This window comes from Cygnus atratus, chromosome 1, assembly GCF_013377495.2.
Source record: "Cygnus atratus isolate AKBS03 ecotype Queensland, Australia chromosome 1, CAtr_DNAZoo_HiC_assembly, whole genome shotgun sequence".
NCBI lineage: Eukaryota > Metazoa > Chordata > Aves > Anseriformes > Anatidae > Cygnus > Cygnus atratus.
In genome coordinates this window covers 58,638,264-58,926,621 of record NC_066362.1, presented here as the reverse complement: position 1 = coordinate 58,926,621, position 288,358 = coordinate 58,638,264, and the positions used below count along the sequence as shown (strand labels likewise).

The 288,358-nt window shown below is 41.8% G+C and overlaps 7 protein-coding genes across 21 annotated transcripts; 4 read left to right on the top strand and 3 right to left on the bottom strand.

The window, feature by feature from the left end:
- The first annotated feature begins 61,788 nt into the window (after positions 1 to 61,788).
- Positions 61,789 to 148,292, top strand: STAB2 (stabilin 2). Its single transcript, XM_050708224.1, has 69 exons — positions 61,789 to 61,872; positions 66,238 to 66,371; positions 67,153 to 67,268; positions 72,053 to 72,138; positions 73,020 to 73,089; positions 75,347 to 75,442; positions 75,746 to 75,871; positions 77,581 to 77,777; positions 78,780 to 78,913; positions 84,253 to 84,386; positions 87,059 to 87,141; positions 87,824 to 87,973; positions 89,204 to 89,347; positions 90,107 to 90,169; positions 90,262 to 90,381; positions 90,834 to 90,887; positions 92,005 to 92,085; positions 92,769 to 92,921; positions 95,292 to 95,354; positions 96,147 to 96,230; positions 97,735 to 97,821; positions 98,346 to 98,457; positions 99,699 to 99,879; positions 100,888 to 100,981; positions 101,784 to 101,942; positions 102,325 to 102,420; positions 103,149 to 103,244; positions 104,253 to 104,300; positions 106,717 to 106,853; positions 107,209 to 107,323; positions 108,276 to 108,353; positions 108,532 to 108,624; positions 108,728 to 108,835; positions 111,239 to 111,370; positions 112,401 to 112,526; positions 113,918 to 113,974; positions 115,523 to 115,618; positions 116,140 to 116,335; positions 116,895 to 116,990; positions 117,941 to 117,986; positions 118,687 to 118,763; positions 120,284 to 120,409; positions 120,963 to 121,036; positions 122,937 to 123,008; positions 124,918 to 125,037; positions 125,405 to 125,452; positions 126,583 to 126,666; positions 126,745 to 126,891; positions 127,304 to 127,435; positions 127,770 to 127,829; positions 128,351 to 128,527; positions 128,607 to 128,696; positions 129,516 to 129,662; positions 130,841 to 130,897; positions 131,648 to 131,771; positions 132,031 to 132,180; positions 134,743 to 134,847; positions 135,302 to 135,409; positions 136,058 to 136,251; positions 138,356 to 138,497; positions 138,862 to 138,995; positions 139,788 to 139,953; positions 140,176 to 140,282; positions 140,606 to 140,725; positions 141,625 to 141,783; positions 143,988 to 144,095; positions 146,252 to 146,380; positions 147,463 to 147,582; positions 148,242 to 148,292. The coding sequence occupies exons 1-69, from the start codon at positions 61,789 to 61,791 to the stop codon at positions 148,290 to 148,292; spliced, it is 7,653 nt and encodes a 2,550-aa protein (XP_050564181.1).
- NT5DC3 (5'-nucleotidase domain containing 3) lies at positions 148,188 to 194,578 on the bottom strand. Of its 8 annotated transcripts, none has more exons than XM_050708226.1 (16): positions 194,370 to 194,578; positions 191,475 to 191,659; positions 184,393 to 184,467; positions 183,841 to 183,896; positions 179,905 to 179,995; positions 178,109 to 178,246; positions 176,592 to 176,652; positions 176,271 to 176,373; positions 176,028 to 176,129; positions 175,014 to 175,095; positions 174,541 to 174,627; positions 173,282 to 173,422; positions 172,869 to 172,933; positions 167,959 to 168,173; positions 166,783 to 166,852; positions 148,188 to 148,288 (listed from the first exon to the last, which is right to left on the bottom strand). In XM_050708226.1, exons 1-15 carry the CDS (start codon positions 194,560 to 194,562, stop codon positions 166,791 to 166,793), a joined length of 1,656 nt encoding a protein of 551 aa, XP_050564183.1. In that variant the 5' UTR covers positions 194,563 to 194,578; the 3' UTR covers positions 148,188 to 148,288; positions 166,783 to 166,790. The 8 variants fall into 8 exon arrangements, with proteins under 8 accessions (XP_050564183.1, XP_050564184.1, XP_050564182.1 ...); XM_050708227.1 differs by lacking the exon at positions 148,188 to 148,288 and adding an exon at positions 150,430 to 151,053; XM_050708225.1 differs by lacking the exon at positions 148,188 to 148,288 and adding an exon at positions 155,827 to 155,927.
- Positions 194,579 to 217,364: 22,786 nt separating this feature from the next.
- On the top strand, positions 217,365 to 227,208 carry HSP90B1 (heat shock protein 90 beta family member 1). Its single transcript, XM_035564171.2, has 18 exons — positions 217,365 to 217,618; positions 217,936 to 218,035; positions 218,706 to 218,847; positions 218,927 to 219,043; positions 219,260 to 219,591; positions 220,466 to 220,577; positions 221,308 to 221,424; positions 222,029 to 222,145; positions 222,789 to 222,926; positions 223,006 to 223,083; positions 223,180 to 223,245; positions 223,527 to 223,796; positions 224,019 to 224,264; positions 224,533 to 224,669; positions 225,072 to 225,150; positions 225,246 to 225,401; positions 225,968 to 226,066; positions 226,955 to 227,208. Exons 1-18 carry the CDS (start codon positions 217,570 to 217,572, stop codon positions 226,982 to 226,984), a joined length of 2,385 nt encoding a protein of 794 aa, XP_035420064.1. The 5' UTR covers positions 217,365 to 217,569; the 3' UTR covers positions 226,985 to 227,208.
- A 3,744-nt stretch (positions 227,209 to 230,952) lies between these two features.
- Positions 230,953 to 232,435, bottom strand: LOC118256896 (protein BRAWNIN). Its single transcript, XM_035564280.2, has 2 exons — positions 232,274 to 232,435; positions 230,953 to 231,301 (listed from the first exon to the last, which is right to left on the bottom strand). Exons 1-2 carry the CDS (start codon positions 232,379 to 232,381, stop codon positions 231,206 to 231,208), a joined length of 204 nt encoding a protein of 67 aa, XP_035420173.1. The 5' UTR covers positions 232,382 to 232,435; the 3' UTR covers positions 230,953 to 231,205.
- TDG (thymine DNA glycosylase) lies at positions 232,432 to 245,763 on the top strand. Of its 4 annotated transcripts, none has more exons than XM_035564228.2 (10): positions 232,432 to 232,493; positions 234,220 to 234,368; positions 237,049 to 237,278; positions 237,797 to 237,866; positions 239,270 to 239,405; positions 239,491 to 239,573; positions 239,661 to 239,755; positions 241,323 to 241,494; positions 241,791 to 241,919; positions 243,607 to 245,762. In XM_035564228.2, exons 2-10 carry the CDS (start codon positions 234,275 to 234,277, stop codon positions 243,741 to 243,743), a joined length of 1,146 nt encoding a protein of 381 aa, XP_035420121.1. In that variant the 5' UTR covers positions 232,432 to 232,493; positions 234,220 to 234,274; the 3' UTR covers positions 243,744 to 245,762. The 4 variants fall into 4 exon arrangements, with proteins under 4 accessions (XP_035420121.1, XP_035420106.1, XP_050564187.1 ...); XM_035564213.2 differs by having other exon boundaries at positions 232,437 to 232,493; positions 243,604 to 245,763; XM_050708230.1 differs by lacking the exon at positions 232,432 to 232,493 and adding an exon at positions 232,534 to 232,615 and having other exon boundaries at positions 243,604 to 244,662.
- Positions 245,764 to 246,053: 290 nt separating this feature from the next.
- On the bottom strand, positions 246,054 to 260,264 carry GLT8D2 (glycosyltransferase 8 domain containing 2). 4 transcript variants are annotated; one of them, XM_035564239.2, is made up of 10 exons: positions 259,703 to 260,264; positions 257,761 to 257,805; positions 256,308 to 256,403; positions 254,988 to 255,156; positions 253,089 to 253,206; positions 252,412 to 252,496; positions 249,945 to 250,057; positions 249,049 to 249,215; positions 247,312 to 247,424; positions 246,054 to 246,501 (listed from the first exon to the last, which is right to left on the bottom strand). In XM_035564239.2, the coding sequence occupies exons 2-10, from the start codon at positions 257,777 to 257,779 to the stop codon at positions 246,329 to 246,331; spliced, it is 1,053 nt and encodes a 350-aa protein (XP_035420132.1). In that variant the 5' UTR covers positions 257,780 to 257,805; positions 259,703 to 260,264; the 3' UTR covers positions 246,054 to 246,328. The 4 variants fall into 4 exon arrangements, with proteins under 4 accessions (XP_035420132.1, XP_035420141.1, XP_050564189.1 ...); XM_035564248.2 differs by lacking the exon at positions 257,761 to 257,805 and adding an exon at positions 255,491 to 255,617 and having other exon boundaries at positions 259,703 to 260,079; XM_050708232.1 differs by lacking the exon at positions 259,703 to 260,264 and adding an exon at positions 255,491 to 255,617 and having other exon boundaries at positions 257,761 to 257,783.
- Positions 260,265 to 261,458: 1,194 nt separating this feature from the next.
- On the top strand, positions 261,459 to 281,936 carry HCFC2 (host cell factor C2). Of its 2 annotated transcripts, none has more exons than XM_035564149.1 (16): positions 261,459 to 261,651; positions 263,369 to 263,517; positions 263,907 to 264,067; positions 265,105 to 265,313; positions 265,818 to 265,902; positions 266,924 to 267,027; positions 267,603 to 267,791; positions 269,096 to 269,281; positions 269,691 to 269,794; positions 270,807 to 270,969; positions 271,955 to 272,155; positions 273,355 to 273,425; positions 274,648 to 274,785; positions 276,710 to 276,895; positions 277,812 to 278,097; positions 278,962 to 281,936. In XM_035564149.1, exons 1-16 carry the CDS (start codon positions 261,486 to 261,488, stop codon positions 278,985 to 278,987), a joined length of 2,424 nt encoding a protein of 807 aa, XP_035420042.1. In that variant the 5' UTR covers positions 261,459 to 261,485; the 3' UTR covers positions 278,988 to 281,936. The 2 variants fall into 2 exon arrangements, with proteins under 2 accessions (XP_035420042.1, XP_035420050.1); XM_035564157.2 differs by lacking the exon at positions 261,459 to 261,651 and adding an exon at positions 261,760 to 262,218.
- The last annotated feature ends 6,422 nt before the right edge of the window (positions 281,937 to 288,358 follow it).

Sequence of the window (288,358 nt, the reverse complement as noted above, 5' to 3'; positions counted from 1 at the left end):
CACATTAAATGCAAAAGGTGATAGTGCTAGCAATAGTTCTAAAAACTACACCAAGCAAGGTTTTATTTGTTGTTGTTTTGTGATGTTTTATAATCCTTGTGTGTGGAAAAGGGGTTATTTAATCAGTCAAAAGATCAAGAGCCATCCAGCAGCAGAAGAATACTAGCTCCAAGCCTGATCAAAGCAGGAATTCCTAAAAACTACACAAGATATGAATAACCTATTAAAACAAAAATCCCTGGCAGTTATGATGGGGATTTTGGATATGCTGTATACTACTGATGTGGCCATAGTACTTATTAAGAGTTAAAAATCAGTTAACTTTGTGGGTGGAGAAAGGTCTATAATGTTTCCTGTTGGATGTTTTCTTGCTATCAGCTTGTAGGTCTGGCTCGCCTGGCAGAGATGAGCTGTGTTATTCCATAAGTTCCCTGTGCTACTTGCCAAGTTCTGTCCATCAGTCCAGAAACTTCTGTGTGCTCTGGTATCTCACCCTTACCTGACTACACCAACCGTTCACCAACTGCTAGCAATGCTACTGAGTTACCTCATGCTGTTGTCTGTGGTCTGCAGGTTACCTTTCTTTCTGTTGGGGGTCTTTCTCCTTCTTGCAGCAGAATGACAGGGTCAAAAATACAAGCCATCCCTATTCCTGTGCAGGACAGTCTCCAGTGAAGATAATTGGGCATAGTGAAATGCCAAATAACCTCCCGTGAATGGAGAACTGGTGCCAGTAGAGCAGAGCATGCAAAACAACGCTGAATGCGACATAGCAGTTATAAGACTGTGTTTACAGTGGAGCAGCAAACACCTTTATCTCATGAGGTTATTCCACTCACAAAGGCTGTGTAATAAGGGACAGCCTACAATGTATTTAAAAAGAGGCCTCTTATTTTTATTTCAGTTTTGCAGGCTGAGCACATCATTTTTAGATGAGATTTCAAAAAGAGATTTCAAAGAAATAAAACATCCAAGGTGATGCTAAGGCAGTAAAATAGAAATTTGAGCTCAAGCTGAGTTTTGCCTCATACAGGTTTGCAGTGTGACCATGACCTGTCATAGTCAGATTTCCTCAGTTGGCTTCTCAGCTCTGTAAATGTCACGCTTGTCAACAGGTTCTAAAATTAAAAATTCAACTGATAATTTATTAGAAATTAAATCATTTAGGGCTGGGCACCTTTTAGAACCAGACTTCCTGAAGCATAATTTCCACTCCCCAAGTCCAATGGAAAGATAAAGCATGAGATTGCTCCATCATATATTGGCTGACTTTCTTGACCTGATCAAAATAATCATAAATAAGTAAAAACAGATATCTGGGACTTATCTTACAATTACTCTTACAGTAGGTTAAAGCACTACTTCACATTAATTGGTCACATTTCCCTTTCCAGGCCACAACCATGAATCCATTGTATATGTAGCTTAAAGTCACCCAAAGAAGATTTACACAGAGAGACCATGACGTTCTGTGTTGCATCTAGCAACCATTTCAGCTGTCTTTGCCCAAAGAGCAACTTCAGCACATGCTTATGTTTTGGCATGTTTGTTGAAGTTCAGTTGTGCAAATTGCTGAGCAGGCAGAGAGGAAGCTGATGAAACCTGGGGTGTCAGTAGAAATGATTCAGAAAAATTGCACGGCGTATATTTGACTTTCTACTTATGAGCAATACCCTAGGGAATCATTCTGACCATAAGCACTCATAAGTGTTGCTGCTAGACATTAAACAACATACATAAGATACATCTAGAGGTTGTGCTGACATAGGACCCTAATCCTGGCCACGGTTACTACCAAACTACCAACATTAACTGGGAGCAGATAATGGTCTCTTGATGCAGCAATACCACTTAAATACTTTCAGTGAGTAATAAATATAATTTACTGTCTTTCATTGCACAAATTCTCTCATCTTATTTCATGTTGTAATTTGTTTGAAAGGAACGTTATGGAGTCAATTACATCTTAACTGTATTGTGTTTCTTTTTTTTTTTTTAATTGTCTGCAATGTCTGACAAACAGCAGTCTGCACAGTCACTCTGGGGACTCTCTTTCACACTGTTTATAATTAGGGCAAATGTGTTCTTTCTAGGTTTAGTTACCAATAAGGAGTAATTTCTTTATAGCTGTAAAGAGCTATTGTGCTTGGGGTGTCCAGCAGTACCATGTTCATCACCATTATTGTTCAGTATGTTTGTAAAGTCCCTTAAAGGTCTAATAAGGCAAAATAGGAAGGCTGTTGATGGATATCAACACAATACAATACAAACAATACAACATATTTCGTTTCCTGAGCCCTCAGAAGAGCTATAGCTCCAGATCAAATGCTCCTAGGATCTCTAGGCCTTGATGTTACCATGGCAGGAGCGATAGCAAACAAAGACGAGCCAATGCTTTATAAAACAAAATGTGAAAAATAGCCTAGTTATTATGGACATATAACTTCAAATAGCCGAAGCTTTTTGGCAGGCAAAGCCTTATAAAACAAGACAAGAATTATTCAGTGTTAGTTATCTCTAAAATATCTGTGAAAAGGCACTACATGTACACGCACACACACGTATTTATATTTGGAAAATCGCGTATAATCAGGATTACTGAGTTATTGTAAGTCAAAATACAACACTTTAAAACTATAGCCAACATCTAAGAATTTCTTCAACCACCAAAATGCAGCCACTTCTGGGGTGGGTGATACCAGCCAGCCTAAGGAATTAATATCATGCACAGCACTTATAGAGACCAGGAGCTGAAAGGCACTCCTGGTGAAGGCAAAAGAATATTGTTAGCTAGAATGCAATTTGATCAAGGCAGAGTTTCATGTCTTCTCAATAAGTTCAACTGAAATTTAAACTACAGAAAAAGTCAGGACCCACTTTTCTCTCTGATTGAAATAAGGTGTTTCCCAAAGCTTATTTCCCGAAGGTCAGCCAATATTCAGTGCAGAACTGTATTTCAATGTCCAAAACTACCATAAAGCAGATCACTTCCTAGAAAATCTCCACACAACATCAGTATCAAAGCATTGGTTGCAGCTCTACTGATGCATTCTTCCAATGCTGCTTTAAAAGCTCCTAGGGGCAGATCATCCCCATGGGGATTAGACAGTATACAGCAGCTGGGAATCTGTGGTCAAAAACATGTAAGACCTACTCATTCCCACTGATCTATATCTGCATGGATATGCAGAAGTACATGCAATAGCATTATCTGGTCAAACCTTAGTTAGTATTAAATTTAGCACTGGTTTCCATTTGAGTGCTCACCTGTCTTAAACTATAGTGGCCCACAAAAGTAGGCGTCTGGATGGTTGGCTGACAGCACTTCACACTCCCATAAAGAGAAATAAGCTATTCAGTGGAATTACTGTATGTCTCAGAAGCATGTACCAGCTACATATACTAATCCTGCATATTCAAATCTCTTATGACTCTAAAAAGGGATCTAGGAATGCTCTTTGTCAGCCTGACTAGCCTCAAATGGTTTTAAGAACACGAGTAGTCTGCTAAGTAAATGAATCACAAACTAAGGATAAAGTAGTGGTTACAGGTTGTCTGTCTTTGTCAATGTCTTTAGCATTCCACCCAAAGAGAAACCACCTGCAATATGGTTCTAGGGTTTCGCAAAAGTTTGACCTCATCGCATTTCAGTTGGTCTAACATACAGGTATGATTTCTTTGTAGATTAAAGAAGTATTGTAATCAACATGGAAAAAAAAAACACCACACACACACTTGAAAGTAACAAGTAGCTCAGATATTCATTACTAGCCATTAACCTGATTTTCTAATGAATACGACATTAGGCATTCATTAACAATCATTTGTGTTTATGTGGAACAGTGGCTGTATAATGAAGGTTGATAAATGAATAGAAATGAAACGAGGGAATTTTGGACACTTGTAAAGCAATTAACTTGTTTGGCATTAATTACATATTGAAAAGCTAAATCAAGTACATTTGGAAAGCCACTAGGACAGAGACAGACCAAGGGTAGATATAAAGTCTAGATATAAAAGAAAAGCTTTATTTCTTTTAAATAAAGAAATATAGCCAGAAGTATGGTATTAATGACAAACAAAGTCCATTTCTAGCAAAAACAAACCAGATTGCAGCCTGCACATTAATAAAGAAAAAAGTTAATGAAAACTGAAACAATGAAGCCAATAAAATAACCCCTCACAGTTGACAATGAAGTGCAAACAGGTGGTGTACTAGAGGGTTAATGTTTTTGTTTCTTAAAGAAAGAGCCATACAAGTGCCCACACACTTGAATGTATAATAATAAACGAAACCACCTAGCAAATTAGATGCTAGAAATGAGGGAATATGGAAGCTCATTTTACAGTTACCAGGATGCATTCCCTCTAATGAGTTGGCAACCTGATCTTTCCAGGCAGTTCTTACTGCACCATATCTGCTCCGTGTGGCCCCAGCCCTGAAAACAGATGCTTCCTGTACCCTTCGCCTGCTCGGAGATGCATTAACTGGCAACGCAGTCTCAGCAAACATCATCCCCATGCCTCTTTTGCGAGATTGAGACATACACTATTAAACAGCAGGGGCAAAAAGAGGACAGAGAAAATGGAATAGTAAATAATGGGAAAATTTTGCTTTGCTGTGATTTGCTAAAGGGGGAGGAGGGAAGGGATCCTCTCTCGGCAAAGGAGGAAGGGTCTCCTGTGGTATATTTTATATACCTCACCTTGTCCCACTGCTCTTGATGAAGCAGGACCATTCACTTCCCCTGGCAACACCCAGGACAACCTCCAAGTGCAGGAGCTGCTCCCCTGCTCTCACCTGCCCAAAGGGGGCTGCTGTCCCAGTCAGAAACGTCTGCCAGCACAGCAGACCTCAGTGGCCAGACACACTGAATGTTTTGACCTGGGAAACAAAGTGAGACACTGCAAACTGAGAGCCCCTTGTGCTATGGCAGCAGGTGGCAGCTGATGAGAGCTGTCCCTCTGTTGAGACATCCCTCCCCTGGCAACAAGCCGGACCTTCCCTGCCCAAACCAGCGACTTGGGTGCTGCCAGCACCCAGCTCGTGCCAGTGAGAAAAAGAAACGGCTTCCCTCTTCCTGTTGCTTGTGCAGGAAAGCTCAAATTTTAGTTTTGTCTCCATCAAAGACTCATACAGATGCTCACACATCCTGAGCTAGACTGAGACACGTGTCAGCAATACCTTCTGTTTCAAAGAGGCCCAGCAAACACCATGTACAGAACCCAGCTCCATTTCCAGGAATCGTTAACGGTCCTTCCCTCCAGTCAAATGTTCTGCCACTGATTCCACTTATGAAATGCCAATATAATCAAACTAAGAAAACCATACAGAAGATTACTTATATCCAGATATTTCTGCAATTGAAAGAGCTTTACTTGTGACAGCACACACTTCACCTGACATGTGCAATCTATATTCAAGCAGTATTCTGGATTTGTATCCTCTACCACAAAAAACTGCTTATTCTCTCGTGTGTTGCAAGCACATTTCCATGACAGAAGAATTAAAATCTCATCTTGTTGCAATTAATCTTGATTGGCCTCACAGCCAAGATTTGGTGGATGCATGTTCCATACTGCATGGATCATATCAAAGACACGGACTACCACAGACACAACACCAACTCTTTAGGAGGAATCCGATATTATTTAGCTTGGACCAAACTACACATGGCCCTAAGTGAGTAAATTCATTTGATATTTATACAAAGTGTTTTGAACTTGCTTTTTCTCCACTGCTGTGGTTCTTCGATGCTAGCTGAGAAGCCTGGTGCACCTTCAGAAAGGACCAGCAACACTATAGGAAACCACAAATCCTTAGCTAACATATGCTAACTTTTCTCCTAGGAACAAAAGCAGCATCTCTGTTGTCCCCTCAGCAGAAAACACCAATCAAAGAAGACTCTTTTCAAGAACAAATGTTAGCCAGGAACTTCAGTTGTGTTTAATTAAGTTCTTCCGAAAGAAACTGCATGCTGTGGCACTGAAAAGGTTATCAGAGGTCAGCTGCCTGCCATGACTTTGTGACCCCCAAAAAACAAAATAAAAGATAGTGGTATCCCTGCTGGTAAGATTGGCTTCCGCATTTGTTTCCCTCCCTTTCTGCTTTAATTTAATAGCAATCAGCACAATATGGCTGCTTTTCTTCGAACAATAGGATGGGCAGAAGTTAGATTTACAGCACTGCAAGGGGGAAAGCAGGAAAGAAGGGAAGCACACTATGGCTCTTGATCTACAATAGGAACATCACTTTGATACCCATAAATAACTTGGAAATCTACTTAAGATTCATTGCTGTCAAGAGCAGACAGATGTGCACCTTTTTAAAATTTAGTAATACCTTATGGAGCCTCTTGAACACACGACTGTTAAATCAAACAACTACCTTTAAAAATGGAGGATAATTCAGTGTATAGATCCATGATGAACATATAATGTATTCTCAATATTTCTCCAATCCATTACAGAAGAGTTATCCTCACAGATACATGAATCCACGTTTAATCCACCAGTACAGCAAGAAATACCAAGTAGGTTGAGAGAACCCTAGCAGATTCCTCCTCAAGTTTCTTCAGTCACAGCAAATATGAGGCTACAGTCCCTGAGATTACCAAAATGAACAAGAAGAGATAGACTTCGACCTGAGGTGTCCAAAGGAAAAGTCTGTGCAATTCCAAAGATTTCAGAATATGTATTATAACACTACCACACTATTAATATATTTAAAGCACATCAATATTAATGAGATTGCATCCCAAATTTAGTTTCTCCTTTTAGGGATGATAAGCTAAAATTGAGTTGTTTAACCTCCAGATTCTGCTTAATCATTTTTGATTGCAAGAACTTTAGACATTAGGAGCTAATGCTTCTGTTATTGTGTGAGAAGACGCAAGATGAATGGTGGTTTTTTGTTTGTTTGTTTGTTTGTTTATGTTTTTTAATTCTTTCCAACCTTTTTCACCTATGGTCCTTCATGACTTTGAGAATTTCTCTGTCTCATTCCTGCATAGAAAACTGCCTTCTGTGAAAAATTTCCATCATAGGAAACTTATTAGCAGCTTCCTTCAGTTCCAGCACAGGATGGCATCCGTGACCTGGCTGATAAATACCCCCATCGCATAAAATCCTGGCCCCATCCAAGCCCGTGGCAAAACTCTCATTGACATCAGTGGGGAGAGGGCAGCCCCCAGCTTTTTGCTCATAATCAAGCTCATCATCTCTTGTTCTCCAGACCCACCAGTCTGCTTTCTACAGTGTGAAATACTCAACTCTGCTCCCAAAGTGAGAGCAAAGGCCAGGAGGCTTGGAGCAGTCTGTGAAAGGGCAGCCTCAGCACAGAGATGGAGCCTGAGGCCACTGTCACCATAAGCACCTTCCTAGCTGCTAAATCCTGTTTGTTCTTAGCAGTTAAGCCATTCACCAAAAACTAAGAAAGATGATTCCACCCCCCTTTTAGATCACTTATTCATTTGAGTTTGAGGAGAAGTCAAACAATGGGAGGATAATTCTCTGTAATACTGCAAAATCTCACACTGAAATCAGTATGATTTTAGCTACATTAGGAATACAATGTACTCATAATGTGAATATTGGCTTCATTTCTAACCTCATTAAATATAGAAAATACCTTTTATATTTTCTGCATGTCTCTAGTATTGAATCTTGGGTCATTATCATGCTAAACAGCACAGACCAGAAAGTCAGATATATTATGGCAGGATCTTGTGCTTTTTTTCTCAGTAATCCCTTTAGTCACAAAGTATTGGAACTTTTGTTTGCCACGTGAATTACTCTCTAAAAAACGCAGTTGCTCTTCCAAGAGGGTATATCTCTATAATATACTGATTTGCAAAAAATAAAATAAAAAAAAAACCTCTTATCAATAACTGTATCAATTCCAGCAGCAAGCCCAGCTTCACAGTTCAGAAGTACACATTGTAAAGTGATTCACAATTAGAAAATCAGTTTCAAGATTAAAGTCGTCAGAGATAAAAAGACAACAAACTGCTGTTAGTTTTTTGTAGCAGCAATCAATCCTGTTCTTCTCTGTGCTTGAATTTTCTCTTGTGCTGAAACACTATAGTCATGAAGCTTTAATCAATACACAGAGCAATTACTTTCTAAAGTAAAACAATCTTAGGTCAAAGAAAGATAATGGAAATCATACAGGCAGTTATTCATGTCTAAATGCCAAGCTTCTGGTTTCACTTCCAGACAGATCCAAGTGACAAGGAGTACAATATTTGTTTTCCCTAGTAACTCACCGGGATACCACGGCATACACTTTAACTGAGTACAGTCTCTTGTGTTTGTCTTCAGCTTGTTCCACATAATTCAGTAAAATACACAGAGAAGTGTCACATCTGGATTTGTTACCTAGGCAGCAAATAAACTTAGTCTGAAACCTCACAGCAAAACACGCACTTCGAAATTTTAACTAGTGCGGCAAGTGCCTCATTTATCAAACCCACAAGGAGGAAAACAAAATACAAGTGAGCAACAGCATCTCAGTTAAACTGAAGTTGCATTGGGGATTTTCAACTTTAATTACTTTAATTTTCTAGCTCTTACTTTCATATCACAATTGAATATTGAACAGAGCACTGGTATCTATTATACACCAACATGGCAACAAAGTCCCAGCCCTATGCAGGGAACAAGCTAAAACCATCTTCATGACAATGACTACATTACATTAATGGCATAAAATGCAAATGGGAGCAGTTGTGGTTCTACCTACTGTATCAGGTCTTTTTAATAAAAATATACATTTTGGGAAAAAAAAAAAGGCACAGATCATCTAAGTCAGGAAAAAGATGCTTAAGAGAAAGACTAAACAGTCCTCTACGACTCTGTACTGTTCAGTGTAGAAGTTAAGAAAATGCATTTCATGTTTTCATGATGCTGGATTCAAGGTTATTTTAAAGATGCTTACAACATCTTGGGATTTACAAGACTGAGTCTGTAAGTAAGATCTTCAAGCTCACACTCACCTTGTTTAAAGTGGAGTTCTTTAGCACGAATGGCTTCAAAATATTTTTCCAAAAAGAATGACCAAAGCACCATACTAAGCAGTTGGTCAGTATAAGAATTTTCTTGTTCCTCTGAAAATAATACATCATTCTTCTTCCCTGCAACAGAAGGTCATTTATACCTTGCAGAGCAGATGACTTGGTCCGCTTTGCTTAAGAAAGCAAAATAGGTGTCTTTGCTGGTACTTCGGAAGTGTATCTTAATCTTCTGAGCCGTGGTTTGAGACATAATGTTCAAAAGATTCAGAGAGGCAGAGTGCAGTGGCAAAAATAAATAAATGCCAGACTGAATATTACCCACACAGTGCCAATGGTAGCCAAGTGATTTTTCTCAGGTATTTTTAACAAGGGTGTGAGCTCATCCTGTAAATAATAAACTGAATGAGGACCGTATAATATTGAGGCCTGACGAAAGCCAATAAATGTGATTATAGGCATAAGGGTTGGTTGTTTAAAGGATAGACAACAATAAGGAGAAAGTAACATTTTGTAGAAGAACAAATCAAAATTGTTCAGTATGCATAAGTTCAAAATACCATTACTGTTTGTGGTTAATGAAGAAAGAGGACCACTTAGGAAACAGACTATGCACCGGCATTAGTCAGAAGTGCTGGCAGTAAATCATAATTTCTTACCACTCTCAGGCCTCCATGCTGTCTTTCCAAGAAGAGTTAAGCAACCAGATCTCATTGCTGAGATTATCTAGGATGAACTCAGTCATCCCTGGAGCAGAATTCAAGAGGGTATGAGAGAAAAGGGAGGGTTATGTCTTATTAACAAAGCAGCTTACATCATCTCAGGCCATTTTGCCAAGTGGTAAATTCAACTGTGCAAGGAAGTGATGCAATTACAGACCCATCAGCTTTGGCTCTGAACCTGCAAAGGATATGTGCGCCTCCATCTCTAAGAAGAGCAGTGCCACTGCCCAGCCAACCAAGCCCAGATTAAGCCCATGGGTAAAACTTGGGTATATGTGGAACTCCAACTTTTTACAGAAGAATATTGATGTGGGCACCATCTGTATTGATATATTGGGATATCCTCAGAGGCTGGGAGGAAACACAGTAGGAGTTTTCCTTCCTTTCACACCCCAGAAGCACTTTTCCTTTATTGTTTGTACCCCACAGTCTTCCCAGCAGACACTGAGCCAAATCCAGGGCCCTCCATAAGTGTGTGGGTGAGACAGACCAGTACCAAAGAGGTCTCAAAATGCAAACTGGTCTCAGTGGAAGGAGGAGGCAGAACAGGTGTCTCCCTTTGAAGATCTGGCAGGCTTGCAATGCAAGCCCTTCCTCAGCAGAATACTTCTCATCCACCAGCACAGGGTTAAAGAAGATGGACTACACTACCTACACTAGCATTTAAAATTTAAGTGCACTGATGCAATATATTTCAGAATAAAACCTTTCAAAATGTATCTAAATAGTATAAAAGTAAGTAAAGATTGTTTCAATATGTTATGAAAAAGATGAAGGACAGATCCCACAAAATATTTATTTCTTGCAATTACAATATAATGATACTTCGTGTTCACTACCTAATAAAAAAATGTACAATTTGTTAAATGTCAAGCCTTGGAACACATATTTTGAACTCCTGAGATGTAAGACAATTGTTACTTGCAAAAAAAAGACAACTACGACAGGATTTTTATTGACATAAATCAGCACATCTCTACTCATCTCATCATGGCTGTGCTTCTAAGATAATCTCATAGAAAACTTAATATTAATAAAAGTGAATCTTGGGGAAAGAGCTACCCCAGGACTGTTTCAACCATGCCATAAAATTTCCTAGCTGTGGCCTACACAGTGGGCTTCAAATCCCTCCTCCACCAAAGAGGAACTTGAATTGCACTGCCCCAAATCCCCACATGAGAGAAAAAGATCTCTTCTCCATGAGGGGAGAAAGGTGAATTTTGCATGGCTTTTACTTACTTTATTCAAAATGTGATCATGTTTGATTATGGTATTAAATAACATGAAATTTAAAGTATCTGCTAGTAAAATAACTCCTATAAATAGGATGCAACAACCTTATTTTCCAGCATATTCATCTTACAGTTTTCATGCAAACCAGGTGTTTCTTCCGTCAATGATTTTTAGTCAGAAATAAGTAAAATTGTGGAATTGCTATTGTTACATGGAATAACAATTCCCTAAATTTTTTCAGGATGACTTACACAGAACAAAACAAAATACAGAGAACAGCTGAGCAAGATGGCATGGAAACTACAACTAGATACTTTCACCCAAGGAACTTCTCTACACTTGGATCTGTTAATCAGAGGCCATTGGAGTGTCTTCCAAAATGCCCTTCATTGGCCTAATTCCCAATGGATGAGTATAGGGTGCAGTGTAAGATATGATCAGATGTTTTTAATGTTGATGGAAAGATTTGCCATCACTGGCTGACCCTTTCTCCTGACCACAAGAGAAGTAAGAATGGAATCAATGAGTATACCAAGATAAAGCCATATACCTTCAACTCCACTTATTAGTTCATAAAAGAAATCCTTGTCTTTCTTTGTGAAAGTAAAATGGTTGTTTCATATGAAAATTGTAAATTATAGTTAGAAAGAGGATTTGATATCAGACCAATCCTTCCCATAAAACTGGATGGTTAATAGGAAGAAATGCTTCTCTTCTTCCTTCTTATCATCTCTTTTGCCATGATGGTTTGCACCAGATCAGTTTAACAAAAGTTTTCCTGTTGAGGATTCCGATCTCCTCTTCCTGGCCATATGCAGCAGCAAAAATCTTGAATTTTCTTTTACCAAAATATTATCTGTTTTTCTCTTTATTGTTGTTCAGCCTTTTGAATGACCAGGTCCTTCCCTGATATCCTGTAGCTGCTTTCCTCAGAGCAGTTGCCATGGTTGGGGCACCAGCAGCATAACAAGAGGACTCTCCCTAAAAGATGGGCAAGAACAGCATGCCCAGTGTAGAGCCCTGAAATGCTGGGTGTGCGTTGCTCTGCCAGGCAGGAGTGCAATCCATCTGTGAGAACAAGAAACCTCACCACAGAAACACATGTTGCACTGAAGCCTAGAGCCACAAGGCTTAGTAAGTCCAAAGTGAAAATTCTGCTAAGAGACTCTAAGCCTGAAATAGGCTGTAAGACTAAAACTAAAATGTACCTGATAGTGAGAGCAATAGCTAAGTAGAAATCATATTCAAATTCTAATTCTGAAGCCAACTGAGAAGGATTCAACCTTGTATTACATATATTTCAATATGGGTATCCTACTTAGCGGCACACAATTTCTGAGCTTGTCCTCATTTTTTTTTCTTTTCTTTCAGGAAACTCTCAACATCATCCTGATAAGGGACTGAAAAAAAAAATTCCGAGCATCAGTCGTTCATTCCTCCTTTTAGTTTTTCTTTTCCAACTAGTTTTATATAGCAGCCATTCCTGGGCAGTATTTGCACAGCTTTTATTCACTGTCTGAAAGTGGAGAGGATGCTTTGGGTTTCTGGTTTTGCTCATAATTTCACATTTGCAAAGTTTGTTCAGATCCCTTAAAACCTCTATACCTATCTTCAAACCAAAAAGGTACAGCTTCAGAAGGCAAAAGGAATAAATCTCTGTTAAATGCTAATGGAGTGGAACATTTTCTGTTATTTCAAGAAATAATCTAGCCTTTTGGAAAATTTGTAAAGGGTTTGCTTTAATGAAGATATTTTAATTTATGACATACAATTATAGTTCAGTGGAAACAACACTGTGCTATCACAGTCTTGTTCCTTGTGCTGTGAAAATAGAAACACCATTATGAGAGAGACGGCTGTTTTTAGGAATACACAATGTTTCACTAGCTTTTTTTGAATATGAACAAAGCACCCAGCTCTGTATAGATATTTGAAAGGTGCAGTTCTCTTTTTACAGTGACACTTCAGTTACTTTTCTTTAAGCGTTTTTAAAGGAAAAAAAAAAGTGTCTAGCATGAGTCTGTCAGAAACCTTGAGGAACTGGAATAAAAATGCATACAGACAGCACAATACTTGGCATTGTACCAGCAGCCACGCGTGTGACAAAAAGCCTACCTAGAGCATTAGACTAGGTCTGGTAGCAGAGAAAAGACACTATGCCCAAATATTGCTCCTCGAACAAAATTATGGATCTGAGAACATAAAAAAAAAAAAAAAAAAGCTTCAAAAGAAAAATAAAACAATGCTACCAAAATAGGCCTGATTATGTGGGTCACTAAGTACTGTGTATTTCCCCTGTAGCATTTCATAGTAGTTACTGTTGCCAGGGGAAGCTTGATCCTCTCATTATGTATGTTTGTCTTTCACATCAGAGCTCCTCTCTTTCTTTCCATGCCCCGGCACTGTAACAGAAATAAAAATAAGGAATGAACCCCCATTATTACCCAAATACCTACAAAGCGGAGGGAGCAACCCCGGCGGGTCGGCAGGTCAGCCCCCTCATCATTGATGCACTTGCTCCAGTGGACCCCTGCCTTTTGTGGTGGGGTCAAAGCCAAGACCTCTGCTGAGTGTCCTCAGTGAAGAATTAACAAGTGTGACAATTTGCGGTCCCTCCCCCCCAGGCCCCTGGTCCTGCCCGTGTGAATGCTGTAAATAGAGACATCTGGATGGAGGCCTTTCACTGCAGTAATTGAAAATGAACATGGATCAAGTTCTGGCCTGTTGTATTCATAAATCTTCAGGCTTAATTACATTAAAGGGAAATCTAGGGCCTGGCTCTATGGAAACGGCAGATCCTATCGGGTGCTCAGATCATGAATCTTTAAGATAAGAGTTTTTCCTCTCTTCAGGACAGTCAGATGAGAAATTTCGATCAGGTCTTTCAAGTACTAGAAAACTGGCAAAGATCTATAACTGCTGCCTGTGTTTTCCTGTCTCTTCATCCATGACTCATGTTCATCAGTGGGCAGCTGGGGGACTCGGGCACTCGAGCAACAGGGATGTTGTTGTACCCAGCATTTATAGGACTGATCCCAGAGCAACGTGCATAGCCTCTGCAGGTAAATTTAAGAGAGGGAAAACATGCAGGTGAGTGTCAGGGTTCTGCAAGCACAGAGTCCTTGGTCCCACTTCCCAGAGAAAGCTGGAGCACAATAAGCCAAGCAGGTCACAGTTCTGTTTGCGCACTTCCACCTTTTTCCAGAAAATCTGGATTTTGATTTAAGTAGAGACTTTCATCACATCTGCCTTTTAAAAATTTAGCTTTTGTTGAAATGACAACCAAACCTATGTTCTCAAAAATCAATAACCAAACAAAGTGGTGGCAAAAGGGCAAGATTTTGGACTTTGAATGAGACTGTCCAGATGTTAAGAACTGGTTGCTCAGTGAAAACACTGACATTTTGGGCAGACTTGTCTGTCTCTATAGCTAGCTCTCATCATGGCTACACAATGCAAAGTGAGCTTGTACATGAAGCAAGTTACCCACGCAGCACAAGTTTTGATGAAAACCCTGAATGGAATAAAAATGCACAAGAGCTAAGATATTTTATTTGAAATAAGGGATTTCCTAGACCCTATTCCAGAACAAGTGCTGGTGTAGACAGACTCCTGTGATTAAATCCTGTATAAAATAATTAGATAGCATATAAATTGACTACTGTGTCCACAGCTACTGAACAATGCCCATGAGACACAATATGGCCAAGTAAAACTATTCATTGCGAGATCATTACTGCTAGGAAGAATATGGCACTGCAAATAAGATCCTGTATCTTGGCCTTTACGCTTGTTCTGGATGATGCTGTATGGTGGTTTTTTTATCATTTCATTTGTGAGCATTTTAAAGTTAAAGAAATATTAAAATCCACTGAGGATATATATACATATATATATAATCAGCTCAGAAACAGCAAGAAAGCTCAAAATTTTTAAGTAAAAAGAGAAAAGGAAAAATCCACTGTACTTCTCAACTGAAATTTTGCTTCCATGAAATTTCAGCCTGAATGAACTTCTATATCACGACTATAAATTTTCAATTAATAATAGCAGGGGGAGTTCCAGGCAGAAACCAAAATTGTGTCCTCAGTACCCACAGCTCCAGGTTCCCTGTTAACCACAACATTTTCTCCACTCCATTTCTCACAGTGCAGGGAGGCTCTGCACAAATAAGTGGCAGTAGCTTGCATGTAGGTCCTCCAAAACAACAGCCTGTTCTGCCTCCTCAGTTAGGGACATAGTGCAATAAATACAAGCTCCTGAAAAATCTCTCTTGAATTGAGAAGGATAGTAACCCACCTTCTTTAACAAATCTTGATTTTGTTCCAGGACTTGTACAAACTGCTGTGGCAGAAAACTATCAATAATGTTTGCTCTGCAGGAGAAGAACAGGGTTACTTTTAGCTCCAAAGAGCCAGCTCTCAAGATACAAGTGTTTTTGATGTCAGCATTTACCGTTGTATTGACAGAAAGGGCTGGGTAATGACGTTAGGATTATTTATATGAAACCCGGAGCCAGTGGCACTGTAAGTTATTGAAAGAGGACAAGCACACAATGCAGAAGCCATGTGCCTGAACTAGGAGAGACATGCTTCCCACTGGCAGGATATGGGGAGTTCTGCTACTACTGCTCCAAAACTACCTAAGCTCATACATTCATTATCCAGCAAGGCCGAAGGGTGACAATAAGGCCAAATAATTCACCTTAAAGTGAGACTAATCTTCCACTTTGCAAAGCCTTTTTTGTCTGACAGATTTATTTGCATCCCTTTTATTATTCTTAAAGATTCTGCTCCGGGATTCTAGATTTCACCTTTATCTTAATTGTAGGTTTAATTGATGAATCATTTAGGTGCAGTAGATTTTATACCAGTCTTTCTGTCATACATTTGAAGGGAACCCCAGATTTTGGGCCCACTTTCTGCTGCCTTTTCTACCAACAAAGAGGGACTACTCCAGCAGTGAGACTAGCCAAGGTGACAGAACCAAGTTCTGGAGGCTACAACAACCTACATTGTTAAGAGAATTTGAGATGTGCCAAAGTTGTTTTTAATCATTTTATGTTTCACAGTTCTGAATCTTTCAAACCATGGCAGTGATCTGGGCTAATTCCTATTGCACACCTGTATTGCTTGTCTTCTTACAAACATTATATTGTTCCTACTATTACAATACCTGTTCTCCTTTCAAGCCAGTCTTCCCCTCCTTCCTCTCTCCTGCCAGTACCCCAGCTCATACCCCTGCCATACCCACTTGCACAATGAGCAGGTCAGAATATGGGTCCTGTGCCCACAGCAACTCCTCTGATACGGGCTCAGACAAGACTGAGACAGTGGTACCGAAATACACTGTGGGATACCCTGCTTTTGCAAACACTTTCAAAGGAAAGTAAATCATCCATTTAACATTCCTGTTCTTCCTGGAAAGGAGCATACAAAAATGCCACATTAGTAAAATAAGTAAATAAATCAATTAAACTGACATGATGGATTTATTCCTGCCCATAACTCATCAGTGTCTGTCTGGAGTCTTCCAGAGCTAATAGACTTCTATCAGGGTATTTTATTGGCCTTAAATTATTAAATGTACAATAGAAAGCAGCAACTGAGCTTGTGTACTGAAGCATGCTGTACTCTTCCTTGCATTGGTGCGGATTGTGAGTGCATTAAAGAAGGTAAGTTGATGTCTTTTTGTATTATTATTATTGTTGTACTTTGTGGCAATTAGCTCATATAAACCAGGAGACATTGTCCCTGGACAGTTTTGTTTAAAGTCAATGGGGACTGGATGCCTAACTCCTCATGATACCATTGACAGTACCAGTTCGTGTTATCTATTTCTGCAAACACAAAAGAAATGCCTCAAAAATGTAAAATAGATTGGATTCTCCATAAAAACCAATGGAAACACTTTATAAAGTCCATGAAAAACAGTCAATTTTACAGCAGACATCCTGTAAAGAAAATCCAATAACAGCAGTAAAATTAGATACAACTTCTGTTTCTTCTGGGATTGTACCTCTCTGCTCTGCACTGGTGTGGCCTCACCTTTACTACTGTGTTCAGTTTGGGGCTCCACGATATAAGAAGGACATAAAACTGTTAGATAGTTTCTAAAGGAGGGCTACGAAGATGGTGAAGGGTCTGGAGGGCAAGATGTATGAGGAGCAGCTGAGGCCCCTTGGTTTGCTCAGCCCAGCGCAGAGCAGGCTGAGGGGAGGCCTCATGGCGGCCTGCAGCTTCCTCACGAGGAGAGCGGAGGGGCAGGCGCTGAGCTCTGCTCTCTGGGGACAGCGACAGGACCCAAGGGAATGGCATGGAGCTGGAACAGGGGAGGGTCAGGCTGGGTGTTAGGAAAAGATTCTTCACTGAGAGGGTGATCAGGCACCGGGACAGGCTCCCCAGGGCAGTGGTCACAGCACCGAGCCTGCTAGAGTTCAAGAAGCATTTCGACAACGCTCTCAGACACATGATCTGATTTTTACATAGTCCTATGTGGAGCCAGAAGTTTGCCCTGATGATCCTTGTGGGTTCCTTCCAACTCAAGATATTCTATGATTCTATGAACTTAAGCCAACGCTTTGTCCAGACAAAGGCACCAGAGCACTTTCTGCACAGCTATTTTTGGCAGGCATTATAGCATTAGAGACACTAAAATATTTGGGATAAAAATGCTACCCTTTGCGCTGTGGGCCAGCACCAGCCCATACTAGCATTTGCACAGAAGTCTTCATAGGGAACATGAAACTACACCGTAATTTCATGGGTAGCCTCTACAATGGCCTCTGTGAAAACTGATGCATATAGCATTAAAGATTGTTACCAGGGTATTTTGCTTTCCCATGATAACATGCCTACCTCAGCTGGTTACTTCAGTAGCACCTGGGGCCATGTACACCCTGCATGGACCCAGCAGTCACTGCCATTCTTGGGATGCTTGAGCCCACCCCGCAGGAAGGAGACATTAGTAAGAAAGACCTGCAATAGTTGCTCAGAGACAGGCAAGGGGGTCTCTGCAGCAAGCACCAGAGAATAAAAAACACCAAACACCATTAAACCTATGCAGAGTTTCCAGTAGCAGGCCAGCTGTAGGAGTTAGGAACTGTCTACAGGCATCCTCGTATTTAACACTGTTTCACCCTTCACATTTCTTGAAGTCTACAGACTTCATGGCTTGGCACACCAGCCATAAATGTAAAGATTTTTTTATGTTGCAGTTTTGTTGGGCTTTTACCACTAAGGAAAATGAATATATATGTTAAAAGCCCAGAAACCTTGAAAGACAAAGTTTAGGGCAGCAACAACTGCACTGTCTGAGTTTTTATACATATATGTATAAACGGAGCGCATATATATTGCCCAAATAAATTTAAAGTTTCAATAAACATAATACACCCCAAAACCAGACCCTCTTCCATTGCATGGAGGCCTCACAGTGTCCTTGCATATGCTGAAAAGACCCAGTGACAGCTGGCGAGGTCATTGTAAATGAGGGAAAAAGAGAGTCTTGTGTCCATTACCAAATGGCAACAACTAATCACTGTCACATCATGATGTGGTTCTGAACTGTCCACAGGTTTATTGTGGCCATTAACCTATTCAAATATTCTACTTGAGGAGAAAAAAGTCTGGGGCCCAGTCTGGATCCCTGAGTCTTCTGTAGTCCTTTCAACCACTACAAAGTCACTGTAAAACAGCACCAAATGAGATCACATCTATGCAAAACAAATACACTGAGGCAAGCTAGAGCTTGAGTATATAGCATATTACTGTCTACAGCACTCATGCTTGATCTTTTACCCTGCAAGCAATGCAAGTAGCTTTTGCAGCTTCCGCTGAAAATCAGGCTCTCTGGTATTTACTGGGCAGTAAGGGAAGCTCAGCAGGGAGCCGACTAGCCTCACACGCTGCTTCACCCCATGGCAGCTTGCTCATGCCACCAAGCTTTCAAACTGATGGTACTTTATGGCCACCTTGCTATAGTGCAAATAGCTACTCTGGAGCAGAGAAAGGGTCAAACAAACTGCAGGAAGGAGGGACAGGAATTGCCTCTTTCCTCCTATTTTGGAGTTAATGCTCTTTTTTATGTATTTACATTATCTTAACAATAGGGGATTGATTCCCCCACTGATTTTCTTATGGGCTGTCAGCACTGCTGAGAATGACACATAAGCAATAAGTATCATCACAATATATTTTAAGTGAGATTCATGAATCCAAGCAAACATTAACTTAGGGATAGATTGTTGGGGGGGGATGTTGCTCGTGTTTGTTTTTTTTTTGCCTGAAGGAAATGAACCGTATGAATGTGAGACAAAATAATATTATATTGGGCATATGCCTACACTGCATGAGGCTGACACTCTGCGAGAGCACTGCATGCAGCCACTACCATACCTAGAATAAAATCATATCCAGTAACCAAATAGACAGCAGGACATCCCACCAGTGAACATTACACAAATCTTTATATGCAGAAAAGTTCCTGACATTATATAATCAACACTCTTCAGTGGTCAGACACAGCGGGAAGTCCCTGCATCTTTGCAGCTCATGACGGAACCCGGCTTATCCTCAAAGACAATGTAGGAAAGGATGAAGGTTAAGGCACATATCTGTGTCTGTGTTTCAGAGGGCTTAAAACTGCCACAGGCAGGGCACCCTGTGACTTTTAGAGATGACATCTGTTTTGCCTGATGACCCAGCTGTGGATGCACCCCAGCTATCTCTGCGCACCCAGCTTAGGTACTGTGAGAGTGGCAGGAGGCACAGCCTAGCAGTGTTTTCTTCAGCCTCCCCCCAGCTCTGTACTGCCACAGTAACGCCAACAGTACCTAAGCTACCTAATACGCATCCAGGTGATACATGTTCATATGATCTTCACAAGGACCTTCTTCTCTTGGAGAGGAACCAACACTGTCCACCCAAGGAACCTAACCTGATCATCCCAATTTGCCCTTCTAGCATCTCCACTGCTGAAGATGCAGTGTTCCTGACTCGAACATACTCAATATGTATCTGACCCGTCTAAAATAGTCTTTGTGATGCATCTCCAACTAAAAAGTAAGGAAAAAATACTACTTTCAGTGTCTGTCTAGCTAATAATCACTTTAAAAACTCAGTGTCATTTTGTGGTTTTAAGGCATATATTTCTGTAAAGATGTGATCTCAGATGAAGTTCCTAGGTGGTGCTCTAGCAAATGGTAAAATAATGATCTTTTGTAATAACCAAAGTAGTTATCCCATGGACAAATTCATCCCTTTGCAGTCTTCTTAAACTGATATCATAAAAAAAAAAAAAGTATTCAGCATAGGAGAAATTGTCAGAAAAATATCAATGAAAATACAAACAATACTCAGTCAATGAAATAGTTGAAAATAATTTATCAGAGTATGAACCCACACTCTTGTGCATGATGTGTAGTGTACTGGTGACACTTAATGTATCTGCCCCTCTATAGCTGCATTTTATTTAACACTCTGGAAGTACAAATGCTTCCCCACTAGTGGAACCACATAGTTTCCAAAAGCTGTCTTCCATTGAGAGGACAATTGTTTTCTATAGAGATGAGAAACAAATACCCATGACCCACGTCACCTTGCCCCAGCAGGCTTTTGCTGTGGCTTCCTCTGTGCAAATACAACAAAGTCTGGCAGCAGTCAATCCTGCCAGCCCACACTGAGCCACCACAGAGTGCATAGCTATTTACCCTTCCTATTAATCTGTCAGTGTTCTAGTCAAACACGTAAAACAATATGGTGTGTGCATATCTGGACTAGTCATTGCTAAGTTACTGAGGAGCAACATGAATGACTGGAAAACCATGCAACAAACTATAACACTAGATTTTTAAGGTATGGAATATTGAAGTTTTCAATTGTCAGTGCAAAGGAAGCAGCCATGGTGTTCGTAGCATGGTGACAATAATTTGAAAGCTAAAAAGTAGACCCAGTCTGCTTCTTTCAGTGTACAATAAATGGGTGCTGTTTGTTTTGCTCAGATGCAGATTTAATCCCGGCTCTTTTATAGGCTCCCTGTTCAGTGCAGAACAGGAAACAATTAGAAAACTTGGGATCCTCTTCGTCAGTTTACTCCACGCAACCAGACTGTTGCCACCATGCCAAAGCCAATGACTGCAGTTACCAGGGATGTGGCAGGGCCCTGTTTCAAAACTGAAATACTATTTACTTATGAACCCTGTTTGACAAACCTGGCTGAATCCAAAAACCACATAGTGGATAGCTCCGTAGCATCTGCTCAGCCCTCCTTACTCAGATAAATTCAGATCAGTTGTAGCTGTTCTTGCCCAGAAGAGCATCTTTAAGACTGAGTTAGTACATGCTGTCAGACTGATGAATCAAGCACACTGCTTGCCTTTCTCAAAGTAATAATCTTATTTTAAGATGCTACAAGGCTCTGTCAGAGCTGAAAATTCACACTGCCTGCTATCTCTTTAATTTGTTTCCTTGTTGTGAACAAAAGGAAGACTGTGTATATGAGAAAGCAGAAACAGAGGATATAGGTCAAAGGGTATATTCTGAGTGTCAGGAAGACTTTATCTCAAACCAGAATAGTCTTTCTGCAGTCAGCAAAATCCCCAGAGCCAATGAGAACCAGAAAAAAAAATAAAAAATAAAAGTATTACTGTAGACATTATACTACATTAAATGACAAAGTACAATAGCATTATTTAGCCATTTTCAAAAGGCTTGGTTTATTCTTTACTTTATGCTCAAGAAAGCAAAGTTCTACCTTAGTATTACAGGAAGACTGTTCTGCTTATGTGCATATGCCTGTATATAAATATGCATGTGTGATTGTATGTGTATATATACCAAATCATGCCAAGCAATTGATAATGAACAAAGGCAAATTAAGGATTCACTTCTGCAAACACTTCCATGTGTAGCTTTATATTTCTAACTAGTCCCATTGACTGCAGTAGTAGTATTTATACATGAAAGTATACAGATGGATAACCCTGAAAGGTTTTGGTCTCCAGATCTCACATGTGATTGCATTAACTGAACTACACAAAGCAGTGAAAAACTCCCAGATCAGGCTGCAAACTAGTGATTTACAAAGTGATAAACTGCAATAATTAATTATGTTGTAATTGTCCAAGCCAACATCTATTTGAACACAAAGTTCACTGCCTGATTAACTTCAAGTTGACCAAAATAATCCACAGTATACATCTCTGCGGACTTCTGAAAGATGTATGGTCCAGGGGTGTCCAAAAAAGTGCCTGGAACTGATCAAAAGGCAAAGAATATATCTTAATCTCAGTCCATGCTCAAGCAACAACTAGCGAAGCACATTGAAAGCAGATCCACCCTGCACAATCAATTCTCAAGCACTTTCAGGCAAAATAACACCTTTTTAGTAACTCTCTGCTGGTCCTGCTAAACTTAACTTCATTATCACAAAGTGCAGGTAAGTGCATCAACATTTCAAAAAGAATCAGAGAACCACAGATTCATTGATAACATCTGTAAGGTGCTAAAGTCTCTAACTGCACATGGCATTGCTATTTCTTTAAATTAGTGAGGAAATGCCATTTATTCACAACCCTGTTATGGGAAGGCCCACACATACTTGGAACAGCAGATGATCCCCTGACCCAACTGATGCTGCATGCTAGGATCTAGGAGTGACGGTGTTACCACCAGTGCACACAGTCACAATCAGGTTGTCAGAAAACAATCCCAAGGTTTGTCCAAACCAGTATATTTGGTTATGCTTTAGCCAAAGACATTAGATTGCCATTTAATTCAGAGTAATTAATGCAGTTGCCAATTTTAAGATAAGCATATCTAACTCAGACTGGGAGAGGAACACATATGTCTACATTTGATTTAAAACTCACAGGAAAGCTTCCCCATATCTTGCTCTCAGAGACTGAGCTGCAACCAGTGTTTCTGAACATCCCCTATGTCTAAATGAAGCACACTTAACTGGGACAATTAGACTTGCTGAAATGGGTGAAAATTCCAGAACTGGAGTAGCAAGCCCTTGCTCAGTGATTGCACTAAAATTTTAAGTGAGTCAAGGCCCTCTGAGTTCCACTGGAAAAAAATATATTTTTTTTGGACTGTAGGTGTAATAGGACAAGCCAGACTGCTGTGAAGTTAATATTTTTTAATTCCTCATTTACCACAGTCACTTCCAACCTTTTCCTATCTGCAGGGCTCTAGAGATGCACAGAGGAGTCACTGGCCTCAGAATACTAATCTTAAACTACCAAGCATTCACTTTGTGGGCCCCTCAGAAATGATCCACAGACCACAAAAGGAAAAACACCAAAATTGTGCCGCTGTTTCAAGTGATCTGAAGGCCTGCTTTCCTTGTTCATTTGTACCCCAGTTGAAAAAGTCTTGCTTGAATCCAGAGGTTCCCAAATGACTCAACACTTGATAGTTTCAAGCACTGAGGAAAGTCATAGAGCAGATGGGTGATGGCACTCTGATTTCCTTACCTTCGTGTGCACCAATACTGGTACAAATAACATACATAATTATATTGATAATTTAGAAGAGGTAGGTTGAAGTATGGGGGCTGTTAGGGAGTCTTTATCTCCCTTTTTTCTTTTCTTTTCTTTTCTTTTCTTTTCTTTTCTTTTCTTTTCTTTTCTTTTCTTTTCTCTTTTCTTTCTCTTTTCTTTTCTTTTCTTTTCTTTTCTTTTCTTTTCTTTTCTTTTCTTTTCTTTTCTTTTCTTTTCTTTTCTTTTCTTTTCCTTTTTTAATTTTCTTTTCATTATTAACAACAGAGTTAATTAAGACAATAATTACCACTGGAAAAGTTTGGAGCAAGTTTAAGACTGAAGACTGAGAGAGATGGACACAGAAGAGGATGATGGTACAAGGATCTAGAGAACCATAGTAAGTTATATTAATGTCTTCTAAGTGCAAGAAAGTTTGTTCTATACAACATTTTAATTTTAGGAAATAACTTATAACTTTGGCTGTTCTGGGAGGAGGAAGAGGTTTCTTCCTGGGCAAAATTCTCCTGGATGCTAGTGAGCACCTTCACTACAAGTTTTGAAAGAAAACAGCTGCCTGTGCTAACATGGAAACATTATCTACCTCCAGAAGTTCTTCGGGTCTGACTCACAGCAGGAGAAATCCTGGGGTGCAGCGATGTGTACTTCAACCCAAAGCTGGTGAAGCCAAGGAGCATTTTCATAGGTTCTCTTAATTAAACTTTGTTACCTTATCCCAACATTAAGGAGGAAAAGGGATGTTTTTTAACAATCTAATCACATTTAACTGGTTTCTAGTACCTAGGTATCAAAAAAGTCCAGAGTCAAGGATTAGGCACCCTTGGGGTACATGGTATAAATAAGCCCACTCCTCCACCTTCAGCACAGGTCATTGATGTGTAGGGCATAGGGATTTGGTGGCTGTTTCAGAGACACGCTTCAGGAGGAATAGTAGAGTCTTAGCTTCTGCCACATCTCCTCAAAACAGCACTGATATCCTGATGGATTACTAGGTTGATCTTTCCATTTCTCTTTTCATTTCATTTCTCTCTCTCCCAAGCTCAGCATCCTCTAAATGCTGGCATTTGTATTCAGTATTATTTCTGAAGCTTTTCTAAACTCCGTAGTCTCAGATGAGTTAAAAAAAAAAACACACTATTGTGCACAATTGCGACATGCAGTGTAACTTGAAAACAATGTCTTGCCCCTCTATTTATATATATTTTTTGTGTCCCTTTACAGCTCCCTCTTTGCAAACCACAGGTGTTTGCAGGCATAATGCTCCCAATGCTGTAGAAAAGAGTTTATTGTGAAGAGCCTTTTCTTTGCCACTTGTCCTAAACCTGTTCGCAAAGTGCTACATGCGTTCTACCGATCACCATAAAAATCAAGGAACAAGAAGTCCTCTGTAAGCCTGCCCAGCAGCGCCACTATGACATTGGTTGCGACAGCTTTGTGACCCTGCATTGTTTTCCATTCATTCACAAGCCTTTTTCTCTGCTTTCCTTTTTCTTCCAACTCCCTAAAATAAAAAAAAAAGAGGGGGGGGGCAAAGCCTTTATAGGCATTTTTATCTACTGTAAAAAAAGTGTGTGTGTGCTGGGGTAATAGATTGAAAAAAAAAACACTATGTGACAGCTACTTTACAGAACACTGCATGGAGTTACAGTAGTTATAGTTTCAAAAACCACCTGCAAACAAGTGCAGATACCATAGCAAACTGCCCTTAGGATTTCTTTTTTCTTTTTCCTTACATGCTACTTCATTTTCTTTTTTTAAGTTCCCTCTTGCCATTCTAAGCCCAAAGTTGCCAGTGAATTTATGTGACAGCTATGAAGCTAGTATTAAAATTGTGAATAGTGGCTGACAGTGTTCATGCCCTCAGTGTTAGCATCCTCACACAGCCGTGAATTACAGGGCTGAGGCTGCTGAATAGGGTGGGAGTGAGGGGGGCATGCAGGCTGATGGCTGGGGTTTTCTCTTATTTATCTGTACACTAGCATCCGGAGTAGTGGGGGGGCAGAGGAAGATGGGGACATGATGGAAGCAGTAAAATGAGAACACCAGGGCTCAATCTTGTGCATGTGTTGGTGGGAAAGGGAGAGAAATGAGCAAAGAGAGAGACGAGGGGCATTTTTACCTGCTTGCCTGTTAAAGAAGGGAATGTAACCAGGAGGGGATGTAGCAGGGACAGGGAGCAAAAGGCCTCAGCTTTTGCTTTCATTTAAACCCGTGTTTGAGCATACTGAAGAAGTCATGGCCAAAAGAAGGTATAGGAGAGGACGGACATGCAAGGAAACAGAACGTCAGATAGGGGTCCTGAAGCTCTCCCTGCAGGGCAGGTGGGACAAATTTGTCCTTCCCCCAGTCTATTTTCTACATGCACACACACAAGCAAGGTTAAGGGGGCAGGATGAAGAGGAAACGAGGTGCACAATGAGCTGGAGGAGGGCACTGTGCCTTGGTGGGTCAGGCTGGGAGCAGAAGAGGCCTCTTCATCTCCTCATCCCCTGTGCCGAAAGGCAGAGAGGGCAGGATGGGGGCTGCAGGGGACAGGGTTAAAGGGTCTTGGGGTGGGGGTGGCTGCCTCTAGAAAAGGCAAATCATGGGCACCCTTTGATTCCCCCTGCTTGCCAAAGACTTTTTAGCATGAGAGGCAAAAAGAGGTCCCCTGCTGGAGCTGGAGCTGGGTGGGCAGGCTGAGGCAGGCTGCAACGAGGGCAGGGGAAATGGGGAGGGGAGGGGGGGATGTTATTAGCAGCGAAACCTCAAGACCAAAGTTGAAGCCGAAGAAGAGAAAAGGAGCAATATGATCAATATGGTTTCATTGTTGAGCTCCGCTTACCTCGGCGGGAGACCATCTGCTCCCTGTCAATGCATCACCTGCTTCTCTGGGCTGTTGGCCGGGCAACGTGCGGGCGGGGGGATTACGGGGGCTGGGGGCCCGGCGCGGGCTATCCCCCTGCTGCTGGGGCAGGGGGAGGCTTGGCCAGACTAGGTGGGAAGCCAGGCACTCCATGGGGCACGGCTACTTCCAGCAGAGGGGCAGAGGAGGGCAGAAAACAGCCAGGGCATTTCTAGAAACCGTGGCAGTTTCAGGAAGGCGCTTCCTGCCCCTGGAAGTCAGCGTTTTGCTGCACGCGCTGAATTTAGGGATGCATGAATGAGCCTGCCACAATAGATGCTCGGGGAAGAAAAGGCAGCAAAGGGGTCCCCGCAAAGCCAGACACGTCACCGCCACAGCCACCAAAGAAAAGCAAGGCACGGTGCTCTCACATCCCACCAGAAAGAAAATTCAGCGCGGAGGAATACATTGAGATTGTGCAAGAATATTGCTAAGTAATGCTAATGCCGCCACAAAATCACTGTGCATTTCCATAGGCTGAATGCAAGGCTCCCCGCTACGCAGTAGCATCAGCCCTGATTTGACTTTTGGATAATTTTGAATATATTTAATATTACACACCCGCCCCCCCATTTTATAAGCAGGTAATTTGCAGCTCCCTGGATCCCAGACAGAGCAGCACCAAAGTGCTTACCCACTCCATCAGAAACTGTCAGAAGAGACTCAAGGCTGCTGGTGTGGGGCACCCCTGGCTCTGCATGAGGACGGGTCTGCCACGGGAGCACCCCAGCACCGAGCACCTCTGCATCGAGTGCAGGAGCAGGCACTGAGGGAAGCTGTGGGCTTGCACTGACAAATGTGAATTGCCAATACTGTGTCAGAGTCATCAGCTAGGCAGGTCTTGTGTGGTAGGCATGAGGTCTAGTTAGACTGTGTTTTATAATAAAAATACTTCCTTGAATGAAGCAAAAAGTAAATTAGCATAGATACCCGTGTAGGAGAAAAGTGCCTGCTTCTCCTGTTCTGTGCAATATAATTTGACTGACTTAAGGGGAGGTTGTATTTCCATACATGGGGTTTTATATATATGCGTTTGTGCATGTTTGCACACATACACACTGTCACACACGCCATCCTCTCAAGACACCTTGCATCTGCCTTTTCCCACAGCCCAGCTCCTGAAGCAGGGCCTGCTGCTCTCTTGTGTTACAGCTGTGGTACAGCTATTCCAAATGTTCACAGACACAGTGTTTGGGTATTTGGTTACAGACACCGCCTGTGAAGCAGATTCTCCCAAAAGCAGGCTGAGGTTCCTCACCCTTTGGAGCAAAGGAGGGCCCATATAGGGTTATGCCTCTAAGTCAACAGCACCAGGATCTTGGGAAAACCGCAGTCTCCTGGCTAATGAGCAAATGAACAAAACTCCTTGGCAACTCTTGATCGTCTGCTGAGTTTCTCATTAGCAAGTTTTCTGAGCTTTTTAAACTCCAAATAAAAGATCCATGCAAGGATGAGGGCTGCATATGTAGGAGTGCATAAGAAATTGAGTTGAAGTTCCACGCTTACAAAGAGTTTTCCTCTTTGGACATCACTCATCAGGGAGCAGATTCCTCAGACGAAAAGCTATCAGCTACGTTCATTACAAACAACTGTATTTGGATATTGTTATGCATTGCAAAGCTATAACTAAGCAAGGCTAGGCAACAATTTCCCATTTTAGAAATCTCTCTTGCTACACGGAGCCAGTGCAGTCCAGTGGCATGAGCACAGAGAGGCTGAGAGTTCACGGATGACGTGACCTTCAGTGAATCTCATTCTACCACAGTTTCAGTGTCACCATAAGTCAAACAGGGTGGTGCTTAACTCATCCTTATAAGGCGAAATAAGGCCTACCAACCCAACGCTTGTAAAGCTCTAGAGCTATGAGATACTACACACATTTTCATTAGAAAATGTGTGAAAATAACAACTTACTATAGCTAAAAGTACAGTTACTCTTGTACCTTACAAATAGAGCTGATTGAAGCACCACAGAATATTTTTCCAAACAATTAAATTAAAACATCCAGAACATACAACCCATCAAGATGGAGAAAGGTGTTTTCTTGTTAGTTTTCAATCACTGTTGAAGTAGTTTTTCATGTAACACCACGCTTGCATCTAGGAAATGTTAATGGAGTTTTCTATTGATATGCTGAACACAAGAAGTACATGCTTTTAGGTGTCACAGCTAATAGAGCTCACTGCTTGCATGAATCAATAAGGAGAAAACAGGCTCTGAAGGATAGAAAATTTGTTACCCAGAATATTACTTCTTTATTATTTATCATACAGATCAGAACAATCCATGCAGAAGGAATATGGAATGTTTGCATTCTGGGTTTACCTTGCATTTTAAAAAGTATATTTCTAAGCCAATAAAAGGTTAATGCATCAATTATATGGTAAATGTGGAAGGAATAGCAAGAATCACTTCTAGGAAAACTGAAATCAATAGGTAGATAACTAATACTGAGAAACAAAGATAAAGCACACATCTCATGATGATGTGTAAAGTGCATCTTCTGCAATCTCCTCTAACAGCTTGTTGGCAAAGTGGTTTGTATCTCTAGTGCTAGTTTGTTTTCCTCTTTTTTCCAGAAAAAGTATTTAAATGAATTCATCATTTACAATTCAAGATGTAAAGTGTCAGGGTAGAAAGCTAAAGAACTGTCCTGGTTTATACAAAGAAAATGCTTCTGTTATTTTTTCACTCCCTTGTGCACAGATTCACAAAGGCATTGAGAAGACTACATCCACTAGGACATGAGATGCTGAACACCTTTCCCAGTCTGAACCTTGGAAGGACAAACAACTATACCTACCCTGGACAATAGGAGCAAAGTTAATGTTTCTGTGCACTTAAGAAGATAACCCATTTAAATAGATGAATATTGCTACAGGGTATGTTGTTAGCTAGAGTTCCTCAGGCTTTTTTGCTGCATAGACTGTGTTGATACAGTGCATTTGAATTTATACTAGACTTCTACCTTAGCAAACCATAGCACCTTGAGGAAAAACAGCATGTGTGAAAGGAACATGATATGCATTAGACGACATAAACATTGATTTGTGGACTGATTTCTCAAACTGGAGTGCTTTGTCACAGCAATGAAAGAGAGACCTGCTGAGGTGAGGGGACTACAGAATTTGGAAGTGTTTGGGCCAATCATGAAAAAACAGTGTGCACGAGGTGAACTGGGAATTTTCTTACAACCTCCTTCCAGTCAGAAGCTGTGTACGAGTACTGAACTTTCTTGCATGAATAAAGTCTGGGATGAACAATGTATTTTGGCTGATGTGCACTCTATTTGGGAATTTCCATATAATATTGATTTTCATCGAACCAGCTAGCCCCTGCAAGACCCCCAGAAATCCACCTGCAAAACTGTATCATTATTCCTATCTAAGTAAGCCTATCTAAAGAAAATAGCATTAGCCTGACTGACCATGTTTCAATATTTATGTGAATTAACCTTGTGATGGAGAACTACAGAACCAGGACAATGGCCATAGAAAAATGCCTTTGGAAATAAGACTTTCTATGACTGTATTGAAGATCATAGATCTGCTCAGGTCTGAATTATACATTAAAATGTTTAAGGATGGGGAATGGGGTGGGCTGCAGAATGGCTACTGCAGACTCTAGTCTCTTGTATGCCGTGTGGAGAGATTGAACTTCAAAGAGGCAAGTAGGAGGGAACACCTAAATGAAGATCTGCTGGATGATCACACAGAATAAGAGTATATCTTTCCACTTTACCTAGAGCAGTAGCCTAAGGACACTAAACTCCAGTACTAACAGTTAGAAATTATGTATACCCTGGCTGTTGAAAAAAATCCATGACAACAATGTTGACTTGACATTATGGCTCCCAGGCAGCCTTGTGCAGAAGCAAATACACTGAATAAGATGCATCCTAATGGTGGAAAGTGACTGGTGATGAAGGAAAAACAACTTTTAAGGGATTAGAGAAGGAACTCTGTGTTTAAATATTTTTGATACAATATGCCACCATCTTTAAGCTGCCCTGTTTAGTATATGTACCTTGTACTCAGGAGTCTTCCTCTTAGCCAGTACTAGCCATGTTTCTGTCAGTGGCAGTACCTCCCAGGATCTCTGGGCAAAACTGGAATTGTGTGTAGCTTTTTGCAAGTGACCTGCTTTCACCAGGTTAAAACACATTGAAGAGCTGGTACCACTTTTACCCTAAGAATGACCTGTGTAAATTTAATTGCATTTTTGTCTGCATTTTGAAGTGAGAATTAGATTTGCGGCATCATTTAGTAGCTAGAAAACATTTCTAACATAAAAGTCTAGCAATGTAGTCTGACATTAAAAAGTCATTCAGAATTGCAGTTTCAAAACAGGGAGTAAAAAAGCAAACCTGCTTCCTTCTGCAGCTGAGATGTTAATGGCAACCAGCAGTCAATGAAATAATGGGAAGAGAGAGGCTTACACTTAGCCGGGAGGTTAATTCTGGAGAAAAGGGAAAATCAGGCTTCTTGGAATGCAAACCTACAGCTCTGTCCCATGCAAATCACACTATTTCCCCTAAGCTTGGAAAACAGGTTTCAAAATACTGCTATAAGCAAGTCCTGCCTCCAGCCAGAGCTAGAAGTTCCTAAGGAGCTCCCAGAGCTCCCTGGTAGGGGACATGCACTCCTAAAGACACGAGGCTCTATGTGCGTGCTGAAATGGCATCTCCTTCACCTGGGGCCCACAGAGCACTACTTTCATTGGATGTGCTTAACATTAAGCACAGGCATTAGTTTTGAAATCCAGAGGGGGGAAAAAAAAAAATTAAAAAAAAAATTAATCCAAAGTGCAAGAAGGCTTTTAAATTTTCTTGTCACAACGTTGAACAATTTCAACAAACACAAAATTTTTGCACAGGATAACTTTGATTTTGTAGAACTTGACTGTTTGCTCAGGAAACCATTTTGACAGAAAGGTGATGGCTGCTCTCATAGTCAATTTACCAATTCAGTGTTCCAGCCATGACATATCACAGAGTTACAGAATGGAATGTGGAAGACCCCCAGTCCAACCTCCTGCTCGAGCAGGGCCTGCTGGAGCAGGTTGCCCAGGACTGTGTCATTGGGTTTTGAGTATCTCCACAGATGGGGACTCCACAACCTCTCTGGGCAGCCCTCATCATAAAAATAAATAAATAAATAAAGTGCTTTCTTGTGTTCAGAAAAAAAATTCTCATGTTTCAGTTTGTGCCTGTTGCCTCTTGTCCCGGCACCAGGATCAGCAGGATATCCTGCTGATAGCACCAGCTATCAAACAGGAATTTTCCCATACTTCCTTCCAAAAATGTAGGAAATGTATAACCTTCTCACATTTATCAGGCACTTTACTGTTTAAACTAAATTAGTACTCAGGGCCCCATTTAACCTCAAGTCTTCCTTGGGCGTTATTATCAGACAATCTCCGAAAAAAAAGACAGTTTCTGGTGCAACAAGTTTATATTGTGACAGCTTAAGCTACTATACCTTAAAAAAGAACAATACTGAAACAATAAAGAGAAACAGATGCAGGTAACATCAGTAAGATTTCCTAGTTGTACAGGCCAGCTGTATGCAGGCTGTCATGCATAGGAATTATTTTAATGACCATTTGCTCTCATCTAGCATTTCAACAAAGAAAAGTGGGGGGAGACCTCGGAAAAAAAAAACATCGGCAGAGAAAGCATAGCTGGGGACACACAAGTCATTTGACACAATCGTCATCACTGAATAAAATGAAGGAGACATAGGGTGTTTTTTAAAGGAGCCTAGATGCAGCAAACAGGATGTTTCAGGGGGCAAAGTGAAAATAAGAAGCAAAATCAGAATACTGAAATATGTGGAAAGTTGCAGAAATGACTCAAAGATGATGGTGATATTCTGTATGCAATGCAAAAGGAAGACCTAGGCAGATACAGAGAGCACGGTAGGCACTCAGGAATCTACAGAGGCTAAATTAAACTGCAGTTGAGGGCCCAGGTGAAAGTGTCAGCAGCATGGATGGAAAGAGCACCCTACCTTCATGAGACATAACAGAGGAGCACCAGATGGATTTAGATATAGCACCAAAGCAAAGGATAAATGAAAGACAAATTAAAGGCTGAAAAGAAGTTTTGGCAGCATGTTTTTGTTAAACCACTTGAGTCATGAAGCCTCTACTCTTCCTCACCAGAAGACTTGCACAGCTCTGGGTCTGAGCAGAAGCAATCTGACCACAACAAAGCAATATGGAGGTCAGAATGTTTCCCAGCAGTTTTGGTCGCCTTTTCACCAGAGGAAAAACAAACCTCTCTGGTTTGGGTCATGTTAGTTACACAGGTTTGCAGGAAGCCCTTCCTGTTAGGATTCACTGACCTATATATAACACCATTTCTTGTGCTATTTTCATTTTTTTCTGACCCACATTATTAGAAGCCATATTCTGTGCGTGCAATGCAGGGATGCAAATTTTATCAAGGTCTCAAGAGATTATCAGGGACTAGTAACAGTACTTCCTTCACTCCTCTATTAATTGGACCCTGGAAGAGCAAAGACGTCCAAAAAATCAATTTCAGAGTACATTAAGATTTAAATAAAAATAAAAAAAAAAAAGTATACTATGTTGTGGTGACTGGTTGCCAGCTAGGAGAAACTTTCTGGTCTTCTCCTACCCAAGGAAACCCTCTGAACAACACATTTCAAGGACATATTTGGCCATTTTCCATCTTCACCTCTTGTCCAAACAATATCCATGAACTGTAGGATGAACTGTAGGCTACACCACTGTTTGCTCTACAGCTGAATGTGTCCACTGTATTCAAAAGCATGTGAAAATCAAATAATATTCAAAAGCCAAAATTTGCCAGTGCTGTATGGGCAGCTGTACTGAAACTATAGGTCAGAGTAATACATAGGATTATTTTTTTTAAACTCCCAGGCATCACAGATTTAGCTCTGTGAAACTCAAGCTGGAATGGGTCGTCCTTATTTTCAGAACTGTTTCCATCCTCTCTGTATTATTTCTTAGAAGTTTATTGTTTGTAAGTTCCATACAAATATCCATAATATCAGTAGTAAATCCACAAAATAAAATTTCATTTTCTCCAAACACCACAACATACGAACATTGTGTCATTCTTCATTTGCACTCAAAAGATTAATCTGCAAGAAATATATGTTAGAAAAAGCACATAATACTGAAGTACTTCTTTTAACAGCTTAATTTCTAAAAAAATCAAATCACTGGAAAGATAACAGCCTGTCCATTTAGAAGGTAACTTGCATTTCCCTGCAATAGACGTGTTGTCATCCTCTTGATGATTTTGCTGTGTGGCCTTGGATCCTGTCTAATTAATTTTTGGGGAAAAAAATATTACTGGTATGCATGGGACAGTTCAAACTGTACTACGATATGGAGAGGGAGCCTAGAATTTACTCCCTGTTTTGCAAAATTACTTGTGGTTGGCAATCAGAAAGCAGAACTCCCTGGACTGCAAGAATAATGCACATTTAATATCTCGGTGCAGCCTCTACTCACGTTCAAGCCATGAGTGTACAAAGATGAGATGACGTGAAGCTCTTGCGAATACAACAATCTGTCCACACAGGTAAATAATATTGGGACTGAATTTAGTGATGAGGAAAAAATAACTGTGAAAGATGTTGAGCCGGATAATTAGGTGGTAATGAATTCAGAGCTGTGCTTTGTATTCCACTCCAGCACACCGAAGGCGAGTCCAGGCGGGACACGGAGCTGAGCCTCCGCCGCTCCTGTCATGCATCACTGAGGCCGTACGCAGCATGGTCTCATGTTGATTATTGCTGCTTTCTAAGAGGTTGTCAAAACATGTACACTGCCAGCAGGAGACACACTTTTAATAAAACTGCTAGTCTCCAATGATATTTTTCTGTTATGAAAACAGCATCCTTTCATATAGCATGTGCACATGAGCAAGAGAGCATGTAAACTTATGCAGCAGCATTCCCAGAAAACAGCATTTTCATCACAAGCAAATTGGGTGTTTACAAAAAGTAATGTTCTCTGTGCTGTCTGGTACATGACAATGAGATGATTTATTACAAACTGACAAATACACTCTATTTGCAATGTCAGTAACGTTTTGTTCTGTCAGTCTGTCCCTCCATTTTTCCAATCAATATTTCTTAACCCTGCCACTTTTGATGAGAACAGGCAAGCCTAATTCACTAATGTTTGTTTTGGGGTGGGTGGGTAGGTGGGTGTATGTGTGCAGGGATGCATGCATGTGTGAATGGATGAGGTATGTAGCACTAAAGTTTTAGATGCTTCCAAAACAATATGATGCAAAAGTCAGAATGGCTCTAGGGATGCATTGGGTAGTGTCTTCTGTCTTTTTCTAACAGAAAAGAGGTAGAGATGGGACCCAGCCTGTCCACAACGCCTGCAAAAGTTATATCTGGAAATGTAGGTGCAGAGCTGATGTATGCCTATCACCTATGTCCTATTTCAAAACCAAATGAAGCATTCAACAAATACAAATTTGGGTAATTTCTTTGAGATTTAGAGGCCTGTGTTTCTAAGCTGAAAACAAGAGCTAAATATGCTGTGGATGCAGTGGGTGTGAGAAGAGGATGAGGTCTCCCTCCATCTAAGCAAGTACCAACAACCACTTGCCCTCCATCTCATAGAGTAGTGTAAATGCAGATGAGTGCATAGGTGAAATTACAATTAAACGTCTGAATTTTGAGGCAACTTCTGAAGGGCTGGATGGACACCGCTGTGGAGGAGGCCAGGAGCCCCCTTTTGAAGTCCCTTGAATCACAGAGCTTCAGCCTGAGAGCTTGGCAATGGGAGCGAGGGCTGTGGTGACATAGTGCATACACCAAGCATCCAGCCCCAGCACAGTGACACTTCTTTCATCGCAGGGAAAGAGCAAAAGCAGGATAGCAAGTGATCACTGACCTTTAGCACCAGATTTTTTTTCCCCTTTATGATGCATTTTGTTAAAAGCTGCTTCTAGACAGCTAAATACATAGGTGTTATCTTGTTACTGCAGTCAATTAGGATTGATTTTGTTTTTATGTTCTCCTGTTTCTCATGCTCACTGACTCAATAACAGTGCTAAAGCTTAACTAACTTTCATTTTTTAATCCTCTAATAAATGACCTTGTTTAAAAACAAGCTTTATATAACTTTCATCAATACCAATGGGAAAAATAACTACAGCCTTTTCAGGAAAGACAAAATAAAAATGGAAAAAATGACTCCAAGAAGCTCGTCTTTCACAAACCCAAGTCTATTAATGTATTTGCATTTGCAGGATTTATCTTTTGGCCCAGTTTATCTAGGGTTTAATTTTAGGTAGAGTCTTTCCCTCTTCCATTAACTTGTTTTTCCTACCACTTTACTCTTCCTTTGTACATCATTCTGCTCTATAGTTTCCACCACACATCCTTTGTCTGCTCATTGTATGGGCTTTTATTTCTCTGCTGAATTGTTACAAATGTCACAGAACTAGCAAAAGCCCATTTAATTTTTCTTTGCCATAGGAGAGGTTTAAAACCATGTAAAAAAAATAAGCTGACAACAAGGAAACCCTTTATTTAAAGGGGAATGCTTCCTCTAAAGTAGTACTGTCAAAAGGAAAAACATAAAATAAAATAAATAGATAAATAAATAAATAAAGGAATGGTCATATTTTTCCATGCCTCCTCTTTTCCAAGTACCAGAAATAAACTTTCTCAAACCCTGTTGCTAGAGAGGAAAAGTGCTGCCCTCTCTTTGCAGCTCAGATTCAAAGATCTGAGCAAAGCTGGCAGTAGGTACAGTGTAGGTATTCCTACACTAGTATTTGTCTAACCCTATCCAGTTGTGAGTCAGCAATGCTGGTTTTCTTAAACAGTTGCTTTGTATTTAAATTGACTATTTTCTAAGGATTCCAGGATTCTTTTTCTTTTTTTTTTTCTTTTTCTGCCCACTACAATGCCTTGAGCAACTTTCTGTCAGGGTGCCCCGTGATTAATAACCATTCACAAGCAGACTAAGATAAGTACTGTGCTCGATTCCTCAGCTGATGGAGATGTTTGTAAACATGGAAGAGAAGAAAAAAAAAATTCACATTATTCTGTCATGAGTAGTTAGAGAGCAGGAAACTCAGATGCAGAAACACCCAGCAGCCAGGCATGCACCCATAGAAATGGTTTCCTCTCTTTGCTCAGCCAACAGACAGCAGGAAAAAAAAACTCAAACTCATTTTCAGTTGCTTTCCTTCATGGAGAAATATGAATGCTAATCACAAGGGTTATAGACAAATCAATAGGCAATGTCTATTAGAGTCCTAATTAGCATACATAACTCAATAATTTTGTCTTTGTAAGAGAAGCTGCTTGCTACATTGTTTTGGGAATCATGCAGCAAGTAGTATCAATGGGTATTTTCAACATGCTTTTAAGCTCTCTTTTGGGTCACGTGAATTTTTCCTGGATGGCTTTGAGGATCTCTCAGTTCTGGGCTGAGAGAAGCATAAACAGAGAGTTTCCCCACATCCCAGAGCAGTTTCCAACCCTGTTAAACCCACCTGATCTCAATCAAAAGGCTCAATACAGTTTCAAACCAAACAGGTAGTTTCCCTTTGCACCAGCAATGCATTTCCTCTTTCCCAGACTACCCATGTATCTAGTTCAAGTAGTTCCAGGGCAAAGATGAGCTCAGAGGGAGCTCTAATTTTACCTCTCCGTCTAATGCCTTTAGATTTACTGGCCAGAATCCTGCTGCTGGCAACAAACTGGCTTTTGCTCTGTGGTCCTTCTGCTCACAGAAGTGGCGGTGTTGGGCATCCACACTGGCCTCGTCTCCCCTGGCTCCTAGCCAAAGCCTAGGAATCGTTTCTGAACTGCTCAATGATCTGAGGTGTTCAAATCCAGGGCGTAGTCAGGACCTGACTCCCAGGAAGTTAGTTGTCTCCCAGGAAGATAAAAGATTTAACTTCAGCTCACCCAAAAATGCTTCATCTTTCACTTTGGTTTCTGTTATAGATCTAACACAATACTCCTTGGCGCAGTTTCACACCTAGCCCACTCTGCAAAGATTTAACTGAAACTACTAAAACACACCAAAATATAGAGCTTACCACTGCTTATAGAAATAATTAGACTTTTTGTTTCATATATAGTCTTCCTCTTTTAGAGGCACACAGTGTTTGCAAGTATGGAATGGTGCACATTTAAAGTCTCCCATATTTCTGGAGAATTTCACCACTGACAGAGCATTTAATTGCTATTTTCTTAATTGTTTTTACTCCTGGTACACTGTGGTGTTTGGGGAATCCCCTGTGCCTGCAGGAGCACTACTTCATTCAGTCTGTTTCCTAACTTCCAGCACATGGTTTTCAAAGTAGTCCTACTTTTGTCCAAGAAACTGCATCCTCAAAGGACTCCAAAATACCAGAACATCCATATGTTTTACTCTCTTTACAGAGTAGATGCTCTTAGGCAGAGGCCATCCTTCCCTACATATAACTTTTAAACCAGAAAGGGGATAATCAACGTCATTATCAACATCAAGTTCAGCGACTGACAATGAGGTTATCTCTACCATGCAGTCTATAGTTGCAGGTCACCATGGACTTTGCAGCTAACTCCACTAGTTCAGGCACCAAAACCAACTGGGCTTCAGCAGCACAAAATGCAATGCAAGCTGCCAAGCTCACTCAGCAGCTGGATAAATGATCATTTCCTCTCTCATGCTGAGACCAGGCTGCTATAGCTAGGTGCTTGCTACAGCTACACAGCAGTAGTAACCACTGCGGTTAGCTGAGAGATAGCTCAGCTGTGTCCAGAGGAGTATTCATACTGTTTCATTACAGTTTAGCCATACTAAACATCATATTAGCAAGACCAACATGCTACTAATGCTACGTTTGGATTTCCTTGGGCTCTTGTTGTTAGCCAGCACCACATATACATAGAGTGTTCTCAGTTCATTGTTGTTTGTATATCTAGTTTCATCAGTTTACAGGTTATGAACACAAATGCAATTAATATTATGTATATTTACAGTAAGGGAAGAAAGTAAGAGAAATTCTACACTCAGCGGGTTTCACCCAGTTCCAGTGTCCATTGTACACAAGTGAGGACAGAAGTGAGGACACAGCATTTCCCTAACTATATTAAAAATTCGTGAATCAACAAAACTAAGCCAGACATATTTTACATTCATCTTGTAAGCAATAAAGAATTCCCCTTTCAAAAAGTTGTTCTTCACAAGAACAAACGTAGTCAGGTGGGCTTTAGTAACAGTGCATCTAGTAAATTAGGTACACATGAAAAGGCACAGAGCACTTTTTTAAACACTTTGGTGAATTGGGTCTGACTTTTCAAAAGTGTGATCTTACAGGGTGTGCAGCTGATAAGATTTGTATTTCACTTGGAAAATTCATCTTTTCATGAGTGCTAATTACTGAAATAAAGAGAACAGAAATATGTTTAACAATGCTTTGTTAATGATCAAGAACTATGTTTTTTTCTTTAATGTTTCAATCTAATTCTAAATTTTGTATTAAATGGGCATACAGATGGTTCGATACACTTTCTTAAAAGAAAACTGCAGCTATCTTAAATAACTTAGTTCTAGATTTTTTTTATTTTTTTTTTCTGAATGAGAATAAGGGAAACAAGTTTTTCTAAACAATGAACTACCACACTTATATCTAATCCCACTCTTGTCTGTGCTTATATAAACCAGGACAATAACTAAAGCCAATAGGATGACATGGGGTCAAACCTGTTTGAAATCTGAATGAAGACCACACACTTTTCATCCTTTAGAAATACTCATACCATTTTGTTGTTGATTCTCCTAACTAGGCTTCACTTTAGGGGATTCATATACTAGCATAAGACTAACACACACACACTCATGAATTTAAGTAAGTTGAAATGAAACAAAAATAAATTGAATTTAAGGGTTTCCTTCAAGGATAACTCAGACAAGTTATAAGCAGCCTGATGCCATTTCCTTTCATGACATACAGTTATTAAAATAGTAGTTTTTATGTAGATTATGAATTGCAAATTGCCATTTTAAAAATTCCTGGTTCTTTATTCACTTTGTGGTGAGCCTATAGGGCTTTCTCAGTTTGACCAAGTCCTCAGGGAAACAGCTCTGTCAGTCTATGGCAGCCAAATGATATAGTCATTGACTCAATAGAAGGGACACCATCTGAGAGCTCACAGACCTCAAGGAACCAGAGGTGGTTTGGACCTGAGGTGGGTGAAAAAGGAAAAGAATGATTAGAGCAATAGTCCATCACCCAGAAAGTCAATAGAATTAGAAGCCAGGAAAAGTAACAGAAGTAAAGAACAGTAAAAAAAAAAAAGTAAAGTAAAAAAAAAAAAAAAGTAAAGAAAAAAAAAGTAAAAAAAAAAATGTAAAGAACAGTACCCTGTTCTGCAGTCAATGACATCTAAGAATCACTGGTTAACACTATATTTTGAGGTCACAACATGATGTATTAAATAATAATAACTGCAGTATAACTGCTGCAATAACTTTTTTGTGTCTGTATACTTTTTGCTTTGATGTTTAAATTCAGGTGAAAAATAACAGGAAACATTCGGTCGTGATGCAACGTTTCCCTATTTCCTGCAGCTTCCCATGCTCTGCAGTTAAGAACGACTCTCCTTTTTAGTTGTTACAACATGATTTTCTTCTTATTTCATTACTTACTGTAGATCACCGAAATTACTGGTTTTCAAACTTTGTAACGATCTGGTAATAAAACTTAATAAAACCGGGAAGCACAAAAGACCTAGCTAATGCATTCTAATGCTGCAAATGTTAGACTGTTGGTTACTTTACCCTTGAATGATTAAGTTAAGCTTTTCTTTGCAGACGTGTGGTGAAAATGTACTTCATCTGGCCTCTTAGTAGCTCTTGTATTATGTGTGCAGATCTCTGCCAAAAAAAAAGGACTAGCTTTGTTAAATTATTTTCTTAGATGGATATGCTGTAACCCCCCATATAACTAAACTAGAAATGAAAGTCTTTTCCTTGGTCCAACAGCTGTTTAGCCCTTAGCCTGAGACAGAGTACTAAGGAAGTCCAGTTACAGTAGCTGTTATTATTACAGAAATTGTTCCTTAACTCATGATTATTAACCAACAGCTGCCTAGTTCTGGCCCAGGAGTGATTATGTTAGTTATTATGCTAGTGAACCACTGCTCTTGCCCTTCCCGCAGCCAGCTGGTGGATGCGGTGCCATGCCCTGGATTATGGTGCAGCTTGGGAAAACACCACGTGCAGAGCTGTCAAAGTGATGTGTGAGCATGGCACAGCAGAACCCATTTAGAAGGAAGAGTGAGGAACTGCCAGAGCAGAATTGGTGAGCCTGTGGTTGTCGTGTAGAAAATGAAGAAAGAGGCAGATGCCCAGCCTATTCTCGAGCAGCTGGTACCTCTCCCATCACCCCATCCCGCCACCCCACATTAATTGTCCAGCATGGTACAGAATACCCGTTTGGCCAGTTGGGGTCAGCTGTCCTGCTTCTGTCCTCTCCCAGCTTCTGCTGCACCCCCAGCCTCCTCGCTGGCAGGGCAGTGTGAGAAGCTGAAAAGTCATTGACTCAGTGTAAGCACTGCTCTGCAACAATTAAAACAAGTAGGAGACATTTCTTCTCAGAAAGAGCAGTCAGGCATTGGTATGTGTTGCCCAGGGAAGTGGTGGCATCACTGTTCCTTGGGGTGTTCAAGGAAAGGTTGGACATGGTGCTTAGGGACATGGTTTAGAGGGTGACATTGGTAGCAGGGTGGTGGTTGGACCAGATGATCTTGAAGGTCTTTTCCAACCTTAATGATTCTATGTTACACAGATGAGAGGCTAGAGCCTGAGCTGGAAAACATCATGTGGAATGTGTGGAACAAGATAGATAAGGCTGCAATTTGCTAGGTCCTGCATTTTTGCCACCTAACCTTACCCACAAAAGTGGCCTAGAAGAAAGCTGGAGAGGGAGTCTGTCAGGGAGTGTAGCCATGGAACCAGGAATAATGGCTTTGAACAAATGGAAGGGAGATTTAGATCAGATGTGACGTGAGGAAGAAATTCTTCACTTGGAGCACAAAGCACACATGGGAATTAGGGCTGAATATGCACCTTGCTTCTATTCTTTTCCGTAAAGAATAGAATGAAATTACCTAAAAAACAGTGTTAAAATTAAACCCAGGGCACAGAATGGGAGGTGCAGGGTAGTCCCTGTGGCCAAGGGGCAGCCTTTCTCTCTGGCAAGCCAAATGGCCTGGGGGAGCCAGCCTCAGAAAAGGGTGCATCAGGCCCCCCAGCCCTCCTCCTTGTCCACATGAGGGCATCTTCCAGGCCGCTCCCAACACAGCTGCCTTTGGCCACGCATGGGCCACTCCATCACAGAGGCTTGCTGAGGTCACAGTGGCCACCACTGCCCCACCTTTGCTGCCGGCCCTACAAAACGAGACCCCTGCAGCTGGCCCACCATTCGCTGAGCATCTAGGCCCTCTGACTGCCAGCTTGTGCGGCAGGAAGAAGACTAGAAGCAGCAAGGTGAGCAGCAGGCCTCCTTGGTGTGCGAGGACAGCGATGCAGTCCGGTGAAGCACCAAGAAGGAATGCACCTGACCAGAAGGAAATGTTCCATGGGTGGAGAGATAGCACCAGTGGTACAAGAGACACCAGTGCCCAAGGGACCTCTGGCGCCCAGCCCACAGACAGATACAGGCAGTATCATTGGCACCGCAATGATGCAGGGAACAGGCTGACCCCCTCAAACACCCAGTGACAGGGGGCCTGGGCCTTGCCATAGGAGCAACGGTGATGTGGGGCGAAGGCGGGAGCATCAGGCAGAGAGCCACAGGGAGCAGAGGCGTGCCCATAGCCTGGAGCACAGTGCGGGACCCAGTAATAGCCGTAAACCAGATGGCAGCATCAGACCCATGTATGAAAATCAACCTGACAGTGGCATGGGACCAAGGCATGGGACTGGACGACCCCCTGGTTCAGCACCCTGGCCTGAGAACATTCCTGATGGGAGGCATCCCGTTTGGGCAGTCCCAGGCAAGGACTGGGTTAGCCTTCTGCCCAGCACCATGGAGCCCATGGAGCTGGATCCACCAGATGTGGAGGAACAGATGAAGTGGATCCATCTCTGCCAGAACAGACCTGGGACTACTGCAGCATGTCTTTGTGCTCTGCCATCCGAGAGCACCAACAGCATCGCAGGAATGCCCAACGAGCCCCCTACTCGTTGCTCAGGCTCCATCACAAGCATTAGCTTGGAGCCACCGAACACCACAGACATCCTGCAGGCTTACCTGCAAGATGTCCCGGCAATAAACAACCCTTGCCGATTCTCAGGGGTTTTGTGAGTGCTTCTTTTTTTGGGGGGAATGAGCTAAAGTTGCGCCAGGGGAGGTTTAGGTTGGATATTAGGAAAAACTTCTTTACCAAAAGGGTTGTTAGGGATTGGAATGGGCTGCCCTGGGAAATGGTTGAGTCACCATCTCTGGAGGTCTTTAAAGGACGTTTAGATGTAGAGCTTAGTGATATGGTTTAGTGGAGGACTCATTAGTGTTAGGTCAGAGGTTGGACTAGGTGATCTTGAAGGTCTCTTCCAACCTAGGTGATTCTGTGATTCTCTGATTTGAACTGCAATGGAGAATTTTCTTTAGATTTTTTCTTCATGACATTTCTGAGTTGTTTTTTTTTTTCCTAATTAGATTCATATTTTGTTTCAAGGTTCTTTTCCTTTTTAAATACTAGAGCTCATATCTCTCCCTGTTTGTGGTGTATAGATTTCTTCTGCAGCCTCAGATGGGAGTTTATCATGCCCTTCAACTGCTCATAGTTCATTTTAAACCATAGCTTTGTCCTCCTCAGTTTGAGATAAAAAATCCTTAAAATCAAAGGCTGCTAGTTAGAAGCGCCTACATTTGAAGTCTTCGGCTTTCTTTTTATTTCTGTGAGCCTTGGATGAGCCTGTACAGTCCCCTTTGTTCACTTATAACCACAAAGAAGAGATTCCCTTTCATTTATCAGAACCATAACCACTCAGCTAAAGAAGAAAATTTTTATATGTGCTGTTAGGGAGTCACAGATATTTAATGATCTTATAGGCTCATTACGCGCCTCCTTTGAGACCCCTGCTGGGGCTCTGAGCACGGCCGGCCTACACACAGCGGCCAGCCTGGTCCAACCAAGCTGAAACAAGGCCTGCAGAAGACGGCTGCAAAATGTGCCGTCGGGACACTGCCACAGTGCCAAGCCGAGCACGAGCCTGGGGTAAGGCTGCCAAAGCCGCCAGGCTGAACAGGGGGCCAGGCCTAGTCCCGCCTGTGGTGGCATCCGAGCTGTCACTGCCACATGGTGCCTGGGCTGGCCTACAGGAGCCTGAGGAGGGGCACTTGGTATTCTGCAAGGAAGATGGCATTCGCCTATCCGTTGGGAATGAAGGAGCGACGGCGTTTCTATGGGTCCTGCGAGCCTTTTATTTCATTCAGTGCTCCGCTGCCGCACAGCGTGAGCTGACTGAGCCCCAGCAGAGGTTAACGAGCACAACAGCCATCATTTGTGAGGAGTGGGAAAGAGCCATGTGCTGCACCAGCTTCTTTTCAAGGCTCCTGATTTTTTTTTGTCTTCCCACTGGCACAAGGGCAAGCACCCAGTGTAGCTTGTCTTGAGGAGCTTGGCAGCGCTCTCCTGGCCTGGCAGATCTGATGAAGCCAAATAAAGTAATCTGTACATTGTCTATTCCTTCGCTTGGGTGACTTTTAAGATTGGAAGAAAAGGGGCAGAGGGGATAAGACACTTGGATTTGGGGCCCTGTTACCATTCATACCATAAGCATCATGCTTTGGACAAACTAACTGAAATTATCTATTGAAATCCCACCTGTTAAATAGAAATTATTTTTGAGACAGCTCATTCTCCCCCCATCCTCCTCCCTTCTTTTTTGAGACCATCATTGCATAGATTTATTCTATTCAGCACTCACATTAGCAGATGTGAATGAAGGAATCTGACTGAGCCTGTCAAGGCAAAGAAAGCCATGAAAGAAAAGAGAGAAGAAACATTACACAGTGATAATGGCAGCCACAATGGAAATATGCTGGCGTGAAAACAATTAATGCAATCAGTGCTCTAAGTTCACAGCTTATACCAAAACCAAGCAGCCCCTGGAAGCACAAAACACTGGAAGCTGATCACAACATTAGGACAAACCCTGAGCTGTGGTGGAAAGTGAAAGAAAAAAGGCTTTGCTGCATGCATAAGGCTGCCGCTGCAAGAGCGGCTTGAGCAAGGCTCAAGCCGCTGCAAGCGGCTGCGTTGACGCAAGCTGCAGAAGCTGACGCATGCCCAGGCCTTAGTTGATCAGAGATGTTACTGCCAGGCTTCACCACACCAATGTGCATCAACCCCTGCAACAGCATGACTGGCTGTGAGAGCTGACCTGAACAGCTTTCCTCTCCTCTTCTGGTGCAAGGATTCAAAATCTTTTTTTTTTTCTTTTTTTTTTTTTCCAACAGAAGGAAAAGTCAAAATCACAAAAAGGTTTGCAAATGATTAGCAAAGCTGTGTCCTCACTTCTGTCCTACCCAGGGAAGGGGAGGAAGGGCCAGGCAAATTATTTTATTTTAATAAGCTTAAGTGCACAAAAAAAAAAAAAAAAAAAAAGTCATTTAGAAAAGTTTGAATTTGCCGTTTCCTGAAAACAGGCTTTGTTGTGATTAAATACCAGGAAAGAAGAAAGAACATTTTCTGGAGGTTTCTAACTAGCCCAATTGCAGCTACAATTAACTTTAGAAGTTCCTCACAACTCTAACTCACAACTGGAGTCACACAAGACTAGTAGCCCAGCATAATACTTGCACAGCAGAAGTTCCACTTTCCCACAGCTCACACCACTAATGACCCATGATAGCAGTATGGAGCAAACTCTTTACTAGTCTACATTGGCAACAGGCCTAAAATTGAATTAAAATTCATGACCTAATTTGGATAGTTTTGCCTTCTGGGATTAATATATGACAAAGGAAGAAAAGGGAGAAAAGTGGAAGTTTTCCCCTCTGAGGTGTTATGATGTAGAAACAAATACAGAGGGAGCCCTTCTGATGTCAGTCATCAGATGCATTGACCATCTAAACTGCTAAGCATCTCCTCAGCCTGCAGGGCAGAAACCTGGCATACCAGGGAAAGGAGCTGCCAAGGATCTCTCCCAGTGCTACCAATGATTTCACCCACTCATCTTCTCCATGTCTAGGAGCACCCTGGAAAAGGCACTGGATTTTACCCTGTGCAGCAATCTGATTTAATGTCTTCTCCGCCTCAACTGTAGGGGCATTCTTCAACATGCTGCAGTGTTACAGCAGCACTTCTATACAACTGCCACCAGATCTCCCATTTGGTACGTGCCTGTGTATAATTGCTCAAGAGGACATCCAATGAATTTAGCTGGCCCCTGTTGTCTTTTCTCATGTCAGGATTTACTTTTAAAAGAACTTACTAATCTGAATTAAAATACTTTTTTTTTTAAGTGGAGGTTTTTTATTTTTTATTATTTGGGGGGGGGGCGGAGAGTAATTTACAAAGGATCTCTATTTTCTCAAATTACATCCGCATGTATTCTCTGGTAGGTCTCTAGGTGTCTCCCTGAATTACACTATTTCATTTGCATATACATCTAGACAGTATGTATACCTATCTCCTCGTATAAATAGAAACGATCCCTCAGAACTCCAAGGAGATTCAAAGGAGATTCATCAGGGTCCTTTTTCTTTTGTTCTTTTTAAAATCAACTCTTTTCTTTGTTGTCATAAACAAGGCTTCCCCCCCCCTTCCCCTTTTGTGAAGTGTAGGCTACCTATCAGTCACTGCTTCAGGCAACAAACTTGTTACACACTGAGGTGATAAATCACTGTCAGGAGGCAGCTATGTATCATTAAATGGGACTTCACCCCACATTAACACAGCAACACCTACAAGTGGATCTGCAATATCCCACTTCACCTGAAAATCCTAAAATGCACAGTTATTTTCCAGAAGTAAGAGACTCCAGTAAGCCTTTTGTCCTTCACATTATCCATGGGAGATGCACATTTCCTGTTGATCCCTAAAAGAGGCCAGGTGCCCCAGGCCAGCCATTCCAGGTCTAGCCCATGAAATACTCAATGAAGAGAGGGGAAAGAGTAGGTGACATAGATAATCTGTCCCTAAAGATCAAGAGCCAAACAACAGTTTTACAGTTGCAGAAAATAAATGTGTTGTAAGTCGGTGCAAACATTCAGCCCTATTGAAAACTCAGCTTGTTAGGAGAAGGTTTGTTGAATGCCAAAAAATAGACCAGGTATCGAGTGCCATAGCAAACATCAACTTTCTAATTTAAGTCCAATCCCAGGCTTTGTACACAATTGAATTAGTTTACATTCCAAATTTTAATTTCAAAACAAAAAAGAATGCATATACATCATTTGATTACCTTATGGCTCTGTTCATCTGCAGTCCATAAGGCAATACTTAAGATATCCAAAGGAGCATATTTTCTCCACTGTTTTTTGTTCAAAATAGAGCAGACAACATAAACAAGATGTTATAAGCCTGCTATGCTAATTAGATTATTATTAGAATGTGCAACTTCTCACTATTTGACAAAAAAGCAGAGAAAATTAGGAGAGCTGCAGCAAGCCACAGCGTTTGCCAGCTCCCTATTATGACAGGGTGTAAATAGAGGTTAGACTCATGCTTCAGCCTGTGAGGAGGTCACATCAAACTGCTTTCACCCCACAGGCAAGGTGAAAACAAGACCACACATACAAAGAGGAATTGAGCTTCAGCTGGCATGACTGGAACCAATGCCAGTCAAAGAGTTCATTGAACAGTTCAATCATTTATCTTGACAGGATATGATTCTTTTCAGACTCCTTCGAGCACTCAGGCACAGCCAGCTCCTTAAATACTGACACAGTATTTAATAGCTCTAATGATCCACATGAATATTTTGTCTAGAAAATTAACTTTTGATAACAGTGGCTGATATAGCCTCTTACAGCAAACTGTTTATCAAACGTTACAGTAATTTATCACTGGGGAAAACAAAATGTTATCTTTTAGGGACAGACTCCAGTTCTTCTTTTTAAATGAAAGTTTTGAGAGGGATTTACAGTGGTCCATACCACACAGGATGCCAGAATATGAATATGACAACTTTAATGCCAAAATCCCTCTGCCACTTGAGAGGAGGTAGCAGTGCCACTGGACCTCCCATTCAGCAGGGTGTAAGTGGTGCTTTATGCACCCACCCTGCTTAGTCTGAGTTCCAAGTCTGTAATTATTGGAGAATGTTCACATTCTCATTAATTACATTATTGGCACATTTTAATTTCTCTACATGGGAAGTAGTTCTTTTAATAAAGAAGATTTAGCAAAGGCTGAAATTAGACCTTAGCAAGTCCCAGTTTTCTTCTAGCTTTGGCCCAGCTGAACGTCTCTCCAATAGAGGAATTGCCAGATTTCACAAGAGTCTTGCCACAAGAGGGTACAGGGACAAAAGCTTGCAAATTCATAATAGAATTTCTTCTCAGATCCATTCCATGCTTACCTTCTGGCACTACTAAAACTATGAACACCCTCCCAAAGCTGCATCACAACATCATGCAGCTTTGTATTTTACTATTGATTTTAAGGGACATGGGCCCAACACCAATTATTTTTGTCCTATCACCTATGACATCTCAGGCCAATTGGACAGGAAGCCTGTTCTCTCTTTATAACCAGCTTTGATACATCTCTGTTCTTTTCTTACAACTGCCTACTAACTGGCACTTTTTCTAGCTGCTCCTGGATGGGGTTTGGAAATATCTCTTTAAGTCACCCATCACAGGTTTTTCACCACTTCTTCTCAAAATATTTCAATTATATTCAGGGGCAATTTCTGTACTCTTTGCTGGCACAAAACCACTCTTTGGGCTGCAATGAATACAGCATTCAACCTACCTGACAAATTCAGCTTTGGCATCATTAGCATCTCTCTGAAAACAGTGTGAACTCAGATGATGTAGGTCAAATGTGCCATCTTCTCCAGTCATATTTCAAACACGCTCCTAAACCCAAATCTGCAAAAGGGCAAAAGCACCACACCAAGGGCAGAAGTTAAGGACCTAGGACAAAGACCAGTCCTCACAATTCACCCTGAGCCCTGCAGCACAGCACTACATCCCACTTATAACTACTGGTACAACTGCAGCATTGCTTTTAAAAAGATATTTAAAGTCTTCACTTAGCCCTTGGAGAATCCAGCTCAATCCAATACGTTGTACTATGGACTTATTGAATTTGGCACAGACCACACTCAAAGACTGCCCACTTTGTGGTACAGGTGGAGAAGAGCTGCCCTACTATTTGGTGACAGACAAGGACTATAATATTGTTATCACCAAAACTCAATAACACAACACAACGCAGGCTTTCCAAGCATTTATGAAGGACAGGGAGGGATCTCTTCATCTCTCCATCAGGTTGTTCAGGCCCAGTAAGTGAAATCAGTTCATCAAAGGATGTTTCACCCCTTTTCAGGCTTTGTTCCACTCCTGCCAGACAGGCGGTGTTTCCAGGCACCCACCGTCCTGGCAATCAAGGGGCTCCTCAGGCTCCGGGACAAAAAGCAGTTGCCTGCAGGAATGGAGGTACCCATGCATGCAGGGTTTTTCTGTGGCTCTCACAGTTCCTACTGTGTAAAGAGAGTGGGGTGTAAAGACACCCAACTCTGTTGTGATGCTGGACATTTATGTCTTCAGCCTCACTCAGTTCAAGTTTTTAATTGATACAGCAAAATGTCCTAAGCGTTAACTTGGTAATAAACCAGAATCACTGAGATTTCTGAGTATTTCTGCAAAGGACTTTGCATGACCAAGAGTCTAAGAGACAAAACATCTCAGTGCATCTATCACATGAAAGGCAATTACAGAAAAGCAATCTGTAGCACTTGCTGACAAATAATAATTTAGGAAATGGAAAACAAAATACACCTCACCTGGTATCATAAACTGTAGTTTCACCAAGGGATTTTCATGGTGTTATTAAGTTTGAGAGACAAGCTCAAGTGGTTTAAATAATAGAAAGAAGAAAATACAACTTCCACAATGTTATATCTCAAAATACACCTCCTTATATGTAATATATGGGGCAGTCTCACTCCAAATACATCTGAGATTTTCTATTTCATGTTCTGCAGATGATACTTGCAGCTCTGTGCAGGTATCTAATTTCCAACCAATCTAAGACATTACACTGAGGGCAGCATGAGGTTATAGCAACAAGCCAGTCAAAAAACAAATTATTCAAAGACTGCTCAAAATAATACTGTAATTCTATCTATTGTGCAACCTCTGCTTTCAAAGGATAGAACAATATGCTGCTCACTGCACAGGCTTTTCACAAAAAAGAAAAAAAAAAAAAACAAAAAACAGTATAGTTTCAATAGCCTTACCCAACTTAAAAAAAAAAAAAAAAGATTAAATAAATAAATAAGTAAATGGTTTGCTTTATTATATTGCTACCATATTATTCTTAGCTCTGCATGAGCCCCAGATAACCAAACACTTCTAATTTCTTTGCCTCAAAGGGCAAAAAATAAATAGCAGTTCAAGTCTGCACCAACATCTTGCTTTCGGATAAAGAAAGGATCAATGAAATACAAAGCTTTTATGGCAACATGATGACACATCTGAGCACCATGGCTAAGAAACTGAGATAATAGATTTTCTTATCCAACACTTGCAAGAATAGGGTGAGATGATTAAAGATTTGTGAACTCTTTAAGACAGACAGTCTGCTCTTGCAAGAAGTGTAGATCCCCAACTCCACCAGACTTACATCTAGGCATAAGACCCATTCTCTGGTCTGCAGAGCCCTGTACAAATGCCTCTGAAAGAAACCTAGTGAATTATTAACTGACTGAAACACAGGAAATAAAGGAAAGGAATAGAGACTGCCAATTTCTCATATTCGGGAGAAAATACTGGCAAGAAAGTGAATAACCCTGATTCAGGGGTGGACTTAAATCAGTATTTGGACTCTGTAAAAAGACATGGAAGCCTTGTGGCTCCATCTCTGAAACATCAGCTCAATGTTCAAGAGTGGGCAGAAGAGTATATTCAGTGCTAAGAATTTTAAGGAGAATTGAGAATGAAACAGAAACAATGCTGTTTTGTAGCCATATGAATCTATGAAGCACAGCCATCTTGAATGCTGTAGGCAGCTCGGTACATCCCATGTCCAAAGCATCAGAGGAGAACTCATGAAGGCTGTAGCTCGAAGAAGGGAAGAACTCAAGTCAGAGGTCCACAACAACTCCCATATGAGGAGAAACTAAATAAACCATAACGCTTGCACCTCAAGTAGAAATAATGGGCGCAGAAGGGTGTGATACAATTTCACAAAGTCACAAAGAGTTTATTAGGTATTTCTCACACTCCAGCAAATAGAGATAACAGTATCTGACAGTAGGTCTGGAATAAAAGAGGTGGGCTTCTTCACACAGCATGCAACTGCATTGTGGAAGTCATTGTCACAAGATGCTATGGAGACAATAAATAAGAATGTGAAAAGTAAGAATATGAAACAGGTAAAAATAGCTGGTTACAGATGGAAGCCTCCACATTTAGCTTGTTTCTTGTACTCTTTTGCTAGACATCCAGCACTGGGCACTGTCAGGAGGAGGATATCAGACTATGTGAGCCTTTGATTTTACTTGGTGCAGTTGTTGCTATCGTCCTGCATTCTCATATACATTAAGGGTTAAATTCAGAATTCCGCCTTCACTCAGGAGTTTTGCCAAGAATACAAGTTTGGGCATTTTGCCTCCTAAGCACTGTGACAGGAATTAGTTAAATCTGACTTTGTAAGGAACACAGTGCTTAAAACTTGTACTGCTGTCCTTAGTGCTGCTGTCTGTGGGTGCAGGACTGCCATCAGCATAATCTCCTTCACCCTTACTCTTCGATCGTGAAGTATGATAATAAGCAAAGAACTTCTATAGAATTCATCCTCACTCTTCCACCATATCTGCTCTTGTTACTTATCAGCAAATCTGGAAACCTTGCTTAATAACAGCATTCAGTCAAACTTTTCATATGGTGTATCCATCATCATTAAAAAAAAAGTCTGTATTGTATTGATCCTGAATTAACAACAGGGCACTGAAGTGCAAACTATAGCTGCTACTCTGTTTTTGCCAAAATTGTATTTAAAGTAGCTCAAATGCTGAGTAAATATAAAGGCAAATCACATACATGGAACAGGAAATTTTTAGGGTGATAATATACATTGCTTTGTGGTAAAAATTTCCAGAAAGAGTCAGCTTTTATGACTAGACTCAGATGCTATTTACTCACCTAAATAATTATTAGTAGGTTTTCAAAAGAGCTTGGCACTCAGTGTGCTGAAATCTTTTGAAAACCTGGTCATAATAGTCACAATGGGAACTGAGCTCTTTTGAAAAACTACTCACAGCTGAGAGTGCCAAGCCAGAGAAGGCTGGATCTCAGACAGAAAACTTGCATCATACCATCTCTTGAAATACTCAGTGGTTGATGGGAAAAGACGAGTATCTACTCTACCCTCTGACTGCAGCCTGCATCAGATGAACAACCGGTTGTGATTTTTCCATTATATTGATTTCCCAACAGGAAACTTGGGTTCCAAAAAATCCTCTTCTGAGAGAAAATATTGATTTTGAGGCATCAGTTTGATTTTCCCTCAAAACATTATTTCCACACTCAGCAGCTCCCAGGACCTCCAGGCAGCCTGTGCTTCTCAGCTTGTGGATCCACAGAAGCCAAACTACTGAACAGGAAGTAAATGCATGTCTTAAAAATTGTATATCTGTAGAATTCTGTCTAATGGAAACTCGGGAAGGGAACATCTGTGGTCATTCTAGGCCCAGCTCTCAATATCCCCATAAACTGCATTTCTTCATGCTTTCTGTTTTCATTGTGGTCCTTATGCCCGTGGCATGTTTTTTGAGTTACATAGGATTGTTTTAGATGCCTCCCGTATCCCACGTGGCTGCCAGCTGCTGCTCCAGAGGCCACAGAACACACCAGTCTTAAACATCTGAGGATATCTGAAGGGGCACTAAATGTCTGCATTTAGGCACCTGAATTGCTCTGAGTCCTTGGGTTCCTCAGCAGACTTTGAACCCAGTAAGCAAGACAGAAAGGTGACAGATTATTTTTTTTTCCTGCAGTAACATTTCTTCACCTGGACCTGTGAATATTTATTTTCTGAGTTCAGGAAGAACTAAGTTATTCACAATCTGTATGTTTTCTACAAGAAAGAAAAGGCTGCTGCTTCTGGATTCTAGCTAACTGCTGCATGGGAAGTCTAGGAAACAGAGGGTTTTCTGTCCAGGTTCTCTCAACCATCAATTGCTAAGATATCTGGTCTTACCTATCTACAAATGGAAAAATAGAAAATAAAAAATAAGTTGCACATGCAGAAAAGGCTAAAAGTTTTTAATTTATTTCCAAATAAATACATTTTTTTTGTTATTTTTAAAGGTAAATGCTTTCCATTCTCTCAAACCTCTTATTGTAGAATCACAATAAAAGGTAATTTAAGAATTTCCTATTTACTCTCTCTACACATCTCATAACACCTGTAATAATTTAAAATCTTTTTTTACCTTGTGTCTATTCCACACAGTCATTTATCACTTTGTATTTTTAAACATTACCATTTTCATTCCTCAGATCTTTCCAAACCCTTCTATTTCCTCCATGGGACAGGATGATCAGAACTAGACACCCCAGTCAGAGGGATATTCCACTGATACATATAACAGTGAAGCAAACAGAGTTTGTTACTAAAATATTCAGCACACATCTTGAATTACCTATTTGGTCTTCTCCTAGAAAGAAGAGATCCTTCTCTCCCAGAGGTCAAACCAAAAACTAACATTTTGTTCACCTTAGCATATTAACACTGTTGAACAAAGTGAGGTTCACAATGTTATGCCACAGTGTTCTTCTATAATAATGTAATTTTTCCATCTGATACCTGAAGTTTTACTGTAATTTCACATCCACAAGCAATAATTTATTATTATTTTTATTTTGAAGTTTTAAATTCATTGTCTTACAGTGTTACTCCCTATCTCTAAATAACTACACACAGCTCGTCAGCGTTTGTCACATGTAATTACACAGACAGGGTACAACTCATTGGGGCTGCAGAGCTTTCCAAATTTTGGCTGGTCTAATATCACTGATGATGCACAAGGGATGCCTAAGGAGGGCATGAATGTGAAAGAGTGTCTTTACACTGTGAGAACATCGTTCAGGCTAAATGGTGTTAAAATACATTCTCTCATCTTGAGAGACATGCAGTGCTAGATGAGAGACTTGGAAGAATATCTGGCAGGGCCAGGACAATATGCATCTGCAAAGACAAGTGATGCTACTAGAGCCAAAGAGTTAACCTTGTTCCAGCTTAGGGTTTCAAATCATCAGGCTTCAGTTTCAATTGTACATAACCTTGGTGAATTTTTTAAAAATAAATAAATAAATTCAAAACTCCATTTACAGGTGTGTTTTTTTTCTTTGTGCATTTTTTTTAATATATACATGTATATACACAAGTATAATATTTCCACTTCTGAAATTTGAAAACAAGTCAAGTACTCAAAACCTAGAAATCTTCTAATTTATAAACCCTCCATAACCTAGTTTTTTTCTTGTTTTGTGCTACTGCCTCTACTTGCTGACCTGAGTAATCCTCTTGGGGAAACACATTTAATTCTGGTCTCTTCATACTTTTAATTACTTGACTTCTCCAACAAAACTTTCAAAATTGTAGCTTTTATATATATATATATACATATATTGGACATGTCATAAACTTGTCTACATTTAAGATGAAGACAAGGCCGGGTTCCCTACTAGTGCCTGCTCACCTCTGTACAGAGCCTGGCGACATGCATGTGCCCTTACAGAGGATTCTTTGCATGAGCGTGCTCAGCCTCATCTCGTTGCCAGCTACGTTGCCAGCTACACTGGCTTCACACTTGTGTGCTTTTTTAGAGTTTCCAGTGTTTTTTTACAGCTGGAATCCCTCGGTGTTCCCATTCCCGGTGGTGGCACCACCGTGCCAGGTGCTAGCCGAGGCTCAGAGCACGCCTGGCGCCGTGGCTCGGCCTCTGCTGCCCCCCGGTGGCGCCGCGGGGAGGGAGCGCAGCGGCCCCGGAGCGGGCCCGGGCCTGGCCCAGGCCTCAGGGTGGGGGCAGGTGGAAAGGCGGCCGCTGCCCCCTGCCCCTGGGCTGCAGCCTGCGGCAGGACGGAGCTTGTCGGCCCAGAGGGATGGGGGATGCGGGTGAGGAAGCGAGGCCTCCTCCTCAGCATCGATTCGTACTGCAGCCACCCCCCGCTGCCCATCCTTGCCCGGGGTGAAGGCAGCCACCACCGCCAAACCCTGCTTGAACAGGCAGAAAGGAGAAGAGGCGGCCAAAGCAGAAGGAAGAGTGGCTTGTCCACATCTGTGAGCAACAGAGCCAAAAACACAGCTGGAGCTTCCTTACGCCGAGTCCAACTCTGTGGCTTAGGGCAACGGTTTACAACCATTGCTGGGCCCGTGGCCAGGTGACCCGTGCAGGCCCCCCTGCTCTTCCATGCAACGCCTGATGTCCCTGCGCACAACGTGCCGCCCCCGAGTCACAGATTCAGGACTACTGAAGAAATGCTGCTGTATACTTGTAAAATCCATAGAGCCCAGCACAAAACAGAACCCAGTAGCCTGATGCAAACCACAGCGAGTTTATATATTGGAGGCACAAAGGCGAGGGAAGGTATCATTGCGCTATTCCATTTGTGGAAGTTATGCGAGCTTGTTTTTTGCACAATCTTCTTTCCCAAACAAATTTTGAAATGGTTTTTCCTAGACAAGATAATTGACTGAAATCAATTCACTATAGCCGTAAACACCCATTTGGATAATTTTATAAAGGCTATATTTAAAAGGGAAAAAAAAAAAAAAAGTTGATTGTTCCTCATCATTATCTGCAATTCAGTTCTATTACTAGTGAATTATTTACTACATTATGCTAACTTTCTTTAAGTCTGACTGTGCAAAACAAAGGCATTACTATGAAAGCATACAAGCTATATGTAGGCCAAAATTACAGTGAACTACACTGTGAAGTACATTGTCTAGAGCAAGGAAGGAAATCAGCAGGTAATAACACCACAGTAATAACACAGCCTCTGCTGCTTCCCCTGACTGCATGAATTCCTTTATGTTATGGTGCCTGGGATTTCCAAATGTCCCTAGTTCTGACACAGCTGACTGCTAAGATCTGAAAGTTGTGTGCCATGCTCTCTCCTTCTTGTCTGCCATGGGGTTGGAGGAACTAATGCAACATTTGCAGCACCAGAAATCCACGCTCCACATCCCTCTGTCCACTCTAAGTACTGGAATCTCAGAGTTTTCCTGGTATTTTGGCCTTACACTCTGCAACCTTGCAGAAGTGCGGAAATACAAAACACATGTACAAACAACCCTACTCTTCTTGCTGTCTGAATGTTTACAAACTATAAAATAGGTTTGATTGAGAATTGCCATCAAGATCCATTTGACCCACCTTCTGATTTTGTGTAAGCCCACTAGGAATCATTGCCAGTTTCCAATTTCCTTTGATCGCAACTTAAAGCTGAAGCTTCTTACATGCTGACATTATTACGCAAGCAGGCAGATGTTAATTTTGTTTTTGTTTATTTTGGTGTATTCATCCACCATCTCATAATTGTGATTCATTTTATTCCAAATTTTTGTGAGGAGTACGTGTTATATTTGTAGTCCAATAAATAACACTCTTCAGAATCATTAAAACTGGTATGTTGCCAGGAAGAGTCACAGTGCATGTTCAAAAAAGTCACGATACTGCACCAAGGCAACATCATCTGCATTTATCATACCATTAGCTAGCAGCAACATGGGCCCAGAGTCTGGTCTCTCAAGAACTGCAGTGCAGGAAATGATGCAGAGCAGACACAGGGACACAAAGATGGCTCCAGTAGTCCTTTACACCACCAGCACTTCCAAGTCTGGGTCACTAATTCTTTCCCTTCATCCCCATGGCATTGCCAGCCAGGAGACCTGTAGCCTCATCCCCCTGTACATCTTGGCCTGTCACACAGCTGAACACAGGCAATGCTTCCTACAAATCTGGGAGTTATTTGTACATCCCATATCCTGCTGGACCTACAGGACATAGAGCCTTACCAATGGCTAGAGATGAACTTTCATTTTTTTAAGCGGCGTGCTATTAAGGCATGAAAGGGTAGAAGCGGTAGCCCTGAGCATGATTTTGTGGTCATTCCTTTTAGAGCACAGTGCTGATTACACACTCAGCCTTACAGCTCACCACCTAACACCACCTTAAAATTCATAGTAAATAACATTGTCTAGGGTTGCGCTGCTGCTCTCCTGATGTCTCCCTAGCAAAGCCCTCTCTGCTATGGCCTCAGCTAGAATGCCTTTTGTTTACAATTTCACCAGCTGAAAGACTCTTTTGAGAACAAAAAAAAGAGAGAAGAGAAAGAAAGCTGAAGAGGCCACTATGAGGATCTAATCTATGGCTAAGACCACCCCTTGACTGGCAGTCTGCATTGCCATCAGCTGTATGCATCGTGAACGCATTCGGGTTTAGATCAGCTGTCTGTGCCTTCTCCCTCATTAACACTGATAAAAGCGATGGCCTCTGCCGTGTGCGTGGCATTCCTCAGCATACCAGCTGCAGCTCTATCTTACTGCATCCTGTGGGCTTGGAGAATTAATTAGTTCTGATAGTCACCATGTTTCAAAATGACGCCTGTCATAACCCCACAGATAAAATTACACACCCCTAAAACTTTCCACATTGCCCATTCAGACTCTCCGTAGGCCACTGTTGGCTTCCTCAGATGTATGGCACTGGAGGGATTTAATTTGCCAAACTTTTTTTTTTTTTTAAAGCCTCTTTGTTATGTTCCAATTAAGTCTGTGTTAATCAAAGGCAGTATTTCCCAAATATTTCCCCCTCCCCTTTCCACAAGCCTCCTCCTAGGCAACTTGATGGCTTGTGCCCCCCTTTCTCCCACCTACAATTAGCATTCAGACGTTTCTCTGGGCAGAACCAAAGCCTCCCTCCCCCGAGGAAGCTTTCTTCCTCTGAGCACACTTTATCTTTTCCTACCCTCCACAAGGTGCTTTATCAGTTTCCAAACAAAGAGAAAAATGACTTCCCTTGGACATGTGGAACCTCAAACCGCAGCTATTCCGACACCCTGAGGACAGTTTTGCTGTGATCAGTCTAAAACACAGGCCACATAGAGCAAAAAATAATAATTTATCTGGTGCTCACTTACAAACTACTAAGAATATTAAATTTAGTTCAAGACTGCCCTCAGTCTTGCAATGGCTGCTCAATTCACCCTCTAAGACCTCACAAGTGAAGATATTCCCCAGAGAGAGGAGTTGGACCACACAGTGGGTTCCTCAGCAGAAGCCATTCCTGCAGATAGCATCAGGAAAGTGGCACTGGCTTTTGTTATGCAGAGTTCATGAGCTTTCATGCTGTAATGATTGTTCTGCTTCAAAATGGTCTTACTTCTTTTTTATTTCTTTCTCCGATTTTTTTTTAATATTCTGAAATGGCTGAGCTTTGTATGAGTCTCTGAGAGCTCCTCATGTGTTGTTCAGCTACCTCCAGCTGCACATTCAGAAAGTTCAGGGAAACAATATACAATGCAAGTCATATAGTCACTAAACAATTAATAATTAAAAAAATAAATGTAAGGAATGATGGAGTTATCAAAACCACATAGGGCTATGTGAGCACTGCAACCACCATGTCAGTATCTCCACTACTTTTTATTCACTTTTAAACTGACCTCATGTGCCAGTTCCTTGCTCTGAGAAAGAACTATCTCGTTGTTACGGTGAAATAAACCGCGGCACAAAATACTGTTTTCAAAACCACCTACATAAATGAACCACTGCATTTTCTCTGGTTGGTTGACATTTTCAGCCCAGAAATAAAAGGAGCTACTTGGAGAGAGACAGTAGGAAGTTGAAGAAAGTCAAAAGGCAACAAGCTCATGGCTACTTGAAGCAGGAATGCAAGAGCAGAGCAGAGGAAGTCTGTGATGGTCTGCGTTACACACAAATGTATACCACAGCAAATGGTATTTTATGGCACACACAATGAGTCTTACTAATCTTTTTCACTGGGCTGCTTGCAGCCTGAAGGCTTTCAGAGGTACAAGGGTGACGAGTAGCTGAGACAGGGAGCATGCGAGTGGCCCAGATTGCACCAGGGAGCCTTGGCTGGGCTCCTCCACCTCGACTTGCTTCCAGCTTTCAGGTGCATCTGTGCCCAGTCACCATCATTCCACATTCTTTGCTCTTACTACCTTTGCATATAACTGCATTATCTAAAAAAAAAATAAAAATAAAAAAAAATAAAAAGGGGGAGGCGGGGGAGGGAAGAAAAAAACAAGGGAGCCAACTCAACAGACTCATTTCATTTTGACATTTGTAGCTTGAGGCTTCCAAAATTTTTGCCTTCCTTCAGGAACCAAAGAGATCCAAGACTTCTACACCACTTCAGCTGGACAGAGAAAGAGGCACACCACAAAACTAAAATAAAAAATCCTGCAAAAGTCAGGAAGATTGCAGAGTAGGAAATGCAAGAGCATGAAGGTTTCAGCCGAGATATAAGAGCAGCAAGAAAAAGAGCACACAATTGCTTCCACTGACTCTGGAAGAGAACAGTCCCAGAAACACATGGGCTGGGCAAACAGGACAGGACACGAGCACACCAAGGGCAAGAGCTGGAGTATGTCCAAGACAAAGACAGCATAGATGCATTACTGCACTGGACAGACATTGCCTCCAAGAGGTGCCTGGAGCCCTCAGCACTCCATGGCCTGGACATCCACAGGGGAAGGGGAGGAGGTGTGTCCCAGCCTGCTGAGACCGCCAGAAGACCACTGCTTCTAGAAGCAACAGGTGAAAGAGCAGGCAGGGCCTGCTGCCTGTGCAAACAGCACACCAGCACAGAAAACAGCACTGGAGTCATCAGCTGCCCAGTAGCGTTGTCACCACCAGACAGGCCACTAAGGTGGCTTCAAGGCTGCCATCAGCAATGATATCACAACACACAGGCTGCTTCAAGCCTCCTGCTCGCCCGGTGACATATTAGCCTATATTTTTGTCCAGAACAGGACAGGAGCTGGCCAGCCAGTTATAGCCAGCACCTGGTATAGTCTAACCCCTATGAACAAGGAAAATCCCCATCACCAATAGCACAAAATGATGGCCGGTCCCTCTGGAGCAGGGCAGTCAGCAAAGGGGCTAGCAGAGACCACACTTGACACAAAGAGAGAGGAAGGAAAGACAAAAAGGGGTTGCTTCACATGAGTGCCTATATGGGAGTTAACGGCAGATAACAGAGCGCTGATGTGTGTTGGTTTTTATCTTGATCTACAGCACAGGAAAGGGACGTACTTGATTTACAGCTCCTTTCAGCACTGCACTGTCTGAAGTGGCAACAGGCAATAAGCCCTGCTGCCCTCCAGCTACTACAGAAGCTGTCAACTCCTGCTGTGACACACGTAAAATGTGCTTTGCCCAGGTAGCCACCTTGCCCAAGCTCCAGCAACCTACCCCACCGTTGCTGGTGGCACAGCTGTAGAAGAGAGAAGATAAGTTTTATTCCCAAACTTCACATTTGTATTCCCTTGAAAAATGTTTTCCAGTATTAGTTTAAAAGGAGGAAGAAAGTCAGATTGCATTCCCACTCCTACAGTTTTCAAGGTAAACAAAAGACCTGGGATCATCCTGCAGCGAAATAAAGGCCAACTTCTAAGTAATTTCAGTGCATGGCATAAAACATCCTCATTCCAGTGCTGACTACTGGAAATGTGAGGGAGCAACACATCCTGCTGCACACAGGATGTGGTGACGAGCTGTCATCACTTGGGAAAGAAGATCCTCCAAGGTTTTGCTCTTCTGGAGAAAAAAATGAGTGACTCCATCCATTAGGCCAGATAGTACATTGTATGCAAAATTGAGGGTGAAAGGCCTTGACCTGAGAAAAGAGAAGTGGCAATTCTCAGGGCCATACATATTGTCAACATGCACGTCACAATCTCTGGCTGCTATCTTGTCTGAAAAAAATAGAAATGATTTACTTTCCTCATCATATAGCAGAAAGGAACAGGATTTGATGAGCATGCAGGAAACATCTTGCCCTGCCATCTCCTACCAGCAATTTTGCAGTATTCAGTCAGAGCATATAACATGAGTAGATTGCTTTGTGTATTATGTGTGTATTATCATTGAGTTCTTTAGGGGAAAAAAAAAAACTGTACAACTACATCATGCCTTACATTTGTGGTCTAATGGTGAATGCAGCGTCTAGCCAAGACTACAAGAAGGAATCTGGAAGAAAGGTAGGAGAAAGCACTGTGCTTACAGCCACTGTGCTTCTGTGGCCTGTTCAGTCAAAAACATAACCTAACTTTAAAATACAGGTTTGTATGAAGAAAAAAATATATATATGTAAAACTGGCAAACTGGAGGCAGCCAAATCATTGAGAATTTAAGAAATGAGAAAGGCTGCCCTTACAAGACTGACCAGAGCAGCAGAAAAGAGCAGCACTAGAAAACAGCCAAAGAACTCGCTTTTGGCAACCTACAATGTCCTTTTACTAATCCCTCCCAATCATATGCAAGTAACATAGCTAAGTTAATTTTCTTCTGATAGTTCCAGGAAATCAGGAAATAAGACAAGATGATTCACCAAAAAGGCAAAAAGAATTTTAAAAATCACCCCCCCCACCCCCCACCCACCTTTTTTTATCCAGATAACCAAAGCTGGAAAACGTTCTTTTGGCCTCCTGAGATAAAGTCAGGATTTCTCCCTAAACTACAGTCAGGGGACCAACCCTTGCATCATTAGGGTTGATAAGACAACTTCCAGAGAGCCTTTGCTCTGCCTAAGATCAGTTGAAAAATGGAATGGTAACAAGCACAGCAGTTGCTCCAGTCCTCTCTTCTTGTCCACCTAAAAGAAGAAAACATCTTCTGTCATAGCAGTTAAACGTCCTTGGTTTTGTACTGTCAACAGCTTCAGAGAGAGGGATAAATGAACATAGCCCTGTCAGGATATCCTGTCATTCAGTTAGGAAGGGTTTATTCAGCTTTGCAGTGAACACTTTCAGCATAGACCCTGAGTTTTGGAATTTTTCCTGTTTGCAGGGAGGCTTCACATGCTCTCGCTTTTACTCATTTTCCTTCAGGAAGACAAGTGTCGTTTTAAACTACTTGCCTAAGAATCCTGAAGGAATAGCAACTCTAACAATCACTTTCGGTCATAATTTTAGTACTCATGTCTGAAGAGCTCTGAGGAAAAAAAAAATCAAATTCTTCATGATGGAAAAAAATCCATTTGTTTTATACTTTTTGGCTTTTTTGCTTGCAATGAAGCTGTGTTTGACATCGAAAGTCCCAGATCAGGTAAGAAGCAGCTTTTTATTCAAATAATGATTTATTATGTCTCTATTACACTATAGGAGTGGCAGTTCGTTCACTGTTATAGAGAGAATTGTTAACAGCTACGGTGTCTTACAGAAGAAAAAAAAACTTTAACAGTCACTGATGCCATGTGGCACTGAATTACAAACCAATAGCTATATAATTCAGTCCTCTGAAATAAGATAAATGTATCTGTTTTGTCTGGCTGAGATTTTGACTCAAAGGATGTGCTAAATATGCTGAAAAAGCCTCTAAAAATGGTAAACCTGGCAAAAAAAGACTGTAGCTGACATTCATCAAAAGCAACAAAAGAAAACCATTTGAATTTCTGATAAGTCAGAAGATGAAAGCAGAAATTTTGTCATTGTGAATATCTGCTCTACTAACCAGAAGGAAGGAATGCTATTTCAGAGATGTGGGGAAAAAAACTAGGGAATCCAACCATTGAAAGTAATTTTATGAAGTTATAAACCTATGTAAAATATTTGTAGAGTTTTGTGAAACTAGTGTATGTATCACATACAAATCCTATGCATCTGGGGAATTTCACAAAATCTGTTTTCACCACCCTTGTAGGGAGGCAGAAAGAGTTGTTTTACAAATCCGACCCAGGATTTTGTCCGTGAGATAAATATGCACTAATTTAAACTGCCTCACAACATGATGCTTTAAATGACTGTGTTCTGGAGAAAACACACATGTAGAACAGGAAACAGGACAGGCAGAAACTGAAAAAAAAATAAAAAAAAAAAAAAAAAAAAAAAGGAAGCCACTCATTTTTATTTTTTTTTAATGGAAGAATACTTTGTCAAGTACAAACAAGTACTGGGAAACGTGTTATTCCATCTCTCAAAAAGAGCCACTGACAAATCACCTTTCTTCCAATTTCCCTAATGACAAAAAGAGAAAAGGAGGAAATGGGAGAAAGTGGAAATAACCCTGCCATTTAAAAATAGCTTTTATAGCTGGTGGGAGAGAAAATGTATACAACCTACTTTTATTTAGAATGTATCTTCCATAAAATCTCTTTGAATTTTCTTGTTCCAAAACTAAAATTTTGTGGGATGCCTTTTTTGATGAAAACTGCTGCAGTGAGATCATTTCAGCCACTCCAACCAACAGCTTTTCAAGTCTGAACCGTACAGCCTCAGATTTGTGATGGCTTCCCCAGGCACCTGTGAGGAGCAGGGCTTAAACAGTCGACTTGGTTAAAGAAATGGAAAAATCAGACAATGCTCTGAATTTATGATGATTCTTCAACATTAATGGTACTGATTTGACTCAGTGGAAATATAGGAATTAAGGTCCCTAGACTGCACGTATATGTGGTGTTGTTTCTTGCTCTGGTGCACGAGGAATTTCTCATTAAGGATGGGCTCTCTGGTGGCTGCACTTGTCCTGAGCACTGGGATTTTGAAAAGGTTGAAGTGCTCAGGTCCCCTCATGTTGCTGCCTCATGATGCAGTTTTGGATGGGAAGCAAGGTGCAGAGATGCTCTAGCTGAGTTTGTGGGAGACACTTTGGACCTGAAGCCCAAAGAGCCAGCTCAGCCCAGCACTGCTGGGTCCTGCCAAGGGGACAGGGAGGCTGCTCAGTTCACCTGGCATGGCACTGCTTGCTGTGGCTTTGCCCGTTGCTTACTCTGTCTGTATCTGCATTACACCCACATGTGGAAAATCTGGAAAAGGGTCTCATTTTTATCTCAAAGATGCCTGAAATGTATCTGCACTACAGGAAGAGGCTTCATCACCCAAATATAACTCCACCTCATTTGAAAGTTGCCCAAATCAGTTTTCAACAATACATTCGTAAAGACCAAAAACTGACAACTAAATAGCTCTTGAAATGTACTTACAACTGGGCAATCACAATCAAGCAGAGTCCCTCAGAGCTCATGTAACTTAATCTCCTTGTCAGCATCTGGGACACATCCTCACTATCCCCGTTACTGAAACGTGCTGCTATCACAAACACTGAAGGAAGGATAACCAGCAAAGAGGAGAAGCTGCTGGGGCGAAGGCTTCATGTCAGACTAGCAGGCTACAGCACATGTAGAAATCCTACCCTTGGAATCAGCGTACCCACCAAAGGCAACTGTAAGCTTCTGCAACAGGGCTGCACATCCCACATGCACACAGAAGGTCCACATCTGGGCCTGGACAGCACAAGTGTTCATGTGCACTTATTTTGTTTGGAAATCCCTGGGCAGAAATACTGGAGGCTATCACATCAGCAACACAACCACAATGCAGTGGGATTTGACATTGGAAGTGATGATTTGGGATAGACTCTGCATAGAAAATGACCCAAAGATCTGCTGAGGTGCTGCTGCACAAAGGGTTAGTGGTCAGTCTGCTGAGGTGGGGGACAGAGACCACCTTGCAGGGGGAGAGCACAAGCCCAGTTCACATACACTGGCATTGCCCGGCCAGACTGGGTCTGACATTCCCTACCCAGAAGGGCTGCTGGCAAACTGAGAAGGATCTGGAGGAAAGCCGGGGAAATGACTCAAGAATTGGGAAACCAGAGTCATAGCGGGGAATTCAAGCAATGCTATTTACTTAGGTGCACAAAGAACATGTACTTTGATCTTCGGCTATGTATTTATAGGAAGGGAGTAGTAAACCTGGTAACAGAACAGTTTGCTACTTGTCTTGCAAACTACAGAAGAGCACTGGCAGGAGGCTGAAGCAAACCACTCACAGCTGAATTGTGACAGAAACAACATACCGCGTTTTGCTTCTCCACAAATTGACCAACCATTTCCAAATCAAATGAATGCTTTTTAAGAGGTCACTTGCTCAAACAAAATTTCATGCAAGAACCTCCAGTATCCTGTATTATACTCCTCTGGCACAATTGTCCTAGTTTTATAATCTGTAAAGCTACCTCTAACCTCCACAGGCTACTATTAACATATCTAAATATTTCTAAATGGATGATGCTGCTGTAACTGGTCCCTGCATACATACATACACACGAGCATGCACACATATGCAGCAGGCAGGTACGGCTTTTGAAAATAAACGTTCAAGCATTTCCTCCTGTCAGACTGGCAGTAGTTCAGACATTGTCTTAATTGACTGCTTGCTACTTAATTGAAATGACATTCAGAGAGTTCACTTCAATCCTGCTGTATCAGATAGCAAGTCTGTCACAGTCAATATTGCTTCAGTGAGTTGAGACCACCTAAATGGTCCATATTTAGACATCAGTGGGTAAATGGTTATCTTGGACTAGAAAATTAAGCATTTTACAATACTTCCTCTCCTGCAATGATAGTTTCATCTATTATTTTTGTTGGCTTTTAAAGACTGTATTTTGCATTACATCACTTCTCTTCATTTGTGAATTATGAACTTGCTTCTAGAAGTACTCACCAGGAAGATAGAAGAGGAAACCAGCATTAAGTGGAGTTCAGCAAACACTTTTGCTTTAAAATAGATTGACTGTTTTAGTAGCAGGAAGCAGAGACATTTTTGTTATATAGCTGTTTTAAAAAAATCTAATTTCTACACTGCAAAATACGGTGCCAAAACTGTGACACTGCCCTAAGCCTTATTTTTTTCCCCTTTTTGCCACCTTCTCAATTCATTTGTCAGATTTGCATTCTCGAAACTCCACAGCAAGCAGGAGGGAGAGCTGGAGGGCTATGGCCAGATTTCCTAAGCCAGGCTGTTTGTGGCTTTCTCCAGGTGGGGGAAGAGGAGGGTTAGGCTCGTAACTTCTACCAGATTTCAAAGGAAAGCTGGACAACATTCTTTTATGTCTATTTGAAAATATCAGCCATAATCCCCCATTTCAATACAGTGGTGCTGATAATATAAAACCCGTCTTTTGAGAGGAACAAAGGCTTGTGCCATGCTCAGCGTGCACAGAGCCACAAGCAACTTCCTCCACACCTTATGTTTGGTTTTACCGCTGGATGAAGAACGCACTTGCCAGCACTTGTCTCCATCCTGCTTTGGGATGGCGAGGCAGTTTCAGAATTAACACTCCATAGGCTGATGCTATCTCAGTAACCTCCATTTTAAGTCTGCTGGACTTAGCATTTTTTGGATAAAGTGTTCTTAATAGAAATGCTACACTTAATCGGGTTTGTCCTGCATGAACATATTGAGTGTATTTCATGCAGAGAATACTACTGGAAAGCCCTAGTATGTGGTATGCTACCAAGTTGAGCCCCAGAGCAGGTGTTTGTAACTGCTGAGCAGCACAGAGCTTGTGGCTGGGGGTGAGAGTAAAGCCTGAGCTCAATTTGTCATTTGTCAGCAAAGCCACTGGGGGCAGAGTTATATCAATTCAGAGATCTATCCCATCTTTTTAATGAATCTTTTCCCATTACAGATGAAGAAGCAATGTGATCAAAAGCTGCTCATTCGAATGAAAACTGAATGTGTACCTTGCTCTTTAAACCTCGAAACCCGGTGCCCTGCCGGCTACACCAAAATCACCAATGGGACTGGAATACCAGACTGCAGGTATTTCTTCTGTCTGAGCTTTTTACCATGAATATTGCTCTCTGTGAATTACATTATATTAATTTGTATCACAAATTATCACTTCTATGCAGTTTTCTTAAGGAAAATTTAAATGTTATTTACAGCCAGCATTTATTGACTTCACCTGCTCCAGAATTCAAGTGTCACTTAGAGCACTTTATGTCTAAAGTTAAACAGTAAATGACATAAAGAGGAAAATAAACATTGGTATCGATGGCCTATGAGATTTTGCTTTGAGTGTATCATAAAATGGCTTCCTTACTTATTCTGCATGCTTGAAATGAATGAGAGTGTATAAACAATAGAATTTTCAAACTGCCAGACTGGGTGTGTGGGGCTATACAGGGCAGGAAAATATCTCAAAAGAAATCTGAAAATTTGCCTGAATTTCAATTAAGAAAAAAAAATTATTGCTTACTTAGCATTTATGTATGCTTACTTAGCATTTAAAAGAACCTTGATATTAAATAATTTTTCAAATGCTATTTCAAACCAAAACTTGGATTAAATTGTTGTGTTAAGGTTGCAGAAGTGAAAAAAATAAATATATACTTTGCAAAAGGAATGTAATGAGGTTTTTTTTTAAGCCCTTGATATACAGTGTATATTTTAATGAAGAAAAAAAAAAGTCAAAATCAATACAACTAAGCTTGAAGTGCCCTTCTCCAACACTGAAAGAGGAAAAGGAGATTAGGAATTTTATTTTTCACCACAGAAGGCTTTTAAATGCTTTAATGCAGCTCCAATTTATTTTCCTTAGGTATTATCTAGAAATTAAAACACACACACTTTCTTTTCCTGGATGTCGACATGCTTGTGTGAAGGAATTTGAACAACCTGAGTGCTGCCAGGGACACTGGGGCCCAGACTGCATGGGTAAGCTCCTTTTGGACGTAATTTGAATAGAAGTAAAGCAGTGATTTTCTTGCTTTCAGAAACTATTTCCATGAGACTTTTGCTCCTCAGAGTTTATGACAGGAGTAGAAATAAACAGCACTGGTTAGCCAAAACTTGAACGATTTGGAGAATATACAAATCCAAAGATTCACCAAAGAATAAAAATTCATGGAAAATTTCCAAAAACTCAGGGATCCCCTAGATTTTGAGATTTTCAGAACAAATCATTTCAGTCAATGGCTGCAAAATGACTTTTCACAGAATCACAGAATGGTTAAGGTTGGACAGGCCTTCTGGAGACCATCTGGTCAAAATCCCTGTTCAACCAGGGCCACCCAGATCTGGTTGACCAAGACCATGTTCAGGCATCTTTTGAAGATCTCCAAGCAGGGAGACTCCACAACTTCTCTGGGCAACCTGGGCCAATGCTCCATCACCCACACAGTAAAGAAGTGCTTCCTGATGTTCAGACAGAACCTCCTGTGTTCTAATTTGTGCCCTTTACCTCTTGTCCTTGCACTGGGCACCACTGAGAATAGCATGGCTCTGTCCTTTTCACACCCTTCCTTCAAGTACTTTCACACGTTGATAAGATTCCCCCCAAGCCTCCTATTCTCCAGATTAAACAGCTCCAGCTCTCTCAGCCTCTCTTCATAGGAGAGCTGCTCAAGTCCCTTGATCATTTTGGTGGCCCTCCACTGGACTCTTTCCAGTATGTCCATGTCTCTCATGCCCTAGGGGGCCCAGAACTGGACAGAGCACTCCTCATCTGTACTGAGGGGAAGGATCACCTCTCTTGACATGCTGGCAATATTTTGTCTAATGCAGTCAAGAATACCATTAGCCTTCTTAGCAGCAAGCACACATTGCTGACTCAGGTTCAACTTGGTGTCTACCAAGACTCCGAGGTCCTTTTCTGCAGAGCTGCTTTCCAGCTCTGTGGCACACAGTGTTCTATCAGATGGGAGCATTCCCATAATTGATTTTTAAAAATAAAGTTTTCAAACAGCAACTTTCAAGTTTTTATTTTAAGTCAAAAGTGCTTTCTTCTGAATCTGAAATAGTTCCAAATCTATTTAACTCTTTACTTTCTTACTCTAGGAGGGTCTTTTCTTTCAGGGTTTTTTGTTTGTTTGTTTTTTGAAGCCAGTGAATGTTCAAGGCCATTACTCAAGTAGCAACAATGAGGAGTACGTCTCCTCCAGATGCCTCTTCCTCAGGAAAATTATTTCAGCATCTCCACAAGTACACCAAATTTCAGGCTACTGATGCAGTCATCAAAACCTGCAAAGGATGTTTCCCTGCCCAGACAGAGCATTTCCTCCTTTAGTTCAAGGAGTCAAGGTCTGGTTCAATATCTGTGAAGTCCTTTTGTCCACAAAATAGATAAACAAATAATTTTAGTATGGCCTAAGCTCTGGTTTAAATGCAAGACATCTATCTACTAAAGAAAAAGAAAAAAAAAATAACAACAAAAAAATCAAAATCCAACCAACATGTACTTTTACAGAAAAAAATAGGAGTGTGGTGATCAATGCAGTATTTCTCTGAAGATAGCCACTTGTATAGTAATTTACTCTTTTCCCACCAGATGTAGCCTAAATGCCCAGAAAAAGAAAAACATTTCTACATTCAACCAACCCATACTTCAGGGTGCTCCATGAGACCACACGAGCTGTATGGGTATTTGCAGAGGGGGCTGTGAGCTCTGCTCTGCTGCAGACAGAGGCTGCAGGAGCAAGGAGGCCCCCTCAGAAAGCAACACCTCTAAAAATCAAGGTCTCAGCATTGTTTCTGCTGTCATTTGGAGGAAGAAAATAGCTTTCTGCATTATCACAATCTCTCTAAGACCATACAGCATGCCTTGAAATGTTTGGAGGAAAACCTGTCCTTCCTGAGACTGGAAAAAAAAATCCTGGCTAGGAGTTTACTTCACCTTTAATATCTGATGGCAATGACAGAATTAGGTCTTAAATACTGCTTTGATTTCCTTAAACGATAGCACTTACTGTAACACATGGCATGAATGAAAAATGTTTCGTCTGTTTCCCTACCTACTAAGTGCCCTGAGCAAATGAGACATCCTTATGTAAACAGACATCAGGATAAAACAGAAAAGCAGAGGGGAAAAGAGCACAGCTTTCTAACACTATCACTGTGCACCTGCCTTTTCAGAACCTTAAGTGGCACCACCTGGCCAGCAAGAATACAGTTTTATAGAGACAGCTAATTTCTCTCCATCTCATCCAACTGCAAAAGCCAAAGCTGGCGGAGCTTGTACGGCCAACGTGTGTCAGCAATGAGCTCCAGTGTGAGCTACCCCTACCATATCTCATGTTGCCACACTGGGCACATATTTGCATGACTCCGATCAAAAGCCTGGGTACAAACCCAAATGTGCACAGTATGGGCAATTGAGCGGAAAGCATTGCAAGAATAAAGAATAAAAAAGTTTAAAACAAAAGGTCAAGAGGAAAGATAATACACCAAATTCTATCAAATGATATGGTTCAAACTATATCTTTACAAGTGCTTCAGTCTGCAGTGAGTTGGAGAAGATACATAATCCAAGAAGAGGATTCATTTGAAAACACTTGAGACAGCAAAATTAAACTCTATGAGAAAAAAAAAAAAGGGAAAAAAAAAAAGCTGATAGATTTAAGCTTTTATGAGCTAGGCATAAAGATTTGCCCTGCAAACTCCTATAGTTGTAAAGAGCTAAGCAGAAATATCTCTTTCTTACTACTTTTTGAAAAGCATCCTGAACCGAAACCAAATTCTCCCAAACACCAAGGCTGGGCCAGGTGACCATGCCAGCATCACCCCGTGTCATGCTGGTGTCCCGGAGCAGAGCCCTGGCGCTGCCTCCTGCAGCACCATGAGTGAGAGGAGAGGAAGTGCTTTATCTGCCTAACTAAACTTGTCGAACAATGCGGTAATTTGCTAAGCTTCTGATAAAGCTGTCCCTTGGTGGTGGTATCAAAACAGGAGACGAGGTAGTGAAGACAAGGGGAAGTGGAATGAATACCGACAGCAAAACGCTGTCTTGTCAGCAGTTTTGAAGAGTACTTTCCTGGAATTTACATCAGTAACTTTGAGTTTTCTTTATCTTTGCACACTTAATAAAAGCATCAGTGCAGTTGAAATTGTTTTCATTCCACAGCAAACATTAAAGAGTTTGCATCCTCATCAGTCCTAAAGATCCATATACCTGTCACACCATACCCAAAGATTCACTAAAAGCTACTTTAGAGATTAAAGTATACGTACTTGTCACTTTACCTTGTTCCTGGTTATTTTATCTCAATTCTTAATAAACACTTTTGTTTCAGCATGTATGAGATGAACCAGATTCAGATTTTTACCTTTAAAAGTACTGATTTTTCCTGAGGAGCTTACTCAAATCCAACAGACCTCACAAACTCATCAAGAAATAAACAGAGAAAAATTGACAGTGTTATAAAGCCAAAGCCTTCACTAAAATTAGGTGTGTGCATACGCACATCCACTTATTTGCTCATCACTCCACACAAATCAAATTCATTTTCATGTGAACTTCCGGGTCACTTAACCACTCTAAATCAGGATTACGTTCCTCAGTGGGAGCATAAATCCAGTGCTGTCCACCCCAGCACACATAGAACCAACTAAGACTCTATAACCAATAAATCCACCACTAACATACAGCAGAGCACCTACAAGGTGTTTCCTACATTTAGATACCACCTGCATCAGGATTATGGTACCTAATGGGAACTCCAGCTAGGCTGACAGCTTAGAGGATGGAAGGGCTTACATAAGGGAGTTAATAAATCGTTTCCACAGAGAGGCTGCATGACTTAAAAATAAGGATATTCCTAATGAAAGGAAAAACCAGACAGAACAATCTGACTAAAAACTACTCTGACCTTCATTTTCTATAGGTAATCTCTTATTAAAAATGTGGATATTGAAAAATCTTAGCCAAAACTGCTTTGATTTGGAAATGCAATCATTGTTTCTTATCCCCTCCATCTGGCTGGGGTTTGTGGTCAGATATTGTCTCAGTTGGTGTACCACCACCTATAATCACAGTTTTAGCATCAGGGGATCTGAAGAACATACCACATCTTTGGCACCCAAATGTTAGTAGTGACCACAGCCCATAGGAGAGAAATGGTTCATGAGATACCCATATTTCAATTTCCAGGGGGATTTGAATCAAACATCACAGTCTTATGGGAGGTACCAGGGATGAACTTTCCAGATACATCAAATGTAATTGGGGGGGGAGGGGGGGGAGGGTGGAGAGAGGAGAAGGGGAGGGGAGGACGGGACACATGACACAGCAAGGCTTATTTAAACCCTAACTTACCATCAAATATGATCCTGACAGCAAGTTCTCAATCAATCGGTTGTATTAACCTACAAAAGAAGTGGTCACACAAACGTCACTTCTATTACACAAGCTAACAGTTTAGAGGACAACAGAGGTAAATCAGCAGAGACTAAATCAGTGCTGTACTTTAGAATAAGAAATCTATTCTTGTGCAATCCCTTGATTACAGAACTAGCTTAAACTTTCCGTACTAGAGAGTGGTGATGGTCTCTGGTGAAGCCAAGGTTCTAGTGAGGAGATTTGGGCAGATGCAAAACAGCAGCCATCACCTGATCACCCTGCCTGGCCCAAAGCCCTGCAGCCTCCAAGGTCCTCACCCAAACATTCAAGCGTGGCAGAAGGGTCAGAGCAAGGTGACTGATCACTTATACATCGTCATTTCCAGCATGTCCAGGAGGAGCTGCATCACCCTGCAACGGGAGAGGACGCTGCTCTGAGGGCATAAAAGGGGATGGAACATGCATTTGTCAGGTACAGCCTTTTTCGTAAAGGAAAAAAAACATAACATCAGCATATAAATGCCAGTAAGGAATAATAATAAATATTATTACATAAAATGATACATACTACATTGCATACATGAAAGGAGAGTATTTCAGAAATAGCAGAGGTGGCTTGCTTGGAGTTCAATTTTTGCTTGGTTTGCACTAAAATTCACAGTATTATTTCTACAGACTTAGGCATATTCTGGTGAAATTATTAAAGGGTTCATACGTTTTGTTTTCTTGAAACATGAGGTTTGAGTTCTACTTTTTAGTGTGTGCTGCTACTTATGACTTTTTGCCCTAATTAGAAAGAATTACCTTTGGGACTATGCTCTCAACATAATGTTTCTCTGAGAGCGCAACGTGCACTGTTTAATAACTTCTGTCAAAAAGATTAAAAAAAAAGAAAACGCTCAAATCTTTTTTTATCTCCTCCTCTACTGGTTAATCTTTCCATTACATCAAAAGCCTATCCTTTGGCAACATGTGAAAAGTTGACAGGATAAGAAATAGTCAGGAAATACAACCTAACAATTACAGAAATGATTTGGTCCTTAGGCTTGATTATCATTCTCTATTGTTAACTTGATATTCAAAACATGATTTGATTTCAAGTGTAAAGTTAAAAAATATAAAAAAAATAAAAAAAGAAAAAGAAAAAGCAGAGAAAAAATTATTCAAAAGAACATTTCCTAAATCTCAGTGGTCATTTCTGATTTGCTGACTGATTTTTTTTTCCTTGGTGGTGGTGTGCTTTGGGGGTTTTTTGGAAGCTAAAGATGTTGCTTCCAGGCTACTAACCGTTTATCTGTCTATCTGTATATACATGAGAGATTTAAGTTTGTATTTCCATTCTGTAATTCACAGAAAGGATTTGGTGGGACAGCCTGTGAAAAATGTGCTGAGGAGAATTTATTTGGTCCTCAGTGCACATCAGGTAAGTTTAAGCTTTCTGTGTTGAAATGGGGAAAAGCAGGTGAGTGCAAGCTGTATTCAGACACTAAGATATCACAGTGAAACAGGCAGGGCATTTAAAGTTTCCCACCAGGAGCTGCTCTCTGCTTCAAGAAATACAACAGGGAAAGAAAATAGGCAGCTACTCAATTCCTCATTCAGAGGGGCTGGATTCAACTCAGAGTCACGCAGAGAACACTGTCAGTGTAGCATTACAAAAATATCTTAATCTTATCTTAAATATCTTTGTTTTAGCCAACAGTCAAATAAATTAGGGATTGGAATTATTTTTGTATTCCTGCAGTATGCCTCCCTGTTATCCTGTCACCCAGTTTTCATCCTAAATGATGGATTTGCATTTACTTGATCTAAACACAGGAGGTTGTTATGGTGCTTACAAAATATTGGATGGCAACATATTAATGCATAATTTATAGTGGCTTATGGTGTCTTGGTATGGCTTTTAAATTCATCTGCTAATTAGAACATCTGTATTAAGGCATGAAATACCCATGTGGTATTGAAATTAACGGCTTCCACTGGACCATCCTCCAGGAATTATATACCTTGTTTCTAAATCTACTTCTGCTCTTGGTCTCCACGATGTTTTGTGCTATGGAGCTCCACAATTCAGTAAAAACTGTGAAAAATGGTGGCTTTCATGTAGTTGTGGGGTGTTCTTTTGATCATTTCACTAGTTGGCCATACTTCCATTAGGAGTAGTAGGACACTGAGGGAGGGATCCCAGCTATTTGCACTACTTAAAATGAAAATAGGTCACAAGTGTATACATTTGTATATTTTCCTGTTTTGCCCGTTTCTTAATGATTTCTAGTATTTTATTTACCTTCCTCAACTCTGATGAGCATTAGACAAGTTCAAAAAATTGCCTGCTTTCTTAAGCAGTAATACTTGTTTATCTCTAAGTAAAATACTTTTGTTCCCTCAAGATCTGCATGAAGTTACTCCTAAAAAAAGAGTCACGAACAACCCCACTTTAAATAATCTGTGATGGCTTTTCTATACTAATCCTACACCATGGCTGATTTAAAAGTTCTTTTTCCACCAGCCGTCCACTGGATGCCAGTGTTGATACACAGAAAGGCAAGTGAGACGTTTTCATGAAATTAGGGTACTCGAATGAATTCAGTATTGTAAATGTAATTATTTTCCAAGCAGCTGCTGGAGGATCCAACTACATTTTAATTTAAGGATCATTTTACACGTCAACTTGCAAGTATTTGAGCTTATCCAAGTTTTCTAAGTACCTACAGTTACCGTGCATTTGTGACTAACTGCTTTTCCACGATACCTTAGATGTTTCTCCTTTTTATAGTAGGACTACTAACATAGGTAGTGTTAGAAATTGATTAAGATAGGTGATTTGCATGAACACAGCATATGTTTGTAAATGGAAGGGAGTAAACTACCATCGCTGCAGCTTAAACAGGAAGTCACCAATACGACTTTGTACATCTTAGAGGCTTTTTCAAGAGGAACTGGACAGGGTATTTTTAAAAAGCACTATTACCATAATTGAAACAGTTACAAATATAAGGCTTTTTAAGAATACGTAAGGCTTCAAAAACCACTTATAAAGGGGTATTATAGACTGGACTCTGAATCACAGAGCCTTGTGCATGTATTGTCACAAGGTTTATAACCTGAAATAACAGAATATAGGAACAAACAGGACCAAAGTCTGCTTCAGATCTAGACCTACACAGTGACTAACTATCCTTTTAACTAAATTAATTCTGTTTAGGAAAAAAACAAGTCACAAAAGTCATCTCTTCTGGAGGCTTTTGAGAGGGAGGCAAACAAAATTAAAGCAAAAATGAACAAATTATTATCCATTTGTTAACAGTTATAAAAAATATTTTTTACATGTTATATTAAATTTTGGCTCAAGATTGTATGCTAAATTTTTCAAGCTTTAAGATAATAGCAACTGGTCAGTCAGGTATTTAACACATCCTGAAGATTTTCAGGCCCTGGGGCTATTATCAGACTGCAAAAATTAGTATCTGTTATTTGCTGATATATGCAGCTGCAAGTTTTGATCTTCTCATTAATGGAAACCTATAATTCAAGAAGTCTGATCAAAGCTTGGTTTGAAAATTGTGCTTTGTAATATTTAACAGCTGTTGGCCAGGACACTATTTACGATGGGTAACCACTAATGATGTCTTTCCAAACACCATCCTTATTCATTGAAGCTAATCCATCTCTCCATATAGTTTGCAACTGTGTCCATGGAGTGTGCAACAGTGGAATTACAGGGGATGGAAGATGCACTTGCTTGTCTGGATACCAAGGACTCAGCTGTGATCAGCGTAAGTAGGCTGTTTTCTATATAAGTTATATTCAACAGCTCTGATAGAGTTAGAATTGGTGAGGACAAATGTAAAATTAGTCTTGGGTTACTTACTTAAGCAATCAGACATACACTGAACCTCAAACCCTGCCCATGAACTCCCGTAACCATTGTCACCCCTTAAATCACCAGAATAAAGATGATAGCAATGGGACTGATGGTCCCCAGGCCAGGTGGACTTCCAGCTGGTATACTGAAAGACGCAATGTCTCCTGGCACAGGAGTATGCAGACAGCTTAATCTGTCACCCTTTGTCCTTCAGCAATAGCTGAATGTGAGGCCTTGCGGTGCCCTGCAAACTCAAGATGCACCATCTCAGATGAGGATGGCAGAAGACTGCAATGCACATGTCTGCCCAACTACCACAGGGATGGTACACAGTGTGAACGTGAGTAATTTTAACGTACACTGAGTTCTTTGGAAACAACATCGTTAGTATTATAGTTCAGATATGAAACACTTTTGAAGCAAATCTCACCATCATCCTGACTTAACTGTTCTTGGGTTTATATCTCAGAGCAGTGTCAGGTGCACAAGCTAGATTCCTTCCAGATGAAGCTAAACGCTAAAATGTGCTCCAGATGCACATCAGTCCAACTGCTGATAAACTTCAGTACATACAACCAGAATAAACGTAGTAAGCCCCCTTGAAAGGCATAGCATGGATCACAGAATCACAGAATTGTAAGGGTTGAAAGGGACCTCAAGAAATCATTGGGTCCAACCCCCCTGCCAAAGCAGGTTCCCTAGAGCAGATTGCCCAGGTAGGCATCCAGACAGGCCTTGAATATCTCAAGAGAAGGAGACTCCACAACCTCCCTGGGCAGCCTGTTCCAGTGCTCCGTCACCCTCATCGTGAAGTTCTTTCGCATGGATACTGAGTCACCTCTTGGGATCTCTTGGTCCTAACTGTGGCATCTCTTGGTCCTGTGTAGTAGTCCTCTCTGAGTAGACTTGACCGCCATCCAAGAGCAGGACATCAGAAAGTGACTCCTCAGGGAATGCAAGGTTCTACTAGTAGGCAACATAGACAAGCAACCAGCAGAGAGGGATGCTAGTATCCTTACCTCTTGAGTAAGCCCACATGAATGTTGCTCCTCTGCCCTACCTACTGTCCTCTGCTACTGGGGTCACCTTTGGCTTAAGCCAGTATGTTTTACTTTTGACTGGCTGGTAAGCAGAGGACAAGCAGCTCCAGCACAACTAAGTAGGTAACAGAGGATAGCAGTGACTGCCCCAGCTCAGCTGGGAGGTGGCATTGTTCATGGTCAGTTTGAGCATACAAATGTGTGCACGTGTGATTTTGCACCGGAATAAAAGAGAAGGCTTGAGAGAGTGAAGCTGAGCATTGCCAACTCTCTCAGTCCCAGCTGAGGGGTACAAAAGGGACAAGGAGGAGAAGGGAAGACGGTGAGTACCACCCTTCCAGCTGCAAGATGTGCTTGACTGTGTCCTAAACTGGACACAAAGGTGTGTAAAGAAGCTCTCCAAGCACTGCTGGATTATGAACAAGGACAAACAATGCCATTGCCTTGGAAAAAAAAAACAGCTCCTGGAAATAAACAGTGAGCTTCCAGTCCAATCCTGAACCTACAACAGTGTGGAAGACACAACTAAAGAACTTGCTGGCCAGTTTTCCATACAGCTGAATGGTTGACATTATATTGTTTAATTACCGGAAAGAAAACAGCAGACCTATTGTATTGAAAAATAGTTTCCAACTGATCTAGCACATACTTAAAGCCTTTACTGACTTCATATCACATACCTGACGTACTGTAGTTAAAATCCACCACAGAACAGGAAAATAGTTGTAATATTTTAACGAGCACATTATATCTTTTAATCTGTTTATAACATAATTTGCCAAGTTAAGAGATCATTTCTGTACAAAAGCAAACAGTTGCTATGTTAGTAGGTTAGTATAAACACATTCCTCCCTTCTGTCTGTATGTCGCCACGATACTTCAGACTTGGCTGTTATGAGAAGTTTAGTCTACCCAGGCTTTGTTTGACATAGAGATGGTTGAGCAAATCCTTGTCTTCAGTTTTAGAGTGGTGGGCAATAATTCTTTTACTTTTTTTTTTTTCTTCAAGCTATCAACCCATGCTCCAAGAAGGTCTGTGATCCTAATGCCAATTGCACTTACCTTGGACCAAATCATCACCAATGTACCTGTCAAGAAGGCTACAAAGGGGATGGTCAAGTCTGCTTACCCATAGACCCATGCCAAGCAATATACGGGAACTGCCCTGCACAGTCTACCATTTGCATATATGATGGACCAGGAAAGGTTAGTGTTGAACTTGTGCTCCAGATGTTTCCTTTGTCAACTGCCCAGGAAAAGAAATTGCTTTGTTTCCAGAAAGAAGCCATGAGGGTACAGGCACAAGCCTCAGGGAGGCCAAGATCTACTCCTAGCTTTGGCATAAGCCCTGCAGGTGGCCAGGAGGGATCCCATTTCTTTCTCTATTTACACATGCTAGTGTGTTTCCTTCTGAAGATGGGAATGACATTAGTGTAGTCTATTTATGGAACGTTTTGGCTCAAATTTGTCTCCTCTAAATGGAGGCACTGAAATGAAGCTTCTCAGAGTTAAATTTCTGTGACTGCAAGGACCAGTAGGTTCCTTACACAGATACTGCAGCTAAACACATAAAGTTAGCATAACTTGGGTCTTTAAGAACTACTGATGAATGGCACCATGTAAAGACTGCATATTATTCATGCTGTCGGGAACTGGCTCAAATTTCTGTGTTGTATTCCTGACACTGAGAAAGCAAAACTTCTAAAGACCATGCCTGTCTTGCCTGGACACCCTGAGGAGCAGAAAAGGGAGTCAGTTACCCAGGGTTGTCCTGAAGCTCGTGGTCATGTAAGTTTCCCCACTTGGGGGTTTTTCAGCAAGCTGCACGTGGCTGGCACACGCGGGCTGGTGTGTACCGCTGATACGCCTCACCAGTAAATAATGTGCTTTGGCACTTCTTTTGAGAGGCTGAGGACTGTGGGAGCAGAGGCTTTAACCTATCCACACTGATTTTAAATGTTCTCTGGTCACAGAATTGAATCTAAAGGGCTTTCACTGAGTGTCAGTAGTTTTCTGGAGTAGATAAAGCCTCAAAGGGAGTTCGATAAATAGGGATAAGCTTTATACTTGCAACTGAACTCACCAGGTGATTAACTAAGGCTTTGAAAGTTCTCCATTTTTTTAAATCCTAGTAGCAGAAAGTACACTGAAACCTACAGTTTGTGCATATCTGATTTTTCTCTCTCCTTTTCCATCCCTCTGATGTAGTCCCACTGTGAATGCAAGGAGAATTATACAAACTTTGTACCTGGGAAAGGATGCAGCATGATAGACATTTGTGAAACAAACAACACCTGCCACAAAAAAGCTAAATGTTCAATGGTTGCACCAGGACAAATCACGTAAGTCTTTTGCTTTTTAAAGCTTTCACCCAGTTTCTCCATCCTCCTGTATTGAGCATGCAGTTAAAATAAATCCAGTGGATGAAAACCTCCTGAACTTATCATTAATAGTTTCATTATCAGGGACAAATTATGAGATTTAATGGGGTTAGAGTGAACTGGTTAGGACATGCTTAATTTAATCAGTCCAATCACTAATGCCTATTAAGTTTTATTTTTATTAGCTCTCAGAGGTCATTTCTACATTAGTAAATAAGGACCAAGACCTTTTTTCTATTCCTAAGGGCAAGCAGCATGGTCTGACTCACAGCTAAATACTCTTCCTCCTCCAAAGAAGAGTAACTGCCTCTTGGCAGATGTCCCTGGCATATGCTATCCCTTCAGCTGTGCTTGGGCATTGCCTGGGAAAACATTGTGTGCGCCAGAACCATGCCAGGCAGCATGCTGAAAATTAATCAGCATTAATTATCCCAGGACAGCACCGGAGCTCTGGCCCTTTTTAGTATACTAATGCAGATACAACCAGGGCATCTGTTCCCCATGCTGTGAAAGCAACACCCGCCTTCGCAGATTCCTCAAAGCGTGTGGGAAGCTGCGCAACTTCTGTCAGAATTTGTTTTCCTGTACAGAAATTTGCTAAGCAGATGTTAGGAGGAAAGTTGGCTTTAACACTGGACTTAGCAATGCTATATTAAAACAAGAAACTGGAATTACATGTTTTTATAGGCCAGTGACAGCTAGTACTGAGTCTACAGAGGTGTCCCAGAAGTGCTAGATTTTGGGAGCTGAGAACTAGAATTTGAAAGACAAGATAGGCCATTAGTTGTAAGCTGGGGAACAAATTATTTATTTTATAGATTTACAGACAGCAAGTGTTCACATGGGAGAGCATTCTTATTGCCAGTGCTTGCTTCATTATTGAGCTTTTTCAAAAAATTAACATTGCTTTTGTGTAAGCTATCTTGCATTTCCAACAAATTTCTCTAGAACATCCCCTGGTTCATTTCTGCAGCATATTGTACTGCTCAGAAGTACACTTGGCTGCTGCAGCACACCAGCAGAGCCAGGTATAAAACTTTAAAGATTGAAAAGTATTTCAATGCGAAATCAAGACCAAAATGCTAATTTTTGTGAGTTGAAAGATTAAAAACAAATTCCACAGCACACAAATCAGCACCTTTCCTTCCTAATGCATCACTGTTTCACTGTTGCAACTTAATTTTCAACCGCTATGTTGGTGGTGGTGGTGTTTGTTTTGTTTTGTTTTTTAAATTTTAAAATGGGAAATTTAAAAATTTATGACAGTGAAAATTTATGACTTGTTACTGAAAAAAGCAAACAAATGCCTTGCATGTCATTCATTTCATGACCTTTAACAGAAAAAAATAAACACAGAAGAAAGTTTTAATGTGATTTGAATCCCACTCCTATCTATTTGGCAAAAAGAGAAACTGTACTGAATAATTTCCAGTTAAGGTGAATCCATTTACACAAGAGGAAATTTGCAAAGAAAATAATTAATTGGTAGATGTGGACACAGTAAATTGTTTCTGATACATGTAAAAGTATTTTGGCTGCAGCCCAGATTTTAAATGCATTTGGGGTTAGGAAAGGGGGGTTGTGTAGATATGCTTTTGCGTTTTTTTAACTTCTAAAATAGAGAGCTGTAATAGAGTCCACAAAACCATGTTTCTTCCCTTCCATTTATTTTAGTTTTTAAAAGACTGTTAGCTTCCCACATATTGTTGCTTCTGCTTTCTCCAGAATCTAATTATTTGTACTTACATAAACATGTAGAAAAGACAAATGTTTAGAGTTTATTAACATAACACAGAAACCTCTTGGAAAATCAAGATCATCTCTGTTTCTGCTCCCAAACAGATCTTTTCTGAATGTTTCTGAATGAGTGCTGACACTTTCTATAGCACTGCTTCAGCCAGTAAATAGCCTTGCCCAGAAGCTATGAAGCTTCAGCTGGTGCAGAATTACATTGAATGTTTGACTGCAATCTCTCTGCTTTCCAAGCAGAACTGGCTTTCCCTCAGCTAATCTCCCATTATTTTATTTTCTAATTCCACTCTTATTTTTACTCTGACTCTGTCTTCAGTGTATAAATTCATAGCTTCATAAGGCAAACCCTCTTTTTTAATAGATTAAAGTAAATAGAGACAGAAAGCTGAGCATCCGTTTTTCCAGAAAGATATAATTCTGCTCCCCTTCTTAGGTAAGCTGAAGTCATGGCAGCTCCCCAGTCTTTTTCCTATGCTGTCCATGCATTGTATCACGAGAACAAACAACTCAGTTTAAGTAGTCCAGCAAGATTTTTTTTATAAAGCTGTTCCTCTTCAGAGGCACCCAGCCCTTATAGTACACAAAGCATTCAAAGCAAAACCTGTCCGGCCATACACAGTATGAGTTGTAAACCAGACCCTCCAGGCAAACTAAGACAAAATCGATGCAGACAGCTACCTAGCTGATCCTTCCTTATCCCAACCACACAGAGTAAATTACTGTACTGGAGAGGGTGAGATGGTGGTCAGATTGAAGGCTTCAAGCCCATGCAATAAGTGCTACTCTATAATTGCTAAATGCTTTCCTTTGGCAGCCAAATCCAAACCATGTTAGTGGATTCATACTCTGTTATAAGCAGTATTTTCCTCAGAAAATTAATTTCAATCTGGTTAGGTATTTCTGCAGTTCATTTTACCCCTGGAAGTGATAGCCAAAAATTTAGTGTTTAACCTCTCTCTTCTTTTATGGTTGTTTGCTGAAAAAGAGAGATTTATTTTGAAACCTTGATCTAATTTGTTCAATATTTCAAAGGTGGTTTCTTTTTTCTACTAAAGTGTTCCTCAGCTTCTTTAAGGCCTCAGGTTTTACTTCTCCACTCAGAAGCGAAGGTGGCTACGTACATCAGTACAGTGATATTTATCCCATCAGTCTCCACCACCACAAAAGAAAGAGGTCAGCCCCCAAGGAGGAATTGCTTCTACCTCCCAGCCCCAAACCCTTCATCAAGGCTCCAGGCTTGCCCTCTACCCAAGAGATCGCCTTAAAAAGGAGATGGCTCACCATCTAACTTGCATTCTAACAATTTACAATGCTTCTAGGCTGCTATTTTTACCCAGGACCAGAAAGAATCAAAGCCTGAGCCTCTTGGCCAAAATCCTAGCTTATATCCCCCTGAGTCTATATGCAACCCCATCAGATTGCAGGGACTGTGGAGATTTTAGAATAAGATTGCTATCATCAAAAAAATAGCTATGGTAAAGACACTTTCCATCCAGACATGAGATAACTAATGTAGCAAACAAGAGTTAACTTGGCATCGGGTTGATATTTCTGTGTGGTGTGATTGGCAAATCTGTGTATGTAACAGCCAGCACATGGAAATGATTAGGTCATTATTTATATAAAGGAGATTTTTCAGTTGTGTGGAATAATGTTTGATATCTAATGATACTAAAAATAATAGTAATAAAAAAGTCCACATAGATGTGTCATTATGGATAGGGCTTACATAAATACTGAACATGCTGGAGACTTGATTAGGAAAAGCATTATTAAAAGCCAATGTTTGGCAACACAGTTGTTTAGCCAAATATAGTTATTTAGCCTCCTAAATATAGTTAGAATTTCTTTCTGTGCGTGCTACATGTTGACAAGTGCCTGCTTTAAATTTTAGCACTGGAGATGAGTAAATCACAGAGCTGACACTTCCAGCTCATCCCCTAGGTGCAGCATTTCTGAAGGGTGCAACAGAAATTGCTGACTGGCAAAAACTGCAGGTGTTGATAGCTGCTCAATTTGAGGCAGGCTTAAAGAGCCCAGATTTTCAGAAAGTACTAACCACCTCTCCTTGTCCATAGTCAGGCTGACACAAGGTCGAGGCACATGCAAGTCAGTTGCTTGTTGAAAATTGCAACCACTTGTACCCATCAGCACCTAATACAAGCACGTGTCGACCCCATCAACAACCAACAATTTCTTCCCCACCTCTCTTTGAACAATGAGTCTTTCATGGCTTTAAGGTCCAATTTTCATGAGGTCTGTTTCCTCCCTTAGGAGATGGAAAATGTCAGATTGACACTCAAGGTTGCTTTTCCATAAATTTCCTTTAGATTTTGCCTTGGCTGCAACACATTACCTTAAACACAGCCAACCTCCAGGCAGCAAGGCTTTTGAGCTCTTCTCAAGGTTTTGCCCATCACTCGTCTGGGCACCACAGCCCAAAGCTGCCCTGGAAGTACATAGGACTGGGCCTACCATGCGTCACTGACACCACTCACAGGCTGGCATCCCCATGGGACAGCCAGGGTGTCATGCTGACATGCTGCTGCCAGTACAGCAGCAGCACAAAGTATACGTCTGAAAAAACATGAGGTTTCATGCTTCTGCAGCTTCAGAAGAAAGATAACGTTAAAATACCAGTGTCGTTGCCCAAAATGGTTGTGTTACTTAAAAGGCATTGTAACACACTCAACCACTTTGCTTTATTGAAAGGACTGACACCTCTGGCTGCCTTTTCTACCAGACAGGTGCATACATCTACCACAAGGATCAATGAGCTGCTACCACCACCCCCTTTGTATGTAACCACCATTACTCCTGTCAAGTCACCAATGGTGACTGGAGGCTTAAGTCTTTACATCACCTCCCTACTGCTGTGGGGGTGACACCTCACACCGTTCCACCACAGCCTCTCCTTGCCCATGGGCAGGCAGGCTCCGTGGCTTGCTGGGCTCCAGTGACCACCACGTTCAGGAACCCCAAAGGGGATGGCAGGCCACACGCTGCACCGTGGCCAAGGGGATCATGTAGCCAGAGCCCCCTGTCAAAGAGGCCCTGCAAGACAGACACCACTAACACGCCACTGCCCAGCTGACAGGACATCATGTCAGGCAAGTGGTCATCACACTTCCCTACACACCTGCAAAGGTAACTCACTGAGCCACTGCTCACACAGCTATAATTTTTTAAAACAGCAGGGATTTACGGGCACTTTTGCTGCAAAGTGATGCAGTTTCACATTCATCACACTGCAGAGTCGAGACTTAATATAAGCCACAGAAGTGGCTACAGGAGCAAGGAAAATTTACAGCTGGCCAAGTGATAATCAAATTAATATCATTATCCATTAAATGACAAAATGCATACACCATCCTACCACCAACTGTTACCTTGCAGCATGCTGAAGGAAAGATGCAAAATTAAAATGCATTATTGTTCCTGAATAAGCCTTCAGAAAAGTAGTTAATAACACCTGGAGCATGCTTAGCTAGAGCCTTACTGACCCCACAGTGCATCAACACACAGCTAAAGCGGCAATCCCTTCACAGGTGTACGTGCCAGAGGGGCTTTGTGGGGAATGGGTTTGTGTGCTACGGAAGCATCATGGAGCGCCTCCAAGACCTGAACACCGAAGTGGGAGGACGGTGGCAAGGCAAGCTGACATCCGCCTTGTCGCTCATGGGTAAGTGAGCACACAGTCACCTCCTGCCCTGTCTTCCTCACCACGTCCCTGGCAGCAGGATCATGCCACCAATGACACAAAGCAGTGCACACCGCTCACCACAGACTCCCTCTGGACACTTAGAGCTGCCTTTGCTCACCATGTTAAGCAACCTCTAGAAATTTCCAAGCAGAAGTGATAAATATGGTCCCATGATCCCTCACACATGATTTGGTATGACCAGTGGGTTTTGCCTCATAGGAGGATAAACTTCTCCATCCCTAGCCCCATTGTTTTGGATAACTGATATTTGATACAGAAGAAAGCATGGAAACCCACCAAAATATCACAGTTACCAGCTGGGTCCTTCTTTTCCAATCCCCAGCCATCAGCAGTGGCATTGCTTTCACCAGGAAAGAGTAGAGAGGAGAGGGGAAGAGACCATTGCCATCCATAGTTGTCATCACCCTCAGGACCTCCCTTCTGATCCCCACCAGAACACATTGACCACAGCTGGGGGACAGGGGTTTCCAGGTTTCTAAGTTGTCTGCAGAGATAGGTGGAGCTCATTAGGGCTCGTGGATGAGATGTCTACCACCAAAGCATCTGAAATGTCCTGCAGAGCTGCAGGATAGGACTGCCAGCTGCAGAGCAACCATTTCTCCATCAGAAACTCTGTGTTCGACAAAAATCTTGCTAAACCACAATCCCCCCAAAGGAGCGTTTCAAACTCAGTGCATTGGCATTTTCCAACATAAATTTGACTTTTTCCATTACCCTTGTTTTAGGAAAGTATTTTAGTAACATGGTGAGGCATGGAGAAGCTAATTCTTCAGCCACGCTTTAGCACATTTGGGTATTTAAATACCAACTCGTATTATCCCACACTATCTAATAATAAATTTATATCCATCATGCCATAATATCCAAAGCCAGCAAGGCAGCTGTCATTATCCTGCATATCATCTAATTGTACAGATCAGTGATAACGTACCAGATAAAAATGATGAAATTTGAGAAATGGGGGGAAAGGTGTTAACTACTTAAATTAGATCATAATGTAAAATCCATTTCCAGTGCAGATCCAAATACTTGCTCTGTAGCTGAATTTTATTATTCGAGACAAATGCAATCCTATAATCAGATGAGCTGCAAATCCTTAGTATTTATGAGGTTTGAAAATGCAACAGGAGAGCAGCAGAAGGAAACATCCCAGAAAGCACTAAGTAGGAAGGATGGTGGCAGCAGAAGGAATTTCTGATGGCAGGACAAAGATTTTAGAAAACGTGCATTTGTACACAGAACTTTTCTTAGGCAATGAAAGGCAAATTATTTGTGTCAAATAAAATGGCAAAAAGGTATAAAAAAATTAAAGGATTCTTTTAGCTAGCTAGATGAGTCACCCTCCTCAAAGATGTTCATATCTGTTTGAAATTGTGGCACAAAACCAAAAAATCTGAGGTGTCCAAAGAAATGAGTGCAGCCTTTAGCAGTTATTGCAGCCACCTTGTGAACAGAACATAACTATCTTTACCACCTTCTGTTGCAACATCAAAAATTTAAGCCATGAACAAACACTGCTAGAATCAAGATGGATTTTTGAATTAGATTTACAAATATGAAAAAATCCCTCCTGTTTAATATAATTTGCTTGGTTCTTCTCACTGAGCCCAGCAACTAAGAAAAAAGGCCCTCGATTACCAACCAGAATAGAGTAAGAATCCTACATAGCTGACCAAGGACAAAACCTGGCAAGTGCCGTCACATTCAGCACTGAAAACAGATATACATTGCCTCAGCACTGAGAGCTAAGTTGAAATTTTTCTGTGTTTCTCCTTCTGTGTCTGAAAAGTGCGTGGCATGCTGAGTGCTACCATTTGTCAACAACAATCCAAATGTTATGTTATTTGGTTAAATTTTGGACTTATATGTGCCATATGATTCACCAGTCAGCAGCTATAAAGACACATTAACTGCATAGGTTATTTTACAGTACATTCACTCCACATTAATGTCTTTCAAAAACTAAGAATATAAAGCAGAATAGTCCAGACAGCGTATTAATTTTAAGATATATTCTGTGGTACAACATACCCATAATGACTAGAAAGATGCTTTTTTTTCACTTCTAATTTTAAAACTCTGGGAAAAGAACTGATTATTAGAAATATTTAATGACTTCAGCTACAGACTCAATAGTCTTCTATAGCTGTCTTGGAAATGGAAATACCATCTGGGTAGCAAACAAACTAATTAACTTGCAGTGCATCAGCTTTTATTACCAGCTATGTGTTTGCTGATATTTGCATTACCAGCAGGTTGTCAACCGCATATCCCTCACCCCATGAAGCCTGAATTGATTTAAATCAGGAAGACATTTCCCTGCAAAAGCACAGCTCTAAAGCAGTGCTGTTTTCATGGCCATCACCCTGGCTTGCATGCCATGAAATCCAGGGTACTAAAAGCATTCTGAGTATTTTGCCTCATCCTGGGTTTAATACGCAGCAGCACCTGGATTTAACATTCCACTGTCTTTCAACAATTCATCTTCTAGAATCTTAAATTAACATTTCGCAATCACAGATACTATACTTGCTTGTTCTGCCCTTGCATACCTCACACAGACTGTAGAGTCCCTTCCTTTAATGAGCTTTTAAATACTCAATTATCTTTTTTTCTCCTCTCCTTATAAGAAAATGTCTATGAATGGCCACTGAGTAACCTGGGACCATTTACAGTGCTTGTACCAACAAACAGGGGACTCAAAGGTACCAATGTAAGTAAACAACAACTAGGGTTTTGAATGAGAGAGATTTAGCTTCTTCAGAAATTTAATCTGCATTGAAAGCACTTTGATTCAACAGATTCAGAACTTTTTGCTCTAGTACACTTCTGATATACCATTTAAGTCTAGAGACCAGAGACTGTCTTTTTACTGTTTGAAATAAAAGCAAAATAGTTTGGTGAATCAGGGTAGAATGCAGTCATGTTTTAAGTAAACTTTGGATTCTCCCACGTGTATGCTTGAGGGTTTTTCACTTGAATTAAGAGCTGAATTTTCATCAGAAAGACCTAAAAGTGATCCTTTATATAAGAGTGATTTAAAAAAAAAAAAAAAAAAAAAAACGCTTTTACTGGTGGGGTGGTTTGGTGGTGTGTTTTTGTTTTGTTTTGTTTTGAATGTTGCCTCTTTTCCAAAAGCTTAACATAGAGGACCTTCCACCGAAGGTCAGGACAACTCCTGGAGGCATTACTTACCCCGCATGCAGGTACACATGAGTGGGATCTGAACTGAAATCAAGAGAGACCTTTACTTTTTTCAGACTATCGCCTCACTTCAGAAGAAAATATATCATTTCAGAATTTGAAACAGTTGGAGGAAAAAAGCATTCACTATGATTTATTTTTTTTAGATGAAGCCTGTATTAAAATAAATCTTTCTTCTTTTGTTTTTCTAGATAAAGGACCTTCTGAGTAATAAACTGAAAGCACAGTACTTTGTGAAACTACATATAATTGCTGGTCAACTGGATACCAGTAGCTTGAATAATACTAATGTAATATATACTTTAACTGGCAAGTCAGGAGAGATATCAAGGGGAGAAAAGGTAAGGGACTTTCCAGCCTACATCAGCAAGGATACTACTTCATGGTTTTAATTCAACATGCAGTATAAAATGTCTTTCCTCTGTGAGGCATCAGGCTGCAGAAACTTAAAACCTCACTGGCAACAAAATCAGTGAAAACAAAAGTTACTTTTATAACCAGATCATTGCTGAGTAACCACAGCTCTAAAATGTAGAGTTAACACAGCTCATCTTAAGTCATCTTAAATCTGCAGACATAGCCAACAGAGCTAGAGGGGGCATTAAAAGAGCCCAAAAACTATGAGGTGGTGTGGGGAGGTAAAAGCCCAGAGCTTATGCTGGAAACACTGTGTTCAGCTCACACAGAGCAAGCACTGACTGCATTGCAGATCCCACCTTCCACTGAGTATCAGCCTGGACATCCTTTGAACAATGCAGGAAATAGAAGTCTTCAACATAAATAAAATTCACATGACAATTTATCATGAAAAATGTGGGGTAAAGTTCATCACAACCCTGTCTATTTGATGTTAGCAAACATTAGGGCAGTCTGATGCCACGGTTTCAAAAATGTATTCTCTACAGCTGTTATAACAGATTTTATTAGATTTTTCAAGAGCTATTCTTCTTGGTCCACTAAATGTCTTTTAATGACTTGAGCCTGTGTAAGGGCTGAAATAAAGTACTTCTCACGTTTTCTAGTAAATCAGTGGCATCTGAGAAAAGAGATCTATTGTATTTCTTTAATGAGCACACATTCCATTTGTAACAGGAAAATATCATTGCTGTCTGAGGCCTGCTAGCTTCCTGCAGGCTTCAGAACAGTGCACAATCAGCAACATCTTGTTGTTTTAAATATACATATAATATAAGGAAATGGTTTGTAGTCCCTTAAGATTATGGGAGTTGACCCATTCACTGCAATCACATTTTAAATCATTTCCTGCCAGATTTTTATTAGTAGCAGTCATCAGAGCTCTCTCAGGTATGCTGCTCCCAGGTCACTCCCCCATACCTGCTTCTCTTCCAAACTTTGCTGTTCTGAAACAAAATAACAAGGTCCCAATCCAAATTCAAAGGATTTTTTTCCATTTCCTTGATAGGCATTGGAAGCAACCTTTAGCCTCCCCACATTTAAATGGCCCAGATGTTGGCGATGGAAGCAGCTGTTAGATATTATTCAACATGCATGCTCTGCCTGTTGTCATTCCATGATAAAGAGCTCACTACTCACTGCCTGTCTTCTTTCAGGATAATCAACTAAGAATTAGAATCCAGGGGGGAAGGAGGAAAGGAAAACTTTTGCAGGGCAATATTATTGCTTCCAATGGAATTTTGCACATTGTTGACAAATCCGTGGACAACATAGAGCCAACATTTGAAAGCAACAAAGAGGTGAGACGTATGCTATACACATACAATGTTGGACTTTCTTTTACAACAGTTTCACGTTCATTTAATGCAAAGGAGTGTAACTGACAGCAGCTAGACAAACTCTGCTGAGACACTGCGCACCAACTCAGAGAAACAACATTCAAGGTGGAAAGTAGCAATCCAGTTTCTAAGGCAGACAGGCACTTTCTCTTCTGCCAAGCTGGTCCATAGACATGGTTGTACTCACAGCATTTGAGTTGTTCATTCACAATCAGTTCATTTCACTGAACAGAACAACAAACTAGAACAAGGAACATTTAGATAGATTCCAGGCAAGGCTTATATTCAAACCAGCACACACACACACCAAAGGCTAAAATTACAAAAACTTTTAACTTGGGATGCTTTGGGTTTTTTAGTGCCCAGCTTAGTGTTCAGCAGTTATGTGCTGTTTTTGTGAATATTTTCTTCCTCTGCCCTTTTTCATTGAGAATGCACAAATAATAACTCTTCACACATACGTTTATATGTTCTGTGCCCACACAGTATTTCAGAACAATGAAAAACTCTAACTCTAAGCCAGCATTGCATGCGGACTAGAAGACTCTATCATTTCAGTTGTTTCCAGACAGCACATCCACACAAACCACACGAAGAAACAAATGTATTCAGATCTCTAATAACTGAAATCCATACAGTAATTCAAAAACTGTCTTATAAGAACTGTCGTTCATTCTAAGTAACCCAACTAAAATAAATCTTATGTTCATCTTATTTTAGGAAACCATAATGTCAGTGCTTCAAGATAATGGAAAATACAGCCAATTTACGTCTTTGATAGAGGTAAGGATCCAGAAAAGCAATTCCATAAAGCTATTTCAGGATATTTTCCAACATTAATATGTAATTTCTCTTATATTCTTAAACCAAAACAGAAAACTGGCCTGGGAATGGATTTACAGCAGGAGAACAGACCTTACACAGTCTTTGTTCCAAGTAACGGAGCTCTGAGTAATATGCAAGCTGAGGCTATGGATTATCTGCTTTCTGCAGAGGTACAGACTTTCTATAGTACAAATTGTTCTTAGAACTCTCTGCCCTAGGAGGCATCACCCCTGTATAGGGGGATGATCAGCGGGAGCGGGTGCCACAGGGGCCCTACCGACTGGGGTTGCCACTGGTAGGAGGACCTCAGCATCATGTCCCCTGGCTACCCTCTGCCTCTGCTGGTGGACACATAAGTCATTGAGGGCTGAGAGGACGGGGTGCCTCTGGGGAAACCAGGGATGGCTCACAGTATGTGAAAAGTCCGTGTTGAAAAAAAAAAAAAAAGTGACAGAGGGGCAAGAGCATGGACTGGCAGGACACATGCCATGAGCTAAGCACCACCACTGACTCGGAAGTTTCCAGCTTCAGCTGATGACCTCATGCCCATGCCCTCTCACAGGCCTGGTTGGGTTTGCATTACTCACGCTGGGCTAAGAAATCCTCTTTCTTGTTTTTGCAGGGTTCATGGAAGCTGCTGGAGCTAGTCCGATACCACATTGTTTCCAATGCTGAGGTGAGTGTAGATACTTTACTGGCTCAGGAGCATAATAGCATTTTCAGATCTTTTTCCACTCTGAAGGCAGTGGTTTTCAAAGAATGACATCCACTCAGTGCACCCCACAGCAAGGCTTCAAAGGAAGGCAGCAATGCCTTTGCTAAGGGCAGTCACACCTAAAGGTCTGTAACAGAGAACACAAGCCTTTTACCCCAGGCCTACCAATCCAAGTAAAACCCTGGCAGGAGACATGGGGTAGTTCTCGAATCATGGCAAATAAAAACCGTTGTGTAACACTAATGTGTTACATGCATGGAACTATTCCTACTTTAAAATATATCTTTTCGTAATGGAGACTTAGCCCAAGCTGTAAAATATATATATATACACACATGCACACAGGCATCCTGAACCTGTTGGGGGTGATGTCAGCTTAGTAGGGCTACAGGAATGAGTAGCAGGAAGAGAAGACTTGCTATTGAAATAAAGCTCTCTCTGATCCAATTCTGCAAAGATTAGCATCTATCTTCCATTTATCAGAGGGGGGTGGTTTTGTCATTTTCTAAAAAAGCTCCCTGTATTTTTATTCCTTTCTGTGCTGGAAACAAAAAGCAAAAAAGCAGAAGCCAGCCCACCACCAGCTGAGGCTGGAAGAGGGTGAAGTTCATTCCCACCTCAGCCCCTGCTTTGAGGAAGGAAGGACGTGCTCACAAATCCTCATGGACAGGACCCAAGGCAAAGGTCACCCCCCTGTCCACAGCACAAGACCCACGCAACCCTTCATGGGATATCAGCACTGCCATTTCCACAACAGTCTAAGAATGCAAACAGGGCTATTTTTAGGGAGAGGCGATAACTTTACTTAAACTGAATGCTATAGGTAAGAGGGAATATTAATGTACTTTTGAGCAACAAGCTGTTCAGATGCAGCAAGCTCAGCTGAAGTTTAAAATAATCATTCTAACTTCATTATGCTAACAGGTTAGCCAATGCAAAGCTGCCCATAGGGCTAGAAAAAAAAATTGCAGTAATTTGCTCACCCCAAAGGTAAAGGTGTTCTTTCTTGTGAAATCCATCCGGACTTGAAAAGAATAATGATGTTACATTTCTTTTAATCAACTTACATTCATTTCAGCTAGAGGTTGCCAGCCTCATCTCAATAGAGCACATCCGAAGCATGGCGAAGCAGTTCCTTTACTTTAACAGGACCAGCACTGTAAGTCGAAGGCAGCTTTCGCCTGTGACCGGCTCCCTCTGAGCTTGGCAGCTGTTTGCATGTGGAGGGGAAAGAGGGAGGCTGGGGGAAACACTAGAGGAATTACTTGCTGTAATGAGGCAGAAATTTCCAGCCTGACATACCCAGAAACTGCTAGAGATTAGTACTGTAAAGGATATAGGGCAAATGACTAGTACGTAAGGACAGCCTGCAGTCTCTTTTCTTATGATTAGCCCCAGTCCAGGAATGGTCTTTATTTATGCTGTGTCTAGTTTTTGGAATTATTTTAAAGACTTCTCAGTGTGTATATAGATATTTTTCATTCCTTTTAACACTATATTCTCTGATCCTGACAAACATAGTGAACATTTTTAAAAAGTGTTACTTTGCCAGTTAGTGCTTTTGCTGAAGCAGACTTCTCAATATATTGAATTCCCCTCTGTACTTTGCATATTTAAGCCAAAATGTGAGTATTCTAGAGAAAATTCCACTTTGCTCCTTTGTCAGAGAGGGCACCACAGAACCCAAGGCTATGTCCACTTTTACTAGGGTCCTGGAGCCATCAGCAGTCTTCCTGTTTTGGCCAGTCTTTTAGTCACCAGTTCCACAGGATAACAATGCGGATTAAGAGGAAATTGAGAACCTATAAGAGTTATTATTAATAATAATTTATTGTTTCATAGGGACAAGTCTTGGTCAGCGGAGAAGAAATGGAAGAAACAGACATTGTTGCAAAAAATGGTCGCATTCATACCCTTGCAGGAGTTCTTATCCCACCCACCATCATTCCAATTCTACCACATCGGTGTGATGAGACAAGAAGTCAAGTCGCAATGGTAAGGGAATTACAAAAAAACAAACAACATCAAAAAATCAATAGCTTTCAACTACTCCATGTAACATGCATAAAAAAAATGGAAAATCGGTATACCAATGAAATATAGCCACCTGGTTAGCAGTGCAGTACAGTACAGATAATTTGCAAACAGGGCACTCATTTGAGTGCACCCAATATCATTAAGATTCATCTAGTTCCTGCACTAGTCTTTTAAATATGTTGTCTCTGGTCAAGCATTCTCCTCCAGTTCTTGCATCCCACTTGTGCATACAAGTGCACCTTAAGCAATGAAGAGTTCCCAGGTAATCTACTTAAGATCCATATTTTAATTTCTACTAACTATGTAGGAAAAGGAATCAAGTTAAAATAACTGATTTAATATTAGTATATGAGAAATCTGTGATTTTCAGAAGCCAAGACTTCTCCTAGGCCTACTTTCTGCCAGTTTTCTTCAAATTAGGATTTATAAAACTATTTCATATTTCAGTGATTGGATTTCAAAGACTCACAGAATGTTTGAGGTTGGAGTTGACATATCTTGTTCAGTTTGGTAACACGTTACAGGCGTTTACACTTGGTAACACACAGATGCTGCTGTTTCTGGTAAGAAGCCCAGGCATCAAACTGAGCTTTTAGTCTGCAGTAAGCGTGGCTCCTGTGAACACTCACTGGACAGAGTTCAAACATGTATCTGGGCCAGTAACAGTTCTGGTACAATAATGCAGTACAATTACCAGCTGAACTTACAAGAGCCCAGAACCACAGCCCCGAAACAGATTCTCGGCAGAGCTGGACAGCATCAAAATTTGATGAAGAAAACACAAGAGCTATTACCTCTGGCAGTGACTCAGAAGTGCCACATGCACAATATATTCATAAATCAAGCAGAGCACCAAGCAGCACTGACACCCAGAACACTTCAGTAATTTGAATTCCTTACCAGAAACCTACCTATAATCAATTTCTGGCATTGCTCAATCCTAATATAAGACTGAGAAGAAAAAATAAATAACTCCTGTCACAAAAATACTTCCTCAAACTCAAGTTAGGCACTTTGTCAGCTTTGAAATTTTCATGCATAGTTAAAAATACAGTTTAATATCCGAGGCTTTAAAGCAGAGCACTACTGCCAAGGAGAATACCAGAATGGAGCAATGGCTTTGCTATTCTTTGCTGACATTTTGAATCTTGATCACTCAGAAAATAAGAACAATACCACCTTGTAAATACAACTTGTGGTACCAGTGAGAAGTCACAAGGTTTGTAAGACCTGGAAGTTACACTCATCTACAACTGCACATCCCTAAAGGCAGAACTATAACACTAACACATGCATATCCACGCAGCTGCACCTGAATACTGGTAATAACTGCCAGACTCAAAATATGCAGAAAACTGATGGAGGTTGAAAAAGTACAAACGCATTAGTGTCCAGCACTCCTAAAAGCTTAACTGAACAAGAGCACTGCTTATTAATGGTTTCACGAAGCACACAGGAGGCACTCCGGCTCCTCAGCACATGCTGAGCGTGGGGACTTGGGCTGACCTCTTGGGCTGACTTGGGATGACCTCTGAGAGGACGTGCTCTGACCACTGGAGCAGCAGCTGTCCTCAGACGTCTTCTCTACCTCCTCGCAGAGATCCTCACTCCCACAGCAGACTTAGTGGCAGGGAATATGCATGTGTGCTTCAGATGCTTCCATGCAAAGATGGTATCTTAGTCTGCTGCTGAATATGGGCAGAGCTCTGAAACAAGATATTGCACAGAAATGCAGACACGTTTCCCTGTCCCCATCCTATGGCCTTGCTGTAGGGACAGAGAGGAATCTCATCCTCCAGAAGAGGGAGGAGCAGCTACACATCATGGCTGAGACCGTCCCAGGTGGAGAAAGGAAGTGATAGGTGATGCTAAGCAGAACTGAGCATCAGGGAGAGCAATGCCATCAGAGGCACTGCTTACATACAAGACAAATTTCAGTTGAGTCTCATATGCAGACAGCACGTACAGATTTGTGGTCTTCCTAGGAAGGAATAAAAATTATTACAGAAGTTAAATATAGACTGCACCAGATCCTCAGACGATCTTAATTAATGTATTATACCATGTTGAGCAAAGGACACCTGTTTATTTGTGCCCATGGTCGTCTTCTGTTTAGGAAGCTGCCAGGTCTTTAAAAGAACCTGCGAGAAGGAGCGAATATCAGAGCCAGCAGATATAGCTGCTGTTCAGTTCCAGATCCATGCTGTAACAGTTAAAATTCACAGGAAAGACATACTTAAAATTTACAATATCTGTTGTCCATAAGTACGTGTCTCAGTAGATGGTATAAGGCCTTGTCAAATGAAAATCCTTACTGTCTCCATCTAGGGTATCTGTGCAAGTTGTTTCTCACATGCATTGAGTCCCTGTCCAGCGGATTCAAAGCCAATCGTAAGTGACATTTCCTGACAGATTCCCCCCACTGTACAAAATGCATAGATTCCTCTGTGTTGTTTGCTGCTCTCCCAATACAGTGAGCAAAAGAACCAGATAGCAATATGAAGAACTGCATAAACATACAAATACAGGCAGTAACTTAAACTCTTTTTGGCAATGATCTGGCATCAGGTAATTTCAGCATTACTTTGCTGTAGCAGGATCCTTCATAGACTTCATAGCAGCTATGACTTTTTTCTCAAGTAAAAGATCTATTTAGGGTATGGATTGACAGAAGAGAGAGGTGAGGAATGAGAATTACTATGATTATCCTTTGAGAGTTAGTAAATGAAAAATAGAGGAGGGATACATTTAAATCAGGCCAGACATCTGTTAAAATTTCCTTTTAATTAAGCATCCTCCCAGAAGTAACTGTCTGCAGTAGAAGCTTCAGAATGGACAGAAAATCTTCCATCTGCTTCCCTCTAAGAGATGCAAATCTAGCTGCATGTTCCTCCACATATAAAAATTGAGTCTAGCTGTCACAGGAATTTTATTCCCCATGTTATAAAAATTCACTGGTAGTTTGTCCTATATGCCATATTCAGTAATAACCACAGGTCAAAAGGAAAATCATATTATGAAAGATATGCATAATTCCATAAATTTTAAAAATGGGAAAATATGTGACACTATGACAAAGTGCTCTGTTCCCCAGTTAAATTATGTTTCAATATTAAGACCGTATCACAGCACTGTACATTGCTTAGAAATACTAATGCTTCGATTTTTTTTTGCATATTTCAGCCTTTCTTAAAGAGGAGATGCATTATTGAAGGCCCAACCTTTCCAAAAACTGGCTGTGCTAGATACTGCAATATAACAGTAAAGGTACACAGTTATGGCTCCTTAAGGTGGAATGTATGTAAGTTTTGCAGTGGGTTGTCTTTTGCATTGTGAACTTTATTTTTGGAGTAGAGACGCATGGAGATGTCCATGTACTTTCCATATCACTTTTCTACAGGTGGCTGGGAGCAAAATGCCTGCCAGTATCCCCTCTACTACCTGAAATAACTCCTCTCCACAACACATTTACATCAGTACCTCCACAATGAGGTTTTTTTAGTTGCCATGTGTTACTGACAGCAACAATCTCATACTAACTGAGAGGTTTTCACATCAGGCTTCTAGCCAAAATGTGATGGTCCCATACAGCTTCACTCATGAAGAACAGCAGAGTGTGGGATCCCCAGTCCCAGCTGTTCCTGTCCCAGGACTTCACGTGCTATTTGGTAACAATGAATGGCAAACAATCCCAAAAACCATGCCTCACTTGCTCTGCTTGGCAAGCCTAGTCCTCATAGAAGCCTTTGGCCCGTGGGAGGGGCTTACACCTTCCCTGGCTCCCAGGGCTCCTAAACAGGCTGCATGTCTGTAAGCTTTGAAAACCTTTTGCTAATTATTTCCTTGAATTACACATGTAAATGAGGTTATTTGGTTTTTTTTCCCCTAATACAGTTTCTGTATTTCTGATACATAAACAGATCAAGCAGCCAATTCGTGAATAGAACAAACAACGCATCCAGGAAAAACATTTAGGGCTGTGTAATGATAAAATCCCATACTGATGCACTGGGGGAAGGAGGAAGATCAAAGCAGCATGTCTAGCTTTCACAGCATCTCTCAGGGGTAAAATATCTCTCACAGTTCTCCATCTCAGATGCAGAGGAGACAGACTGACTCAAATTGCACTGCACATCAGCAGGCAAATATGAAAGCACACACAACACGAGTCAACACGCAGATATGTCCGTAACTGGTGACGGGACATGCATATCTAATGCTGATGAATTTGACAATAGCAATGGAGGGTATGCAGTGGTTTGCCTTGTCCCCCTCTTGGGCTGCCTATACCCCTCCTGGTTTTAACAAAACCACTGCAGACACAGTTCAGGTTCAACATAAGCTTTTTATGAGCCAGTTACCCCAGCAGGCCTTTGCCAGAGGACTAAAACCAGATGGAGAGATGTCTTTTGTACTCTGCCTCCACACAAAGGCTCTAGAAAAAAGGATGCTTTCAATGTGCTGTGCGGTACCTGCCAAGGAAGAGCAACCTTGAAATGTCAGAGTCTGGCCCAGATGTAGAGGCCAGGCTCACTCTGGCCTCTTCCAGTCAGCCCAGAAAACAGATTTCATGCCGTCTCCCTATTCCTGCAGAAAATCTCTCTATTTTTTTCCCTTCAGAAACTGCTGCAGCCCCCATCCCTGAGACCAGCCCTGGTGTCTCCCCCTAATCGGTCCCCTGTAAATACAGGGTAACTCTGGCTCCATCTGTCCTGCTCGGAACGAAGGATTATTTCAGATGACAGGCAGCAGTATTTGCTTCATTTTGCAGGAACCGAAGTGTTGCAGAGGCTTCTTTGGCCACAACTGCAGTCCATGCCCAGGAGGTTTCTCCAAACCCTGCTCAGGAAATGGGCAGGTAAGCATAGCATCCTGAAACATCCTGCATTCACTCGACACTGGGGAGGATGGACTGTCTCCCAGAAGTCCCTGAACTCCTGCACTGCAGGAATTAGGGGCTCTGCAAGAGCCGCACACTCCTTTTACATCCAGTGACGGCGTGAATTTCAGGTCCAGCTATTCAGAGGAGGGAAATGAATTGGTCTCTTCTCCAATTGACAGTTTCACTGGTCCCAATACGCAGCACATGTGCAAAGCTGGGGTTAAGTGACCCACTGATGCTTTTACTTTGCACAGTACAGGGGAATGGTCAGATCACTATTCTTGTTTTTAAACTGCAAAGGAAGGTAGAATACACTGCCACAGAGTATAACTACATGCACAAGGAAAGCTTCTGCACTGAAAGATTTTTCATTAAAGCTGAGATTCTTCCTAGTAGTCTGTCACAGGCACAGCATGGACAGACCTACAGTGTCTTCACAAAGGAGAGATAAAGATGTATTTCAATTTATACATAAAGATCACCTCTCTTCCATATTGCAGTGCATGGATGGCCTGGATGGAAATGGGACCTGCATTTGTGCTGAGGCATTTCAAGGCTCGCACTGCCAGTTCTGCTCAGACCCTGGCAAATATGGACCTCAGTGTGACAAAAGTGAGTACAGCCACACTTCTTCCACTCAAGATCATGGGATTTTTCTTTGGACCCTTGCCACTGTGGCAGGAGGTAACAGCTAGATAAATTGTATGTCTAGCAGATAAGCTGGGTGTCTCTGGGGCAGGTTCATTTCTTATTTCAAAGGGATGCACATAAGCCCAGAGTCAGTGAAAAATCTTCTCACTGGTTTAAGTGGGCTTTCTGTAAGGCTCATTGCTCACTTTATATTGTGTTGTTCCTTTCCTTTCTGTCTCCCTCACATGAGTAATTGAAAAGAAAATCTTATCTATTCATTGCTGTTCTGCTGTTGCTCACACAGAACAGAATCTGCCTACAATGACAAACATATGCAATCTAAGAACAACTAAATCTATAAACAGATTGTGTTTAGGGCCACCTAATAACTATCCCTGCTAAATATTTTCTGATCTTTTGAATAGTTTATAGTTCTATCTGTCATCTTCTATAAACTGTGTCAAACTATACTGCATTTTAGAGTCTACAGAATAGGTGACATCAAATATATTTATATTCCCTGTCTCTGTAATTGTTTTTTAATCTTTTTGCTATGAAACAGCCTGTCATTCAATAAACACAGCTCACTCTAAGGTTTAGAGGTACATGGATAACAACTGAAAAACAAATTCTGTCAGAAGAGGTGGTATTGCCTAAGCTCCAGTCCTGGCCAAGCAGTCTGTGTTGGCTTATCTAGCCGCTACTGGCACTTGTGGGATTGTAAAAGCCTCACCTACCATGCCCACTGGGCATTGCTATGCCTAGCAGCAGCACTCAACCTATCCATAGCAGTGCCAGTAGGTCTGTGCTGCTACCATGTGCACTAGTACAGGCATTTCTGCATTATATAATTTGTAGGATTGTGGACTCAGTATTAGAAGTCTTCTTACGTCGTTGAAACTACACCAGAAGTTGCGCAATGAAAAAACTTTTGCCCTGATAACCTAAAACAGTATTTTTTCCCCCTCTCTCTGAAGTACTTTAAATTTCACTGATAGATAAGTGCCCTACAAAGTCACCATAGATTTTAAATAGTTATCTATAAAAGACACCTGCAAAGACATGGATACAATAAACAGTAGGTCCCCTCAATAAAGAGAGACTTTAAAAATACAAAAGGTTAGATTCTAGAATAAAAGAGGAATTGATTTATAAGAACTTCTATGTAAGGATAGATGCCTTTTCCCACTATAGAATTGCACATTTTATTTTATCTCTGATAGAGTGCCTCTGCATTTACGGGAAGTGTGATAACCGAATAGACAGTGACGGGATCTGTCTTCCTGGATCATGCAGAAGTGGATACACTGGGAAACTCTGTGATAAGCCCGTTGTTCCCTGCGAGCCCTCCCTACGGCTCTGCCACACACATGCAGACTGTCAGCTTAGCGATGGTACAGTGAGGTAAGTCAGCAACTCGCATCTAATTAATATTAATGAGGATGTAGCTCTTTCCAACTTTCTTGATCAAGACCGCACCTTGTAGCAGTACACAAATATCAGCCAATGAACTACTGCTTTGCAGCAAATAAGCATAACCATGCACTGCATCTATCTTCATTTACAAGACAGGAATTAAGAGTTCTCGGTGCCCCCATCCTGTACATCATACTTACCCCCAATCCGATAGATGCATATGGATCTGACCCTTGTCAGAAGGCTGCCTTCCTACTAACAGCTACAAGGGTTCTTTATTTCTGACCTACCCTTAGTGAATTAGGATTTTCAGCTTTGCTGAAAAACATTGAAACTCCCACGTGGTTTGGGGATAGATAGATTGATCCAATTAGCTCAAGTACAATTTGGATGCCACAGCACTATGGGCTTGGACTGGCAGGACTGGTTACTAAACTCTGTTACTACAACAGCTACAACTTGTTTATGCTCACCTTCACTGTCACATGCAGCACATTTGCCTCTCACCACAGTGCATTTGTAATGAGTCACCGTATGAAAGAGAATGAGGATGTGCATAACTGAGCACTTCAGAAATTCCCTCCAGTATGGTTTAATCTTGGGGATGGGGGACCAGGGAAACAGAGGAGCTCAATCTTGCATGCACTTCAAGGGGAGCTATCTGCTGAATCAATAAAGGAAAGAGCAACCACACCTCATAATTAATTTAGAGCTATTAGCTCACCTTTGCAGAGATCACGTTAGCACAGAATTAATTTCACCCCCCATCTTGTACACAGAGGACAGATCCCTCATTTGACTTAACCCAGTCACGTATTTTGGAAAAAAGAAAAAGAAAAAAAAACATAATGTATGCACTTAAGCTATTTGCATTGTGAATCCAAGGTTACCGATTTTAAGCTGCCTATAAATAGCACGTTACAGTGGAAAACAATCCCTTCATTTTACAGCTGTCCTATCACGTTTAATGACTCTCCCCTCCTCTCATCTCTATAGCTGCGTTTGCAAGCCTGGCTACGAAGGAGATGGCATGACCTGCAGCAAAGTTGATCCCTGTGCTAGTTTATACCCAGGTGGCTGCAATATCAATGTAAGTATGGGCTTTTCCCACAGGGCCTGACAGCACAGAAAAGCAGGCAGTAAACAAGGTTTGGCTGAAACTTTTGCAAAAAGCAAGTGTCGCAATTTTTACTGCAGTTTCAAGTTATTTCTCTGATAGCGGCATTGCTATTGCTTAGACCTAAAGGCAGATGTCACCTAACTGTCCTGAACAGTGCCATGGAATTGCCAAGGTAAGCTGTGACACATTCTTGACAAAAAGCAGCAACACAGCTGTTTTATCCCGCAGTGAAGATAAAAGAGGAATTTTACTTCATTTCAGAAGTAGCTACAAGACTTAGAATATTTTCATTTCATTACCTGGGTATGCACTACTTTAGTTGTTGCCCTCTCTCATAGGAACTGCTCGAAATTCTGCATACATGGGACTTTCCCTACAACTGGCATTTCCTGATCCCTGTACACAGGCCTAAGGTCTGATCCCAGAGACATTAGCACGCAGGGATTTTTATTTCCCTTCCTGTTCTGGGATCAGGATGCTGGCTGGCTGTTAGCAGGAGCTTTGCCTTTTGGTCCCTGCCAGAAGCTCTCTGGATTAAGGAGGATTTGATGCTCCATGGTTTTAAGAGGAGGAAACTCTCCCCCTTTCTGCTGCCATAGCCAAGGGTCTACCTCTTTGCACCAAGTGTCAATTTTAACCAAATGATCACAGCATGGTCCTGCTGCTGGTTGATGTGGGCAGGCCTCCCCAGCCCAGGTGCTGACCTCCAGGTTTGCATGCCATGGCCTGTACAAATGGAGATGATTTTGTCTGGCCTCTGCACCCTCCCCAGGCTGAATGCATGCAGACAGGCCCAGGAGAGTACCTGTGTGCTTGCCAAGCAGGATGGACAGGCGATGGACAGGACTGCTCAGCCATCAACAACTGCCTGCTGCCATCTGTTGCTGGGTGCCACGAAAATGCTACCTGCATCTATGTTGGGCCAGGCCAGGTAAGTCCCTTCGCATTCGTTCCCACCTTCCACACCCGTTCTCTGGCAGTTTTGCTCTGCCAGCATTTTCCACCCTTGTTCATCCACAAGTTCTCCCCTCCCTCATAGCCACAAACCCATTTCCACACAGAGCAGCCTCCTGCCACTCTTATCCCTGTGCTCACTATGTGCTGTCATTCCAGCAGCAAATACTGTTAAGTAAGCATGCTAGGTGTCACGTATGAAGGTCTTCTGCATGTATTAGTCAGTGTCATTCCACTCAAGTCAGTGGAATGACTTCATGGAGCCATGCAGAAGCACCAACAGGCTAATCTGTTGCATCTAGAATATGTACACAGTTTTAATCATCATAATGTATCACTGTCTTTTATTGAAACAACAGAATGACTGCAAGTGTAAAGATGGATTTCAGGGAAATGGAATTGAATGCACATCCATAAACTCATGCCTGGAACAAAATGGAAAATGCCATCATCTGGTGAGTAATAAGTCATTCCCCGAACAAAGTGTTCAGATAAATATCACACCTCACCTCCTGCACACACCATAGAATTTCCTTTTTATTTCAACCCTGCAATTTCTGCTCAAGATGGAACAAAGCTTTCCACGCAGTGGTACAGCCACCAAAAATGCTATGTGAGCCTCATCAGTTTGGTGCATGCACCAAACACAGACCACAAAGCCTGCTCCCAATTCCACCTGTACAGAAGGGCTATCTCAAGCCCAGAGTAAATGCATGCTGCTTCTCTGCCACCAACTGCAATCTGGATGCAATAGCCTGTTGAGAGTTTACCTGAGTCACACATCTCTATGCAGGCATCTATCAGCTTTATCAGTAGCTGCATGCAGTCAACCTGCAGACAGGACACAGAGACAGAGCTAAATCAAAAAGTCCAGGGGAGCAGAGGATGGATCTACCTTAGTAAGGCAGAGGGACAGGGCTCAGTTTCTGTAGGGAGGAAGTAAGAAAGGGCAAAGCAAGCGTTTACAGGCCTCAGTTTAGGACGGGCGAGGGAGCTAGCGCCCTCATCTGGTGGAGTTTGTTCTACAGGGGGATGAAGAAATCTATGGAAGATGGTAGAGAGATACTTTGCTAGGGTAATGTCTGTATATGAATGTATAACAGGAAGGGTTTACAGGCTATCTTTGCGCTGGAGTAGCCTCCTGAGTATCTGACAATATTTTTTCTGTCTTTCTGGTTCAAAGGCAACTTGTCAGTTTGAACCTTCTCATGGCTGGGAATGTGCGTGCCCAAAGGGCTACGAAGGAGATGGTAGAATATGCTACGGAAATGCTGCAGATGTAAGTAAGACGATCATCATCTCTGAGTACAGGACCTACTGCACGGTTCTCACACTGGATCTTAACCAGATAGCAAAAACATTATAAACAGGAAAAATATGATGCCCACCAGTGCTATCTGCAGACTGTGTTCTTTCTGGAGACTCTTGCCTGATACAGAAGTGATCTGTTGTGTTTAAAAACATACCTTGGAAAGGGGCCTAAGGGATCTGAGGATATTTCTTTAAAACAAATTTTAAAATGCCAGCCCCAAAGTCCTAACTTTGTAGGTGCTAAGCGCTCATCCCCAACTCGGAGCGATGGGCTCCCAGCTCTTCCAAAATTCTGCCTTGAGCTATGTCTCAGTTGAGATGGTCAATTTATCATGTTCAATCAAACCATGCAGATTGGTAGACAAATAAAGCTGAAACAAGTACATTGGCAAAATAAATATGCATTTAACAGTATAGGAAAAATGAAAGTGTTAGCAGTCACAGTCATTGGCAGTAATCTTACATGCCTCTTAGCACTATCTGCCATCCTTGCTCATACCATCATCTCTCTCTGTTCCAAGCACTGTGGCAGAATTAAGGCTGTCCACCTGCAAGATGATATGTAAGATGCTGTACAAACACCAACCAAAACAACATATCTTCTTTAAATCCATTTTGCATTGAGTTAAGAAATTATTTATGTTTAGATTCACAGAAAATAAATGCTCAGCCTGAGGTCAGTATCCATTATATACTGAGGTCAGGTGCATCTAATTACACCTAATTATAACTAATTAAGCATTAGATGGCCCAATTTTCAAAAGAGTTGTTAACTCACAACTCCAATTACCAGAAGCTATCACCATTAGAAAAACATAAATGTCCTCCCTTTTCACGCTTACTGAAAACCTGCTTTTCCATGTCACATCAGCTGTGCCAGACACAGTGGATTACTCCACAAGGTACAGCAATGGTACTTTGGTACAGCTAGTTAGAACTCATGTACTCATTGCTCTCTCTTTCTGTTTCCAATCAGGAGTTATCTAGTCTGTCAGAAGCAGCTGCATTTAACCAGTGGGTTAATGTAAGTAGATTTCATGGTTTATATTTCAGCATGTTCAAGTCTGCAGAAAAACATGAGCCTTTTAGCCTTTAGAAATGGGAACCCCAAAGCAATATTCCCATTCTACAGCAGAGGCCTCAGCTCTGGATAGGTACTGAAGTGCCTCTCCCACCAGTCAAAGGGAAACTGATTAACTGGTCCTCGGTTTATGTCTGAAAACCAATTTCTGATCCCAAATCCAAGCAGGCAAGAAAGCTCTGCAAGCAGAAGAGTTAGTTACAAGCGCACTTTCTGAGGCAGGGGGCTACCCGGGCTATGACCTGTTCTGTACATAAATACTCCTTAGTCCAGAGGACAACAGCAGTGTACAAGCAGAGCCTGAATATGCCACAAGGCACGTTCAGGTCCTCCCATCTTTCCTCATGTAATAAAATTACAAGCAAGTGGAGAGGAAAGGCAATGCCTTACTGTCCCTATTTTTACTGAGCCCCACACTAGGAAAATGTGACTGTATAGCTGGTCAGTGTGCTGCTGCTGTAGCAAGCAAGAAGGAAAAAAAAAATCAAACCCTGTCTGAGTTTGACTTAGGTCCTGTAAAAAAAGAAGCAGATTAACTTGGTTGGCTTTAGATCAGGGAAGAAACACCAACTTAGATTACTGCTGACTTTATTTTCACATGCTACCACCTATTACTAGGGCAGTGGTAATATTAGAGGTCCTACCCCACTGAGGCTGGCATTAGTATGAATAAAGATCAAAACCAGTTTCTTCTATAGAGTTTAAAACCTAAATATAAGAATTGTATAGAAAGTACATGACAAAGTGAATGGAACAGTGATATATTAATAAATAGCACAAGAAACAGAAGTTATGGCATATTAGCTGCTTTCGTGCTTTTCAAACTTAGACTGCTCAGGGACCATTAAAGCATATGACTACAACAGGGACCTCAGGGAGCTACTTGAAAGCAAGGCCAGCGTGGCTAATTTAAATCAGTTATCTGCTTGGCCCTAGGCTCAGACTGTAGCACCAGCAGCTCTAAAGAGAGTGAAGCTAATGAAGCTAAAGAAATGAGCACAATAGGAAAGGCTGACCACCTGCTAATGAATGTGCTCTTTAGATAATGAAGCAGGAGAAAAAGAATCAGGGAGCAGATTCTGTATAATCTATAGAAACAGAGATGTGGAAATTTCTGCTATACTTCAAAGAAATAGTATTCCTTATATAACAGTAACTACAACCATGAGCAAGATAGGGAGGTATATCCATCTGTGTGTTTTTTAACTTCATACGTGAGCAGGAATGTGATGTTTACCACATTTCATAACCAAATATTTTTCTTGCTGGTCAGGAAGGATGAAAAAGGGAAGTCTGTTTCTATTTCTATATTTAAATATTTGGAAGGTGACAGTGATGCTAGCTAGAAAAAAAAAAAATCTTAGAGACAAAGCTCCCAGCTATTAGGAGGAGATAATTCCCTTCTTGACTTAAAAACCAGTATGCGTACTGAAGAAACATCAGAATAAGCCAGTTTTCAGGCAGCATACCAGCTGCAAAAAGGTAGAATGCAACCTCATATGGCTTCCTCAAGTTTTGCAGTATCAAAAATGGCAAGTTGTGGAGCCCGCAAAAAGTTTGGAGAACCTCATCTTCACCAAAACCACATTCAAGACTTCAGCTCTCCTTTTCCCCCTACCCCTCTCTCAAAAGAAAGAAAATCCACACAACTGGAAAAATCCTGTCCAGAGAAGAATCTTTCCATCTGTAAGGCAGACGCTGATATATGGGAGATGAATCAGTCCTTGCATACTACAGAGCCTACAACCCCCAGCTAAAATTAGAGCTGTCAGCAGCAAGCCCCACTGCGGTACTGGTGGGCATGGATGTCCCTTGGACATCTTAAAAAATCCCAGCCACGTTAAATAGTCTTACTTCAAATGTGAACATTGTGTTACGTGGGTTTCTTATTTCATGGATCGCAATGCTTCTATCTATTAAGTAGAGTGGAGTGCTCTGCAAGAGGAGGTTATTTGAAGCTATCAGTAACCAGTAGTACTTTGCAGACTGATTAATTAATTTTTTTTTTTTAAATTCAGGTAGATAAAATAGATTCCAGGAAACAGGCTAGCTTTTGTGGGAGTTGAGTTCTCTCATGTGTTTCATGATTAAGAAGAAAAAAAAAAAAAATCAATTCTGACCTAAACTTCCCTGTTGCCCTTTAAATGCTGGCAATCTATTATGTAAAATATAGGCACTCATTTACCATTTTTGTACAGCTCTAAGTACTTTTGTTCAAGTCATTGCTCTGTATAATAGTTTTTCCTTTCCAGGCCAGTCCCAAAACACGTCACATACCCCACCTTGCTAAAAAGTCACGAGTTGCTATTTATAGGTCTTCATTAAGATGAATTATTTTACCTACTTTGCTTTCATGCAGGAGGCTGAGATAAACTCAGTGTTGTCCACCACCTCAAATCTAACTGTCCTCGTGCCTTCTCTTCAAGCAATTGAAAACATGGATGAAGATGAGAAAGCTTTTTGGATGTCAAAGAGTAATATCCCAACTCTACTGAAGTACGTTGATGGTTAGGTTTTGTTTTTAATGAATTGCTTTTAATTCCAAACAAGTCTTTATTATATGAAGCCACTATGGCAAGACAGCTCTTACATTTTTAAGGGAGGGCCATGGGATATTCCTTCTAGTTACAGTGCTATAAATCTCTGTAGCAACTCCACTGAAAACAAAGACATTATTTGTATCATGCCAGAAATGTTTAAAGGTCAAGCTAAGATCAGAACATAGCTGAACTAGGCACTGTTCAAAATAATTCCTGCTTTAAACCGCAGTTTTAGACACACCAAATGTATTTATCTAGAAAAAGAAAAATGAGAAAATACAAAACCTTAAAATCCAGTTAATTTCCTTTAGGTATCATGTATTGACAGGAGCTTACAGCTTTGCTGATTTCCAGAATTTATCGTCCTCTGATACGCTGCCAACATCTCTACAGAGCAACTTCCTACACTTGTCTAAAGAAAATGGGGTGAGATGACCTGCAAACCACTGTGGTACCATACACCAGACCCTGACCGTCACTGCCACCAGCATTTTTGTGTAACAAAATCATACAGACATTATGTACCTGTATTTTAAAGACTATGTTACAAAATTAAAGGAACAGATCAATTACAGGGGGCCCTCTGGGAGGAACATTAACTTGGCTTTCCCCACAAATTTTCTCAGCTGAGATTTGTCAGCAGTATCATTTACTCCTAATGTCACAGTAGCTGCTGCAAACTCTGAACAGTTTCGTAGCAAAGCGAAAGCATAGTCCCTGCCCAGCACAGCCTGTGAACTAATTTAAGATAAAATGCATCAGGGAAACCCAATAATTTATTTTTGGAAACTGGGAAGGTAGGAGGAAGCGGTGGTGCTGCACACATGTCTGCATGTGCAACCCGATAGTCCCAAACCACACAAAGGTATTTTTAAAGGTAAATAGCTACATCTGAGAGCCCTTCCACCTCAGCTTTTTTATTTAGTGCTCCATGTTCTGAGGAGGATTTTCTGGAAATACATATGGCACATTTAAGCACATCAGCCCCATTACAGGAGGGAAGAGTTTTCCCCATTGAAGGAAAAACCATGAATGGGGTTCTTGAGGAATGCACAGACATGGGAGCGTGTGACAGCAGTGGTGCGGACGGGATTCCATCCTGCCATGGGCAGGGGTGAGTGCACCAGCCCTGAGTGACCACCCCAATGTTACCCCATGGCTTTGCTGTCCTGCACACGGGGAGTAGCACAGAGTCCCCACATCACCTCTTCTGCACATGTTTTCCTGAGGACAACCTGGCCTCTGGCCTGGCCTGGCACTAAGCAGGGCTGTGGTGGAGCCCCAGGCCAGCGTTTGGAAAGGTGTGGAAACCCACAGCCAGGAAGCTGCAGCCCCCACAGTGCCAAAGCAAACCCCCTCTCTTCTCCTCTCCTTTCAGAACCTCACTGTCGAGGGCGCTCACATCGTGGCTGGCGACATCGCATCCACAAACGGGATCATACATGTTATTGATAAGGTATATGGCCAGGCAGGGAGGATTTGTTCCTCTGCACCACAAGCAATGGAACATAGTCAACCGCTCTTGCAAAACATTACTTGTGTAGAACAATATTTTCTATTGCATCTGCTCCTGGCAGCTGCAACCATAGCACGTGAATGTGTATTGACATGGGATCTATCTGCTCTTTTTCCAGGTTCTGACTCCCCTCCGAAGCACTGTCATGCCAAGGCTGCTGGCCCGCCTGGAGCAAATGCCCGATTACTCCATTTTCAGGGGCTACATTATTGTAAGCTTTCACACCTTTTTAAGTGTAGAGGTTTGCATTTGAACTACTATCAGAATATCAGTGATCATCCTCTTTTGTTTGTTTTAAATGTGTTTCACAACAGCAATACGGCCTGGCAAACGAAATAGAAGCTGCAAACACATACACGGTGTTTGCTCCAAATAACGATGCCATAGAAAATTACCTAAGCAAAAAAAACGTTTCTACTCTGGTACGTATTACTCACAGGATATTTCTTAACAACTCAGTTTCTCATTTCAGTGTCAAGTGGATGAATTGAAAGGATACAGAAATAGGAAGAGGGATTAGTTTTCCAGGAATCCAGTAAGTTTGTTTTTACCACCAGAGGAGATGAGGAGGGGTGGATCCACATGTATTTTCCTGGCTTGCTAGAGGAGCCTAGCTGTTTGTTCTGGGTTTTGTCCTTCTCTAAAATAAAACAACTCCAATAATATCCAAGACATTTCATCACTAGACTTTTCCATCTTACACCCTAAAAGGAGATCAGTACAGGAATGACCAGGAATAACACTGAAATTAATTTCTTAGGTGAACAAGTCCAGTCCCCCATCGTCAGTGGCAACACCATCATTAATAATGCCCCAAAATATTCTGACTCTTTCTTAGAACTAGTGAGACATTTGTCCATGCTACTCCTGCTGGAACAGCATTCACAAGCCACTTCCTGCAAACCATTTCTAGTCCTATCTTACAAGCACTGCTGGCCAGTCCCAGGGTTCAGGGTTCAGAAAAATATCTGAAGTTTTCCTGGCTAGAAGAATTTCCTCTGGCAAACCCGTTGCTGCTGCCCTCTCCCAGCAGTCCACACCAGGCTCATGCCCGACCCCGCAACCAGCTCCTCATACCAGCACGGATGTGGCCATCCCACCTCTCCCATGCCAGCCTCTGGCCTCACTCCCAGAGCCAGTTTATATTATTTTGACAGCACACCTCTGGCCAGTTCATATTCCTTTATTCTGATGCCAGCACCATGCTTTAGCTGAAACAATTTCTGTTTCTCTGGCATTTATGCCTTGACATATTTACAAGGCCAAACGGCCTTCTCAGTCCTGTCAGTCTTCTCCCAGGTTATGCTGTTTCCTGGGTCATCCCATCTCCTTTCTTCACATTTGCTCCAGTTTGAAACTGCTTTACTGAATCCAAGTATCAAGAATCACCCCTTGCAGAGGAAGCTTCACTCATGACTTGCACAATGACATTAATACTTCCCTGCCCCTTCCATAAATACTCACACTGTGCACTCTCTCCCCACTTTCACGGTCTCCATTTACAGCCAGGAAGCTGAGGAACACAGAGTTCAAATGACTCATCCCAAGACATTTACCTCCAACCAGTAGACCCATGACAGCAGTCCTGATTGCTACCTCACCGGAAGAAATCACACATGATCAACCCAAATCTTCTCACATGACTTTTGAACACTATTTTAGTTAGTTTTAATAATATCCTCATTTCCACATCACTATAAGAAGCATCTATAATAAATCTTTGAGAGACACACATGTAGCTTTAAGGCATCAGTCCTGTTGGACTCGTGTTGCACACAAACGGAAATTATTTTCATTTTCACTGCTTACAAGTATGCTTCTTCCATCTTTCTTCCATGCTCCCAGCCTTGCCTGGTGTGGTGATTTGACAAAGAAAATCAGAAAGCAACAGGAAGATGAAGTCTGCCTAAGCCTCATTCTTTTTTGCAAAATACCTTGTGAAAACTTTCCTTCAGAGGGAAGAGCTCGGCACAGGGAAGATGCCATTTCTTGGCCTCTGAGGAAGCAAGGTTTTGTTCAGAGTGACTTCTCACTCTGTTGGTGATTAAACATAGAAATGAAGATGGATCAGAGTTAACTTTCCTTCAAAGCATACAAGTCAGCAGGATTAAACATTGGACATTGATGGAGGTCTATACCCTAGCAGTTAGCTCTATCCTAATTGCCACCTTCCTGCCTACCTGCAAATATTTCTTTGTCAAGCCTGTGGAAAACAAAACAGAATTGATCCCACCTATGAGATGTAGAGGCCACTACTTCACCCTGTGAGCAAAGCTAGGCAATGTCACAAATCTTGCAGCTTGGGGTTACTTCATGCTTTCACACACCTCTGAAGGAGCCAAAGAGCAAATAACAGTATGAATGTTCAAAACAAGGGGACAGTAGGCAATGGGATTAGCACAAACGTTCATTTAAAGGTTATTCAGGATTTGCCACAGGGAGAAGGAATGGGTAAGAAGATTATAAAAACATTCTTGAATGAGCAACTTTTGATATCAAATGTAAAGTTCAGCGTGTATCCTAAGAAAATCATCTGATTAACTTTTCAGTGCATCTGTCAGCCAGCCCTATGCACAGAGACACTGCCAGAAACAAACAAATCTTTGTCCCCATCAGTTCATTAGCCTTTTATCCCCCATGACCAGTAAAAGTTGCTTTATGACAGGAATGCAGACTCTGCACGGTAGAAAATATGAAATAACCTGACTGCTGGAGAAGCTTCTCCTTAAATTCAAGCGATTTTGCTCATACCCTTTGGGAAAAGTTTTCCAAAATAACTTTTCATGCTTTGTTATGTAACTCTGAATTTAATCGTGTGTTTGCAGGTTGAGGATCAAATCCGATATCACGTTGTGATAGATGAAAAGCTCCTGAAGAATGACCTGCACAATGGCATGCACAGGGAGACCATGCTCGGGTTCTCTTACCACATTGGGTTCTTCCTCCACAACAGCCAGGTACTGCTGTCCTCACTTTCTCGATTTCGTAGCAAGTAAGCAGCCAGAAAGAGCTGTGCACACCACGTCAGCTTCTGGGACTTAACAGCACAAAAGATGTCACTCAAATGGAATGCCTCTTTCAGACCTGCTTAATTCAAAGTCACCGTCGAAGGGGTCTTTGACTGGATTTGACTTCAATTATGCTCTTCACATTCATCATCGCTTCTTAGAAGCTACTGTGGTGGACATGCATCTCTAGCTGCCACAAGCTTGCATTATAAAGCAGTCATTAATCTGACTTCCAACAGCTATTAGAAACCTGCCTTCAATTATAACACATGAATTCTATTTTCTGTGGATTTACTCCACTTTCAGACCTAAGAGCTCAAAGCACTTGGCAACAAATATGAATTGCCTTTCAGCACCACTCATAGGAAAGCCAACCACAGAAAGATTAAGCAACCCACCCAATTCTGTGGCACGGCCAAGAAGGGAACTTAGTTGTCCTCCCTCTCTGTCTCAGAGCTTCCTCTGGGCACAGGCAAAGGAGAACAGGAAGCTCCTCAGCAAAACAATTTCAGCCCTGCTGCTTGCTCTGCAGAGCCTTGGAAAAAGCAGCTGCTCATGGGGCTGAGGAGGACATAAAGGGAGTGTGGGGGTAGCAGTGAGATGCTGGAAGCCGTCCTTGAAGGAACAGCTTCCAGGAGGTCTTCCCTGAAGCTCCCTCATTCCCCACCTCCCCAGCTTGACTTGTTTCAGACTCCTTCTTCAAACCCTTTACCTTTACACCCCACAGTGGAAAAAGCAGCTCTGCCAAATCCTGTTGCTACAGATCTTCAACAGGCTGCACCTCATCTCAGGCCTTCCAGTCCAGCAAAGCACTTAAATGCATCAACTGGGATGTGAGCAAGTGCTTGAATTTGACTGCACTCTTCAGTTTTCCTGAAGCAAGCCATAAGCACTGTTTTTTTCTTTCACCCACTACCACTCCTGTTACCATATAACTACAAAATATCTCTGCTGCTTTCTGATTGCATTTCTTTTGCAGCTGTTCATAAATGATGCACCTCTAAGTTATGCAAATGTTGCAACAGACAAAGGAATTATCCACGGATTGGGAAAAGTCCTGGAAATCAAGAAGAATAGATGTGATATTAATGATACTGTGATCACTGTAAGTGGTTCTGTTTGTATAGATGGTTGAAGGCCTATCAGAGGCCATAGTAAAACACAGCTAAAGCGTACAGGATACATGACACTATTTGCCAGAAAGGAGTGCATGCAGTTTCCACTAAGGATATTCCTACCAGAGTTTTGGCAACAGTAAAAACTGATTTGATTCTGCAGTCAGTATACTGACTATACCAACAGCCTGGATAATACAGAATACCACAAGAATAAGCCAATTCCTAAGTTTTAATTTTTCAGTAAATAATTATGCACTATGTTGATACATCTTCTCAGCCAGACCACTTATTTATAAAGTTGTTGGAGGTGGGGACAGTGTAAAATATTTATATTAAGGAAAAATGGGTTCTTTTCATTCCAGATACAGATTACTTCTGTATATACACATGAACTCCTTGTGCCCTCTGAGTAAAGCATTCTCCCCATTTTTTTTCCCTTTTTGCATATGAAATACAAATTGTTTTAAATTCCTATGAAGAATAAGATGCGGTTTCCTCAGACTGGCAGAGAAAGGTTTTCTTTGTCTTTTCTCATGAACAAGTGAAATAGGACAGCAAACCAGCAGCATACCTTCCTTTTCATGGAGCATACAACAGGCTAGACAGGGCAGACAAAGTGAGACTTGTGCTTTATCTAAGGCGTATTTTACAGGTTTATGAACTTCTGTAGACTAATACTTTTCCTTGGAATACAACCCCATATTTTATTATATTTCACTTCTGGCTTTTCCTCATCTTTGCTCAGTTGGGCACTAGGCACAGTCCTTTGCTTTCTCATGGAAAATTATCTTCCCTGCTATGTTTTAAATGCAGCAACATACTTAAACATATTTAAGCCTTTCTACAAGTAAGCACAGATTTAGCTAATAGAAATAATATTAAACATTGTATATCAGCAATATACCATATACCTAGGGGGTTTGCAGGACCTGACCTTACAGGTGTGAATAATTCTAGGTTATATCTGCATACACACATAGCATAGGACCACATGAGATTTCTCTAAACTGCCATTGCCCTTGTGCCACAAGTGCCACATATCCAAGCCTAAGATTTGCTTCATATTGTGATTTCAGTGGGTAGGTCTTTGGAAAGCATCACCTTAGAAGAGCATAGCATAACCAAAAGAGCTTTCCCTCTCCTTTCTGTGGGAGGCTTCCTGTGAGCAACCCCTACAGATCAGCTGGTGAGGATGTTCTTCTTTATTGAGCAGTCCAGCTACTCTCACCACCTTTAACAAAGGGTTTATCTTGACTGTGCACCTCCTGACTCACCTTGGAGCTGGGGAAATATAACAGGAAATTATGCATTCTTCTATTAAATAAGCTGTCTGTAGCTCTACACAGTCTTTGTTAACTACCTTCTATTTGCGTTTAAGGAAAAGTGCAGAATTTGTTCACAGCCATCAAGTTGTCCCCCAGGAACAAAAGAAATAGTAAGTACTTTATCATCAGTACTATTATATTTTTTTAATCAAAACTGAGCATAGATGCATTCAATCCTGGTTTTGTTTGCTTTATACGATTGCCTCAGTTTCAACAAGTCATCATGGTTACTTTGGCCTGCTACATACTTTACTCACAATCAGCAAACTCAATCCACTCTTGATCTAAACCACCCTGGAAGCAAGGGAGCAGACTCAAGAGCAGCTTAAAAACAGTTTTATCTTGAAAGACTAGTTTCTAGTTTACACTGGGGCACCTGAAGAATCCTTTAACTGCAAAGGTTAGCTCCACCATGTAAAACTATGAGGGAGCTGAGCATGGTCCAGAGTGTTTGCTACAGCAGTAGCTTCTACCCTTCTGACAGAGAGTACAGAAGGGCAGTCAGTCTGAACCCAGCATCATGCCATGTGTTACAAACATACAGAGACCTGGAGGGTTTAAAGACTTCAGGTGCCCAGGTCCCACACATGGGAACTGTGGATATTTAGCAGGCCCTTGTCAACCACAGGGAAACCTAGAGCCTCTTTGTGTCTGAATTTCATAGAATCATAGAATGGCCTGGGTTGAAAAAGACCTTAAAGATCATCTAGTTTCAACCCCCCTGCTCTGGGCAGGGTTGCCAACCACTAGAGCAGGCTGCCCAGAGCCACATCCAGCCTGGCCTTGAATGCCTCCAGTGATGGGGCATCCACAACCTCTCTGGGCAACCTGTTCCAGTGCCTCACCACCATCTGAGTGAAAAACTTTCTCCTAATTTCTAGCTTAAATCTCCCGTCTTATTTCAAAACCATTCCCTCTTGTCGTATCACTATCAACACATGTAAACAGGCATTGCCCCTCCCATTTATACTCTCCCTTCAAGTACTGGAAGGCTGCAATGAGTACTTTGGGAAAGCCCCTCTGTTGGGATTATATAAACATATTTTCCTTTATACTTTATACTTTTTCTTTTTTCTTTTTATTAGACTAATTGTGTCAGTAATAGGATTCCAAAAGAGATCAAGTCCCATACACCCAATTAAACTTAAATGGCAAAGCCCTACCAAAGTACTCATGAGTAAAACTCAAACATGTTAGCATTTAATTAATAACGAGCAGCTGGATGCTTATCTCAATCTCCTAACAAGCGTACAGCCAGACTGGTACATCTTCTCCTGAAAACAAACTTCCCCTACTGTTTCCAGACCTGGAAGATAACGTATTAATAGCTGTTTTTGCAGTATTTTGACACTTGGTTTTCCAAAAGAGAACTGGGAAAAACAGGAAATGTTGCAGAAAGAAAGTTTGCACAGAAACTTATTCTGAGCAGAGGCAATATTAGACATCTTTGCCACAGGGCACTTAGTTAAATTGAACATATATTCTCCAGCAAAAATCATTTTAGCTAACTCATTTTTATTGCTACAAGTATTTCCTTAGCTTTCATTGCAAATGTATGAGTCAGCGACAGCATACATAATGTCAAATTTTTTAAAACATTTGAAAGTCGCTGATCAATATTACACAGAAGTGCAGCTGTTTCTCCAATGTTTGCCCAGGCAGGGGAGAAGAAATACTGTGTCTTCTCGGAAAGCAACATGAGGATGTACACCGTCCAGATCGGATGCCAGCCAAAGTGCGCTAAAACTGTCATTGTGAGTACACCGTTCCTGTCACAGGAAAGCCAGAAATCCCCATCCTGAAACTTCAACCTCCTCATAACTGTCTCTAAACACACGCACAGCACGTCCAGGTGGTCCCTAATGGCTGTACACAGAGGTCTTGTATTTGTCTGGGGACTGGATACAGCAGAGGTCAGAAGGCTAAATGCTGCTGATGGCTGGAGCAGGGGAAGGAGTGGGATGCAGAGGGAGTTTGGGAAGGGTAACACCATGTTTGTCCCTAGCAATTCCTCCACCTTTCCCTGGGGTGGCAGAGGACACCCACATCCCAACAAGGACTTGGGGTGGCAGCCTGAGCCCAGGCACAGTAAAGAGCAAGGCCACAGACAGCAGAGCTCAAGCACTGCTAAAAATCCACACCTACAGCTCCCTCCACCCAGCAGCAGTCCCAAGAGACAATGCCCGGTGGCCACGTGCATACAGCCATGCCTGGAGGGGCCAGGGTCCCCTCTGCCCTGATGCTGACCTTCAGCATGGTGTTTCTCTGCCTGCAGACCAGGGAGTGCTGTGCTGGCTTCTTCGGGCCGCAGTGCCAGCCCTGCCCTGGGAAGGCTGGGAGCGCCTGCTTCGGCAATGGTGTCTGCATGGACGGCATCAACGGCACTGGCACCTGCCAGTGCGGAGCGGGGTTTGTCGGCACAGCCTGCGAGAGCTGCAGCGAGGGCAAGTACGGCCGCAACTGCGATCAAGGTACCAAGCGCCCCGAGCCACACTTGTGAGGGGTGTGAAGAGAGGGTGATGAGGACTGAAGGGAAATGATGAGGCCTGCAAGATGCAAAAGGAAGTCACTGTGGTTAGCGACCTACATGGCCAGCTTTAAAAATAAGGTGTTTTCCCTCAGGTTTTCAGCTGACCTGGGGGAAGTGCCATGTTAAGTCTCCAAGGGGAAGGTGAAACCTCCTGAGTCCTTCTAGCTGCATTCACTCTATATCCTGGAAACCGACATTGCTTTCAAGATAATAGGCCAGTCCTAGAAATATCACTAACTCCTTTTCTTTCCCTGTTATGGCATTTTCTCACTATTTTCTTGATAGAGAAGACCTTACTTAAAGACAGCGCCTCCTACACTGGCTCTTTGCAGGCTTAGAGTGGCATCCAGCATGAATAACCCTCTTTAACACTGCTTTTTCACCAATGGTTCCCATTAAAACACAGTTTCAGTCCCTGTATTTGGGAACAGAGGAAAAATAAGAAAAATTTGAAGTTAGATGCATTCTAAACGCTGGTTTCCTCCCATCTCCCCCCACAGTGTGTGCATGCGTCCATGGGAAATGCAGCAGCGGGATCAATGGGGATGGCTCCTGTGAATGTGATGTCGGCTGGAGGGGAGTGACATGCGAGAGCGGTGAGTGCCCCTCCTTTGTCTTCTGGGGAAAGCAGCGAGCATTTCAGGAAAGGACAGAACTGCAGCAGTGACCAGAGCCCAGTGTCAGGTGTCCAAGTGACCAGAGCCCAGATATCCAGCAACTTCCCATAGGCCCGTGCTCAAGGAATTAATCACTGTACTAATAGCAAGTCAGCTGCTCATGAGACTTAAATGCCTTACTTAGCTAATTCTCTAGCTGTGACACCCTGTAGCTGTCCCAGAAGAACATCCTGTTTATTAAGGCTGTGTATTTTGCACAGCAGAGTTAGCTAGCACATTCTAATCCTCAGGTCCTCCTTCCAAGAGTTTTGATAAGTTGATATAGCTATACAACACTGGGTATTAAATTATGCTCTTGTTAATGCAATAAAAATTAACTAGCAAATAAATCAGTTTGTCTTGATTTAATACAGCTCCTATACCCAATTAAATTACATTTAGACATAATTGAAATGTATTAAATATCTATTTTAGAAATCTGTATAATAAATTTTATAAATGCATTAATAATAGCATTCAATATCTATTGTAAATTCGCTCAGGACAAAAACAGTAATGAAAAGAACTTTATAGCTAATGCTGACAGAATTTCAGTGGAATTTGAGCAACTTTCAGTTCCTTTGGGAACCCTAAACTTACATAATTAAGCTAACTATGCACAAGACTCACCAGAGTAAAGATAAATGACAACAGGTAAAGTGTTTTCCTGACAACATGCTGACATGCCTTTTCTTCAACACCACGTTTAAATGGTACCCGCTGATCTGTAGAGAGAGTCATTTAGCCAGAGGGAAGGCCTGCTTCCTTGTAAGCAAGTGATTGCCTGGTGCAGGAGCCAGAGCTCTGCATGGTGGTCATGTAAAAGTAGCAAACTAGAAGGATATTGACTTGAAAAGCTCTGATTCCTGTTTCTTTTTTTTTTCTTGCAGAAATCAAGGATGATGCATGTAACACCTCATGCCATACTAGTGCTAAGTATGTATAAAGACTACTTTTTTGGATGAGGGAGGAGAAAAAGGGGATCTCTTGCAAAAGTATGGCCTCGCTTGCTCTTTTTGAAGACTTCTCAGCAACACAGATAACACTCTTGCTTTTCACCTCAGAGATAAGGGGCAACGTTAATATAATATATTCAGCGATGAGGCTGAAATGTTCAAAAATATCAGCGTTAAAAGGGGAAACAATTGAGATTTAGGGGGCAAAGGGAGGTAAGACATCCCAACACACAGTAAAGAAAGACATTTAAACCCACACTTGCATACAGAAGGCTAAACTGTACCCCCCTGCACTTCTCCCCCTTAAAAAAAAAAAAAAAAACACCTTGAACCTGGGGTACTCAGACACCCAACTACCACCCCATGAATATCCATTCTGCTGTATAAGTTGAGTGTACACAAACAAAAATTTGTGCAGTTTTTGGGTGAGCAGGATTTTCTGAGGTTCTGCATGAGAAAATAGGACAGCTGATAGCCAAAACATGCATATTTAACACTTAAAATAACATATCTAAAACACTTTCAGAGAGCTTGGTCTGGCTAAGTTCATTTTTATGGTTCTTACTGCAACATACTATGTGGTTAAACACTTCTTTATCTCTGTGCAACTTTACCTTTGGAACAGTGCAGAGCAAAAGACCTGACTTTTTAATGTCACCTGCCTCTTTTCATGTGTCTAGTTGCCTTCTCCTATCGAACGGGACTGCCTATTGCAAGTGTGCAGCTGGGTTCACAGGGAATGGGACATTCTGCACAGGCAAGTGGACTTTGTCTCCCTGTTGAAAAAGAGTGCCTGAAATGCACTGTGATCACAATGAAATAGTGGAGCTGGTGAGAGATGAGCACTCCCCTATGCACCAGTGAAAAACAGGAATTGCTGCCAGTTTGCTCAAAATGACTGAAAGTGCAACAGGTGCAGATTCATAGCAAACAAAGGGATCAAAACCTTCAAGTTGTGGGGCATTGTGCTAAGGGAGGCCAGAGAAGAGGGAACATACTGTGCACAACCCAGGCCCCATTGTTTGCAGAGTAATGAAACCTGGATTATGACTTTTACTCCTTTTCCAACAAAGCCCAGCAAACAGAGACCAATTCAGGGTACAATAGCACTTCCAGCTATTGAGAGCCGTATACCCCTGCCATTTCCTCAGCCTTTTGAACTTGCACAGATTTCTGGGGTGATAAAATTGACTTCTGGAGCAGGGAGATCTGAGACACCCTCAGAAAAGGGCAACAGCAGCTTATCCTAGCTGTCCCTCCAAGAGCCTCGGATATCCAGATTTATGAAGTAGACTGTTTCCAACTACAGTGGCTGTAATGTTACAGTTTCTTTACCTAATCCGTAACTGATTAAAATCCTAATGCTCTTAGGAACAGAAGCATATCTGCCTGACAATGGCTGGCAGGGGCCTAATCAAAGACCTTAACACTCTTAAACTCTGGATGCTTTGATTTTTTCTTCTGGCACAAATTACCCAAGGCCATTTTAATGTACCAGTGTGAAATCTCCCATGCACAGGGGGATGTAGGTCACCCTATAGGGGCTCTGTGCTCGCCCATAGACACCTGCAGAAGGATTCCCAGGCAAACACCTACAGAAGTCATCTCCCCAGGCTGGCTGTTAGAGCTGCTGGAACAGCCATTTGAGGCAAAAACTAAAGTAATGTTTGAGCTAGTTTGATTCACAGTGGAGATCAGAAGAGGCCCCCTCCCTGCTTTCTAGGTAGCCAGGCAAGATCATTTTGTGAACCTCTGACTCATCCAGGGCTGCAGAAAAGCACAAGCTTCCATCTGAGTAAAAACCAGGATTTTTCCCTCACAGGAGGGCTGGGTGGTATTAGAGTCAAGACCTCCTATTAGAGTCAAGACCTCCTGCAAGAAAAGGCCATTTGATCTGTGTGCAGAAAAGGACACGCTAAGGAAAAGCTCCAAAAGCCTGTTTAATCTAGAAAAGAGTACAAAGGGCCCTTTTTTTGTTGGAATGTGCAGAATCATGAAGTGGGAAGTTACCAAAAAGCAGTCCTGGATGAATTCTTGTCTTCCAGACCAGACACATTTCCCTCACACGCTTTCCCTCTTGCAGTAAGAGATAATAAAAAATAAATAAATAAATAAATAAATAAAAGATAATAAATAGCTAGCACTAATGATATCTATGACCTCCTAAATGAGAAACATTCAGAAGTTGTCAACAAATCCCTTTAGGAGTTTGAGACAACTATCTGAAAGAAGCTATATAAGCATATTGGTTTAAACTGAGTTGTCACCTCTGTTCAGCTATTGATGCTTGCGAGACCAGCAATGGTGGCTGTTCGGACAAAGCAGAGTGCAAAAAAACAACGCCTGGAAATAGAGTGTGCATCTGCAATTCTGGGTACACTGGAGACGGACTAGTCTGCATCGGTAAGCATTCCCAATGTCTCATATATCACCAGGAGGGAAATTACAGGAGTGAACTTTCCTGTACATGGAAGGAGATCCGTGTTCTGCTATGATCCTGAGTGCAGTTTCCTGGTACTAGAGACCTTGGTGCCAAAGGCACCTCAACAGTCTTTCTTGCAGCACCACGTGGTTAATACTACTTGACAAACCTTGTCATCCAAAGCAGCGCAGTGTGACACCAAAATTAATAAAGATCTACCTCTCAGCAAAGATAGCCCCATCACTAGCAGGTTCATGCGCTCATGTTCCTCTGACCATTGCAGACTTAAAGACTTTGAGAGACTGCTGTACCATACCTCTCCCCAGGTATGGTTTTAAAAATGCTGACAGCAATGTTTTAGCTTTTACCAAGGCAACTACAAGGGCCAGACTGATAATAACTAAATCAAATGACTTTCATTGATTCACAGCTGTCCAAAATCTGCATTCCTAGCATGCTTAACTTAAGATTCACCCTTCTTGGGTTTTCAGAAGTCACTCATTTTTATTTTTTGCGACTGTTTGTTTTACAAAGAAATAAACCCCTGTCTGGAGAACAATGGTGGATGTGACAGAAATGCAGAATGCACCCAGACTGGACCCAATCAAGTGAGTACTTTGTCAGCACAGATAAATAAGACTGGCCAACTGCTTACAGCTTGGGGTGGGGAGGAATATTCCCATCTCAACTTTGTTTTTAAATGGAAAACTGTGTTTCGTACTAAAAATTCTAAAAAGTGTATGCTTCCCTCAAAAAATGTATTTGAGGGGGAATCTGCACAAACATGAAAAATTGGATGTCATTGAGAGAAATTACATTCTATGATTCTATGAAATCCAAAACTGCAGAGGAAAGCAATATTATGCTATTTCAAACAATTGTTTTTCCCCCTTGGGAGGTTTTCATGTGAAAACCTGTTAGTTTCAAAGTATTGCTAGACGTTTCTTTTTACTATTATGGAATTTTTCCATGGACAGTTTCTATTTCAGACTAGCCCTTTTCCCAACATAACTCAAGCGTAACACAAAGAAACAAAAGAGACTGAATCACAATTCTGCTACAACGGTTACAAAATGCCAGCACCTCCTCTTCCAGTGTTCTACAACTCCCATGCAGAAATACAGAGTATTCTCCAAAGAAAGAAGTGCAAAAGGGCTAAGGGGAAAAGGGTTAACAAGAAACAAATTGGCCCAGGCAATCAACTGACAGATTAGTGTTTCTATTTTTATACCAGATCCATAAGAAGCTGAATTCCCCGAATGCAGCACTTCCTTGTCATCCCTCTACAGTTTCATATTGGTTAGTGAAGGACTGTAATCCTCCAGGAGGCACTGTACAGCCGTATTTATTTGGGAACAATGCAGAAAACAGATCAGGAGTCAGAAGCCAGCTCCTGCCTTCCACTTGTCTAAGGACAGGAGGGGCAATAATCCCCATAAGCCCTTTTAGCCTGTACTGATCAATTAACTCTTTCCTTTGACTGTCATTAGCAAGTGAGCACATTTCTGATGGGAACACAGAACCAGTTACTCGTTCCCTGGCCCTCTGAACAAGACAACAAAGAGCTATTTTCTTCCCCAAACCCTCACTGGTAATAGAAGTAGTGGCTACAATATAAGTATTTATCCTTCCTTACCCATGGGAATAGAGTTAACATGGGAGCAGTAATAACCTCTGCTACAAAATCCCATCCCTGCAGAGCCAAGCCTGTAAAGGCCAGAAAACATTTTGCTTTCTGTAGGAGTTTCAGCTGTTCAGATACATAAAATTCTGCTATTACACTGCCTAGCACATTTTTCTCTGATACAGAAAACTCCTTGCAAATTCAATCTCCTACATATTAAATGTGCATTCTAAAATGAGGGCATCAAGCAGTGAATTGGAGAGAAGTCATTTATTTGCAGCCATGTCACAGTTATCACAAAAATGAAAAACTAACTGCAAACCAGAGCAATCTTGACATAAACATCAAATACGTTGCCACCAAGCGCAAAGCTATCAGTAACATCAGGACACAATCCCAAATGTGTTTTGCAGATATGTTTCATCTCTTAAAAAAAAAAAGACAGAGAAAGAAAGAAATACCAATTTACAGAGATAAAATGGGGGAAATGAATTAGGATTTTAGCCTGTTTAGTGACAAGATGACTATCTGCAGATGTCCAAAGGGTCATTTCAAGTGACCAGAACAGCAGAGGTGAGACAGAGAGACGGACAGGCAGGGAAGGGGCACATAGGGTCTCTTGGAAATTGTTATTTCCCAGTTTCAGTCTATGGTTTCTCAAGCTGGCTAAGAAGCATCAGCAGAAGAGATGAAGTACTTTTAGCTTAATAAAGTTTAAATCATCTCACTAAGAAATGGGATTCTGAGTTCCTCCCATTTACCAGAAGCATTAACTTGGTTGGGGGGGGGGGGGAGGAGGAGGTAAATTAAATTAAATATAAATGTGCTGAAAAAAAAATCAAACACCTTTCCCTATATGCATGTTTCCTATTTTTCCTCTGTAGGCAGTATGCAATTGCTTGAAGGGATACTCTGGAAATGGCAAAAGATGCACATACATCAGCCTGTGTTCACAAGTAAGTATCACTTTAAGGAGAGTACAGTCTTGTGATAACCATTACCCTCTGGGGTTTGGTATGCATTCAGAACTAAGTCAGATAGGTAGATCACTCCTTCTATGCCCAAAAAACACTTAGATTAGTATCTAGTTTTCAAACATGTTTAGTTCAGTTCTTGCTTTAGTGCTGTTACTATATTGGAAACTATGCAGTAAGGACTTTTCCTGGACCACAGCCTGGACACAATACAAGGGCCTGGACTCATCACAGAGTCCCGAAAACAACTTGAAATCAGATCTAGAGAAACAGACCCTGGTCTGTAATGGTAAATTGTAAGTCACATCTCCTAAGCACATTTTTTGTTACTGATAATTCAAATAAAAAGCCACTATATCTAAATGTGTGTTCGCGACCCAAAGGGCTAAGCAACGTTTTAGTTAGTATGAGGGAAGAAAAAATGCAGTTTCTTGGCAAAACAGTTAAAGAGCATTGGACAAATGATAAGAGACAGAAGCGTGAACTATAACTTGTTAACTATAATGACAAAAAAAAAAAAAAAAAAAGAAGTTCGGGCGTCAGTTCTAGCTGTTCTAGGAGCCAGGTGACTGGGAACCAAAGAAAAGAACCTATGATAGGTCCAAACCACCATGTATTTTTAATATTCTCCTGTCACTAAGCCCACTAGTGTGATTTGGGACCATATCTGGGCAGCCTGATCAAGAGGAATGACCAAGAGTCCAACACATCACCTTCTCAGGCTGAAATATTTATAGCCAAATCAGAGCAGCAAGTCCTCACCCTTGCTGGGTCATTACCAGTGAAATCCATTTTAGGGCAAACAATTGGAGGCCTGGGCATGACTGGAGTAGACAATTCCAGTGGAGGTCCCAGGCCACACTCTCACCTGGAGCAAAGCTCCCATGGAGCAAGTGAAAAGCCAGAGCCCCACAGCCCGACATGCATCCCTGTAGATGCATCATACAGTGCATAACAACACTGCAAGCTGCAGCAGAGGCAGGTTACTGAACCATGACAGAGGACACAGGGTGGTAGGTGGGTGGGGAGATTAAAACTTTTCTTCATCAGAAGGTCAAAAGAAAAAAGAATTCTCCATGCAAATCATTTCTCTTCTTTGCCTCCCCAACTCCACAAGTTGCAACCGAGGTTTTCCCATGACATTCCCCATCCCGACCTTCATCTGTCACTGCAGACTGAGAATTAGCCACATCCGTTTCACACAGTCACTGCTAACCACGTGTTCATGAGCAATGTGGTGCTCTGCACCAGCCTATTTGCTCTGCTTCTTGGCAGGCTGCAGCAGGGATATATCTACTCTCCCATACTCATTAATCCTTTGTGCTCAGAGCACAGTGACAATAATTCTCATCGTCCCTGACTGGCCTGTCAGCAGACTTTCTCTAACCTTGAAAGGTTGCTGAGACGAAAGAGCAAGGGCAAAGTCAGAAGCTGAAGGAAGAATAGCTCAAAATTATGAGCCACTGTTTCCTATGCTTTTTCTTTTTCCTGTGCCATGTTCTGGCTATTTTGCTTCCACCTGGCTAATTATGCCATAAAAAGAAAAAAAAAAAAAGAGCCTTAAAATGTTACCATCAGACTAGAAATTAATCTGTCTTCAACATAGCCAAACCTCTGTGCAGCAAAGCCTCATAAAAAGCTATAATAAACCCAAAGGAGTTTCTGCTCCTACTCAGGGCCCATAGTAAAGGATCCCTGAGATAAGCATCACTGGGAAGGACACCACAAAACAAGCACGTAGAAAGAAAACAAGACAACTTTCTCAATTTTTCCTGATTTGCTCTCAAGTTCAGTCCTCTTAAGCTATATACGTGCAAAAAAAATGTGATGACCTAGAATTGTTTTATTACACCTGGAAATGAAGGAATATTTTAAATTTTGGTCTTACCAGAATAATGGAGGCTGCAGTGAGTTTGCCATCTGTAATGACACCGAGCTAACAGAAAGAACCTGCACCTGCAGACGTAACTATGTTGGAGATGGATTTAAATGCCGAGGCAATATCTACCAGGTAAAGCATTGTATATGTCTGCTTGTTGTTTTTCAGATAGCTATTTCATACAACAGCTGTCTCTTGAAGACATGCCTATTTTTTCTTGGATGCCTTGGTAAATCTAGCCCACAGTTTGCAGTTTGTAGAAAACAACTACACTGATGGACAGTTGTTATGACTGCAGTACTAGCACATTAATACTGGTATTTTTAAGTTTCAAAGAAGCCTGTTAATTCATAGAGCAAGGTAAGATAAAACAAGAGCGATGGGAAGCATTCACTCTAAGCCAAAATTTCCTTCTTTTTCAAGTGCTGCATTTGGTAGGATTCTATAGATGTTGCTCCAGATTTGCAGCACTGTTACAAAGTCTTGTTCTTGGTTGTAGGAACTTCTCAGGGACTCCAACACATCTAGGTTTTATTTTCACTTAGAGGTAAGAAAAGGTTTTTTTGTTTGTTTGTTTTTTGCATTGAGGGTGTGGAGGGGGGGTGGGAACAGGCAAGGATCTGTTGTGTACCAACACCCTTCAACATAATCAGGACCGGATTTGGATCACCAGTCCCAATCGTCAGTCACTAATACCAGAGATGCTCCAATTTAAACTATTAACTGCTATTAAAAACTTCTAGAGAATTAATAATTAAGAAAATTAGGGGAACGTAAGACCTCTAGACCAGGCATAAAATTGAAGCATTTACCTGTTGGTCTGAGATCTTCCAGCACTTGTCTGAATTCTGAGGTGAGCAAATATCAATTTTCTACCACCACTGTTGCATTTCCAGTTTGCTACACCATTTCCCGTTCTCCTTCTGAAACATCACAGGATGTTGATGTGCTTTGCTGATGTGCATTGCCAGTTGTTGCTGTTTTCCAGAGAACAGCAGCAGAAATTACCTGCTTACCCATGAGGCTCAGAACAGAATAAATCTATGTATTGGCTTACTAGTCAAAGACGTAGTTTAACTTTGATTCTGCTACCATAGTAGATGAATGAATTTGTCTCACCTTAGCGGAGCTCTCTGCTTATTTCAGATTACCAGTGGTTATTGCAATGTGCCTACAATACTCCAGGTCCATTTGTATCACTAGCAGTAATTAATTTATGCCTAGGTATGAGCAACCATGTATCAGCTAAATGCATACACAAACACATTCAAACATCCATTTTTAGACCTCTCAAGATTAACGGATTTATTCAGTCTCCTTGCCCAGAAGGAAATAGCCCCCTTCATCATCCCTACACTTAGCATTGATTGAGAGCTTTCCCTCTTGTTGTCCTGTTCATTATTGTAGAGGAAACAGGCTAAGCTATAAAACAAAAGAATGAACAAAAGAGATAAAAAAAATATCAGTTTTATGCACAGTGGTTGCAGGCGGGGATGAGAAGGAAAGCCCACACCATAGAAAGAAGTTTCTCTCCCCCTCACATTGCAGTGATGGAGCTGAGCGTGTGGCAGCAAGAGGGCTGTGGGCACCACCTCCCACACAGTGGGGTTGCCCTGGCTCCACATGAGCTATGTGTACTAACGACTGTGTTCTGCTTTGTCCTTTTAAATCTGGCAGGCCTTGTCTATCAGAGATATTGCTGGCCCAGGCCCTTTCACTCTGTTTGTGCCTCACACAGACGTATTAAACAGCAACCCACAAGTAAGAAAGAAGGCTGGGAGTTTTCGGATTGAGACACCTTGCTCAGCTGCATCTCAACTCCTCTGCTCTCTGTTGCAGGTGAGGGACTGGCTCGCCAAAGGGGAGATGGCACAAATCCTTCGGTACCACATGGTGGGCTGTGCCAGCCTGCTGTATAGCAACCTGAAGACAGTCAGGAACGTCACCTCTCTGCATGGGGACCAAATACAGATCACCTATTCTCAGGTAACAGGGTGAGGAAAAGGTAAGGGTCTGAATAATAAAACTGTCTGCTCTCATTTAACGTTTTTAAAAACTGTAATGTTCCTTTTCCTCCTCTGATGCATAAAAATAAATAGTATTAAAAAATTAAAAATTGTCCATTCAGGCAAAATATTCAGTACTTACCTGCTACGTTAAGACTGGAGTTGTACCATCCTTGCTTTGATGCGAGTTGTCTTACCCTCCAGCTCTGGTTTGTTTGTGTTCTCTAAAAAAACCTCTCTCTCTTATCATGTTTGTAAAACCAAGAAGTAATTTATTAAAACAGAAGCTACTACTTGTTTCCAAGAAAGGAGGGTCACTCTATAAAAGAAATATGGCATAAGCCTCACTGTCCAACAAGGTTCCACAGGAAACATCTTTGTTGCCTTTTCAGAATTCAGTGTATTTGAACAATAAAGCTGAAATTATATTCAGTGATGCTGTTGGCACAAATGGCGTGATTCATATCATAAACCAAATCCTGGTCCCATCACGTATTCAGGATTTCCCCCCAGGTCCTAAGAAGGTGAGTGCAGCTTTTTGCCATTCTCATCTCAGGGGCTTTTATATCTAGCTGTAACTCTAGTTATCATGCAAGTCATAAAAAAGCAGCATTGCTAAGACAACCTTATTTGTCAATGTCAAGTTATTTTTATATAAGTTTAACATTATATTTAAAATTCCTCTTATACTGTTCTTAGCATAAATATAATTCCTGAGTAAATTCCACATGAGGCTTTTACAATGGCTTTGATTTCGTAACAAAAAGCTTACAGGGGAAAGCAAGCTAATATCTACTTTTAAAATATACGTATGATGTATTTATTAGACAAATCTCCTGACTATTCCTTTCTTTGTAGGAAAGCCTAAAAATGGTTGCAGCCAAACACGGGTACATCCTATTCAGCAATTTGCTAGAGGTAAGTGGACAAGAGTCAGCAGCTATCAGGCACAGGTTTTAAACAAATACAAGCAACAACAACAAAAAAGCACAGACAGGATGCACAATATCACTAGCAGGATGGTGCTCAGTGGAGCCAAAGGACTCACAACAAGGTACGTGACACCCCCAGTCACCACCTGGCTCCCTCCAACAGACATGGGGGAGATGTCAAGCAGATCCACCGCCAGGTTTCCCCTTCCAGCCCAGCTCTGTCCTACCATGGCAAATTACGTGGCCAAGGTTTGGCCCAAGTATGACTTTAAGCCCAAAGCTAGGCCTGCAACATGATTATTGGTGGGCAGATGAAATGCTTCTGGGTCATTTAACTCAGCTTGGGCAGCTCAACTGTGTTTTTTAAAGTCATGACATTTGCAAGCTGGTGACCAGGCAGCCCACGTGGCCACTGCATCCCAGTTATGCTAGCATTCACCTCCTAAGGTCGATATCCTTTTAGAGGGAGCATTAATCTCATACACATAGAATTTTGGCATGTTGCAGAAAAACAACCTGCTTGGGCTGATCAACGATCCCATTCACAAACCCGTCACGCTATTCTGGCCCACGGACACAGCTATCCGTGGGCTGCCGCAGGAACAGCAGGATTTCCTCTTCAAGAAATCCAACACGGACAAACTGGTGCAGTACCTCAAATTCCACATCGTCCGTGACGCTGAGGTAAGATCCATGCTTTTTTAAGACTATTGCCAAGGCAAAGACAGGGAAGCCTGGACATGCACATCTCCCATGTTTCCAGGTTTTGGCCTACCAACTCCCTCGCTCCACCTCACTGAAGACCCTGCAGGGCTCCAACCTCAGCATTAGCTGTGGAGATAACAGGGAGATTGTAAGTATTTTCCGTGCCAGCACCTCTACCCCTTACCTCTGCCATTAGATTCACTCATGCAGACCCCCCTGTGCCTGTGCACAGTCCATAGAAAGGATCAGTAACATCAAAACTTAATTTCTCCTTGCCTGTCCATGCCAATAGCCACAAAACTGCAGCAGCCACCCCAACCCATTCAACAGGCTAGATGGTTTGCAAGATTTTTTGGAGTTGTCATATTCTCTCTTGTAAGATGCTATTTGTTCAAAACAGCTCTCAGTTACCTCAAAAGACAAATACCATCACATTAACTTCTCCTACAATGAAATACACAATGAAAACCAACTAGGACAAACCTGGCTTTGGCAGAAGCCTCATGGATACAGCATCCGGGTGCAAACTCTGGTTTGCAAGCATTCACAGGCTAAGATTGTAGGCAAGTATGCAACCCATCAAGACAAAACAATGGTATGTTTTTCCTCTGCAAACTGATCACACCCACACATTCTCAGGCAAGCATCTGCCTCTGCACACGTGGCTAAGCTTAAATGCATATAAGGTACATCCGTGGACACTCTGTCAGCTTTAGGAAATGGAAAGGATCTGCCATCTGTGAGATTGTAGCACTGTAATCTGTAGGAAAAGAGGTCTCCAAATTGGTTTTGGGCCCCCACAGCCATCAGGGTTACCTACAGGATAGTTTGACACACCATTGTGCATCAGAGCATTCCTACAGAGGGAGGATCATCCCTGATTCCCATCCAGGATCTGAATCCAATCTGACCCCACAGAAAACTGCCTCACCATTTTTCACACCACTCTCCCCATCCCCTCTCTCAGGGCGCCCTTTTCCTGAATGACAGACAGTGCAAGATCGTGCAGCGGCAGCTGGAGTTCGACGGGGGCATCGCTTATGGCATTGACTGCCTGCTGACGGACCCCAGCCTGGGGGGGCGCTGCGACAGCTTCTTCACCGTGGAATTCATGGTCAGTCCAGCTTTTTTGATCATTCTCCCACACACCGAAGCCACAGCCCACAGGCCAAACACTGTCCTCAGAAGGACAAGGGGCAATGCTCACAGCTGCTTTGACACTACCAAGGTTAAATCTCATCACTTCAGTCTGGATTCACCTGTGCTTTGTCTCCACCACACTGGTTAGAGCCATGCCCTTGGTCTCTCATATTTCTTGCTTTCACAGAATCTTTCTCAACACACCTAAATAGGCACTGCTAGCATGGAGGAAGTTTCCTCCACGAACTTCAATGTGACCTACAAACAGGAAGTTTTGAAACTTGCAGATCTCCAGATGCTCCCAGCACACACAGGGTACCCACACACTGTTAGTGAGGGCCATGTTGGCATCTATAGGAAGAAGGAAGGCTTCTGGAATTCATCACTGACATTGAACACCCCACTGAAAGCATTTTTCAGAGGGCAGGCACTTGTTGCTAAAAGTGGACCAAGTGATGGTGGTAAAACAGGGATTTCCTGACAGGCTCAGGCAGCTTTGCATCCACCTTCTCTCCCTGGCTAGTGATTTTGTTTCTGAAGCTCTTGTTGGTTTCAGTATTTCCAAAATGAAACATTTTTAAATGGTTTAAAGACCAAATTTTCTTTAGTTTAATTCAAAACTTACAAAAAATACTTAGAAGTAAATACATTTTCATGTAATTAGTCTGAAAAAATATCTTGGAATTTATATTTCAGTTATAAACCCAGTGATTTTGCATAGCCCATATGCTTCAGTTACCTTTTATTTCATGATTTTGTTAAACAAAATGGATATAATGCCATCAGGTCAGGTCAGTGTTTCCTGAGAAGTAACTGATTACCAGTACGCCAAATTAGACAGCCAGGTCTGATGCACCTCATGTCAATATTTGAAGAATATCCATATCTCCCTTGCGTGCTTGTTTAGATCAGGAGTAAATTTCTTCTGGTACAAACATTTGTTTCTTGCATTTCTAGGCACTAAATTTATGTAACTATTTTGTTGTCATTCTACAACAACTTCGGAGAAAGGAGAGAAATCTGTTTCAAGCATGACAAACCCACATTCTTTTCTGCTCATATTTACTGCTCACATCGAACAGACACTTCTTGTCAGTTTGGAATTGCCTTTTGCTGCGACTGTTTAATTTTTTCCTCTATTTTGTACAACAGGGGTACTGTGCTAGCTGTTTCAGTGGTTCTAAGTGCCCTCCAGGGACAAAACCAAAGGTAATACATTAATCTTGCATTTAAGCAGCCTAACTTGCTCTTCTCTGTACTCCGCCTCTATAAATACCTGAGGGGACAATGTAAAGAGGATAGCGCCAAAGTCCTCTCAGTGGTGGCCAGTGATAGGACAAGGGGTGATGGGTATAAATTGAACCACAGGAGGTTTCATTGCTGTATGAAGAAGAAATTCTGTACAGTTCGTGTGACAGAGCACTGGAACAGGTTGCCCAAAGAGGTTGCAGAGTCTGCTTCTTTGTAGATATTCAAAACCCTCCTGGATGTGATCCTGTGTAACATGCTCTAGGTGACCCTGATTGAGCAGGGGGGTTGGACTAGATGACCTCTGGAGGTCCCTTCCGACCTCAACCATTTTGTGATTCACATACACAACTAGAATAAGTTGCTTGGCAAAAAGAGTGAAACCTCAACAGTGAAACCATACTCTAAAGTGACACCATAAAGGCCCAGGGACAAAGCTGCCCCCACGCATGCACCCACATAGTGAAGGGATGACGTTGGCCTCACACAGAATCTGCCATAGCAAGTGCTTCATTTGACTTCAGAGCAGCCCCTCTGTCCTCATTAACAGAGCTTAGCAAGCTGGGTGAGAAGACTGCGGCCTCCCACATCACATTTTGATTCAATGTATAGCAGAAATGGCAATTAGAAAAGAAGAACAACCCAGACCTCCATGTAGCACTCATCTTCCTGTGTTTTCCCCCTCTCTGCACTGCCACATGTGATGCCCAGGAAGGGATCCACCGATGCACATACGAGACCTACGGGCTGCGGAGGGACGGGTGCCGCAGGAACTGCTCCATGCTCATCCACACAGCCAAGTGCTGCAAGGGCTACTTCGGTCCAGACTGCCAAGGTAGGACCCCCTGAGCACAGCCTTTCTGACAGGATTTGTAAGAGCATCTCAAGGACCTCAGCACCTGAAGCTTGCTGTCAGAAGCGTCACAGCTGCTTTTACAAATCCTACCAGAGATGTATTTATAGGTATTTCCATGTTCAAGATTTGACAAAAAAATAATGAACAGCAACAATGAATAAGCATGCACTTGAGCTCAACAACCAATTTCTGTTTTTTTTCTCTCTCTTTAAAACAAACAAAAAAACACACTTTTCAGCTTGCCCAGGGGGTCCAGAGACGCCATGCAATAACCACGGCTCCTGTGATGACGGATATGCTGGGACAGGAGAGTGCCGCTGCAACAGTGGCTTCAATGGGACTTCGTGTGAGCTGTGTCTACCAGGCAGATACGGCTCCAACTGCAGACGTGCGTTTAAGTTTCCTTTCCATACTGCTGCCCACCTCAAGCCTAAGCTATTTTGTCAGTGATGGGTTTTTAAGTAAACCAAAAAATGCTTCCTCCTTCCAATGCTACCGTTTCTCTTGAGCACTTCCTCACACAGAAGGATGGCTTGAGATCTCAGAATGGAGGAGGAGAAGGCAGTAGGAACAGAAGCTTTCCTTCGCTTTCCCTGCAGGGCTTTTCCTATTTTTGCATGGTGTGTAAGTAATGTGAAATGGAGGCACAGTCGCCAACCATTTTCAACTACAGCACAGCCTTCTCTCACATCCCCATAAAGGGCATGGCAGCATTTTAGCAATACAGCTCCTTGAGGATTGCAGGAGGCCAAGGCCCTGCACTACTTTTGCAAAAGAAAAGATAAAAAGCACTGAGATGAAGGTAGTTTTTGTAGAGGGACAGCAGCCAAGAAACTGCTCACATAATCCACTTTGCTGTGGTCTTAAACGTAGCTGAGTTGGAACCAGGATCAACATCACCCTTTGAACTCGAATATTTTCTCAACATAATACCTTCAGAGGGGAAGCTACCATCTTAACACTTCCATCGTAACTGTGTACATCTGTAGTGCTCATGAAATGCATAGGGTTGGGGGGTTAGAGGCTAGATACCTTTAGGTTGAAAGCAAGGTATCAGGCTTGGATACCAATGCTCAGGACTAAGTTTATCTCCAATTTTTCCATTTTATAGGACACCATAGCATAAATTCCATTTAAGCTGATAGATACCATGATCAGTTTCAAACTAACAACAACAAAAAAAAAGTCTTATAACCCCTTCTTTTTAATGCATACTTACATCAACCAAAAACTAGGTAAATGGACTAAAAGTCAGAGCATGAAACTCCTTTTGAGCAGGACCAAGTTTTCACAGAATGAGAATTTCACCAAATCCCACATCATTATACTCATTAAACAAGAACATTTGAGGAAGAGAGATGAGGCAAGAAAGGATGATACTTCTTTATATTATAAAACAGAGAGTTATTAATAATTCTTCAAGAGGGACTCAGCATGAAAGTTATTACAGCACCAAAAGAGTGGGGGAAAGACATCACCTATGGATTAAAGTAATCCCTCATGCTTCAGCTACAGGGCACAAAGGGAAACACCCCACATATGAAAGGAACAAAAGGAATGCAGAAGCTTTAAGTCATGAAAATGTCTAAAACCTAAAGAACTCATTACAGGTAACTTATCTATACAGCAAAGTTCACTAACCTCATTATTTGGCTTCCTTAATTAGACAGACCTTCTCTCTTCCCACATAACTTACATCTCTCTGGCTAAAAGGCTTCCCCACAACTAGCAGGTGTTGCATGTTAGGACAGGATCAAGCTGGGTCTTCATCTCAACCATTAACTCCTTCCTGCTGTAGTTTTGTGAGGTTTGCTACTCCTATCACTGTGCAGTTCAATAGTCATTATCAGAGTCACATTGAACTAATGCCAATTATAAAATCATAAGATCACAGGATAATTCAGGTTGCAAGGGATGTCAGAAACTCTCCAGTCCAATCCGTGCCCAAAGCAGGATCAGCTCTAAGCTTAGACAACGTAGTTCAGGGTAGATAGAATAGAATAGCATAGCATAGCATAGCATAGCATAGCATAGAATCAGTAAGGTCGGAAAAGACCTCCAAGATCATATAGCCCAACCAACCCCCCCCCCCCCCCCTCCACCACCAATGTCACCCACTAAACCATGTCCCCAAGCACCACGTGCAAACTTTCCTTAAACACCCCCAGGGACGGTGACTCCACCACCTCCCTGGGCAACCTGTTCCAATGCCTGACTGGTCTTTCTGAGAAGAAATATCTCCTAATTTCTAACCTAAACCTCCCCTGGCGCAACTTGAGACCATTCCCTCTAGTCCTATCACCTGCGAGAAGAGGCCGACCCCCAGCTCCCCACACCTTCCTTTCAGGTAGTTGTAGAGAGCAATAAGGTCTCCCCTGAGCCTCCTCTTCTCCAGACTAAACAACCCCAGATCCCTCAGACACTCCTCACAGGACTTGTGTTCCTGGCACCTTCACCAGCTTCGTAGCCCTTCTCTGGACATGCTCCAGGGCCTCAATGTCCTTCTGTAGTGAGGGGCCCAAAGCTGAACACACTATTCGAGGTGTGGCCTCACCAGAGCTGAGTACAGGGGATGATCACCTCCCTGGTCCTGCTGGCTGCACTATTCCTGATACAAGACAGGATGCCGTTGGCCTTCTTGGCCACCTGGGCATACTACTAGGTCGTTCATGTTCAGGCAACACCCCCAGGTCATTTTCCTCTGCACAGCTTTCCAGATCTTGTTAGAGCTTGCAAACCTCTGAGAATGGAGACAGTCCAGCTGCTTCAGGCAGTTAGGTCCACTGCATGCCTGGCCTCATGGTGAAAAACAGTGAGGTTAGACTTAGCTAAATTATTACTAGGTAATACTGTATCTGAACTGACAGTCTAGGGGATGCTTCTCTAGGGAATTATTTTCTCCTCTCCCAATGGCAACTGTATAAATGATCTTTCTGCATTTCTTTTGCAGTCTGCGAATGCAAGAACAATGGGCAATGTGAGGAAGGATATTCAGGAACAGGACAATGTTTCTGTGAAACAGGATGGACTGGCCGGCTGTGTGAAACCAAGCTAGGTCTCTGCCTCACCTCCATGGACCCTGTCACTTGGAGCTCTGGGTTGATAGCACTCACAAGTCAACAGGGGGGTTGCATAGAGGAGAGTGAGAAAGTGCTAATAATATCAGAAGCTGTCAATGGAGGCAAAGGGAGCTCCCAAGAGCACTAATTTGCAGAGAGAGGCCGTGTACATAACTGCTCCAGACTGTGAACGAGCATCTTCACATCCCTGCCTCCCCTTGCATGAAATAGGAATATGAGCACTTGCCTCCCCTGTGGAGGTGCTTGGGGCTATGTGAGGGAAGGTATTATCCAAGAGCTAAGCAGTCATAAAAAATTTTCACAATGTCTAGTTAGCAAGACTGCTGTGAGGGCTTTCCTTTCTGCCCAAGGGCATTGGGCATTGTTCTGAAACAAGGGCATTGCTATATAAATACCATTCTCATATCTGCTGTTTTGCCTTCCTCACAGCTCTGCTGCCAGTGTGTTCCCCAAGCTGCTCCACCAACGCTGTCTGCATGGAGAACAACACGTGCCAATGCAAGCCACTTTACAACGGGGATGGGATCACATGCACAGGTGAGCTCACTCTCACATTCATGGCTGCTACAAGAAAGCAGGTTTACCATCCACCAGGAGATGCTGGTGGCTATCAAGCTTAAAAATTTTGAACTGCTGGGAGTGAAACAAATTTAGGAGATGTACACATCAGTGCTTTCAGAGGCAGGTGGCTGGTTGCAGCAGGCTTCACCAAGCCCAAGTATGAGCAAGAACCATGCTTCAGTCATGTTTTGGAGACAGCAGGGTTTTCAGCAGTATTGCACTTACAGTATTGTCTTTGCTGACTTTAGGCAAGGCAGTTCCTCCATAGCATCGCTGCAGAAACAGTCACCTCTGAGCCAGGTGTCTCACATCCTCGAAGTCACCCTGCCCAGAGCAGAGTCCCCAAAAGGCAGGTCTCTCAAAATGCCAAGGGGCAGAGCAGAATCTCTGGGTGTTGGTGCCATGTCTCCTAAAGCAAGGATGTCTGACAAGGGCTTCAAAGCCCTCAGGAACAGCAATTGCACAAGTTCAGGAGTGCCTCAGGACACCCAAACAGTATTTTTACCCAAACAGGTGTTCTAGTGTTTTTAGTGTACCTTAAAATATTTGGAGGTGTTTTGTCTTTGTGAAGAACATCCTCTTTAAAAGCAGACTTCACTGATGCACTTTCTTATCTCTGCACAGCTGCAGACCTTTGCAAACAAAACAACGGCGGGTGCCACAAGGCAGCCGAATGCACACAGCTCGGGGTGAAGGTCTTCTGCAGCTGTCAGAAGGGATACAAAGGAGATGGCTTTACATGCCTTCCTATAAACCCTTGTGCTGACGGGTTCAACGGAGGCTGCCATGAACATGCCATTTGCACCGTCACAGGACCTGTAAGTTGAATAATTTTAGTTTCCATGGGAAGTCTGGGGCACTTCTTACTGGTGCCAACAGGTCTTCTTCCCACCTGCACCATGCTCTGTGCCTCTCAAAGCCCCCTGTTTTCCAAAACAGTCTTTACGTAACTTTCCACATCAGCTTGGCATCCTTTCAGCTGAGGAGTGAGAAAGAATTTGAAACCTTTGCTCTAAGGAAAGAGGTGCTACAGCTGTGGTGGTTTTACTCAGGTGGGCAGCCGAGTTCCACCACAGCCACTTTCTCACTCCCCCTCCTCAAAGGGAAAGGGGGAGAAAATAAGATGCAAAGGGCTCAAGGTTTGAGATAAGGATGGGGAGATCGCTCAACAGTTATTGTGACTGGCAAAACAGACTCAGCATAGGGAGATACTAAGATTTATTGCTTATTACTAACAAGCTAGAGAAGTGAGAAACAAAGGAAAGAAACCAAAAACACCTTCCCCCCCCATTCGCCCTCTTTAACCTCCTCCCCCTGAGTGGCACAGGGGAACAGGGGAATCGGGGTTGTGGTCAGTCTATGGCACTTCGTCTCTGCTGCTCCTTCAGGGTCACTCTCGTCCCCTGTGCTGTGGGGTCCCTCCCATGGGATGCAGTCCTTGCCGAACTGATCCGGTGTGGGCTTCCCACAGGCAGCAGCTCTTCAAGAACTGCTCCAGATATGGGTCCATACCACGGGGTCCATCCACCAGGAGCAAACTGCTCCAGCACAGGTCCACCACGGGCAGCAGCTCCTGTCAGGTCACCTGCTCCTGCACGGGCTCCTCTCCACGGGCTGCAGGTCTGGCCTGGAATCTGCTTTGGCAGGGGTCTTCCACAGGCCACAGCCTCCGCCGCTGCAGGTCCACCTGCTCCACTGTGGTCTCCTCCATGGGCTGCACCGTGGAACCCTGCTCTACCGTGGTACTCCATGGGCTGCAGGGGGCCTGCCTGCTTCACCATGGTCCTCACCACAGGCCACAGGGGACTTCTGCTCCGGCGCCTGGAGCACCTCTCCCCCTCCTTCTTCACTGACCTTGGTGCCTGCAAGGCTGTTTCTCACTTTCTCACTCCTCTCACTCTCCCAGCTGCTGTGTGGTATGGCTTTTTTTTTTTTTTCCCTTTCTTAAATACGTTCTCACAGAGGCGCAAACAACATTGCTTATTGGCTCGGCTCTGGTCAGCTGTGGGGCCCTTACCTAACATGGGGCAGCTTCTAGATCCTTCTCACAGAAGCCACCCCTATGGCCCCCTGCTACCAAAACCTTGCCATGTAAACCCACTACAACAGCAACTGTGACATTTTGCATGTGCAATTTTTCTGTTCAATTAGGGAGAGCTAAAAAGAGGTTATCCCTATTTGCAATAGGAGTTTGGTAGCATGAAATTGTAGGTATTTTGATTGCTAAATCTAGGAACAGCTGGGAGAATAACATCACTTATTGGTTGACCAGACGCAACTTAGATAGCAATTGCAGCCACATGACACAGACTTCTTGGCATGCAAGGTCAAAGTTCTTCAGGAAAACTTGTGGCAGTGATTTGATCCAGTATTTGTCTTGGTGCTTTTGGGATCATCTGTCCGTTCTGTTTTGGTGGTTTGCCTGATGCGTCTTCCAGGAACTATCTAGAAAAGCCTTGCTGCTAATCTGTTCCAGCTGTTAACCATCGCAATGCCTGGATGTCACCAACTCCTGCTTGGTTTATAGTTCACCATGTATTACAATCAGTGGACTGCTAAACTCCTTTCATGCTTCCATGCCCAGTCATTTAAATATCATTTTGACTGGTGTGTCATCCATTTTTCTTAATTCCATGTCGTATAATTCTCTGATGCATTATTAGCTTTGCGGATGGAATTATGCCTTGGTATTAATTTAGCAAAGCACCTAAGTACGTGCATAAATGTTTTGCTTAAAGGAGCAAACGACAGTGTGACAGTTTGCAGGCTGTTGAATCACGGCTGTTAGTAGCAACTTTTCTGTTTGCCCATTGCTGGTGACAGCAAGTGACATTTTTCCAGCAGTTCAGAACGTCACTTGAAGTACCACTTTTATGTCAGTTAAATACTTGGCTTGGCCTTCTTCATTCTCTCTCCAACCAGGACAAACGCAAGTGTGACTGTAAAAATAACTACATTGGTGATGGGCTGAACTGTTCGGTGATGCAGCTTCCTCTCAACCGCTGCTTGCAAGACAACGGGCAGTGCCACCCTGACGCGGACTGTGCTGATCTCCACTTCCAAGGTGAGGATGGCACACAGTGCATGCCATGGGACAGGGACATCCTCGTCCGTGTGCCACTGCGCCGGTGTCAGTGGGTCTGGCCAGGATCCTTGTGTCTAGAAGCCCTCTCAGTCCTCTACCCATGTCCTCTGGAAACAATGAGATGTAAGCATGATTCAGCTTAGAACATGTGCATAAATACTTCACAATACTGGATTTATGAAGCAGCAGATGAAGGCATTCCAGATAGAAATATCACCCATGACCCCCGGTCTGTCCTAACTACATTGCATAAAAGTCACAGGTATTCCCTACCGTGGAGTTGACTTTTAATCCAGAAATGGAAGCCCCACCAGGAAAAGTTGGTTCCTCTCTCTCTTTACAGATACCACCGTTGGAGTTTTCCATTTGCGGTCCCCACAAGGGCAGTACAAAATGACTTACGAGACAGCAAAGGAGGCCTGCGCCAACGAGTCAGCCACCATCGCTACATATAACCAGCTGCTGTACGCGCAGAAGGTGACGCAGCCTCAGTGTGGGAGGAGATCGCTGCCATGGACATAGCCACAGCGTAAACAGAGAGGGAGGAGCAAAGGAGCTGCTCGATGCTTATAAGCTTCTTTTTCCCTCCTATTTCTCTTCCCCCCCCCCAGGATATGTTTGGCTGGGAGCAGTTTTTGGACTGGTTAGTGTGTTCATGCCAGCCCATATGACACTGAAAACGATTCAGTTGCCAGATTCTTGTTTCTAATTTTCCAGATGGTGAAGTCAGGGTTTCATGAGGGTTTTAATTATTAGGTCTTCTTAAAGAAATGTACACTGTAGAGTTGTGCTGTGATTTTTATTTTATTTATTTATTTATTTATTTATGGGAATCTTTTCTCCAATTGCTGTTAACATAACAGAGCTATTTACACATTATTGTCTTTTGGTTGATGTCAGTGGGATGAACATCACACCTTGGGTTTGTAAAATTTATTTTCAGAAGGGTGAGTCAGATTGACTGTGCTTTTCTAGCTCCTTCCCCGTGAAGGGAGGGAGGGAGGGAGGGAGGGAGGGAGGAAGATGCTCACCATTTAGAGAGACCACAACCAGCCTCCTTCTGCAGCAGCAGAAGGCTGGAAGTCTCGGGAGCAGCAGAAGCTGGGCAGCCTGCAGACAGAGAACTTACTCAGATTCCCAAAAAGTGGGCTGGGAGGTCGGGTGCTGCTGGAGCACCCCAGGGGGCTTTACCTATCCACTGGTAGTGCCTGGACCCGCCACCCAATTCTTCCTTCTGTGCTCTCTCCCTTTTGGCTGTGCCGGCTGCAGGCGAAGTACCACCTGTGTGCTGCTGGCTGGCTGGACAGCGAACGGGTGGGGTATCCCACTGCCTTCTCCTCCCCAAACTGCGGCGCTGGGTATGTTGGCATCGTGGACTATGGGAGGAGAGTCAACCTGAGCGAAACCTGGGATGTCTTCTGCTACAGGGAGAAAGGTGAGAATGCCCTTCTTGGCATCACTCTGCAAAGGGGAGCAGCAGCAACAGTTTTGGTACCTTTGGTCAGCCACGGACCGCTAGATAACCCTGCAAGAAATTCTCTCTTTTTAATTAAAATAATAATAATAATAGTCTGTTGCTGAACAAGTCAACTTTCAGGCACAGGGCACCTAGAAAAGGTTGCTGGCCCACACGGCTCTCTGTGTTTGTGCCTTCCAGAGGTGAACTGCACCTGCAAGCCAGGCTACGTGGGGGACGGCTCGTCCTGCAGCGGGAACTTGCTGCAAGTGCTGATGTCCTTCCCAACGCTGACAAACTTCTTGTCGGTACGGCCTACAGCAGGCATGCGGCTCCGGTGGGGTGAGCAGAGCGGGTAACCAGGTTGTCTCAGCATTGGCTTCACTGTAGTGCACAGCAAATGCAGGTAACAGCAAGCAAAGTGGGACGGAGCAGTCTAAATCCACACCTGCTAAGTCAGGAATTAGTCACCATGTCTTAATTTCTTGTTCCAAGTTTTGGGTTTCTGAAATACATTTGGAAATTAAATGCTTCTGTAGCTGTAGGTTATGAAGGATCCTGTGCACTGCTGCTGATGTGCACAGGAGCTCACGATTGCCCTCTACTAAAGGTGGATTTTGTTTCTGCCTAGAAAATCATGGCTTACTCCAACAGCTCTAGGAGAGGGAAAGCGTTCCTGCGGTACCTCACAGACCTGTCAGTGCACGCCACGCTCTTCGCTCCAAATGATAGCGGACTAAGGGAAAATCAGGTAAGGGTTGGTTTGTTTCTTTTAACTTCTTCATTTTAATAACACTTCTTGAACAGACACCCTTATGGGTTTCTGCATCCCGATGCAATCTCAATTTAAAAAAATAATAATAATAATATGACATTACTTCCATGTAAACTGATATAGTTTAAACTTTGCTTCTAGAAGAGGTGAGTTCACCATCTCTGGTTCTCTTCTGCAGTCAGGAGTACAAGGTTTCCGGGCATGTTTGAGTCACCACAGGGAGTTTTCCATCAGGGATCTTAATTACCCATCTGTAAAGGTGTCTGTCTGAGATGAAGTCTCCCCTGGCTTATTAATGTTAAGCACAGTTATTTGAAAAAACAGTGCACAGCTTTGGGATTTCTCACAAATGCATTAAAGGAAAATGCTCCTGGTTTCATTTCTATGCTTCTCCTTTTTAATTTCCTTCAGTCAAACATTGCCTCCAACAGCTGAGGTAGAACTCTAGCCATGGGGGGATGAGGCCAGGACTTCTCCAGCTGTCCCAGAGTGATAAGCCAGGCAGGTGGAAGGCTGTGAATTTGTTAAAAGAATCACACAAGTGATTTCATTTCATATGGGTTTATGCTCTGCCTTACAACTTCAAGCTATTTTAAGCATCTCCGAGGCTCATCGTTTCAGGTCAACACACAGAAGAGTAAAACCTTTTGTGCTAGTAGAACCAAGGTGTTGCCTCCTGCAGGTGGTGGTCAGAGGCCAGCAGAGCCAGAGGATCCATCCCACTGTTCACTTGCACGTTTCCCAATAGTCTCTGTCCCATATTGCACTGGCTGGAGCATTAATAGCAACAGAGAGAAAGGATCATAAGCATGGGAGTAAATCCAGTGGATTAAATAGATTGATTCACGTTTCTTGCATTTCTCTTTTATTTTTAGACACTTACCGGGCGAGACATTGAGTATCATTTATCTAATGCCACAATCATGTTTTATGACGACTTGACCAATGGAACCACTCTTCTGACCCGCGCTGGGGAAAAACTCCTAATTACAAACACCAGGGGCCAGGAGTACCCAGCTTCCACCACTGAACAGGTACCTTTTTAATAAATCTCCCATCTTCACACTTTTTCCCTCTCTTCCTGCACCCTCTAATCATGTGATGCACTGATCTGGGGAGTACTCCTGGGGCAGGCAGGAGCTGGGACTTCTGATAGCAGCCATCAAACTGCAAATTTACACGTTTGCAAGCAGCCAAGCTCCAGCCTGCACAACTGGAAGGAAGTTGCTCAGGCAGCCTGCAGGAATCACAGCGTGGGGATACAAGCTTGAGTCAACCCTTCTCTCAGATGGGCAGGGTTAATGGAGAGGGCAGCGTGATAGCAGGAGAGATGGGAGCAGCAGCTTATCGTTACAGAAAGGTGTTGGCATTTGTAAAATTACTTGGTAATTTTCTGCTAGAGGGAGAAGACCTCAGCATGGCCTTATTCAGAGCAAAAGCAGACAAGGCTATTTTACTGCTATTTCTTTTTTAACAAAAAATGCAAAAATCTACATCCTTTTTGTAAATGGAAAGTATCCTTTGATGTCTTTTGAGGAGTGGCTGAGGGAACTGGGGGTGTTTAGTCTGGAGGAGAGAAGGCTCAGGGCAGACCTTATTGCTCTCTACGGCTACCTGAAAGGAAGGTGTGGGGAGCTGGGGGTCGGCCTCTTCTCGCAGACAACCAGTGACAGGATTAGAGGGAATGGCCTCAAGTTGCACCAGGGAAGGTTTAGGTTGGAAATGAGGAGACATTTCTTCTCAGAAAGAGCAGTCAGGCTTTGAAACGGGTTGCCCAGGGAGGTGGTGAAGTCACCGTCCTTGGGGGTGTTCAAGGGAAGGTTGGATGTGGTGCCTGGGGACATGGTTAGTGGGTGACATTGGTGGTAGGGGGATGGTTGGACCAGATGATCTTGGAGGCCTTTTCCAACCTTAATGATTCTGTGATCCTTTGAAAACATACCAACTTTTCTTTTTTTTTTTTTAATAATTATTATTGAGAAAATATTCACTGCCCAAGCAAATGAACTCTGTAAGAGCAGCCCCTTGAGACTGAGGCTGAGACTCTGCTGTTGGTGATGTTGCAGAGCTGAATATGAAAAGAAGTAGCCCTGCTTCTTGTAGGCTTGCAGTCAGTGTGTGCTCTAGAGGATGGCACTTGATCCAAGGACTGCTGAGCACCCATCATTGCAGCTGGGGTGGGGATTTACACAGACACCAACAATAAGGAAAGAGGTGCTGCAGGAAGAGGTGCTCATATGACAGATTTGCTGTCTTATTCCTTTTCTTCTTCTCCTTGTTTGGGGGAAAAAATAAAAATAAAAAAATAAATAAATAAAACACTCCTTTAGCATGAGAATTATCATGCACTTGATTTATATTTAAGATCAACTTATACTGCAGACCCAGTAATCACATTAATGAAGTACACCCTCATGAGAGATCAGGTGCACCAGCACAAGACTAACCCCTGTCTCTGTGTCCCTCTTTAACATGCTAGGAGCTCTTTCAGATCATTTTGATCTGATACCAGAGTTAGAAGAGTTTCTACTTAAAAAATCCCTGGTGTTCCTTTACCTAATGTCTTCCAAAGCTGCCAAGGGGAGACTCTGAGCCATTAACACAACCCTTGCTCCTGTCCTCCAAAGTTGGTTGGAAACCTGTAGCTTTTCGTCCTCCCTGGAGGACCTGAGCAGGCCCCTTCTTACATCCTAGTGAGCTGTGGAACAGGACCAAAGTCCTGCTCCCCTGTGCTAGGCCACCAAATAAACTGTAGGCTGCAGTTTCCAGTCAGTGCTGGCCCAGTTCCCAAATCAGCAACCTCTGTGCCAGGGCATCCTCAGCACAGAAGGCAGCTGTAACAGAAGCAGGCAGCTGGGCACTTCTCCTGCCTCTACACGAGTAACAATGCTCCTAATCTTGCCACCTGTACAAACATCTAAAACATAAATAAATTAAAATAAACTGAAAGAGAGAAAGAGAGAGAGAGAGAAAGAAATAAAGAGAAAGAAATAGAGAAAGAGAGAAAGAAAAGCCTGAAGGCAATATACAGGCAAGGATGATGGCTACTTCCTGCACAGAAGAACCATGGCAAGCCTGGGACCATCTTAGGCTGGTGTCCAGTGAGGCAGCGGTGGAAGCCCACCAGTAACTTTTCTCAGTGTGTCAATAGCTGATGTGGGGAAATAAGCTCAAGCTTTGTTTCAGCCCCAGAGGCAGGAGGGAAAAGCTCAGCTCTCATTGTTCTCTGTCCTTGCAGAACGAGATCAGATATGTGGACGGAAGCGCTATTGTTGAGTGGGATATAATCGCTTCCAATGGGATAATCCATGTCATTTCAGAGCCTTTGAAGGCTCCGCCAGCACCTGTAAGTACATGGTGACTTGTTGGGTGGTGGTAGCTGGCCGTGGCTTATATCATACCAAACTCAACACAGACATCCATATATTCCCAGTTTCCCTTCCATATATACAGTTTCAGTTTAAAGGGATACTTTGAAAGATTTGAAAGAAATTTAGAAAGTGAGAGTAAGGTATTAGTGAAGCTTGTTCTTCCCATATTTTATTTTTTCTTCAAATGAATCACTAAGACTTGTTTCCCAATCATCCAAGGTTTTATAAAACTCCATCTGAGTTGTTCTGAAAACACCTTTCAAGCTTCTAAGGAAAACATTTGACTCTTGACTTTGCACTCATTCCTATCCAAAACAACAAGATGCTTTGAAAACTCTGATTTTAGTTTATTTTCATGCAAGAATTCCTGCCATGTCTCTAGTTATCATGTCATCTCACCCCGTAGAAAGACCAGACAAAAACCAAGCAAACAAACAAACAAAAAATAAATAATAATAATAATAGTAAAAAAATAATAGTGCATGGCAAAAGAACAGTATAGAAAGGGGTGCAAAGGGATGCTGTCCCTCGAGAGCAGACAACTCAAGCTAGCTGCTGCATTGCTTCAGTCTGACATTACAATGGTACAGGGCCCCATCCTGGGGATGTAGGAACATAATTCTCTTTATTTCACACCAGCAAAGTGTGCTGCTTTGTATGAAATGGAACATTTTCTCCACCCACAATGCAACCCGTATGTCTCACAGAAGTGAGACCTGTCACTCTTGGGAAAAGTGCACAGCGAGCATCTGCAGCTCTTTTTTTTCTTGCCACAAGATATTTGCCTTAACAAAAAGGATTTCTGTTGAATCAGGGTAATCCATTCTGGTCCCTCTCTCCATGTGCTGGAGGGGTCTCACTCACATTTCTGGCATGTCTATCCCAGCTCTGGCTTAGGCAGTGACTAACTGGCTGCCTCTTCAGTCCATGAAGTTAATTCTATTCATACCCTATTTCTCACTTCCAGTTCGTTCAGAGAATCCCTTTCTCCTGATTCAAAATAGCAGGCAATTTCTGTCAGTCTATAGCAACATGATATTGCATTGTTTATAACTCCTTTCACATGCTAGAGGGCAACTAAATATTTTCTAATATTTACCTGTCCAGCTGCACCATGTAAATTACTTTGTTTTCTAAAAAAGAAATAAAGAGGGTGTATCAGGACAATAACGTGATTACTTTTTGACAGGGTAAGTTTAGTAATCAATTTTCTAAGCAGGGGGACACAGAGCTAAGGTATCACTTGGAAAAGCCAGAGTAACTACCTATGAATCTCTTCTCCACTGGAGACCCCTCTTCCCTTCCAGGGTTGCCAGCAAAGAGCACCATACTCCGGGGAGATCACATTCCAAGTGCCCTGCGATCTCTCAGGCAAAATTATCATCACACCAGCTCTGCCAGTCCCCTTCGTAACACCAGGCTACATCAGGCCACAGAGCTGCAGAAGGCAAACCAAAGCCCTAGTGTGGAGGCATTTTTCCCATTTAGACTAAATCCAGAGGACACGTGAATTTCCTTCAGCTCTTCACCTACGTATTTATTAAGAAGTTATGTAGGAACATAGAGTCTATCCTGGAACATGCAAAGAGCTGCTTGAATTGGCACTTTACGTGCTTGACTGAAGAACGATCTCAAGTTAAAGGCAGTGAGCATCTCGGAGCAGGTTGATTTGAGCCCTGGTAAGCATAGCTCAGAGGGTTGTCTATCTGCCCACACAAAGCAGTGGAGAATGAGCCTGAACTCATAAAGAGACCTTTAGGGTTTACACTACAAGTTTTGAAAGCCACCTAAGGGACTTTGGTACCCACTTCTCTGCAGGCCAGTGTGGTTTGAGTTTCTGTGGCTACTTTGAAAACCGTGACTGGAAAAAGATGACTTAGACATGCCCTGTATGTTCAAAAACATAAACAAGATGAAGCTGCATGGGAGCCAATGTCCAGTGTAGGATACCTAAGAAGAGCTAGTTTGCAATTATTATCAGAAGGCCATATTAAACTGTCTCAGGGAATTACGTGCCAGGAAACTACTGCAAAAGCAGTTTGTGAACTAAGGTGTAGCTCAAGGAGATGCTGCATGTGCTGGGTGCTGGAAGGTGACCACCCCATAGCTCACCCTCTTTCTGTGCTTCCAGGTTCCTCTCCATGCCACTACCGGAACAGGGATCTTCTTTGGCATATGTCTGGTTATTGGAGTCATGGCCTTTATTGGATACTCGTACCTCAGATTCAGAAGGAAAAACACAGGCTTTCAGCACTTCAAGGTAAGAGGCAGAAAGGAGTGCAAAGCAGGGAGCCAGCACTTCCCAACACCCACACTTTCCAGAGTCACGGACTCCAATTTCTCCTTGTGCTTCATTAAGCCAGATGCATTCTAGATCACGTTTTTTTCACTCATGCTTGAACTGTTCAGACTAACACATGGAGAAGGTGGGGAAGGCTTACACATCTGCCTTGGGCACTAGCTCACTTTTGCCTGCTGCACCCCTCTGGGGTGTCCTACCAGGGCTCCAGCTCTCACTGACACTTCCAACACCAAGGACTGGCCAAAAGCTTACATTTGAACAGCACCAGAGCAGAACTCTTTGCTTCACCATAAAGGTCAGCTTCAGGGAAGCAGATAACTTTCAACCACTTGAACAAGTGAACTTGTTCTAGTCTCTTCCCTTCCCCTCCATGACACTGCTAATAGTTTCAACCCTCAGAACCATAAAACATTTGATAGAAAAAAGGCTGGATTTAAAGACAAGCAAATTGAAGGGCTTATCAGGACTGAGAAGTACAAATTTTTATACTGATGAACTCTCATGCCTGCTTTCACTCAACTAACCTAGCCTCACATAGTATCATGACAATGAAAACCAGGCACCAACAGCCAAGCTACTCAGAGAAGAGAAGGATGATAGTGTTACAACATACACCAGAATCCATCCAAAAGAAAGTCTACCTGGAAGGAACCAGAAACCTCCTCCTATTCTAGCTTCTGCATAATGAGTTGTCTTCTAGAAACAAAATGGGAGCCATAACCCAGGGGAAATGCTTGTAGTTCTATGTGGTAGTAATGAGAGCCATGTCCCTTTCATGGTAGGCACAATGCCAGTGCAGTACTACTTCTCCCATTCCTTGGAGAATGGCTTAAAAAGAAGGGAGGAAAAAGGTATCAGAGCTAAGTGATCCCAGATATTACAGTCACCCAGAACAGAGTTCATGCCTAGAGGCACAGATTTAGATGATAAAGCAAGTTCATTCACAACACTGTGCTAGTCAGTGGGGAAACCTAAGTGCCCCACTTAATGCATGGAATGAGAAGGGTGGATTTTAAGCAGGTTTGTGTGATTTTATGTAGTCAAAAGATGACACTGACAGAACATCACTGGACAAGTCCCAGCCTTCAAATATCACCAACCCCTCCTACGAAAGTTCTTCTGCACTGACTCCACCAGAACCTACGTATGATCTTTTCTCAGTAAGTGTACATTTTGATTTGAGACACGTAACTAAGATCATGATAAGAAGAAATGACTTAATAAAGTGAAAATATCCGCTTGGGAAGGAAAAAAAGAAAAAAGTGGGGGGGAAATACCATTCAGGATCCTGGCTTTCTTATCTCAGCCCAGCTAGAAATGGTGTTGGCCCACTTGAAGCAAAAATGAGGCTATGGTCTACAGCTCCATCTCAAGTAATGACTCATGAGGCTGCGACCTACCTTCAAAGAGAGCTGAATTAAGTTGGACTTCAAATGCTCCTAGATGCCAGTGATGCATCTACACAAACTTTAAAAAGCCTTTTGTCTTTCCTTCTCTTTGCCGTAAACGCAGCTGAGTTGCATGCTAGCAGTCTTTGACAGAGTGTGAAATGCAGCAGGAAGGGGGTGGGAAACAAGGGAAGGAAAGTCTGAGTAAGACCAGAATGTAGAGATAGCCTCAATGGTCCAATTCGGCAAGACTCCCATATACACAGAGAGTTTAAAGAACACAGTAAACCTTTCTGCATGCAGTAAAGAGACTTGTTTGGTGCAAAAGTAGCAGGTGCAAACTGCCATCTGTGTGGACAAACTGCCAAAAAGGGAAGTTCATTTGTTGCACGATGTTCAACTCTGATTTTCTTTTTCCTTCTCTTCTACAGGATTCAGATGACCAGCAGCTTGTGATGAGTGGTCCGCATGATCAGAACTAAAGATGGAATTTGGCGTTGGTCAATTGTAAAACACACTTCTATTTGCATTCACTGTGAAAAAAAAAAAAAAACAGCACCTAGAGCTTTCAGGGAATAAAATCTCACTATAAATTAAAAAACAAAACAAACAGTACAGCCTTGTTTAACATGCAGTCTGTAGGGTTTGCAAAGTTACCAACCTCAGAAGTGTTACCTCTGTCTTAGAAATATCAACTATGAGTGCTAAATGCAAAAGTGAGTCTCGATTCTTAAACCACCCAGAGACACTTCTCTATGACAAGTGTAAAACTTTCACTAGCTTCCTATTTCACTACTTTCATTCTTCTGTACACAATCAAAATCTTCAAGTCAAAATCTTCTGCTGTATAGCCATTTAGTCAAATGGCCTCAAGCACACAGGGCTGCTAACTTGGCAAATATCCTGAATTTGCTATTACTCCAGCTCTGTGCCTTTGTTTTGGCTTGGTGGTAAATACATAGATTTGAACACATTCTGGACCCTCCCCTGATGTTTTCCCATGTTCCCTGGCCAAATCTACACATCCTCACAAACTGTCTTTAGGCTTGCAGTGCTGTTCTTTGTTCAAGTCAGGAGCCTCACCCAACGTTCTTTGGAACCCATAGTAGGGATGACAGTTGAGAAGTTGACAGAAGGTCTGTTTTCTTTAAATACGGATGCCTGTGCTTGGTACAAGCATGATCTGCAGCAATTGCAGAGCAAGTCCTTTTCAGCATAGATGCAAACTTTATGGAAAATGTAGGATTTCTTTATTTTACAAGTAGCTAGAGCCTCTATTGTGAGGCTGCCTAATATACCTAGCCTCTGTCCCCCAGGCTTGTAAGATAGCCATGTACCTATGGAGACTTGTACGAAAGGTGGAGGATATGCCTAGAGATGCATCAAGTTCTAAGACCGATGTGGATGGTTACTCAAAGAAGTGAGTTTTCACAAGCCTTGTCAGAAACAACTGAAGCATTTTACCTTTTCAAAACAAAAGAACATAATCCTCAGCCTAAGGCACACACCTGATCTGTAATTTCTTCATAGTAAAGCTATGTTTAAATTATGACAAAATTACACTCAACTGAAAATAGGCCTGTACTGAAAAATGCTGGAAAACTCTCTACTAGGTGGTGTGTCCTTCCTGTTCTATCAATAAACAATCTGAAGGAAAAGCACTCCATTCATGTGAATCTCTAATTTTTTTAAGTGCTACAAATGCTGTCCAGTGTGCAACCCAACATGAATTTGTGTAAATAAGACCACAAAGAGATGAACTCTAGGTTTTGAAAGAAATAATTTTGCAAACGTCCTGGATTCAGAGATAAAGAACGTTTTTCTAAATAAATGTGCTTGTAATGAGGAAAAAAGCACAGAGGGTGGAATATATGCAAATGTGCCTTGGCATATTATTAGAATAATTGTTTTGTGTCCATTCCATTACATAGCACTGATAGACACCAATGCTTCCTAGTCTCTGAGAATGGCAGCCTTCCCAGAGCAATCCCTCCTTCTCAGACCGTCCGTTGCTCTTACAGTTCCTTGCCTTTGCCCTTGGTGGTGCTATCTTCAGGAGGTCTCTGGTTCTTAGGTACCCTTAGGTGGCACTTGCAGGAGGCCAGCAGCGCCTTCCAAGGATGCTCTGTGTTGCCAGGCCCGGTTCCAGAGCTGGCAGGCATTGTCTGCTGCCAGGCTTTTAGGAGACTTTTGCTGTCAGCCTTTTCCCCAGTTGGGCCAGGTCACCTCTGTGGCTGCTCCCGTTCCCAACAGTTTCCCATTCCCATGATGACTTCTCATCCCCCAAATGACTTCTCATCCCCAAGTCTCCCTTGGGGACCGGCCACCCGCAGCCATTCCCCATCAAGAGCAGACATTCCCAAAACAATTTGCAGCGCAGGCAGCAGGCAGCGGGAGAGGGCTGCGTTCAGCCCCCCCCGCTGACCAATGCAGGAATAAATAAGTGCAGGCAGAGGCTTTGCAGGGTGGAAAAGTCAATTTAATACTGGGGTAATTGTGGCTGCCACCCCCAGCCCGTCCCCAGGTGAGGCCCTGCTCAGTCTCGGGGCCTGGCCTGCCGGCCCGCGTGGTCACCAGACCCCGGTTCTTCCAGCTGGACCCTTCGCAGCCAGAGTAAGTCCCCGAGGTTGTCATCCTCCGGGGACCGTGGCAGTCCGCGCCCCGAGTGCCCCGAGTGCCATGAAAAGCTTCGGGCAAGTTGTCGTGCCATGGGGGGGCTGCGCTCCCTGCGCCTGGGCGAGACGCTGCGGGACCGATAGCTGGAGGGGCTCCTCTGCCGCTGCTGCCGCCGCCCCAGCCCCACATTGCGCTCCAATCTTCTGCGGGGCCGGCGGGACGAGGCGTCGCGCTGGGCGGGCGGCACCAGGCGCACGATGGCTATGATGAGCCCGCGGCACATTGGGCAGCTGACCCTTTCGGCGGCCCAGACATGGATGCACTCCAGGCAGAAGGAGTGCCTGCAGGGGTTGATGCAAGCTGGACTGGACATCCGGCCCAGGCAGATGGGGCACGTCTCGTCCCCGGGGGCCTCTTCTGGCTGCTCCTGCTGTGGCCGGTTCATGGTGCCTGCAGCCGCCCCGGCGTGGAGATGGTCGTCCGCTGTGGGAGGCTGCCCTGGTGCCAGGCGCTTATCAGCAGCCTGCGGTCCTCAGCACCTCCCTTGCTGGTCACCGGCAGGACCTCGATGCCTTCTCTCGTGTCGCTGGCTGGACCTCGACGCGTCGCGTGCCACCAGCAGGACTACTACAGATAGAACCAGGAAGAAAATATTCTATCAGCAAATATACATTAGCTTTCTAGGTTCAACCAAGTTGTCTATAGTACTGTAGCAGTAAATATTCTTCGTATGGATTACAAACATTGCTATTAGAATGGCAAATATGCTGATGATAGGTTATGCTTCACAAGAGTACACTTAGGACAGATGAGGTACATATATGTATAAGTATTTGATAACATTACCGAAGGACTTGGATGGATCGTGCGCAACAAAAAGGGCTTCGCGTGTGCTTCCTGCAACACCTCCGCCTCTCGCCTTCCAGCAATGGGACCTCGAGCACTCGAGTACCAAGAGCCGGACTGGACGCAGGCGCGACGCTCAGGGCACTTATGGCCAGCCACCTTTTGTGACGCCGTAGGGTGACAGTGACTCTGTGGCGGCATCACAAGGGTCTCGGGGTGCCCCTGATGGCAGCACTGACAGAGGTCACCTGGCTGTTGTGAGAAACTGCTGACGTGAGATGGCTGCTCCACGCTGACAGGAGCGATGTCTGCCAGGCTGGGGTCCAGGCCAGGAGGTCGGCCTGCGGCCTGGGAACTGCCCCTGGGAGCCAGGGATGTCCTGGAATTATCCCCCACCTACCCAGCGCTGTTAATAAAGAATACCTGCTTTCTAATTCTCCAAAACGAGTCTTGGAAAGTTACTTTGCTTTTGGCGTTCCCCCATTGATAAGGACACAAGAAGAAACTGAGGAACAACTTCTCACCTGGGAAGGTGGAAATTGGCCAGAGACAGTGGGAACGTGCAGGAGAAATCTCGGGTTGTTTAGAGAAAATCAGGAATCGTGCTGTGGAGGGGCTGCGCTCCCTGCGCCTGGGCGAGACGCTGCGGGACCGGTGGCTGGAGGGGCTCCTCTGCCGCTGCACAACAGCCCCAAGCAGCGCTACAGGCTGGGAGCTGAGTGGCTGGAAAGCTGCCTGGGCGAGAAGGACCTGGGAGTAGTGGTTGATAGTCGGCTGAACATGAGCCAGCAGCGTGCTCAGGTGGCTGAGAAGGCCAACAGCATCCTGGCTTGGATCAGACCCAGTGTGGCCAGCAGGACTAGGGAAGTGAGGGCACTAGAGGGCAACTAAAGGTTTTTGAATATTTATCTGTCCAGCTACACCATATAAATTACTTTGTTTTTTAAAAAATAAATGAAGAGGTTGTATCAGTGTGGTGGTTTTACTGTGCTAGGCAGCTGAACTCCACCACAACCGCCCTCTCACTTCCCCTCCTCAGAAGAGGAGGGGAAGAAGTAAAGGAAAGAACAACTCATGGGTTGAGATAATTTACTTAAAGGTAAAAATAATTATTAAGGAAAGATTTTATATTAATTAAACAATTTAACTAAAGGGAAAAAAGGGAATGGGGAAAAGGAGGGGGTAAAGGGAAGAAAAAAAATTAAAGGCTGTGTGAAAGTGCAGAGGAAAGAAATTACTCTCTACTTCCCACAAAGAGCGATGCTTGACCACATTCTTGAAGCAGGGCCTCACGCATGTAGCCGTTGTTCGGGAGGACAGACATTTTCACAACGAGAGCCCACCCCTCCCCTCTTCTTCCTTTTTCCACCTTTTATTGCTGAGTGTGACATCATCTGGTATGGAATATCCCTTTGGTTGGTTTAGGTCACCTGCTCTGGTGATGTTCCTTTCTCACTTTTTGCCCACCCTCTGCCTGCTGACTCTGGAAGGGTTAGAGAGAGTCCTGATGCTGTGCCAGCATTGCTCAGCAGCAGACACAACACTGGTGTGATACCAGTGCTATTCCAGCTACAAGTGGAGAGCACAGCACTGTATGGGCTGCTGCAGGGAAAGTTAACATCCCAGCCAGACCCAGTACAACACGTTAGGACAATAACGTGATTACTTTTTGACAGGGTAAGTTTAGTAATCAATTTTCTAAGCAGGGGGACACAGAGCTAAGGTATCACTTGGAAAAGCCAGAGTAACTACCTATGAATCTCTTCTCCACTGGAGACCCCTCTTCCCTTCCAGGATTGCCAGCAAAGAGCACCATACTCCGGGGAGATCACATTCCAAGTGCCCTGCGATCTCTCAGGCAAAATTATCATCACACCAGCTCTGCCAGTCCCCTTCGTAACACCAGGCTACATCAGGCCACAGAGCTGCAGAAGGCAAACCAAAGCCCTAGTGTGGAGGCATTTTTCCCATTTAGACTAAATCCAGAGGACACGTGAATTTCCTTCAGCTCTTCACCTACGTATTTATTAAGAAGTTATGTAGGAACATAGAGTCTATCCTGGAACATGCAAAGAGCTGCTTGAATTGGCACTTCACGTGCTTGACTGAAGAACGATCTCAAGTTAAAGGCAGTGAGCATCTCGGAGCAGGTTGATTTGAGCCCTGGTAAGCATAGCTCAGAGGGTTGTCTATCTGCCCACACAAAGCAGTGGAGAATGAGCCTGAACTCATAAAGAGACCTTTAGGGTTTACACTACAAGTTTTGAAAGCCACCTAAGGGACTTTGGTACCCACTTCTCTGCAGGCCAGTGTGGTTTGAGTTTCTGTGGCTACTTTGAAAACCGTGACTGGAAAAAGATGACTTAGACATGCCCTGTATGTTCAAAAACATAAACAAGATGAAGCTGCATGGGAGCCAATGTCCAGTGTAGAATACCTAAGAAGAGCTAGTTTGCAATTATTATCAGAAGGCCATATTAAACTGTCTCAGGGAATTACGTGCCAGGAAACTACTGCAAAAGCAGTTTGTGAACTAAGGTGTAGCTCAAGGAGATGCTGCATGTGCTGGGTGCTGGAAGGTGACCACCCCATAGCTCACCCTCTTTCTGTGCTTCCAGGTTCCTCTCCATGCCACTACCGGAACAGGGATCTTCTTTGGCATATGTCTGGTTATTGGAGTCATGGCCTTTATTGGATACTCGTACCTCAGATTCAGAAGGAAAAACACAGGCTTTCAGCACTTCAAGGTAAGAGGCAGAAAGGAGTGCAAAGCAGGGAGCCAGCACTTCCCAACACCCACACTTTCCAGAGTCACGGACTCCAATTTCTCCTTGTGCTTCATTAAGCCAGATGCATTCTAGATCACGTTTTTTTCACTCATGCTTGAACTGTTCAGACTAACACATGGAGAAGGTGGGGAAGGCTTACACATCTGCCTTGGGCACTAGCTCACTTTTGCCTGCTGCACCCCTCTGGGGTGTCCTACCAGGGCTCCAGCTCTCACTGACACTTCCAACACCAAGGACTGGCCAAAAGCTTACATTTGAACAGCACCAGAGCAGAACTCTTTGCTTCACCATAAAGGTCAGCTTCAGGGAAGCAGATAACTTTCAACCACTTGAACAAGTGAACTTGTTCTAGTCTCTTCCCTTCCCCTCCATGACACTGCTAATAGTTTCAACCCTCAGAACCATAAAACATTTGGTAGAAAAAAGGCTGGATTTAAAGACAAGCAAATTGAAGGGCTTATCAGGATTGAGAAGTACAAATTTTTATACTGATGAACTCTCATGCCTGCTTTCACTCAACTAACCTAGCCTCACATAGTATCATGACAATGAAAACCAGGCACCAACAGCCAAGCTACTCAGAGAAGAGAAGGATGATAGTGTTACAACATACACCAGAATCCATCCAAAAGAAAGTCTACCTGGAAGGAACCAGAAACCTCCTCCTATTCTAGCTTCTGCATAATGAGTTGTCTTCTAGAAACAAAATGGGAGCCATAACCCAGGGGAAATGCTTGTAGTTCTATGTGGTAGTAATGAGAGCCATGTCCCTTTCATGGTAGGCACAATGCCAGTGCAGTACTACTTCTCCCATTCCTTGGAGAATGGCTTAAAAAGAAGGGAGGAAAAAGGTATCAGAGCTAAGTGATCCCAGATATTACAGTCACCCAGAACAGAGTTCATGCCTAGAGGCACAGATTTAGATGATAAAGCAAGTTCATTCACAACACTGTGCTAGTCAGTGGGGAAACCTAAGTGCCCCACTTAATGCATGGAATGAGAAGGGTGGATTTTAAGCAGGTTTGTGTGATTTTATGTAGTCAAAAGATGACACTGACAGAACATCACTGGACAAGTCCCAGCCTTCAAATATCACCAACCCCTCCTACGAAAGTTCTTCTGCACTGACTCCACCAGAACCTACGTATGATCTTTTCTCAGTAAGTGTACATTTTGATTTGAGACACGTAACTAAGATCATGATAAGAAGAAATGACTTAATAAAGTGAAAATATCCGCTTGGGAAGGAAAAAAAGAAAAAAGTGGGGGGGAAATACCATTCAGGATCCTGGCTTTCTTATCTCAGCCCAGCTAGAAATGGTGTTGGCCCACTTGAAGCAAAAATGAGGCTATGGTCTACAGCTCCATCTCAAGTAATGACTCATGAGGCTGCGACCTACCTTCAAAGAGAGCTGAATTAAGTTGGACTTCAAATGCTCCTAGATGCCAGTGATGCATCTACACAAACTTTAAAAAGCCTTTTGTCTTTCCTTCTCTTTGCCGTAAACGCAGCTGAGTTGCATGCTAGCAGTCTTTGACAGAGTGTGAAATGCAGCAGGAAGGGGGTGGGAAACAAGGGAAGGAAAGTCTGAGTAAGACCAGAATGTAGAGATAGCCTCAATGGTCCAATTCGGCAAGACTCCCATATACACAGAGAGTTTAGAGAACACAGTAAACCTTTCTGCATGCAGTAAAGAGACTTGTTTGGTGCAAAAGTAGCAGGTGCAAACTGCCATCTGTGTGGACAAACTGCCAAAAAGGGAAGTTCATTTGTTGCACGATGTTCAACTCTGATTTTCTTTTTCCTTCTCTTCTACAGGATTCAGATGACCAGCAGCTTGTGATGAGTGGTCCGCATGATCAGAACTAAAGATGGAATTTGGCGTTAGTCAATTGTAAAACACACTTCTATTTGCATTCACTGTGAAAAAAAAACAGCACCTAGAGCTTTCAGGGAATAAAATCTCACTATAAATTAAAAACCAAAACAAACAGTACAGCCTTGTTTAACATGCAGTCTGTAGGGTTTGCAAAGTTACCAACCTCAGAAGTGTTACCTCTGTCTTAGAAATATCAACTATGAGTGCTAAATGCAAAAGTGAGTCTCGATTCTTAAACCACCCAGAGACACTTCTCTATGACAAGTGTAAAACTTTCACTAGCTTCCTATTTCACTACTTTCATTCTTCTGTACACAATCAAAATCTTCAAGTCAAAATCTTCTGCTGTACAGCCATTTAGTCAAATGGCCTCAAGCACACAGGGCTGCTAACTTGGCAAATATCCTGAATTTGCTATTACTCCAGCTCTGTGCCTTTGTTTTGGCTTGGTGGTAAATACATAGATTTGAACACATTCTGGACCCTCCCCTGATGTTTTCCCATGTTCCCTGGCCAAATCTACACATCCTCACAAACTGTCTTTAGGCTTGCAGCGCTGTTCTTTGTTCAAGTCAGGAGCCTCACCCAACGTTCTTTGGAACCCATAGTAGGGATGACAGTTGAGAAGTTGACAGAAGGTCTGTTTTCTTTAAATACGGATGCCTGTGCTTGGTACAAGCATGATCTGCAGCAATTGCAGAGCAAGTCCTTTTCAGCATAGATGCAAACTTTATGGAAAATGTAGGATTTCTTTATTTTACAAGTAGCTAGAGCCTCTATTGTGAGGCTGCCTAATACACCTAGCCTCTGTCCCCCAGGCTTGTAAGATAGCCATGTACCTATGGAGACTTGTACGAAAGGTGGAGGATATGCCTAGAGATGCATCAAGTTCTAAGACCGATGTGGATGGTTACTCAAAGAAGTGAGTTTTCACAAGCCTTGTCAGAAACAACTGAAGCATTTTACCTTTTCAAAACAAAAGAACATAATCCTCAGCCTAAGGCACACACCTGATCTGTAATTTCTTCATAGTAAAGCTATGTTTAAATTATGACAAAATTACACTCAACTGAAAATGGGCCTGTACTGAAAAATGCTGGAAAACTCTCTACTAGGTGATGTGTCCTTCCTGTTCTATCAATAAACAATCTGAAGGAAAAGCACTCCATTCATGTGAATCTCTAATTTTTTAAGTGCTACAAATGCTGTCCAGTGTGCAACCCAACATGAATTTGTGTAAATAAGACCACAAAGAGATGAACTCTAGGTTTTGAAAGAAATAATTTTGCAAACGTCCTGGATTCAGAGATAAAGAACATTTTTCTAAATAAATGTGCTTGTAATGAGGAAAAAAGCACAGAAGGTGGAATATATGCAAATGTGCCTTGGCATATTATTAGAATAATTGTTTTGTGTCCATTCCATTACATAGCACTGATAGACACCAATGCTTCCTAGTCTCTGAGAATGGCAGCCTTCCCAGAGCAATCCATCCTTCTCAGACCGTCCGTTGCTCTTACAGTTCCTTGCCTTTGCCCTTGGTGGTGCTGTCTTCAGGAGGTCTCTGGTTCTTAGGTACCCTTAGGCGGCACTTGCAGGAGGCCAGCAGCGCCTTCCAAGGATGCTCTGCGTTGCCAGGCCCGGTTCCAGAGCTGGCAGGCATTGTCCGCTGCCAGGCTTTTAGGAGACTTTTGCTGTCAGCCTTTTCCCCAGTTGGGCCAGGTCACCTGTGTGGCTGCTCCCGTTCCCAACAGTTTCCCATTCCCATGATGACTTCTCATCCCCCAAATGACTTCTCATCCCCAAGTCTCCCTTGGGGACCGGCCGCCCGCAGCCGTTCCCCATCAAGAGCAGACATCCCCAAAACAATTTGCAGCGCAGGCAGCAGGCAGCGGGAGAGGGCTGCGTTCAGCCCCCCCCTGCTGACCGATGCAGGAATAAATAAGTGCAGGCAGAGGCTTTGCAGGGTGGAAAAGTCAATTTAATACTGGGGTAATTGTGGCTGCCACCCCCAGCCCGTCCCCAGGTGAGGCCCTGCTCAGTCTTGGGGCCTGGCCTGCCGGCCCGCGTGGTCACCAGACCCCGGTTCTTCCAGCTGGACCCTTCGCAGCCAGAGTAAGTCCCCGAGGTTGTCATCCTCCGGGGACCGTGGCAGTCCGCGCCCCGAGTGCCCCGAGTGCCATGAAAAGCTTCGGGCAAGTTGTCGTGCCATGGGGGGGCTGCGCTCCCTGCGCCTGGGCGAGACGCTGCGGGACCGATAGCTGGAGGGGCTCCTCTGCCGCTGCTGCCGCCGCCCCAGCCCCACATTGCGCTCCAATCTTCTGCGGGGCCGGCGGGACGAGGCGTCGCGCTGGGCAGGCGGCACCAGGCGCACGATGGCTATGATGAGCCCGCGGCACATTGGGCAGCTGACCCTTTCGGCGGCCCAGACATGGATGCACTCCAGGCAGAAGGAGTGCCTGCAGGGGTTGATGCAAGCTGGGCTGGACATCCGGCCCAGGCAGATGGGGCACGTCTCGTCCCCGGGGGCCTCTTCTGGCTGCCCCTGCTGTGGCCGGTTCATGGTGCCTGCAGCCGCCCCGGCGTGGAGATGGTCGTCCGCTGTGGGAGGCTGCCCTGGTGCCAGGCGCTTAGCAGCAGCCTGCGGTCCTCAGCACCTCCCTTACTGGTCACCGGCAGGACCTCGATGCCTTCTCTCGTGTCGCTGGCTGGACCTCGACGCGTCGCGTGCCACCAGCAGGACTACTACAGATAGAACCAGGAAGAAAATATTCTATCAGCAAATATACATTAGCTTTCTAGGTTCAACCAAGTTGTCTATAGTACTGTAGCAGTAAATATTCTTCGTATGGATTACAAACATTGCTATTAGAATGGCAAATATGCTGATGATAGGTTATGCTTCACAAGAGTACACTTAGGACAGATGAGGTACATATATGTATAAGTATTTGATAACATTACCGAAGGACTTGGATGGATCGTGCGCAACAAAAAGGGCTTCGCGTGTGCTTCCTGCAACACCTCCGCCTCTCGCCTTCCAGCAATGGGACCTCGAGCACTCGAGTACCAAGAGCCGGACTGGACGCAGGCGCGACGCTCAGGGCACTTATGGCCAGCCACCTTTTGTGACGCCGTAGGGTGACAGTGACTCTGTGGCGGCATCACAAGGGTCTCGGGGTGCCCCTGATGGCAGCACTGACAGAGGTCACCTGGCTGTTGTGAGAAACTGCTGACGTGAGATGGCTGCTCCACGCTGACAGGAGCGATGTCTGCCAGGCTGGGGTCCAGGCCAGGAGGTCGGCCTGCGGCCTGGGAACTGCCCCTGGGAGCCAGGGATGTCCTGGAATTATCCCCCACCTACCCAGCGCTGTTAATAAAGAATACCTGCTTTCTAATTCTCCAAAACGAGTCTTGGAAAGTTACTTTGCTTTTGGCGTTCCCCCATTGATAAGGACACAAGAAGAAACTGAGGAACAACTTCTCACCTGGGAAGGTGGAAATTGGCCAGAGACAGTGGGAACGTGCAGGAGAAATCTCGGGTTGTTTAGAGAAAATCAGGAATCGTGCTGTGGAGGGGCTGCGCTCCCTGCGCCTGGGCGAGACGCTGCGGGACCGGTGGCTGGAGGGGCTCCTCTGCCGCTGCACAACAGCCCCAAGCAGCGCTACAGGCTGGGAGCTGAGTGGCTGGAAAGCTGCCTGGGCGAGAAGGACCTGGGAGTAGTGGTTGATAGTCGGCTGAACATGAGCCAGCAGCGTGCTCAGGTGGCTGAGAAGGCCAACAGCATCCTGGCTTGGATCAGACCCAGTGTGGCCAGCAGGACTAGGGAAGTGAGGGCACTAGAGGGCAACTAAAGGTTTTTGAATATTTATCTGTCCAGCTACACCATATAAATTACTTTGTTTTTTAAAAAATAAATGAAGAGGTTGTATCAGTGTGGTGGTTTTACTGTGCTAGGCAGCTGAACTCCACCACAACCGCCCTCTCACTTCCCCTCCTCAGAAGAGGAGGGGAAGAAGTAAAGGAAAGAACAACTCATGGGTTGAGATAATTTACTTAAAGGTAAAAATAATTATTAAGGAAAGATTTTATATTAATTAAACAATTTAACTAAAGGGAAAAAAGGGAATGGGGAAAAGGAGGGGGTAAAGGGAAGAAAAAAAATTAAAGGCTGTGTGAAAGTGCAGAGGAAAGAAATTACTCTCTACTTCCCACAAAGAGCGATGCTTGACCACATTCTTGAAGCAGGGCCTCACGCATGTAGCCGTTGTTCGGGAGGACAGACATTTTCACAACGAGAGCCCACCCCTCCCCTCTTCTTCCTTTTTCCACCTTTTATTGCTGAGTGTGACATCATCTGGTATGGAATATCCCTTTGGTTGGTTTAGGTCACCTGCTCTGGTGATGTTCCTTTCTCACTTTTTGCCCACCCTCTGCCTGCTGACTCTGGAAGGGTTAGAGAGAGTCCTGATGCTGTGCCAGCATTGCTCAGCAGCAGACACAACACTGGTGTGATACCAGTGCTATTCCAGCTACAAGTGGAGAGCACAGCACTGTATGGGCTGCTGCAGGGAAAGTTAACATCCCAGCCAGACCCAGTACAACACGTTAGGACAATAACGTGATTACTTTTTGACAGGGTAAGTTTAGTAATCAATTTTCTAAGCAGGGGGACACAGAGCTAAGGTATCACTTGGAAAAGCCAGAGTAACTACCTATGAATCTCTTCTCCACTGGAGACCCCTCTTCCCTTCCAGGATTGCCAGCAAAGAGCACCATACTCCGGGGAGATCACATTCCAAGTGCCCTGCGATCTCTCAGGCAAAATTATCATCACACCAGCTCTGCCAGTCCCCTTCGTAACACCAGGCTACATCAGGCCACAGAGCTGCAGAAGGCAAACCAAAGCCCTAGTGTGGAGGCATTTTTCCCATTTAGACTAAATCCAGAGGACACGTGAATTTCCTTCAGCTCTTCACCTACGTATTTATTAAGAAGTTATGTAGGAACATAGAGTCTATCCTGGAACATGCAAAGAGCTGCTTGAATTGGCACTTCACGTGCTTGACTGAAGAACGATCTCAAGTTAAAGGCAGTGAGCATCTCGGAGCAGGTTGATTTGAGCCCTGGTAAGCATAGCTCAGAGGGTTGTCTATCTGCCCACACAAAGCAGTGGAGAATGAGCCTGAACTCATAAAGAGACCTTTAGGGTTTACACTACAAGTTTTGAAAGCCACCTAAGGGACTTTGGTACCCACTTCTCTGCAGGCCAGTGTGGTTTGAGTTTCTGTGGCTACTTTGAAAACCGTGACTGGAAAAAGATGACTTAGACATGCCCTGTATGTTCAAAAGCATAAACAAGATGAAGCTGCATGGGAGCCAATGTCCAGTGTAGAATACCTAAGAAGAGCTAGTTTGCAATTATTATCAGAAGGCCATATTAAACTGTCTCAGGGAATTACGTGCCAGGAAACTACTGCAAAAGCAGTTTGTGAACTAAGGTGTAGCTCAAGGAGATGCTGCATGTGCTGGGTGCTGGAAGGTGACCACCCCATAGCTCACCCTCTTTCTGTGCTTCCAGGTTCCTCTCCATGCCACTACCGGAACAGGGATCTTCTTTGGCATATGTCTGGTTATTGGAGTCATGGCCTTTATTGGATACTCGTACCTCAGATTCAGAAGGAAAAACACAGGCTTTCAGCACTTCAAGGTAAGAGGCAGAAAGGAGTGCAAAGCAGGGAGCCAGCACTTCCCAACACCCACCACACTTTCCAGAGTCACGGACTCCAATTTCTCCTTGTGCTTCATTAAGCCAGATGCATTCTAGATCACGTTTTTTTCACTCATGCTTGAACTGTTCAGACTAACACATGGAGAAGGTGGGGAAGGCTTACACATCTGCCTTGGGCACTAGCTCACTTTTGCCTGCTGCACCCCTCTGGGGTGTCCTACCAGGGCTCCAGCTCTCACTGACACTTCCAACACCAAGGACTGGCCAAAAGCTTACATTTGAACAGCACCAGAGCAGAACTCTTTGCTTCACCATAAAGGTCAGCTTCAGGGAAGCAGATAACTTTCAACCACTTGAACAAGTGAACTTGTTCTAGTCTCTTCCCTTCCCCTCCATGACACTGCTAATAGTTTCAACCCTCAGAACCATAAAACATTTGGTAGAAAAAAGGCTGGATTTAAAGACAAGCAAATTGAAGGGCTTATCAGGATTGAGAAGTACAAATTTTTATACTGATGAACTCTCATGCCTGCTTTCACTCAACTAACCTAGCCTCACATAGTATCATGACAATGAAAACCAGGCACCAACAGCCAAGCTACTCAGAGAAGAGAAGGATGATAGTGTTACAACATACACCAGAATCCATCCAAAAGAAAGTCTACCTGGAAGGAACCAGAAACCTCCTCCTATTCTAGCTTCTGCATAATGAGTTGTCTTCTAGAAACAAAATGGGAGCCATAACCCAGGGGAAATGCTTGTAGTTCTATGTGGTAGTAATGAGAGCCATGTCCCTTTCATGGTAGGCACAATGCCAGTGCAGTACTACTTCTCCCATTCCTTGGAGAATGGCTTAAAAAGAAGGGAGGAAAAAGGTATCAGAGCTAAGTGATCCCAGATATTACAGTCACCCAGAACAGAGTTCATGCCTAGAGGCACAGATTTAGATGATAAAGCAAGTTCATTCACAACACTGTGCTAGTCAGTGGGGAAACCTAAGTGCCCCACTTAATGCATGGAATGAGAAGGGTGGATTTTAAGCAGGTTTGTGTGATTTTATGTAGTCAAAAGATGACACTGACAGAACATCACTGGACAAGTCCCAGCCTTCAAATATCACCAACCCCTCCTACGAAAGTTCTTCTGCACTGACTCCACCAGAACCTACGTATGATCTTTTCTCAGTAAGTGTACATTTTGATTTGAGACACGTAACTAAGATCATGATAAGAAGAAATGACTTAATAAAGTGAAAATATCCGCTTGGGAAGGAAAAAAAGAAAAAAGTGGGGGGGAAATACCATTCAGGATCCTGGCTTTCTTATCTCAGCCCAGCTAGAAATGGTGTTGGCCCACTTGAAGCAAAAATGAGGCTATGGTCTACAGCTCCATCTCAAGTAATGACTCATGAGGCTGCGACCTACCTTCAAAGAGAGCTGAATTAAGTTGGACTTCAAATGCTCCTAGATGCCAGTGATGCATCTACACAAACTTTAAAAAGCCTTTTGTCTTTCCTTCTCTTTGCCGTAAACGCAGCTGAGTTGCATGCTAGCAGTCTTTGACAGAGTGTGAAATGCAGCAGGAAGGGGGTGGGAAACAAGGGAAGGAAAGTCTGAGTAAGACCAGAATGTAGAGATAGCCTCAATGGTCCAATTCGGCAAGACTCCCATATACACAGAGAGTTTAGAGAACACAGTAAACCTTTCTGCATGCAGTAAAGAGACTTGTTTGGTGCAAAAGTAGCAGGTGCAAACTGCCATCTGTGTGGACAAACTGCCAAAAAGGGAAGTTCATTTGTTGCACGATGTTCAACTCTGATTTTCTTTTTCCTTCTCTTCTACAGGATTCAGATGACCAGCAGCTTGTGATGAGTGGTCCGCATGATCAGAACTAAAGATGGAATTTGGCGTTAGTCAATTGTAAAACACACTTCTATTTGCATTCACTGTGAAAAAAAAACAGCACCTAGAGCTTTCAGGGAATAAAATCTCACTATAAATTAAAAACCAAAACAAACAGTACAGCCTTGTTTAACATGCAGTCTGTAGGGTTTGCAAAGTTACCAACCTCAGAAGTGTTACCTCTGTCTTAGAAATATCAACTATGAGTGCTAAATGCAAAAGTGAGTCTCGATTCTTAAACCACCCAGAGACACTTCTCTATGACAAGTGTAAAACTTTCACTAGCTTCCTATTTCACTACTTTCATTCTTCTGTACACAATCAAAATCTTCAAGTCAAAATCTTCTGCTGTACAGCCATTTAGTCAAATGGCCTCAAGCACATAGGGCTGCTAACTTGGCAAATATCCTGAATTTGCTATTACTCCAGCTCTGTGCCTTTGTTTTGGCTTGGTTGTAAATACATCCACCTAGCATAAAACAGAACATGTATGAAACCTGTCTTTTTAAACTGAGGGGATGTTTTTATTAGCATCCTTGCTTATAAGGATTTCAGAGTAGGAAATGCAAGCTTCCTGTCTGTCCCACTTGCCTGCTCTAGCTTTTGTCTTTTCTCCAGCTTTCCTGGGTTTTGTTTATATCTCATATCACTATACAAAGAGAAATATTAAGTGTATCAGCTTTAGCAAGAAGTATAGGGTATATGAGGGTATTAAAATAGTAACCAATTTCTACTTGAGCCATTTTTGTGAAAAAGTAGATACTGAAGATGAACATACCTTGCCATTTCATGACCGCATTCAGATTTTCAGGTCTGGAAGGAGCAGAAGCTATCTGTTTCTTCACATACCACATTTGTGCAAAGCACATTAATGTTGCCTTTCAACCAATGCACAGCAATAGCAGCTATCTGCACCTTACTATTAAATGTCGATCAGACCCTACTTTGATTGCTAGAAACCACAAAACGGCAAGACGAGAAAGATTTTATTGCTGGCAGCAGCAATGTTCAGCTAAAACATACCTCCTGGTGTTTTCTGCATGGGGGGGAGGGAGAGAAGATGGCCCTGCAGGAAAGCATCCATTGCCTCTGAGAACATCCCCAGGACGCCTCATATCAGAGCAAGCTATACAGGCCAACCCAGGGTTGACAATGCAACTATCAAGGACAGCCAAGGGAATCTAAGGTGTAAATATGACTGAATGAAAGCCACAGACGGAAGTCATTTCCCTAACTCCTCTTCATGCCCCGACACATTCCTTCTTGATTTTTTCTAGAGACGGTAAAGCAAAATTTTAGAAGGAACACGCACCCTTACATACACACGTTTGGGGGAGCTTTCCCCACAGTTTTGCAACAGTACAATTCCTGTTCTTTCCTTCTCCCACGTCACCCAAAAAATTAACGCTCATAGGGACCAGAAGACAGAGTCCAAGCATTTATTTTTGTAATAATCATTAAATATTTTCTAATCACAAAAACAAAAAAAGTTTCCATAGTTCATTAAACTCTTCTTTTACTGACAGACTATTCTCCTCTCAGTTTTTACAGAACAGAAAAAAAATTTCTTCTTACTTTGGTGTTCAAACGAACACTTCCAAAATGAACATAAACAGACATTGCCCTTTCACCGTGCTCAAAAATCTCTTGGAAGTCAGTAACATAAGGTTAAAATAAGTTATGCAGAGAGCACCAAGGTATGCAGCTCGAGTTCTTTGAAATAATTACAAAAACACAATACATTTTTAAAAGAATAATATTCTAGCACTGAAAAATAAATAATGCATTTTAAAATTCTCACTTAAATTCATATTATATGTATTTTTAAAAGAACGTAACATTTCCATAATTATTTTTTTTCATGCAACGTTGTTTCAAGAAGTCATGCAACATAAACAAGATTCTACTTGAGCTGCGTGCTGTCACATAGCTTTGTACAGAAGTTTGATGGGTTTGTAAGTTGAGAGGGAGGAAAAATCATCTTGAAACAAAATGGGCAGTATGTGGGTAATATCATCCAACCCAATCAGACTGTTCCTGGTTAACACAGGAAAATTAGACAAACAAACTGACTCCTAGCCAGCTTTCAAATAGGAAACACAAGAGCTATAACCAAAACATTAGCAAATGCAGCAATGCAGAACTGAAGAACAACACTCTTAATTGCTGGTAGTGACATGAAGAATGTACAGTGGGTTTTGTTTTATTTTAAGCAGTGCATTGAGATCTCTAGAGCATGAAAGGTGCTACGTATATGTAACACCAAGTTCAGTTCCAGCTGAGCATGAAGATAAAAAAATGAAGGCAAATTGGGGACATTTCCATCCCCAAATTTCAGCTGACAGAACAGCCTGCATCGTCGAGTTATGCTAAATGTTTCTTGCACAGCTCCACCACCAACTCTCCTCATAAAGCCAAACTACCTTCTTCCACCAAAACAACAGGACTGTCAGATGAACTTACTCATTTCAGGTATACTCTTCTGTTTAAACACACCACACACACACACACACACACACACACACACACACAAGCACTCACTTTAGGAGTATGGCATGTCAAGTTTCAAATAGGAGCACAAGAAAACCATGAACGTAAAATCCATAAGCACCTCTCAGGACTTCAGACTGATTTCAAGCATACAGGAAAACTGCATATGAAATTGTGCAGGCTAGATTAAAATACATTCTTTACTTTGCAAACATGCTTTTAAAAACATGAGAGATACTGCATCTGGAATTCAGTACAGATTCTTGCATATAAGACAAGTTAAAAAACAAACAAGAAAACTTTTGGTCACCAAAAGTTTGTTTACCTGACTATCACGGTATGAACCAAGTGATATCCCATAATGAAATGAACGATACCAAATGCTATGTATTTTGTCAATTATACGTTTTTAAGAACAGAACCCTTTATAACTAAATTTTGAAAACCGTTAGTCATTATGCCTTCTAAAATGGCTGGAGCAGGAAGCACCAGTTCAAAAATAATAACTTTCCTTTGGATGCAGAGACAAGAAAGCATCCTGATTTAAAAACAACTACATATCAGTTCTATAAAGTGCCTGTTCGAGGAAATACATCAACAGATGTTTTCCTTGTGCAAAATAGACATTTTTCAGCTCAAATCTTTGGAACATATATGCTACGCAAAGCTTGTGTTCGTGCCTTTCTTGCAATTTTAGTAATCCTATAAGACTTCTCACCTGCACGGTTAAAGTTGTTTTGCTTGATGCAAATTGTCCATCACCCCCAATCCAGCTCTGGGGGCTTGAGCTAAAAAAAATGTCATCAGAAAACTGTTTTTCATCTGCTCACGTCTCCTCTCCCTCCTCCCCCCCAAATTCATGTGCCCATTGTGCGTGTTTACTTTTGAATGCAGAAGTCCATTACTGAAGGCTACATCAAGTACCTCATCTCCAAGGGAACTTCAAAACTGCACTGCGTGCCGCACTGTAAGTCACTTGTAAGTTTTAAAAGCAGCATTTAGGATCAATCTAAAGCCTGATGGAATTCTGCCTCCACTTTGAAATGCACACTGTGAGACCTGTTGCAATGGCTTTATTATCAGAGAGCAGGTATTTAAACAGTTTGGAATCTTAAAAGGAAAGGTGTCAAAGTCAGCACAAGGAAGCTGAAGCACTCCAAGCTTCCTGTCACTGTCAGGTTTAGGTTCAGGTCCACCTACAGCCAAGCACAGACAGTACAAGAACAGAAAATGATGTACAGGCAAGAAAAGAAGCCCACCAGCCTGAGCATGCCTGTACTGTAGCCATTGCAATGCTCCAGAGATGCACCCAAGCATTACACCAGTTAGTTCAGTTGCAGATAATGCTCTAGCTACGGCAACAGGAAGTTACTGCTTATGCCATATCCCTCTCAGTCTCACCATAAACTGGTTAGTAACAGCGTATCACTGAATGACTAACACTGGATTTAAGCTTTTCAGTGCCAAGCCATGACAGGCTCTAGCTACAGTTCTGATCACAGCCAGAAAGGACAGCACAGCTATTTCTTTGCAAGCCACAAGGCTGCAGATCAAAGTTTCCAATGAACAAACAAAAGCAACCATCCCAGAACATCACCAGCCTTTCCCCCTCAAATTTGTCCTCTCCCCCAGCCCTCTGCTATTTTGGCAGTCCATTATATCCTCTATGTGTAAGAAGAGGTTTCACATCTCTGAGCAGTAGAGGAGAAAATAGGTGCTATGCTTATTGAGAACAAGTATGAATTACATCTAAATCAAGGTAACAGATTTAAGTGAGTTAAATAAAATGCATCCATATTCAAAAAAAAGGGTGTATTTGCCCATTTTAGAGATAATAAGGCAAGTGCTTATTTGATCTGAACCGTCTCTTGTAGGAAGGGTATTCTGAATGTACCAGTGCACAGCTGATCTGACCAGCCAGGAAGTTCGTGCTGCAAAGGAGTCCTTCTTGGATAAAATGTGTAGTCAGGCTCATAGTTCAAGAGACAACTCAGCGATGCCATGTAGATATCTGCAAATCTAGACAGACGTCTTAGGAAGTACGTGGGATTCTCATCCGTTCTGAATAAGCTTCCAAACTGTGCATTGAAGAAATTCCTGTTCATTTCCCTGTCCCCCAAAAAAAAGAAAACAAAGAGAATGAATGGAACGTACTCGCACACATCTCTTTATCAGCTAGTTTCCAGAACTTGAAGCAAGCAGCTCCTATAATCTGTGCTGTGTGTTATTCTCTCACCATTTCACTTCAAAACACTTAAGTGCACCATATAAAGTTTTTCCACTTCTTGCATATACGTAGCCCAGATCTAGTCATCACAGTAGTGAAAAGAAGAGCATTATACTTCTCCCACTAAAACAGTGGTAAGATGCTCCTTACTTCAGAAACATGACATCTCAAGCTTTCACTTTAGAGATTTTTAGAGAAGACTTTTGTGTTTATCTAAATCCTAATGATATCCATTGGTCCCAGAGATAAAAGACTTAAAAAAAAAAAAAAAAGATTTAGCTTAATGTACACAAAATACTTAAACATATCTTGGAATTAACCTCTGTTATTGATCAGTCACTGCAAAGCATTACTCCTATTTCATTTACTTCCACATTTCTGTGGAAGGCTGCTGTTAGCTCAGTTGTTGTCCTCACCAACAGTGCACTTCACACACTCTGTATTTAGGGACTGCTCCCTCATGCTAGCACGTTTTTAGGAGCTTTAGCCCTATTGCCTGTCTTTGTGATGAGACCATTACTAAATCCAGTGTAGCACAGAGCCCCATTTCTGTATATTCCAAAATACATTGTATGTAATCTGAACAAATCACCCAAAAAAAAAAAAAAAGAGAGAACTGAAGAACTGACTTAGTGGTATTCCCTTCATACAGAAATACATTTTCAAATCGTGCAGAAGTTAAGCTGTGTAATCAATAGCAATGATGACAGCTGAACGTAGCAGAGGGACTGGAGAACCCACACGAGAAAGAAGAGTATTTGATCTAGTATTTGCCTAGATTTCAAGGCAATCTACCCCTCGCATCGCTACATCTTCTGTCAAGAAAGAAGGGTTATCGTCATGGGGGACTCCCTTCTGAAACGGACAGAGGGCCCGATATGCCATCCGGACCCAACCCACAGGGCAGTCTGCTGCCTCCCTGGGGCTTGGGTAAGAGACATTGCCAGGAAAGTCACTCACCTGGTACAGCCCACCAACTACTACCTGCTACTGGTTTTTCAGGCTGGTAATGACGAAGTAGCAAGGACAAGTCCAAGAGCGATCAAAAGGGACTTTAGGGCAACTGGTTAAAGGATCAGGGGCACAGGTTGTGTTTGCCTCTGTCCTTCCGATAGGAGGGATCAATGTCGACAAGCAGACTCATCTTACTAACACGTGGCTTCGAGACTGGTGCAACCGGAAGAACTTTGGGTTTGTTGATCACGGGAAGGTCTACGCGACACCGGGGCTGCTGGCACCAGATGGGATGCGCCTCTCTCAAAAAAGGATTTTTGCCCAGGAGTTAGCAGGGCTGATAGATAGGGCTTTAAACTAGAGTCGAAGGCGGGAAGGCATAAAACCAGGCCTGCTGGTGATAAGCTAAGGGATGGCGCACTAGAATCAGAGGGACTGTGTGCTAGTGAGGTCCTCCAATCTGCTCCACAAGGTGCTGTGTGCAGTGAGGCACACTTGAAGTGCTTCTACACAAATGCACGCAGTATGAGGGATAAAATGGATGAGCCAGAAGTCTTGGCCCAGTCCCACAGCTACGACATCATCGGCATAAGCAAAACCTGGTGGGATGAGTCCTGTGGCTGGTGTGTCGCAATAGATGGTTACAGGCTCCTCAGGAGGGACAGGCAGGGTAGGCGAGGTGGGGGGTGGCAATGTACGTGAAGGAGGGGCTGGACTGGGTGAAACTTGACGTTGGCGATGGCAAAGTTGAGAGCCTCTGGGTAAGGATTAAGGGACGAACAAATAAAGAGGATGTCGTTGTGGGAGTCTATTACAGACCACCCGGACAGGATGATGACACCGAAGAATTATTCTTTGAGGAACTAAGAGATACCTCGAGATCAGCTGCCCTTGTCCTTATGGGGGACTTCAACTTGCCAGACGTCAACTGGGATCACCACACGGCTGACACAGGCAAGTCCAGGAGGTTCCTAAAGCACCTCGATGATATCTTCTTGGTGCAGGTGCTAAGGGAGCCAACTAGGAAAGGTGCCCTCCTAGATCTGTTACTGGAGTACAGAGAGGGTCTTGTGGCGGATGTGGTAATTAGCAGCCGTCTTGGTCATAGTGACCATGAAGCGGTTGAGTTTAAAATTTTTGGTGACAGAAGGAAAACTGCCACCAAAACTTCAGCCCTGGATATGGGGAAAGGAGACTTCAGGCTGCTCAGAGAACTAGTTAGCAAGGTCCCCTGGGAAACTGCTTTTGAAGGCACTGATGTCTATCAGTGCTGGTCAGTCTTTAAGCACTGCCTCCTAAAAGCACAGGATCAGGCGATTCCAAAATATCGGAAGTCAGGCAGGTGGGGCAGAAGTCCGGCCTGGCTGACCAGGGATCATCTGCTGGAGCTTAGGCAGAAAAAGAAAGTGTACGGCTGCTGGAAGGAGGGTCAGGCGATGAGGAAGGAATACAGGGATGCTGTTTGCGTTTGTAGGGAGAAAATTCATGCAGCCAAAGCCCAATTAGAGTTGAAGCTGGCCATGTCTGTGGGAGGTTTTTTTCAAGTATGGTTTTTTTCAAGTATGTGAACAGAAGAAGGAAGACCAAAGAAAACATAGGTCCTCTACTTGATGGGGAAGGTCACCTCACAGACAAGGACATTGGCAAAGCAGAGACGTTTAATGCCTTCTTTGCCTCCATCTTCAACGCTGATGATGGGCTTCGGGACCCTGGGTGCCCTGAGCTGGAGGACCGCGATGGTAAGAATGACAAACTCCCAACCGACCCTGAACGTGTGCGGGATTTACTGCTCCACCTGGATCCATAGAAGTCCATGGGTCCAGATGGGATTCATCCCAGGATGCTTAGAGAGTTGGCTGACATCATTGCTGGACCTCTCTCAATTATTTTTCAATGGTCTTGGGAATCTGGAGAGGTCCTAGTAGACTGGAAGCTGGCAAATGTCGTACCAATTTTCAAAAAGGGCAAGAAAGAAGACCCTGGCAATTACAGGCCTGTCAGTCTCACGTCAGTGCCTGGTAAAATTATGGAGAAGATTATCCTTGAAGTTATTGAAGCACACCTGGGGGACAATGCAGTCATTGGTCCCAGCCAACATGGGTTCACGAGGGGTAGGTCCTATTTGACTAACTTGATTTCCTTTTATGATAAGATCACCCATCTAGTCGATCAAGGGAAACCAGCTGATGTGATCTTTTTGGATTTCAGTAAAGCTTTTGACACAGTTTCCCATAGGATCCTACTGGACAAAATGTTCAGCATACAGCCAAACAAAAACATCATACAGTGGGTGAGCAATTGGCTGATGAGCAGGGCTCAAAGGGTTGTGGTAAATGGGGCCGCATCAGGCTGACTGATAGTCACTAGTGGGGTCCCCCAAGGTTCCATTTTAGGGCTAGTCCTCTTCAATGTTTTTATAAATGATTTGGGATGTAGGAATAGAAGGTGTTTTGAGCAAATTTGCTGATGACACTAAACCTGGAGGAGTTGTTGACTCTGTTGAGGGTGGAAAGGCCTTGCAGAGAGATCTGGACAGATTGGAGAGCTGGGCGATCACCAACCGCATGAAGTTTAACAAAAGCAAGTGCCGGATCCTGCACCTGGGACGGGGCAACCCTGGCTATACATACAGGCTGGGCGATGAGATGCTGGAGAGCAGCCCCACAGAGAGGGATGTGGGTGGGGGTTGTGGTTGACAGCAAGCTGAATATGAGCCAGCAGTGTGCCCTGGCAGCCAGGAGGGCCAGCCGTACCCTGGGGTGCATCAAGCACAGCATTGCTAGTCGATCACGGGAAGGGACTGTCCCGCTCTGCTCTGCGCTGGTGCAGCCTCACCTCAAGTACTGTGTGCAGTTCTGGGCATCACAGTACAAAAAGGACATGAAACTGTTGGAGAGTGTCCAGAGGAGGGCTACAAAGATGGTGAAGGGCCTAGAGGGGAAGACGTATGAGGAGCAGCTGCGATCACTTGGCCCGTTCATCCTGGAAAAGAGGAGGCTGAGGGGAGACCTCATCGCGGTCTGCAGCTTCCTCACGAGGGGGAGTGAAGGGGCAGGCACCGATCTATTCTCCTTAGTCACCAGTGATAGGACCCGAGGGAATGGTGTCAAGCTGCAGCACATGAGGTTCAGGCAAGACATCAGGAAGAGGTTCTTCACCGAGAGGGTGGTCACACAGTGGAACAGGCGCCCCAGGGAAGTAGTCACTGCACCGAGCCTGTCAGAGTTTAAGAAGGGTTTGGACTGTGCACTTGGTCACATGCTCTGAATTTTTGGGTAGACCTGTGTGGTGCCAGGAGTTGGACTCAATGATCCTAGTGGGTCCCTTCCAACTCGGGATATTCTATGATTCTATGACCTGACATTACTCTTTCATGCAGAAAACTACTATCTGTTCTAAAGAAGGGGAATAGGGGCTCATATGCACAAAGGTCAGAGGGGAGAAGAGCTGAAGAAGAAACAGGTAAAATTTGCTATGTAAAGCAATATTCCAGAAAGTCAGTAGCTACCAGAGAATATAAATCAAGAATGGAGAGAAATTCTGCAGAAACCTGTGAAACACATCACATTGAACACTTGGCTACCATGAAGAATATTGCAAATAGCCCAACTTCCATTTCTTACCTCATTTCCTTTCTTTCCTTCTTCCATTCTTCTAAAATCATCTGTGAATCAGGATCACGGTGAACCTGGAACGTAAAGTGTAGATGACAGATAATTAAGGATGCCTTCATAAATGAACCTTCCCATTAATAAACTCTTATCAGCTAACAGGAGATGAGGAATGCTTCAGCGATCATTATACAACAATCATTCACATACCTTAACCAACTGAAAGCGGGAATCAACACAGCATGACCAGTGGAGGAAGGGGTCAAAATTTTGAGAAAACTAATCATTGCAAATAATTAAAGCATTTATTTGCAGTTAAACTGGGGGCTTCAGTGAGACAGAAACCACTTGCAACATCAAGCATTTAGAAACTTAGCCGGATCCCTTCAGCTATACAGAACCGATTACACATACACAGAACAAACCTGCATGTGTTCCAGTAATCCTGTCAGAGTCTGTAGCCAGGTCATGGTTTGAATGTACTTCTCTGTGTTCATGATTTTAATCTCTGATCGTAACTCTGGAATAATTGCACCAGTGCGCCAGCCATGCTTCAGGGTCAAATCCTATTTACCAAAAAGTATTAAAAAGAATGCAAGTATTAGTCTTAAAAAGAACTACTTAAAGGAATTGAATAATTTGACCATTCTTTACTCCCAAAGTGTACTAATTTAAATTGCTTCTTCTGCATAAGCAGACATATTAAACAGCGGGACTTAATTGTGCCAACATGCAACAGATTTTAATTTTAGAGTAAGCTCCAAATCCCACATTTTCCAAGAGGAAGATATTATAGATGAGATCTTTGCTGCTGTCAGAAGCATATGGAGGAAATTGCGTTGGGTTCGTGGTGTCTACCCATACACTCACAGTTGACAGAAGGCCCTATCAGGACCTCCAGCTATTCAAGCTTCTCCTGACAAGTACAAGACGAGGCAGCTGCTACCTGTGTTCTTCCCTCCATTGTGGCAAAGAGTAGAGCTTCCTCCTTCTTCACTTGGTCCTCAGCCCTACGTAGCACCCAGGCTTACTTTTCTTTTTAAAAGCATGTTGGGCAAAAATATTAACATCCACTGCTGAACCACAATACAGCAGCATGACTGACAATCAGTCGTGTAAAGGAATTAATACACAAGGAATTACAGAAGAGTTAAGTGATGGTAACTTATTCTGAAGTAAGAGTGAACAGCACATTTGCTTGTAAGGTAATATGAAAACACATGGACAGGGGGGCTGCAAACCCCAGCAAAATCTCAGGAAGAAAGTCAGTTTACTAGTAGTGACAGAAAGATTGCCTCCTGCCATTCAAAACAGAAGTTCATTCAGCTCGTATTACACTTAGTAGCAAATGTCATCCAAATCAGCTACATCCTGTACGTTTGGATATCCGTGTTTACTTTCTGCTACATCTGGCACAATCGGTATCTGGATCAGGAATGCAAACTCACATCCCTGGGCTCAGGGTGTAAACAAGTTAAATGCTGCAAGGCAGGTGGAAAACAGGGTCAGCCTTTTATGGCACCAATTGTCTTCAATGCAGGAAAAGCAACTATCAACTGGAATTTTGCTGTATTCAGAAATCTCAAATGGAAGAGCATTATACTGAATAATTGTATTGAAGAAGAGAGGGAATCCAACAAAAAGTCTCGTATTTTATCTCGTTTCATGAAAGCAAACTACTTACTGCCAAGTCACTGTAGATGTGATCACCAAAGTAGAGAACCTTAGAGCCCCTCCAGCCAGTAAGCTTCAGAAATTCATATAAGTTACCCTGCAGAAATGACACGTACATTGTAGCAGTATGCAGCTTGCACAATCACAGGCAGGAAAAAGGTATTCAGTACACACCTAAATATATTTTTCTATCAAGAATCTTGCTCTCAGTTTATATATTACGAATATATAAGTGCCAATGTGTAATTTCAGTAATATTATAACTTTTATAACAGTAATACTATAACTTTTCACTTGCCACTTTAAGAGGCAAGTAAACTGCAGACATATAATACCAGCAATTAATTTGAACTACAGAAATTAAAATAACTCTTAAAAAATACCTTGTTTTCAGAAGCCTTTATGATAGCTAAAGAAATTTAAGACTGTAGGGAATGGGTATTAAATCTGAACTGAAAGTGTAGAAAGTTATTTAAAGGGTACCTGTTTGTAGATCTGGCCTTTCTGCAATTTGTGAATTTTGTCCCAAAGCAACACTCCCCTTTCATTCACCTTCCGAAATGGTCTAGAACAGAATTACACACAATTGTTACGCTGCTGTAAAAACTGACAGAATATTTCAAAAGTGAAAAAAGTGAAAATATTCATCTTTCTAAAGGAAAATGTGCCTTATAGCATCTAAATACTTTGTGAGAGAAAAGGTAAAGCTCCAAAACTTCAGCTTTAGCCAGGTAAATGCAATCTATCTACGCAGTATACTGATAAAAACTATAACAGTTTGAGAACAACCGTTGAGAACTAAGGCAGGGAACCAGCCTCCACAGACAGAAGGCAGAAAACAGCGACAATGGTCTGCCATTAAGAAGTGATCCCAAAAAAGGAATAAAAAAATATTTAAAATCTTGCCCAATACCTCACTTTGTACAACTGAACAACTGAAGGAGGCGGCACAGGACTGGGGGCTGGAAGGACAGCAAAGTTTTTTTTGAAATTAAATTGAAAATGAAGCAAAGAGGAAAAAATTCCCACTTTAATCTCACTTTCAAAGTCTTAAGTACACATAAAGGAAGAGGTATTTTTCAAGTGCAAAAGTAGTACATATGCATTGCAAATATATTTACTTAACTGAACAAGTAGTCCAAATACTACAGCCTGTCAGCCAGTCTGCCCTTTAAATATTACATGTGACTAAACAAAACTACAAGTAATGTAAAAGATTTCCAGTAAGGGATGTTAAAAAGGTATTTAAAACAACCTCTATGACCCTAACTCAGTCCCGTAGGCCTGTATTAACTATTGCAACCTTCTCAGGTAAGAAATGGTAATATTTGTCCTTCAGAACTGGGTGTTTCTGCATTTTGTATTTAATTAAATCCTATTTAAGGTCATTACGATTTAATTTTACGTTGCACCCAAATCAAAATATTTCATTAACATGCTCTACAGCCTTATATGGAATAAGCTGCTTGAATCAGTCCTTACTGACTAAATACCCACCTTCGCTTATCATTGAAAAAGTTTGGCTTATCAGCCTGTACAATGACCACATCAAAGAGATCCCTCCAGTCCTTGCCGACTATGAACTTCATGCCTTTGTCCCTAAAAAGGACAAAGGGTTATTAACACCAAAGCCTAATAGAAATGCTATTATCTGTGTAATGTAATGAATTACATTCAACCACCTCATCCTCCCCATCCTTTACATATGTATAGTTGAACAACAAACAACTGTTCACTTACACAAAACTGCTGGGACTGTTTGTGATAAGAAACATCTTCTTGCCATGATCAGCCAGCTTTGCTAACACTGCACGAGTTTGTTCAGCATAGCAGATGTATTTCTCTGTGAGGATTGGTGAAGATAAAGTATTAATTTAAAGTTTTTCAATAGAATGTTTTTCTGTGTTCAACCAACGGTTCAGATGTTATACTTAACAGAGGCAACCTATGCAAGTGGAAATACCTCTTCCAAGATTTAAAATTTAGAATTAGTGATATTAAATAAGGAAGCCAGAAAGATCATTACACAAAGCTTTGACAGATGATCTCATTAGTACTTACCAATATCTGCTTCAATTGCTCTATACATTATTCCTTTGATGTGGACATCCCTGATTGAATCCTGTCAGGAAAGCAACAGAGCACTGAAGAACTGAGAGATCTTTCCAAATATAAAAATCATGCTCACTGTGTATCAGTAATTTGCTTTTATAACAACTGCTTTCTCTTCATTATATTTTCAACTTTACAGAAATGCCATGCATTAATCATTATGTGCGCACCGCCACTAGACAAGGAGTAAACTTGTTCTCCAAGAAAATAACTTCATACTTTCAGGAAAGTACAAACCAGGAGCTGTAACAACTGTGAAAGAGAGCTCAAAAGGGTAAAGTTGGGCGAAATCCCACTGCAGAAGCCGAGTCATCACAGGTTTCTAATGACCTTTGGAGCAGAACACATTCCTTTCCTTGGGCACGGGGGGGGGAGGGGGAGACACAAGTCAGATTTTAGATTATCACCCCCAAATGCCCTGGTTATTAAAAAAAAAAAAATACAAACAGAAAAAAGAAGCTAAATCCTTAAGCAAAGGAGCCGTAAGGCACTCTGAGGGCATTTGGCAGCTCTCAGTTTAGGATACCGATACTGCCACAGTGGCACTTACACACGGTTTAAGGTCATAAATGCTACAAATTCTTTCAGAAATGCCACTTATGGGGCTTCAAAAATGTTGGTAACACTGAGCAGTTAAATGTATGGACGTTTTTAGAAACCTTTCAGCAAAAGCCAAAAACACTAGCCTTCTGACTATGTAACTACAGGCACAAGGGAAACTTAGCAGGAGGTCAAAAGTTTCTTAAAGCCTATCTGATCTACATGGGTAAGTGAGTTCAATATTCAGGCCCATCGCGTGCACTTAGCTACTCAGGTTTAATATATCTCAGAAAAAGGGGCCATGAAAAGATTTTGGGTGGAAAGCTCATACAAACACCATCAACTTGAGAGTGACCTCTTCTGTTCTTAAGTAACCATAACACAACTTTAACTCCTCTGGAGGATACATCCTGCGGAACCGGGAGAGTCAAATTACTCCAGTCATTACTACTAGACTTTTTTTGGAGTAGGAACATAAGCAAACAAGCAAAAGAGATATGCCAAAAGCAAGAGACAAAAAAACAATCTTATACTAATAGAAATACAGAGGCAGTACAACTGAAAGCTCCATGGAATTCCCCACAGACTCTAACAATTCCTGACAGCAAGAAAAGGAGACCTGCAATAGCAAGCAAAAGAAGCTTTACTGCCATATGAGAGCTTCTTTACTTTACTCCTATCCCCCCACAAACCTGAAGAAAGAACAACTGCCATAAAATACTAGATTTAAAACAAATTGCTAAAACATTCAGTTTATTTCCAAGGTCTACCATCATTTTACTTATGTTTTTTTGGTTTTATAGCAATAATTACTCTATACAAAACCTAAAGTTGATGTCTGGAGCTAACACAGGAGGTTGTCTTCAAAGTGCTCACAGATAAGATGCACAAATGTATAGGTTTACCTAAGTCTTCAAAGTTAATACCTTGACGTCTTTGTACAGATGAACAGGCTCATAGTCTATGTTGTTTTTCAGAAAATATTCATTTACACAAGAAAGGAGAGTCATTTCTGGCAAGGAAAATATATCCATGAATTGCTTCATTGTGTTTCCTTGTGAGCTCTACATATTGGTGGGAAGGAAAAGAAAAAAAAAAAAAAAGGTCAAACATTTCTCAGATAAGAACTTTCATTGATTTAATATAAACACTTCAGACTAGTTGGAAATACTCAGCTTTTTCCACCACTCTTCTCATTGCCTTAGCATTCTTGCTGAATTAACAGAATTCCAGTAAAGTAACTCCAACAAAAGCATTGGCTTTATTTTAAAAATTAATCATGAATAATCACTGCTTTAAGAGCAATATTTTAATTTATAAACACATAAAAGACAGTGCTCAGCTAAGTCAGGAAAAACACCTAAAGACCTCTTCACCGAATGTCTACAAATCTACAAGAAGCACTGATTGTTGACAAGGGGTGAGGGGGGCAGGAAGTCTGGTGGGGTTTTTTGAATAAAGTAGAATACTAACTAGGACTGCAAAACAATTTGCCTCCTCGTAAAGAGATAGTAAAAAGCTGTAAGAATCTACAATTACTAATGCAAGAACAGAAGAATAGATGCCCACTCTGCGAAAGCTGAAACTGTAGTTAATTTTCATGTAAGTAGAGAACCTCATTATACAGGAACAAATACTTCAAGTAAAACAGCCAGACAGCTTTCCTCAAGACAGCACACTGGTCGAGATCACAGAATGGCTGAGGTTGGAAGGGACGTCTGGAGGCTAACTGGTCCAATGGCCCTGGTCAAGCAGGGCCACCTAGAGCTGGTTGGCTTGACCATGTCCAGACAGTTTTTGAATATCTCCAAGGGTGGAGACTCCACAGCCTCTATGGGCAACTTATGCCAATGCTCAGTCACCCCCAGAACTAAAACTGAAAAAAAAGAGAAAGCTTTTCCTGATGTTCAGAGGGAACCACCTGTGTTGTGCCCATGGGCTCTTGTCCTGTCCATGTCCTTTCCAAGGTCAGTGGATACGTGGAGACCAAGATACCTGATGGGGAATGCCAGGCTGATATTCCCAACTGCTACTGCTGCTCCAGAGACCTAAATTGGTAATCCTAAATTCAGTTCCTTAAAACAAGGAACAAATGTAGTAAAACAAAGTGCCCCATAGCACAAAGAAAGGTCTTTCCTGTCAGCAAGGAATGAACACCCAGAAGTAAAGGAGCTCAAATTAATTTGGTTTTGGCTAAAAAGACACCATATATTTTTGGAAAAGTGGAAGGAACTTTCCAGTAAGATCAACCTCTCCATAAAGTCAAATCCTAAACTGAAAATTTTTCATGTTTTCTCCAATTCTCTTACTGTCACTGTACCAGCTCATATGCAAGAGAAGTCTCCATACATTTACATGCTGCCACATCAGGGAAGCCATTAGACCACCACGAAGAAGTATGTAGCTAAGGTAAGGCACCATCTATGGTTCACTTTGCAGTCTTTATCAGATTTGCTGTGCAACTGTGCAATTCACTTGATTTTTCTGTGTTCTACTTCTGCTTGTATGGCTCGGAAAGGGAACAGTGAAAGAAGAAAGTACCGCAAGTGGGAGAAAGAAAGGGTGTTTGTCACTTCAGAGGGCAAACTTCCTGTCCAGCACCATAAGTCAGTCAGGCATTGAGGAAAACAACTGTTAGTAGAAACAAGAACAAAACGTAACCCCACCTCCCTCCCCCCTTCAGAAGATTATTTAGTTTTTAAATAGCAGTTGGTATTTTTACCTTTCCATAAAAGTCACTCATTTGTTCCAAGGGGACATGGGAACCATCATACATTGCAATGACTTCTTCATCTGGGACAACGCTGAGGCCTCTGGAAAGCAACGTAAGCTTCAGTTCAAAAGTCATGCTGAAATTTTCAAGTAATTACTGAATGAAACCCTAACAGATTAACACTTAAATCTGGAGCTTACTGCAATACTAATAATGACATAAGAACACACTGGTCTAGGTTAAAACAGCATCTCTCCTTACAGAACAAGTAACATTTTAACACGCTGACGCAGGCGGAACACATTCCAAATTTAAGTCCCTTTCACTTTCTTAAGAGGAGAAAAAGCTAATTAGTCTCCATTGAAAGTCTGCCTCAAGGGTTTGGAAGCAGCTAGAGCTTCCAGTTTCTGAACACAAAGAAATTCCTCAGTCTGCCTTTGTTTCGTAAAGCACTGATGATGTGATAGAGTTTAAACCAGATTATTCTGCAGCATGCCCTTGAAGATTGAAGGGAAACAAACAAATACACAACCTCTAACTCAATAAGAGTTTAAGCTCTATCAACAGTTCAGCTTCCCAAAATCTAACACTACTTGAAGGATTGTTGACAAATAATGAAAATACAGCAGCACAACAACAAATGGGGGAGAAAAAGAGACATCATCTGTCACCACAGTCTCTTTATCAACTACTAAGTTAGGAAGGGCTTTACAGTGTTTTTATTTTGTTTTGTTTTCATTGTTTTTAAATATTGACAGCATGAAGCATCCTGTATTGAAGCACCTGAACACTGCAGACATGCAATAATCCTCACCAGAGGACACAGAAGTGGAGGGGAAGGGCAGAGAGGTTTTGCTTAAGACTGAAGAACGCAAACAAAAGCTAGATCATATGCTCCTTTTCTCCTCAAATGCTTTTGCAGCCCTGCATGCAAGACAGTTGATTTCAGAGCCTCCGTTTCTTGATCACACCCAAAATGTTGTAAGACATTAAAAATAAATAAATGAGTATGTCCGGTGCTTTCAGCTATCAGTTTGTATCAGCCTTGCAGTGCAATGGCATGGTATACGAGCTTCCACCAAGCTGCTGTGGCAGCAGAGGCCCATGTTAACTATCTCCTTTAGTGCGCTCCTCAATGCTACATTGACTTGTGCATGGCTCTGTGCTCCTGCTGGTAGCACTCCAGCCTTCAAGTTAGTACTGCACAGGACAGGACCAGAGCAGATAACTCTGTTACAAAATGAAAAAAGTTATTCGTGTCATCCACTCCACAGCAGGAAACAAGAGAGAAATGCAACAAAAATGTGAAATGTCTACCAAGTAATACCATCACAACCAAGGACTGACTCATGTTCTAGTCTGTGGACAGCTATGCCAAAGGGTACTTGAATGCGGACTGCTACAGATCTGGATCCATTTAAACACAAATCCAAAGAGAGGACAATAAACAGCTGTGAAATCCAGAGAGAGAAGGCTGTGTAGGCAAAGCTGCAGATCAGGTCTGTCAAAAGACCCGCAGTCACGACACAGTTCACAGTCCAGCTGTAGAAGTACTAAGTTTATCCTATTCCACTCACAGCATGGCACTAAAAACACCACAGTTCATCCAAAGTAGTGCTTCCACTGCTGTTTTTGGAAACGTGCCTTGTCAGAATGGTGCCAGAATTGCTTAAAATCTCTCAGTGCAAATGAGGCTGTACACTTGGGCAAGTCCTGCTACTTTCAGCAGTATGATTGGCCTACAAATGTATAAAGCACAAAGAAAGTTAAAACTATGAAGTACAGATACACAGCAACTGACAGCAAAGTTCAATGGTGGTACGGAAGAGAAAAGTAGTCTTATTTTACGCACAACTAAGAGAACGTATATGGGCAAGCAGTCTGTCCAGGATTGCTTTGGGTGTGGAAGACAAGCGACACTAGCTCTTCAGCTAATCTCAACATCTCTTTGGTGTCTTCTTCATTGGTGCCCATGTGCTGGCTCTGGATATGCCTTCTGTACTAGGAGTTGACAGCAGCAGCTGTCTTCTCCCTCTTCATCCTGTCCCACTCTGAATCATAAAGCAACACCGCTGATGGACTCACCACCCACTTGTCTTCTCATCTGGGTCATTCTACAGCTTCAGTCATACCATCTCTCCTCCTGAAGTCTTCTCTCAAGGCCTTCGGTATCTTTTTTGTTCCCCTCAACCCCGTATGGGAGAACAGCAGGTAAACATACGGATATCTTAATGACCGACTGAACCAGGTACCACCAACACATGCCAGCCTTTTGCCCCTTCCATCAACATTCCTTCTGGTGTCCTTGGATTAATTTGTTTCCATTCGTACCTCATTCATACCAATCTTAGTATTTCTACTACATACCTCTACAGATAAATATATATTTGATTACATCACCTAGCCTTTAATCTGGCAATTAAGCATTTTTCCAAAGTTCAGTACTGACCCTACCTGCCCCTTAAAAATTTATATATAGAACATATTTTATATAAATACTGTACACACAATGTATTATTTTCTTCCTTACGCTCAAGTACATCCTGTCTTGAAAATCTGCCACCTCAGTGAATTGCTAGCATAGCAGTTGAAGCTCTAGACTCACCAACTGACTTTTATTTTCAAAAAAAGTAATTTTTCTTTTTTTTTTTTTTAATATCACCATAGAGAGTTATGCTTTTCCCTTGCTGGGAAGTGGCATTTATATTTTATTTTAATGGCCCTTTCAAAATCTTCTGAAGTGACAGCCTCTTTAAATGAATCTACAACCACTGACTTTCGGATTGAGTCATATGGTTCCTTTGGTTCTTTCCTAACCCTGTATAAATGATCGCTTAGGAAAAAAACAAACAAACAAAAAAAAAAACACCACAACCATTTTTGACAGTTGAAAATATACAGTAATTATTCTACATCAGCATGTATAAGACACAAGTAAATGGTATATAGTTTCACTACAAGTCCAGTGATGATACAAACAGAACTCACATTGTTTTGGAAGATCCAGACATCCACTACACTGTTAATATCATCCTAATGCTGGACCATGACATCATTTCTTCTTTCTGACTGAATCATGTACCTATCTGCCCAGTTTGCAAACAATGACACAATGAGCACACTATCGTTATTTCGTGCTAGCATATGCTTACATACCAACTCCCAGAGTAAATTACCTCAAGGTTGCATTGTCTTTTGTTGCCTAAGGAAAACTTTTGTCGAGTGAAATTAAGAAAAGTGCTTGGGCTTGTTTATTTTAAAGTATGGCATTGAGTGTGGTGTTCATATCAATCACACAGTGCTTCATTACCACAAACTAAGCCATACTAAAGACTCTCATATCTAAGATCACCTGCAGTAAACCTATACCATGTAACAAAGTACAGCACAGAGTCTACCAATTTTCCATTAATTCAGTAAATTCAAAAAGTGTCACTCTGTGTGGACACAAAGCTATGACGACATTGCGCGTCCAGAATGATGTTTCCAAACTTAAAAGCTCTGTGCAAATACAGCAAAACCTCTCAAGTGTATCTGCAACCACACTCAAGTCATGCTAACAGGCACTCTGTGACAACTATTTGCATAGAAAGCACCAGTGGAGAAGTCATCAGTGTATTTTTAGATGTCTTTCAGCACAATTTAACAGCCGGAAACAAAGTGAGTCAGCACTATGTGACCAAACAGCTTGCCAACTTACCCAGCTCTGGACTGGGGAAATCAGCTGTACTGTACCAGTCAGTAAATGTGTGCACGTCTGTGCATACACACAGAGGAGCAAAGAAACCCCCTTCCAGCAAGACTGCAATATTCAATCATGCCCGTGCTTTTCAGAGAACTGTTCCTGATATGAACCAAGATGTACACAAATAAATGCAAGTAGAAGATTTATAAACAAGAGTATAGTTTAGTATTATTATTATTATAGGGAATAAGTTTACCTACCTGTAAACTGTTCCTAGCTGAATATAATGAAAAGCATCAATCTTCATTAATAACGCCTTACAGAGGAAAAATAAAAATTTTAAAAAAAATAGATAAATTATTTGACATGAAACTATAAAAAAAACAAAGCAATTTTATGTATAACCTTTCTGGTTCCAGAATGACTGAGCACCTTCACTTCAACTGCCCTTACAGCTTCCAAAATACTTTATCAATGGCTTTTACCTAGGGCTTGCAAAATCACCAAGGAAACACCTAATGACCTGAACTTAGTCACGAAGAAGTATCTTCTCCTAAAAGCAGACTGTCTGAGGTTTATTCTGTTGCACTCTCAATTGTCTTTTCTCCCCACTCCCCACATAATGAAATACTCAAAATACTTCATAAATGACAGCTATTAAAAAAAAATACCCAAGCTCACAATGAAAGAAGAACATGAAACAAAATCCTTACACATCAGAGTGAGAGACTGGAAAAATTAGAAGGCTCATTTATTTTCTTTGGCTAGGTTTTCAGTACAACATAACTCAAAAAAAAGATACGTATACATACCCGATGTACATCGTAATGAAGTCCTCTTATTGCAAAATTCGGATCATAATCATATTTTCTTATTTCTGCAGGATACTAAGAAAATAGGATAACAGGTTGGTTTAAAACTCTTTATTAAAAAACAAAATCTAAAAATTGTTTCTGTGGAATTTGAACAGCCTATGTTTTCTGTGCTTCTCATTCTTGCCTGTCAGAAAATACTTGTTGATAGGTTGGTCAGATTTGCAGGAACATACACACAGTGCAAAGCAAGTCAAACACTTCTCAAAGATCCAGGGACAATGTTTCCAACCCAAGTCTAGCATAGTACCTAAAGCTGAACATGGAGGTAATCAGTTTTTATCACCTTTGAATATTAAACTTCTGTTCATCACGTTATTTTAATATATGCACTGCTGAAAACAAACTAAATTAAGAATTTAAAAGCTGAACTCCCTTGTACTGTGAAGTCTTCCCATGAAACTGACTTATACCAAGCTTTCCAGCTCAACCTTTTACCTAGAAACCCAAGTACATGGCCTGATTTACAGCGATACCTGGAGCTTCCTGCTAACTTCTACCGGAAGAAAGATCAACCAAATATCATCAGCATTAATAGAAGGGGGAAGGGTGTGTGTGTGTGGGAAGACACCTTTCTGGAATTCTCCAGAATGAAAAGAAGCACAGCTGTCTGTTTTGACTCCCTCAATGTGGATGATACTCCTATCTTAGACCCTTAATTTGAAATGCAGGCCCCCAGACTATTGCAAGCACAAAGATGGGGAGTAAGGAAGAAGAGCATTCACAAAAGCTGACATTGCCTGGAGAAGCCATGCTCTCCTAACAAGGGTTGAGAAGATCAAGACTCCCACAGCCTGCAGTTCAAAGCTGGGGACTAGTATGAGAGGAACAGGCCATGTTTGCCACAGTTTCCAAAGACAAGAAGGGAGACTGGCGCATCTCACCCTGGTTGGCCTTTGGGAATGCAATCAGAATGGCTGGTAAGTTGAAAGTTAAAACTAAGATGAATCACCAACTCTGCCTTCAAAAAGGCGAAGTTGGTGATTGCAAACTCCAAGAATTTCACATAGCATGTGTGGTACTGCCAGACACACGGCTGCTGATCAGCGGGAAATGCCTAACATGTAGACACTTTGCATCCAGCCAGCAGTTCATTATGAAAGTAAAATCCAACTGAGACTTAAAATCATTTTCTTCATGTATTCAGCATGTTACATCCTAAAACAAATATACCTGAACAACACATCTACACGTAAGATCACACTTTCATCGGCGGAGATAGTACCTCCCAAGGTACCTCGCAAATATCAGATCCTGAAAGCGAGCAGGGCATTAAGCCCCATCCAGGTGAGTCACTCTGGTGAGTCACTTCAGAGGAGCATTACAGTGACCCAAGTATATTACTTCCTGGGGGTTGCTGAGCTGTAGATACACCCTTGCCATCCCAGAAAATCATGCACTGATAAAAAATAAGCAGTATTCATCTGTTTTGGAGAACAACAGTTTCCCTCTCTCTTCCTTCTCTATAGCACAAAGACAAACAGAAAAACAATTATCATCAGTAGCCAGGAGGGGCACTTATACATGCACTTATTTTTGATGCAAAAGAATTTATGCAGTTTTCTTTTTCTTTGCTTGTGTGGTTTGGGTGTTTCAGAAGGTTTTGTTGTTGGGAGGAGCAGGAAGAGTACTGGGCTTTTTGTTTGATTTAAAAGATAAGGATAAAAGATAAATGATTAAGGATCCTGCTTTATGCTTATAGTTATGAAGTAAAAACAAAGAATCACGAAGTCATTTAGGTTGGAAGAGATCTGCACGACCACCTAGTCCAACCTCTGACCTAACACTAACAAGTCCTCCACTAAACCATATCACTAAGGACTACATCTAAACGTCCTTTAAAGATCTCCAGGGATGGTGACTCAACCACTTCCCTGGGCAGCCCATTCCAATGCCTAACAACCCTTTCAGTAAAGAAGTTTTTCCTAATATCCAACCTAAACCTCCCCTGGCACAACTTTAGCCCATTCCCCCTCATCCTGTCACCAGGCATGTGGGAGAATAGACCAACCCCCACCTCGCTACAGCCTCCTTTAAGGTACCTGTAGAGAGCGATAAGGTTGCCCCCGAGCCTCCTCTTCTGCAGGCTGAACAATCCCAGTTCCCTCAGCCAATCCTTGTAAGACTTGTTCTCCAGACCCCTCACCAGCTTTGGACATGCTCAAGGGCCTTGATGTCCTTCCTGTAGTGAGGGGCCTAAGACTGCACACAGCACTCGAGGTGCGGCCTCACCAGACCCGAGTACAGGGGGACAGTCACTTCCCTAGACCTGCTGGCCACACTGGGTCTGATCCAAGCCAGGATGCTGTTGGCCTTCTCAGCCACCTGAGCACGCTGCTGGCTCATGTTCAGCCGACTATCAACCACTACTCCCAGGTCCTTCTCGGCCAGGCAGCTTTCCAGCCACTCAGCTCCCAGCCTGTAGCGCTGATTGGGGCTGTTGTGCAGCGGCAGAGGAGCCCCTCCAGCCACCGGTCCCGCAGCGTCTCGCCCAGGCGCAGGGAGCGCAGCCCCTCCACAGCACGATTCCTGATTTTCTCTAAACAACCCGAGATTTCTCCTGCACGTTCCCACTGTCTCTGGCCAATTTCCACCTTCCCAGGTGAGAAGTTGTTCCTCAGTTTCTTCTTGTGTCCTTATCAATGGGGGAACGCCAAAAGCAAAGTAACTTTCCAAGACTCGTTTTGGAGAATTAGAAAGCAGGTATTCTTTATTAACAGCGCTGGGTAGGTGGGGGATAATTCCAGGACATCCCTGGCTCCCAGGGGCAGTTCCCAGGCCGCAGGCCGACCTCCTGGCCTGGACCCCAGCCTGGCAGACATCGCTCCTGTCAGCGTGGAGCAGCCATCTCACGTCAGCAGTTTCTCACAACAGCCAGGTGACCTCTGTCAGTGCTGCCATCAGGGGCACCCCGAGACCCTTGTGATGCCGCCACAGAGTCACTGTCACCCTACGGCGTCACAAAAGGTGGCTGGCCATAAGTGCCCTGAGCGTCGCGCCTGCGTCCAGTCCGGCTCTTGGTACTCGAGTGCTCGAGGTCCCATTGCTGGAAGGCGAGAGGCGGAGGTGTTGCAGGAAGCACACGCGAAGCCCTTTTTGTTGCACACGATCCATCCAAGTCCTTCGGTAATGTTATCAAATACTTATACATATATGTACCTCATCTGTCCTAAGTGTACTCTTGTGAAGCATAACCTATCATCAGCATATTTGCCATTCTAATAGCAATGTTCGTAATCCATACGAAGAATATTTACTGCTACAGTACTATAGACAACTTGGTTGAACCTAGAAAGCTAATGTATATTTGCTGATAGAATATTTTCTTCCTGGTTCTATCTGTAGTAGTCCTGCTGGTGGCACGCGACGCGTCGAGGTCCAGCCAGCGACACGAGAGAAGGCATCGAGGTCCTGCCGGTGACCAGCAAGGGAGGTGCTGAGGACCGCAGGCTGCTGATAAGCGCCTGGCACCAGGGCAGCCTCCCACAGCGGACGACCATCTCCACGCCAGGGCGGCTGCAGGCACCATGAACCGGCCACAGCAGGAGCAGCCAGAAGAGGCCCCCGGGGACGAGACGTGCCCCATCTGCCTGGGCCGGATGTCCAGCCCAGCTTGCATCAACCCCTGCAGGCACTCCTTCTGCCTGGAGTGCATCCATGTCTGGGCCGCTGAAAGGGTCAGCTGCCCAATGTGCCGCGGGCTCATCATAGCCATCGTGCGCCTGGTGCCGCCTGCCCAGCGCGACGCCTCGTCCCGCCGGCCCCGCAGAAGATTGGAGCGCAATGTGGGGCTGGGGCGGCGGCAGCAGCGGCAGAGGAGCCCCTCCAGCTATCGGTCCCGCAGCGTCTCGCCCAGGCGCAGGGAGCGCAGCCCCCCCATGGCACGACAACTTGCCCGAAGCTTTTCATGGCACTCGGGGCACTCGGGGCGCGGACTGCCACGGTCCCCGGAGGATGACAACCTCGGGGACTTACTCTGGCTGCGAAGGGTCCAGCTGGAAGAACCGGGGTCTGGTGACCACGCGGGCCGGCAGGCCAGGCCCCAAGACTGAGCAGGGCCTCACCTGGGGACGGGCTGGGGGTGGCAGCCACAATTACCCCAGTATTAAATTGACTTTTCCACCCTGCAAAGCCTCTGCCTGCACTTATTCCTGCATCGGTCAGTGGGGGGGGGATTGAATGCAGCCCTCTCCTGCTGCCCGCGCCACAAATTGTTTTGGGGATGTCTGCTCTTGATGGGGAACGGCTGCGGGTGGCTGGTCCCCAAGGGAGACTTGGGGATGAGAAGTCATTTGGGGGATGAGAAGTCATCATGGGAATGGGAAACTGTTGGGAACGGGAGCAGCCACAGAGGTGACCTGGCCCAACTGGGGAAAAGGCTGACAGCAAAAGTCTCCTAAAAGCCTGGCAGCGGACAATGCCTGCCAGCTCTGGAACTGGGCCTGGCAACGCAGAGCATCCTTGGAAGGCGCTGCTGGCCTCCTGCAAGTGCAGCCTAAGGGTACCTAAGAACCAGAGACCTCCTGAAGACAGCACCACCAAGGGCAAAGGCAAGGAACTGTAAGAGCAACGGACGGTCTGAGAAGGAGGGATTGCTCTGGGAAAGCTGCCATTCTCAGAGACTTGGAAACACAGAATATTAGGGATTGGAAGGGACCCTGAAAGATCATCTAGTCCACTTCTTTGATTAACCATCTGCATTGTTCTTAGAACTTGATGCATCTCTAGGCATATCCTCCACCTTTCGTACAAGTCTCCATAGGTACATGGCTATCTTACAAGCCTGGGGGACAGAGGCTAGGTGTATTAGGCAGCCTCACAATAGAGGCTCTAGCTACTTGTAAAATAAAGAAATCCTACATTTTCCACAAAGTTTGCATCTATGCTGAAAAGGACTTGCTCTGCAATTGCTGCAGATCATGCTTGTACCAAGCACAGGCATCCGTATTTAAAGAAAACAGACCTTCTGTCAACTTCTCAACTGTCATCCCTACTATGGGTTCCAAAGAACGTTGGGTGAGGCTCCTGACTTGAACAAAGAACAGCACTGCAAGCCTAAAGACAGTTTGTGAGGATGTGTAGATTTGGTCAGGGAACATGGGAAAACATCAGGGGAGGGTCCAGAATGTGTTCAATTCAAGTCTACAATGTACTGCACATGCTCAAAGTGGCCAAACCAGGTATGAACAGGAAAAATTAGTTTTGACTTTTTCAAATTCCTGCATACTTGACTTTCCTATTTTAATTTATTCTAATGGTAAGCTGTCTTTTTGCATGCATGCCAGTACATATGAGAAGAAGACTGAGCCTATCCTGGCACACAAATCAAAGCTGCCTTCCAAGCCAAACAAAATAATGATTAAAATTGCACTGTTTGCTTAGCCCCCACCACCACTCTCGGTAGGGCGACACATACTGAAACAGCAATCCAGAGAAGGCGGCACAAGGCCCATATGTTAGGAAAGACACAAATCTAAGACCAAGAGTTTACATTCAACACCTGCTGCCACCTCTGAAATTAGCATTAAATTGATGTTTCTTCTCTTGGACACACTTCAAAAATTCCTTGCTTCCCACAAGGTATTTTGCAATTTCTGATGAATTACCTTAAACTGCCATGACCAAAATTGGTCATCTTTCAGACTGACTGTAACTGTCATAGTGGACACTGCTATCCAGAAGGTTTTTGCTAACATTAACGTCAAGAAAACCACTAACCAGCTCCAGAAGTTGGTATTAAGAAAAACTGTTGCCCCTCAAACTTCAAGAGATGATATACTTCAGCAAGCTGTCTCAGAAAGCAATTGTAGCTTCATTCACTACAGCTCAAGAGATTCTTATTGAAGCAAGAACTGTAAAGGTCTTACTATCTGCATTCATTCAAATAGTAAAGACTGAGCCATGCTTACATTATTGTCTTCCCACTGCTACTGTAAAGGTTCCTGCAAGAACCAAGTAGCTTTTATAAAATACATTTATGCATTCTACAGAAATTGCTACCAAGACGTGCCAAAATTTTAGGGGGATCAAGTTGTGTATGTCTGTAGAGCCCATGAAGCTTTGTTTGTTCTTCCAGATATATTTATAGATGTTTATATATAGCTCCTAACCTTTGGATTAAAACTTGAAAGTAGAATAACACCACACATTCACATTTAGGTTACATAAAATATACAAACAGTTTTATTAATTAAACTAGTCCATGTTTTAATGTCTTTTATTTTCATGCACTTCCTATACTGCAATTACCTTTACTTTCTCCAGTCCACACTTTCTTCAGTTTTTTTCCCTGCAATCCTTCCGTTTTCCCCACAACCTTTACAATCATCTACCTCCCTCCTTGCTTCCTGACACGCAGTACCTTCTGCCATCCCCAAACCAGCTCCAAGCTGCCTGGATGTTGACTGGTCACCAATACAAACGCGCTGCTCGGCCAGACAGCAGATCAGCGCTCCCTCTTAGGGGACTGCTGCGCTAAACACTTATTTTGATCTCTCTTGGATCCAGCCTCTGATTACAGTGTCACTGCATGCTCTGCCCCTTTAGGTAACTCAGCTGAATGGATGGAATCATACAGAGCGCCTCGCAGACACACAGCACAATCACAGACTTCGTAAGAGTCGGGCTAAAATATTCCACATGAAAATTAATCAGTGAACTTACATCAACGCATACAACAGTAAAAACAGCTTTCAAGCTTCTTATATCATTAGGGTGACTACTAGAATTGAAAATCAGGTAAAAACCAAAAACAAAACCCTATTGCCACCACTATGTTAGATAAATAAATAAACATATAAACCCTGTTCCCTAACTGTTGCCAGCTTCTCCTCTGCTCAAAACTGTAGCTGAGAGTAAACCAGGACTTCTGGGGTTCATCTGTAGCTGTTGTTCAAAATGTGTTACAAAGGAGCCAAGCTAGGACTGAGGCATGATAAGATGAGTTATGTCTCCCTCAGCTAGGAGTGACCCATTATCCTCTTTATTCATAAATTTACTGTAGTTCCAATACTTTCACTTACCCGATGCTCATTAATAAGAAGATCTCGAGCAGCATTGAAGATCAGCGTGTGCAGATGTTTAGAATAAAAGACCAATGTGTAGTCGTAATCAAAGCCATAGATTTCAATGTCTGACAGGCTCATTTCGTTGTTTGAAAAAATAGCATCCGGGTTCAGCATGTTACTCATAATTGAAGGAACTAACTCTGGGAACAGAGGAGAGGAAAAAAAATAGTTCTACCAACCTTGTAGTTTAAATAAAAATCCATTAGCAATTTCTAAATATAGATAAATGAAGATGGAAATTATCAAACTGATTCACACTAATATACCAGCTAACCTTTAGCAATATGATGCTATTGAGAACGCTGTCCCTAAGTAGTCTCATTGATTCACAGTTTTTATTTGAAGCGTACGTTCCTCGAACATTCAGGTTCATTTCGGTACCATGCTTCACATGGAATTCCAGAATCAATACATGTAATTTTTGTTAACTCCATTAATATATTTTTATTACGTATCTTTGGAGTATCAAAAGGATACTGAGAAACTAAGACCGTTTACATACAGCCGTAACTGCAGGATCAACACCAACATCAGTATTAAGGCTGTTTTTATTTCTTGTTTAGACAATTTGGAAGAGCAACTTCAGGAGGCTGACGGATAAACTATGAGTAAGTTCTCCTTCCTTTCCTTCCTGAATACTATCTTTATAATCCAGCCTTTGTTAGTAATGGAAAAAAAGGGCACTCTCATCATAAATCTGTTCTTGGAAGGGCAATTTTAAAGGGGGACATGCCTCGTTTAGTTACTTTCTATGTATATGTCTAGAAGGAGGTACTTGAGCTTATTTCAACACCTGCTGCTCTGAGGACAGATACACTACATGCTCCACCATGGGAGGAAACCATCTCAACAAGGCAGGTAGCTGCGGGTACTCCAGATCTGTTAGAAAAATAATGCTGCATTTTAAAACTCAGGCCAATTCACAGAAAGGAAAACATTTCTTTTATAAAAGCAATGCCTTAGATCACTGCACAGCTGACAGGCAGATACAATACTCTAAGGAACGTATACAGATGCCCAATAAATCGGTAATCCGAAACCACTCAACTTTCAGACACACCTGATTTTTTCAGACAATTTCACGGGGTTTAATTCCAAGTTTCATTTAAAGTTCAGCATCTCTTTCATTAACAAGATCCCAGTAATTTGCCATGCTTAAGCTGACATGAAAAGCTCTGTATTTCATAAATAATCATTTGGGGGGATTTAACAAAATAAGCCTCAACAAAAACATTACCTCCTACCATCTCCAGTCATTTACAATAATGCAGCAGATGAATGTTATGCTCAGTTGAGACAACAAAATTAATCAAAGGGAATTTGACATGCTACTATTAAGGCAAGTACTCTTATTCTATAAAAGGGGCCATGAATCATTTAATTAGCTTGAAGTCACAATCTTAGTTAAGTGAACTTCCAAAGCCATGTTACAACAACCATTTCTACTTCACAGTTATTATAAATATTTTTTTCAAATGTCAGCTGTGGAGCCTGTTGAGTTGACATGTTTCAAGCAAAGATATTTCACATAAAAAACCTTGACTAGCAACTGCCTGAAAACGGACAGTACAAACACGTTGCAGCTATTAGACGTTCTGGCCAGCAGACAACATCCCCAGCAGCTATAAACCCTGGGTCAAAAATCAGGACAGGTTTATCATCTTAACATCGTAATAAAACAAAATGTCAGATACTTGAAGCCACTTGGGAATTTAGGAGGTAATAAAATATTCTGCATGATTCTAGAAGCTCTTGCCTCATCTTTCCCTAACCCACACTCACTGACTGCCTTGTTTTCTCTTAATATTACCCTATGCTCTAACATCGGCTCTTAAGTATTATTGGGTGTGGTTTGGAAAAAAATCCAAAAACAGGAAAAGAAAAAAAGATTCAAAATAAAAGGCATTCTCTCTTCTCTTCCCTTCCCTTATTCCACCATCCAAAGTCTACAGCATCTGCCTGATACCTGTAACACCACATCCTATCCCACTTGTGAAACGTTGCCCCTCTTTTATGTCTGCAAATGTTGTTTGCCCCCAGCGCAATGAAGACTCATGCTTGTCGGGTTGTGTTATGATACCATACGCTTTTGTTCGTTTGTTTCCTTTTTTTAAAGGGCAAAACACGCAAGGCTAAAGCGACATACAGATGAGCACTGCCAGCACAGGACAGGCGCTGCTGCCCGACGCTGCTGATACACAGCCTACCTCTTTCTGCTGGCAACATGCAAGCACCTCGGTAATGCTCTTCCCCATCAGAACAAGGGCAGAAGCAACAAGCTAAAACATTTCGTCTTCGTATGGTGGCTTCCACGGCCTATCAAACAGCCGCCAAGCGGCAGCCGCTTTTGGTCATGGAGCAGTGGGTTTTAGGTCCCAGTTCTGCAAACGTTTCCGCGTAACTCACACATTTCTGCACAGCCTTTGCTTTCTGCTGGAGAGCTGGGCTTCCTCACTGCATCTGCACCTCCAGAACCAGTGCCCACAGCCACACGCAGTGGTACTGCTCTACCCCGGCTTCAACCGTTTCACGGTATTTTAGTGGAAGCACAGGCAAAATAAATTGAAACCAGGGGCCAGCTACAGCCCGCTCACTTCCCTGGATGACACCCCGTGGCAGCAGGCACCTCACGGGGACGGCTCCCCGGACCTGCTCTCTCCTCACTAAGGGAAACCGTCTCGCTGGGGGAAGAAACCCCCAAAATCCGCAGCCGCCTCCGGACAGCGCGGCGCCGTACCACACACCGCGGTGACCCACGCGTGGAAACCCTCCCGGGGCGGACAGCGACAGCGACACCCGTCCCCACAGGGTCCCTTCTCCCAGCAGCGGGTCCCCGCTGTCCCCGCTCACCCTTGGTGACCCGCTTGGCCTCCCTGTACCGCGACCACAGGTAGCTCCGCATGTCGGGCGGCGGCCGCCGCTGCTGCCGGGCCACGGTGCAGTAGGGAGCGGCCGCCGCCACAGGCAGGGTCCGGGCCCGGCACCGCCGCCCGCCGCCCGCCCGCCCCGCCGCCAGCAGGGACCGCGCCGCCGCCGCTGCCATGCTCCGATCCGAGCCGTGCCGTGCCGAGCCGTGCTGCCGGCTGAAGTCACTTCCTCGGGCCCCGCCCCGGGGCCCTGCAGAAGCGAGCGAGCCCCGCTCGGAGGCCGCCCCCTCACACCCCCAGCGGGCGGCCGCCGGCAGGCAGCTCCGCCTCGGGGTGCAGGCGCACGGCTGGTTTGTGTACGGTGAGAGGTGGGGGAAGAAGGCTGTGAGAGCCTCCTAGTGATCCTCACTGATGTCTGCCAGCACCGCCGCAGCTGTGGTTGTGTTACCGTGAGCGTTACGCACTCGGTGGGCACACACCTACCAAGCTGGGCCGGGTTCTGGCACAGCTCTGCGTGCACAGCCACCTCAGTTCAGCTATAGTGAGAATAAAGCCTTCGCAAACTGCACCCCGAGGAGGCATTTCAGCAGCAGGAGGTAAGTGGCCTTGCTAGAATCAAGCTGGCTCCACGGCGTGACCCCGCTGCATTTCTGCAGCACCGTGCACAACTTCACCTCTCCCTTTATCCAGCACTTGATGCAGCATGCAGAAACCGTGGGGAACTCACCTGTGTAGACACCCCCACCTGTATATGTGGAAGCCAAATTCAAACTGTGACAATCTCCCATTTTGGTTTTGGTGAGTATATTGCTCACCAAAGATACAATTATCTTTTGTTGTTCAGCACAGGCCATGCCAAGACAAGGCATTGCTTGCTACATTTTTCCAACACAGTGAGCATCAAACACCGCTTGTTTTAATACCACAAGGATCCACATAAGCCGTTGTGACTCATGCCTAGAAGTAACTCAGCCATTCCTCCCCATGCACCTCTAAAGCATCAGTCCTGTGCAAGTCTAAAGGATTTCAGCCAAAGTATTACTTTCCAGGCTTTGTTACCTGTAGAGACCAGACAGCTTTCATTAGAGCTCCTATGTTATTTCAGTTACCGCAGTATGTGATGCCAGCACACATTTTTACAAATCCCTCAAGATAATCCTGGGAACAAGGGGGGTAAGAAGATGGTTAATGTTTAGAAGAGACGAGAATAAACAGCTTTAGAGAATTTCTCATCACCAGTACTCGCTTTCTGACCTTTCTAGTAAGAAAAAAAAACTTGTAGAAGACAACTTCTGCTACAGCTCCCTGGGGCAGAGAAAATTGAGACATTTACCTTTCAGCATCAGCCTTTCCGTGTACAACTGGAAAAAAAATAAGTCACCCATGAAATTAAGAGCCTCGGTGAAAGTCATTCTGGATTCATGGCATCATAGGTTTTCTTTTCACCCCAACTTTTAATTAATCACCTTCAACAAAGGAAAAATGCTTTAGACCTGGACAGTTTTTTTTTTATTCCAGTCCATGGACTAATTATACCCAGGTGTAACTCAATTGAAATCAATAAAAAGGCACGATGTTCTTCTACTGAACACAAAGTACCAGGAGTATAACTACTGTGAATGATAACTACATTGGTAGGTGAACCATTCTCAAGGAAGAGGTACAAGAACTGCTCTGAATGAAAAAAAGAGCAGTTACAGAGGCTGTTTCCAGCAGTCAGTGGAAGTTTTGCTGTTCTGACATAGGCAATTAAAAAATAACACAGAACCTGGGATTTATGTTCCCTTACACCAGCACTGCAGTTAAAAGACTTATCTGTAACAGAATTCTGGATAAAGACAGTACAGTGCTCTATAGCAGCACAAAGTGTCACTCGCCCCAAGAAACCTAAAGGCTTTGAATTTTTTTTTTTTATATTTTTTACACTAACACATTAGAAAACTGTACTTCTATTTCTTCTACATACATGTGATGGACAGGGCCTAGGATATGAAACCCACTATTGTTGGTGGAAAACCCTGTTTTCACTGCAGCCAGCTCCCCAAATAGCCAGGACTAACCTTTAAAAAGGTGCAGGTGTGCCTGAGTTCCTGAGTATTCAAAGATCATCCTCTCTGCATTTCAAATAGTGTCTTTCTGTAACACTAGCATATGCTTAATGTGTACGATGCAAATAAAGAGAGAAGTTGTCTCCTTCACGTAATTCTGTTACTTAGAGCAACTTTCATGGTGTTTGTTTCTGAATGAAGACCTGTGAGGCCAAGGGCTTATTCACACAAATCAAATTAAAGTAATCCTTAAGCATTAGCAGTGAGACTAGAGACAGAACTAAAACAGGATGTAGAAGTGTTTAAAGATAAGTTGTTAAACAACTCAACTTTAGATGACTCTGTCCTTTCCCTGGTCTGTTGGTCTCTGAGTAATAACTCAAGTGCTAGAAAATGTGATAGCGTAAACTGGCACGAAGAAGCACACATGGAAACTCATTTTTCTTTATCTGGGTTCTGTAGATACCAGACTTCCCTCCCCTGATATTTTCAGAACCGACCACACCTACGACACTTACCTGGTACAAATTCAAACTGAAAGGCATGGCTGGCAATAAAAATCACTATAAATGGCTTCACAAAAGAATTGTCCTTTGAGGAAGAGTCTCAGAGGGCTGTCTTACTGCATAGATTGAGTAAGAGATAGCATAGACCTAAAAACAAAAAGGCATGCAGTGGTGTTAAATGCACACTGCAAACCCTGATTTATATCTGTCATCCTGCTATTCGGGGCCCATGGGATTAAGCAGGGTCTGAGTGGGGATAATGTACACAATTTCTTAAAATATAAACAGAACGCTCAGGATCCGAATGTTTTTAGTCTTGACTGAGTTTTGTGACTAGGAATAATCAGAGGCTACATACTACCCTCAGTTCACAAACACCAACTCTTTTAATATCGTTGAAGGTTCAGGGCGTAGATACCATGTGATCTCCAAATATGCATACATAAAACACCTTTGAGAACCTGTTAAGTGTTTCACATATAGGTCTAATTTGTAATACATGCTATAATTACACCGCTATCTAATTTCTTTGCTTTTCATAGTTTTGTTCACATGGGGGAAACATCCAAGTCTCCCTGCAGGCTGCTCAGCACTGTCAGCTCCTGCTCACTTCTGTGATTACTAAGAGCACTCAACACCTCAGAAACTGCTTGGCTAACAAAGGCACTCCTGCACATAAGTGATGGCAGGATGGATTTCTAATCAGCTAGTAGAGCTTTCAAGTTAAGCCTAAGATGGTGCTAATATCAGATTCATTAAAGTTCCATCAATTGAAATTAAAATGCAGTGCCAGGGAAGCTGATGTCTTCTTACTCACGCTTCTGCAGTACAATGTTCCAAACAGAACAGCTTCGCAAGCAATAAAACCATCTGACAGATTATATCAGGCAGTGTTTTATTACAGAGGTGAATGACCTTGGACTGACAGATGGCTTCTGTATAGGTTTTGCCCAATCTCTTTTGGAGGAATCAGAAGTCTCTCACTGCCTTGAAAGATTCTGAGGAATGTTATTGTCCCCATCTATAATATATTGGTTGCTTACATAAGTCTTCCTAAATAAGTTCATTAGATAATTTCGCTTTGAGGATCACAGAACTATCAGATGCTGACAACAATTTTCAGCCAGTATTGATATGGGTCCTCTTTGAAACTGTATCCTGTTAGGGTCCCTTTTGCCAGCCAGTACCCCTACCCTCAACAAATGTTTCCATATGGAAACTTACTCTTCCCTTCCCCTAGCTTTGTATTTTGCAAGTCCTCAAATCCAAATCTTGATTCAGGAAAGCACTTGAGCTACTTAGGGCAGCATCACTGCAGTACATTATGATATTCTTAAACTAATATTTTTCTCCACCACCATTCTTAGCCTACTCTTCAGGACCTCCCTCCTTCCCATGCAGTTCACTTTTATGAACTTTTTTCCTTGCTTTGCTGTTTCAAATTGGAAGAGCTTTGGGGAAAAGTAGTATGCATGTTGAATTTCTCTTATCTCACAGGTTAGCCATCTATGCCATGAGTATTCTTTTAGTATTTCAGCTTAAGGAGACTTAATACTTAGATCTGTATAGATCTTTGAACTAGTAATTACAGAAAACGATATGAAAGATAATTATTGGATCCAATAATAATTTGTACAAAGTCCCATTGTTATTTGTTTTGCAGCAGTCTAGAAATAATCAATATATAAAACAATCATGCCACAGATTTTTATGCATAAGTGTACATCTATGCACACAATTCCTCAATATTCCATTAAACATCTCTCTTGATAAGTACAGACATTAAATTCTTATGCATTTTTCATTTCTTGTATTGGTATTAAAAAAAAATAATAATAATGTGAGCACCGTTCCTCTTCAATTATTTATGGGAAGAATTTGTAAGAAGCAGCTTTTTCTTCTGAGCTATTTATTTGGTACTTTCAATACCACTGCAGCAATACTAACACTGGATTAAATAAGTTATAAAACCAATTAAGAAAACAAGAATATAGACACATACTACATGCATAAGAATATATGGCTAAACAAGAGCAGAAAAAGGAGACAATTGAAATCAGAAACTAAAGTCTCTGTACTATTTCTCACAAACTTCAGTATCAACCCAAGCTAAAGAAGATTCTGTTTGGCTGTGCCTGGTGAGATTTTGTTAGTCCTCCCTCCCTTCAAAAGGAAAGGTTTAAGCCAAACAAGTTATGAGACTTCCTGGTAATTTAAGTGGCACAATTTTACCATCCAGGCACCTTGCCATCTAAATTCCGGTGTAATGTTTCAGCCATTACGTCAGACATCATAAAACTTGCCAAAGGCCTAAATGTTTTAAGGGAACTCAAAATGGCACAGAAAATCTGTGTGGGTATAGCCTTAAAGAAAAAAACACTTTGCAGCCTGATGTTGTATTAAGGTCAAATATCAACGACCAAAAAAAACCTTCCATTTTACATGAAATACATATCTACTTTGGAGCACACTTGCCAGAGGAGCTAGAAGCCCATCATTCTGCTTTGTATGTGCCATCCAGTACATGTTTCCTGTTATGTGATGGGTAAGCACTTATCCAGCATCTGGTCCAAAGGGAAGTCTGACTCTGCAAAGTTAAAAAAAAAAAAAATAATAATAAAACATAAGCAGCCTTGAATTATTTTGTACCAGATCTCACAATGTTTTTTTTCCTGTTGATTTCCAAATGACATTTGACCTCACAGCTGTGTCTCAAGTGCAACTGTGAAGTCTACCTAAATTCACAGTGGACACAAAATGCAAAAAAATACAGTATAGAGACAGCCAAACTGCCTGGAAGAAAGACAGGTCCCATATTAGGCATCTGTCTGGAACTGCACTCAATCACTCCCACAGGCTAGCTTAAACACTTGCAAAATTCTTCAGAAGTAAACCAAGGCTTTGCTCTACCCCACAAAACTACATCTAATTCAATTTTCCCTTAGAAATATGTCAAGTATCTGCTTATGTCTATATAAAACCTTGTCTCAGCCGGGGCAGCCCTGAAATCCAGGTGTCACACCCATGCTCCTGTAAGAGTCAGAGTGTGATTTCATCTTGACTTACACTAGGACACGGGATTTTCTACCCCCACTTCAAGCACGGGCTTGACAGCTATCCCCAACATGGCAGCCACATAAAAGCTATCAAATTAGAACACTTGCACCAGGTCACGGCTTAATCCAGGCATTTTTCCCCTCTCTAGCAGGAATTAGAGAAGGGATGTGTTCCTGCTCCGCATAATGCCTCTGTCTGTCACGTAATAATGCCAGGGAGCACACTGTAGTCAAGTGACATTCCACAGGAAGCACGTCCCACATATCTAGCAAAAAAAAAAAATTGGTTGCCCTGCTCACTAGTGCATGGACTGCTTCCAAGTCATCTGAAAACTAATCTTCTAGCAGCAGCACCCTGGAGTTCCCAGCTAATTTATTCTGCTCCTAGCTAATAATTCAAAATATCTGCCTCTGGGCAGAGTGAAACAGCCTGTACACAACTCGGTGCTGGTAAACCAAACTGTTTCTAGTCCTGGCAGAAATGCTGGAAAGGTAGCTCAGGCTTTTCTACATTATATGAATTGGAATTAGAATAGCTCAGCGAGTAAAGAGTATTTCTGGACTACACAGACAAGCAAGCATGGGCCAGAGTGTCCTCCACTAAAAGTTAAAAAGTTACAGTTGATACTGCCCTTTCTCTCTTAAAAGAGAACCAGCAAGGAGTTGCAGTGGCAGCGTAGGAGCTGGGAAAGTCATTTCCTAAGGCATGTCTCATCTCAGGGCAGCAGAAAGAGGCAGCCTCATAGTGGTTGCTATCTTGGCTCCCTGCCACTAGAAAATCCCCCTGTACATGCCTGACTTGATTAACAGCATAATGTTATATCATGTCATGAGACAAATCTGGCCTGTCTATTTCCATTATACTTTACCAGGGCTCAGTAAACATCCCATGATCTAATTTTCAGTGAGTTTATGAGCAGGTGAAGAACAAGAGGCTGTAGCCCATCTTGGGGAATCAGGTTGTTCTCACTCACCCACCCACCTAGAGATAACACTGACAAGCTTGGGGGAAAATGATGAGCAGCTGCCAGCCATTAGAGAGCCTAATGAAGCTTGAATAAGGTTTCAGAATTCTTTAAGTATCATTAAACATTATTTCACTTATAGACAATTTCAGGCAAGGCGATCATTTAATTGTATTTCTTTTATTGCTTAGCACTTTATATATAGCCCTGACTATTTGCTGTTCTTGAGATGACTTGAAAACTCTGCCAGCTGTCCTTGACCTCCAACTGCAAGATTAAACTTGCCAGGCAAAGTGTAAGTTGCTTACAAACAGGAAGGGAAATATCCTTCATCCCAAAAAAATCTCAAGCCAAGACAATTTCGTAATTAAAAATAACCACTGTGTTAGTAGAAACTTTCTCTCTCCCTCCCCCCAAACATAAGTACAAGGAAATCTCAGCTCTAAAAGAGGATTATTTTAATGTGCAGCTTGTTTGCCTGAATACACTTAACTGATCAAACAAAGTTACATCAAAACGTAAGATGAATACAAGCTTTGTGTGAATGTCCTAACATAGCCCAGTAGGCTTGTTGAGGCTGCAGCATGCTTCGCACCATGGCGTCCCCCAGGAGTTTTAGACAAGTCCCTGCTGAGCACGTGAAAACTGCAGTTCTTCAGCGACACCCAATAGACTTTCCAGGGGAGCCATCTGCAGTACATAGGCCACAGCTTCACATTTTAAGTCCCTGTTCTAAACCAGAATAATTTAGTTAACCATTTATACTTTTTCTATAAACAATCTCTACCTGAAATTAGAAAATAAAGAGAAAAGCCTGCTGTAACAGCTTTCAGGTCCACACACTGAAACTTTGTAAAAATCAAAACCAGCTGAAAATAGTCTTTTAAGTCTGTCGTCGTATTACAAGAGGAAGGGCCTGTAATTCAAAGAAGTCTTTTAAGAAAAGGTGTTTTTAACCTTCTTTTAAAGAACAGTTATCTCAAAGTCAAGAGACAATGTGAAGAAAAAATGTAAATACAGTATGGCTCCAAACTGAATACATCAGAGATGTGTTGTAAAAGTGTAATGTCTTCACAGATACTTCAGTGAAGTTAGACACTTTACTTTCTAATGCCAGACCCGTTGGATTTGTCTTCAAACATGCAGCCCTATTATTTTGCCTGATCTTTGCCTCTTAGCTTTAATTCATATAAAAAAAGACTGGTGAATGTTTCAATCTCCGCTGTTTTTTCAAGATTGGAAGAAAGCAAAACAAAGAGAACTAACCAGGTTTTAAGCATATTTTACCACAAATTAAGTCAGAAGCCTCAGTCCTGCAACCAGACCGCATGGGTGAATCCTTCCCTCCTCTCCAAGCCCTGCTAACATGGGCTGTACAGACTGGTACAGCCCCAACACCCACACCATCAACTATCTAACTGGTTTTGTAGCAGAAGCAATACTGACCCATATCAGTCCATGGGTTTATATACATTCCTTCTCCATGAAACTAATTAGCCCAGCAATAGCACACTAGTAGGTTTATGTCTGTTTTGAAGGTATATGTACTAAAAGAAATAGAGGTATGATGCATATGCATGATATCAAGTGTTTAGAAGTATTTTCTACTTGTTGCTGGAGGCTTTGGAAAACTATCATAGATCTTTAGCAATTTTTCCTCAGTTCCAGCAGCCGCCTCCAGCATCCATTGCTCTTGCATTGAGAAAATCCCTAAATTTTAGATTACACAACAACTTGCCTGAACAGTATGATTATTCTCAAGTTCTAATACTAACTAGTCAGGAAGGAAAGTATATTTTGATGTTATTAGCTTAAACAACATTTAAACAATCAAAAATAAAGAGGAAGAGTTATGCAAGAAAAAAGATCAATGAATTTTATACCACTGGATTAGAATAAGTGGGCTTTAAAGGAAGCGTAAGTTATACTTGACACATTTTAACTTACCCTGTTAGAGAATAGCGCACGATCTCAGGCCTTCTTTACTTTGAAAAATTGCACCTGTTCAACTTAATTATAGAACCAGAAAACTAAACAAAGAGGTATAAAAGTTATGTTGGTTTACAAATGTTTTATTTCAGTTTACCCCCTTGTGAGATGATTTTGTTCTATTAGGATAGAACATTTTGTTCTATTCTAATAGAACAAAGCAAAATAAACTCATACCAAAGTAAGCATCCACGCTGTTTTGCTACACTTACGCAGCTCTTTCATAGCCTTAGCACAAATGCAAATGAGAACACATTTGTCATACTTTTGGCTCTTCTCTATTCCTTATAATATATAATATATTTGATTATAACAACTAGATTTGGTTCTTTCCAAATGAAAATGACTGTTTGCAATATCTTTTACGTAGAAAACTTTTGTCTTAACTTTATTCTAATTTAACTGCGTCTTCCACAGAGTTACAGATAAAAGGCATAAAAAAAAATATCATCTCAGCGCTTCTGCTCATATAACTTATACCCTAAAGACTCCAGGAGAGTGTACTTGATAGAAAAGGCATTATAGCTGCATCCTTCTTATTGTGGCTTTCAGTCTGATGTAAGAGTGAAGTTCTCCTTAAGCATGGCCTACTACTTTTTCCCCTACAATCAAATCCATTAACAGATAATGACAACATATTGCTTTGAAGACGTGGTGTAAAACAGAACTTTCACTGCAATTAAATTAGTTTAAAATTCCATACATTTTGGCATGAAATCTTACGTTGCCACAAATGAAAAGTAAGCCTGTACCAATTAAAAAAGTTTTTCTTCTGTGTTTGAATTGTAACCTTTAGCAGCAAGCATGATGCACACTCGCTGAAGACCACAGAAGAACCATCACATCTGTTCTGCATCCTGTGAAGACCTTCAGAGAATTGAATCAAACAGATCTGACTCTCCCCATCTTAGAAAAATGAGACTAACTCCTGAGAATTCATTAATCCATCAATACCTTTTTCTGAGCCGTAGCAGACAAATCTTCCATTTAGCCTATATTTCTAGGGAGCGACTTAGAAAATCTGGCATAAGTGGGTCTTTTAATTCATCTTCCTCCAAAAACCAGTCACCTCTCTTAAGCAAGCTCCTTTCTTTTATTTCTGGAGATTTTACCAGCCTCCTGTAGGCTCTCAAGGACTCCAGCCCAGCAGCGTCACAACATTTACAACATTAAGACTTGAAAAAACAGGATGCTAGCATTCACTGGTTGAAAGACATTTTCTTTTCCCCAGTCTTTTGGGCCAAGTTCTGAAAATATGCATGTAGAATTAAACTCTCCTGTTCATTTCTATTATAGCTTTCTGTTGACAGATAGGTTTGATATTACCTCCTATAATCAGAAGAATAAGTGAATATTAAATGAGGTAAAGACAGATGCTTCATATTCTTATTGTTTCATAAATTAGATTATCTGTCATCTGTCTGCCTCTGCATGGCTCTCCTTTCTTCTGTGCATCCCCTCCACAAGATCGACTACATGACAATGCACCACAGTTATCCAGTAACTTGTAACTAGCTTTAGCATAGCTACACCACATCTAGAACCTGTGGTGACTTACAGATATCCTTGACTCAGCTTTAGGCTGCTCTTTACCCAAAGCTATTCACTTAGCTAGGCCTTCACAGGCACTAGTTTAAGAAAGATAGGATGCAGATACTGTCTTGCATGGGCATAATGCTAAAATAATGATATCCAAGTAGCAAATGGCATTCAAACACAGAAGTCAATGATAGTATGTATAAATTTAAAAATACTACTTCTTCATAACTTTGTCCACAACATTACTAAGCAACATGAATTTGCAGGCACTCTGCTGCTGAAATTACAGTGAACTTACAGATAAAGTTGGTACAGCTTCAGTCTGCAATCTGAGTAGCTTTCTCAACCCTATAATCATTTTTATTGGAAAAAGGACTCGGATTATTTCATTTCACAAAGAGTAAATAGACAGTTAATTTACAGAATTTTGTCTTCTGTGTGTTTTCTACTATGCAATTAAATATGCGTTTGCCTTTGTTCTGATATACTCAGCATCAGATACCCAGCCAAGAAATCTCAGTATCTGAAGGAACCGAACCATGTGTTGGAGACCTTATTGCACAATTGCTGGGTTAATGACAACAGTCTTCCAGAAGCACACCACCAACGCCACCAGCGATGGCAAGCACTGGCAGGTCATTCTGCAGTCAGGGAGGATGTGGATGGGGCAAGCAGTACGATGCCCAAACACATCTGCTAATCAAACATGGCAAGGTAAGAGCATCGTACAGCCAGTCAAGCTGTTTATTCTGGAAACTTCTTACTGATAAGAACTAGACACGTAACAAATACAGCTTTACAACCATACATTGTGCCACTGCACCATCTGGCAAGCTCAGGGTGCACATCTTGCTTGAAGTAGAGACTACAAGCATTTTTGACAAGCCTGCCAGCAATTCTTTAAATCAATGACACTTCACCCCACCCAGAGGACCTCTGCTCTTACTTTCTGGTCTGTTCAAGTGAAGATTTTCTCATACAAAACCATTCTCTGCAAATAACTGAAAGTATCTCCTGTAGGTCAGTCAAAAATTGGAAGCGATGCAGAACTTCTCTTGCATTTCAGAAGTCCTGGAAATTCAGTATCATATCGATAACACAGAATAGCACTTTAAACTGTAGCACACCTCTCTTATTACAACAATCATATTTGAGCAACAGAAATATGAAATAAAACCTTGGAGACTTGATCATGCCCATCTGAAATCAGTAAGAGTTCTACTTCTGTTTCAATGGGAACAGGCCATGAATTGACCACTCTGGGCAACGTTTTCAGGAGCATTCAATGCTTAGCATCTCTCAATAATAATAATATGGAACTGCTGGGTCAAGACTGAATTCAAAGGATGATTCTAGGTGTCCTACTGAGCACTGACATCTTTTGAAAGTCTGGATGCCTGCCAGTATACCTAAATGCAGACAACGTGCCCCTCTGAAATTCCACTCCAAGATGAATGCTAAAACGCACTGCAACCTATTCACAAGCCGTTCTTAAACATAAGTTAGTCAGAAAAATCTAAGGACAGGCACAAAAATCTACTGCCATGACATTTAATGAGTTCATTACCTTCATAAGACTGCTAATTTCAGCACATTAACCACTGCATTCTGCTGCTTCTTTAAAACAACACTATAGTTAGCATTGCTATTAATAGAAATTCACAGCAAGAAGCATTCACCTCCAACAACATCTAGGTCCTGTAGCTAGAGAACCTCTGAATTATGTTGTACAGAACTATCACAACAGATTTCAGCATCCTCATCTCTTTTGATTACTCCAGTCTTTTGGCAGAACACAGATGATTCACTTTTTCTCCCACCTTAGCTTTAATGAACTTAACTCAGGCTCAAGAGCATTTTATCTTACACAGCATCTCATCAGTTTAATGTCTTCTTTTCTTTCCTAAACTTTATTACTGCCTGCTTTTGTTACGTAAGTGTTCCTACACGTATTTTCACAATGATATCTGCTGGATATAGTGTCTTCTTTATATTCAAACTTCCAAATCCATATCACGGCTCTGGGTAAATAACAGTGAAGTACAATGGCTTTATTGTAGCATCCATCAGTATCAGATTGCAGTAACCTCTGAATCAAAGAAAAACTACAGCTTTGTATTCTGTCCTAGTAGTCCTCATACACTCTAAAATCATTTTGCTTTCAGAAATACTGAGAGTTACAACTGCATGACAACTTGCTAAATTTCGAAGTAGTTTCTAAGAAGTCTTCCTCACACAGAACTGAATAAGCGCTGGATTACAAGAATGACCCCCATTAAACTTTTTTATTATTTCCATATGACACACGGTTGTAATCTCAGAGGTATCATCGCCCACAGCCAACTCATCATCTGCTGTAATACTCTCATCCCACCAACACCATTTATCTTATTAGATGTGCCCTTTCTGCTATTAACCCCATCCTATTTTACGCAGATTATTCTGGAGGAAGACAATCCCAGATCAGATCTGCAGAAGGACTCAGACACTGGCAAGGAAACAATTTTCAACAGCCTTGACACAACATGAAACACAAACAGTTAACAAAGACTGAAGAAATCTCGTAATGCATAAAAGGATAGCAAGGCAGCTGTGGATAAAACCCTCATACACCAAGAGGTGGAATAGAGACCCAAGTCAGTTGGTCAATAGTTCATTTCTTCCTCATTATATTATCCTGTAGCCCACTTACCAAGCTGCTCATGCTATCTGACATTTCTACAGTGATGAAACTGCAAGTGGCTACTGGAGTTTCCTAAACTCACGCTGTAAGGGCAGCAAGAGAGATTTCACATTTGTTTGCACAGCTAGAACATCCAAAAGCTAGGATATCCCACTACCTACCACCCCAAAGACAGGGAACGCCATCTTAGAGCTAAGCACACAGTCAGCTAAGCACACAATCAAACCACCGTCCTCCACACAGCCTTTTCTTCCCACCCCTGTGGACTTTAGGTGCCAGCCAAGCTATGCTCTGATGCAGTACGGCAGTGTAACCTGCATCAGGCTCCTGCGAAAACAGCTGTGGGAAGCCTCCCCCTGCCTTGGCTCCTGAGTTGCATTTAAGTTCAGACCTGTTCTTTTGTCCTTATGTGGTCTATGCTCCAGGTACCCCAGCTTGGCTAGTGTGACTTCCCAGCTTGACTCAGACCCACCTGGTCACTATAGACTATCATCATTCAAAGTTAATTATGGAGAAAATTGTGGTCTCATCCTTAAAATACACTTCGCAGTCTCAATATATAGAGCTTCCTTTTTTCTTAAATATATTTGGCCATACGATTGGTATGCAGGTTTTTATATTCCTATGGACGTGGATTTCATAGACCGATTTATGAAAGAAAATATTTTATGTAACTCTGACAAAGCTCAAAGATTGATTTATTTTTTTTTTAGTTAACATTCTTTTTCCAGGTTTGACCTAACATACAAGAAATGAAAGTTAGAGGTAATAAATTGTGCCTCTGGCTGTTCACCGAGATCCTGGCACTCATTTCTGTATATTCAACAGGTTGAGTTCTCTGGATACTGCAGTTTATTTGTGCTGTCTATGAATGGAGGAATGCACTTTTTTTTTTCCTGACACAAACAAATGTTGCTGAAAGGTTGTCTATTAATCTTCCCCGTTTCTGGGACACAAGAAGAAGAAAGTCATGACGTATTTGCAAGGAGGCAGTAATTTGTCTACCTGAAAATAAATAAATAAATAAATGTTTAGGAAGAGCTAGAGAAATATTCATTTTAAAGATATGCACAAACATATATATGTAGAGAATAGTTTAAAAATGTACCTGAGAGACAGCTCTTTCCAGCCTCTCTCTTAATGGGGACGAGCATATAAAGGCAATGTGCTCTGCTGATTTGTTTTGACAAATAACTCTCAGTTATTTAGCCCTTGTAGAAGCAAGGGCCAAATGTAAGCAATTCATACAGCGCTAAGAGAAAGCCGTGGAAAACATGGTGGTAAAACATCTACGAGTAGCAGAAACACCTTACTGAATGGAAACGCTGCCCGGGAGCCGCTAGGGCGAGCTCTCGCCCCACAAATGGAGCCCAAGTCCCTGCTGCTTTGGGTCGTTTGGTGGGCAAACAGAGAATTTGACCTCCTTATCCTTCCCCACCCCTCCCATACTCAAGCTTCGGTCCAGCGTCGCGTAGGTGCGTGCGCTTGAACTCGGAGATCGGAATGGTTTCATGGCTTTTTAATCTAAACGCTCAGCTGGAGCTGGCCTCCTAAACTCAGTCATGCAGCACCCTGCTGCGCCCGCTGTGAAGCAAAGGGACCTGGTAGTGGGTGCTGGGCTCTGCCCTTGTGCTGAACCAGGTCACCCTTAGGCTGTCCTCGGCTAGAGAATAGTAATTACAGCTCCGAATAAGCCTTAACTCTTCTGAGAGAGGTAATATTCCCTCTGATAGGTTTTTTATTCTTAGCCCCAGAAACATTACTGCAGGTGCAGATTTCCAGTGATACTGAAACTCACAGAGGTTTTAGCATCTGAAGAGTCTGGGAGGTTTATATAGCTATCAAAACATGGTTATTTTCTCTGTACAGTGATCTTCTAGTTACAGTTCTTCACCTTCACAGCTTTTGCCCTTTATCTTAGGCTCCTTAAAACCCATTCCTTTCTGCCAATTCATCTCCTACAAGAATGCAGAGCATGAAACTTCAAGGGACGCCTTGCAGAGTTCAAAAATACTCAGGGTTATGGAGGGTGGGGGCACAGATTACTGACTTCACCACCAGTGTCCGCTGCAGTGCAGTCATCAGTGGCAGGAGGAAAGGGATAAAGCAGCCCAAAGGCCAAATGAGACTTGAAGAACAAATGCTTTTATCAAACGTGGTGCAAAGCAAAAATAAAAATTAAAAATGGTGGAAGTATGATACTGAGTTTTAAGTCAGTATTAAGTCAGTGTTTAACATTTTTTTAAATAGGTTAATACTAAAAATATAAAACAGCAAAAGATACAGATGAAGGGCTCTTCCTAACATGATTTTGAGGATGTTATGAACAGTCTTAATGTTGAAATAAACATTTGTACCAAAAACATTTGCTGAAGGAACAAGTTAGCCCCCAGTCTTTTAGATGTTTAAACACCGATACTGATCATGTTAGCAGCCTGCCTAGCATCGGTGAATTTTTCCTCAGACTCAGGACTTGCATAGCAGTACGAGTACAATGTCTCCTGCAGCTGTAGTGTCTGAAACAAGTATTTCAAACCAAGTTCCCACAAGATGTTTTGGGCCTCCTGGAAATTCCTGAAGTTTGAATACACAGAATGTCACAACTTATCTCCAGGCCTCGTCAGACATCTCGTCAGACATCTGAGTCCCAAACTGCTCCTTCCAACATGCTGCCTCAGCAGCTGCCTGGTCTTGAAGCTGCCTACACTCTGTCAGCACCTCAGTTTTCATTCTGAAGTTCCCAGAGCACTGAAAGTCTCTGGTACTGCCAAATACTTACTGCATCAAGTAGTGATGAACCTAGCTCATTCCTGACCTTCTCAAAAACAAACCTCCCTCCCTCTTCCCCGTCTTTTCAGTCCAGAAGGGAAGCCCAGAGCATACTTAGTAGATCAAGTTTCAAAAAAGGTGGAGAGTGCTTCCTTGCTTCAAAAGGCAGCTGGTATTCCAAGCACTTACCCTGCTTTTATCCAGCAAATCAGTGAGTAAAATATTAATCCAAGATGAAAGAAGCTTCAGTTCAATTCATTCTCTGCTTTAGGGTATTCACCTTCCTATCTATCACCACTCTGAATGGTGATCTAAAAATGGTGGGGACATGAAGAAAAGGTTAAAAACATACAGGGAAATTGAAAAATTTCACTGCAGTTGTTCCACTTTCTGTGATGAATGATGATGGATTAATTTGATTGAGCATTTTGCTGCCCAGGGCTCCTTCCAGATTTGGTTCTGACTGTTTTCTACACCCACTGCATTTGAGCCCCTGGGCTTTCAAGATGTTCAAGATAATGAAGCATCTATAAAACATACGTAGTACTCGGGAATGGACACCTCAGATCAGCCCAGTTTCTTGTCTCCAACAGTGGCCAACTGTGGATGCCCAGGCAAAAATATAAGGACAAGAGGAAAATGAATCAATAAAAGCCCAGACAGTTCCTGTTCACATTACTAAGCTCCTAGTTCCCCTGCAGAATTAATTGGCCTTTTCCTAAGTCAACAAAGAGGATTCGTTGCAATATTAATATTGAGACCATTAAATAAATAAATAAATGGATAAAACTGACAGTCTCTCAAGTCCTTAGATAAAATGAAGTACAGTGTCATATTAGAGCTCCTCGGGTTCTGGTCTGTGAGTGCACTGATACTGTTTTATATGTTGTGCTATTTTTTCCTTCCTGTTGTTTCTCCAGAAACCAGAACTAAAATAGGTAAAGTGAGAGCACTGATATTACCATAACAATTAAATAACATACAATCATAGAACAGCTTGGGTTGGAAAGGACCTTAAAGACCATCTAATTCCAACCCCCCGGCCATGGGCAGGGACATCTCCCACCCGCTCAGGTTGCCCAAGGCCCCATCCAGCCTGGCCTTGAACACCTCCAGGGATGGGGCATCCACAGCTTCTCTGGGCAGCCTGTGCCAGTGCCTCACCACCCTCTGAGTGAAGAATTCCTTCCTAACATCTAACCTCAATATCCCCTCTTTTAGTTTAAAAACCATTCCCCCTTGTCCTATCATTATCTGCCTGAGCAAAAAGTTGTTCTCCATCTTTTTTATAAGTCCACTTTAAGTACTGAAAGGCCACAATGAAATCTCTCTGGAGCCTTCTCTTTTCCAGGCTGAACATCCCCAGCTCTCTCAGCCTTTCTTCATAGGAGAGGTGCTCCAGCCCTCTGATCATCTTCGTGGCCCTCCTCTGGACCCACTCTTACAGGTCCATGTCCTTCTGGTGCTGGGGGTCCCAGACCTGGATGCAGTACTCCAAGTGGAGCCTCACAAGAGCAGAGCAGAGGGGGACAATCCCCTCGCTCTACCTGCTGGCCACTCCTCTGTTGATGCAGCCCAGGATGCACCTGGCCTTTTGGGCTGCAAGCGCACACTGCTGGCTCATGTCGAGCATTTCATCCACCAGAATCCCCAAGTCTCTCTGCACAGGGCTGCTCTCAATGGGTTCTTCTCCCAGTCTGTACTCACATCTGGGATTGCCCCAACCCAGGTTCCGCACCTTGCACTGTGACTTGTTGAACCCACTTCTTAAGCTTGTCCAGGTCCCTCTGGATGGTGTCCCTTCCTTGTGGGGTATCAACTGCACCACTCAGCTTGGTGTCATCTGCAAACTTGCTGAGGATGCACTTGATCCCACTGTCTATGTCATTGATAAAAATATTAAACAGCACCAGTCCCAAGATGGACCCCTGAGGGACACCACTCATCATTGGCCTCCACCTTGAAATAAAGCCATTGACTGACATAGAACCATTGACCACGACTCTCTGGCTGTGGCCATCCAGACAAAACATCCACCAAATAGCCCACCCTTTAAATCCACCTCTCTAAAATTTAGATAAGTATGTCACATGAGACTGCTTCAAGAGCCTTACGGAAGTCCAGGTAGCTGACATTGGTTGGTCTTCTCTTACTGACTGATGCAGGTACTCCATCATAGAAGGCCACCAGATTGGTCAGGCAGGATTTGCCCTTGGTGAAGCCCTGCTGGCTGTCTTGGATCACCTCCGTGTCTTGCATGTGCCTTGGCATTGGTTCCAGGAGGATCCATTCCATGATCTTCCCAGGCACAGAGGTGAGGCTCACCGGTCTGTAGTTCCGTAGGTCCTCCTTTCTCCATTCTTAAAAATGGAGTGATGTTTCCCTTTTTTCAGTCACCAGGGACTTCATCTGACTGCCAGGACGTTTTAGATATGATAGAGAGTGACTTGGCAACTCCATCAGCCAGTTCCCTCAGGACCCTGAGATGAATGGCATCGGGCCCCATAGACTTGTACTTGTTCGGTTTCGTCAGGTGGTCTCAAACCTGCTCTTTGCTTACAGTGGGAGGGATTTTGCTCCCCCAGCCCCTGCCTAGAGGTTCAGGAACTGGAGAGACCTGGGAAGACTGAATGTCTGTGAAGAATGAGGCAAAAAACTTGTTGAGTACCTCAGCCTTCTCCGTGTCTGTTGTTACCAGCTCTCCCTTATCATTTATCAGAGGGAGCACACTCTCCTTGGCCTTTCTTTTCTGGCCAATGTACCTGTAGAATCCCTTCTTGTTATTCTTTGCATCCCTTGCCAAGCTCAGTTCCATCTGTGCCTTGGCTTTCCTGATCCCATCCCTGCCCATCCAGATGGCATCCCTGTACTCTTCCCAGGCCCCATGTCCCTGCTTCCACTGCCTGTGCATTTCCTTCTTTTGCCTCAGTTTGACCACCAGACCCTTGCTCAGCCTTCCTGTTTGCCTGCCTTCCCTGCTTGATTTCTTACACACAGGGATGGAGAGCTCTTGAGCTCTAAGAAAAGTGTTCTTAAGGAGCTTCCAGCTCTGATCAGTTCCTCTTTCCCTAAAGACAGATTCACAGGGGATCTGATCCCCTAATTCTTTAAAGAGCTGGAAGTTTGGTCCTCTAATGTACAGGGTCCTTTTGCTTTTTTGCCAAGACTTTGCTTTTTTGCCTGGCCCATATTACTTGAGATCACAAATTCAGCCAGGGTGTGGTCACTGCAGCATTCCAATTTAGTGTCATTATTAAGGGTGAGCCGTGCATTGACAAGCAAGTTTTATAGTTGCAGAGCATTTTGCCATGCTCAGTGGGGAAGAGGAGTGGAAAGCAGGCTTGTGCCTAACTGGATCCAGGACTCTGACCCCTGCTGCAGCCAAGCAAGCAACTCTTTGGATAGCAGCCCACCGTCATCATCCATTGCCAGAGCTCAGGGAAAACACTGCTTTTCCTAGAACTGTTCTTGTTGCATTTGTTGGCATCATGGACACATACAGTGTTAGTTTTATCAGGACAAGTGTTCCCCTTTCAATTCAACCTCCAGGGTAAGGAAGATGCTCACTACAGCTCATGGTTTGAAAAGATTCAAAGAAACAGGCCTAAAGATGTTTGTATATGAAGATGTAGAATATTTGGTTGAGTAGCCTTTCACTGTACAGGAAGGAAAGAGTTACCCTTTTAGTTAGGATTCTGTGCTCTTAAAACTAGAGCAGGGGTGAAAGCCCTCTTTGGTGGAGATCAATAGTTCTGAGACTAAGTAGGTAGTGGGTAAAAGATGTATTTCTCCTAACCAGAAGAAGGCTGAAGTCAGAACATGGTAATTTGTTCAACAGAATTTCTTGATAAAAAGACAGCAGATAAGAATAATTCATTGCATAAGCATTTAGTAAAGATGTCAATGTTTATAGACAGAAGTATTTTAATCTTGCTTGTATGTAGTTACTCTTATTTTCTAATATCTGAATAATCAGCTTGAAAAGCTAATTAATAGCAATACTTTTTGCTTTAGTCCCCAAAACTGTGTAGCATCTTAAATATGTGGATATGTCTTCAGTTTGTTTTGTATGTACAATATTTAGTCCCTGAAGCAGAGGTTGCATCAGTTACAGATTTCAGTTTTACTGTGTATTAAAAGAGGCAACATGCTTACAATGCAAACTCAGTGTTTTCTTTTATGGTTTCCTTATACTTGCACACATGAACGCGTCTGTCCTACATTAAGTTACATACAAGGCTTCTAAAAGTGGTGGCTCAGCTCACCACCATCAAAAGAGGGATATCACCTCCTAGCCATAAATTCCTGCTCTTTACCATGCTCTAATCTGGTGCGTGCTAGATCTGATATAAGCTGATTTAATTACAGACTATTTTGCTGGGCTGGAGAATTTAATCAGCTCAGCAATGAGTCTGACATATACCAGAGCCAGTACAGTGAGAGAAGAACTGTGTCTTTTTTACAGATAGAGCCTAGGGAGAGCTGGCTAATTTAGCTCGTTAAACCAAAGTTGGGTCATCTGAACTCCTCAGTTTATCTCTACAGCTATTTCTGGCAAGGTAACACTTCTTGCTAGTTGCAGCTTATAGTTGGAATCATGTGGCATGTTTCAATGAGCAGGCTTTTCCTGGGACAGGTGGGTGAGCTGATAAGGTTGCACTCAGAGCACTGGAGAGGTTTGCTCTACTGTTTGCAAAGAAAAACACATCACCTGTACCGTGTTTCTCTTATCACCACATACCCTCATGTTTTTAGTTAAAAGAGTAAATACAGCACCTAAATACACTTTCAGTCATTATACACACAATCAAAAGTGTATAGAATTGCTTTACAGGACCTTTGATGTAGCTAAGTTCTCATCCTGAAGCACTATTAGCTCTTAGCAGTTACACCTTTACTTTGGTATTAAAAGCTGAAAGGCGGTATTCAGACTTCTTTTGAATATCAGCAGTAGTCAGCGCAACTAAGATTTTTAAAACTCCTTTGATTTTTCTTAAGCAAAAATTAAGAATGAATTAAATAAATTTAAGTGGAAATTCTGAGATTTGCTTAAAACATTCACAGCAATACTTTATGATATGTTCTTAGCTTTAAAATAGCTACAATAAACAATTTTTAGGAGTTTAATATTCAATCAAAGTTATTTTCTTCAATTGCCAACCTCCTTGTAAAGAGGCGAAACTTTCTTTGAGAGAGTGTAAGTACGCAGCTGCCTCATTCTTACCTATCACTTTTGTGCTGGGTAATACAACTGGGCTTTAAGGAAGGCAAACCGTGTAATCTATCTGCAGCAAACAAGGCTAGTCTTGACCTCTAAATTTGAAGCATAGAACAGAAACAGAGATTTATCAGATTTCATGTCTCTTTCAAAAAGTAAAAAGAGATTAAAAAAAAATCTACACTGTATAATAATAAGCGTAAAGTAATCAACGAGATTTGGATTTCAACAAACTTAATCTAAAATCTCTGTTGGTTTAGCATAGTCAACAACAGAATTGGTTTGCATTTCTGCTACTCCAGCTGCCAAAGTTCAAAAAGATTGCAATGAAGCATTACATTTTCCCACTGCCAAGAAAATAACTACTATAACAAAACTGTCACAAAACATGTTAAGGCAAGAGTTCTACAGGTTGGAGATAAGTTTACTCTGCAAATATGCATGGACATTAAATGCCTATGCAGTCATTGAGCAACATACCTCCCTCTAGGAATATACATATTATTAGGAAATCAAATCCTGAAACTGCTTATACGTGAGTTTTAGAAAAGACAAACTTTGTCTGTTTGAGAGTGACAAAACTGTACTTCCAATTAAGCATTTGTAAAATAATTCTCTGAGTTCAAATAGGCCTTCATGAAAACCTGTCAGATTTTTACATATAATCCTGACACTGAACCCTCCTAGACATATTTTCATAGTCATTCTGACATACATTTTGGCAGAGTAACTTTCTCAGGAAAGCAAAGTGAGGCTTTGACACTTCAAGTATCTTATTAACATGCAAATATAGGTGCATTAGGTTTGATCACTTGTCAGCTGTCAGGGATGGGAATATCCAGCCTTCTGAACATGGGGCCTACTTTTACTCAAATTCACAAACTCTAGCTGATTTTCACATTAAATTCTCTGTCATTGTCACTGCAGGAGCCAGGTATGTGCATGCTCGTGGATCCCCCCACGTCAGCCACCTGTGGCGGCAGCTGAGGCGGGCACCACCAGCACTGCAGCGGGCAGGGATCCCCAGGCAGGAAGGGAACCAGCGCCCTCGGCCTCGAGCTGACAATGACATCCTTCTTCCAACCACACTCATCACCATGGCCACTTGGAAAACTGCATGTAATTTTCAGACGTGATTTTCTGGAGCCAGGGCAAACAGGATAACCTGGCAACCCTGGCGAGGCGGGACATTATAAATAAACAACAGCCCCAAGGGCAGACTGAGGAGTCAGAATAAGCCCTCTGGAGGATGGTTGCCATGATGAGCACTAGAAAGCTAGAAAACACGGGGACCCGCTAAGCGCCCAGCTAGTTTTATTGCAGCTTGCTTTTTGTACCAGGGAGGTTTAAATTGGGTATTGGGAGGAATTTTTTCACGGAAAGGGTGGTCAGGGATCGGAACAGGCTGCCATGGAGGCGGTGGAGTTGCCAACCCTGGGGATATTGAGGAGACGTGTGGATGTGGTGCTTAGGGACACGGATCAGCGGTTGGTTTGTGGTGGTGGGTGGGCAGTTGGACAGAAGGATCATGAAGGTCTTTTACAAGTTTTTATTTTGTTTGTTTGTTTTTGTTTTTGTTTGTTTTTTGTTTTCTCAGTGACTTTAGGGCTCCGTGACCCCCACGAACACTGTCCCCTCAAGGCCGCGTGAGGCAGGAGGGGGAGCCGAGGCCATCACACGCCCGGCGCAGGGCCCCGTAATGGCGGCCCGCCCCGCGCTGCGCCGCCAGGGGGCGCCCTCCTCCCCCCTCCCCACCTAGGACTACAACTTCCAGCATGCCGCGCGGCGCAACCGCGCACGCGCACCGGCCAGCAGCAGGGGGCGGAAGAGGAGGCCCTCGGGGCTGACGGGAGAGGCCCTCCGGCACCGCCACGACCGGAAGCGCCCGTTGCCGTGGCAACCGTGTCCCCGGTAAACATCCCGGGTGGCCCCGGAAGCCGTCGGGGCCGGGCTGCCCACGCGGGGACCGGCCGCACCGCTGCCGGACGCGGACGCGCCTCACGCGGCCCGGGCGCCAAGCATCGACGCCTGATTGGTCGAAAAAGAGCCGCCGGCCGCGCCCCTTAAGCCCCTCCGCCCAAACGATTGGCCGGGCGGCGTTGCGGCCGGCCAACCGGCGCCGGCCACGCTCCGTCCGCAGGAAACCGCACATGGAAAGCCGGGATTGGCGGCCTCGGCTCCGCGCCCCGCCCCCGCCGGCTCGCCATTGGCCGCGTGTTTGGCGTGGGGCGCCGCGATTGGCCGGCCGCCGGGAGCCCCCCTCGCGCTGCGGAGGGGCGCCGTTGATAAGGCGGAGGGGGAGGGCCGCGGCCGCGGCTGCGCCAGCGGGATCGGCGGCGGCGGGGCCGGTTACGTGAGGGACCGGTAGGGCAGGGCCGTGCTCTTCTCTGCCACCGCGGCCCGCGTCGCCATGAGGTCGGCCTGGGCGCTCGCTCTGGCCTGCGCGCTTCTGCTGGCCGGTGAGTGCTCCCCACACACTCCCCGCCGGCCGCCTTCTGGAACCTTCTGGCGGCGGAGGCTGAGGGGAGGGGGCGTGGGGGGCGGCTGGGGGTATCCGCTCGGTGAGAAGCGAGGGGAGAGCGGTGCTGGGCTCGCTCCCGGGGGATGGGGGGCTCCTCCCTTCGTTTCTGGGCTTTATTCCACCCCAGGAGGTGGACGGGGGGCGTGTGGGAGGTTGGGGGGGCAAGGCTTTGGGGGCGGGGGGGGCGGGGAGCCGACAATTTGGGTAGAGACACACCGGGGGGGCTCAGCTTGCTGCCTGTCTCGTTCTGTCTAGCGTCCGTTAGCGCTGAGGAGGTGGATGTGGATGCAACCGTGGAGGATGATTTGGGTAAAAGCAGGGAAGGGTCCCGGACTGACGATGAAGTTGTTCAGAGGTTAGTAGGTGGGGTGTTGGGGAAGCAGCTTTTAAAGCATCAGGAGGTTCTCTTGATTTCAAAAAATCAATTTTAGTATCAGTAATGCTTAAACTGGCAGAGGTTGGGGTGTGGGGGCGTAACGTGCAAAAAGAAACCTAGTCAGATGTTACGAATAAAATATATCAAAAGAAGATTGTTGCCTTTTATATAGAGGTGAGACTGAGAACTTGGAATCAGAAGTATTTAATTTCTTTTTGTCCAGTATCGTCAGTTCTGTAAGAAGCAATAAATAAATTGGACTTATTCTTGCACATAACTGCATGTGGTAAATGGTGCAGGTTAGTGCCCACTGGTTGAATAGCTCTACACTGATGAATTGCTTCAAATCCTTTGAAATATACCTCACGTTGAGCATTGCAGTAGTTGTAATACACCTCTGTTTTTCCCTCAACTTCATAATAAAGTAGTCTTACTTGCAATCATGGATTTTCACTTGCATTTTAGATTGTGGCTATGCACTTGATGATATCAAGTCTCGCAAATCTCATTTGATCACCACATTTGCGCTATCAGTGTCGGTGGTTAAAAGTTACTGTTTCTCTAATTAAACCATTGCTGTGGTTGCTAGATAATTAGTGGAAACATTACGTAGGCAAGGTTATTTGACTGTTTTTCATTATCCTTACAGAGAGGAAGAAGCTATCCAGCTGGATGGCCTAAATGCATCCCAGATCAAAGAAATCAGAGAAAAATCTGAAAAATTTGCATTTCAAGCAGAAGTTAATAGAATGATGAAACTTATCATCAATTCTTTATATAAAAATAAAGAGGTTAGTACCTGTGTCAGTAGAACATGCTAGAACTGTTCATCTGTATTCTTGAATTCCTGACAGCTGGATTCTGTTTCAGATTTTCCTGAGAGAACTTATTTCAAATGCTTCGGATGCTTTAGATAAGATACGGTTAATATCCTTGACTGATGAAAATGCTCTTGCTGGTAATGAGGAGCTCACTGTGAAAATCAAGGTAAGAAATGCTAGATACGTTGTCTCTTACTGAAGAGCAGTGGCAGGAGTGTAAGAAGACAGTGCATCATTATGTTATTCAATTTATTGCCCAATACTGATGCAAATACAAATTAAGACTACGTTAGGACCGAGTCTCCTTAACACTCTTCCATGATAAGTGTATTAGGTAGTGAGATTTAAAATAAAGTCAAACTTAATCTTCTTTTTTTTTTAGTGTGACAAAGAGAAGAACATGCTTCATGTTACCGATACGGGTATTGGCATGACAAAAGAGGAGTTGATTAAAAACCTGGGTACCATTGCCAAGTCTGGTACAAGTGAATTCTTAAACAAGATGACTGAAATGCAGGATGATAGCCAGTCAACATCTGAGTTAATTGGCCAGTTTGGTGTTGGCTTTTATTCTGCTTTCTTAGTAGCAGACAGAGTTATTGTCACATCAAAACACAACAATGATACTCAGCACATTTGGGAGTCAGATTCAAATGAATTCTCTGTGATTGATGACCCAAGAGGAAACACTTTAGGACGCGGCACAACCATAACGTAAGTACTAAGTTTCCTTGGAAAAAATAAATGGTTTGTAGAGAAATCTTTTTCACTGGAATATGTGGATGACTTTGGCATTGCGACTACATGTAGTGTTTGATTCTTGAAGTATGGATGTTTTCAGTTTAATAGAAACGTCCAAACTATTAACTGTATGCAGAATGTGGACTGGTAATGTAGTAATACAGTTCTTTATTCTGTGAGATGAATGAAAAAACAATGAGCATACTGACAACTAACTGTTGGCAAGCAATTTCAGGCTTCATCAGCCTGTAGATTTAATCGGTTTCTCGATGCAGTTGTGGTACAACAAAATGTCTACAGGGTTGTAGAGCCTTCTCTTGGAAACAGGTGATTGTTAATACACCAGTCAGACTGGCCTGATGTGACTTTGAAGTTAGATGTAGTTTGACAACCCTATTTTTTTCCACTTTCATGTGCACATAAATTTCTTTGATCTGGGCTTAGAGGAGCCCTTCAGTCGTTTCTCAGAACTTTTCACTACTGAGAGGTAGGGCATTGGCATGACAATGACATTCATTGGCAGGAAAATGTTTGTCTGGGCCCTCTGGGTCCAAATGAAGTCACAGTGCATCAAGGTGTCCTGATCACTGTTGATTAGAGGTTTTTGTTTAGATTTACAGATGTTGTGTTATGCCCCCAATTGTTTAAAAAAAAAAAGTGGTTTTCCGTATGTTTTAAGTAGTTTTAATAGAGATTGTGTTTTTGAAGAGATACCTGAGCATTTGCTAGTTGAGCTGCAGTTGAATAATTCTGGGTCCCTAAAGCTGCAGCAGTGGAAAGATGAGTCTCCTCCAGTAAAAGTATTTTAAACTACTAGTCCAACACTTACTCTTGTATTTTCTTTTAGCCTTGTCTTGAAGGAAGAAGCATCTGATTATCTTGAGTTGGATACTGTTAAAAACCTCGTTAAGAAATACTCACAATTCATAAACTTCCCCATATATGTGTGGAGCAGCAAGGTAAGTGTATCTAACAGAGCATTGTACACTGAGCTGTATTTCATAGCTCATGGTCTTTCAAGGGCCAGATATTTCAAGAAGCAGGGCATAGTATAGAATTTTTACTAGTCTAACTTTCTAAACTTTTACTGGTTTTGGCTACTTAGATTCAGTGGAAAGGAAGAACTGGCTAGTGTTTTGCTAGCTACTTACTACTCAAGGCATGAACTTGTGCTAAGATCACAAACTTTGAAGGAACTTGGTTTTAACAACTCAATTTTTTTTACCCAAAGAAGCAAAACTGCAAAATATTAGGAAACAGTCTTTATTTCACATGCTTCGATTGGTATCTGGAAGCTTTGGTAAGCTCTTAAGCATGGTTAGGTGTCCTTCTCAATATTAGACAGCATTTGAACTTCAAGGATTGTTCTTGCAACGTTTTCTTGGTGTAGCACTAACTTGACATCACCTAGTCTGATTAAAGTTGGTGTTTTGTTAAAGGTAAAATGTAAAGCTATGAAGATCTTACAATTTGAGTACAGTGGCCTCCCAGAGTAGCAAAGGATAGCATGCGGTCATAAAAAATGTGACTGAAAAAACGTATCTACCTATCTGTGGGGAAATGCTTGCAACAGGCAGTCAATCTCTCAGCACTATTTTAACTTGGGTGACTTAGGCCATTTGAGAGAATAGTTACCTAGCAGGTACTTCTAGTAAGTAGTCTAAACACCACTTTGGATTGTCTACTTAGACAGAGACTGTTGAAGAACCTATAGAAGAAGAGGAAGCAAAGGAGAAAGAAGAAGCAGATGATGATGAAGCTGCAGTTGAAGAAGAGGAGGAGGAAAAGAAACCAAAAACGAAGAAGGTAAGCTTTTTCAGACTAGATGAGGTCTTTTAAGTCATGTCAGTACTTCAGCGATTTTCATTGTCGTCTAGAGGTGTTTTCAAACAGTCCCATTCAACAACTGGAGTTAGACACCTTGTAAGATGGTAAATAAGATGTGGTTGAAATAAGGTGAATGTCTAACCATAGCCTTTTGAGGCAGGGAGCCCCGCAAGCTTACTACAGGCAGGGAGCCCCGCGAGCTTACTACAGGCTTAAGGTTTACACAGTGAACTTCTCAAAGTGATGCTGGATTAAGTAAACTGCCACTGACTGGTTTAAATTGAACATAGTCTTTGCTAGGAAGCTTTTTTCAGACTGGCAGAAGAAGAGTAATCACAACACTTGAGTGAATGTGAAATGTGCACAAGGTACACTGAAGCGTGGACTTTTTTTTGCCATGTGTTTATTGCTAATACATATGCTTGAGTGACGTTATCCAGGCCACTGTCTAATTTAGTTTCTAGATTAGAAATATGTAACTTCTCTAATGATATTTTAGGACTTCAGGCTCAGTGGAGTTTCTTTAATTGACTCAAAACCTGAATTAAAGAACGTGTCTTTATTCCTGTGTTTACATACCTAGGTTGAAAAGACTGTCTGGGATTGGGAGCTCATGAATGACATAAAACCAATCTGGCAGAGACCGTCTAAAGAAGTTGAAGAGGATGAATACAAAGCTTTTTACAAAACCTTTTCCAAGGTAAGCTGTAAGCTTCAAAATTGTTCCAAAGCAGTAGGCTTGCTGTAGTATTTCTTGCTGTGTAAGCAGCACTGAGTGCTTCATTCTGAAGAATGAATTGCTGTCAGTAGGTGGACTGAACTGCAGGTTTTCTCTGAGGTGTAGCATCTCAGCTAGGAGCTGCTCTCCCTTCCAGAGAGAAGATAATGCCACCCAACTGGCAGGTGGCCTAGGTAGGGAGGCAATGTGTTTGAGCTCCTGCGAAGCTTACTGATGAATTTAAATAACTGACAGGGAAATTTCATGTAGTTTAAGAGTGGCTATGTTTGTGTTGTACACGATAGAAGAATGAAGGGAATGGGGCTTTGTAGAAACAATATTGTCTTTACTTGTAAACACAGTGTAACGTGACTTCAGGGTACCTTACTGTGCATCAGAATCACCTTGCTTGGCTTTAAAAAAAGGAAAGCATCTTGTAGTTCTTAGAAGATAACTTCTGTGTGAGTAACTCAGTAGAATCTGGAATGAATCTGGAACTTTTGGTTCCATAAAGCATGGTTAGATAGTTTAATTATGTAATAACTTGCAAATTCATGTTATAAATAGAAGAACTGACTTACCAATACTTACCCAACATAGACTTAAAGAAAACTTCACTTCACAGGAACATGATGATCCAATGGCTTACATCCACTTCACTGCTGAAGGGGAAGTAACTTTCAAATCTATCTTGTTTGTTCCTAATTCTGCTCCACGTGGCTTGTTTGATGAATATGGATCTAAAAAAAGTGATTTCATTAAGGTAAGATGAGCAAGTGATTATTGCTGTAGTTCTCTGTTTAAAAATCTATAACCTGATCATTGTTCTTTTTGTAATTCAGCTGTATGTTCGAAGAGTGTTCATCACTGATGACTTCCACGACATGATGCCCAAATATCTTAACTTTGTTAAAGGTGTTGTAAGTATTAAAAAAAAAAAAAAAGAAAAATGTAAGTAAGACTTAATCTTTATAGCTAGCAGCATTTGGAAATACTTACAAAATTTCTTCAATTAGGTGGATTCTGATGATCTTCCTTTGAATGTATCTCGTGAAACACTTCAGCAGCATAAATTGTTAAAGGTAAGACAGTTGGTCTTAAATTTTTAATCGGGGGCACATTCAAAGTGAGTAAGTAGATGAAGCAAGATTTAGATGATAAATGGCTTGATTTAACTGTTTTAAACATTGTTAGGAGTGTGAAAGTAAAGTATTGGTAACCAAAGCACTGCTGTTTTCAGACCACTTTTGTTTACTTTAAGTCAGAACACTTCAGTGTCCAGAACCCATTCTTTGCAGTGAGGCTGAATTGAAGGATCTTACAGCAATGTGCAGATGAAACTTTGTATTACTGCTTTTTCTAGGTGATCAGAAAGAAACTTGTTCGTAAAACTCTTGATATGATCAAGAAAATTGCAGAAGAAAAATACAATGACACATTCTGGAAAGAGTTTGGTACTAATGTCAAGCTTGGAGTTATTGAGGATCACTCCAATCGTACGCGACTGGCTAAACTTCTTCGCTTCCAGTCTTCTCATCATGAAAGTAACCTTACAAGCCTTGACCAGTATGTGGAAAGAATGAAAGAGAAACAAGACAAAATATATTTCATGGCAGGTGCCAGCAGAAAGGAGGTAGGTGAGCAGGGAAGGAAAGAAGTGTTACTGCTATGGTTTTATGGTACAATAAACGTTGTGAACTGCTTGTACGTCTTGTAAAGCATGACATAGCTATGGTCCTGTTACTACTGCAGTTCAGTTTTCCTTGTGTTAACATTTATCAAAGAGCAGTACAATTTTCAACAGCTGCTGGTATCAACAACATTAAACTGGTGTATCGGTCTGTCCTCATTGTAGGCTGAGTCATCGCCATTTGTTGAACGTCTCCTGAAAAAGGGCTATGAAGTGATCTATCTGACTGAACCTGTAGATGAGTACTGTATTCAAGCTCTGCCAGAATTTGATGGCAAGAGGTTTCAGAACGTAGCAAAAGAAGGAGTTAAGTTCGAAGAAAGTGAAAAATCTAAGGAGAGTCGAGAAGCCTTGGAAAAGGAATTTGAACCACTCTTGAACTGGATGAAGGACAAAGCTCTGAAGGACAAGGTTACAAATATTTAATGCTTATTTGTAAATGCTGCTCTAGTTCATACAAAGCCTTGCGAATTCTGGGGATGTAGAGCTGACCATAACTTCTTGGTCTGTTCTTCTATGGATTAAGAAATGTTTTAAGAGCTTTACTTCAGGAAGGCAGTGAGTTAGAATGTCACCTTAGAGCTTTCATAGAATACTGAAGTGGCCGTGTGGTAGCAAATTTGAGCTGATTTAACTCCATTTGAGTTCTGTGAACTAATTTCAAGGCTTTTTTCTACAGATTGAAAAAGCTGTGCTCTCTCAACGTTTAACCCAGTCTCCATGTGCACTTGTGGCTAGTCAGTATGGATGGTCTGGTAACATGGAAAGAATCATGAAAGCTCAAGCTTACCAAACTGGGAAGGACATCTCTACAAAGTAAGCTTTCAGTTAGCAGCAAATGTGAAATGTAGCTGATAACCCTTGGTTGGTGTGGGCACAAGAAGCTTCCATGTGGTTCAACTGATCCTCCGTAATTTAAGGTCATTCATAAATAAGTTGCAACCTCTATAGTAGTCATTTTTCAAAGCCTGGTAGGTAAAACTCTGCTTACTGAGCAATACTCATGTCACCAAATGACAGATGCAAATACTACTGATAAGATGAACTATCACAGTAACTTGTGTTTTTTAGAGGCTCACTGATAGTGAAGCAGGGAGGGAGGGGGGGAGATACTGACAGTAACAAGGTTATAGTCAGTGTTCTTGGGTTTAAAAGGGTACCTGGGTCCCATCCATCAAAACTTACTGATGTGACTTCTATTTCTTCCATTCTTTCCAGTTACTATGCTAGCCAAAAGAAGACATTTGAAATAAACCCCAGACATCCACTGATCAAAGACATGCTGAGGCGAGTCAAGGTAAATTAATAACAGTAGTGAAATGCTGACTGCAAAGCTATCAGTGCAGCCTAATTAACAGCTGTGTTTGTGGGTTTTTTGTGCTTCCTTATTAGGAAAATGAAGATGACAAAACGGTTTCAGATCTTGCAGTGGTATTGTTTGAAACTGCAACTTTGAGATCAGGATACATGTTACCAGACACCAAGGAGTACGGAGACAGAATAGAAAGGATGCTTCGTTTGAGTTTAAACATTGACCTGGATGCAAAGGTTAGTTGCCAACAACTTGTAGCTGATGAGAAGCAGATATCTTAAATCTATTAAGATGTAACTGCAGTGGTAGACTTGCATAGGTACCTAGTTTCCTATACTGCAGTGGGCTCAGGAGCCTGGTCCAACTTTCTGGTTGCGAAAGTGATGAGCTGATGAGCCTTTTGTGCTTGTATCCTCTTCACTGCTACTGCTCTTTGCAGTTGCGTGGGATTCTGCTTTTCCATTATGCTCTTTTCAAGCACCGCTGTCTTTAAGTGGTGGTTTTGTGGGAGTAAGTTAGGGGCTAGACAGACCCACGTGCCCACTTCACTAATGGAGAAATTCCTAAGTTGGGTATAGGTCTTCCCACAGTGCTGTGCAAGAACTTAGGCTGGCTATCCTGCCAGGGGAAATATGATAGTGTATTAGTGCAAAAGAGAATCCAGTTTTTCTTTCAGGTAACCTGGAGCACGTGTTATGGTCTGATAGTACCATAGCCTGTATTTAGCTAGTCTGTGACTAGCAAACATTCAAAGCAAATAAAGCTTTGAATGCATAGTGAAGTGTTTATGACCTTCCCACAGGTGGAGGAAGAACCTGAAGAGCCTGAAGATGCAGCTGAGGAGGCAGAGCAAGATGAAGAAGAGGTGGATGCTGATGCTGAAGATAGTGAAACACAGAAGGTAAGGTCTCAAGTTTGATTCTTCTTTCTTCTCTTACATCTATGTGCAGCTTTACCTGGTGCTTCCTGACAACAGATTTCTTCACTTAGCATTCTGTTACCATAGTTGTCAGTGTAAGGTTTTCCAAGCCCTTCTTGGAGGGGGAAGAAAACTACTGCATAAATAAATCTTTATTCTGTATCAAGTTTTATTGTAAGAAGGAAAAACTAGGTGTATTCAGGGTTTAGAGCTAAATTAAGCTAAAGATATTGTAATGAGTGCTCCGAGGCAAAAAGTAGTAGTAAATCCCCAACTGTGAGCTTCCTGTTACCTGTTGGATTTCCACAGCTTGTGGGCAATAGTCTCAACAAATTGGCTATCAAGTACTGTGGTTTCTCAGTGATGTTAACTTCTAAGTTACTGTGAAGTCCTGACTGGACCTGCTTGCGTAGGCTGCTTTTGGAAGAGTCCTGTAACATTACATTTTGAGACTAATAAAAATAAAAATACAAAGCTTTTAGAGGTGTATTTGCCTACTATTATGTCAGATTACCTAAGAATACACTGAAGAATAATACTTACTGGACCGTAGATAATTACGCTAGTTTTGATGCTATCACTACTGCACTTACAGAGTAGTATAACCTGCAGTGATAGCAATAAATAAGGGAGCAAAGTTATGGGATGTTAACAGTACTAATACTATGCCTGAAAGGTAACTTAAAGTATTAAAGATGGTAAACTAAATCTGAATAGACTGAGAAGTTTTGTTTTCTTTGTCTCTTCAAAAGTTACATCACTTCTGTTAGTGCTTTGGGAAGTATCAACAGAGCTATTTCAGATGAACTGGCAGACTAACTTTTTGCACTTTGTAAAAGCAATGTTCTGATTCTCTGTTTGTCTCCACAGGAATCCACAGATGTGAAAGATGAACTGTAAACTGCACTTGCCTACCATCCTGCATTGGGGGGCTAGGAAGGGATGTGAATTAGATTTTGTTTTTTTCCACTGTAAAAGGTTGAGGGATGGTATGGGGGTTAAGGGCAGAGGAGATTTTTTAAGTTGACTTTTCTAAAACATTCCTCATGAATGTAAATTTGTATTATTTAACTGACTTGGTGTAAAATCTTGTCATGTACAAAATAAAATGTTCCCAAACACCAGTAACTCTAAATTCTACATAGTAAGCTCAGCTCGTCTTCAAGAATTAAAGGGATTGTCTTGAGTGTCCAGGTCCTTTGTCCAGCAGGGAATTTGCTGTCCTGATGCTGTTCCGCACTGGTACAGCCACACTTCTGAAATACACAGCAGTCAAAAGCATATGCTTAAGGCTGGGTTTTGTGTTAACAGATCTGCTGTGCTGTCCAGTCCCAACTATACCTGGCATCTAAGAGCTCTACTCAAACTTGTTTGTGTGGAATAAGCATTCAGGAAGTTATATAATGCTGACATCTTAAAGATGAGATAAGGCATTTAAAAATAAGTGTTGGAACTGAAGTCCTGCTGGCTTGAATGGAAAGGCAGTGTTGTAAAAAGTGAGGGTTTGTAGCAGGCTTTCAGAAATGTGCTTAAAACACAGTGGCACTGGATATGACTTTACTGCACTTTACAGAACAGGCACCGGTAGGTATTGCAGCTGAGATGAGCAAAATGATTTTTGATTTTCCTTTCATTAAAGGATTGAAGAATAACTGGAAGCAGCTTACTCTCTGGGAGACGATCCTTATCCTCTATCCTTATCCTCCGCAGTAGTAACCTTGCCTTTAACTCAGGTAGCTTTCCCAACAGCTACAGTAGTCCTTCCTCCATTTTTTCATGTGGAAGTTCTTTGCTGTTACAGTTACTCTTTAATGCTATTATTTCTGAACTTTTTAGCTCTTGTTCTGTGTCCCCACTGTGACAAATCACTGTACATACTTAAGCTAATTCAAGCAAAATCTGTTGACACCAAATGGAATACTGTGTAATGTAGACAAGTTGGACACTCCACTCTCTCTTCTACTTACGTTAGTTTTGTGGTGTTTGCATGAAGCACTGTTTTCTCACTAGTGCCTCTACTTTTGAAACATTTTCACAGAGTTGGTAGGAAAAGTTTACATTGATCTTTATTTGCCTTCTGTGAAAGTACATAGGGTTGTTTAAGTACTGCTCCTGCTTGAGAACCACTCTTGTTAACTAGGCAGACAAAAGAGGGAAATTTAAGTCTCATGATCTTTGGTGAAATCACCTGTAATTAGGTGAAGGTACCTAAATACTGAGGTAAAAAGCTTGTCTTCCCATTTATTTTTACTAGGTTGTGTTGCCCAAATAATTAGGGTTTATTCATGGGTACAGAGTTTGTTTATTAAAGTATGCTGTTAGAGACTTCCTGGAAGAGGAGCTTAATTGGGATGGGGGTTCACTGCTGAAGCGTCTTTAATACACAAAGTTGTGTAAGGAGTGGTCCAACTCTTGAGTTGTTTAGCAGGTAGCAGCATCAGCTGTAATAGCAGCAGTCCTTTGTTAGTAAGTTCTTGAATAGGGCAAGAGCACCATTTTTAAGGCATGTGTTTTGTAGCAATTAACTGCTTCTAAGATTTTCATTTAATATTCCCTAAAATAACTTGTAATGTTCCAGAGTCACTATATGAAGCTTGAAATACGAAGTAAATCCTTGAATGCATTAAAAGTACGCATGCCCATCTTATCTATGCTTGACCAGCCTGAGTAGCAGATGTGGCTTAGGCCTGCTGTCTGGTTTTGCAGCTCAGAAACCTGGTAGGAATGTTAGCAGAGGTGTAGGATTGTTTGCTATGGAATTCTTTTCTGTTTATTCCTTACAAACTTCAAACAACACAACCTTTGCTCTGTTCCATGGCTGGAGTTCAGAAGGCATTGACTGGTTACAGGATGCCCTATCTGATTCCGTTTCAAAAATAATAAAGAGCACACTTTGGAGTCATGCTTTGTGCTTCTTCATCTTCCTCAGCTGAGACTTATCATGTGCAGCATGGCTGTGGTCCAGCTGCTTTATTTAGCCTGGAGTGACAAGTGTTTGCTATTAATAGGCACAAACTCGCAGTTGTAACTTTTCGTCAACTTTGTGAAACAGTGTCACTGCTGAAGAAGTGTCTTGCAGTCATACGGAGTTGTGTTTTTTTTCACTGCTGTAGTTGTACTGATTCTGGGCAGTAACTGCTACTCAAACCTGGCGCACTGGCACCTTTGCTGCTACTAGCTGGGCACTCAAGAGTGGTTCCCTCAGTGCTAAAACATGTTCCTTGTTGCTCAGTTTCCACTAGAAGCAGGATGCGTTTGGAAGAAATGAATTTGTGATTAAAGGCTGCAGCAAATTTTGTTCTGAAGTAGAATCCATCTAATGTCAGAGTCAGCAGCAGAATGAAAGAGGCGATAGTCTGACAAACTGTAAGTAAATTGGGTAAGGGGTGGTGAATCCCGTCACTTTAAAGAGAAACAACAGTGGTTTTCAGTTACCCATATTCAGAGCAAGAACAAAATATTGCCAAAGTGCCTCATCTGTCTTCAATAAGCTGTTCTCTGGTTCTCAAAGACGTTGAGGTCTACAGTTAGCAATCTAAACACTGTATAGGTACAGCAGAGCACAGTCACCAGAACTGAGCTTTTTTTTTTTTTCCTTATATGAATCATCTGCCAGCCTGCGGTTCTCTTTTCCCCAAGTCAAATGTGAGTGAGATTTGAGGTTGAAACCTGTGCCTTTGTCAAGGGAAAGCAATTACCAGCCTTCACATGCTCTGCTGCATACTGTTCAAAAAGGGGTTGGCACACCATCCTCGTGGTACGCTGACTTGGTGTATCTTCTTGAGTTCCTCATGCAAGAATTTTGTGGAGAGCCTGAGGACTGAAAGGTAAACCTGCACTTAGTTTTGTTCAAAAGCAGTCAATACATAAACAGAAGATGCCCACATGGAGTACAAACAATTTTGCTGTTACCTGCACATATTTGTTCTATTTTAACTAATGCAACCGAGTGGACCAAAATAGATTTCCTGTCAGTAATACAGACAAAGCCGCTGTAACAGCAGTTAACCAGCATTAGTCCTGTACAAGAAGTGCAGCTGTAAGGAGTCTTTATTTGTTCATGCCATAATTTACTGTACTAGGTTCTGTATTGCATAGAACAAAACTATTGTCATAGTGTAGCAAGATGGTAAGTGCCAACAGTCAGTTGGGGTTCTATTACAGAAGAACAGACACTCATTAGGGCTAATGAGTGGCAATAAAAGTTTGATTTTTTTTTTAATGTTTTCACGTTTCTCTAGCTTCCTACACTTGTTCATCAGCTGTTGTGGTTTAACCCTGGCAGGCAGCTGGGCACCACACAGCTGTTCCCTGAGTAGCCCCATGGGAAGGGGGAGAGAATGGTAGAGGTAAAGGTTAGGAAACTCAGGGGTTGAGATAAAGACAGTTGGGTAGGTCAAGTAAAAGCTATGCCCCCAAGCAAAGCCAAGAAAGGCATTCAGTTGCTGCTTCCCCTCAGCAGGCAGTTGTCAGCCATTTACAGGAAAGCAGGGCTCTTGCATAACAGCTTCCTGGGAAGACAAAGGCCATCACTCTGTTCACACACTTCTTTCCCCTCCAGTTTTAAATTTGAGGGCATCACAGGGCATAGGCTATCCCTTGGGCCAGCTGCCCTGGCTGTGTCCCGTCCCAGCTCCTGGTGCATCCCCAGCCTCCTCGCTGGCAGGGCAGCACAAGAAGCTGAGGAGACCTTGCCTCTGTGCAGGCACTGCTCTGCAACAACTATATAACATCCGTGTTATTGCTGCTATTTTCATCAAAAATCCAGAACACAGCATCATGTAAATTTCTATGAAGAAAATTAATTCTACCTATACCAAAAGCAGGGCATCAGCTGAAAAGCTTCAAACTCCATCAGACACGGTCAATGTGAATTCACATCTTTTATTTTGGAGGATATTTACACTGCAAATCAAGACTAAAAATCATACGCTCTTTGGTAAACAACTGATTGGACTTCCGACAGTATTCATCACACGTTTATTTACAATGTATGCTGCCTGTAACTCTACTTCAGTGAAACAAAAAAGCATAAAGAATATTTCATGTGGATTTCTACAGTCGAGATAGTTGAACAAATGCTTTATCAGTTCGAGTTTTCATAACATAAGTAAAGCGTGGTCAGTGCTGGGATGTTTCAGCTTTGCTCGATCTTGCTTTTACACCCAACAGTTCTGTTCTCAGCTCTCCAGGCTTAGGAGGTATTTCAGGTATACTCTGTTAAAAACAGAAAGATGTCAGTGCTGTAGCAGAAGAAAAACTAAACTCACAAAACCAATACATTAACACCCTGTAAGAGATGGCATTATATCCAAATTGTCATTACATCTCCTTCATAAAACAGTACATTAACATACCCCGTAGGAGATGGCATTATATCCAAAACATACAAATTGTCATCACATCTCCCTCATTTTTGAGCAGAGTATAATATTTTTTACAAGCAAAACATCTTGAAAATTAACCTATTACCTTTTTGTAATTTGACTTCTATTTCAAAGTAGCAAAACACACTTGTAGTAAAAGGAGGAAGGAAGCACAGGCTGTTTAAAGGCACAAAGCTGCTCTTTGCCATTTGGGAGAGTAAGCTTGGTGGAGGTGTCTAGCATAGCTTTAAAGCACCAGGTGAAGTTTCTGTAAATATTTTTCTGTCACCAAGAGGAAAAATAAGTCTCACTGCTTCTAGTGTTTTGTTTTTATAAATTAAATGGATGAGATTACATTTTGAAAGGGAAACAGATGACATTTTAAATATCTTTCCTCCTTAATTAAAATTCTTGCTAGTTTAAAGGGATATAGATCATTCTTAATATGTGCCTATTTACCTCTAATAAAGTTCTATTATTAAAAACGCGTATCCTTTTACTTATCCGTGAGAAGAGTGGCATCATTGCTTATATTTTGACACGACTGCAAGTTCTAAGGCCTTTAAGAGACCAAACCGACCACCGGTACCCCCGGGGGTGCTCGGTCTGCCACTTCCTAATGAGAAGCATCGGTCATCTTCATTAGCGGGGCGGGAGAAAGCCCTGCTTCCACCCCCTTCCCCGTTCCCCTTCTGTACGCCCTTCCCAACAAACCACCACAGAGCCCCACGGCAGAGCCGCGGTCCCAGCCCGGCAGGAAGCCCCCGCGGGGGCACCCCTCAGCCCGGCCGCCCCCTATCCCCGGAGCCCCGGGAGCACTCACGAGGTCGGGCCTGTAGTACCTGTGCACCACCTCCGCCCCCGCCAGCATGGCCAGCAGGCTGGCCGCCAGCGTCTTCAGGTAGGTGGGCCAGGGCACGCCGGCGGGCATGGCGGCGGGGCGGGGCGGGGCGGAGCGGAGCGGAGCGGAGCGGGGCGGGCGCGCAGGATGCGCGTCAGGGGGACGGGGCCGCCGCGGCACCGGGCACAGCGACCGCTTCCAGGTCGGGGCGGGCGGGGAGCGGGCGGCGGGCAGGGGGCGGCGGGGGGCGGCCGGCGCGGACAATAGCCCCATGGCCGCCGGCGGCGCTCCGGGGCCGGGCGGGGAGGCCGAGGAGCTGGGCAGGTAGCGGCGCCCTTCCCTTCCCTTCCCTTCCCTTCCCTTCCCTTCCCTTCCCTTCCCTTCCCTTCCCTTCCCTTCCCGGGCCGGTGGCGGGGAGGGGAGGGGACGTGTGGTTTGTTGAACGTCCCGCGACGCAGACAGCGAGAACAAAGCGCCGGGGACCAGGGGAAGCGGGCTGAAGGGTTCCCGGCAGGGTAGAGGGAGGCTTTCATCTCGTCACCAAGCGTTGGAGGGCCTGGCTGCCGTACGGTGCGAGGCCTCTCGTTTAAAGGGAGCTTCCCTGTAATGGCAATTCCTTTACAGGAAGGGGATTTCATTAATGTTTCCAGTAATAAGACGTGCGTTACAAGGAGACATCTTGTTAGAGGCCGTCCTTGGCTTAGACGCCTTCGTGTCGCTCTCACTTCACGTCTCTCTCGCCGCTTTGCTCTGTGGAATTAGGCACTTAGGGCATTATGAACCAGACTCTTCGTCTCTTGACTGTGATCCCTGTTGCAAATCTGGAAATCTGTCTTGTTTGGTTCAGTAACTGCTTTGGTATTTTATATAAAATGCAACTGTGCCAGCTACTGAGGGCTATACTATGCTCAGAACATCCCCTGTGACTTTGCCAGATAGCCCCCCAGAAATCTGGGTGGCCTAAGTTCAAATTTATTCTCCGTGATTCAGGGCAGGTGTTTGGGTCACAGTTAGTGGCCTGATGGCACACCTGTGGGCTGCTCCGGCCTAAATCTGACTGACAGTGGGGTTATTAAAAATTCTTAAATATCCATTGTGTAATAGAGAATGGTCCCTTCACATTGCAAGGGTGGCCTTTGAGTTATTTCTATATACCTAATAAAAACATCAAATAATTTTTGAATAACTTTCATAAAAATATTTCTTGAAAATCTAATGTTCATGCAATCTGTTCAATGTATTTGTGTTGCCATGTAATCCATGGACAAGGTGGCTACATAGGCACAAGGGAACGACAGTATGAAGCAGAAGCTTATTTGAGGGTTTGAGGGCTGCATGTGTCTAATAAATACATGGCACAAAAAAGCTGTATATAGCAAGATGTCTGTGTGCATAGATGGAGATTGAATCTGTGTGTGTGAGCACTTCCACGTCAAATAAGAGCAATATTTACGTTGGGATCCAGTGTGGGATAACTGGACAGCGTCTGCCACGCTCTTTGTTAAAGCCCTTTAATAATCTGCACTGTAACTGATGATTTGTGTACTTGTAATTTTCCGTAGCCCAAAATGACTCGTCCATCCATTCACTGTCACATCAGATAAAGTAACCGATGTAGAATTAAGAAATCTAAAAGTTGGGAAACTTAAAGGCCAAAGAGTTTTAACTCCATTCTGTTGTGAGTTGTTCGGTGGACAGTCGGGCTGGTTAATGTGTGCTGCACACTGTTATTTTCCAGTGTTAGGGGAAATCTCTGTGCTTTCAGAGAACTGGACTGTTAGTGTTGGGTGCAGTGTCACCTCCTATCTGCTAAGCAGCTGGGCTGCTTAATGGATTTGTGTAATGTACTGCCTTGTTAGTAGAGCAGTTATATCACTAAATTTCTAAGTCGTTGATGGGTCATGCCTCTTTTTTTCTCCCCTTTAAAGATATTACGCGTACCTTCAGCAAGCTCAAGCTTTTTACACGTTTCCGTTCCACCAAATGATGACAGCGCCGCCTAACATGGAAATCATGACTGAGCAGCCGACTGTAGAGGGCATGCCAGAGCCAGAATTTGCTCAGGAACCTCCTAAAGGTAGTTTGACTGGGCTACACTAAGTAAGCAAAAATGTTAGGAGTTGTTGGAAAAAACGTATGTCTGTATTGGTCTCGATAAACAGCTTCTTTAGAGCTGTTGGATTTCCTTTTCTTGGTGCTCTTTGAGAAAGTATTTGGTTAATTGTATTCTTCTAGTAACATTAGTTATCAAACAAGGAAGAAGCTAAGAAGAAAACCCAGTCATAGTATTCGCATTGTTCAGTCTCACAAAATTATCTTGTTCCAGGAAAAGCAGGCTTTTGCTTCAGTGGGTAAATGTATCGTTTTTAGCTGACTTCATGGCTTTTGGTATTATGTTAGAGAAGGAAGTTTTCTTTTTTCCAGGCTAAGTTGAAATTTATTTATTTATTTTAATTTCTGCCAGAGAAATACAGTATGATATTGTTTGTTTGAAATATTTGTTTAACTGGTGGTTTAGTGTGTTGCAACCACAAATACTGAATTGCTAAGACACTAAATGTTTGTTTGTTTGTTTGTTTGTTTCAGTGAGTCTTATTTAAACAAATGCAAAAAAATGCTGGAAACAGTCCCGTGTATTACACAAGTTCTGTATTTTATGCACTTGTGCATTGCCTTTCTTTTCCCTCACTAAGGTTTTGTGGAGTTAGATTTCACAGTAACCTTGCCAAGGAAAGAACCCTTGTTACTCTTATGCTTGCTCTTTACCACATAAAAAGGCAGTGGTTTCTGCCATGCTTAAATTCTGATTCTGCAGCAAATATGAACGCAGAGTTTAGTCTTGCTTTTAATACCTAGATGGTCAGAGCTCTCTGTACCAAAGCAATACAGCAGCCAATTCATGCAGTGACATTGCTTGCTTACGTGCGTCCTTTGATAAGCTTCATTTTTTCTTTGTAAGTTGTAATGCTTGGCCAGGTGAAATCCTGGAAGAAACCTCTGTTTTTAAATAGATGGGACTGCTGAGTTTATTCACTGCATTACTCACTACAGTTAGCATGCATCCCACGTCCTGTATGGTAAGGCTTCTTTTGCAGCTTTATTCCTGGAATAATGTGAGTTACCATGAACACAGGGACTGTACTTTCAAGTATTTTTAGATGACTGTAACCTTGTGTTATTAAGCTGTTCACTAATATTTTTTTGCAAAAATTGGAAGCTGAATAAAGCCTTGGAAGTCAGGGCTTGCAAATTTACCAGGTATCTGTGAAATCTGCAGGAGCATGTATGAAAGGCAAAGATTCGATGTCCAACTGCGTGCTGCGATTTAAAAAAAGAAAAAAAAAAAAAAAAGGAAAACATTCAGGATTGCCCTCTGAAAGGCTGCCCTGGCATTGTGGCCGGGCGGTTCATCTTTCATGACAGTGTCTGGTTGGTAGGTGTCTTACCAGCTTGACAGTTAGGAGAATTTATCCTGCCTCATTTGAAATACTTCAACTGCTCTGAGCTGGATGACACTCTTGCATTTTGCCATTACGTGAAAACCTCCTAGTTCTACAAGGGATAGGAAAGAAAAGCTGCTTACGTGCCTCACCAAGTCTGCACCTTTCTCGTTTCTCCTTCGTTGTGACTCAACTCGCTGGAGGACTGTTACTATAGCTTTCCTAAGCAGTTGCTCCAAGGGTGTGGTGGGAATTTCACGTGGCTTTTGTCCTGCTTCTTGCAAGAAAGCTGACTGCAAACAAAAACAGCCCCAAAAAAGTTAGCAGGCTGAGGGCAGTGCCTCAGTATCCATCATATTTGTTTTCTGAGGGAGAATATCATCTAGAAACTGAAAATATGATGGAGTCTCAATTTTAAATTAATAGATTACTTTGGCTCTTTGCTGATTGCTGCCAAGTAAGTTTCCCTATTTTCAAGTGGTGTTCTGCAACTTGACATTATTAATGAACAAAGATAGATCTCTATTCATAAAGAGTGATTTCTAGGTTCATAGTGTGACTATTACCTGTGCTGTTTCAATCTCCAAGCTTAAGGGGCCAGAAGACAAGGAAATTTCAATTGAGCGGGTAGTGACTACTTTATGTTTGCATTTTGTAAATAAAAATTAATGTTTGGTGTCACTCCTTCAAATCGAGACCTATAAGCTCTCATACGTTACCTTGCTATATGATGCACTGGGCTGTATCTATTCTGTAAATGATAAATTGTGAATAGCTTATGCAGTGTTCAGTTCCTGTGTTTGTTTCTCTGACAAGTTTATACCTTACACTCTAGGTAATATTTCAGACCTATTGCTCTTGGTGTGCAGTTTGGTTTCTTTGATATGTAATCCATAACAAACTTTCATATTTGAAAGCTGAAGAGTGAACAGTAGACTGTGATTTAGTTTAGCATTGCTTGGAATGCTAAGATTTCATGCTCTGGCATATTCTCCAAAAGAAATGAAACTATTTCCAAAAGATTGTTGCATACAGCATGTAGCAACATAACCTAGCCAAGAGATTATTCTTTGCTTGTATCCTAAGTCAGTGTAGTTGCATGTGAATAGAGTGTGTGCCTGTGGCGCAGAGACGCGCAAGATGGTTCCGTGCTGAGCCTGGAAAACTGAAATTCATCTGGTAATTGTTTAAGTTCTTAAATTTTGAAGGCAAATTTCCGTTTGATTTCTTTTTGTATTCATGCATTCAGTTCAGTCTATCTGAACGTCCATGCTGCAGCATTAGAAACGTACAGAAAATATATTTGCTGTGTTTCAGAAGTTAAAAAAGGAGGAAGGAAGAGAAAAGCCAAAGCAACTGAGCCAAAGCAACCCAAAAAGCCTGCTGCTAAAAAAGAAAAACCGACTAAGTCAAAAGGCAAACAGGAGAAGATCACAGATACTTTTAAAGTCAAAAGAAAAGTGGACCGCTTTAATGGTGTATCTGAAGCTGAACTTCTGACCAAGACTTTACCTGATATTCTGACCTTCGATCTGGACATCGTAATAGTAAGTAGCTCACAAAGACCTGGCAGAAGTGCTCTGCGTTGTCACTTACAATCCACTCACAGTGGTTGTGACTTACGTTCCTTCTGCATGCTCATCTGTATTACTTACACGGCAAGATCTTGCAAGATAAAGTATCGAAACTGCTTCCTGTGTGTATAGCTGCTTTGCATTTTCTGTTAAAATTAATAGAAATATAATTCGAATTTCTAAGAAGTCTAAGGCTTACGTATACTACATAGTCATGAAAGACCATTACTTGACAATTTACTGGAAGTGCTACACCAGTGGTTATAAAATACATGCCACGAGCTGCTCCTTTGACATTGTACCTCTAAACGAGACCCTGCTCTAAAATTGTCAATTTTTTAAACTAACGATGGAAGATATCAATAACATGGTTTTGTTTATTGACAGTAACTTCAGAGAATTGAATAAGCTTCCTGGCTGTAACTTGATTACATTTTTGACTAGAAAGCCATGTTCTAATCGTTAAAACAGTCTGGTATCTTGGTTTGTAGATTGGCATAAACCCTGGCTTGATGGCAGCTTACAAAGGACATCATTATCCTGGACCTGGAAACCATTTTTGTAAGTTTTTAATTTTCCTTTCTTTTTAACTATTTCCATAAGTTTTTTATTTTCCCATATTTTTATAGAACTTGCAGAACCCTGTTAGAACTTGTGGCACTTTAAACCAGTTTGGGGTTTATTGGGTAGAGAGCGGGATTTTGCTTTTAACGCTGGGATTGATTTAAATGCCGTAACTTTCTGACAAACAGCGTACGTAAAAAGGAATGAAGTAAAAGAGGAGTAATCAGTGACTTTCAATGCAGGTTTAGAATTGTCAGGTAAACGCAGTTTAACAGGTTATGTTAGTAAATAACTTCTTAGTGTGTTAGTGTGCAACATAAGAAATAAAAAAATTAAATTGCTAGTACTTGAGTTACCAAGGTTAAGTCAGTAGGCATCAGCTTCTGATACAGAATAAGACTACGTGCGTTTTCCCCAGAAAGTGTTTCAGCAAACCCTCTTCTTCTTGCATTTACTCATTTCTGCTAAACAAGCTTTCTAACTTATGAAAAAGCAACAACCACTGCCTTTTCCCAGTAGGCATACTAGCGTACTCAATTCTCCACACAGTTGTTTGTTTTTTTTTTCCTGTGTGTTTTTCTGTTTAAGTAACATTTTCTGCAGCACGTTCTCATACCTGAACTCTGTTGAATACTCTGGTTTGCGTAGTGGGAGTCATTCTACCTGTGGTAGTAGGGAGTTCCCCGTAGGCTAATTTGTAGCCCTGTGATACTCCAGCCAAAATGCTTCGGGTATCCAGCAGACCAGTAAATCAGGCTTGGTTATTTTTTTCTAGTGTTCTTTACCAAGAAGCAGACCAGATATACATGCTCTGACAAATCCAAGCATTTGTAAGTTTCTTGGATCATTAAGAACTACCTGTGCTTAATTTGTCCTTAAGAGATTGGCACTGTACATCACACAAGCTATACTTTTTTACATTAACTGTTGATATAAGATGTTAACACGTTCTGTTGGAGAGGGCCCAGCAGAAGAAGCAATTACAAAGATGTAAAACAAAACCAACGCTCCTTGTATTCGTCACATCTTTCCCTCAAAATCCATATTCATACCCTTTGTAAGTGATTTACAAAATGTAAAGCTCCATACTGAGCTTCTGGAGTGTAAGTCTGCTTTCCATACCAGCGATTGTGGTGGGGGAGTCCTGTTGCTCACTGGGCATTTTCTGTCCTCTTGGAATAGGTAAAGTAAGTTTAGTTATTTTAAACCTTTATAGATAGGGCAATAGTCATCCCCAAATTAGCTGATGCTCTGTTAACATAGACTCTTCCTGTAGCACTCCAGTACTCTGTGTTGGTAGTCGAGGGTTTTTTATTGGTGGTATGTGTTGGTTTTGGTTTTGTTTGTTTGTTTTTGTATGTTTGTTTTTAAAGGCAAATACATATCTTCCTACTTCTCAGGGAAGTGTCTCTTCATGTCTGGTCTAAGCAATGAACAGCTGAACCATATGGATGACCACACCTTACCACATAAATACGGCATTGGATTTACAAACATGGTGGAGAGGACAACACCTGGAAGCAAAGACCTCTCCAGGTAGGATAACACAGGAGAATGTCACACTTGTTAATGAATTAATAGTTATAATTTTGAATGATTTTTTTTTTACCTTCTCTTTTAGTAAAGAGTTTCGGGAAGGAGGGCGAATTCTGATGCAGAAATTACAAAAGTATAAACCTCGTATAGCAGCTTTCAATGGAAAATGTGAGAATCTTAACTTTGAATGAGTTTGTTCTGTCCGTGGCTTTTTTTTTTTTTTGTCCACTCATACCGTCATCTTCTCATTTTTAGGTATTTATGAAATTTTTAGTAGAGAAGTTTTTGGAATAAAAGTTAAGAACTTGGAATTTGGATTGCAGCCACACAAGGTGCCAGATACAGAAACTGTAAGTACTGATACTGAAGAACAACAGCAGAGCACTCCATTTGGGTTATTTCAAAAGCAATGAAATCTTAGGGCTTACCCCCAATTACAGTAATGTCAAAGTTTGACCAAAGTACAAGGAATGCGAAAGGCTTTTACTTAAACAGAGAAAGTGGGATTGGGCAACTTTCAGACACATCTTTCATATAGCTTCATCAGACTTACAGATTTTATTTAGGAAATTGTATGTTATGGCTAATAGGTTAGCTCATTCTCTGAGGAGTATTTAAAATATGAATAAAATATGCATGCCCTTGTAACCATCATCTACTTTGATCTGATTATCTGTGTCCAATTCTCTGTATGCTGTCACTGGGTTTTGATACTGAACATGACTGTGGTGCTAGTAGTGCCACAGTAGGGGAGAAAGAATAGCAAGTCCATTGTTGTGCTGTTCCACCCTACAGCACTGCTGCTCTGGGCATGCCCAAGCAGTTTAATCAGACTCAGTCTTCTTAAGCTGATTTGCAGCTTAAAATTAAGTTGGACACTTAAAGTACATCTTGATGAAGAGTGCATTAATCATAGACATCTAGCGCTGGAAAATACCTCATTCATCACAGACATCTGCTGCTGGAAGGTATCTCAAGAGACCAGCTATGTATCATCACAAATAGGTTTGTTTAACCTGCTCTTACAAACCTCCAGCAAAGGCGATTGCACTACCTGCCCAGGCAGCTTATTCCAAAGCTTCATTGCCTGTTCAGTTCAAACTTTTGGGTTGTTTTTCTATCTATCCCAAATCACTAGTGCTTCAAGTCCAAGCTGTCCTGTTCTAATGGTGGAGTGTTGTCATTAGAGCCTAAAGAGCTGTTGGTGATAAAATGCTTCCTTCTTAAGTAGTATTTGTAAAAGATAAATAATCCTATTTACAAGCACTTGTTCATAAATACTGCACTGTAATAAATGTACTGGATACAATTCCTTCTTTCTGAACTAACTTCAAGCCTTTAGAAAGGGCTGTTGGCAGAGACAGAGACACTTAAATTGGCTTCACCCATGCTGACTCCAGAATTTCAAACCCTGGCAAGCGTGATGCAGACGTACTTGGCCAAGAAGCAAGGCTAATTAACCCGTGATGCCTTTCTCACTGGGGTGGGGTTTTTGCATACTAGCACGTACTCCTCTGTGGACTTTCTGGCTCCAAACTCCACTTGCTCAGAGAGCTCTGCCGTGTGCTACACTCTCAGGCATATACTTGTAAATTTTAAGTATTGTAACACACACTTGTACTACCTCTCCTGCAGCACATAATCAAGTGGTGAGAATTGTCCTAGCTTCAACAGCTGATAATCAGCCTCTGTCTTTAGGAAAAGACATTTAGCTGGCCGGGAAAAATGAAGGGCTCTTTTTATCCTGTCCCGGGCTCCTTTTATCCTCTCCCAGAACCACCTTCAGCATTAGCTGATGTTTGTACAAAGGTTTAAAACAATAACATGAGCTTAACTGTTGAGTTATTCTTGATGCATTATATATTAGCTAATAATTCAGGGACCAGTAATGCTATTTTTCTTGCTTTGTGTCTCAAGCTCTGCTATGTTATGCCATCATCCAGTGCAAGATGTGCTCAGTTTCCTCGTGCGCAAGATAAGGTTCATTATTACATAAAGCTAAAAGACTTAAGGGATCAACTGAAAGGCATTGCACCAAACACAGAGGTGCAGGAAGTGCAGTACACATTTGACTTGCAACTTGCACAAGGTATAGTGTTTATTTTCTTAGTGCTTTATAAAGGTGTAGCATGACATACAACACAACGAGCAGATGCACAAGCAAAAGGAAATTAAAAAAATCATGGGGGAGTGGGGGGGGAGATGCATCATCCACCCTAAATTGCGTGGTATAGAGCTGGAGATTCTACACTTTTTAGCTTTAATTATCTAAGGGGAGCTGGAATTACCTGGTAAAATGTGTGGCTGTTTTTTTCAAATGTTATCTTATAAAAATGCTCAGTGATCGTTTTTATTCTTAATACTTGAAGTCTTCTCTTTCTGCAGAGGATGCTAAAAAAATGGCTGTCAAAGAAGAAAAATATGATCCAGGTTATGAAGCAGCATATGGAGGAGCTTACTGTGATCGTGCACCATATGAAAGTGAACAGTGCAATTTCTCTTCAAACGGAACTGGTAAGGAGTGGTGCTTGGGGCATTCGGTCTGTAAACCATTATATATAGCTTTTTATAACCATTCCATACATTTAATTTTCTATCCTTTCAGCACTTCCATAATTCATACAATATATTTAAAGTATAGCATCAGTTAGACTCATATAACTGAGGGATTGTGCAGTCTTTCTGGGAGGGAGCGGGGAGAAAAGCCATTTTCTCCATTTAAAATCATTTATCTGCAACTTGAAATTGTTCTCCTAAACTCTGTCTCCCAGGACGTAACAAACAGACGTCACTAGTGACTTTCACAGTCACTATTTTCGATTGCATTGACTTTTGTATAAACACACCATGTTCTCCAGACAAAAGTTTCATTTTTTTTTCGTTCGCAAGGAAAGCAAAGACAGAGAATGGTGAAACAGATAAAATCACAGTACAATACAAAGTACAACTGAGATTGTTTCGTTACTGGTGGGGTAGATGAAGGAGGAGTATTTGAATGGTGTCATCCAAATAATGTAATGTGTTAGGATAGCTGGTGTAGTGACCATACAGTTTGCCTTGAATAATCTGAAGACAAACGTTACTATTTTTACATCATGGGTGGGCAGTCACCAAAACCCAGACCATACGGCAGTGTGGTATTCTTCAGCTTTTAGTGTGGAAGCAGTTTAAGAGTGGGAGAAAAACAAATTTTCGCTATCTGTAGGTTTTCTGTGTTTGAAGTTCATGCAACTTCTTGAGTAAAGTGTGATTTTCAGTCCCGACAATTTTTGGAAAAAAATTGTAAGGAAATTAAGAAAGGAGCGAAGAAGAACAGAATGAAGACTAGAAAGATGAGTGTAGTGATCTTACTGTAACTAAGAAGTCAGGAATTTTACTTCCTAAAATACTACCAACTGTAATTAAAAAAAATATGAAAAACAATGGCAGAGGCCTTTCAGAACTTAAAGGGGGCTTATAAAAAAATGGACAAAGGAATGGTTTTAAATTAAAAGAGGGGAGATTTAGGTTAGATTTTAAGAGAAAATTCTTTACTCAGGGATGGTGAGGCACTGGAACATGTTGCCCAGAGAAGCTGTGGATGCCCCATCCCTGGAGGTGTTCCAGCGCCAGGCTGGATGGGGCTTTGGGCAACCTGGGCTGGTGGGAGGTGTCCCTGCCCATGGCAGGGGGTTGGAACTGGGTGGTCTGTAATGTCCCTTCCAACCCAAACCCTTCTATGATACTATGAAGTAGTAACTGCCACCTTCATCTGAAGTCATGAATTTTTAGTCCTTATCTCATTTATGTTGTAAATTGAACTTTTGCATTGTCTATCCTATTTTGTCAAAGAGAATGTCCCTTAGAGAAGAATAATTTTATTTATAGGAAACACTGCAAAATAAGTATTCTTTTAAACATTTAGACTCATAATTTACATATACACCACCCTTAAATTCTCTCTTCAAAGAAGATATGAAGAAAATATAACTGGGGGGGAATGATCTGGATCTACAGAAGTAGACACTCAAAGGAAATAAGTTGGAGTCTGAATAGGAAGCTGAAAAGTAGAAGGAAAGATGGAAACTGAAAATATCTTTAGGGGTAGTGACGTTTTGGGGGGGTGTTTTATTTTTAATTATTTTATTTTAGTTGATGGAATCGACTGTATTTTTTTCATCTCTATGTTATTATTTTTGTTTTGTTTGTTTCCTATCAGCAGGCAATCCACAGTATTGTGAGGGGTCATCATCCTTTGGTGAAGTTCCTAATGGACAGTGGATGACACAGTCCTTTGCAGACCAGATTCCAGAGTTCAACGCTGACATGACACAAGAACCAGAGGGAAGCAGTGCGTAAGGGCTGTTTCTTCTCAGCTATGCATACATGCTGCAGTTTTAATGCAGTGGTGAAGATTGGTACCTCGGTTCTCCAACTGAAGCATTTTAGTAGTATTTTATCTCCCTTAGTTATTTTATTATAGTCCAAAGTAAGTGTGTGGTAGGCTCAAATCAATGAACTAGGTAATTTTAAGGAACTGTCGAAACTTTTTTAAAAAAAAGTTAGCCTTTTTTGTATATGAGTTTTATATTTAATGTATGCCATTTCTTGCAGTTTTTGACAAATTGCTTTCCCATTGTGTCAATTTCTTTGCGGCGTTAATTTTATTCCATGAATTGTAATGTAATAGTAAGAACAGCAGTATACTTTTTATTGATGCCTCAATGTCCTTTTATATATCTAGAGGGGAAAATGGGAAGTGTACCCTTACCTTACATGAAGTGGTGTTTTTAATTATGCACAGTTAAACAAATTGTGCTTTTTAAGACTTCCTTTTACTTTCTTAAAAAGTGCAGAAGGTTAAGTTCTGCAGCTGTGAGTACTGAGTATTTTCCAGGGCAGGAATAGAGAGGTCTGTCTGTCTAGTGATTGGAACATATTCAGGGTTAAGGGAGCAGAGACATCTCAAGTTAAAATGCTGGGGAGGAAAAATTGCGTCACGCATGACAGGACCTTAAATATTCTAGCCGAACTGTCTTAGGGTAAGTTGTTCCTATCATTCCATCTATTTTCCCCTTAAATTCTGATGTAAGGAACTGGAATTCCTTAAAAAACAGTGGTTCTTGAATCTGTGGCATTTAAATTCTCAGTCACTTGTGTGATTAGTCTCTTCACCTGACCTCTAGCAGGAGAACAGGTTACATTTGCAGGGAAGTGAAAGACCATATTCCCTGTAAAAATATCTACAGTCATGTTATTTCTATCAGGTACAATTAGCACAGGGTGAAAGAAGATTGTGATTTAACTGTTTTTAACATTAATTTATCTTCAATCTGTAAGACCTTAGAGGGTGTTCTTATTACTTTTACAAGTGAAAAATACTAAGGTGAAGACAAGGGCAGCTGTTCCATGAACAAGAAGTCAGCTGTTGGAACTACAGCTCTCTTCTTTAGAACTTGCGGAAATAATACACGCTTTTGGCCAATACTTGTGGCCTGAGAAAGAAATGAGAATCCATGCTTGTGCCTAACTATCATCTTCTTTCCCTCTTTTATTATGTGAGGAAGAGATGAAGTAAAAGCAATAAGCTGATCAAAACATTCAAGTTTTGATGATCTTATGAGAGAAGGTGCTTCACATACTTGAAAAACAGATACAAACAGTATCTCCACAGTCCATGCTGGTCAGAGGTTCCTGTACCAGTCTTATCCTTTCCTCACAGCCACTGACAGTTGCCACGCATTGAGTGTAACTAGTTGGCATAGACAGTAATCCTGCTGTAACATCTCTCGCGGAGATCATACGCTGTCACCCTGCTGTCAGGCAGGCATGATGTTTACAGTTTTCTTCCCAAATGATGTGGCTTAATTCTGAGCGTCTGAAATCAAGGAGTGTGCGTTATGATTATGTTGATTAGCTCCAGCATAAAGCTGTTCAATATATTGTCAAAAAGGTATAGGATTTGTCTTGTCTGTTATTTAATGTGTACTGTATCATGTATTGCTGTTTACATGGACATTTTCCTGCAGGTGCTCAAAGTATCTTGTATCAGGGATTTGTTACAATTCAATTTTATTTTTCAGCAACATCAGAAGCATGTAACTAGCACTGCTGATTAGGTGGTATAGTAGTACGTAACTACTGTACCGCTATCCTGTTTGATTTGGGGATAGGGAAAGGTCTCTCCTTCTTGAACAGAGGCACCTACTAGATTATCTAGGTGTAAAATACAGTTAAGTATATAATGACCGTTTCACTAAATATTGCAATTTATGTGTATTTCCTCAGAACTGGTGCTCTTTTCATTACAGTAATACAGAGGTTCTTAACCTGTCTTAAATTTATCTCTGTTTCACAATAAAATCAGGAATTATATTGCAGTGTGTTGGAATGTGCTTTTGCATCTTGCTAGCAGTGCTCTAAATACACGGTGGTGTATGTAATACAGTCTGCACAAGTACAGCATTCTGCAGAGAAACACTGCAGAATAGTCACCAAGCAACTGAACTTTACATATTAAAAGGCTGCATAAGTTTTATTTTGGGGCTGTTTAATTGGGGCTAGTAGGCTAAAGCCACCTTATATGTAATATTGCAAGTATTTCCTGTGTCGGTTTTCTGCCAGCCGCTACTGGAGTCTTATTTATAAGGATCATACATTAAAACACTGTCTGATTTCACCTCTGTAAATATTTAATGAAAGTATTTCATTGTCGAGTAAACTTGTTTCCTCACCTTATTTGAAAGTCAGGATAATCTGAACTGTAACTAACTCTCCCACCTCCCTCTCCACCCATAAGCCCTCAAAACGGATGGTCATTTTATGACAATATTTAAGAAATACTTAGTTCTCTAAAATCAGTTAATTATACATTTTGACATGTTGCTTCTCAAACTATTGCATGCTGCAAAACAAAGTATAAATGCATTTAAGTGTTTTCAGTATCAGCTGTCAGGACGAGTTAATTTGAACTTCCCTGAAGGGTCAGGAATAAACCAATTTTCCCAGAGATCGGTGTGAACACTGGGATAGTCCCAAGGTTTATATCTCCCATTCCAATGAAGTAATTTAGCTTCTTGAAGGAAATGTTCCGAATAACGGGTATCGGGACTCCAGCCTGCATGGGTACATGGGAAAAAAAAAAGTTTTTTATAATGGAAGACACTACACAGTTAAACTTTTGTTTTATTAAATAAGTCTGATTAGTATGGTTCCACTTACTTGTCAATAGACACCTAGTTGTATGATAGAGCAGCATTTTTCAATTTAACACCTTCAATTCTGCATCTGAAAAATCTCAGTTTCCTCTCAACAACATCTTGCTATATCTGGGGCTTACAAAAACATCCCTTGTACCGTTCATTTTATTACATAAAGCTATTATCTTTTTCTCAGGATAATTCACCATTCCCAGGTGAATGCTAACTACAGCCTTCAGAACGTTGACTACACAAAGGCTGCCGGGCATCCCATGATCTTCTACTGTGGCTGCTAAAAATGTCAGGTTTTTTCAGTCTCTCTGACTATATTCACATCTTTCATATATTCTTTCCATGGTTTAGGACAATATAGATAGTTGGTCTTCAATCACGTAGTTTTCTCCTTGGTACTTATTTTTTTTCTTTTCTTACCCAATTTAATGATTACTGGGTATTTTCTGCAGGGGTACAACTATTTTGTTTTGCTTGACCTGTTAAGGTATTTGACTAACGACTACCAGTGGGATACGCACACATTCTGCCCTACCCTGAAGCAAGCAGGACTAGTGAGTGTTAGAGGAAAAGAAGGAAGCATGGATTACGTAATTTGGATCTGAGGTATAAAGTAATGTGTTGAGGTAAAGTAATGTAACATCCTACATTGGAATCTTAAAAACAACTCTCACTTTATTTAGTTCAAACTGCAAATGGTGGAAAGCTAAACTTACCAAGATGCCGTATGTGCCACATAGGATTAATAGCAGAATACTTTCCATGAAATACAATCAGCATTGGAGAGGTTGCCACACCTCCCCCGAGGGTGCTGCTGTAGAGGTTTTCCCTGCAAAAGAGCAAAGTGTTCAAAACCTCAATAAAAGAGCCTTTGGCACAGAGATCAGAAATTAAAAATGTAAGTATTCTGGTAAAATTCAAAAGCATTTTGAACAGACTTATTTTCAGTGTACTCTGTTCTAATGCTGTTAATTGCTTGCATTTGCAACTCCAGTTCTCCTTGAGTAGATTGTTGCTACCAAGCAAACTGGGAGTCAAGCCCAACATGCAGCCAATTACTTCCACATGCTGCCTGTAGTCTATGAGGCTGGCAAAATCAAAGTAGGAAAAAAAAAACTGTCAACATAAAGGAATTAAACATATTTTAGTTTGGTTTGCTAAGGAAATGTACATGCTTCCATGTATTTCACTCTCTCTCTTCCTTCCCCTTCGCCCCCCTGCCCAACTATTAGACCTGTAAGTTAACTTCAAACTAGACTGCCAAATCTGATCTGTATAACCTAACATCTAAAGGATATTAATTTCCTGGGAAGTTTGTGAAAACTCCAGGGCTTGAAAAAGCCAAACATTACTGCGAGGAGGGGCTTTAAGACGTAGCAGCCAGATGTCTGGCCACAGGGTGCTTAAGGCCTGGCCAGTCAGCACATGGGAGCATCATGTCACCTGTCTAGCCCAGCAAGGCAGAAACCTGGGAAGTATCAAGAGGTGCTTAGAGGCTACAGAACAACAAAAATCATAACCTCCAAAACTGTGAGTTTCAGCTGCTAACTAAGCAATTTATTTCATTGTCACTTCAAAACACAGCTAAAAGGAATAGGAATGTTTTATTATGGTCAAAAATCATCTTTGTAGATAAGACCTGCAGATAATATTCATGGATTTTTTTCAAGCTCTTAAAAAGCAGAGCAATAGCTTCTCAGAACATTACCTAAGCAGAGTGAGAAAGACAGGCATTTAGCTTTTCATTCAGTCACATGCTTATCATTTGTGTCTCCTGCTTTGTTCAGTTCTGAAAGTAACCAGTAGTGGAGGCAGTCCAAAAGCACAAGCTAAGCTGTTTCAATTTAGTTTTACTAAATTTAAACTTAACTCTTTGCAGAGAAAGAAAGTAAATGTCAAGTTTGCAAATGCAGGTTAGCAACAAACATTAAAAATTAACAGTGTTTGTTTCACTGTGTTCATGACTTATTTGTGGTCAAAGCCAAAAAGTTATCTTCATGTCAAGTTTGGTCTGTCTATAGAGAAAGCAGCGTTTTCTATTGGTATTTAAGAAATATGGTGTCCGATTACTGTTTGGCTGACATTACAGTAGGAGAGACCCCACACAAACAAGAAAACATTCCTTCTTCTCTAAAGTGGCCTCAAGAAGGGAAGATTTTGAGTGGCTTGGTCCCAAGTGAGGTGGGATCAAAACAAGACCCACATGGTCTCAGCGTCCCTCAGGATTAAGCGCGGTTTGCGATAAACACAAGACTAATATTCCAGGCAGCATTTTCTGGTACACTTTCAATCAGATATAACCACATGGAAATTCTGGAACATGAGTTACTTTGGTATCTCACAGAACAAAATAAAGTTTAAAGTTGCAAACTTTAAGGAGCTTACAAACAGAAAATTATAGTTTTAATACTCAGTTTACAGTTAAGTGCAAAGCTAGATTTCTCTATACATACTCTACATTTCTTTGCATCCACTTTTCCAACTGCTTTGTAAGCCGCTGATGTTTCCATTCAGTCATGTTAGCAACAATTACGCCAGGATTAAAGGAGCAGGTGCTGGGGCTGATGCCAAGATCTCTAATTGCTTGCTTTCTGTAGTCCAGGAATCCCATGTATGTGTTCTGGGAAGTTAAAAAAAGAAAGTTTTAAAGTATGTTTATCCCCTGAGAATCTCAATGAAAGTGAGAGTAAACACATCTCTATGCTGCTCACATGGAGACTAAGTATGCACTTCCAAAGCTGAGTTTCTGTGATGATTACCTGTCTCAATTGCCATGTGATGTGGGGCTGAAAGGCAAGGTATGCCCAGCTACTGAATTGCTTTTTCCATGGTATTGTCCCACTGGAGGTGAAAAATTTCCTCACCACGTTTTTTTCTTTCTGTAGCTTACTCTAAATGAGGTATCTTTATACTTGTGCAACTGTAATGCTAGAGGGACTGACAGTTTTGGGGAACGCAACTCAGAAATTTGCTTTCAAACACTTTCGCTGAGTTTCATTCCCAATTCGACTAATACAAATATCTTATACTGTGGCTTCATTTAATACTCCAGAAGTGCTCGTGATCTACTGATAGCAAAATTAACTTAATAAAATACCAAACATAATTTAGTAGAATCCAAAGAGCAACAGAGATTTAAACTACTACAGGAAGCAACTCTGCATAGCACCATATCATTACAGAGTTACTACAGAAAGTAGTTCTTCTTAGATTAGTAATTCTTCTTAATTACCTGTAAAACTGGTACAAAAATAAAAAAAACCACTTTCACTTTGGGGAAAATATATAAAATCGTGTTACATTTATGAGTCAATACATTTATGATTAGAGTTCCGAAATGACACCTTACCTGCATGCCTACACTTCTAACCATTTCATGTGTAGAAGGTAGATCACAATCATCTGAAAAAGCCGCAGCATGTCCAGGAGCTAACTTAGTCTCATAGAGTTCCTGGATGTCACCTGGTTACACAGAGTTGAAAAGCTTAAGAGTAAGCCTATTCACTGCTACGTAGCTGATAGGATCTCACATGTTAGTTACAAACATATTAATTTTAGGGGATAGCTGAGATGTTAATGAAGGCTGAATTTTGCTATATGGGAAATTTTCAAGTTTATGTCCCATATATGGGTGTCTATCTTTAGCTATTGCCATCGGTATTCAATACATCCTTAATTTGGTCCAAATGTCCAAGATCAGCTGAAGCAGCAGCTGATTACACTGTTAAGAAGCTGGTTACAAAGTTATGCATTCAATTAGCTCTTATTTGGAGAAAGAGGGTACAGGCAAATGACTTCAGTCCCTCAGAAATATCTCTTCAATTTCCTGCACAGATCATTTTTTTCCTCTGTTCCCGTGTTTGTACCTTGTAGTAAGACACCTGGCTCCACACTGCTTACTAATAAGCACTGGCCAGCTGAAAGGTGCCTATCACGTTTGTGGCTTCCCAGACCTCCCAGCTCCTTCCTGATGGAGGGAGATAACGTAACACATGATGTCTCACTCACCATCTGACTAGCACATATCTACTGTGCCAGAAGGATTTCAGGGCAGGTGGGAAGCACAGCACCACCACTGTACAGCTACAGCAATTAGGGGAGTCTGTATCCAAACCCCTTCAAGCTACTGGCAAGGGTCGTAGGTAAGATGAATTAGGTTGGAAGGCCACACGTGGCCCGTTAGCCTGAGGTGAGCACTCTCCACAGGTAGGACATGAAGAAGTAAAGCTGCTATTACCAGGAAACCTCAATAAAAGACTAGAAACTGAAAACATTCCTCATACTGCAAAGAGTGGAACTACTATTTCTGAAAGAAAAATTCTCCAAACTCACCAGCCAGCTGGAAAACTTGGGATAGAACTTACATCCCACACAAAATAAATAAATAAATAAAATGTGGCAGCTAGTAACTGTTCAAGATTAACAAGCCTTAATAGGTATTTTGTCCTGATTCTAAATAACTTGTGTTTTTTCAAGAGAAAAAGCAGAAAAAAAAATGTGATGGCACCCAAAATGTTTCATTCTTATTTACTATAGAAAATAACTGGCCAACACATAAACAGTCCCAAAGTTAAACCCTGAAACTCCCCATCACTCCTTACCCTGTCAGAACTCCCATTCCAGAGACATCTGATAGAGAGCAGTCTCACATTACAGTTAAAACATGAGGAACAGCTGCCAAAACAGATGCACCCTCTCTCTGCCTCCACCCCCACACGCCCATCTTTATTCCCCTCTTTTGGGCCCTGTGATTACATGGCCCAAGGGTGAGCAAGCAAAGAGGAAAACAAATTTTGTTGTTTTTTTGGTTGGTTGGTTTTGTTTGTTTGTTATATAGCCAGTCTTCTGCCGGGTCAACCAGAAAACGTCAGCTTATTTCGCAGCTGCACAACTGTAGGTGTGATACAAGAGAAGTAACAGGAGCTGCCTGCGGACAGGAGAGGCCACTTCCGTAGGCAGCAGCCTACCATTAGCTGTAATGTAAAATTACACCCTTATCCTGTGGCTCCAGAAACACTATCAGCTGACAATCTGGCACCCCTAATGAAAGAGAAAGTCCTACCTCTCCTCTTTCACCAGCCACCCCATTCTTTTCTGCTGGAGCACTGCCTTAAGTCATGCCAGGAAGCCAATTCAGGCTGGAAGTAATCACCTTTCTGTGTGTGCAGGCACATGAGGGAGGGATGCAGGTGAAGAGGTGGGGTCAGCTTAAAGCGTTCATGCAAATGGAATGTAAACGAAGACTTAAGAACCTTACAAAAAGTTAATTATTTCTGTTAATGACTGAGGACAGAATAACAAAAACAAAAAGCAGAGAGAACCATTGTAAGCCATACATGTTGAAGAAACTGTAATAAATCTATTGCAAAAGAAAATGAGACAGGCAGAGAAGATTAATTGTATTTTATAAAGCAGCTCATAGTGGAGCAGCATTTGTGGGAAATTGAATGCTAGCAGGAAACACAAGTCACGCTTAACTACATACTACAGCATCCAAGTGAAAACCGTGATACCTTATCTTTCAGCAACTGACTGAATCCAAATAAAATGAAACCCATACAGTTGATTTTGATTCAAATCAATTTAAAAACAAATTTTGATTAAAATCAACTATCTAAAACACATATGAAGAGAAGGTTTTCTTCAGAATTTCCTTTAAATAAATAAACAAACAGAAATTTTGTAGTTTTCCCAAGTACAATGCTCCTAGAAGTTTCCTCACTTTCCATTATACTCCGTATCTCCAGACAACTATAAAAGCTGCAGTAACTTTGATCCTAATTCTGCTGGAAACTGCTTTTTGGATGTCAGCTTACCTTGAACAATGATATCATCATCCAAATATATGACTTTCTCATGTTTCTGGATAAGCAAAGGAAGATAAAATCGAACGAAGTTCAGCTGTTAAACAGGGGGGAGAAAAAAGGAAATACTAAGTGTTAAAGCAGTTTAATGCATTAGTCTCTCTTTACTGACTAGTAAACTATCAGTTCTTTTAAAGAACTATTAGTTCTTTTACTGACAAGTTCAGAACTGGACACAGTATTCCAGACGCAGCATTACCAGTGCTGATGGTACAACAAAACACCCGATTTGCTTCTTCTGACAGCCAGTAACATTTAGATTAGTCTTTAGTCTCTAACTTAACCTCAGACATAGCAGAATGCAGCCAACTCAGCATCATGGAGGCACAAGAAGCACTACTGTATCTTTCCTCTGATAAACTGTAAATATATTCTTAACTATATAACACATTCAAAACATAAAGTTTATACCACCAAATAGGTGAGGTGCTGGCAAGACAGAAAAGTTGCTAGGAGCTTGTTACAATGCACTTGTCCTTTTTGAGTGACAGCTTAGAATTGGGACCTGAAGTGTTTTTTTTGGGGGGTTGCACCCCTCCTGTGTAGTGGAACAGAGACCTAGGACATTTAAAAACCTGTAATGTGCATTAAATTCTTGAAAATGTGTTGTGTGGTGTTCATTTACTCACAGGCTGCAGTAGTTCAGGTCGTGATGCATCTTGCCTGATTTTGCCCTTTAGTACCATGGGGTTGAATTCCACAACCTTAAATTTTATTTCTTTCAGTTTAGAATTTTCAATCCATTTTCTGTGATAAAAAGAAGTGATAAAAAGAAATATTCAGCATGTGGAGAGTACTTCCAGTGTTAACTCAGACTCACAGGAAAATAAGAGGCTTTGGAAACTCACTTGATCTATCCTACCCCAAGACAAAATCACTTATGTCTACAGCTATTGCACACAGACATTTGTTTAACCTGTTAAAAAAAAAAAAAAAAAAAAAAAAAAAACAGTGCCAAAAACAGAGACTCCACACATTGTACAAACAACCCATTTTACACTGTTGTGATGATTAAATATTACTTCCTGGACTTTCATGCTGTAGTTAAAGACCATTTTTATCTTATCCTATCTGCTATGCTTTTAAAGCACAGGTCAGTTTTCTCCTTTTTACAGTTCTATGTCCTTCAAGATGACTGTCACATATTCACAGTTTAGCAGAGGATATTTTTTTTTCAGACTAATGTTTTTCAATATTTTGTCAGATTTCCTGTCATTATTGCTTGATGTTTGACTCCGACCTCTCTTCTAAATCTTTCCTGAAGTAAGGCACATAAAACTAAATGCCATACTTTTTCTGATGTGGTAGAAATGCCTAGGAGATCAGAAGTTGTTTTCTCACATCTCCAGAGGTCATATATATCCACAACTATATCTCACTATGAAGCATGCCTTCCCCTCCCCTTTTTTTTGCACAATAGTGTGGTCAGTTATCAGTTATAGTTGTGCAGGTTTCAAAATGAGTGTGTCAAAGAATATGGGGTCTCCAAATGCACAGTAAGAGAGCATACAGACAGCATCTATCCCTCCACTCCCATTCTCTCACTATAATCATTGTTAATAAAGCTTTTGTCTGACCTACCGTAAATTGTACTTGTGTTATTATGCGCCTGGAGTCCCCATATTATCTAGCAAGTGCTAACAAACTCCTGCTTCACCTTGAGCCAACACAATCCGCTATTTCCACCTCTACTGAATTTCATCATGTTTTACAGCTCATTTTTCCAACTCATTTGGAGTTTGTTTTCAGCTCATCATTGTTACTCAATATATCTTCTGTCTCTTCCAACTCCACGCCAACTGTAGAGTCATAGAGAACATTCTCCATTCTATTTTCTAGGTTACTGATGAAATGGATTGGAAAAACTCTCTGTGGAACGCCGCTTATCACATCTTTTCACTTTGACATACATTGTAAGTACACAAGCTACAGAAGTAGTCGGAGGCAATTACTGCTTAAAAAAAATCTCTGAATCTTTGGTTCACACCTTTCCTCTCTCATTTCCCTCTCTTTTAGAGAATGTCTGCAATTTTTAACACCCAAACATGCTTTCATTACTAGCTTCTTTGGGCCTCTATTTATTACATTTACCACTCCCCCTTACCTGAAATTAGCTTTAGACAGCAGGCTTTTCTGCTCTGAAACTAAAGACACAGCTTCATATGAGCTGAGTGCAGTGCCACAAAGAGGGCTTGTGACAAGCAGGCATGTATGTACTTACTTACCTTACTACACACTCTCTTCTGCAGCTGATCAACAAAAGGCAAAAAGGTACAAGTACAGGCATGTTATGGTTATTTCATACCCCTTTATGAGAGCCAGTGCCTTAAGCAGAACACAATGATCCTTTTTCCTATGTGTAGGGAATCCCGGGGACAGCTACCAAGACACTACTTAAAAGGAAGTACTTTCTTCCTACAAAAGGAAGAAACATTTCCTGGAAAGTCCTCCAAGGCCTATAACCGTGCTAAGGAGAACAACAACCTGGTCCAAATTACAGCATGAAATAAAATAAAGCACTTATATACCGAATATGAGGGATGGTGTTCTTCAGCCCAACTATGTAGAACAAAACATTAGCCTCCGTGTTGCTGTAGATGCTACTGATTGCTGCTATAGCTGCACCCATTCTGCCTGCAGCAGCACAGATTACGACTGGGATTTCTTCTTCCATTTCCTCAGGACTCTCCAAGTCAACTACAAGAAACAAAATTATGCATTATAATAGAAAATTGAGAATCTTTTTGTATCGCGTCTGGGTCATATGAGTGAGCTCATAGTTCTATAAACAGTGGAATCATATCACATTCATTCCATTTCCTTCCCACATCCTTTACACATCCACATCTGCCAAGGCACACAGCATGAGCTGTCGCTAACCCAGAACTACACGCAAGTTGACTGGGCTCTTAGATGCCTCCAAACAGAACACAGAAAAGAGTTCTCTGTATCTTCTGCTCCATGGGAGCACAAATCAACCTGTCCTCCATGTTGCTGCTTATTCACATGAAACCTGAAGAAGTTTGAATACCTTTGAGACTTCTACTTCTCAGTTATATTTAGTACAAATTGGACAACTGGCTCCAAAATTTTCAAAGGAAGGAAGTAAGTGGAAGAGCTGGTGTAATTGCATGAGCTTCACTTCTTTGGGAAGCAGGCTAGAAAGGAATAGTGCAAAATTTTGTACCACCAGGAAGTTGCTAATGATAAAAGGGAAAAAAAATCTGAACAGTACTGAAACAGCTCACATCACTGCTAAGGAAAATTTGTACCCCTAGCACTGATTAACTTACAGAAATTATACGAATAAATTTATACTGGTTGAAACATAATCATTAAACTCATAACAGCCCTACAAAAACATACTGAATAGAAATGGTTTATACTAAGACAGAGTTTGTTTATCTGAGGAACAGTGAATAAGCTATTAGTATAAACACTACACACTAGTCCAACCACCCCAGCCCTAGCAGGCTTTTGTCACTATAAATATTCCAGCAAGAACTTCTGCTGAAAATTATATCAAGGTTTGATGACCTATCTGAAATCAACAGGTAGGCCAAGCATATTCCCAAAGGGCAAGTTCTGACTGAAGTTTATTATCACTTGGCAACTCCAACAGTGTTCAGCACAAATAAGGATCTACACCAGCTTCCATTTGCATCAGTGACATCTGGATAAAAATGTGAATCAGGATGACAATTCTTAATTGTACTATCAATCTCCTACTATTTTATTTCAAGTGGCTCATCTACTGCAGGGCAAACAGGTTTAGTAATAAGAAAAAATGTTAAATGAAGAGGTAAGAAACATCAAACAGGAACATAAATGAAATGGAAGTCATTTACCTGCTTCATTCTTTAATGCAGATGGCACTTTGTGAACTTTGTTGTACAGAATTGCACATACAGTTAAGACAAGAAGTAACAGTAAGATCTGGTTAACTGAAAAAAAAGGGAGAATTTGTTAATAATCACTCTAAAAGCTAGAGTACTAATTGTACCTTTTTAAAATCAAATTTGCAATTAGTACATATCAAAACCTGTATTTGCTGTTTTTTTCTTTCGCTATTTGATCAAACTAAAACATTATGCTAAAAATGTAATGTCCTTTTACAATTATTTCCAACTACCTGATTTTCATGGATTGTTTGCTCACTAAATCACTAGGTTTCCAATACATATGGGTTATCCATACTATTAAATAAATGTTTCTAAACATTACTAGAAACCTGGAACTTCCTTTCATTGGCTACATCATAGGACTTCAAGAACTAATTATTTTACCTAGCTTTTTCTTTCTCTTATGCTTCCTCCAGACACAAGTAAAATTTTATTTGATTTCAACATGCAGATCTTCAAGGTGTATTTGAGCAAAACTCTAACAGTGCTAGAAAAATAAACCCAGCATGCCATTCAAACCAGGTATGTTCCAAAATATTTGAGAATACATAAACACTTTCACACTGTAATTAGTAAGTCAAAACAAAACATGCAAAAGCAAAGACCTTACTGGGTATTACGATTTTTCAGTTCCTACCAGACTATCTTGGACGAGCCTAAGCCATTCAACATTAACCACCTGTGAATTGTTAACCAAGACAGTTCAATGATAGGGCAGGGAAGGAATATGCTACCATCACTGCTACCTTGATGATGGAGTTCTTTGGGTTGACTTCATTACTTTGTACCATCATAAATGTGATGGTACATATTCAAGGCATGCAAAAGAGCAAAGGGAACAAAGTTTTGAACTGGTTGATTCAAAAGGGCCAATTAACCAGACCTAGGCATGAGAATAAGCTGAAATCGGTACGCATGCATCACCAAACCTGCACTTGTTTAAATCAGCTGAGGAAAGAGCCCACTGAATTCAGTGAAATTTTGGGTGTATAACTGAAGACTCAGAGCGGTCCATTTTCAGTCATTGATCACAACAGGTGATGAGAATCCCAAATTTCTCAGGGCCACATTTCAGTTTTGAGTATGAACAGCATTAACGTGCAGAGTTCTGTTCAAAAAGTCAGGTTGGGTGCTCCTGGCACAACCCACATGAAACTGGCAGTTACCTGCACTCAGTCTCATGCAGCAAAGTAGTAAGTAATATTAAATTAATAGGATTTATTGCTGTACTTATCTGATTTATTTTACAGGAAAAGACTTATTTTGATAATAAAAGTTAAATATAATTTAGCAAAACTAGTTATAAATTTGCATGCAACTGTTACAACAGTTTTATGAGAAAGCACATCTCTGCCCTCTTTTAAAAATACATATTTTAAATGTTTTTAATCTTTCTTACTTTTCTTTAAAAGAGCCATATGTTCTGTTGGATATGAACTGTGGTCTGTAGTAAAATTTAAAAAAATAAAATAAAAAGAGAGAGAGAGGGAAAAAATCATGAATATAAGCAGTGAACACTAGTTAAATATTTCAGGGACAAGGTTTAGCATTATCAACCAGTAAAAGCACTCTATCTTTGTAAATAACTTTCTTGTAACAAATAACTAATATTTTGAGCCAGAGCTATTAGATATTTTAATATTCAACCTACTAATAGACTGAAATGAATTGTTTTAATACATTCAGTCCAATCACCTACACCAGTAAAAACTATGATTTTTAACACGTTTTAAAATAACGTACAAAAATTATAAAAACACCAACTGACGCAATTTGTAAATACATCTACCTTTATATCTGATCTCACCTAAAACATAAGAACAATCACAAATACTAAGTTTTTGTTGGCATACAGTTCCCAAACATATAGGTATCATACATTGGAGCATTGACTTTCAGACTATGAGAAAATTTTAGAGTAATTGTGAAAAGATTTTCTAACAGCAGTATCCTTCCAGCAACAGTAAAAGGGAAGCTTGTGCAAAATGGGTTGTATTTAAGCACATTATTTGTGATGCTTATGATAAAGAAGTACCCTTCCCTGAAACTGTACTTCTAAGCAAGGCCTAAGAATGGCCATGACTTTGTACCTGAGAGGAAAGAACATAATCCCTAAAATTGTGGAAAAAGAACCACATTCACTTAAGTTCTGGAAGCAGTAGTATTGTTTATGAAAAAAAAAAAAAAAAACAATAAAAACCACCATCAGAGGTTGGGGCAGGAGGGAAGGAAAACTCAACTGTGTGATCTAACCCTTATACTATTGTAGCTATCTTCAAGATCAAAACCCATTTTTCCTGTTTACATACATACAGATATGCTACAGTATAGACAAAGATACACTGCAGTTTCTATCCACATACTAAAATAAAGTTCATTCTCATTCCTTGAGAAGGAACACGAAACGGCAAAAATTCTTGAAACTTGAGTCACAAAAATGACCACCTCTCATTGGTTAACGCTGCTGGTGAGGGAGCATCCTGAATTAGCCTCTACTTTGACTAACAAGTAAAATGATAATAAAAACATAAATAAAGCTAAGATGTGGCTTTGTTTACAAACCACTTATATTTGCATATATTTAGCTCCCAACAGATGACTAAATCGTAGAGAGAGGAATATTTCTGAGATTCCTTTCACATATGCAGTACTTGACTGCATTCCAACAGCCCACTCTCTTCACGTGGCATTAATTTACATAGATATGAAAACAACCTTATCAGTTGAAAAAAAAAATATGCTGCTTAGAAATCCCTTCTCATGCACATTACACAAGTATTGTAGGCTTAGCCATTTAAAAGCTTATTCATTTAGATAAGGAGAGAGACAGCAAAAATCCCTACACTCGTGGAATAACTTTTTAACCTTGCTTAAGCCAGTAGCAATTTTCACTGACTTCAATAGAGCTGACTACAGCCTTTTAACTAAATTTGTATCAATAGTCACAAATAACACTGATGATCACTGCAAAATGAAAGTTGGATAGTCACAGCCTCATGATCTCTTCAGAGATGATTAAATCAACATACATTGAACCATGTTTTAAACTTTAAAATCTAAACACAGAAAGTTTCATATAAGAAAAGTTTGAATCCCAAAACTACAAAGTTCCTAAGTCTCTGCAACTCAGATTAACTAGCCATTGATTTTTAAAGAAAGGAATATTTATTCTCCTATAAATATTTACTCATTTTTTTCCTGAATTTAGACATTAGTTCCTAGGACCTGGCAGTCCCTAAGTCAGTTGCTAAATCCTGTAATAAAACAAGGGGCTGCAGAAGGGAAAGCTCAGAAACATGACATTACTGCTCAGATATTTCCTGCTTAATTAGTCTTTTTACCTCTTCAAAGCAGCACAGTATTCGGGACTCCTTTCTCCTGAAGAGCTTTTTACTTGGATCCTAGATAGCCCACAGATGTAAGCATTCTTGCCAAAGCTTCCTTGCCCATCGTCCTCCTTTAAAGTCCCCTGTACAAGGGCCTTACAGGGCACAGAAACAGTTTTAAGACTCAATTCCTTTTTCAAACTCTTCAAAGTTTACTTTGGAGTTGTGCTGGTTTTCTTTTCTCTCTGCTGCTGAGGAATAGCAGAGAGTCCAGACACGGCACTGAAGGAATGAGAGCCCATAAACCACTTCCAGATGTGCTGAACGATGATGCAGCCCTAGATCTGGCAAACTTGCCTTAGAGCTTCATCTAGCAGATTGCGAACAAATCCCACAAGACAAAAAGTCTTAAGGGGGTGGAGGAAAGAGAAGGAAACAAACCGTTCCAGAAGTTACTTCAACAGTCTAGTTGCAGGTTAGGTTTCTAGTCATTATTTGTGGTAAATGTGAACAAATAACTAGTGTGCAAGCGCCAGACAACAACATGCCAAAGTCAAAATGAAAGCCAACGTTTTTCCAGTGTCTGTTTGCACAGTTGTTGCAAGTATGAAATGGAGTGAAACTTGCAAAATTCAACTGAGCATGCATGCACTATGACTTGAATTGTCTCATCCCCAAATCTCTGAGAAATTAATCTGAACCCATGGGTTTGGTTTGGATTCAGAGGGACCTTAGATTAAGGTATCATGCAGATGTTAATACTGCGTCTCCTAAATGACCCTGGAATGCTTTTGCACTTTTATGTCACTTCTTTTATTCCAATTCTCTGCCTCCTTTCTAGGAGCCTCTTATACAGTAAAGCAGTTTTATCACAAGACTGTCATCACTAGTGAAAGGAATAAGAATACACCTTAAATTCTATTTCACATTTCTAGCATGAGACAGCACACAACTTATGAAGGGTAGCTAATTTAAAATGCAGGATTTTATTTTTAGAATTTTGACTAAGATTTTTGTTCCACTCCTAGAATCTGAAAACGTTGGCTTTTAAGCATATGTCTCAAATATGCTTCAAGGGTATTATCTGTGTCTAACTTACTACAGAAACTGATTTTTTGCAGAGCTGCTTGTTGGAAAAATAATTGAAGAGCAGTACAAGGAGTTACATGCTTCGCGTAGATGGTCACAGCCATCACTTTTTTCTGGTGTGCGGTACTTTTATGCAGGATTATGTTCACATTCATCGAAATCCACTTGTGTTTTATAAGTGTCCCTTGCATTCTACGTGCACACTGATGAGCTCTGAGGTGTGTGTGGCGGCAGCATGGGGACCACCAGCTCTCCCCGCACTGCCAGCAGCGCCTTCTGCGGGTTTCCCTCCAACCCAAGCGTTTACAGCCTCACTTAACGCCCTCATCACAGAGGGAAAGGCACAGCTTCCGTCCCGCTGACCGAGATATTCAGCTTTACTCAGCTCGCCCGCTGCTAGCTGCAGAACCGAAACCTCGGTTTCTCATCTCAGCCCTCAGCGCCTACCCAGCGCCCGACTCCCCTCACAGGGCGACACTCAGGGCGCCCAGCTAAGCCTGAGGGGAGCTCCTGAGGACGGGAACACCACACACCGCAGCCCCTCCCGGGCCTGGCTCCGAGGACCCGTGGCACACACCGGGGGCCGCACCCAGGCCCACCCGGCGCCCCATCACGTCCCCCCCTCTCCCCCCCCTCCGGCCCCGCCGCCATCACCCCCTCCCCTGCGGCCCGGCCCGCCGGCGCGGTGCATTGTGGGAGCGGCGGTAAGATGGCGGCGGCCGCCGCTGGGCTGAGCTGGAGGCGGGTGTCTTCCTTCACGGGGCCGGTGCCGCGCTCCCGCCACGGGCACCGCGCCGTCGCCATCCGCGAGCTGGTCATCATCTTCGGCGGCGGCAACGAGGGCATCGCTGACGAGCTGCACGTCTACAACACGGGTGCGCGGCGCGGGGCGGGGCGGTAGGGAGCGGGGGGCGGCGGGGAGAGGGCGGCGGCGCTGCCGCCATGTCCCTAGGGGCCTCCTCCTTCCTCCTCCTCCTCCTCCTCCTCCTCCTCCTCGCCCCCCGGAGAGCACAGCTGCCGCCGGGATCGCCCTGTGCTCCTCATCCCCTCCCTGTTTGCTGAGTCCTGGAGCCTGGGGGCTCCCCCGGTGGGCGCTCCCCCACCGAGCCCAGGTCCCCCTCTGGTGGCAGCTCGCAGAGATGAGCGCGGTGGCTGGCACCGGCAGCCTTTTCAAGCGGGAAGCTGCCAACGGCTGCTGTCCTGAGTGAAGGATGAGGTGCCCGAACTGTACACGATGGAAGGCTGGAAAACTTCCGTGAGATTTCAGTTTTCGGCCTGAGATGGAAGAGTGAGGTGGCTGAGCTGCGCTTCTCGTCACTGCTTGTGGCTTCGTGTGAAATACACTGCAAGCATGAAAGTTACGAGCACGTCAACCATCCTTTTAACTCGCCAACTTCTAAAAATCATTCAGAAGTACAACCACACACTCCAAAAAGATGATGGTATTTTTTGCTGAATGGATTTTTATTTTTTATTTTTTTTGAGACAAAAATCAATGAGGGTGGAAATGTTCTGGACGTAGTTCATTACGAGGAAAATGCGTAGTGTTAGAGTTCTTCCAAGCGGATTATTCTGTGGGAGCTTAAAGATGTCATGTTTCGGAAGGCTGCAATCTCTTAACCTCACTGTTATGACAAGTAACCTAAATAAAGCTTTTAGATAAAGCAGTCACGTTGCTGTCTTAGAGCAACGGTTGTGGCAGATGTCTTTTAAGTGAGTCTTAATGTCACTTTATTTATTTTCCTGCCCAGATTCCAAAGGTGTTTGCCCCTTTGCAGAAGTGACAAAAAGGGACCGACCGTGACTCAGCCATTCCAGCCCCCAGACGTGTGTTTGGCTCAAACTGACCTCTTTTCTCAGGGCTCAGATGCAGGGCTGTGACCTGGGGTGTCCGAGTGTGGGATGGCACCCGTTATTCCTGCTCTGAGCGTGATGACACACTGAGGACCTCTTAATCCCCTACAGCAGTGTTCTCTGGAAGCTTTTAATTTTACACATTTCCTCTTCTTACTCATGAAGAAAGCTTAGGAAAAGGAGAAGGCTATCTCTTGTAACTGCTTAGTTCCAAAACACTTTGAATGACAATATGTTATGGTACCAGACAGTCTCAATTGCTGTTCTTGCTTCTCCTTTCCCATGTATCGGTGCAGGGTGCAGTACTCTGTAGATATTAACATCCCAAAATAGTGTAATTAGTTTTTCAATAGGGCTATTAAGTCCAGGCACACTGCCATGCTGCTGCTGCTGCTATAATAATTCTGTTTCTAGGACTAACACTCTCCGAGTGCCACTTTTTTTCAGCAAATTATTAAATTGCTGTACAGCCTTTGGTAACTGACTTACCGTGACCTCGTGCTCGTTTATATGTTGAATAACATTGGTTTGATAGAGGTGTGTATGTGTGTTCGTTTGTTTTAGTGTTTTAAATCGGATTAAACTGATTTCTTATTTTAAAAACTTAGTGTTAAACAGCCCGTTCACAGTCATCTGGCAGTTAAAAGGTAGTTCTTTAGAAAGTAGAGGTTTTTAAAAATACACTTTCCTTCTCAGTGTTTTTTTCTGTGTTTCTTTTTTCTTTTTTTTTAATTGTAGCTACAAATCAATGGTTCCTTCCTGCTGTAAGGGGAGATATTCCTCCAGGTTGTGCAGCACATGGATTTGTTTGTGATGGTACCAGAATATTAGTTTTTGGAGGAATGGTTGAATATGGAAGATACAGTAATGATTTATATGAATTACAGGTAGGCAATGTATGAAAACGTTCCAGTTCTGAGGACTACTTTGTTTATTTATTTAGGAATAAAACATTTTATATTACCAACTGCAGAGTGCAGTTAGATGAGCTTTGCTTTGCTCAAGGGAAAATAAACTCTTTAAATAGACTCTGAAGATGGAGCAAATATAAATAACTTTGAAAAAAAGACTTCCACCTAATCAAAGTATAAAATATTTAATGTTTTATGAAGGTTAGCTTTTATGTATCCCTGTTAATGTATGCCCTAAGAAAAGCTCGGCACTCTTTAAAAAATCATTCACATAATATGCAAGGAGTGTTAATATTATCTGAATTCATTGAGTATGAATAAATATAAATGAAGATGTTTCTCAGCATGTATTTCTTGTCTTTAAGGCAAGCCGATGGCTCTGGAAAAAAGTAAAACCTCAAGCTCCTTCCACTGGATCACCACCTTGTCCTCGACTTGGCCACAGCTTTTCTTTATATGGTAACAAGTGCTATTTATTTGGTGGCCTGGCAAATGAGAGTGAGGATTCAAATAATAATGTTCCCAGGTATGCTGTTTTGGTTTGAATCCAGTGTCTTTAAAAATAAATAATTAGATGCAGCAATTTTGAAGAGGAACGTTTTAGGGAGGCTGTCTTGCTTGCTGACTACCCGCATTTGGGTTGGTTGTGGGATGGATGGCATTGCATGCTAAAAAGCTTAAATATTTCTTCCGCTAATCCCATTTTATGGAACACAGACTGAAAGCCGTGACACCTTTGGAGGGAAAACTAAATAGGGTTTGTTTTTTTCCTTAATATTTTGGGGGATGTTTTTAAGAACATGTGCTTGTGAGGTTTACTTAAAGAAGCAAAGTCTCATGAGTCATCAGGGAATTCACAATGGAAGTTTCTTCTACAATGCCCTGGAAAACAATCTGGAATTTTTTTAAAGTAACAGTTGCAGTTGCCTTTATTATCAGCAAACAGAACTATAACGATGAAATTTTATACCATGCTCACCTGCAGTTTAGTGCTTACATCCCCTGAGCTACAAACTGGCAATCTGAAGCTCATTAAATGAGGTATTCAGCGTGAATGCCAAGATTCAAGTTATCTAAAAATAACATTCCAAAAGATTCATCAACACATGGCTAATTGTCTCTTGGCCAGCCTGAACACACCAGTAAAGAACCAGCTCCTTTTCACCTTTGTTACCTTAGAGTTGCAGAAATTCTTTAACGTCCTATGTCATAGTGCATTTCTTACAACTTCACGCTCTATTCCAGCTTTATCCATATGTGGTAATTTCTGCTAAGAATGTTGTTTACCAGTTTTGAATGTTTCTTTCACAAACTGTGGTGTATGAAGTATGATGAAAGTATGGTGTGCCTTCCTTAGAGGCAAAAAGTTATAATAGTTCATTTTTTTTGTTTTAAATTCATTTAGTTTTGATACTGTCCACAATGCCATCGAATGTTTTGGGATTTTAAAATTCTCTGCTCTTCCAAGGCGGAAGGTGTAATGCTTGTAAGCAGTCAGCATTTAAAACTCACTTAAGTCATGTTTTTAAACATATTTTTCATACTGTGTCAATCATACCCTAGATATTTAAATGATTTCTATGAATTGGAGCTGCAGCATGGTTCTGGAGTTGTTGGCTGGAGTATTCCTGTGACAAAAGGTATCTTGCCATCTCCCCGAGAATCTCACACCGCCATTGTATACTGCAGAAAAGATTTGGGAAGTCCAAAGATGTATATTTTCGGAGGGATGTGTGGCTGTCGGCTTAACGATCTCTGGGAACTTGACATAGGTGAGTTCATCTGCCAGTAGAAGTCAGTTCAGGGGCTTCACTGGCAACGAGGAATAAAGTACGTGAGGATTAATGGCATGCTGTAGTGTAGATGTTATTGGGACTTAAACTATGGTGTTAATCTTCTGTAATTTTTGGAATGAGATGGATACAGCATTGTTTGCATTTATTATCCTCATCCCCACAGATTTGGGTTATGCTGTGAGATTGTTTGTTTTCTTAGGCTGCATTAAAGAATGTCACTGTGATAACAGAGTTGAATAATCATAAAAAAATGAGCTTAATATATCCTTTTGGAAAACTGATAGAAAATTCTGACTAATTTTTTATGAATTTTAAAAGAAGCTTTAAGTGCCTGTTACTGCGCTTTCTTTTTTAAAGTGGCCACCTTAAAAAGATGAAATTTTGTTTTGTTGAATGTTAGAGGTACATTCCCTCCTAAAATCCAGGTTGAGAAATTCACAGTAATAAGTTGATTAAAGATTTTTCTTCTTTTTCTTTTAGAAACCATGACCTGGTCGAGACCAGAAACTAAAGGGACAGTTCCACTTCCTCGCAGTCTCCATACGGCCAATGTAATAGGAAACAAGTATGTCTGTTGTTAAAAGCTCAACTATAGAAAGGTACACGTAGTAGGAGAACGATGATGCTTATCCACTACTGCTCAGTATAAACCATCAGCCCCGTAGAGTACTTTTCTACTTCTATTACCCTACCTCAGTGGAAATTAAAAAGTACTGGTTTTAATTTAGAGTTCTCAAACTGTCAGAGTTTCCATGCAGCAGGATGATTTGCCCAACCCACAAGTAGTTTTCCAAGCTCCTTGATGCATCTTTGTGCATTCAGGGGCAGCATCAGCTGGATCTGAGCTGGCTCTGTCAGGAGCCAACTTCGGTGCCTCTGAATCTGCGACAGGGAAATAGGGTACACAAGTAAACTGACCCAAAGAGTAGAGTTTAGTTCTAGGCAAAGCTGTTCTGTATTTTTGTGGACCAGTTTTTCTGTAGTCTGTTCTTCAGTTCTTTGCTTCTTGCCAGCGTGACTTGTTCTGGCAGATAGCACTGACAAAATGGATTTCAGTACATTTTATCTGTTTACAAGCCAGGGTGAGGAGAAAGAGGCAGGGGGTGGGAAAGAAGTGAGAAACTGTTTCCTGAGCCAAGAGCTTAGCATTTTTTGTATATAGAATGTTATTAGGTTGTAGCCTGCATTATGTTTTTGGGTTTTGATATCTGACTTAGATACTTGTCTTCTAACTTTAGAATGATTTATTGAGAGGTCTACAGTAAAGGGCTGTAGAAATTCCATGTAAACACATGACTTCTGGAGAGTATTAGCAGGTTGGTGGTTTGTAAAAGGAACACAGTACTAACTTCTGTTTCTGGGGAGTTGTTTGAGATTTTATTTATTTTTAATCAGTTAACTTACTCAAAATTTTCAGAAGGTAGATGTCCGCAGCGAGACACAAATAAAATCTGATGTAAAGAAGAACTGTAAAGCGCTGGAAATTTCTGTTTTGTCCTAGTTTGAGAGAGCACATGCAGCAGGTCTGGAAATGTTAATTCACTTTTCTTTTCTTCTTCCCTCTTCCCTCTTTTCCTATATTTCAGAATGTATGTTTTTGGTGGATGGGTTCCACAGTCAGCAGGAGGTGAAATTTCTGCTCATGATGGTGAATGGAAATGTACCGGTTCATTTTCTTATCTTAATTTGGGTTAGTGTTTCTGTCTGTCTTGGAGTGGGCATTTTGAATTAATCCTTCCTTAACAGAGTAGAATAAATATTCTAAAGACCCTGAGATAGTTTTTAAGATAGTTGTAAACATAGTTGAATACAGAAGATACCTTCTTTTTTTTTCATCTTTCTTAAGAAATGCTTTTTTCTTTGATCATTCAGCATGTTCGCTGATGCAAATCTTTGTTCATACAACTTTTAATACTAGGTAAAATAGATAGCACTTCTTCATTTATAGTAGGACACAAGAAAGATCCTGAAATGAGTTTTTTTCTAAACTGTGATAGAACTGTCCCTTAATCTTCAATTTCTGATCCTCTGTTCATCTGAGATGGGCACCAGAGGTCAGAAAATTGATCCTGAATCAACTGAACATATCTTACAAATGAATTGGAAAGTGACCTTCTATTTGTAATATTGAAAAATCCAATGCAGTCATTATAAAAACAGATGTGATTTATTTTCATTTTCTCTGAGCAGTTAAGTGTACTAACATCTGTATTGCATGCTTTGAAATCCATCTAGAAACTAAAGTTTTTGAGTTTTATTTACTAGATACCACAGAATGGATAGGTCTGATCTCAGATTGCCAGGAAGACAAAGGTAACTTGTTACCAGGGCCAAGAGCAGGACACTGTGCGGTAGCGGTTGGCACTCGTCTGTATATCTGGAGTGGTAGAGATGGTTACAGAAAAGCTTGGAACAATCAAGTTTGCTGCAAAGATCTTTGGTACCTTGATACTGGTGAGTCAGAAATAAATGAGAGACTTGTACTATGTTCCATATTTTATTAATATATTGGAAGTTGGCATCATCAGTGCTCAGAAGCTCTGAAGCTGTAGCAAGCACAAAGGTGTTTTAAATTTTAAAGCTTATTCAAATAAGCCACGCTTCACTGTTGATTGTTTGAAGACTACAGCTGTAATTCAAACGGAAGAAAATAGAAAGGCATGTTTAAAGCCCCTGAAAGAACTTTGTGGCTAAATTCTCTATTGCATGCCATAGTTGGTAGATACAAGGTGCTAAAGGCTGTTTTACCTAAACTCAAAGTTCCTGGCCTCTCCTCTTAGAGTGATCTCTTCTGTTGCTACTTACCTTTTTTTTTTTTTTTTTTTTTTTTTTTAACCAACCCCCTCCTTCTCTTGGGATCATTGCTGCTGCTGCTGCTTCCTCATCTCCTGGACTGAAAAAAGATACTGTTGAATCAGAGAAAGGACCAAATTGTTCTGGGGCTTAGGGGATTTTGGGGGTGTTAATCACTCATTAGTAGCTGACATGATGGATATTTGTTTGTTAGCAGGACACGGAGATGGTATCAGGAATGAGGAAACTAGAATAGCACTTTCGGGAGGGAGTTGCTGCCTGCTCAAGCAGAAGTGTAAGAATGGTTATTGGAGAATGTGAAACATTTAGGGCAGTGGAGAATTTTTCTTTTTTTTTTTTTTTTTTTCCTTTTTGCCTTTTTTTCCCTCCCCTCAGAATAAGGTTAGAATAAGTAAAGGAGTGGCAGGGGAGGGATGTGCTTGAGAGTGCAACCTAGTCAGGCATCAGGACAAGTGAGGAGAGCAGGTCGTCGGCATTGAATCGTGCCTGGGCTTCAGCCTGTGCAGAAGTTTGAGGAAAAGTTCACTTTAGCTAGAGAGAGCAGACAAAAAGGAAGTTCAGTCTCCCGTGAATTCCTTCCAGGAGTATGTAAAGCTTTAGGAGCCAAAGAGCTGCACATAGCCTTTTAGGAAAGGAAGAGGATCTCCTGTTCTGTAATGCCTGTGATGATGTATATACAACACAAAGACATACCAGCAGCAGAAGAGCCATTAAAACACTAAGAAAGGCATCAAAAAATCAGTGTTTTTAAACACTTTAGAATGCAAATTTATAATTCTGTGCTCGACCTGGCACACTTGACAATGTTTCTTGTTGAATTTGGTACATATTATACGTAAGTGAAAAGGGAGCTATTGATTTTGCTTGCTTTATGTAGATATTTCTTCAGGTTTTAAAAGGGGCAGTTTCAAATACGGCACCTGTATTCTGTTGGTTTCTTGTAGAGAAACCTCCAGCACCATCACAGGTACAGCTGATTCGAGCTACAACCAACTCTTTTCAAGTGAAATGGGATGAAGTACCTACTGTTGAAGGATATCTTCTTCAATTACATGCTGATTCACCAGTGCCATCAGCGGCTGGAATACCTGGTACTGGGGCTCCTGAGACATCCATGCTGAGTTCACAAGGTAGTAGTCAGATCACATTACACTAATGCTTGTGCAAAGGTAGAGATTTGAGTAAATAATTGAGTTGTTTGTTTGTTTGTTTTAGATAAGATGACTCAGAGAGATATACCCTCTTTCTGTGGATATTTCCAAAACGTGTACATCGTAATTATGGAAAATTCAGCTTAACCTGTCTCTTGTCAGCTCTGGCTATCTGAATGCTGGAGATATTTGTGTAGTACTGGGCATGAATTGAGAAAGGAGACAGCGAGGAAGGGATTTTAACTGACTGTTTGGCCATGCAGTTTCATTTCAACCAAGTCATTCTTCAGGCAACCTCATGTCTCCCTCGTGCTTACTGGAATAGATTCCACCCATTAATACTAAGTTGTATGTAACTGATTGCAATTTGCTTTTGTTTACCTGAAAGGTGGCTCTTCTCTACATCAAACTCCACAATCATTGACTAGTGTCCCTTGTCCAGAAATGAAGGTGGATCATCCCAGCCAAGCAAATAATGTCATTCCTAATAACGTAAGTGTAAATTGAAAAATGCTTAAGTGGCAAAGTAGTGTGGGAAGCAAGAGAACTGCCAGAACACTTTCTCAGTTTTTAAAGTCCCTGCCTACTTTTTAGACCTTAGAAAATTCCCAAATCAAACAACAACAAAGACACCCGCTGAAGTGGTTGTATACACTTTTTTACATCCTTCTTATTTTCATGATTGACACAGTCTTTAAAGTCCTCTTCCTGGTAATACAGAGAGCAAACTGCAACTGTGTTGGCTTCCAGAATACTAACTGGGAGCCTGATAACAGGAGAAATACTTTTCACCCTCAAAATGTTGGTGAAATTCATGTGGGGAGCAAAAAGGATAATGCATGTTCCTTCTTAGTTCAGGTTTTCATGCTGCTCTGCTTAGCAGTAGGTTTCTACTACAGTATAAACCCAATTATTATGTATTCTGGCTGTGTAGTTGTACATGTTCCACTGTTTTGCCAAGAACAAAGAAACAGAGGAAGAACTCTGGCTAAAGGAACCCATTTTTAATAATGTAGACCTTTTCTTAATTGTGTAAGCCCTTAGATCTGTATGGAATTCATAATGTGTTCTTGCAGAAAACACACGTAGAAGTACCGTGAATTTTACTAACAGAAGAAATATCTTAGATATGTGCCAGGAAAGCAGAGGTTGAAAGCCTCTTTAATTGTGATTTTTGCCCCCCTGCCCATCCCAACCCCTGTCCCCCCACCCCAATAGGCTAAATGTATGCATTAATGAGCTTCTGTGTGATAAGAATGTGAGCTCACTCAGATAAAATGTAGCGTGGGACAGGGACACTTCCAAGTTAACTTAGTTTCAGTCTTTGTTTTATGATGGCTAGAATAATGTGGATTGTGAGGTTGATTGCTTGTTGTATTTTAAAGTGCTGGGGGATTGGTAGGAGGATTTTTGTTGTTTTTGAGCAAGCATTTTCATGCCATGTTTGCAACTGAAATTTATGAACTTCACAGTTAACCAAAACAACTTATTTGTTAATATTTAGGTCCAAGTTTCCCTTTCATCCAACTCATTGTTAAAAATAGAAGGAAAAGAAAAGGTTGCAGCACCTGAGAACAAGATTACACAGGAGACTATGAAAAACCATGCAGATGCAACAGGATTCAAAGAATCAAATGCCCCTTCTCTTTTGCCTGTTTGTACTTCAAGTAAGATATCTATAGAATAAAAATTAATTAAAAAGTGAGAATTGAAAAGTCATCTCAAACGCAGAATAAGATTATTTCTGTCTTGCAATTTAAAATTATTTTAGATGCATTTAAAAAAATCCTTGTGCTAGTTACTACTATACATAATTTTAGACGTTACATGGAAAAAGGACATCCTAAGTTGTTTTAAGTATCACAAGAGAAAATTCTTAATATATTCAATATTATGATGGCAAACGTGTCTGTTTAAACATAAATAGCCCTTCTTAACATCAAAGACCAGATGGACAGTACCAGATCTATTGTACTAGGTAAGGTTATAGTAACTCAAGGCTCCTTTTGGTAGTACTTCTCTGCCTGTTAATAATGAAAAGTTACTAGCCTATTTAAAATTGTAGACAACGTAGAGAGGAGCATGTTTGTCTCTGGCTACAGAGGAAAAAGAAACTGACTAGTCACTGATGTAGGCACTTCATTGAAAGTTCAGTGGGGTGAATCCAGGCCCAAGCACCTGATCTGTTTTTATATTTGACTTTTACGTAATTTCTGTGGTGTTACATTTTTCATTTCCTTTGCAGTGTGTTTTAATTATTGTGTGGAAGTTCGGGATCTTAGCGCTGAGCAAGAAATAGACTTCCACTGATGTTAATATGAAATTGCTTGTTATAAAGCTGTGATATTCATTTGTGTCAATACTTTTTTCCCCAAAATTGGTTAAGAAAGGATTAAATAGATACAGAATACATCTAGCACAAATGAAATTGCTATTTGAATACAACTGTTAACATGTATTTGGTTATGACTATACAGACAAGTTCTTATTAAGCTAGGTACATAAAGTGTTAGAAATGCATATAATCTGATCTATTTTAGTCTAAGCCTGAGCTAACGTCTGTTTTTATGTGAAACCAAAGCCGTTAGATCAAGTTGAGTTTTGTTAGGTGTCATCAGTATTGAATTCTGGTTAATATTTTCTTTTTCTAAGGTCCTCAGACTTCAGCAAATGTAGGTGAATTACATGACTTGGACAAAAGAACTGTAATGCCTGATGCTTCTGTATCCAGTACTGTCTCCAGCACACAAACTATGGTAACCCAGCAGGCTGTTAAAACTGAATCATCAAGTACAAATGGGGCAGTTGTTAAAGATGAAACTTCACTAACAACATTCAATTCAAAATCTGAAGGTTTGAAATGTGTTTCACATACTGTATTTTGAGCCATATATATCTAAGGCCATCAGAGTTCCTGTAGTGTGGTGGGATTCCCATCTTGGCTAGTACCTGGGATTGAGATAGGGCTTTGGGCCGTGGAGGACCTTGGGCAGCATGAATGATCTCTGCTATGTTTTACACATCTTTTAAAATCAGGATATTCCTTTTATATTCTTGCAAACAACTTTGTTTCCTGTAAGTGAAAAATCCTTTAAATCTTTGTTCATGCAGAAGCCTGTTTTTTAAACAGCAGTGGCAGCCAGTTTTGTTGCCTGTAGGATATTTGCTTTCATTCAGTGATTGTCTGCTTGTTTCATCAGCAAAAGTCTACAGATAATAACCTTACATAGTTTTGATTTTAAACAATTGACCCCTGTAACAAATATGGCCAGCTTATGTGACTGTGGCTAGCTCACCACTAGCCAAAGGTGGTGACCTCTTCACAGTGTGCTTGAAGTATCCAAAATAAGCACCAATACAAAAACTAAACATAAACACTTTTCCAATTCTGTTTTTCATGAAAATCAACAGGCTGTGCTTGCTATTGTTTTGAGTGTTAGCTAAAGTGTTTTCTTACTGAATACAAGTAGTGTAATTTTTACTGAATAGTATTGTTTTTTAAAAACAAACACAAGTATAGAATACTAATATTCCCTTGAGTTTTTCATGTGCTTTGGTTTCTTTTTTTTTCTTTAAGATTCAATTTTAAATTTAGTGAATGTTCTTTTCCCATTTGTTAGGTTAGTTTAAAGATTAATTGCTCTTATTCAGAATTCAAACTGTATTTATTTCTGAAGTAGTGTGTTAAGATTTCATGCTTAGGCGATTCATACTGTGTCATCAGTATGTGCCTCAATCTGATATTTATTACTTGTTCACAAATATTTCATACTGATTTCATAATTCTGTCATATTTTAAGATTTTCTGAGTCTTGTCTGTATTATCTGTAGTTGTCTGCAGTGTCAGGCTCTTATAATTGTTCTGTGAATATAAAGCAAACCAAAATTAGTTGTTCATGTTACAAATAAAACTGCATGCAAAAGAACTTTGAGACATACTTTTGCAGCAAACACTTGTAAATGGCTATTGAGGTCAGCTTTTATATTCTGTGGACTTTGTGTTATAAAGCTTAATTTGTAAGAAAAACTTAAGTGTAATTTTTTGTTTCTAGCTGCTGAAACTGCTTATATCATGCCTTCAATGAGGGTCAATACTGGACAGACAAATGATTCACACTCCTCTGTAAGTCTGCATAAGTATAATTAAGTTCTGTTGCTCTGTTGGTTAGTTGTAAGGGCTCTTCTGTTTTTCTTTAATTGTATCTCTTTGAAAGAGAAGCAAGGTATATTTAGGGCTTGAAGTGAATAATACAGGGGTAAATATTCTCTGTTGTGAATTAATTTCATTGTGCGGGTTAGATTTGAATCTAAGTAGCAGTTGTGTATTTGGGAGGAGATCCAAGTATGTGTTTCAGCTGTTAGATCATTTTTATTGACTGGCACAGTGGAGTGGTCTTTCTGCTGCATAATGTGCAAATGTAAAATATTTTTCTGTCTGCACAACTGAATTTAAAACGTATTAGATCAGATATAGTGTTAGCTGCTGATTTGTAGGTTTGAAACATAACTGAACTGACATCTTGATGTTTTTCCCTAGAGGAGATGGGGACTGGCTATGCAAGCTGTAAATACTGCCTGAAAAAAAGTAAATGCCTCCTATTTCACCTGCTTACAACTTAATACACAAAACCAAGGTGCCATCAAAAGAGTGGAGCTAAGGATGGGAAGAAGCAGCTGCTACTAAAGGGTTGGGGTGCTTTTGCCCATAGCAGCTGCCACTCCTGCCCCTCTTCCATACTAGCAGGGGCATCATCTGTCTGCGCTGGGCAGCACTGCAAATGCTCTCCTTGGTGCCTGGAAACAAGCAAGAAAGACAGCTTGTCTTTCTGGGCCAGTCAGGAATAGTTCTCATGCCCTCCACAACCATTGCCCCATGCCACAGTGGAGGCCCTGATCTCAGATGCAAGTGAATTTAGTAGCTGCTTTCAAGGGAGTATATTTGGGGCTGAGATACAGCAGAATCCCAGGTAGAGCTGCTGATGTACAACCACATTACAGTGTTCTTCTTGGCCTCTGAGCAAAATTAACTCACAACTACTGGCTGCTACACACGCCTAGTTCTACAGCTGTAAACTTCTTCCCCTTCCTGTTTAAACTAGAATATCAGAGAGGACGTCCCATCTACAGCTTTCCTATTTTCTAAATGATGGACTGAGTCTAAATTCTTAGAACTGGTTGGTTTTGAACAGTATTTCAATAGCAGATGCATATTCATTTAAAGTATAAGGAAGTAATTTACTGGTATGAAAGGGGATTCTCCTGCATACACTAGAGTCTTGAAATGTTTTTTTTATATTACATTAAAGTGTATGGATGGTCTACATAACATGTTCTTCAAATACTAGAAAACTCCACAAAGACAGATGGCACTGGTGAAAACAAGAGACCGGCAGTGGTATGATGTTGGAATTTTTAAGAACAACAGTGCTGTGGTGAGCCAATTCTACTTGCTGCCAGAGGAAACACTGAGCAACTCTAACAAGGTAGCTGCTAATTTTTCTCTGACATACCTTGCACGCAGGTGTTTTGGAATCCAATGTTCATATGTTTGACAACAAAGTGTGGAACTTTCTGATACAAACTGGTGCTTGTAGGAGTTTTGAGATCAAAGTTCCTGACATATTTGGCTTTTTTTTTTTTTACTGTTTCCTAAACCAGATGCATTTTGTCCTGTTTTTGTCTAATTATATGGAACATCTTATTGTGCCATTGCTAATTCTTTCCGTATTTCTATTTGTAGCCTTAGGAAGGAATATTCAACTTAATGAACTTTCAAACCAGTAAAAACTCTTAAAAATAAAGAACTTTTAAATATATTATTTCCCTACAGGACTAAAATATTTCAAGTTTCCTCTCTGTCTCAAGGATACATTTTAAAGATACTAGTAACAGTCTAGAATGTTTAAAAAGACTAGATGTGGAACAGTAGTGGCTTTTGCATTAGTTTTCTATAAGATAATGTTGTTAAATATTAAGTCTGTATGTGACCACACTATGCACGTGTAATTTGCAAAGCCTTTGTAGTCTTGATAGTGAAAGTGTAGGTTAATGATGTCCAAGTGGACTAGAAACAAAACTGATGACTGTATGTCACTTAGCTGGGCAGAAATACCTACAGCCAGGAGGATGCTTCTCTTAAAAAGATGCATGAGTTGATTTCAAAACTCAGAAATCAGCATTTGCTTCCTTGTATGTAACCTGTCTGTCAGCAAATGTCTTACGTACACTAAGTAAATACTACAGTATTTACTCAGCTGTGCTTTCCTTCTACCGGAACAGATCTCTGCCTTACTTGTAGCACTTTACCTGTTAGTAGGCAGCTTAGGTATCTTACTTGCAGATAGTACATGTAAGAGAAAATAAATCTTGTGGATGGATTTTAACCTCTGCTGCACATGTATGTATTAATAGGCAACCTGAGCACTCTCCAAACCCCTCAGTCTTCTTTCACGAATGTATTTGTAGGACTGATTGTATTTTAAAAAAAAAACAACAAACCTTCACAAAGAGTAGAACAAGCTTCAGGCACTTGGGCTTTCTTGTTGATAGTGGTGGTTTTTAAACGTCATTAGAACTTAGATATTTTTAGTAAGAGGGTGTTTCATGGAGGACAGGTTTCAGTCTTAACCATGGGTTAGACAAGAGCTGTTCTGTTGGTATTTGTGTTAGAGTAGATGAAGGTATTCAATGTGCTGTCTTACCCCAACAGGTTTTCTTAAAACACAACAGAACAGAACGCTTTTTTTGAAAACACTTCATTATAAATATTCCACATACCAGTTTTAAAAAGTATATGTAGTATATTTTACGGTGTTTATGTTGTTTAAGATTTGTTACACATTATTCACAAGGAAAATAGTTCAATAGGAAGCTTCAAAGATGTATCAAGGTATTTGTTAAGCGAGGAAATACACTAGCACATGATGTTTCAGAAACTTACTTGTTACTAACTTACTGACTGTGCTTTTCTTCAGAAATACTTAGGTTACCTATTCATAAATTGCAACTCTTAAGTATAGGAATAAGTAATTTTCAAAGAAAAATATTTTTGAGGACAGTGGACTATAGTAATTAAGTAATAAGTATACAGTTAGAAATGCTGCTTTGCTTTTACTTTCCGAAGTAAAGCTAAACAAGAGATGCAGTTCAATTTAAGTGTCTGGGGTTTTCATGTTTTTTGTTGTTTGCGGGGAGGGAGTTGTTCTTGGACCAGTTGTTTTGAGGCAGGCTAGTGCCTCAGTCAGAAACTTTCTGATTTAAATACAAAAGCATTAGATCAGGTTTGGGTTTCAATTAAACTTAACAATCTCCGTTTATTGCTACCCACTTCATGTCTTTTTTTTTTTTTTTAGGCTAATTGTGTTTCGAATACTTTTTAAAGTAACAAAAACACTGCTTTATTTTCAGCTGGAAAGTGCAGATGTACCAGACTACAGATTACTTAAGAAACAGGATCTTTTTCCAGGCACAGTGTACAGGTTCAGAGTCGCTGCAATTAATGGCTGTGGTGTTGGGCCTTTCAGTAAAGTCAGTGAATTCAAGACTTGCATTCCGGGTTTTCCTGGAGCTCCTTCAACAGTCAAAATCACCAAGGTGAGAAACGTAAATAGTTCTTGTTCTGATGCATACAATTCTGTTCAAGCTTAATCCTGGAACTCTTGTTTTTGGCTAGTTGGCTTTTTTTTTTTTTTTAAGTGAAAAATGAAATGTTGAATAGTGCCAAATGTTTAGTTGGTGACTTCTGCTCAACATAATATTCTTTAGGAAGCTCACTAAAAATATTTTAAAACTTAATGATCACATTGCAAGATACATCTTAATTGTCTGATAATTTTCCCATTGTTTTCTTTTCCTGTATTCTTAATTTTATAGGGGTTTACTATGTTTAAAACAAAATTTAAGACACTTTATCTCCAAAGGATGATTAGGTTTTAGTCTTTTTGCATAAAACAACAGTGATGTTGGTAAAATCAGAGGGCAATTCTGAGTAATGAATTGATAAGCTAACATGCATTTTCATCTCTTAAAACTGCTAACTTTCAAGTAGATAGCTTTTACAAACCCGTAGCCCAACAAATTCCACCTTAAAAATACTTAGGGATTTTTGTCTTTCTTTTTCTGGGGTTTGTGACTTGTTTTAATGGTAGATGTGTTTTATTGTTTAGTGTTTCACTTTGCCCAACATACTGTCTTTTTTACTAGTGAAAATTTGGTACATCCACACATACAAGTAAACCTATATTTAGAAGTGTAGTATCTTTCTTTTTTGAAAGAATGGATCAGAAAATAAGCATTCTTATTTTCTAAAATATCCTTTGGCATCTGTGTTCATTCTGCATTAGTACCAGGAGAAAGAAACAAAAGGTTAATTTTAGAATAAAGAGTAACAGAATAGGTTAGAAGTTTAAGATGCACCTTAGGTTTTTATGTATTTATAACTATTTGTATTATATATAGTTGAGTGTCTAATGGTTAGCTGAATAGTATCATATTTTCTCTTTTTCTTCAGAGCGTAGACTGTATTCATCTTTCTTGGGAGCCTCCAGCTTCACCTTCTGGAAATATTTTGGAATATTCTGCCTATTTAGCAATTCGTTCCACACAATTACAGGAAAATCCAAATCAGCTTGTATTTATGAGAATATACTGTGGGCTTAAGACATCTTGTATAGTGACAGCTGCCCAGCTTTCAAATGCTCATGTTGATTACACTTCACGACCTGCTATAGTGTTCAGGATTTCTGCAAAGAATGAGAGAGGATACGGACCGGCCACACAAGTTCGATGGCTTCAAGGTAAAGTCAGTGTCAGACACAGCATTTAAGTGGGCTGTGGCAGAGAAAATAGCTGATTGTGCCTCTACAACCAACACTTTTCTCAGCAGCACGTGTCTCAGCAGTTCACTTTTCTTAGCAGTGTAGTGTCATTTTGTTCGTTGTAGAAGTTTTAGGAAAACGTGGATGTTAACTTTTAGCTTAACGTTAAGAGATGATATGTGTTCACAAGCAAAGACAAGCAGGTACTGAGTGTTGGTTATTGAGTCTCGCTTAGTCCCTCAAATAATAAAATGCCAGTAAGCTTCTGATTTCCCTGTACTTCGCTTCAGCTTAAAAGTTTTCCATTTTATTAGTAAGTAATCCAGTTATATGCAGGAATGTAGTCTTTTTTTCCCTAATCTTTACCCCTTCCTTATCAGAATAATTTTTCATAAAGTGACATAAGGTGCATTTTTGTGATTTAATGTACTCTTTAAAGTCTGTATTAGAGCTACTAGGAATAGGTTTTGTCATCTCATCCCTACACTCAAATTTGTGATTAGTTGGGGACGGGAATGGATCAACTTGAAATTCCCACCCTCCGGGGAGTAACGGGCTGTTGGATGGGCTTGACTGTCCTGCTAGTCCCTGCGCTGGGATCCACAGGGCGCAGTTGAAAGTGAACTGTTCAATACACTTCTGGTTGTTTTGAGTGTAGTTTTCTGAGATGGGTAGCAACAACGAAGAAGTTGTCTTCCTACTGTTTAGTACTCTAGTGCTGTTTTAACCATGATTCCAGAACTATGGATCCCAGAACTATGAAACAGTGGTTGTTTGATAGCATTTGATCATGTACGCCTGTGAAATTATGAAATGTTTCACAATGTCTCCTTCTTTTTGCAGATATGAAAACATCAAGCTCAAAGTAGAATCAAGATAATAAATTTCAAGTTTCGAATGTAGTGTTTGATGTAACTCTTGTACTATTTGTAAATGCTACAAATATTTTATTTTTGCATTGTTTTTATCTTAAAAATATATAACCTTTTTTACGTTTGAGACATCAGCGTTACAGAGCCTTGCTCAGGTATGAGTACCATATGGAAGCTATACTGAAGATGGTGGGGTGGAGGACCATACTCTATCCAGTAGCTTTTTGGTAGTGGTAGTTAAAATATTAAATATATATATATATATATACACACACAGAGTTTCAAATAAAAAAAATTGGCATATGCAGTACTATTTGAGGTAGAGTCCCCATGATTGCTAGAGATTTTGCATAAATAACTCATAAAGATTTGGTAAATGAGCAAATTGTTTGATTTCAGTTTCTTATACCACATTCTTCATTGTGGTGTCTGAGTACAAGGCAAAAAATTTCCAGTTATTATATAGTAACTTAAAATGTATAAATATTTTAATATATACTTTTTTTGTAAAGAAATGATTTTTCTACTATTTGTAACAAATATCTTAATCCTGAAAGATATCCCCTGAAAATTTAAAAGGAAAAAGATACTTAGTCATTTGTCTTATTACAAAAAAAAACAAACATAAATTCATTGTAAATGCACTACTAATATTTAGAATTATCCTTTTGTAGTTGTACAAATCTTAAACTTGTAAATACCAATGTTTACAAGAGACCTTTCTGGTCTTGTATTAAAACTTCCATGAGATTCATTCTCTTTTTTTTTTTTTTTTTAAATCCATATGCTTTGCTTTTAGCATATGCTTGCTTTTTGCACTAATAATAACTTACCTCATTCCTGTGTTTGTAATCACTTGTGTTGCTTCCATAATGTTTCTGTAAAACTTCAATCTGAAAACTTTAACCAAAGTTTAGAATACATGGTAAGCAATTTTGCACATATCGTATGGCAACTTTTGACATATTTATTCCAGTTAATCTTCTTAAGTGCTTGTTTGCTTTACCAGTATATTCTACCAATCAAGTTCAGTATCTCCCTTTTACTATGCATCATTTTACATTAACTAGCTAGCTGATAAATTCAACAAGCATTACTTCTAGGAATAGGTTGATCCATTCCTATGCTAGATGAAAAATTTGTTCACAGTAGTGAAATAAAGGTAAACATTTTAAATGCTATTTATGTATCTATAGAGAAACCTATGTTTACCAAAGTGTAGAGGAAAATGGCTGAGTTGGACAAGGTCACTAGGTGAATAGATTGAGGCACCTAAGATTTATTTTAAAATAAAATCTAAATTACTTTACCGTGCAATGAAGTTTATACTTTGCACTTTAATTTTACCCTGAATGCCAAAATACAATATACATCAAGGTAGAATTACTTGCCTCTGCCAGTTAAATTTGTCTTAACAGCATTTGTAAATAAATAAACTAAATGAATTGATGTGCCTGGTTTGGTGGGAGAAGTATCACTAAGATGTTAGAGATTTAACAGCTCAAGTATCCCAGAGCAGATTTTATAGCCAAGTTTTAGCTACCCTGAAAGTCAGGGTTGTAACAGAAGTGCTGATACAGCCTTAATTATTGCAACGCATCACATGCTATAATAGCATATAAAAAGTGCTGGGGACCATAAATTGCTATAATAGTGTTAATTGTGGCACAGGAGTAACACACACGGTTTTACTCCAGAGAAAAATCTTGTGATTACGACAATGACGGATATCCCAGATTCACTTTAAACAGTGTTTATAGTATGAATGTATAGGAATTTTTCCTGAAGTTAACTGGCTTTAAAATACTTGTGTTTTAATGGTCCATTTCATCAGGTATGATCTCACTACCAATACTGTCTGATAACTAAAAATAATACTGTACACGAGCTGTTAACTAGAAAAATATAACTTGGTTTTTCTTATTAGTACTGTGAAAGAAGCCTTTAGAGAAAACACTTGTGGCTTTGATTTTGTTGGTTGATAGCTGTGATTGTAGAGTTGTTATTTAAGAATAAAATCTGTTGGGTATGTCTGGGTGAAGTTTTTTTGCACTTGGTTTCACATGGTTTGCACAATTTCTTTTCCAGTGGGTATGTCACAACTACCAAAGGGTAAAACTGTGGCGTTTTCAATGAAAGTATAATTTCCTTGTAAGTGTGCTTTCTTCAGCTGACTTGACATAAGATGTCATTTTCTCTTCTTTGTCCAAGTTGGGTGATGTTGAATAGTGATCATATGCAAATCTTCAATTCCTTACGGTTTTACTTTAAAATGAAATTGTGGTACATGCTGTAAAATACACTTTGTGGTCCGTTTTAGAACTGTATTTAGAACATGTCTAAATCTCACCTGTTTGCCTATCAACTAGATATCAGACAAATATTGATTTTTTGATTTAAAATTCATTTGGAAGACTGTTGATATCAACTCCTTGAGAATCTGTGTTATCCACTCACTCTTTAAATCACTAAATGACATGTAACAAGCTGAAATCTATCAGGCGACAGTATCCATGTTGTAGAAATGTCTAGGTTTACTGAACTTGCTAAGGAAGTTGTGATGTGACCGTGGGTGCAGGACAGTTGTGCCGGTTAAGGCAGACGCTGCTACAACTTCACCTTAAGAATGTTCTTGTGAAAGTGGAAATAAAGTGAACAATAACCTACACTTTGTGTTTTCAAAGTAATTATAGCAATATCTTTTGAATGTAGTTTGGAGTAGAGCACATGATCATGCCATAAATTCTGAAGATATAATAAGTATTACTGTTGTTATCTGATATTGCAGGATAGCGAATTTGACGTGAACTTAGTCTTACAGCCTGTTACTTAATGACCTCTACAAGGAAACTGACATTTTGTACAATTAAAGTTGATCAGTCTTATTTCAAAGCATTGTTTGTTCTTTGTAATAAAGTGGTTGTCCTATCAAATGCGTTGTAAACAGTGAAGTGTACGTCTGCTTTTTCTGAGGGGATAATACAGAGAAGAGAGCGAGTGTGTTTGTCTTGGGGAGAAATAAGAGGGCTTATTGATGAACAGTGTAGTCTCGGGGCAAGCTGCTAAACTCAAGTTGCGGTTGACTGTGGGAGTCTCCTGGGGAAATAAGTAATATTTGCTTCTAAAAGCAGAGGAGGAGATCAAGTGAACTGAAAGGGCTCCAGAATGGTTTCTGGACCTCTTTAAGAGACTTCACATGACAAACTACTAAAAGCTGTCCGTTCCAAATTGATTTCATTGTGCTCCCAGCTATTATAATTGAGTAAATGTCTTATTTTCAATTGTCTGTGATCCTTGCATTAGTGGATAACAAATGGGACATCCTAAGCAATCAATGAAGAATTCCCACGTTTTTTTTTTCTTTCTAATATTCTCAGAATGTAACTTATTTTCTCATTAAGGCTGACTTGAATTTTCAACGTGAATTTATCCTAAAACCAATTCAGAACTATCAATGTTTTCTCCCTTACAGTGTTAGCTGGCTTCTAGTATATTTTTATAACAATTTCTAGTGAGCCAAAGGGCAGGGCTTTTATTCTGTGGCTTCCAGTTCTGCCACTGGAGCTTTTCTAGATTCCCACGGCAAGGGTGGAGCATTAACTGCTGGTATTGCGTGAGCAGTTAATGTGTTCCTCCTCCTGGTAGTAGTTCCAAAAAAGCTTTGGTGCATTTTTCCATTGATGTGAAGCTGAGTTGAGTTCCCTTTTATTTCAATTTCCAGAAGTCAGTTGAATGTAGAAGGATGGGCTAGTTCTAGGCACCTGGTTTAATCTGTATTTAAATGGATGTTATGAGCTTGTTGGAGCTAAACAGCCCAACAAAGTGGCAGAGCAAAAGGAAGGGAGGGAGCCAGGCTGCAGGAGCAGGCATGAGGAAAAGAAGAGGAGTGCTGGGATGGGAGGAAGGCCCAAGAGATCTCCATGAGCTATTTATTGGCTTCATTTGTCCAACTCCAACCATATGTGCCTAATGTTACGTTATGAAAACCCAGCATCTGAAAAGGCAGAGCGTGCCTCCTCCTTCTTGCTCAGTTCCTAAAGTCCCTCAAAAGCCTGAGGTACTTCACAATGCTTGTTGGATTTATACTCCCCCCAAAATAATCTACTTGATTGGGACCAGTTTTGTTTTGCTGTCATTGTTTTATTGAGGAAGCCTTTGCTTCTTACAAGCATCTGCTTTTAATATGTGACATAATTCCCAAGCTGGTAGAGCAGCTCTTTAAAATGGAAATTAAAGCTCGGATACGGTATCTTCAAAGAGAAGGGGAAGAAAAATTTCAGTGTGTCCCAAATGGTAAGTAGTGCAGGGAGAGTTATTTCTATGTCTGGCGGAATTATGAAATGCTGCTAGCCACACATGAAAGTCATAAAAATATTTCCAAGTGGTTCTTAAAATAGATATACTGGGTGTGCGCCATTTTAGGAGGTTCACGACCACCAGTTCCTTGGGTTGGTTTGTATCCTCTTGTAATCCCTTTCTTCTCTCATGTAAAATGACTTTTGCCAGTGTGAGAAACACTCTGTAGCCAACAATGTAGGCTCAGGCGAGGATCTCAGTGAAGTAGCATTTTTATTCGCGATTGCAATGGCGGGTGTCCCACAAGCAGGAGCGCGCCTCCTAGTCACATAGTACAGTTTACAGACTTTATTTCTCGACAGCCGGGACCCTTCCCTGTTTCCCCATGGACTGGGTAATCCAGGTTCACAACCTATCCGATGCTTCGGCTTCGCAGACAATACATGGCCTTCAGTTGCCAGCCTGTTAATTTGCAAATTTCTTTTGACTTTTTTACTGTTTGAAGTGGTAGTGTTTCTTCACTTATCTGACTTGACACTGTGATTTTCACCTAACTGCTCTAAGGAGTCTGGTTGTCTGCATTTTACAAGGGTTGTCTGCTAAGCTTTCTTATCACTGCAAGTATATTTCAATACCACATTCCTTACCTTTAAACAATGTAACTGTGCAAAAACATTTTTATTCCCACACCAGAAACTCCAACTGCCTTTCAGGGTAGTTCTCCTTTAACAAAAACTGTGTAGGTGCGAGTAGTAGCTCATACCTTCAAGAGGCATTAAAAGTACCCCAAATATTTATTTCTAGCAGTGATTTCATAATTATTTCTTTATTGTATTTTGTATGTAGGGAGGAGACTTTTAAAATAGTCAAACCAGCACTTTATCATGGAACAGGCTTCATAGGAAGCAGGTGCGTGCCTGCAGCTTTTGTATTGCTTCCTGTGGAAGGGTACCACACGGAAAGTTCCAGCCAGATGAGTGCACTGTTTGCTTGAACAGCTGAGGAAACGTGACTGCCATTTATCTACCTGCTCCTAGTGATCTGTCACAGTTCTGTGCAAGTCATCTGTCCTCATTCAGCTTGAATGTTTATTAGCTCATTGAATGTTTATTAAGCTCATTCAGCTTGATTTTTCCATGTTTATTAAGTAGCTTCTCTTCAGCAGTATGTTGGGGGATTTATTTCAGTCGTGGCTGTGCAATTTTTCAGTGGGTGGTTGGACATATATTTAATTTCTAATCAACTAACTTTTTAATAAGATGGATCTGTATCAGAACCTGTTAAAGCCCATTCTAATTCTAGCCATGTGCCAGATCTGCTGGGTTTTATTTTAATTTTATTCTGATCTGGAAAATTGTTTATATTAAATAATAATAATAATTGATTTCTTCTGGACACTAATGTTACTCTTCATGGTCCTGCAGATTTTTTTTATTCTGTACGTAAATCCTCGTGTGTTCATCCATCTTGGAACACTGTCAGTGAGAGATGTAATAGAAGAACTGCAGTTTATCAGTGACTTGGGATTTGTCTTGTTACTGCAGACTTCACTCAAGAAATGTATATTTTTATACAGACTAAATAGTATTAACGGATAACAACATTAATGAAAAATATTAACATCCTTAGCTGAGAGAATTAACAAATGCTGCTATGTCTTTAGAATCTATGTTCACTTTCTATTAAGGAATGGACTCTAGATACCAAACAAGGTAAAGTATACAAGGTAATAAATATGGAGCATTATCCTCAGAAGGTTCAAACCAAAAAAGAACAGACAGCTGTTAAAGGCAAAGGATGCTTCACTGGCACGGCCATGCAGATCCATGACCAGTAGCCTGATCTCAGTCATTAGCAGATTTTCTTAGTAACTAATATCCCTAAGGGCTCGGTAAGAATGGGACTTGCAATATCTGCTGCTTGAGTTGATGCACCTTCTTCCAATATAAGGAATTCTAAGTGAAGATTTGAAGCTCAAGTGAAACTAAATGGACAGTGTCTGATGTCTCTTACAGCCACTGCAGGCCTTGGGAGGATTTTACTTCAAGCCACTGGTAGCAATGCTAACTGGGCATATGAGCTGGTTGATAGAGGTTAACACTTAAAATACCACTAGTGGCAGATTACAGAGGAGCAGAGGGCACGAACAAAGCCCACTCCTGAGAGCGAAAAGTGTAGAGCATGGGAAATGGTGGGCTCCCAAAGCCAGGGTTCTCTGCAAATTGAAGAGGCGGGGGGTTAGCTGTAGATATGGCTCCAACAGCAACTCGTGATCGCTTGGGAGGAGCTAATTTTTCTTAAAAGTTGCCTTTATAGACAGTCCTCCTGTCCATTTATTCTATCTTCATATGGAGCCTGCTCCCCCTGAGCACTGGGAAAGTGGCCTTGCCACCTTTGGTGAGGTTTTTTTTGGTGAGGTTTTGGTGGTGGTGACAATCATGTCCTGAAAGACAGAGCTCTAGTCTGTTCTTCTAAGTCTCTCGCCTTTGACAAGTTACAAAGATAAAGCTGTAGGAAGGTGCTGCCAAGCCATCTGAAGCAACATGAAAGCCTTCAAGCCAGACAACAAAGAATTGCCAAATATCACCAACATGTCTTTTTCTGGCAGGTACAGAGCTTGATCTCAGTGCACCCACTCAAGAGAAACACTTTGGACCAGATCAAAAAACACAGGCACATAGCAGAGGACTTAAAAGGATATTATATTACTAAATCCCAAGATGCCTTCTGGACACCCCAGCCTGCAGCCCCTCAGGCCTTGCTGTGGGTTTTGTTCTGTTTTTCACCAGCAACCCAACCCCAACCCGCCCACAGCCCTGGTGTGCTCTGCTGTGCCTGTGACTGCTGCTGGCCTGGCATCTCCCCCAGCCCAAGGCTGCTCTGAAAGCAAGAAATGAGCCGGAGCAGCCGTTTTCAGGCTGATCTTGTGCACATGGTGTCAAGCCACCTAGCACAGCCTGGCAGCTTTGAGCTGGTAAAAAAAAAAAAAAAAAGGAAAGAAAGAAAAGGCCATTTTAGTTGCTTCATTTGTAAACCGTGGCTGCTGCTACTGGTTTTGAATAGAGCAAGGGCTGACCCAGCCTCTGGTGCAGTGCTCCCTGGGCCCCTGGTCTCAACGTTACCACCCCAAAAGGATGGAGCCTGCTAGTCCGTGGCACAAACACTTTCCAGCTGGCTTGAGGTGAGACTTTTGGCTCCCTTCCCTTCTCCCCCAGCACTTAGCTTTTCCTACCGCCTGGCTCCAGGAGGCTTTCTGCTCGCCAGATTGTTTTTCCCGGCGTCTTATGTTGTGCGGGGAGCTCAGGCGTCTGGCTGGGTTTGGGTTTCGTGGCCAGGGCTGAGGAGCCGGACTCCCAGGGACAAACCTGCACATCCTGGAGTCCTTCTGTCGGCGCTGTGCTCTCCTCTCCGTTGACGGGACCCAAGCTTTAATGGAGTCAGCTGTGAGCCTTCTGGGGGTGATTACTGAGCCACGAAACGCTGCAATTTGTTAGCCAGAACCAACCCCTTTCAGGCAGAGCTGTCCTAAAGTCAGCTGTTGTCTCTGATTCTGTAGGGGCTGGGCCACATTCAGTCTCAGGCACACCCAAGTTCAATTTTTGGCCTCAAGGACGCTGTTCTCCCCAGCAGCTTTAACCCCTCTGCAGCTTTCTTTCATACAAAGGCAAATCAGGTGTCTCATTGTGTCTGATAAATGGATCCTCCTGCCCAGCATGCTGCAATAAGATATTCCAGGAAATGACCCTGGCAGGGTGCCTGGAGGGTTTCCTAAACCAGGGTAGCTGCCTCTGCAGCCAGAGCCGGAGACTGCAATTTAATAAGCTCGGTGCAGCTGGCACCAATTTGGAAACTATTGTGCATACAAGCAAACCGCACTCATTCCCAAGGGTATTTGGCCTTGGATGTGAGCGCAAGTGGAATTTGCACTGAATTTCTACAGAGCTTTCCATGAAATTTTTACATGCAGAGGGTCAGCTGTGGCATGCAGTCCACCATCATGCTGATTTCACAAATCAATAGGTAAACAGATCAATCTTTAGTTGCTTAAGTATAACTTTTTTTTTCCAGCATTTTGAAGGGTGAAAGGGAGTGATTATGCCAAAACAGTATCTCTTATTTTCAAAGAGGAGAAATGGATCCATGCTTTTAACTGGGTACGTCTTAAACTCTACCACAGCCAAAAGGCATCCTCCCACCACTGCTCTTGTTCTTTTCACCAAACCTTTTTGAAACAGGAATATGTCTGCATTATCAATATTTAACTTCTGCCTCTGGAGGCCTTGTACTCTACAAAAGGTAGTTCCCTACAGCATTATTCATCCTAGAATCTACATATAAGATTTTGATTTACAAACGTAAGAAAATTCACTTACATTTAACTGAAAAATTTCCTTTCCTTTATTCACTGCAAATTAAAATTGAAAAAAGTTTAGCTTGCACAATTCGGGAACGCAGTGATTTACAAGCACATTATCTTCTCTCTGTAAATATAGTTGAAGCAGAAAGTCTGCATGACTTAACTGGAACATTAATCACATCCAAGCTCTACAAAATGAATAATTTTATAGCTATAAGCAAGGCTGCTGCCAGCTCTTATCATGACAGCGAGGTGGTGGGGAAAATAGTAGCCCTCAGCCCTCCACTGTGCTCTCTGCACCTCCTGTGTACGTGCAGTGGCCCATATGCTTCCCCTTCTGCTGAAGGCAAGAGAGAAATCGATTTCCATCCTTCTGCACCTACGGATGCTTAGAGCACGTTAGTGGGCATCATTGTGAAACTCTGCAGTAGGGACCAGCTATTTAGCCGACTTGATTCACCCCATTTAGGGGGCCTTTCAAGGAAGACAGCTACTTAAAGTATAGCCCACATAATTCATACTGATTTTGGGGCAGATAAGCATGGGTCACAGTTGATATTTAGATGTACTGCCTCATGCCACAACTCCCTAACTACAACATCCAGACATATCTTAGTGTGTAGCAGAGACCAGAGCCAAGGAATAAATACAACAGTAAACATGCATACGTACATCAGCATGACTGGTAAAGGCAGAGCCTCAGATCCCATTAAAC

Bases quoted from the DNA above. Each gene is read 5' to 3' on its own strand.
- STAB2 (XM_050708224.1), top strand. From the start codon at position 61,789: ATGGAAAAAAATCCATTTGTTTTATACTTTTTGGCTTTTTTGCTTGCA. The intron at 102,421-103,148 runs GTGAGTAATAAG...TCTGGTTCAAAG, and splicing joins ATGGAAAATGCCATCATCTG to GCAACTTGTCAGTTTGAACC. The intron at 135,410-136,057 runs GTGAGCTCACTC...ATCTCTGCACAG, and splicing joins GGATGGGATCACATGCACAG to CTGCAGACCTTTGCAAACAA.
- NT5DC3 (XM_050708226.1), bottom strand. From the start codon at position 194,562: ATGGCAGCGGCGGCGGCGCGGTCCCTGCTGGCGGCGGGGCGGGCGGGC. The intron at 184,468-191,474 runs GTAAGTGAAAGT...CTATTTTCTTAG, and splicing joins TTCTTATTAATGAGCATCGG to TATCCTGCAGAAATAAGAAA. The intron at 178,247-179,904 runs GTAAAAATACCA...ACCAATATGTAG, and splicing joins TGAGTGACTTTTATGGAAAG to AGCTCACAAGGAAACACAAT.
- HSP90B1 (XM_035564171.2), top strand. From the start codon at position 217,570: ATGAGGTCGGCCTGGGCGCTCGCTCTGGCCTGCGCGCTTCTGCTGGCC. The intron at 217,619-217,935 runs GTGAGTGCTCCC...CGTTCTGTCTAG, and splicing joins CTGCGCGCTTCTGCTGGCCG to CGTCCGTTAGCGCTGAGGAG. The intron at 219,592-220,465 runs GTAAGTACTAAG...ATTTTCTTTTAG, and splicing joins GGACGCGGCACAACCATAAC to CCTTGTCTTGAAGGAAGAAG.
- LOC118256896 (XM_035564280.2), bottom strand. From the start codon at position 232,381: ATGCCCGCCGGCGTGCCCTGGCCCACCTACCTGAAGACGCTGGCGGCC. The intron at 231,302-232,273 runs GTGAGTGCTCCC...TGTTTTTAACAG, and splicing joins GGTACTACAGGCCCGACCTC to AGTATACCTGAAATACCTCC.
- TDG (XM_050708230.1), top strand. From the start codon at position 232,563: ATGGCCGCCGGCGGCGCTCCGGGGCCGGGCGGGGAGGCCGAGGAGCTG. The intron at 234,369-237,048 runs GTAGTTTGACTG...GCTGTGTTTCAG, and splicing joins TGCTCAGGAACCTCCTAAAG to AAGTTAAAAAAGGAGGAAGG. The intron at 241,920-243,603 runs GTAAGGAGTGGT...GTTTCCTATCAG, and splicing joins TTTCTCTTCAAACGGAACTG to CAGGCAATCCACAGTATTGT.
- GLT8D2 (XM_035564239.2), bottom strand. The intron at 253,207-254,987 runs GTATATAAGTGC...TTTTTATCACAG, and splicing joins AACACCATCCCTCATATTCG to AAAATGGATTGAAAATTCTA. The intron at 246,502-247,311 runs GTAAGTTTAGCT...GTACCCATGCAG, and splicing joins GTGGCACATACGGCATCTTG to GCTGGAGTCCCGATACCCGT.
- HCFC2 (XM_035564149.1), top strand. From the start codon at position 261,486: ATGGCGGCGGCCGCCGCTGGGCTGAGCTGGAGGCGGGTGTCTTCCTTC. The intron at 269,795-270,806 runs GTAAGTGTAAAT...GTTAATATTTAG, and splicing joins ATAATGTCATTCCTAATAAC to GTCCAAGTTTCCCTTTCATC. The intron at 273,426-274,647 runs GTAAGTCTGCAT...TTCAAATACTAG, and splicing joins CAAATGATTCACACTCCTCT to AAAACTCCACAAAGACAGAT.